The sequence below is a fragment of the Xyrauchen texanus genome, chromosome 20 (assembly GCF_025860055.1).
Source record: "Xyrauchen texanus isolate HMW12.3.18 chromosome 20, RBS_HiC_50CHRs, whole genome shotgun sequence".
NCBI classification, from domain to species: Eukaryota; Metazoa; Chordata; class Actinopteri; order Cypriniformes; family Catostomidae; genus Xyrauchen; species Xyrauchen texanus.
Genome location: NC_068295.1, coordinates 27,334,913 through 27,572,973, shown reverse-complemented (window position 1 = coordinate 27,572,973; position 238,061 = coordinate 27,334,913). Strand labels below are relative to the sequence as shown.

Genomic DNA, 238,061 nt, shown 5'->3' with positions numbered 1-238,061 from the left:
AACAAGTTTTAGTCTACACAAGCTCTACACAGATCCGTCTAGCCTGCAAAATATTTTAGAGTAAAAGAACTACAAAAATATATATTCATATACATATATATTCTATAGAAATGTCCATTATTTTTCTTAGGAAACGCAATGTAAAAATGTATCGTGACCACGGGAACTCCCCAATAGTTTTCTGTCTCTCTCCACTTATATTATATAAACGCATAGAAATAAAAATCATAATGGCTATTTCAAATATAAACCATGCTGTCTCAAATAACAGTTTCATTTATTTCAAATCCCCTTTTAACACAATTCCTAACCCATCTTGAATAATGCAATCTTCTAAGGCCCTTTTGGAAATGGCAGTAAGTGGTTTGAAAGCTTGCAGAGTGTGGCGGTCAGTGCGGCAGCATGTGGGTGTTGTTAGACAAATGCTCAGAGGGAGAGTCTGAATTGCTAACTCGCTTTAATAACAAAACAACAGCATGGTAGTATTAACAGAGCCGAAAGCGGTAGCGCTTTGTGGAGCATCACTCCATTCGCAATAATCTCCAACGAATGTCAGCATTCAGCGATTCACTGTCTGTTGCTGACGTGCCTCTAGCAGCAATCTGGATGAGCATCTGTGAGTGCCTAGTCTAGCGTGATGTGCAGCCATGGCTACCAGCTGCTGCGCTGCTTGTACACTCTCTCTCATTCTTTCCCTCCATCTATCCATGTCTTTATAAGTGAATGTCCGAAAACATGTACAGGTCACTTTTCAACCCAAAATCTAAAGAAAAATTGAACTTGGCATAAAGAAAATAAAGCCTATTTTAGGAACATTAAGATTTTTGCAGTGTGACATTATTTTCATTAAAATTAATTTCATTTCCCCCCAAATTCTCATTTACTCAAATTTCGTTCATTCAAAGTCCATTTAACTTTTGTTTTTTTAAGTAATTCCCAATATTCTCAAAAAGGATTCTCATTACTTTAATAATTTTTTTTACAGTATTACAGTAGAAATTACTGTAATATGATTTGTTTGAATTTAAATGAATATAAATTAGAGGCAGTACAAATTCCATATTTTAATATTATGTATAAATATAAATATTTTACTAATGAATATACTATATTCTACTTTACTACTATACTAAAATAAATAATAATTTAGCATAAACTCTTAATGGCCCCCAAAATAGGCTTAATTTTCTAAAAACAAAATATGTGTAATTTCTTTCTTTTGATTTTGGGGTAAAATATGGCCTGGATATGTTCTTAACAGGTTTCACGAGACTCGCTCCTATGTGTCTTCAGTCTTTTATTTATTTAGTGGAATTTGAAAATTTTCCACAGCACACCTAACATTCTTTCATTGCACACTAGTGTGCCGCGGCACAGTGGTTGGGAAACACTGCCATACCAGCAAATAAAAGAAAAAGTTAAAACAGATTCAATAAAACAAGAATAAATCATTTTCATAAAAGTGACATCCATGTTAAAACTATGAGTTCCTCAAGTAATACATTAGCTGGAGAGCTTTAACTCGAATAGCATCAGTATTAGCCTCAAAAGTCAGTTTGTCATCAATTACAGTTCCCAAGTACTTGTATTGCTTGACAATACAAGGTTGTCCCTTTAAGATGACAGGCATAATAGGAAAATATATTCCTATGAAAATCAGTGGACAGCTCTTAAAGAGCATTAATATTTAAAAATCACATCATTGTGTGAACATATCTACTACAGGACCATGGCTGCAGTCAGAATCATTAAGTAGAGATACAATTACTGAATCACCAGCTAATTTTATAATATATCTTCCTTCACATTTACTGTGACAGTTATTAGTGTATAAAGAAAACAAAAGTGGGGAAAGAATACATCCATGTGGAAAGCCAGTAGAAGATACCAATTTGCTGGATAGCACACCATTGACCCGTACTCTCTGGGATCAATAAAGTGATCAATGAGATTTCTAGCTAAAATGTGGGGCTGAATACAATTAAAAGCAGAGGAGAAATCAATAAAAAGCAACCTTGCATGATTTTTGTTCCCTCCAGGTACCCCAGGACCAAGTTAAGCAGAGTGCAAGTGGCATCCTCCACTCCTCTACCAGTTCTGTAAGCAAACTGAAGAGGATTGAGTAGCGAATGTGTCGAGGCTAAAATCTCATCCTCAACGAATTTTTCAAAGGTCTTCATCACTAATGAAGTGAGTGCCACTGGCCTATAGTCATTAAGAGACTTTTCATTAAGGATAACTTTTCTTAGCTACAAGGACCACTACAGAATCTTTCCAAATGCATGGGCCTTTAGAAAGCTTTAGTGATTTATTAAAAATAAAATAAAAGATATCTGAAATCTGCTCTGCACAATTATGTAGGAGTCTACCACCAATAAGATCAGGGCCAGGGCTCTTCTTAGCCTTAACTTGGCTAAAACATTTATAAACATCAACCGTGTTGACTTGAAAGTTAACGTTTGTATCCTAGGGCGTTTTCACACCTGGCTTGTTTGGAGCATTCCTTTCTAAACCTGGTGCATTTTCTCCCTTGGTTCGGTTCGTTTAGGTATTTATGAACACTTCAATCATACTCTGATCTGCACCAAAACATTCGGTCCAATTGCAAACAAACTCTGGAGCAGTTCACTTGTGGTGAGAATGCAAACCGACCCAACGGACCAAACAATATCCCTATAAAAACCATGAACATAAATGAGGGATCTGTAGATCAGCACTTCTCTGTAATTCATCATCAATAAGTGGAAATAGCCTTTTGGCAACTATATTCGATATGATTGCATGTTTAAAATAGGATCTGAGGTAAGTTTAGTATGATAATTTCTCTCTTTTGGATAGCGGCAGAACACTGGTAGAACGGCGTTAGAAACTTTTTGACAAATAATTATTTTTTTTACCCGACTTTACTCTGCTGTTTGTGTGTGTGTACATGTGAGAGAGGGAGACATAGAGAGAGATCTGTGAGAACACGCACGTTTCAGTTGAGAAATAATACAAAAGCAACTAATGACGGATTAAAATAACCCTGACGGAAACTTTACAACTCATATCCAACCGAGTGACGGATCATTTTGTATTTGGAGCACAATCCTTGAACAGCGAACAAACTAGTGACCAATAAGGGGACAGCTTGCTCACATGTGACTTTTATTGACATAGATTTGGTCCGTTTTAAAATGTTGCCTTGTGAAACGAACTGAACCAAGAACAAATATGCAACATTGTAACAATTTAGTCCCCGTTTTGGAACAGTGTACAGGTCTGAAAATGCCCTAAAAACCCCCACATTCTGATTATAAACAGAACGTTCAGAAGTAATATCAAGAATATCAAGCTCATCTTAGCTCAAAACTTGATTTACTGTCTAATTCAATACTTCTTGTCTTTTGTTGAATTCCTATCAAGTTTTTAACAACATCTCAAGCAAGACGAGAATTTGCGTTTGCTATCAGCAAAGTCTCCACCTCATCCTTATAACACAATTGAGCAAGCTTTATTTCTTTTCTTACTTGTTTATGAGCTCCTATATACAGAGTGCAGTCCCCATTAAAAGAGATATTCCTTAAATTAATTAATTAAATTTTAACAGATTTTGTGATCCATGGCTTGTCATTGGGATTTCCATGGAATAACTAATTCTTCACAGAATGTAATATAAGTCTCAGTAACATCATCTAAATCTGTACAAACTTTCTTTTTTTTTGGGGGGGTTCTCCACTTTTCTCCCTTTTTTTGGCATGCCCAATTCCCAATGTGCTCTAGGTCCTCGTGTTGGCGTAGTGACTCGCCTCAATTCAGGTGGCGGATGATGAAACTCAGTTGCCTCCGTGTCTGAGACCATCAATCCATGCATCTTATCACTTGGCTTGTTGAGTGCGTTACCACAGAGACCTAGCGCATGTGGAGGCTTCATGCTATTTTCCGCGGCATCCATGCACAACTCACCACGTGCCCCACTCTGTACCAACATCCTTAAACAAATCCCAATCAATGCATTCATAACAGGTCTTCAGGCTTTGAATTGAGTGATTAGACCACACAGGAACCAATCTTTTCTCTATTTTCTCCCCGTTCAATGCAGGTCTGTAGGTAGGTGCAAGATAAACTGTTATGATCAGACATGATGATAGGGGCTCTTAAAGTAGACTTTTACACCCCTTCAACAGACCCAAAGCAGAGATCCAAATACTTCCCGTTTCTCGCCAAACAGTTCACGTGTTGGTAAAAGTTGCTAAGAGCTTGTCCCATCTTGCAATTATTAAAATCTCCCATCACAAATCTGGGTGCATAAAGTGCAATACTCTGCGGCCGGTGTACTGTTTTACATAAAATATCCAATGCATTGTTAATATTAGCCCTCGGGTGGATGTAAACAACCGTAATAAAAATTTGGGGAAACTCCCGAAGTGAATCTGACATCAATTCGATATCAGGACTACACACAGCTTCCATCAGAACCACAGTTTTACACCAATGTTCATTCACGTAGATACTAGGGCTGTCGATTTAACGTGTTAATTCATTTCGATCAATTTTATTAAAAATAACACGTTAAAAAAATTTATGCAATTTACCGCATGCCCCAGACCGTAATAAGGAAGATTCCTGGCAAGCTTGTAGTACCACCTGTTTACTCCAGAGGGCAGTAAGTGAAACTTCAGCTGTATTGCAATACAGTTTATACAGTGAACAAAACAACTCTTCAGCAGACACACAACACAAACATTCATCACGTTCTTACATTCAAAACACTTGATTGAGCACAAATTCGAACTAAGGGATCTCAAGATGTGTTCTAAATATTAAACTATATTTAACTTGACACAGTGTCCTAAAAATTTTGTTTATGACACAATGCACCCGAGACGCAACACAAGCATGTCTGACGCATGTTGAAATTGACGGGCCCTTAAACAAGCCCTCATAATTAATCTCAAACTGATTGACAAATTCACTTGTGAAATGGATTGCTGTGAACATTATGCCAATGATTGACTTATGATCAATAATATGGTAGTAAACAATACATTGTATTCTAAAGCTGCTTTTTGTATTGTCTTATTAATGATTAACTGTTCTGCCACAAGAATGTAATGCATTTTATTTATCTGTATATTTTTTATTTTTTATATATATATATAAATACTGTATATGTATATATACTGTATATGTGTGTGTGTATATATATATATATATATATATATATATATATATATATATATATATATATATATATATATACTGTATATATATATACTGTATATATATATACTGTATATGTGTGTGTGTGTATATATATATATATATATATATATATATACACACACAGGTGAAACTCGAAAAATTAGAATATCGTGCAAAAGTTCATTAATTTCAGTAATTCAACTTAAAAGGTGAAACTAATATATTATATAGATTCATTACAAGCAAAGTAAGATATTTCAAGCCTTTATTTGATATAATTTTGATGATTATGGCTTACAGCTTATGAAAACCCCAAATTCAGAATCTCAGAAAATTAGAATATTGTGAAAAGGTTCAGTATTGTAGGATCAAAGTGTCACACTCTAATCAGCTAATTAATCCAAAACACCTGCAAAGGCTTTCTCAGCAAATATTTGTATATGCTTAATTAATTGCAGTTAATTAATCGGGACACCATGTAATTAATTCGATTATAAATTGAATAGTAGATACATATACCTACCCCCAGTGATTTCCCAGTCACAACCACGTCTCTATCCAACCGCATAGGAACTCCAGAACTCTCAATTCCGAGGTTTAAGTCTAAACCATGCTCTTTGAGACAGGTCTCAATCAAAGAAATAACACATACGTTCCTGTACTCGGCCAGGTATCTAATGTTTGCCTGTAAATCATACAGTTTCTTATGAAGAGACTGAACATAAGCGAGAATTATGGAGGGAAGGGGTATGCGACTAAGTCGCTGTTTGTTTACGCAGTCTCTGGCGCACCCCTCCCTTCTGACCTCTTTTCTTCACCCTTTGTCTGGTGGTCTCTCCCTTAACTGTACAAGAGAATTCAGTCCATAAGATCTCCAAAGGCAGGTCAACAGTTGTATCCCATACTCCATGTCCAAAGTTACGGCACACCATGAGAAAGTCCCGGCCATACTGAAGCAGCTAAACATGTCCACGTTATCCTGTCGCAAAGTGTCCAAAGAGCAGCAAAACTATGAAATAGCTAGCAAACTTCCAATGTATCATTGTGACTCCATGCAGCAAGATAACAACAAAATAAAAGACTGACCATTTAAAACAAACAACGAATGATCAAACAACCAAGACCACAGTGCATCGACCCCTATCCTTATTGAGTCAAGGTTGAGGTTATTTCTGCCAAGGGTTTACTTACTTTTCCACAGCACTGTGAATGTTTAATGGGATGTGTTTAATAAAGATATGAAAATTTTTAATTGTTTGCGTCTTTTTACATTGTGTTTGTCTATACTTGATGAAGATGACATCTCATTTTATGATCAATTAATACAGAAAACCGGCTAATTCCAAAGGGTTCACATACATTTTTGCCACCGTACAGACAAAAACATTGTTGTTGTTTTTTTACTTTTATTTAGACAGAAAGTGAAGATATGACAAGAAATGATGGGGAGAATCGGGTGGAATGGGATCAGTACACGATGGAGGCTGGATTTGAATCTCTGCATGGACACTAAATACTGCATGTTTGGCCATGGTTCTGAAATAGAATTTTACATAGACTGGAAAGATATTGAGAAATATATTCACTGAGAGACCTCTTAAAGACTTCTCTAAGACATGGTTCCCTTTAGGTGATCTTAGAGCAAATCTTAAAATGTTAACACGGTCCTAATCAGATGCAATGCGTTAGATTACAGCGACAAGAAATTTGACTGTCCACACTGAATGTGAAACGTGGTGCTACACAATCACTGCTAATCAGAATGTATTTGGTGTTTAGCATTATAAGAGACTTGAGAGTTCACAGTGGAGAACCAAGAGATAGACGAACAGTCCTGAACAGGACAAAAACTCTGCTTAACATTGAAGAGATACCTTATATCACTTGATGCTTTGTTTCTTCACGTCTGGTTAGAACACAATGTGAAGCATAATTTTGTGAAAAGCTGCTTCGAAAAATGATGTATTGTGCTTTAAGCACTATAGAAATAAAGTTGACTTGTCTCAACTGACCCTACAGGAACATATGTGTATATAACAGGGACTGGCCTGGACTTTTAGGTTCTGCATCTCTTCTGCAAGTTGCTGCCGCTCCTGCATGAGTTGGTTCTGTCTGGCCTGACTGTGCTGATCCAGCTGCTGCAGTCTGACAAAACACACAAAATCAATTCGCCACTGGATTTCTCACACCATCATCCATCCTGGGGGCTGTTCTACTACACATAGATGAAAGGAAAAGCAGACAACTGTAAGAAACTTTCCATTTTACCAGACTGAGGTTCAACTGTTTATCAGAGTTTATAAAAGCCATCTTGCACTGTGAGTATTCCAGCATGGAGCAAAATCTTATGCCCTGACTTTTGGGACACATGTAGATATGGAAGAATATAGGTAAATTGGAAGAAGCTTCTGCGTAAAGACATGGTAGGAGTGTTAGAAAGAGAATCTGCAAATGTCTGCTGAGAGATTAGAGATGATAGATTAAATTGCAAGTTACTTGTGGAAGAACATTGTTTTGTTTTTTGCATTAGTTTGGTGCACTGGTCTTCTGCGCAGATGAATCTGATTATTGGAGGTATTGATCACCATACCAGTGTGGAACTGATTAGCTATAGGCCTACCAAAAGTCACTACAAGTCCTAAAAGCCAAAACCTTTCAACCAAATCAACACCAACTCTTCTGAATGTAAATCATTATTTTACTGAAGGTTTACCGTAGTGACTGGTAAGGCAAGAACATGGCTTTAAACAGACATTTTTATGTGCTGGCTCAATCATGGAATTTTGTTTATTTCTAACAAAAAATTTAACAAAAAACCCTCTTTAGTGTAACTTTAAATATAAAATAGTTCATCTTGTGGAATTTAATGTTTTTACTTTAAGGAACAGTTCACTCAAAAATTACAATTCTGTCATCATGTACTCACTCTTACCCTATATGATTTTCTCCTCATGAAACAAAAGTAATTACAGTATTTAGCAGAATGTCCAGTCTGCTCATTCCAAGCACTCGCCCGGTCTTCCACCAGTCCGACTAACAGACTGTTTCGGCCCAAACTCACACCACTGGTTAAGCCAATATTTATGTGTTAGGTTGATCAGAACGTGCAAACAAATACAGTTTTGATAGCCCCACAGAGCCACCCAGCTTCTACTTTGGGGGGAAATCAACATATGAATAGCTTAATTAGTTGCCATGCAAAGACGACATGCAGTTACTACACTTTTTGTCAAAAATGATTATGGAATCAGGTCTCTTAGACTATGGTCCTGTGTTAGACAGATTCAGAGAAAATAGAGAGAGACTATTTTATAAATCCAAATTTGTTTAAACCGCACGCGTGCGTGTGTGTGTGTGTGTGTGTGTGTGCGTGTTTGCATGCGTGCGTGTATTTATCACTTTGTGGGGAACAAATATCTCCATAAGGATAGGAGCAGCTTATCAATCATAATAAATTGTGTTTTTTGTAATGTATGTAAAAATGCAGAAAGTTTTCTGTGAGGGTTAGGTTTAGGGGTAGGGGATAGAATATAACGTTTGTACAGTATAAAAATCATTATGTCTATGGAAAGTTACATAAAACATGGAAACCCAGCAATAGTTACTGTGTTTTGCCTCTGCAGGGCAGTGATCAGCGCTGTGACAGATGGGTTTGCCTCAACTACAGTATGTTCAGATTCAGTGAAAATGGAGTGTGGATATTCACAATAAAGCCAAGTAACTGTGAAGCTATTTTTCTGTTTCTGTGTTGATGTATTGAGTTTTCACTTTGTAGGGCAGTAGCTGGGATATAAGAAAGTATTTTAACATTGAAACTACTGTACATGATTCTAACAGGAGTGAGCATAGAAATAATGAATGAGAAAAGGGAGGCCTCTAGCTGTTGCTTGAGGCATATGAGATTCCCTTGTCCTGCTGACTGAAGCTAGTACTAAGTCTCTCTCTCTCTCTCTCTCTCTCTCTCCAATTTTGTATTATAATTTTTTTTTCAATCATATCTCTCTCTCTCTCAATTTTTTATTATAATTTTTTTTTCAATCATATCTTCTCTCTCTCTCTCTCTCTGTGTGTGTGCCTGGTGAGACAGCTAGTAGTGTCTTCTTTCTTTACACAGAGCAATACTTTCACAATAACTCTAGTTCACCTCTTTGATCCTTTAAATCTCGTCTTGTTTGGGAAAGTGATTAGAATAGTTAGTCTGCCTGCACTAGACAGCTTGTTCCTGTCTGTTGGCCTCAGTCTCTTTCACTGCCTCTCTCTCACTTATGGTAGTGCTGTCTTTCTTTTGTCTCCCTCACCATCATTCCCTTTATCTTTTTCTGTCGCTTGGCCGTCCTGGTGTGAACTGAACAGGGCTGATTGCGTCCTCTCCCATGCTCAGGCCCTGCTGTGTCGGGAGCTGGTGCCACTGCTGCCGCCCACCTCCAGAGTTTGGCAATGCTTTGACACTGGCCCTAACATCCTCCACACAACTTATCTCCAAATGTTTTTCTGTATTATTGCACCCATCCAAACCTTTATCCAAGAATTCTACTTTTCTTCAGCTGTTTCTTAAAGTATGATTCATCTGCTGTGCTTGTTTACCAAAACAAGATATAAAGATGATCGAAACTTAAAAGTGAGAGTTTGGAGAATAGGTCCATTATTTGCAAATCTGCCATGGCTTGGTTAGTGTGCCATCTGCTTTTCTGACTTAGGACAAAGGAGCTTCTTTTCAAAATGCATACAAGTTTTAATGTTTGAGACTCATTTAATATTAGTAAAAACATTCATCATAATCAAACAACAATTAATTATTATATGTAGATAGATACAGAAACACAGACTAGCATCCAAACTTAAAATACATTACCAGTTAAAAGTTTGGACAAACTTGACTGAGTTTGTTTCTCTAATGATCTTAAAAACCTCTTGATCTAAAAGCTTATGCTTAAATATTAATTTTGCCTACATATACATTAATTGACTTGTTTGTTTACTTGTTTATTTAACTGGATAAAGTGAAGGAAAAGCAGCCAACAATTGGCCAGCATACATGGGAACTTCATGAGAGAATGCCCGTAGTGTGCACAGCTGTAATATGGGCAAAGAGTGGCTACATTGAAGAAACTCAACAAAATGTTTTAAATATCTTTAACTTTTAACTTACATAATACATATTCTTATAAAATGTGGATATTGTAATAATTAAAAATGAGTGGTGTGTCCAACCTTATGACCGGTAATTGACTTTTTTTCTGATTCGTGAATTTTGAGTTACTTAAAACATGTGACTTCACATATATATTTTTTTATATTTAAATTCTTGCATCCCAGCTTAATACAAGTTATTTATTTTTTATACTGTATATCTATAAGTAAGATATTTGAATGATTTTACAAGTGTAACTGCGGCTCTGTGGCACTATCAAAACAGTCCTGTGTTTGTTTGAGGGGCTCGACATGGCAACATTGGGAAGTTTTCTGGGATCTCTTTAAAAAAAATAAAATTGGGTTCAATACAAGTTAAGCTCAATCAACAGCGTTTGTGGGAAAATATAGATTACCACAAAAAATACATTTAACTTCTCCCTTGTTAATTAAAAAAAGAAGCAAAAATCATGGTTACAGTGAGGCACTTACAATGGAAGTGAATGGGGTCAAATACACACCGTTTCAAAAGAATGCCCCCTCTATATTCATAAATATAACCACTGGACTGTTAGATAACTGTTAAGTTGATATGAGTTTAAATATTATAATGGAAATACACTCTAATTTATCTATTCGTGAGGAATACAAAATGATTCAGTGTTATAATATTTATTGTTAAATCCACAGTAACAAAAAAAAGAGGAATGTTTTCCCCAACTAATGTTTTCAATTTATTCCCATTGTCAAGCCTGTCCAGTGCAGAACTGTTCTGTGGCTGCAGTAAAGTCTGTCTGCCAAGCTCACAGCATAATGTCAAGCATCCTAAAGTAGGTTGTGTAATTCAGTGACTAAACTCTCACCTCACACAGAAGCCATCTGCAGCACCTTTGCTCCTCTGGAGACAGACATACTGCATTAACCCATTATACAATGCAATGCCAAACACCTCCCAATCTCACCATACAGCTTTACAAAAAGTCTCAAATCCGCCCAACACAGACAACCTTAGCCCAAACTGTGTTAGTTTGTGGTTCACTCACATAAACATCACAAAGAAGAAAAAACAACCTCCTGTAGTCATTTCTGAAGCTGGAATCACAACGGGAGTCTGATTAAATTAGAAGGCTGTCCAGCAGCTAAGGCTGCAAATCCAATAACCTCCCTCCATTTACTGGCACGCAACTTAATTAGGTTTTTAATACAGCTTAGTGCACGGAGCTGGCCTGGCCTGGCCACTGCTGCCTCTGCCCACTACTGAGAGATTTGGAGCAGGGTTTGAAGGTAGAATAGAGCTTCCCTGCTGACCCTGGTGAAAGGACACCATCTGCTGGCTCCCAGACTAACTGAAGCCAGTGCAACAGACAGACACTGCTAACCCGACTATTGATACACTCCTCTCGCAAACTCTGAGGAAACTGAATGGTTAGGTTTTTGGCATTTACACTTTTTGAAATAAAAAATATGCTGTTGCAATATCTTGAAGGAATATATCAGGGAATATACAACATACATTAAATCTAGGGACAAGATGAAATATTTTTCTGTGGTAATCATATAAAAAGGTGAGGCAATTGCTGTTTTGTAACAATTCACATAAACAATTAAAAATGAAAGAAAATTGTGGCAACGAATTTGCTTTTTTTGCAAAAGCATCTGAGGCATGCTGTTCATTGCCATAGAAAATAATTTAATCTCATCCTACAGCTTACAGTAACACGCTTGGGTGTGGATTCTCACAAAATCTGTCCAGAAAACATCCCGGTACTATTTATCTCCAAATTATATATATATATATATATATATATATATATATATATATATATATATATATATATGTAATTATAAGTTGCTTCTAAAAATGTAAGCTTATTTTTAGGGCTATTAAGATTTGTATATTGTGACATTATTTTCATTATGGTTATGCACATTTGACCCCCGAATTCCCATTACCACAACATGAAAAAAGATATTTACATTGGAAAGTATTTATTCATCATAGTAGTACTGTCTTGCATTTTCACTGGTTTAAATAAAAAAGTGTGTGTGTGCGTGTGCATGTGCGTGCACACGTGTGTGTGTGTGTGTGTCTTAGGCTCATAAGATTCACAAAAGCATTTGTCTTCAGCTTTAGTGTGTCAATAGGAAATATACAATAAAGACATTCCTTTTGCAAATACAATAGAATAGAAGAACAGGGAGCCCTGCAACAGATGATATGGCCCCCACAGAGCATCGAGTCAGTCTTGCATTACATGAAGATGCAGAAGCAGTGTTGCCACCTGTACAGAGAGGTTATGTGATTTTTGAGAAAGATGTTCAGTGATTTAGCATCTGTTTAACGTTGGGCAAATAACTTGGGAGGAAACAAATACTCACAGCTCTCTCGAATAGACCATAAACAAATCACAATTTTATCAAGGTTTTCTTTCTCAAAGTTGAAACACATATGCACAAAAAATATATTCTACAAAAAGTTCATTTAGCAGGCGCTTTTATTCAAAACGAACTGCTAATGAGGGGAATACGCCATAACCAATTCATTCCAAATCTGAGGTAGATATAATACCAATTAATTTAATGTAAATTAATTTCAGTGTGAAAAAAATATATTTCAAAATGGTTTAGATCACATGAAATATTTTTTTTGTTGATATGTCATGTGTAATGCCATTCTATATCTAAAACTAGCTTACAACTTTGCTAATAAAAATTTTTTTAATTAATTTTGTTTTTAATTAAATTGTATGTATGCCGTTTTTATGACCTCATATTAATACATTGTATTTTTGTACTTAATAAAAATGCATTTGTCACACTGCAGGATCATTTAAAATGAAATAGTTAAGGGGGGTTATGGTGACTAGTTAAAATCCCTAAAATATACTTTCCATTTTACATACTGTAAATTTTAACCTTGAACATTTTGAAAAACTCAAGATCATGTTACACATCAACCACTCTTTTTTCTTTAAGGACATTCCAATGAGAAGAGGACTCACAAACATTAAATAACAGCAATAACAAAAAAAAATAAAATAAATAAATGGTCACTTTATACAGCATATCAGAACAAATGAGGCAGATTTAGTTCCTTCTGTGTACAAACTGAAAAAAATGGAGAAATAAAAAATCTCAACAGCTGGATTGACAAATCACTAAGTCCACTGAATTTATGGGGCTCCCATCAGCAGCATGCTGCAGATAGTGGCAAGAAGGAGGAACTTGAGGCTTGGAGGAGAGATAAGCCGTATAAAATACATGCAATCTGTCTTGGCTTGCTTAGTTAAAAAAAAGACTGCCAGAGGCAGCGAGGACACAGTCGGCCGAATCCACGCTAAACCCTCCAGCTCCGCCAGGCCAGAGATGGCTCTACTGCGGCATACACAGAGGTGGCTGACCACAGGCCTTGGATCTCATACTCTTACTTACCTGTTAGACTAGCCAATGCCTATTAGTACACCTGATCTCTGCTCCCTCTTATCTGTGTTTTTAGTTGCAGATGCAATCTGTAAGATTGAGTTAGGAGCAAATGTGGAATTGATGCTGGTTTAAAGAAAGAATCAACCAGAAATTATAATAATTATTTCCTGATGAGAATTAATTAACATAATATTGTAAAATATAACTGAATCTGATTTAAGCTACACAAACATATGGCTAACTCACATTTGAAAAGAAATATTACTAAGACAGTGATTGAGAAAATTATTTTTTCATCTGCTTATCTTATTTGGCAATGGAGCAAGACTTGAATCCAGAGGCAGCTGTGACTGTGGCAAATGGACAGATGTGAAGACAACACAGCCAGATGAATTGACCCAAAATGGCTGCTAGTTCTTCTCTGTGAGCCAGGAGTATAGGCTACTGAGAACTACAATGAGTTTCCACCTCACCATAGCCAAATGGGTTGACCCAAAATGTTTGCATGCTCCTCCCAAAAACAGCTGAAAACAATACTGGATAATACTGTTATGATCTAATAAATGTTAGTCCCGGGACCCTGCAAATGAGCATGTGCTTGACCTGCAGAACAAACTTGATGAAAATCTGATCATTCAATACCTACTAAAGAACAATAAAAAAATAACAATTCTTTATTGGCCTCATTTAGGAATATTAACAAATAAGCCAACAATACTGCAGCTATACAAATACTACACCATGTTTTTAAAAACAACAAAAGCAAAGAAAACCAATCAACATTTTTGGCACACCTACTCATTCTTTATTATTACTGATTTCCACATATTAGAACAGTTAAGTCATCAAAACTTTTAAATAACACAAATTTAATTATTGACCAATAAATGTTAAATAAATCAATAGTGTCTTAATTCTTTAAAGTTGCAAACCTTTGCCTAGACATACTCTCAACTAATTTCAGCCTCAGACTGCACGCCCACAGACTCCCCGCAGTCCGAGAACTAACCATCTGATGCACATAACACACAAAATTGGAAAACGCTTTCTTGAACCACTTAGCATTAATCTGATTGGCTGGTTTGAAAGATCTCTCGCAAGTAGAGCCACACGGGACTTTTCATCAGTACTCCTGGAAACAGAATCTTGTTCACAAGGTTTTGCGTTGTTACCATGAGACTTTTGAGAGCAAAATAATTACCATATTTGTCCAAGTTTGCCAGGTTAGTGACATCAAATAATTTAAAGATATTCAGAGTTTCACTTGAAGCACATAGCAGAAAGTATAGCATGAATCCATGAGCAGATCTGCATATTCTGCATTATTTACTTAGTTCTGTGAAATACTCTATAATGAGGTTTTCTGTGCTGTACTTAGACTCTCTGCACATTATCTGCTCTTCTCCTGTGTGTTTTCTGTGCAATCGCTCACAGAAACTCATCATATAAATTATATCTGTCCCCATGACTGTCTTTTATTATTGAATGATATAACGTCTCATTATGACTAAATCAACTGTAACTGATCGCTTTACATGTCAGTTAGAGGGCTTAAGTGGGGCGGTTCTTGTCCAGTTGAAGCTATTATAGATCCCAAACCTTTGCCGTTTTAGTCAAAGATCTGGCTATGCGAGACTGTCTCTCAACCAACATCATGAAGAAGATACCTTCAATCAGGAACACCCGCAGACTGAGCGAAATTAAGATGACATTTATTTGATGAATATAAAACAGAAAAGTAATGTCTCTCTTTGGCGTAGGCCCCGTCTGACGGTCCGAAGTTGTAGTACTCGGAACGTCATATCCTGTCGGAGATAGTAGGCAGGGGCAAGGAGCCTACCCCCGTACAGGATGGGACTCAACAGGTGGTGCTGGTGGAGTGGTGGAGGTTGCCGTGTTTGCGCACTGAAACATTAATATGATATTGTGAGCAGACTTATGAAGCAATGTCTTATATGTGATTGGCTGGGGGTTACCTAGCTAATGTGTAATGATGTACACCTGCTAGTCTTCCCGCTATAACTACGCTGCGCTTACATTGAGATGCTTTTTTAAAAGTATTGAAGGAGTTGCCATGGTGCTGGCCATTTGTTGGCTGTTTTTCACTCACTATGCTCAGTCCAACTTAACATTAACATCATAAAAATTGAAGATTACATTTTTTTATAAAAACATATATATTAAAATATATTAATGATAAGAAGAAGAAGAAAAGGAAAACTATTCTAACACAGTTTTGAAAAAAAATAAAAAATACAAAAATCATATGTCGGTACAATTTAAAGTAATACTGTATGTCTACAAAACTAATTTAAAGCTGCCAAATGTCATTTCTGTGCAACTAGCACTGCCAAACAGAATTGCAAAAATACTCTTTGTTTACAAAACAGCTTTCTGAAAAGGCCTCTCATCTGCCATTGGTCAAACAGATTGAAAGTCCCGCCCTCAACTGACACCATTGTGTTTGTATAAATGGGTCACTCAAAACAAACAGGGGAATTTTCTTAGCGCTACAGACACTGTGCATACAGTTTTCAAGAAAATTAACCTATGAATGGCTTACTTATAGTTCTCTCTGCATATTAAGATGTGATAGAAGCATTTTAAATGGAAAAAGTTACAAACTTCAGCTTTAAGCATAAGCCTTTAGATCAAATGTTTTAAGATCACAATTAACAAATTCATTCAAGTGTGTCCAAAGTTTTAACTGGTATTGTAGAGTACATGATTCAAGACTCATCACAAGACTCATCAACAACTTTACATTCAGCTATACGACATACATTTGTTTTCCCATACACATCGTAAAGTCAGCGATTACTCTCCAGCTTAAAGCATGTGAAAGGAGCTAGGTGAGCACTTTTTGATGTTAGAAAAGATGGTCTCAGTGCTGGATTGGGAGCGCTTGGATGCACCACGTAACGTTTTACAGTTTACATGCCTTGGGATGTGCCCAGCACTGACATAAGCGGGAGCAGTAGAGCCACCGCTCCACAAGGCTCTGTCAGCAGGCCACGGAGCTGTTGCCCCCGGCAGTGTGGGCCAGCTGGCCGAGGAAGGGCGGGGGAAAGAGGGGAATTAGGGTGGAGAGACTCCCTTCTGCCCCCTAGCTGTAAAATCAAGAGTGGAACTGCTGTGATACCAGGATTGTTTAACGAAACAGAATTTAATGGCACAAGGAGGGGCATCATGCACCTATTTTTTGAGGGGGCACCAGTGGCTGTCCAGGCTCACTTGATGCCCTAGGTGAGATAAGACATAATTCAATGAAAGAAGAAAAAAAAAAAACACTTCTAGTACAGTTTTTGTTTAGCATACAGGGGGTCAAGGTTTAAAAACCCGACTTAATATATAATTTCTGTTTTTAATACTCCAAGCAAAAACTGAACTTGACAGCTAGTGATCAGCATGCATTTCCACGGTATGGAAAACAGCAGCTTTGAAATTTTGATGAGAACTCCTTTTGTGTTGACGTGTGACTGGGTGATTTCTGCAATGGTGTTTAAAAATGTTTATTTTTTTTACCTACAATATTTATGCAACTTAATTATATAAAACTATGAATGTGCCTTCAGTGTCAATGGGCATGATGCTTCTGGGCACAAGCCAACCAGCTTGAGTAATATCTATTGCTATGGATCAGTTTCAGGCACAACAGAACAAAAAAAGTGCATCATTGAACTGCCAGATATTTTAATCACATCTGACGGATCCCAGAAGTTATGTATAAAATCACTTATAGTGCAAATGTCACTCTAGGATCAGTTTAAAGCTTTATTATACTATGATGAGGATTATGATGATCCTAGATGAGCAGTCTTATTTTGAGATATTTACTGCATCTGAGCTAAGACCACCAGATTCTGATCAGTTTAGTTACAGAATATATGGCTCCATAATATGAAAATAAAAGACTAAAGAGAAACTGGAAAGATATTACATGGTCATCATAGCTTAATTCTTGGCCTGTTGAGTTGAGAAGAACTGCGAACAAAGTTTTCAAGATTTCATACTTTCTTTTGGGTGAACTATCTTGAATATGGGTGAAGTAATGGCTCTTATGATCAAATTATTTGACTCCTATTTGATCTAAAGAAGAGAGGTCCAAAAAAACTCCATGCAAACCGATTTAACAAAATGCAGAAAGAACAGCAAAGGTACAGTACATCTGACCCAGATAAGACAATAAGGATGATAAAGACACATGCCACATTTTCGTCATTCCTTGCCAACTTCATTTGCAAGTGAAAAATGTCTTAAGCCATCTTGCTTTTGGGAAATGACAAGAGTGAGTGGTGTGCTTTCTTTTCTCTCTCTAACACACTCTTAAATTCGTCTTCATGTGTGTGTGTAAAAGAGAACGATAGGGTGGGGAGCGGGGGTGGGTGGCAGGGAACCAGATGAAGCAGCCTTCGCCCGAGGCCCAGCCATCTCCCCGGCAGCAGCGCGGCTGTTCTCGGCTCCGGCGCAGGCGGACATTTGTTCCATTGCACCATCTCCTCCAGCCTTTCAGCAGCGCTCCAGCTACTGCTACACATGGCTTTCTCCATCCACGCTCCCCTCCGCACACATCCACACGCCGCTACCATCTTTCTTTATGCCGCCATATGGCTGGCAGAAGCCTGTAGATTTAGGCACACATCTGCGTATATGCTACAACACTCCTTTAAGGAACAGGAGTGTGTTTGCTTCTGTGTGTGTTGTTGACAGGGAGTGATAATTGGTAAAGAAGCTCATTGGCAGATGTGGGTTTGTGAGAGACGATGAAAATTACTGCGGAGCTTGTGTGAGCAGGGACTAATAGCAGGTGAAGTTTAACAAATCACAGCAAATAAATAGATAGCTGGGGTCCGTGTTTTTTAGACGGCCTAATTTGATTCTGTATTAGGGTACTGGATGGATAACATGTACATGAGCTTGTTTTTAAATCAACATCAAGATTTTAGATTAACATTTAAATGAATGTATGAGGGGAAAGTTTGTCTTTTAGGTGCTGTGACCATGTTTAATCACCATCTTGCCTTCTTAATTTAAATGGTCAAGGGGTGTGACAAATTATATGCATGCATAATAATAATAATAACAGATTAAGCTAAAGGCTAATTTAAATAGTTTTAGATGGAGTGTTGCTTGTTATACTTTCCAACTACCAATAATGCTTTGTTAAATACATTTTTAAGTAGCATTGTAAAAAAAAAAAAAAAAAAAATTTTACATTTCTGTCAACAATACATGCATCAGCTTTCATGCACAGATAGTAGTCAATGCTACAGAAAAATTGCAATACATTTTTGGCAATAAGAATAACACTAAAACCATATTGAATACTGAATGTATATGTTTGGTGCATATAGCTTATTTCCACTCATAATATCAAAAAGGATGTTTCTGACATCTCATAAAACACTCATAAAAAAGTAGATTTTATTGTGTAATCGTGTACACTAACTCCCCTCAATGTACATGTAAATTAAAGATTTTATGTATTAGAAATTGCAAGGAAAACATTTTACCTACTGTATATTATTTCACAAAAACTAATTTGATTACATTAATCATTAACAACATAAAAAAAAAATAGCATTTATAGCACATTACACTGATGGAAACCATATTAGTGGCCAAATGCCAACCTGCTCTAATAATCTTACTCAGATCACAACCTTTAAATGTGGCTTTTAAACCATCCCACTAACCAGTGAACCGATGCCCACAATGCATTTATGAAATAAATATAGAATCGATACGCATATGTATTATTGATGTTCTCTGTAAAGTCGGTGCTATTACGCACAATCCTTGGCCAACATTCCAATCCTTTCGTATATCACTGGCCCTAATCTCTAGCAGAAAATATGCAAATACCATGTGGGAAATAAATAAATAACTTGCAGGAGTGAAACATTGTGTGCCGAAAACCCCTGTGTTGCTTGGCATTGGCTCGAATGGTAAAAATAAATCAAGCTGATTTTCCAAATGTTTCATGCGTGCCACGCTGTTACAGCTCTTCACAGCACAGACTGTGTGCCTGATCAAGAATATCTGAGGTGGGGCACCCGGCTATTTGCATGTATGCCGAAGCCATTTGCATCAACTTATTAACACGTACACCTTAACCCACGGGCGGCAGGGTGAAGTGCCCTACAGAGCAGAGACACCCGGGGCACTAAAGATGCGGGAGGCACCAGACCTCTCAGTCTCTTACTCAGAGCTGACGGCTGAAGTTTGGCTACAACACCTTCTGTCTTACATACCAACAGCAGGAGAAAGTTTTGGGCTAGCGGCACAATAAACAAAACATGTTGGAACTGACAGTGAGAGAGGAACATTTACTCATACGGGAAACTATTTCAAATTGATTTTCTCTTGTTTGCTCAGCACACAGAATAGTTTTACTTGCTTTTTATTTACATGTGCATTGCTTCCTTTCTCTCTTTTTTTATATTTCTCAAATTATTACTTATACATCTGTTGTAGATGAATTTGAACAATGAATTTTCATGACTTTTACATTACCTTTTCAGTTGTTCATGATTACTGAATAAGTATTTATTATTATTGTGTAATAATTTTAGAGACTGCTGGGACAGATTTCCATTTGTATGTCAGGTAGAAATCTTTAATTCATAGATTTAAACGGTCACACTTGTACATACGCTCCAATAAGACCCTCAATGGACAGGCCAATGTTATCATGTTGGCTTACAGGCCAGTTTTATTCTAAACCCAGCCGATGCAATATTTGAGAGCACAGCATATCAAGAAAAATGTACATTCACTACAGAAATGTATACTTTCACTTTTTAAAGATAAAAACGTTATCATTTCCATGACATTTTCAGGCCTGCAAATCACATTTAAAAACATTTCAGGATTGTGGGAACCCTTCACATACTTCTTCAAACATATAACAAAAAACCAAACACATTTTCTAGTGTGTAAATAAGACAGATAAAAATGCACTTTTAATAGATCTGCAATGGTAAACCTAACTCTATATTTCACACTTTTTGTATAGAATCTCTAATCGTTTCATCTCGCCTCTGAGCTCGGTCTGTGAGCTCTTGTGAGAAATGTTGTGTAAATGAAAAGGTGACGAACCATTTTAACAGCTCCAGATATGTGAGGCAAGCTCACTAACATTCCCACACTGCAGAACTAATTCAACATCCTTTTCATCCTTTATGGGGCAAGTAACATTTCTTTGTATTTCACTTTTCTGTTTCTTGGCCTCTCTTTCTCTGTGTGGTTTGAGGAGGTGGATGTTCACAAATGTATAAAGTTCTGCAGGGAACAGAAGATGTTGTGCTCCCAGCAGAAGCTCGGTTCAAGCTGGAGTTACTGTGGATAAACTCACGCTCACTCACTCGCCCACATGCCGGATCGGGCGGTGTGCCAGACGCCCTGCAACCTGACACTCAGTGGCCACATGTGCCCTTGCTGAAAATACACACACACTCAAAACTGATATGAGTGAATTGCTCAAATCACTGAGATAAATGCGTCAGATACAAAGAGATCATTCTGGTTAATTGAACAGATGTGTTTAAATGTTATAATGCGCGTCAAGTAAATTAATTTCTTACTGAATTAATGAGCAAGTCTAATTTCAGTCTGCATTTGGGCAGTTCCTTTTGTTCTAAATTCTGAGTGATGAAAATTAGAGTTAGACCAATAGGCCTATATAATTTTTACCAATGGACCCTTTTCACATGTCCGCTTTCGTGAATCGGAAGTCGTCATAGTTGGCTAAACTTGAATGGCTGTATGACCTAGTATGACCACAGCAAATATAATGTTTGCTCCAACAATGTTTGGTACTTGTTTGCACCAACAGCAAAATAAAAAAAAATCAATGATTAGCCTACACTTTCACAGCGCTGGATAACAGCATTGAGAGGAGAGAAACAGGCACTACCTCAGCAGCTGTGTCAGAAGCCTCATCGCATCTGTGGTAACTGATTTTTTAAAACTTATTCCAGGCAAAAATAATACATAAGACTGTGTCGAGCTGACAAGAGAGGCTATGGTAAGATAATCACTCTGTACAATTGTAAAGAGCAGAATAGCATCTCAGAATGCACAACGCATTGATCCATGAGGCAGATGGGCTACAACAGCAGAACCTTCTGTTGGTTCGGACCAGGTGTGATATCCTTTGTTGCACTTGCACATTGATGAGCCTTGGGCACTCAACACCCTGTCACCGGTTTGTCTCTCCTCGGACCACTGTCTGGTAGGTACTCACCACTGATAACAGGGAGCAGTTTCTGTTGTCGTTCAGAGATGCTTTGACCCAGTCATCTGGCCATAAATATTTGGTCCTTGTCAAAGTCACTCAGGTCTTCACTCCTGCCCATTTCTCCTGCATTCAACACGTTGACTACTAGAACTGATTGTTCACTTACCATCTAATCTACCCAGACCTTGACATGTGATCTTGTTGATGATCAATGTTATTGGCTTCACCTGTGAGTGGTCATTATGTTTTGGCTCATATATCATATATTCAGTATATACATTATATAACTCTTCATCTGGTGAATATAGGTCAATACTTACAAATAGAGCATTGTAATTGAGCCAGACCTCAGAAATGTGTGTATTTATGGCTTGTTTATGGTTAAAAGTCCCACGTTATGCCCCAAATCTGAATTTTTCTGGTTCTTGTTGGGATTTTGGTTGCACAATAAAATGTTTTGGGATTTCATTAATTTTGTACCGTTGTATCCTCAATGTTTGAGCCCGTCATAGTAAGGAAAGACTAAGTCATTTTTTTAATCATTCTATAAACTGCTCAAAAAACTTGTCAGACTAATTGGTTATATGCCTTTTACACTACCTTTGTAATCGGAATCGGCAAAATCCACTATCGGTCGACATCTGAAAATGAAAATATTTCAAGCTCTTCTTTGTACTGCATTATTTATTGTATTACAAGAAAAATCGACAGCGTAGACAATAAAAAATAGTTGAATTGTCGTTTGATCTCATTTAACGTAACATGAGATCACAACTCTAATTATGACGCATGAGAGCAGCACAGCAGCTCGTGCCTGACTGAGGAGAGGAAGAATTACACAGCTCACAGTCCAGATGCACTCTAAACCTTCCAAACAGCTTCAGGTGATGTAGATCACAAAGTATGAGGGAATTATGTGTCCCGATACAAGAGAGAGAGAGATTGAAACTGCGCCCGGCTGAGGCACACTGTGTCATATGTTGAGAAGCAACATATAAGATATTTAGACTTGCTTTAAGAGAACAGATCTTGAATATAAGTATATTTTGTCTTTACTGCACTCGCAGAATTAAGTACAATTGTATAAAAGTGAAAAAATACACTTTTATACAAAATACACTTATATTTAAGAAACATTCTCTTAAAGCAAGACTAAATATCTTATATGTTGCTTCTCAAATAAATGTAAGGATATTTGATATTTTAAAATGGAAAAAAAGACAAAAACTTTTTTTGCAGTGAATTTCTTTAAAAATATGTTTTTGTCCTATTTATTGTTAGTAAGCACGTTTGATACAACCTTTTAAGTCAGGACACAAGCTGAATAATCAGTTAAGAGCTAATGATTAATCATTGCAATAATCGTTGAATAATCGTTCTAATAATCATTAGAATAATCGATTATCAAAATAATAGTTAGTTGCAGCCCTAATGCCAAGACAACTATAAATAAACCATTTGTAGGATAATTTACTCCAAAATGGCAAAAACTGTGTCTCACTGGCACTATAAAAATGACATTTGTTTTGAGCGGCCCATCCAGTGGCGTGAGTTTGGGGCTGAACTATCTGTTTGCTTGATCAACGGACAGTGGCAGTGTTTGAAAAAGTTTAATTCCATTTGATGATGCCAGTGGTGAAGATATTACACACTTGAGCTTTCAAAAGCATACAAAAAAGTCTTTAAACAATCGTATAAATATATTTGAAAAAGTTACAGAATCAAATCACTTGTCAGTGTGTATAGAATCAAACTGAATTGTTCTGCATCTACAAAAATCACTTTGGAATTGAAAACCAATGAATCGTGAATCACTCAAATCAATTCACTGCCAACCCCAAGATTCACACCCCTAATTGTTGTTGATTTTAGCTACGTCCCTCTTAATGCAAATGCTGTGATTCCACTAAACAAGCTCCTATTAGGACTGACTGCCTGTATGTGTGATATGAGTGAGAAGGACTCCAGGTCAGTACAGCATATGTGCGTGTGTGTTTACCTTTGTTTCATGCATCCTCCCATGCTGCACACACTGCTCCTCCATCTCTTCACAGCGGCCTCACAGTTCCTCTGTGCTCTCCTGCAGGTGCTCTCTCCAGAGACAGCTGCTCGATCGCCACTCTATGTACAGAAAAGCACAATTCAGGTTTACAATTCACATTCTGATACTGTAAAACAAAGATATTTTAACTCTATTCATACTCAACCTAGTATGACTCCTGTCTAGAGTGACTCCCAGTGACGTGCGGTGATGTCTTAAAGAGGCTAGGCACTGAGTTATGAAAGCCAGATTACCTGATTTATTGTTTAAGCTAATAATACGTAATAACAGTGAACGTTACGCACAAGCGCGGCATATCAAGAAATGTACAAGAAATGTACAAATCAGGATGTATATCGTGTACTCTCTCTCTCTCTCTCTCTCTACACACACACACACACACACACACACACACACACACACACACACACACACACACAGTTGTGTTTCCATGTTTTATGGGGACTTTCCATAGACATAATGGTTTTTATACTGTACAAACTTTATATTCTATCCCCTAAACCTAACCCTACCCCTAAACCTAACCCTCACAGAAAACTTTCTGCATTTTTACATTTTCAAAAAACATAATTTAGCATGATTTATAAGCTGTTTTCCTCATGGGGACCGACAAAATGTCCCCACAAGGTCAAAAATTTCGGGTTTTACTATCCTTATGGGGACATTTGGTCCCCACAAAGTGATAAATACACGCTCACACACACACACACACACACACACACACACACACACAAGTGCGTAAACAGTGAACGTTATGCATTTATCAGATCCTTCAAAACCTCTCGGTTTTCCTTTACCTTTTCATTGTGGTAGGTTATATTCAGCTTCCTTTGCTCGTCAAGTGCAAGGTCGATCCGAGATTTTCCAAAGGTTTTCAGTGTAATTTGACACTGGATGTGAGCTGACGACTTTTCATGCTTGGTTAAAGCTGCGGGCAGGTTGTTCAAATCACAATATCCCGCTGAAGTCCAAACAGTCCGACTGGTTGAAAAAAGCAGGCAGGGATAGCAGTACAGCCGCTGATTGTTAGCACAGCCACATAGCCAATCTTTTCTTACATACCAATCAGTTTGAAATGATCGGATACTTTTTGGGCCCTTTTGCTGTACTAGTCCATCTAAGGCTGGCGTAGACCTCCCTCTTGCAATTAACTCCTATTTGGAATTAAAATCGAGCGTGGAAAAATTTCTTAATTCCGTGATTACGGCTGGTGCTGTCATTTTGAATTTTGCGGGGATTAGGTATGTACACTAGCTGTGGTGTAATGACGTTAGCTACGCAAATGTCCAGGAATATCTCGATTTTAATTGGTCCATGTCTGATACGTAACGGAGATGATTACGGGCATAACATATTTATGTCAAAAGGCACAGCAGATTTGTGCTTTTTGCCGTACATGTTAAAGAATACAGGATCGAAGTGCGCATGCGCAACATGGGTTTTCCGCGTGTCGTCTGCAGTGAATGGACCTTAAAAGCACTGCTTATTCTACCATTTGTTTTTAGTTGATTATGCATAACTGCTACATTTGTCATCATAACGTCTAAACAATTGGAATAACACACATATTGCATGTATAAATCACAAGAATAAAAAGTAAAAATCCAAATACAAGTTTATTATTTAATAAACATTTTATTTTTGAATTTTGGCAGGGTAGGCAGTGCCTAGTTTGCCTACCCAGACCGCACGTCAGTGGTGACTCCTGTATTTTGTAATCACACAGAATGATAATTTAGGAGATTTAAATGCTGTTGTCATTCACAAAATGTAGTGTGAACATGGCCAATTAGCAACCAACAAAACAATTTTTTTTTTTTGGGGCATTTTTTCACTGTAGAGTAGGACTGTACAGACAGGAAAGGAAATGATGGCGAGAAAGAAGGGGAATGGGTTCAGGAAATCTTGCGAATCAGATGCAAACGTGTATTTCCCACATGAGTACCACAGCTCAATGTGTCATAACACATGCACCAACCTGTAAGCCATGGCTCCAATGACCAAAGAGAGGAATGTGTGCGACTCATTTCTCAACAAGTCCACACCCTTGTGGCACAAAAAATACCTGAGCACTAGCCATCAGGTACAGCCCTGCCAAGTCAACTCCATTGGCACTGCTAACACACTGCTCCCCAAACTTAAGGAGCCTTCACGGAAGACATCAGCTCCCAAAAATGGATCCCTATTTGAATGTGTAAACTTTTTTCTGTGTTCGGTCAACAGTGCACATCGTAATGGCAATTGATTGATCAAACTGTAATCGATCCAACTAATTAGAATCACCAGCACAACACAGGATGTGCTGATCAGAAATGAGTTCAACCTTCATATAAGTCATTTCCAGACTTTTTGCAAGCGTGCTGTGTGCTCATCTGCCCATAGGTTTAAAAACACACCAGTGAACAGAAGGCCACACTGTCACCGTATATAAAACAACAGGACAGATATCAGTGGTGGGAGATTTGCTGTATACGCACAATCCATTAACCTGTAAACTCATGTGTGTGTGTTATGCTTGACTCTGGTTTTAATATCTGGATGTTGGTGTGAATGAATGAGGTATGTGGAAAGTGTTTTAGCTGGTCAACATTTCCTTAAAGTTTTCACCAATTTTATTACACGACAATTTGGAATACTTGATTCTGATTGGTCAATCGCAGCATTCTTTGGTCAAATATTTTAGCGTAATGGGCTCTACACTATACACTACTGGCCAAAAGATTTGAAACTCTTACTCATTCTTTATTATATTTAGTTTTTTTCCACATTTTAGAATAATAATAAAGTTATCAAAACTATGGAATAACATAAATGGAACTATGGGAATTATGTTGTGACTAAACAAAATCAAAAATAAATAAAAACTGTGTTATATTTTAGCATCTTCAAAGTAGTCACCCTTTGCCTAGAATTTGCAGACATGTACTCTTGACATTTTCTCAACCAACTTCTTGATGTATCACCCTGGGATGCTTTTTAAACAGTATTGAAGGAGTTCCCATCAATGTTGGGCACTTATTGGCTGTTTATCTTTATTATTTGGTCCAAGTTTTTTTTATTACATTTTAGTTGTATAATGAAATAATGTGTTGGCACATTTATATTTTTGTCTACAAAACTAATTTCAAACATTTGAGCATACGCCTTCAGATCAAAAGATTTTTAAGATCATGAGAAACATTTCAGTCAAGTGTTTCAAAACTTTTGACCAGTAGTGTAAATTTGACCATCGTCCCTGGCAACCAATCTCTTACACTGTGTACTGAAAGTTTCATGTCTTACTTATCACACCGCAGCCTCTTTTGTTATATTACATTTTCTTTTGTTTATCTATTTGGAAACTGTGTAATTAGTAAGATGCTTTACAGTCAGCCATTCATTATCACAATATTAAGCCCTTTAGAATAAGAACCTTGTGCTTCCTGTCAGGGTCATGATATCGGTGTCGGGCTTTATTTTTCCTCCATTAATCCCTTTCTTAATCACCTCCATTTCTGCAGTTCACTTAAAGAAATCTTACAGGTTCAGCTCAACCAACAGCATTTGTGGCATTATGTTGATTATCATAAAAAATTATTTAGACTATGCTCTCGCTTATTAAAAGAAGCAAAAATCGAAGTTAAAGTAAGGCACTTACAATGAAAATGAATGGGGCCAGTACCTAAACGTTAAAATGGACCCTCACGTCCGCGAGTTGCAAAGCAGAAGTCGTCATAGATGGCTACATTTGAATGTCGGTGAATGGGGGACCACAGGAAATTACATTTTTGCTTAACTGTTTGCTCCAACAGCAAAAGAAAAAATCAACGATTATGAAAGAAGATAAAAATAAACAGCGCTGGATAACAGCAGAGAGAGGATAGAAACAGGCCATATTTTCTGTTACCTGAGCAGCTGTGTTAGAAGCCTCATCGCATCTGTGGTAACTGATTTTTTAAAACTTATTCCAGGCTAAAATTATACAAAGTACAATGTTATAAATTTACACTAAATATTTATAAAATTGGAAACGCATCATAACAGGTCTATGAAAAGGGTCCATACTGTACACACCGTTTATACAAGTATAGCCAGAAAAAGATACAAAAACATTCTATGTATTAACATGATTTTAGTGTGATAAAATTTCTTGCTAATTTTATCTGTGTAAAGTTATATCCAATATTACAAATTTGTTGTCATGATGATTTAACGCTGGTAACCCCAGTAATTTGATAAATGCTGTAATGTTTACGTCTTGAGGCTATACTTTTGAAACAGTATGTATTTCAACAATTATGGTTTGGCCCCATTTATTTCCAATGTAAGTGCCTTACTACTGTAACCGTAAATTTAGCTTTAAAAAGAAAAGAAAAAAAGACGGAAGAAACATTGTGCCAAAAATGCTGGTATTTGAGCATAAATTGTTTTAAACAGAATATTTTCAACATTCTCTGTAACTTTCCAATACTGTAATATGAGGTCATAATGTCTACATGAATAATAATTAGATAAGAATAAAAAAAATGCAGTTAAAAATATTTTTAGATGAAGTCTAGCATGTCACACTGTCTCATATACTCATGTAAATGTGTGCATCTGCCAACACAAACAATTAGAGTGCATAAATTACAGTATGACCACAAACACATAAAGAGTATCTGCCGCATCCATCTTCTCAGAGGTCTTCTTGAGTTCGACGTGCAGGCTAAAGGGGGAGGGCAAGCAGCAGTGGCCTGTACCTTCCCAAGCTGGGCTGACTGACCATGGCAGATTGCAAGCTGCGATGTGAGTAATGCGCTTTACACTGTTTTAACAGCTGACTACCCCAGAGGCCTGAGGTGAGAGGCACATGTGATAGGCAGAGAGCAAAGCCTGCGCGGAAGACAGGCTGCCGTGTGCCAGGCTACAGTGACAGCTCCCTTACTGGGGCACACACTAGAGCAGTATGGCACAGAAAGGATGCCACGCTCTGGATAACACACCACGTGGAGCTCTTTACTGACTCCGTGAAGATACAGAATTCACAAAGCATCAACAAGATTAAACAGTTGAGAAGAGGACGTCAGACAATCTGCATTTCAAATATAGACACTGATATTTACTACAAGGAATAGCACAGATAAGTACTATGTTTAGATCGATGAACTGCAGTTGAAAAGGGTTCCCAAATGTTGCTGTTCAACCGTAGATATGCTAAACATGCTAGTCCTGACAAAAGAAGTGCTCCCAGACCTTTTGACCAATATTGAATTTCCATGACTTTTTTAGTCGTTAAGTGTTTTTTTGTTGTTGTTTTTTTACAATTATTATTATTTTATAGAGACTGCACTCACAAAGAGCAATTTCTAGCTGATAAATATTTTAGAGCCAAGCATAACTATAAAGAAATTATATTCACTATAGCAATGTCCACGACCTTGTGATTTTTTTAAAGATGTTCGTAATTTGCATGACTTTTCTAGGCCTGGAAATCACTATTTGAAAATTCTCTGATATGTTTTCTGTAAGCGTGGGAACCCTGGACAACATATGCTTCAGTAAATAGAGGCCTGGCAACCAAACTGAACTCAACAGGACCGGACAAACTGTCAGGTTTTAAGTTTTCCATGTATAACTTCTGTTCCCCTTCTGTCGCTCTCTCCACGTTGTGTCGGAGAAGCGACACTAGGGGTCTCTCTTGAGTGCCGATATTCACCTCTGATCTTATTGAAAAGGGCCAATGGGAGTTGGCAGTCAGTAGTTGCATACCCCGCCCCCGGACATACGGGTATTTAAGCGGGGCAAATACGGGAGTTCATTCAGAAAATTTCTTCGGAGCTGATGGTCTGTCTGCAGTTTGCTGCGAGTTACACGCCACTTAAACGTTCCTGTTTTCCTCCGACGATCTGCATGCTGTTGGATCTTGACGGCGCACAACAGCGGCTTTCTCCTTCTCAGTGCACGGCGTGCATTGTTGCCCCTGAGCGCTTCGACAGCGCAGACACGTACACACACACACTGTGTATTAAAAGAGTTTTTACTAAAAGAGTAATTTTCTCTAAAAGAGCAAACACAGCGGCGTTGAACGTCCTTTTAAGGACGCGTCTTTTTCAAGATGCCTTTCCGCCCCTGTGTCGTTCCTGGATGCGGTAGAGTGCTCTCCGCTTCAGACGGCCACAGGCGCTGTCTCGTGTGTTTGGGCCGCGATCACACCGAGGCGGCGTTTGTGGATGGTTCATGTTCTCACTGCGAGAACATGACCATGACCACGTTGCAGTCGCGGCTTGCTTTCAACAGAAAGCAAGCCACCCCAGCTGCACCCCGCATTGCTCCTTCTTCCCACGGGATTAAGGACGGTGCGGTTGGCGCTGGGGGCGATTTGGGGGCGGCAGCGGGTGCAGTTTCGCCGGGTAACCCCCCTCGAACCTCCCGTTCCCCGACACGCTTGCTGGTCTCCGGCGATAGCGGCTCGCCTCACGGCCTGGCTGTCTATCCTCCCGAGTCCGAAGCAGATGAGCTCGCCGCTGCATCGGAGAGTGCGGTGTCTGATGCCGAGGACTCCCCTGGACTGCCGCCTTCGGGCCAGCAGGCCCAGGCTGAGGCCGATGCTCAGATGTCCGACATGCTTGCCCGGGCCGCCTTGAGCGTGGGGTTGGACTGGAACCCTCCATCCTCCCCACAGCCTTCTCGGTTGGATGATTGGATCCTGGGGGCAGCGCGCCGTTCGCGGCCTCGCATCCCCCCAGTCCCTTTCTTCCCGGAGGTGCATGATGAGCTGACGTCTACGTGGAGAGCCCCGCTCTCCGCTCGTCTAGGTGCCACCCGCTCCACTCTCTCCACCCTCGACGGCGGAGAGCGCCACGGGTACGACGCGATTCCCCAGGTTGATAGGGCAGTTGCGCACCATCTATGCCCCGGTAGCCCTACCTCCTGGCGGGGTCGCCCGTACTCCCATCCAAGCCCTGTAGGACAACATCCTCGCTAACGCGAAGGCCTACACTACGGCTGGACGCGCTGCCTCCGCCCTGCATGCAATGGCCCTCCTGCAAGTCCACCAGGCCAAAGCTCTCAGAAACATGCACGGGGTGGACCTGATCCTGATGTGCTGCAGGAACTGCGCTCAGCGACCGACCTCGCCCTGAGAGCGACGAGGCCACAGCGCAGGCACTCGGACAGACGATGGCCACCCTAGTGGTCCAGGAACGCCATCTTTGGCTCAACCTGGTCGAGATGCGTGAGGCTGACAAAAACCGCTTCCTGGACGCACCTGTCTCCCAGATTAGCCTTTTCGGTGACACCGTCGAGGACTTCGCCCAACAGTTCTCCGCGGTGAAGAAGCAGACGGAGGCCATTTCGCACATCATGCCCCGCCGCAGACCTGCCGCTACGGGCCCTGCCCCGTCTGCCCGCCGAGGGTGTCCCCCTACGAGGAAACCAGCTCCTGCTCCGTCTCAACCCGGGCCCAGCTCTCAGCCCCAGCGTCGAGCACTCCGCAGGCGGCGCACGCCCCCTGTCTCACGAACCCCCTCAAGGACCCGGAAGGCTCCCAAGCGTTCCTGAGACAGCCGACCCAGAGCCGAAGACGTTAGCTCCGGTACCCGCATTCTCAAAAAAAGAGCTATTTCCTTTGCCTCTGGGTCACCTGGCCCGCAAATGCCGTTTTCACGGCAATGTGCTTTCAGATCACAACAGTCCCGGTACACCGGACGCGGCGATCCTGCCTTCCGCCTGCCCACGACTGTCCCCTGGCCGGCCGGTTCAGATGAGTCCAGAGGACGCCAACATCAGACCTCCTCCTCAGTCAAGAACCCGCCCCCTGCCGGGCGTGCGGAGCAAGGTAAGTGCTTTGAGTCTATTCTCAGCACCTCAGCCTCAGGCCACAACGAAGCCGCCCGGTGCTGCATTACCTGTTCTGCCCCGCTGCGAGGCCCCGCCGGGTACGTCCAAAATACTCGTCCCTTTCGTGCCCCTAGCGCAGAGCAGGGAAGTGTGGCTTTCGCTTCCCAACGCATCACGCTGGCTGCACCGGACCATTCGACTCGGTTACGCAATTCAGTTTGCCCGGCTCCCACCCCCCTTCAGGGGCATCCGCTTTTCCGCAGTACACGGCGAGCACGCCAGTTCCCTGCGCACGGAGATCGCATGGATTGGAATGGGTCCCCTAGTGTCGCTTCTCCAACACAACGTGGAGAGAGCGACAGAAGGGGAACGTTTGGTTACGTATGTAACCTCCGTTCCCCGAGGGAGGGAACGACACGTTGTGTCTTTTCTCCGCCATGTCGCTGAACCGAGCCACTGTTGTGGCCGGACCATTTCCGGCTCCTCAGAAAAATCCTGAATGAACTCCCGTATTTGCCCCGCTTAAATACCCGTATGTCCGGGGGCGGGGTATGCAAATACTGACTGCCAACTCCCATTGGCCCTTTTCAATAAGATCAGAGGTGAATATCGGCGCTCAAGAGAGACCCCTAGTGTCGCTTCTCCGACACAACGTGTCGTTCCCTCCCTCGGGGAACAGAGGTTACATACGAAACCAAACGATTTAAAGTAGGTTTGAATTCATTTATTTTAAATTCATATAAAAAAAATTATTATTTTAATATCATTATTATATTTTAAGTTTTAATTTGAACATAAATTACTTTCACTTGTGCACACACACTCCTCTTTGAAAGTTGCTGGCAATGGATGAAATTAAATGCAAATCAGGGTCTAGTTGCTCAGAAAGACACTAACAACAGAGCGTGCTATTTCAGGCATGATCTTAAAATTTGACAGTACTGATCAGGTTTGGTCAGGTCACAGAGCATCATTTGCGGGTTGGGTTTGGGCTTTAACTTAATGTCCATTCAGACCTCTATCAGTAAGGTAAATAGGATATTAAAGGAGTAAAAGCATTAAATGCCTGCTACTCTGGGCGAGTTCCTCCAGTTTTGCACCGAATGTGTGACTCTCCTCTCTTTAAATTTCCCAATCAAGCTGTTCTGAGCACTCAGCAGAATATCTGTTTCTCTCACTGTGCACAGATAAAGAATGTTATGCTTAAATATATGTTTCATATAACACCAAAACAATACATATTAATAACTGTTCTTTCTGGGCCTAAATGTTGTTCAAATGTTTAAAACTTCATGGTCATGTGTCCACATGAGAAACCATATTGTTTGAGGCTGTTCCCTTGAAAGTGGTGTGTTATAATCTGCCATTGAAAACAGAGGAACTGAAAGCTGTGATAACTCTTTGATACATGGTTTGCTTTTATTTTCAAAGTAATTTAAGGTGCGGCATATTCAGTCTGGTAAATCATTCTTCCATTATGGTTGTCATTGGTCACTGACTGGGATTTATAACAAGCATCATATGTCATAGAATATATCATATTGTAAGCACGAGTGCTGAGCAGTAAGAGAATTCTTTGGATTTATGGTTCCTCTGGAGGTCCTATAAATCTCAGATATATAGAGTTTCCACACCTTTTGACAAATACATTTCTATGACTTTTACAGTCATTCGTGATTACTAGATAAGCATAAAAAAAAATAAACACACATTTTATAGAGATGGCAATATTTCTAGCTTTCTATTTTAGAGATAAGAAACACTACAAAAATCTTCTTCACAATAAATATTTCTATGATATTTCCAGGTCTTAAAATCATAACCTTAAAATCCCCTGATATTTACAGGGTTTCCATGGAAACCCTGTATCTATTAATTGCAAATTGCAAAAATAAAGGTTTGCTAAATATTGCACTGAATGTCCATACTAATATATATATATATATATATATATATATATATATATATATATATATATATATATATATATATATATATATATATAATTACAGTATATTACATAAAATCAATTATTCCGATCCTCGAATCTGATTGGACAAGAAACTTTCCATGAGTACTGATGTCTCACACCATCAGCACTCTGACCCAGCGTTCTAAACCAAAGTTTAGAACAATTTTGTCTTTTCGTTTTTCCCAGTGACATGAAATATTTTAGCAAGCAGGTGGCGACAAAAGACAATTTTTGTGTGTATTGAGCCAGTAATGTATGACGTGCTCTGAGGTCGCCGCGCATGTCAGTCAGCGAGCAGTTTCTTTGAAGTTATTGTCTCTCACTCCATGATCGCTCAAATTATTACTACAACAGTACACCTTGGGAATACAGCTTAACTAACAGTGTCATAACTAAGGCTTATCACTGCTAAGAGACACAACAGACTGCGTTATTACTGCTTCCCTTTTACCGGAGTTTCCACATTGGAGAAGATTCAACATGGCGGTTGAGAAAACGGTTTCTATGGTGAGTCACTCTTGCGCACCGGCTACCACGAAATAGGGAGGAATACCCCAGGACGGATGGCTATTTTTCCACAGAGAAAATAGGATGTGTTTGACCAAAAGGGCATTATCCTCAGCAAGCTGACTAATACACTACACCATCTCTGCTTGAGAATCGTGACAAAGGCAGGTAATCGATCATGCTCAACTTTCTCTCTCTCTCTCTCTCTCTCTCTCTCTCTCAAACACACATCCTTGTTTCTCCAATAACTTGCAATAATCAGCCCAAGCCATCAGTAATAGTTCTAAATTGACATTTTCAAATTAGTAATGGAGCATTAGGTGCATCTTTTGAACTAGCAATGGCAGATCCATTGAGTAAGAAAGTAGTTCCATGCACAACTGCATTTTTTGTGACAGTCCTTAGTTTTTTCTCTTTTTTAAATTACTTATTCGTTGAACTGTTGTATATAAGCAATATCACACTTGTAATCGTGCTGTATAGCCCTACATCAGCATGGCTGTTATTACCTGCGGCCAACTCACACCCGTGCGGATGTAGGGCCATACAGCACTCTTGCTTGTGTAATATTGCCTAAATATACACACAAAGAAACAGAAACTGCCAGAAAGAGAAAAAAGTAATAAAAACATGGGCTTTAGCATTCATTAAGTTAAGTTTTCTAAAAAAAAAAAAATAAAAAAAAATAAAAAGTTCCAAAAGTTCAGAAGCTGTTGAAAGATTCACCAAACGAATTCTAATGAGTAGCTGTGCTTTGAAACTAGCTGGGTATGTGCAGGCCACAGATAAAACAGCACACACAAAACAGGATAAAAAGACAAACAAACTGGATTCTAAACAAACAGGGCAGAGTAAGAAAAAAGAAAAAGAACGCTATCATCTAGGGGCGATTCTGTCTTAACTACTAAAAACCAAAACGTTTAGAGTTAGAGAGACAGGGCCTGGGGGTGGGGGGGAGAGCAGGACAAAAATAATTAGCTATCGAGAGTGGCCATTATATGCTTAGTGAGGGAAGTGGTCTGTGGTATTAAAGGACTAATTCCATAAGCCCAGAGAGCTTCCTGCTGAGCCTCTGATGCCATTTCTCTTTAGACATCATGTGTGCCGTGCAGCCGCGCCAAAAATAAGCCCTTTGTTTTCACTGTGCTTTGTTCTGGCCATCAGCATGCCTCAAGTTTCTGGAAACACAGGTAAATAAACTAAACTCGCCCATCCAGATGGTGCAACAGATGTGAGAGCAGCACTCTGAAATCAGCAGACAGTGGGCAGCGCAGCCCGCATCCCCACCATTTTTAAATGCTAACTAATACGTAGCGCTGGAGTGCCGAGCATCTGCTCCCTTCGGCCAGCCAGAGGTTACAGGTGTTCCTGATGCCGTATCGCACAGTGTAGCTCACACCTGGGGCGTGCAGGGGTGCGGGAGGCTGAAGGGCGCGTGAGGTGGTTTTTCTGGCAAGGGGCAGTGCACCGGCGAACACCCACCACTCCTCTCGTGCTGCGCCTTCATTTGCTGGAGCGTCTGTGTCAGCTCAAGTTCGCGCTGCTGTGCCTGGAAGGTCAGAGCAGCCATGTCCTCTCCGCAGCAGCGCTCTACCGCCTCCTTCTCCTGCCTGCAGAGCAAGAGAGCGAGAGAGAGAAAACACGAAAGACAGAGTGATACACATGTAGATTAGTGATATACATGGATACCTGGGTATATATAAGCAATAGGGTACGAGAGGCTGTGATATTGTTAATATAATCATGGCTAAAGGGCATTGTTAGGTATGTGACTATATTCACTATATAGCATGCCTTTTAGTGCTGTCTAAGCTTTTTTATTATTATTGTTACTACATAAAAAATAAAGACCAAAGCAAAATCATCAAGTGATGTCCTTCTGCTAGAAGATATGGTGCCTGACATGTAAACCTACCTAGTGCTATGGTTAATAGTTGGCCTCTATTGGTGTTGTTCAATGATATACATAGTAGCTAGGTGAACAGGTGGAACGATATATTGACCAGGACCAGATTTTCTATTAATACTTTATACTTATAAACCATTACTTTACCTCATCTCTTGTGACCCTAACATTTTTTTTGACACACTACCACATTAAAAATATATGTGTCCTTTAATCTATTTATCTTTATATTTTTTTATTTTAAAGGAAGTTCACCAGAAATCTAAAAATCTCCCATTGACTCACCCTAATGTCGTTCCAAACACATATGCTGACAAAGACAAAAGGAGAATTTTTAAAGAATCTTCACATAGCTCCTCTCAATAATAAAAGTTCACATCTGTCAAGTTCAGGACAAAAACATAAAAAATACCCCCATATCTCCTTTTGTTTCAGGTAAAAAATAACAGCATATGAGTTTAGAATGACATGAGGGTTGAGAGAATATTTTTTTTTCAGGGAGACTACTCCTTTTAACCTTTTCCATTGATTTTATTCAACTGTGCTATTCAAGAACTAGAACTATTGTCAATATTGTAATCTTTTACAGAAAAGCTGAAATAGCTTTGTTGATTCTGACTCCCAGAAAGAGAGACACAGTGGTTTTAGAGATTAACTATTTGACATTGATAAGCTCAAATAAAGCATCTCTACAAGGTGGAAACAAAATCTCTTGTAAGCATCTTCCTTTATCTCAACACAACAACCAGGTTAAAGAATAGAACTTTTAAGAACATCAAAAATAAATAACTAGTTTACATTATAAAACACCAGACATAATACGGCCAAAGAAAGTAAGAAAAGGAGAGAAAAAAACACACCCACAAAACACAAGTCAAAGTGTGTTAATTAACAGTGAAGTCTGAAACTTTTCTTGCACACTGGGTTTGGAATGTAGCTGGAGAAGTGACCGTCTCTGCAGGCCTGCTGTCGTCTGGAGTGTGAAGGCGCTCCGCCTGCGAGAGCTGTGTGAGAGAGAGCGAGCAGGGGGAGAGCGCTCGGCCCCCGCTGTGCTTGAACAGCGGCCTAAAACACCATCCACACCAGCGCTCAGCAGGGGCTCACAAAGGCCTCACAGCCAGCCATTTGTTACTGTGGCTTTCCAGGGTGCCCAGCCACTCACTGGGGTGCGGGGGTGTGGATGGGAAAGGAGGGGGGGTGGGGTGTTTGTCGACCAATTAGCATAAGATAGATCGCCAGAAAGTTTACAGAGAGCACTTTATGGAAAAAGTTGGCTGAGTGCGAGGCCTTTGAGTGAGATACTGTGGACAACAACAAGAGCAAATGTTATCTTAAGGCAAATAATATTTGGTTTGTATGTGGCTAGCAGAAGAACAAAGGTGTTACCTTCTTGTGTTTGATTGTGCTAACCTTACTATAAACCAAATAACGATTTTATAGATTGAATCTTATTTACTTGGGTATTTACTGATTGGATTCCTAGTGTAAATGCCAAGTGTAAATGCCCTTGGACTTAAGGCGAATAAATTAATCCGATCACTCCAGAGACGCATTCCAGACGCAACTTGGTCAAGTGTAAATGCATCTGGCTGTTCAAGTCACATGTGTAAACTTTACTCAACCCAAGTACGTCAGCATAGGGAAAATGTAAATAAGAGCACTAACCAAGTATTTGCATAGGGCTTGCCTAACGCAATACATAATAACAAATTAAGAAATTAATGCATGTTTAAGGAAATAAATAACTTTTTTCTTTCTTTATTTGATTCAGATCACTGGCGAAACTAAACACTGACAATAAGCGCTGCTAACATGCGTGATGCATCTTACCTACGAAAAGCCCCAAGGGGGGAAATACACAGTGTGCATGGGCAAAGGCACTTGTAATCAAATAATAAATCCCATCTTTTAAATTCGCTGGCCGGCATTAGCATAATCACGGATGTGAACTCTTGTTACATTTGCATGTACAGTAGCTTGAGAATTGAAGATTGGATTTACATTTGTTTGGCAGAGACATATTAATGTAGCCAAGTGAAAACTGAATGTGCTTATTCAATCAGATAGCAATACAAATACCCTCTGTCTAAGTTATACCGATGGGCCCTTTTCACAGACTGTAATGCCACGTTTCTGCAGCACAGATCTAGCAAACTTTTTTTTATTTTGAATTATTCATATTTTTATTATTTTGTTTATATTATTTCTTTTACATATATACAGTAATACTTCTCTCTTCTGACTGTCATAATCGACGTGCTCTATTTCTTTCTCTTGTGTAAAGTTGTGGAAATTGAATAGTGGATTTTTTCTTTTGGTGCTGAGGCAAACATGTAAGAAAAGAAAAATTGCTGTGGTCTTTCCTTCCTAACTATTGAAGTTTACCCTGCAGTAGCTTACTTCCGCATTCCAAACCCGGAAATGTGAAAAGGGTCCATAAAATCAATGTCTAATGTGGAAAGCATTTTTATAGAATCGTGGCACTAAACATACAGAGAAATGTAACATCAAGCAGTGCTACTGCTAAATTTATTCCATTAAAGCGGACGTTTGTAATTGTTTTGATGTTAAAATATATTTCACATGTTGATCAAGTTTGGTGCACTATGACCAGTCTCTTACTGGAATATTGGCTCAACCAATGGTGCAAGTTTAGTTCAATTTAGCAGTGAATGGTGCTAGTTGTACAAAAAATGCACACTTCAGATTTAAGAATTATCCTTGGATTATATTATATAAACAAATTTCATATTTAGTTATTAGTGTTATTTGATTCTTTGTGTTTATTAAAACCCAAAATGTCATCCGTTTTGAGTGTTTCTGCTACCATGAGTAGTTGTGAAGCCAGGTCGCACAGGTCTGACTCATATCACAACCTCTTCAGCCACTCCACAATGCCAGGTCAGCATGTGTTTGCTCACTGCCGGTAATGATGAGAGCGAGGCCTAATGTCCTCCGGTCAGGAGCCATGGCCGGGTTGCTCTGTCTGCCTGGTAGGGAGCAACATCGTGCGGCAGAAAGCGGTTTCCGTAGCTGGGTGTTAGTGGAGCGCGAGGGCCGAGGGCTGTCTAAGTGGGTACTAGTCAAGCTGTTGCCCATTTGATTTGGACTACCACAGACCGTTCAAGCGCAGAGTTTGCAGCACCCTGCAGTGCACCGTGATCTCACGCCAAAAATGACCAAATGCTACCGTTCCTAAAATGTGCGCAAATTGGAGTCAGCCATTTGGCTTCATGAGCTCTCAACAGTAGACGAGGACACTTGCCACCATTTGTACGTTAATATATGTGTGCGGAGAGCTTAAAGCAAGTTTCAAAAGTAAAAGAGTACAGGTTGTGATGTGGGGAAAAAAGGGAATTGGACAAAGTACTGACCTGGCATTCTTAAATTCAAACAATCATTCTGTTTTGTAGTCAAGACATTTTTATTTGTAAAGCGCTTTTCACAACACACATTGTTTCAAAGCAGCTTTACAGAAAATCATGCTTTAACAGAAAATGAAACTGTAATATCTATAAAGTCTTAGTAAGATGGACTTCAGGATGCTACAGTATATTTTGTAAAAACCTTATAGAATAGAAAAAGAAAGCACTAAATTCAATTCAAACAACTGAGAGCAGAATGCTACTTTAATATTAAAAGAACAGAAATCTAGACTTATTTTGTCAAAATGAAACCTATTTTACTTTTTGCGAAAAACTGAGAAATGTTTATTTAGCACTAAAAACAAGTTATCATATCAACTTCTATGCCACTTTTCTCATGCACTTATGAAAATGCAACAAACGTCAAGATTGTCACTGAAATATGCCTTACATTTTTGGTTGTTTCTCACCAAAACATATCATATGTCTTCAGAAGACTTGGAATATGATTTCTGAGTCGCATGGACTCGTATGATACTTTTGCATATTTTTTAAGCTTTAAAGTGAGTCTCTATCGACTGCCATTGTATTAAAAAAATTTAATCTTCTTTCAGATTTCTTCTTTTGTGCATAAATAATGTCAAAAGGTTTTGGAATGGCATGAGGGTGAGTAAATAATTACAGGATTTTCATTTATGGATTAACTATTCCTTTATGATACTGAGGACAAACTGACCGGCACACTAACACAGGAAGTACTGTGAACCGAAGTAGAAATAACTAGTTGAACACACTCACAAAACAACTAACCTCAGATGTTTTATAGTACTGCAGTAGGTTGGTGTCAATCGCACCTGTTCCTCCTGTTTCCTACTAACATGGTCGCCCCATCCCTCCAGGAGTAGAGAGATGAAACGACCCAACCTGAGCTGCCCAGAGTCCTGCAGTACTTACATGGCATATATTTACTCTATAACCTAACCGCTTCTATTACCGTGCCTGTCAGCTTCTCTATCGCTCATACCGTATACACCCTCACCCCCCTCTCTTGCTGCTCCCTCCCACCCTTTTTCCTTTAACTAAACTGGCTCTGGCTCCCTCCATCTGGTCCCCTTTCCTTCAGCAGCCCCGCACCTGTTCACACCTCCTCTCCTGTTGGACCGCATTGAACATTTCCTCCGATGCCAGGGCTATTCTGGCACTCGCAACCTCTCTGTCATTCAATCCATCTGTCAGAAGTGAACTTTGTTTACCGCCAGCTTCTGCTTTCTTCTTCAAGAAGTGCAAAACCCCCTCAAGGTCAGAGGCAAAGCGAATTGCAGACACCACCGATTTACAAACAACCCCCTCCCCTTCTAAAAGACACCCTTATCAACAAACCAACTAATCACGATCATAATTTTTTTCCTTACGTATCCATAGAGAATCTGTTGTGATTTTAAAAGCGCACGCAGAGGAAGCCGAGATGTGTTCACATATGCTGAATAAATAGCTACGTAGTCCGATTAGGTTAATGAATAGCAGATTTTAGATTGGTTGTTTATGATAAGGACCAGGATTTTCTGTTTAAAAACAGAAATACAGTAAAAATACTGGATTATTTCATTTTAAAATGCTTTGTAGCTTTCCTAAATAAAACTAAAAAACTTTTGCTAAGTCATAAGCGCAAAGTCAATGGGCATCCTTTTTTTGAGATCAAATATTTTTTATTTCAAGAAATAAACAAAGATAAAACAAGTTATCATACAAAAAAAAAAAGTGTTTTTTTTAAATACCAATATAAAATAGATCATAAATGAAATTTTAAATATAAACATAATGATAATAATTGAAAAATAAACCATGACCTTTCAGATAGTTTTAAACTATCTCATTATAATTTTTCTCTAAACGGCTATGACCGTGATTGTCAGGGATTTAATTTAATGTTCCACTATATTTTAAGAGTTTGGACATTAACTTTATTACCACCTGCTGGTGGAATCTCCAAACTGCAAATACAGGAACTGAATTTGGACTTTGCGCTGAGTTAAGACGTGGTATTGAAATGTCTTAGCGCAATTACCAAATTCTTAGAAAAATAGCAAATTGCGCTTTGCAGCACTTTGTTTACATACAATACACCAACAGTTTGTGCACCTAACCCACAGTAGCGCAAACACTCCCAACCATGTCCATTTGCACTGGCACAAAATCTGCTCTTAGAATTAGTGCTCTCACGAAAATTGGATAAGAAGTTGCACACAGTCGTAGCGCATTGCACTGTGCTTTGCTCACTCATGAAAATAGAGCTCTTTATGTTGCACTGGACAATATGGTAATCACTTTGTACTTGGCAAGGTGGATGCGGCATCAAATGATGAAGAAACCTATTAATAGGTTTCGGTTAGAAATGTAATATTGACATTCTGCCATTATTAATTTATTCAGTGTGCAATAGTGTCCAATTACAGGGGGTTACTGAGATAAAGTTGTGGATTCGGCTTGTTGTAAGATCTTAATATTTCATCGATGTATAAACAACATTAGTTAAGTCATGGTCCTACTACACTTTATGCTCCATCCACTTCCATTCAAATGCATCTGACAGTGGGAGACCGGACATTTCGCATTCTGCTGCGGAAGTGAACTCTGACCTGTGAATTTGGATGACGAGAGGACATATGAGACCAATAGAAGATCGAAACGTCACATGCTGACCTCCTGGCTCAATACAAAAAAATAATTATTTCAAAGATGGATTTTATTTTTGTAGAAAAGTTACTATAATATTATTAGTTTTTTTGTGATTTATTGTTTATTAAAACCAGTGGCCCTCGAGTGTGATATCATATCCTGTCCGTTGCAGGGTCCGAAATAATTTGCATGCTCAAAGCCTTGTGTGACTGCATCTTTAGGCTTCTCATATGACAGGAGTCTACATCTAATGTGAATGTACAGGGTTTAAAATGCATGTTTAAAAAGTACTCTTTGCTCATTTCTTAATGCATAAAATGTTTTCATTGAGAAAATATTGAATACACCTTTCACATTAAATGAGTTGAATAGGTTTTGTGATGTGCATTCCACCTCAAAAGAGGACAAATCACATGAACTGGCCAGAAATTAAAGTGTAAAGATGAGAGGGAGGAAAAGAGGAAGAGAGAGTGAGAGAATCAGAAAGACAGAGTGCTATCCCTGGGTGCAACAGCCTGTGACAGTGCTGCTGAGACTCGCTCTCTGCGCGCATGACGCATTGCCACAGCTAGGGCTGACCTGCAGGGACTTGTGCCAGACCCCCCGCCCATGTCACCTCACACAGGAGGCCCAACTAAACAGCACTGCCTTCATCATCTCTCCATCACACACCAAACATGCTCTCCAAAAGCCCAACGTGCCCATGCTTAGAAAAATTAAATCGCCAAAAAATCGCATGGCCATTGAGCATAACAAACAACGCTTTTAACCCAATGGGGTGTCAGGCTGCTGGGTCTTAGGATTGTGCCCAGCTTTTCCGCTCATGTTTCATGACAGGTTTTGTGGGAGGATACCCGGTTTGTGATTGACTCTTATGCCATCTGGAGAATGGAGCAGAATAAGGCCATTTTAATGATAGTCTCTGGCCATTGGGATGAATCATAACATCAGATGAATTGCTGCATTCAAAAACAGCTAACGGAGCGCAAACGAATGCAACAAAATGTAAGGGTCTCAAGAAACATCTTGTTACTACTTTTAACTTGACAGAGAATCATACAAATGCAATGCTCACGGTGCCAGGTGCTAAAAAAACAGCCAGAGACATCCTTCTTCATGTGTACATATGGGTGTGGGGGAATTAACAAATATCTGGGTAAATGTCTACTGTATAACCTTTTAAATGCACAAAAACAGTCCACACAAAAAACCAAGACCAATAGCTTATGAATACCAATGGGAATATTGCTCACAGGAGTTTAAGTCTGAAGTATTGAAGACTGAAATATATTGGTGAATTTATGACTAAAGCTGTGTCTTGATTTGTGTAGCGGAATTAAAGCATGCTTAAAAGGGTGATGAAACATAACTTCAAAGAGAGTTAACCTTCACAGTCTCACAGCATGCTAAAGCACAACACACTATCAGCTCACTCAAATCCACTTCGAGAAGTTGTGTCTTAATTCATCCCCTTTAAAAGATCTGCCATTTAATAAATCTAAAACAAAAATGAGAACAAATATCTAGTTTAACTAGTCAACGCCACTAATTGGTTGGTGGACAACTAGTCAACCATTATGACCAATCCCTAAGGAAGAGGATCATCAAATCAGTTACTCTGTTCCTTGTTCCCATTTAAAAACCAAAGGTGATCAGGCATTTGTAGTTGCGGCCCCCAGGTTGTGGAATACACTTCCATTTGTTGTTAGGTCTTCTTCCTCATTGGCCATATTTAAATCTAGCTTAAAGAAAAAAAAATCTCTATTGCCTATGATGTTGTTGATGAGGTTTTTTTTATTTGTATGTTTTACAATGTTTTATTAGTTTGTTCTTTTAACATTTTTTAAAATTCTATTTAATGCTGGTATTAGTGTTTTTGTTTTTTGTACAGCGCTTTGATTACAACGTTTGTTGTTTTTAAATGTGCTTTATAAATGAACTTGAAACTCTGTAAAAGGGTGAAAAGATGTTTGAGATCTTTTACTGTTGTTTTACTGAGTCACTATTTGATTTCTTTATATGGCAAAAAGACATTTGAAAATTTGTTTTCCATAGAAGAAAGTCTTGTGTGTTTGGAACAAGATAAGGGTGATTAAATAATGACAGAATTGTCATTTAGGTGAACTTCCTTTAATCTACATCAGCGAGTGGAAATTCAGACAGTTGAGCAATATAAGACCCAGCTTGACTACATCTGGAGCACATTAAAATACACATATAGAAATATGAGGGCACTTTTAGGAACCAGTAATCAGATATTAGCGCTCATGCCACAGTCTATTATAGAAACTGGACTTGTGGTGACCAAGAAAAAAAAAGTGCAATAGAGACTTTGAAAAGAAGGGAGAAGGAGAACAACCCAGCTTCCAGAAACAGTAAGTAGGGCACTTTCTCTGGGCAGAGTTGGCCCATGTGAGAACAGTTGCACCCGACAGATTTGCTCCCACTTCGCCTGGGGACTGGAAACATTCTGTCCTGTACCATCATGCCTGACACAGAGCTGGGCCACGGCACTGGAGAGATTCTCAGCAAAGATCCACTGACAAAAAGTCTTAGTAGGACTAGGAGTTTAAGTTTAGCACAAACAGATACAAGAAAATAAGTTTTCTTTATCTTGAACATGATGAAGTGCTGACATTTCTTGAACTTCACAGTTGTAAATTACTGGAGCATAAGTATTTGCTTTGAGAACAATTTAATTAGATTAGAATTGTTCACTTGATGAAATGTATCATTAATACAAACATTTTATGATAGATTTGATTAATTTTGGTATGATTCACAACTACTTAAAAATATGCAGAAGTCACAAACTAGCTAGATTAACAATTTACACTGTAGAGTGGATTTTTACAACTTGAAATTAATGTGTAATATATTGGGTATAATTATAGTAATTACAATTGAACATCAAATTTTGTATTTTTATTGTGAGATCGATTTTTACACCTTAAGTTAAGTCAGTGCCATAGCTACTTAACAACATAAACTTGGACACTAAACATGAAGAATTCTTCCAACATTAATTTATACATGTATTTTAATATAACAGCCATTTTAATGGATTTGACATGTTTAATAATTTGATAACATAATTTCACATTACAAAATGTTTCCAACATATGCACTTTGTGGACAAAGACTGCTAGCTATATGGGGATACTCAGGAAAAGAGTGTGTGTTCTCTTGTGTACAATACATTGTCCTAATAGGGGCCTGTAATAAATGACACATGTAATTGCCTTGAACTTGGTTACACTGTTAAATAATGGAGCAAATTGCTGGCAATGAGTTGAGGGCTTGCTTGGTTGAGGGGCATAGCCTCTGGCATTGCATCTGGTCTTATAGGCCAGTAGAGAAACATATTGCATGCACTAGAAGCAATAGAGGGCAGGAAAAATCACTGCTAATCGATGCAAACTTTACACAAACACATTCATTTTGGTACTCCGGTTCTACATGTTGCTTAATAACAGGTTCTTTACTACATTATTCCTTTGTTCCTCAATCTTTAATTAGTGCTTGCAAGGTAGCATTGATATGGCTCAAACATTTTGGTTTAATGTTTGTTCTAAAATACACACACACACACACACACACACACACACACACACACACACACACATACATATATATATATATATATATATATAAATACACACACACATATTAGTCCAAATAAACTTTGTTTTGTAGATAAATTATCTATGTTGGTTCTAGTTATTCATTCTAAGATTTGAGTTAAAAATCTCACATTGATAAATATACAGTGCTCATCATTCAGAATTTTTTTACACCACTTTGCATACTGTATTCTGTCTTCCTTGCATGTGCAGTTAAATCCTTGCATGAGACCAAAGATTAAAATCCATGTTTACCTAAAACTTAGGAAATGCAAATCTAGTTCTGGCATGTGCAATTTCATTTGATAGAATGGGTTAATAACACACATAAAGGGTTTTTGTTTAGCTTAAAGTTCACATATCTTTTAATTAATTGATTGACTTTCAGATTAAAGTCACTCAATGTACGTTTATTTTCATTGTATGTAAGATGTAAAATGAACGCTGGTAAAACTGACTGAGGTAAATAAGGCAATGCCACTGTTAATATCTTCAAGAGCAGAAAGGTGAGAGAATATAAGATAGGACAAGCCACAAAGATGTCCAGAGCAAAACCCATTAATGAACACTTAAGAAAAGGGTATCATCATCTTAAACCATATATTTGTTTGGACCAGCTTCCTATGGAACAATTAAGGTTGCTACATTGTTATGCTGCATGACCCGGGTCAACTAATTCAAACAACACAATGTCGTGTTTTCTTAGATGCTGAGCATAACAGAAGACAAAAGCCCTCTGCCGTGTGAAGTGGAGGAAGAGCCGGAGGCCAACAACCCTGCCAGCGAGGCATGAAGACGTGGCAAGGTCTCATCCCAGGCCAACGGGCACACCACTGTCAACATCATGACACTCACTGGGCGGCTCGCCGGCACTCTCCCGCCTGGCCGGCAGCAGTCCCAGCTGCCCCATCCGTTACTGTCTGATTAGTTCTGCTAAGCAGCCCCTCCCCGACATGCCCCAGCACCATCTGCTCCCCCAACAAGATGGCTGCCACCCAGCGCCGCGCACAGCGCCCTGCTACCTGCCAGTGCCCTTGCCCGCGCTCACCCCTAAGCACTAACGTGGTTTTCCGTGGCTGGCGGCTGCCCGTTTCGTTGCTTCTACTTCTTACAAGGGACATGGGGTTACGCTCTTTTATTTGCTTTCGGATGGTACATGCGCTTCCTGCCGACTTGGTTTGCAGCATTTTGGTGGCACGGCAGACTTTGCTCACCACGGCAGCCTCCCTCTGGCATAGGGCTGCATCTGCTCACTCTTTTATTCATTTTCTGATTCTCCACATTTCAGGGGATTGTCATACTCTATGCACTCACGCGCAGCTGAGGGAGAGAAGAGAGGCGTGCAAAGTTTAATGGAATTCGGGGGTGGGATGAACAACTTTTTAATGCCAACGCTGCAGTTGGTCTGACGGTTCTTGTCAGGCTGTTTGTACAAGAACTTATTGAAAGGATACTTGTCAATGACACAACCCGACAACCAAATGGGAAAAGTTGTCTTCGATACTTACCACAAGCTGTACTCGACAAGAAACTATGGAATGGAAACTCAGGAATAAAAATGATGATGTTTGTAGGGCCTTTACGTTGTCTACACAACAAATGCTCTATGTCTGTCAGATTGCATGGTCATTTTACTAGATTGTACAAGTCTCATACTCATAAGCACTACTGACTATTTAACAAATTACTAGGCACACACAGAATCTGCTCCCAAAGAACTCAGCAGAAATTTTTGCAGATTTCTACAGAATTTGAACAGCTGTAATTCAAAGTAAGAGTGCTCAGACCGGATGCATTCCCACATCTAAAAAGCTAGGCGCAATGAATGTAACAGAATACTACTGCCTCGAGACATGTTTTAATAAAGTTGAAGTCCTTTTAACTTGACACAGCATTTAAAAAAACACGGCACTCCTGCACAAGATGTAGTGCAATGGTCAAAGACATCTGTCTTGCTCATGTATACATTGAAAAACAATTGAAATACAGAGCAGATGAACACAAAAATGTTCAATGTGAACTGTCCCTTTCTCATCTTCCACCAGTACGTGTTTAAATATTTTGGCTAATTTCAATATGTTTTCAGCAAGAGTTTTCTCAGCTACATTTAACACTTTAACATGTTAAAATCCATTTTGCACAATTCCACAGATCTTCCCCCACAATCAGTGCAGAAAATGCAAAAAGTCTGCACATTACATACGAGCCTGATGAGTCAGTTTCCTGCACTAATAGACGACACAGTGTTCTCTGCTTTGAATTCAGACAAAAACAGCAGGACCACTTGCATTGGAGGATGCGTCTAGTGTTCTTTTGCTCTAACATGTTTGACATGTTTATACTGGACTCTTCATTCACTGGACAGATGACAATATAAGCCAGATTCATTCACAGCTCACAATGAAGCATTAAATGAAGTATTTGTGGTATAGACACTCAAGCACCATCAAGCCACATCTAAGAAGCAACATTTAAGAGACTTTTGCTCCAATAAATCCACTTCACATACAGAAATAAGCCAAGGCTGATCAGTTCATATCCCCAAAAACTTATAGCAGGCTTATTTCTTGTCATTCTTTTTCCTCTGATTAGCACATGAGTAGTCAATATGGTAGATGACGCTTGGAGTATAAAGCTTTTTGTGCACATAGGACCAGGTTCTCGCATAAGCTCTCATCAGAGCAGTTGTGAATATCTCCGATTCATACCCATGCTTGCATGTTCTCCTTTACAAACTCTGACATGCTTCTTGTTGGATCCAAACTTCAGGCCCTGCTGCCAGCATCAGCGTTTGCTTGAGCATTAATTAAAATGGATGCTAAATTTCGTGTTTCTGAAGAAGAGAGGGAATTTGGAACAAAGTGAGCCCCTGTGTTCCCATCCAAACCAACTCCAGCAAACACAGATCTGAAAATCTGTTGCGGTTGGTAAACCAGCACGGCAAATCAATGCAAGTTTTTTTTTATCGTCGCACATTTTTCTCTCTTTATTTTCACACCCTGTGGGGTCTGTCAAATATTGGGAGAGGTGGGAAGGTGGGTGCAAGAGAAGGAAGAATTGGGGGAGGGAAGACAAAAAGGCACGAATACACAAAAGCAAACAAATAAACAGAATAAATCCTGGGCTCAAAGCCGTCAGAAGGCAGAGAACAGAGCGGCAGGATTATGATAGATCCTCTGCTGCCCAGTGCACAGCTGGCTGATGATCCAATACTGGAGCTACCGGCCCTTCCCAGCATGTGCATGGGGGGCCTGGGGGCCAGAGAGAGAGGCCATAAAAAGAGAGAAAGAGAAGGGGGGAAAGCAAAAGGCAACTGCTTTGCTCATCCGTTTGGTGGGAGCTGTGATCATCCAAGCTGTGAGACGAGGATGGGAAAACAAGGGAATCAAAGTCTGGCTTCATAGGTCCTGGTTGCATGGCCAGAACAAGCCACTTCCTCTACAAGAGAAGCACAGACCAGGTGTCCCCATGACCATACCCTGGGCAAACAGGGCTACTTAATCACAGGGTTCCCAGCAGGTCAGTCTGTCAGCATTTATGTATGTGTAAAGGTGGCGTTAAAGAGTAAAGACAACAGAGATCTGGGAAAGCGAAGGATTAGCCCCAAGGAAGAGAGAAAGAATGCACAGATGTCTGCTGCATCTGTGCACTTAGCCTGGCCCAAAGAACCTGCCCAGGCAGTGCACGTCCACACCATCCATACAGTGGCTAAAAGACCCTCTGCTGCCAAAAGCAGGGCCTTTCAGCTGCTTAACCACTCTGATCTTCAGCTGGCCATTTTGTTGTCTCATCTAGAGGAAGCAGGGAGACTTTTAAGAGCAGCATCCTGCTAATTCCACCTCATTTAATCACTGCAATTTGATTAATGCGCTGATCAAAAACAGAAATTACAGATTGCACACCTTAAATGTAAATTGCTTTTCACTAATTCTGCAACAAAATGGTTGGTCAAAAAATACATGGATCAGCTCTACACCAACAAATGCAACAATCCTACCTTTCAGACCACAGAAGATTAAATGTATGATTACTCAATAAATTATATCAATAGATATGAATCACATGGATACAAGTATAAGCAAATGAATAAGCATCTACTGCAAGATCAACAGAGAAAGCATTAAAGTATGTTTTTTTATGAAAAAATGTCAATGACAAGTAAAGATGTCTAAGATCTAGTCATTTAAAAAACATATGCTAACTTCTTGGAAGTGTAATCTTATGTATTTGTATTTCATATGATTTTGAAAAACGTATATACACAAAACCATTTAATTATTTACAAACATACTCAAACATATTTTGTAAAGGTAAAACAAAATTGAAAAACTTTAATTAAGACTGTCAAAACAAAGGTTAATAATTATATTAATAATATTTTAAAGCAAAACTGCTTCACTTTTTCTTATTCTTTTTGAGAAATATTAAAAAAAAAATCAAGAATAGAAATGATCTGTAGACAGTTATACCTTATCCTCAGAAATAATATAAAAATGAACATTTAGCTCATGGACTATATAAATAGAATTTTTTTTTTTTATTTCTTGGCAGAAATGTATATATATATATATATATATATAAAAAAAAGAAATTGTCACATCATTGACCTCAAAACAGGTTTTAAAATAGTGAATGCACACGACATTAAAAACTGTTGAGGTGTAAGGAACTAACAATGCACAATTACATTCTTCTACTATTTTTTTCTAGACCTGCTGGTGAAAATAACCTATAATCCATAAAAACCATCTGGATCATTTTCATGCATAGTGCTACTTTTCCAAATGTAAACAAATGGCTAAAATTACTCACTAATATTTATGGAACAGCATGCTTCTTTATGGTAATTTATAAACAATACATGACCGAGTCTTAATACTTAAGTATTACAGTCCCCTGCGAACAGATGCTGTCCCTCCTCTGCAGCTGTGCAGCTCTGTGGCAGATGCTGCAAGATTTGCACTTCCTCCAGAGGAACAGAGACTGCAGTGCCATCAAACCCACTGAGGCTTCAGCACTGCCTACACTAAGACTCATCGATGGAGAGACTATCTCACTGAGGACCATCATTAGATAGGTGTGGAAATGTCATCAACCCCTCCAAAAAGAACCCTTGAGAAATCAGAGGGTGATAATAAACATCAATGGATAAACCCATAATTTCAAGAATGTAGTTATATGTACAGTCATTTTCAGAATAGTATTAGGCTACTGATTGTAAAATAGGTGACCATACACCCTAACACTTTTTGACCGTGTTACCTTAGCCCTCTCCACAGGTGAGTATAACATATCAACTGCAACCTGGCAGCACCATTGCAAAGCTAGAGAATGGAAGAGATTACAAGGCAGAAACTACTTGACCGACAGATATCAATTAGGCCCTGACAGCACACAATCATAAAACACATTGGAGAGAGGCTCAATTAATAACATACAGAACAAATAAAAGCTTGGTACCTGACTTCAGAAAAAAAATGTCATGCATGTTTTATGTGAATTGTACGTGTATCCTTTAACTGCATTTGAATACAACAATGACATGTTTCAAATGAGTAAGAGACATTATATGAAGTTACTGAATACAGTGACCTCATAAAGTATTTAGACACTTAAACCACACTTAAAATATATGTATGACATTGTGTACAAACATCAAAGAAAGTGGCACATATCTGAAAGATGGCAAAAGCACTCTTTTCAAGCATACCATTTCACAAAAATATTTTGTTTCGGAACAGTGTTGTTTTACTTCAAACAATAGATATACTTTTATAGATATACGACAGGAATATGTCCAAAGTTAAAGTGATTAATTGCACCTATGGTTACTCTGCTGGAACACCTGTGTAAACTTGTAGGGAACTGACTTCATACATCAATTAAAAATGTCCTAGGGACCAGTTGATTATATGTAATTGAGAAAAAAATTACAAGTAAGTTCTGAGAAAACATGAAGCAGAATTTGTTAGTAGATGCCACTTTGAAATGTTAATGCATTAACATAAGTGTGGCTTAAGTGTCCAAATACGTTGAGGCCATCGTATATTGCAACAAGCAATACTAATTTCAAGAAACAAAAAGTTCCTTTAGGGCTTTGCTGGCAGTAACTAATTTATATGACTTACTATTATGAATAGCAAGTCACTAAATTGCACCCAAAGGCAATGCAAAGTTCCTCACTTTCTAATGAACAATCATAGGGTAGGAGGTGATATATCTGATCTATATAATCTAGAGCTATAATCCATGTTTGCATTCTATTAAGAAGAGATTAGTTGAACAAATGTTACACTGTTTATTCTGACAAACAATCGTGAGGGGGTTTTGATCTTCTCACCTATGGCCTGATTTTCTTGACAGTTTGGGGAGATCTTTGCAAGACACACAAAGTGAGACAAAATCAAAGACCAATGTCTGCATCTCTGTAAACTGTAATATCTTCAAATAAAACTCAAATCTGGTGATAGGTGTGAATGTAATTTAACAACCAAAATATAGCTAATTATGTTAAATGGCAGCTCATTATTATGGATACGAATTAAATGTGCATATACTGTATGTGAAAAATGTACAACACACTGCATATGCACTACACACCCTGTACTGATTTACACAAATAATTTTACAATTTTAAAAGTTATTAAGAAAAAATGTGTTAAGAATCTTAACTGAAATGAACATTAATGTGAAATCAGAAAACTTCACTGTGCACGCCCCAGCCTGTTAAACCGAGTGATGTTATTGAAAGAGTGTGTGCACCTCTCTTCGGCCCTGTTCTCCTGGTGCGTGGTGGACTGTGGTGGTGGCAGCTGGTATCTGGTGGCGATTTAATAAAGTGCGTGTGCCCTCTTGCCGGAATGCTGGCACTGCATCGGGGCCAGCGGACGGGCGCAGTGTTGTGGCATGTAATAGGATTAAGGGGGTTACCTGGTGAGGTGCAGTTGGCGCTGGGCGCGGCTTAGCTCCTCGTCCAGGCTGGCTGCCTCCGCCCGGGCTCGGCCCTCTGCCCTCTGGGCTTCCTCCAAACACTGCCGGCAACCACTCAGCTCCACACCCAGCTTCTGTACTTCCTGAACCCTGTGAGAGGAGAGAGAGACCTAGTATTCATACATTTTTGTTTTAAATCCTATTTTATATAATTTTCTCCCCAATTTGGAATGCCCAGTTTCCAATGCGCTCTAAGTCCAGGTGGTGGTGTAGGGAATTGCCTCAATCCGGGTGGCGGAGGACGAATATCAGTTGGCTCCACATTTGAGACCATCAATCCGCACATCTTATCACGTGGCTTGTTGAGCTCGTCACCGTGAAGACCTAGAGCATATGGAGGCTTCACGCTATTCTCTGCGGCATCCACGCACAACTCACCACGTGCCCCACCGAGATCGAGAGCCACATTATAGCGACCACGAGGAGGTTAACCCAACATGACTCTACCCACCCTAGCAACCGGGCCAATTGGTTGCTTAGGAGATCTGCCTGGAGTCACTCAGCACGCCATTAAATCCTATTTTTAACTATTTTAAAAAACTTCAATAATGCCGGATTCCAAAAACATTTTGCTCACATATAAACCAAATAGCATTTTTATCATAAAACTGTACATTTTAAGTGCTAAATGCGATAGTTCACCCACAATTAAAATTCTGTCATTATTAACTCATTCGCATGTTGTTCCAAACCCATGTGACTTACTTTCTTCCATAGCAACACAAAATGAGATGTTAGGCAGAATGTTAGCCTCAGTCACCACTTTAATTGCACTGAGGCTAACATTCTGCCTAATTGTCCTTTTGTGTTTCTATGGAAGAAAGTAAGTTATACAGGTTACAACATGAGAGTGAGTAAATGATGACAGAATGTACATTTTTGATTAAACTATCCCTTTAACAAGATTCCATCCTGTGTGACCAATTAAGTTTCACTTACCTGCTCGACCAGTCCAAGTTTGGAGCTGATGTCTCTCACCTCTCTCTCTGCCTCCTCTTTCTTTAGCTGGGCCTGGCTCAAAAGAAAACGCAGCTCCGCACATTCCTGGCACAAGCATAATGGCAATTTAATGCAAAATTCAAGAATTTTACAATATTCCAACTTAATGTTCATGAGAAAACAGTTCATTCATATATTGTACTCTACTGTATACAAATTAATTTAAGAGATGTTTGAGGTGTGGGCTCAAACATCTACAGTCTTTCAATCCACTCCATCAGCAATCCTTATTATATAGTTCTACTGCCATCTAGTGACGAGACATTCTCCATACCAAAAACCCACATAAAGTATAAAAATAAATATTGAACTTATTTAGAAATTGGTGAATTTAGTAATTATCTTAAAATTATTTTAATAAATATGTTTAATTCATATTCTTTTTTGTAAAGTACAGATCTTTTTGCATGCGTATAGAATAAACATATTGAGATAAAGCATATTCCACATCCAATTTGGGCCACTTTCATTTGTGGTTGTAAATCTGATACATATCCAATATTACCAGCACTGCATCACAGTACAATATCTTTGTTTTAAATATCCATTGTAACAGAATATGTATTAATATCTGTCTCTGTCCAAACAAAGCAATTCTGGAAGTTACACAATGACCGGCAAACACCAAGTTCATATTGTGCAGTAAGAATTTAAATAAGTATAATATATAAATGGGTGAAAGCACCATAATGGTGTCTCAAAGTGATACACTCAAAGAGGCTGTTTTTGTGCATATATTTTTGTTGCATAATGTGAAAGACGTGAATGAGAATTAAACTGTCTTGGCAAAGTATTTATGTATTCACAGTCCGTTGTGTCTTAAGTTAATTTAAACAGGCCGGATGTGCGTCAAAAGTTCCAATCTGTGTATTATGCCTTGCGTTCCAAGCCAGGTAAAGTCTATTGTGTGCAGAACAAGAACATTATAAAGGTTCAGTCCAAATCAGCTCAGCAATGTTTCACTAAAGTGTGATTGGCTTAACATTGAGCATTACCTTGCTACTGTCTGCTTCATGTGCAGTGAGCTTCTTATGGGCTTCCTCCAGCTGGCCATTGAGTTAATTCTTATCTCTTTCTCTCCTCTCCAGCAGACCCTCCAATTCAGCCACTCTCTTAGACAGACTGGTCGCCTTACAGCAGGGAACAATAGGAGTATTAGCATCAGTGGTACCAAAAAAGTATTTGGACACTTAAAGGGATAGCTCACCCAAAAATGAAAATTCTCTCATCAATTACTCATCTTCATGTCATTCCAGATGCATATGACTTTCTATGCTCTGCGGAAACACAATCGAAGATTTCAGCTCTGTAAGTCCATACAATGGAAAAGAGAGGTGGCCAGAACTCTGAAGGTCCAAATAGCATATTAAGGCAGCATAATAGTAATCCATACAACTCCAGTGGTTTAATCTAAATCTTCAGATGTGATATGATAGATGTGGGTGAGAATTTTTGAGAATAATTCAGTCCTTTTTTACTATAAATCCTCCTTGCACAGTAGGTGGCGATATTTACATTTATGCATTTGGTAGACGCTTTTATCCAAAGTGACTTACAGTGCACTTATTACAGGGACAATTCCCCCCGGAGCATATAGGTTTTTTTACATGGAGTAAAGTGCCTTGCTCAAGGACACAATGGTGGTGGCTGTGAGGATCGAACCAGCGACCGTCTGATTAACAGTTATGTGCTTTAGACCACTACGCCACCACTCTCACTTCTTTGTACATATGATATGTACAAAGAATGTGAAAGTGGAGATTTATAGTAAAAAAGGACTTAAATATTGACCTGTTTCTCACACACACCTATAATATTTCTTCTGAAGACATGGATTTAAACACTGGTGTCATTTGGATTACTTTTATTCTGCCTTTGTGCTTTTTGGCCCTTCAAAGTTCTGGCCACCATTCACTTGCATTGTATGGACCTACAGAGATTAAATATTCTTCTAAAAAATACAGTTGTGTTTATCAGAAGAAAGAAAGTCATAAACATCTGGGATGGCATGAATAAATAATGAGAGAACTTTCATTTTTGGGTGAACTATCCCTTTAAGCCACTCTTAAAAATGTATGAATTGAATGGCATTAAAAAAATAAAAAAACATCAAATGCAAAAGTGGATTTTTTTTTTTAAAGAATGACAACACAAGCCTGTTTTTCAAGCAAAACATTAAAAAAAAGAAGTTTGTTAGTATAATAATACGAAAACAAAACAACAACAAACAAACAAAAAAAAATAGATAAAGGTTAAAAAATAAAGGTTTATTTGTAGATGCCACTTGGTTTGATATATTGTTATTCAAATGTGGCCTAAATGTCCAAACACTTTTTGGAGACACTATATAGAACTATTTGTATCTATTTACATAAATGTGTATATAGCTATTATACATAAACCAATTATTTTTTACTAGTTTGGTTTACACTTGAGGCTTTCAAAGGATGCCCAAACAAAACATTAAAATATCTAAAAAGATCACTCTCTTCATCCTAATTCATTCCAATTAGTAACCGAAAGTAATCTGGCAAAATTGTAGCTGTGTGCCATGATTAAAAAGACACTAGAGGGCAGCAAAAGCTCAAATAGACTTTCACTATAGCACATCTTTGGAAAGCCATCCAATACTATAAAAAGTCATAGTCAAATCAATTAAATATAATAGCATCCATCTAAAGTAGGAAATCAATATTTTATTTATTACAGCAACTGAACTAACAGTCTTGCCAAGCTCCTCTTTCTCTTTCCTGCTCTCTGCCCTGGCCTGGGAGATCTTCTCCTTTTCAGAGGCCAGCTCCCTCTCCAACCTCACTCTCTGTCCCTTCAGCTCGCTGTGGATGTGCTTACACTACATCTGTGCCTGCAGGTGCACAAAGGCAGACTGGAGGTCAAAGTCAATAAGTAGAGTACCTAGCTATGCACAGTGCATAAAAGCATTTATGGTTATGCAAAATAAATGTATATTCTAATCATTGGTTTGTGGTAAAGGTGTTGGCACGTACTCTCGTCTTCTCCAAGTTTGCCTCTTCTGCCATCTCCACTGCCTGTTTGACCTGCTTATAGGCTGCCCACTCTCTCTGCTGGGCCTCAGTCTGACTGGTCCTCAGAGAGCACAGAACGGTCATTAGCTCATTTTGCTCTCTAACAAACACAAAAGTCAGGTTACTGAAAGAAGACAAATCTGACACATACTCAAGGCAGCAGATGATTATCTGCATGACCATCAAAGCCGATGTCAAGACTCCTTTCAACCTTGCTGTGAGAAACAACAATTGACTGAATCAATACAAAGATCAATTAAGGTAATCAAAGGAGCATGCTAATGTTAATTAACTCAGATGTTTAACGACAAGGCAGTTACTAAATCAATAGCTCTCATCTGAATTTCTGCTAAATAAGAGATTGAAAATCCAAAAACACAATCAATAATACTAAAAAGTTTGATTGTTTAAAATTAGATTTCCATAAGTCATTTTAAATATTTCTTCACAATCGGTAAAAAAAAGATATGTTTTTTGTATTATTATTTATTAACAAATATAACAATCTCTATGAAATTTGTCATACTAGAATATTTATTTATTTTATTTATTTATTTTTCTTTCTTTGTCCCTGTATTGTAAAGTAGGCCTATTTATTTTTAATGCTATAAAATATATATATTTTATACATCCAACTAACAGATCCAATGCAATAAAGTTCTATGGAAATGATTGCATGTTACTACAACAATACAAGCAGCTCGTATACCTCTTTGTAGGTGTAATTGAAACAAAGCATAACTGAAAAGAAAAACAGTGCTCTGATGACAAAAGGGAAAGTGACAAAATATCGTAACTGATATCGGCCAAAAATTTTCATATTGGTGCAATTGGTCCAAAAAAGAATAGGGTAAATCACTTGATATGATAAATAATTCATGATTTTTTAAATATATTTAATTTCCCAAACTATTTAAACAGAACAATGTCAGACTATTCTACTTGGAATTAATGTTATTTATCTATAGCAATGAAATACATTTCAATTCAGGAGTAGCAAATCCTACATATCCTACAAAAACACACTTACTTAGTGAGTATTTCAGTGGTCTGGATATGGAATGGAGTGTGTCTCTGCTAGAACTGCTTCATGCTGGGTACACTTCAGACACAGACCACCCACACTGACCACTGCCCACCGCCACTGCCCCTGCCATCGCTTCTTTGTGCCGCAGTCGTTCTTTTGTTTCCTCATACTCCTGATTACTCGCCAAGTCTTTCCTACATGCACACACACATGCGGTGAGAGAGCACAAGCATACAGTAAGCATATTTTGATTCTATATGATTATTTTGGTATGGCATCTTCTTAGTGCTTATACTGAAGATACACAGTGAGTACAATGTTGTTAAAGGGATAGTTCACCAAAAAAAAAAAAAAATTCTCTCATCATTTACTCACTTTCCCAGATGTGTATGACTTTCTTCTGCTGAACACAAACGGAAATTTTTAGAAGAATATCTCATTATGGGATTTTTGGAGCTTGAAAGATCTGGTCAACATTCACTTGCATTGAATATTCTTCTAAAAAATGTAGTTTGTTTTCAGCAGAAGTCATACACATCTGCTATGAGATAAGTTTCATTTCAGGGTCAACTATCCCTTTAAGAAGCACAATTCAGCACAAAATCACTATAAGCCAATTTGACCCAAACCCTTGCAATTTACTGACACACAGCACTGGACATCAATAATCAGGGGGTTCACACATCATAAGTAGGGCTAGTCTCAAAAAATTATATCTCGACATTTTTCAGCCTATTGACGATATTTGATATATATCTCGATAATTGTGTATTTCCCCTAAAATGGCTCAAAAGTGTTTTTATTTATTTATTTATTTTATCAGAGGAACCATCATTTTATCCAAACAGCCATTGTAGCCAAGTAGATTAAATATTTTAAAGACATTAAATAGAAATCTAATAATTAGTTTATTAAAATAATTAAATTCAATCATTTTCATTGACATGCACTTTACATTTTTCATACACAATGATACATAGTAGCTTAATAAAAAGCATTGTTTACCTTCAAAGGTTTTTACTGTGCAATGCTACTTCACTGACTTACTTTTGAAACCCCAGTTGAACATTGCATAATACTAAATTATTACGGTTGATTATTATAATATAATGCTGAATTATCATTGTATGTATGCTTGTATGTTATACAAAAGTAATATATTTCTGTCCTGTTTACTTCATCTTCACCTGGGGGCTTTTATTGCGACACAGAAAAGACCTTTTCATACTCCGTGTTTTGCAACGCGGAAGTAAATGTTTGCAGGGTAAAATTCGACAGCGATGAATGGGAGACCACAGCATATATTATTTTTCACTTACCCATTTGCTCCAAGAGCAAAAGAAAAAATACACTATTATGTTTAAAAGACTTTCCAGAAGAAGAAAAAAATAGAGAGCGATGGATTAAGACAGATTGGAAAATATGTCAAATTTACTTTCACTCTCGCAACCGCTGGAATTGAAACACCCTTGCAACTGTGGCTACTTGTTTTTTAAAAACGAATTCCAGGGTAATTTAACACAAAGCATAATGTTATAATTTTACACTCAATATTGGAAAAAAATATTTTATTAATAAAGTTTGCTATATTTATTTTTTTTAATTGCAGAACTTATGTACATATTTACGCTGCTAAATAAGGCGGAAACGAGTCATCAGTCGGTGAAAAAGGTCAATGTGCATTTGACAGTTTACAATGTTCTGCATTTCCTGAAACGCTGTAATCTCTTCCTTTTCTGATATTCTGTGTCGCGTTTATAGATTTGTATAATAACTTGTACTAACATAATATTATAGTACTAATATAATAGCTGTTACTAATGTTTGGAATTGCACGAATGCTTGAACCTGCATTACTTTGATTTCACAATGCACGCAAACTGATCTGAGAGCGCAGTCATGCCCGTGCTCAGATCAGCACATCACTGGTTTGTTCTGAATCACACATAGACCATGTTTATCTGTCTTTAAATCATAGTCTTTTGTGGATTAATAATCATATATGACCAACTTGCCATGTTGATGTTATTTTGTTTAATTGTGCAGCCCTGAAGGGTCGTGAAATTAGTCCACTGATGTGCTCTTTATGAAACTTAATGGCCAAATGAAATCACATTAAAATCATCGCGATATTGGTCAATTTTACATGGTCAGCAAAGTTCTCTCAATTATATATGGCTCAGTCCTAATCATAAGTATGCAACATGCTTGTTAATATTATGTTTGTCATACTCACAACATTGATTCTAAGAGCAGTTTTAGTCACTAGTGAGATTCATTGGAAGAGGGACATGTTTCAGGCTCAGCCACTGATTGAAGCCCACTTACTTAAGGAGACCACTTGAGCCTCCAGGGTCTCAGTTTGTGCTTGGTAGAGACACTTGAGCTTCTACTTAGACAGTCTGAGGATTTAGGAGCCAAAGAGATAGAAATCAGAATTTGGGTACATTTTGAGTCATTTATTCATGCCACATTAGCTACATAAATGTTTCCCACTGCCAAATATAAAATTAATTTCTTCCATTTGTGGTCATCAGCTTGATTAAGGGAGCTGAGTCTTTGAGTCTTTTCTGGTGTGGGCTCCACGTTTAGCTAAAAATGAAGCAGATGATAGGTAACAAAATGTCAGTCACCATATATGAGCCGTTGAGAGAAGTTTTTGTATCAAGTTGTATACAGTTAAAACCACAATAATGCAATGTAGCATCATGGGTCTACATTGTATGTCTATATTGACTGGAACATAAAATGTGATCTTCAACTTCAACTGTCTTTGTTTTCAGTTCCGCGTGTAATTTCTCAATCTCCACCACTCTCACACTCTGTTTTATTCCAAGGAGTTTATCCTTTAGAGAGAAAGCAAAAAATAACACACAGTTACAACTGCCATTCCAAAATCAGTAATGGTATACAACTTTGAATGTCCTTAATGAAATTCACACAAAACTGAGCATTCTGGATGAATGATTTTGCCCCAGACGATCAATTCAGTGATATTATCTCATGTTAATTTAGAGGACTGACCTTGCAGAACTTGACCTCAGCCTCCAGGTGCTGAATGTACTCCGATTGATTGTGAAGGATGAGAACCATGTTGTGAACACTAGGCAGACTGCTGCTGCCCTCATCTGTGGCCCTTTGCTAGACAGGACAATCCAATTTTGGATATATATAAGATTTTTAAACACACAGGAATTCATCATAATGGACAAACTAAAAATAAAAGCATTAAAACTAATAACCTAAAGCTGTTGATCACTCTAACACATATATTATTTTAACCCCATAAAGCATGGAATCAAATATGATACACAAAATGTGACATCTCCTGTTTCAATCTCTGTTCAAGCTGATGAGGTAAACAACCTATGGTATGTAAGTTTTACATGTTTATTGAACCATCTAGTGGCTATTTGTGAAAAAATGGTTTAAATGTTTATATCGATCTATTTAAAATGGGGGCAGACTTGCGTGAAAAATGACTTATGTTGGGATAAATGACAGCTTATTTCAATAAAGTAAAAGTGACAGTAGTGATTATTTTGTTACTGATATTTTAAAATGATTATTTGCTGAATATTTGCAACTTTTGGTTGGTTAAATTTTTTTTTATTATATTGAAAACCCTAATTGGATATCAAATATGATACATCTGGCTTTTAAGGCATATCATGCCCACCACAAAAAAAATTATAATTCTGACATTTTATAAGATATATTTAAAGTGTGAACTAATATTTCTGTGTATTTTTATATATGCAGCCTGCTCTGTCATTATAAAGATCTCATTATTTTACATTAGAAGCTATTATGATCTTACCATAAGTTCCTGAGATCAAGTAAAACATTTTTAGCCATTTCCCTTTTTAAAATGTCAATATAGTATTTGGTGCATAAAATACATATAATCAAATTTGTTTATTGAAAAAATTACATTTTATGCATATTGTATTTGATTTGCTGAATTGAACTGTGGTACATTTCAATCCATATGTATAGACCAAGGAGAGGAAGTTGTCATGGCCATACTCTGGTATCTCTGAAAAGCCCAGGGAGTCCTCTGATAATACCCCAAGATTTACCACTGTAGCACGTATGGGTTAAGAAAAACTTAAATAACAAATGTCTTGCTGGGCCTCAGAAAGATAATGACCTTTAAAGCCTAATGTATCAAATATGATACATAAAATAAAATAAAAACTTGTAATTTTGTTTTTAACGATTTCTTTGTATGTCCAATGGTACTAAAAACATCTCGGGTTACATGTGTAACCCTTGTTCCCTGAAAAAAGCGGAACGAGATGCTCCGCTTTGCTAAGTGCTTTTGGGAACAATCCTGCATTGTGACCAGCTGTGAATATGTGTGTAACACGTCAATGAACATTGACCGGAATTTATAGCCTCGGCTGGTGAGATCATTAGATGCACCTGTGGCCAGGCTATAAATAGATGCGTCACCAGCGTGTCGTCAGATATCTTTTTCTGAAGAGCAGTCCTGGGACGTCCCAGTGCGGCAAAGAAGCGCAGCATCTCGTTCCGCTTTTTTCAGGGAACAAGGGTTACACATGCAACCTGATACGTTCCCTTTACAAAATGCTTCACTACGATGCTGCGCTTTGCTAAGTGCTTTTGGGAACACAATACCCATGCCGCCGCACTGGGGCTGTCCGAACCCCTACGGTTGTGAAGTGTGCTCACAAGAACGCGAGAGGTCTCAGACATGAGCTTGAGATGTCGACTCAAGGACGTAAGAGCCCAGAGTAGCATAAAAATCTAAACCATAAAATTTGACGAATGTGTGCGGAGAGGACCAGCCTGCTGCATCACAAACTTGTTCAGATGTGAGCTTGAGATGTCGAATCAAGGATGTAAGAGTCCGGAGTAGCAAAAACATCTAACCCATAAAGTTCGATGAACGTGTGCGGTGAGGACCAGCCTGCTGCATCACAAACTTGTTAAGGCATGAGCCTGCCATAAAAACTGATGAATGTGCACAGAGAGGACCAGCCTGCCACATCACAAACTTGTTCAGGCATGAGCTTGAGATGTCGACTCAAGGACATAAGAGCCCGGAGTAGCATGAACATCCAAACTATAAAATCTGATGAATGTGTGCGGAGAGGACCAGCCTGCTGCATCACAAACCTGCTGCAGAGGGACCCCTCTAGCCAAGGCTTTAGAGGAGGCGACCCCTCTGGTGGAGTGAGCCCTGACACCTACTGGTGAAGCTTGACAGCACGCCTCATAGGCCAGGGCAATAGCATCCCTCACCCAATGTGACATAGTCCGCTTGGTAGTGGCCGCCCCCCCTGTTGCGGCCCAATAGCAGACAAATAATTGCCCTGACTTACGCCACTGGCTAGTGCGGTGGACATAAGTCTGAAGGGCACGGACTGGGCACAGTCCGTGAAGTCTTTCCTGCTCTGGTGTTAAAAGCGGCGGGGAGCAGAAGGCTTCCAGAGTGATAGGACGTAGTGTCGAAAAAGGCACCTTAGGAAGGTAGTCAGGATGAGGAGGTAGAATAGCTTTGGCCATACCTGGGGCAAATTCTAAACAGGCCGGCAAAACAGACAGAGCCTGTAGATCCCCAATCCTCTTAAGAGAGGTAATCGCCATAAGAAAGACCATCTTGAGAGTCAGAAGTCTGTCAGACGCTGACTCTAGAGGTTCAAAAGTGGGTCTCAACCAGACCCTCCAGGACTATTGTTAAGTCCCATGAAGGAGTTCTGGTTCTAACAGGAGGCCTCAGTTGCTTGGCTCCACGAATGAAGCGAGCGAGTAGAGGATGCCTACCCAAAGGCACCCCGTCCATCAAGGCGTGGCAAGCCGAAATGGCGGCCACATAAACCCTGAGAGTAGCGGGGCATATGCCTGCTGACAGTTTTTCCTGCAGAAAGTCCAGAACTGAAACAATTTGGCAGTTATCTGGATCTGCACCATGTGAACTGCACCACTTTTCGAAGACACCCCATTTATTGGTGTAGATTCTTCTGGTAGAGGGAGCCCTAGCACTAAGAATGGTCTCGATAACCTCAGGTGACAGCCCTGTGTCCCTCAGTTAGTACCCTTCAGGGGCCAAACATGAAGTTTCCACAATTCGGGCCAGGGATGAAATATCGTCCCCTGCGCCTGAGACAGAAGGTCCCTCCTGTCCGGAATCGGCCAAGGCGAGCCGTCGAGGAGAGATATTAGCTCCGAGAACCATACCCTGTTCGGCCAGTGCGGCGCTATCAGTAAGAGGCAAGACCCTTGCTGGCGAACTCTGGCCAAGACTCCCGGGAGCAGAGAAACCGGGGAAAAATGCATACAGACGCATTCAGGGCCATGTATGCGCCATCACGTCCAGACCCCGGGGGGGGGGGGGCTGGGTGACTCAGGGAGAAGTAGAGGAGACATTGTGCTGTTCATAGAGGCAAAGAGGTCCTCTTCTACCCTGTAAAATCTCACCCTGATTTGTTCCACTACCTAGGGGTGGAGTTTCCACTCACCCGTCTGTATTTTCTGTCTGGACAGAAAATCTGCTCCCACATACGGGCATCCAGGGATATAAACTGCCCTGAGTGACAAGGGCTTGCCCTGGGCCCCAAGGAGTATCCGACGTGCCAGAAATTTAGCTGACCTGAACGTGGACCTCTTTGATGGTTTATGTAAGAGACTACCGCTGTATTGCCCACACGCACCAAGACATGATAGCCTCTGGAGGAAGTATTTCAGGGCCAGAAATACCGCCATCAACTCGAGACAGTTACTGTGACAACCGAGCTGACGACCCTCCCATCCCCTTGAGCTGGACGACCACTTAAGACCGCTACCCAGCCCGTCAGGGAGGCGTCTGTCATTAGCAGCGATGCGTGTCCCTGACAGTCATAGAATATTGACAGAGAAACACGCATCGTTTGCTTTGCTTCTCCGACATTTTTCCACCTTTACTTTTCTATTTTATATATATAGAATGAGGGAAAGGAGAAAAGGTTCACTGCGCACTGCCTAACAAATTCTAAATCCTAGCACAGGAAAGAAAGTTTCTGACAGGCTTGTGAGACACACAGCACAGTTTGCTCTGAAGAAAACTGATCTGATGACACACTGGTGACGCGCGTCTATTTATAGCCTGGCCACAGGTGCATCTAATGATCTCACCAGCCGAGGCTATAAATTCCGGTCAATGTTCATTGACGTGTTACACACATATTCACAGCTGGTCACAATGCAGGATTGTTCCCAAAAGTGCTTAGCAAAGCGCAGCATCATAGTGAAGCTTTTTGTAAAGGGAACAGTTTAGTGTAAACAAAATATAATTTTCTGACAATTCTTTCATAACATACACATATTATGAAATAAACTATATTGTATTAAGGATGCATTAACATGTTCAGTAGACTAAAGCACAACATGCACATCTAAACTCATCAGTGGTTTATTAAGATTTCTTTGTCTTGCTAGCAATAAACCAGAGTACCTATGCCACCAATTTCCTCTTGGAAGGAGAAGTCGATTGAACATTTGCATCTCTGGACTGCTTTTGAAGCAACAAGCAGAGCTGGTTGGCTGAAACATCATAAACAGAAATAATAAACCAGTTCCTAAAGAAGATAAAATACTCATCCAGAAGATTTCAGAACAAACTTGATACATTAATATACAACTACAATCAGCAGGATGCATCCCAGGTCTGTAAGTGCATGAACTGTTGATTTGTTTAAAATAAACAAATAAGCAAGCAAGCTCACTGAAGGACTTGTACCTGCTTCACTCTGTTGAACTGGCATACAGGGGTTTAGCAGTAGTGTGCTGTACTGATGCTTGTTTGATTCTGTAGACTGAGAGTCCAGATCTGCTGCTTCCCAACATGCTGGATACTTGGCTCTCTCTAAAGCAAGTAAATCAATCAAAATATTAAATGGTGATATGGGTAGCCAAAAAAGCATACCTTTTTTGTAGTACTATTTTTAACATAAATCATCTAGTGGCAGGTGTTCACATTTTGAATACGTTTCCAACACCAGTTGACAATATACAATCCCGAGGCTAGAGACTTGCTTTGGGTTTATGGTGCAACCTTCGGTGAATACACTTGGCAAGCTATGGCTATGAATAATACAGATTTGAGGAGAGCATAATTTGACTGATCTGCTGATACATCTTTTGAGAGTTAGCACAACATAACATCTAAATGTCTTCTGTAATGCTCCTAATTCCTCCTCATCAGAATCCGAGGAGTGTTTCATTATTGCCTGAAACCCGTAAAACAACCAATAAGGTTTGTGAATATTCCGAACAATTTCTCAGGCTTAGTGTAACTTAAAGCGTTGTAGTATATGTCATCAATGAACGAACGAGATCCCAGAAGACGTCAACGGTTGCGTGGCAGACGTACACATGCGTAAACCACACAATGGAAACCGGTCTTTGTAGTTTTTACGATATCATATTGGTTTCCTCGGCTAGAGGAGAAACTACAAGACGAGTCTTTCCGGTATACACAATGCCGTTGTAGTAAACATTTACGGTGTAAAAACGCTTATCACTAAAATCAAAATATTCATAAACATAAATACCAGAGATAATTTTAAATAAATGAAGAAAATAAATACAATTTTAAATATTTTACAGCGCATGAGGACACGCCCACCTGACTGTGTTGGAACTGCAAACGCAGTCCTTCTTGCCTGATTCCTGGCTGCCGTGTGTCGCCGCTATTTGTTAGGAATAACGTTATTGCTGCTGAGCAACTGGGACGTAAGAGCACACACTGGGCTGGGCTACGAGAACGGTTTAGTTGCTGCATTGAAGCTCGGGATCAGTTTGGCAGGGAAAAGAACAGCAAGGGTAAGTGAGCATTCTTATAAAAATGTATTCAAAAATGTATAAGGCATGTATACTAAGACTAGCTTATTGGTGCATTTATACTCTTATTAAACATCCGACCTCTGATCGTTATCAGGACTGCAGTATTCACGTTCCCCCTATTTGATCATGCCGGAGAAATCGTGTGGACCTAAATGTAACGTTACATCAGGACACAGCTCTCCTCTAATATTATAGCTGCATATATCAGCCTATACGCCGTCTGTTTTTATGGGTTTCCATTAATGTGGTGCATCCAAATGTTCATGTTACTTCATTGATATTCTCCAATGCAATGAGGTTTATTTTATGTAATACTGCAATACTGTATTTGACTGTTGCTGCATGACTGGGACACAAAGCACTGGTCCCAGTCTAGCAGGCTCAGGAAAAGCGTGGCATCTTGCTTATGTAGCGTAAAATAAAATTTTCGCTGGATCATCAATGAATGAAATCATGATCACAATTTTTATTAATGCAAGTCTGAATTTTAAGAGATGTGGATGCTTTGCCTGGTAAGATGCATACACCCTGATGAACACTTGGCAGAATCCTTTGTTTTTGACAAAGGCTCTTGTTTTTGTTGTGCTACAGCTGGCCTACCTTATTTCAAAGCTAGGTCTAAATGACACGTTTCAAAATGTTACACGCTGCCACTACGTTATTAAATGTTTGCGCCCGCTAGTTTTACACAATAAATAGTATAGTATTAAAACAGTCAATCTTTTTGACAGGAACTGTCCTGATGCAGATTCACTTTCACTTTAAAACGCCGGGAATGGCAAATGTTTGTAATAGTTGACCAAGGAATGTTTTGATATTGGTTACCTCCTCACCGTAGTTTATTTTAAACATGTCATTGAGGCTAGAAGCCAGTAACACAATTTAGAGTCTGCGTCTCAAACAGTGTGTGCTGCCTACTTAGACAGCATCTTCGGGATCATTGGCGTGTTTAGAGTTTGCTGAGTTGAGCTCAGTCTCCAAACATGTGAGCACAACGGCCGTTACTTCAACTCTACAGAAGAGCGGGATAAAAGAAATGGCTGTTTTCTTTGCAGTCTCCTCCTCTTTCTGCTGGACTGAAATTATGCACATGTAGAATGTATCAGTAGTATACAGCGTTTTGCACACTGGATCTTAAAGAAAACAATATTACTTAATTTGACTTAAGCATTTATTACTCTTGGTTCATGTTGATTCAGTTGTTCGTCACAACATATAGTACATTTTTTAAAACCAAAAGTTGTATATTTAACATTAGTTAATGAAGCAATATGAATTATAATGAACTAACAATGAAAATTGTATTTTTATTTTCTAACATTAACAAAGATGAATAAATGTTGTAAAAATAATATGAACATTGTTCATTGTTAGTTCATGATACCAAATTCATTAAACAGATAGTCCCCCCAAATTTAAATTCTCTCATTGTTTACTCACCCTGATACCATCCCAGATGTGTATGACTTTCTTTCTTCTGCAGAACAAAAGTGAAGATTTTTAAAAGAATATTTCAGCTCTGTTGGTCCATACAATGCAAGTGAACAGTGGCCAGAAATGTGAAGCTCCAAAAAGCAAATAAAGGCAGCATAAAAGTCATCCACACGACTCAAGTGGTTAATAGATATCATGTTTCTTTTGAAGACATGGATTTAACCATTTTTCCATTTTTGAACCCTTGTTCAATTCTCATTTTTGGGCCAGGTCTCCGAAGCAATCAAATTGTCCCAATTGCTAGGGAGGGTAGAGTCACATGGGGTAACCTCCTCGTGATCACGATTAGTGTTTCTTGCTCTAAATGGGGCGTGTGGTAAGTTGTGTGTGGCTCATGGAGAATAGCATGAGCCTCCACATGCTGGGAGTCTCCGCAGTGTCATGCACAACGAGCCACGTGATTATATGTGTGGATTGACAGTCTCAGAAGCGGAGGCAACTGAAACTGGTCCTCCACCACCCGGATTGAGGTGAGTGACTGCACCACCACGATTTATATATATATAAATCTTTTTTGGTGTAGCTGCTGTAGCTTTACACATTTCCTCTAGTGTATTTTTATTCCATTAATCTGTACTTTTCCCTTCATTATTTCAGTCAAGTTTATGAAAGAGCTATTTATAGGCTACATGTCATGGTCCAGATTTTAATACATAATTATTGGGTTGTATCACATAAAGAAAAATATTATTGAACAGCAATAAATACAGTGTGTCAAGTACTCATTTTCTGTTGACAATACCTTTTTGATTTCATTATTTCCTCCCCTACAACAAAGAAAACAGATACTTGAATGAATTTAATATTATCATTTATATTGCTTTAAAGACATCAAAATATTACCTGATTTTGAGCCCAAATCAACTAAAAGAGAAAATGAATCAACTAGCCTCTGGACCAAGACCAGAATGCTTTTGTCTGGCACTTTCACAAGAAAATCTTTCTTCTTGAGTACTGGGCCCCCATATCATTAATCATTCATACATCAGCATCACTTCCTCAGTTGGATCATGTTGACTGACCAATCCAGTGGGCTTCCTGTTTTTAAACGGAAGTTCCAAGTGAATGTGGATTGACAAAGAAGCCACAGAGAATCACATGGGCGCAGTCAATTGATTCCAGAAGCAGCAGGCAATTATTCATACATCTAGGATTTGATTGATAATTTACAGAATAATAGGCTAAATCCAACAGAAAGAGAAGCCACACAATGTGTACTGTATATGTATTTGTGCATTGTTAAGTTCAATAATTTAACAGATAATATCTTAAGCTGTGTTTGGGATACCATTCTGTAAGTGCTACATTGCAGATCCATATAAAGGGCTGCCCATGTTTGGCGGCTCACTGACTAGCTTAATCTTGCTCTTTAGTTCTGACCTATATTTGTTTTCCATGATTTGTCTCTAGCTTAAATCTGGTCTACTGATTGTGGCTGGACAATTGAAGTTCAGTAGATGCCTCAAGCTGTGTGTAGTGACAGACAGAGTAACTCTTATTGATGACATGCTAAACTCCCTTTTTTTCATTCATTTGATGAATAGGACTCCCTTTTTTTATTGCCATAATCAAGAACAATACAATGAGGATTGTACATTCATATGTTTGAAAAAACAGAATAACAAAAACAATGCTAAGCAGGTGCCAGTGTATAATAAATAAATAAAACAAAGAGGAAAGGGGTGCCACTTATGTAACAATATCACATTTGCTTACAATACTGCAGGCTCTAATCACCTTTTTACCTTTACGTTTGTTCAGAACGTTACAGTATTGTTTAAAATCTTTTACAAAGTGAAAAAAATAGTTTTAGAGTCAGACCATTTCATTTTATGAATGTGAAACTTTCCCATTCCACAACTGTATGCTTTTTCTTGATCAATTCCATGGTCATTGAAGTATTGTCAACTCCACTCTCAAATTTCGGCTTAATTAAACATTCCACATCAACCCAGAATATTTTTGTATATACAATGAAAAAAGAAAAGAAAAATGGCTCTCATTTTTATGGAATTCATTTTTGCAGAATTCATAAAGTAACTACCAAACCCCAAAAAAGTAAATTGCTTTAAATTTATAAAATGATGATCTATGGTTTCAAAGGCCTTGTGAAAATCAATAAATAAGATAAAGCTGTCTTCTAAAATATATACGTTGTAGTCCACCATAACAAGTATACATTTAATATTATTACTAATGTGCTGTCCTTGAATAAATCTGGTCTGTTCTTCATCAATAATATCGTTTAAACTTTTTTTTAATCTGTTGGCAAAAATTAAGGCAAATAACTTGGCATCTTTATTTAAAAGACTGATAGGTCTACAATTTTCAAGATGAAGAATATTTTTTTTGGCTTTGGAATTAATGTGATGATACCTTGTCTAAAGGAAATGGGCAATTCCCCTTTTTCAATAGATTCATTAAATACAGCCAGCAAAAAGGGAGCTAATTTTTCTCTAAAAATCTTATCAAACTCACTAGCATGTCCATCATTGCTTGGAGATCGATTTTCTTTGTTCCCAATATGTTCTTTAATTTCCTACAATTTTATCTCTTCATCACAAAATAACTTAAAATCATCATCAGTAACTTCGGCTTTGCCTGAAACACTATTCAAAAAGTTATTCAAATCATTAGAAAATATAGTTGAAGAGTATAGACTTTTGTAAAACTGCGTAACAAATTTAGATATTTTTTGCATCCTCTGTGAGTGCATTATTAATTCATTAATTTACTCATGAAGGTCAATTCACCATTTCTTTTTCCAAATTAAAGATATGTTTAGTATTTTTTCCCCTTGTTCTAGCCATTTATATCTTGAGCTAATAAAGGCTCCCTCTGCTTTATCTTCATAAATTTTATCCAGCTGTATTTGGAATGATGATAAGTTTCATAAATCCTGGGTATTTAGGTTACCTTTACTGGACAGACACATTATTTCGATAATAACCGTACATTCTTAAAATTCTTAAAATAGCGCAGAGGGGAACTGGCCCCCACAGTGAGTCTGGTTTCTCCCAAGGTTATTTTTCTCCATTAATCAACATCTTATGGAGTTATGTGTTCCTTGCCACTGTCGCCTTCAGCTTGCTCACTGGGGTTATTAATACAATTATTATTTAATGATTTATTTATAAACATGATTCACAATCGTATTTTATCTAATTACACAATGATGACTCATCGACATTATAGACATTACAGTTTTATCGTCTGTTAATGCTGATCTTCTGTAAAGCTGCTTTGAAACGATGTGTGTTGTGAATGGCCCTATACAAATAAAATTTACTTGACATGACATTCTTTTTGCCTTTTAGCTGAAGCAATCAATTTCCCCATTGAAATGGCTAAGTTCCTGATTTCATATTTCATTATCTCCCAGTATTATGAATGGGACTTCAATATACTCCTCGGCCTCTCCCTCAAGACACCAAATAAAGTCAACAAAAATATAATCACAAGATATATCAGCTGTAAACTTAGTTCACAAAATATAGCCCAGACTGTGCACGTCATTGAATATTATGACCATACAACATTTTTTTAGTTTGGTCATAAACATTTACTGGTCTTTACTTTGCATGTCATTATGCATTTTGTTGTGACTGATGATAATGTCTGGTCACATGTGCATTCAATTTGAATTAATGATGGATCTCTGCAATGAGTGCTTTATTTAACTGGATGCGTGAAATTGAAGATATTACGACATAAAAATATTATAAATACTGTATAAAAGTGTAATATTCAAAGAGTAGCAATAATACTCATAATAACAATAATATAATATTAAATGGTTATATTATTAGTATTATAATCTGTAAGCAATAGCTGAATACCAGTACTGAATATATAAATAAAATAATGTTATTTAACCACGGCAGCCTCGGGTAAACAGATTGTTTTCATTAATACATAAAGCTCTGCTGTGCATCTTTTTTTTTTAACTAAAAATATTTTTTGGTAAATAATTATATTTTAATTTGATCAAAGCTGTTACAGTATGTATTTGATTAAACACAGTTTGATCATAACATTTATTTAAAGCATTTAACATGGAATCCAGAAGACATATATTAAACCTCTAGAGTTGTATGGATTAATTTATGCTGCCTTTATGTGATTTTTGGAGCTTCAGAGGTTTAGCCCCCATTCTTTTGCATTGTATTGACCCACAGAGCTGAGATATTCTTCTAAAAATGTGGTTTGTGTTCTGCAGAAGTATCTGGGATGGCATGAGTGTTAGTAAATGATTAGATTAGAATTTTCATTTTCGGTCAAACTATCATCTTCTGTGTAGTCGTTTAGTTTTGTAAGAACAGTACAATAACATCTAAACAACAGCATTTTGGAAAGTCTTGCAAGAGTTTCATTAAAGGGATTTCAGTTATAGATTACCGAAAGACATGATCTGTGGAGAAAGTGCATGAAGTGAATGGCACATTTATTGTTTACACACAGAGACGGTAAATCTATTCCATTCAGACATCAACTTGAATTATCTGAATGCTCTTGCTGGAGTGGCGTCAAGCCAGTGTTCATTTAGTCAAGCCCACTCTCTGCATTTAGTTTAGACCTTGAGGTGTTCTGTGGAACGATTTCTCTCCCAGCATTAGCATACAGAGATGAACCTAAAATAAATAAATGATCCTTGTCTGGTGACGAGTCAGAAGTGTAATCAGATGCCTTGCGAGGTTTGAGATGGAAGGCTTAGATGGCCTAAAGCTTATTGTTTTGGCATCTGTTTCTAGAAAAAAAATCAATTACTAAATATTGCAACAGAGTGCTTTGTGAGAGAAACAGTATGATGAAGTGTGATTTTCTCAGTGTGATTTGTACCGAGTAGTTAGACAAAGCAGCGGGCTAAGACAGATTATTTTACATTTTGTGATGCTTCAGTGATTTTAGTTCTCTCCATACCACAGGAAATACTGATGGCAGCAGTGAGGACCTTGCTTTTTTGTTTAATTATTTTATTGCAATTAATACAAAATATTGTTGAGAATGCACACAGTGACTGTTGCCATGCAACATCATGTTATCTTCATGGACTTGCTACCGTCACTCAGTATTCACAGACCTGAAAACATGAATCATTCAAGTTCAGTGCACTGTATTACAGTATTTAGGCTTATATTCTATGAAAGAGCGTCATTCATGTTAATGTTCATTGCAGCTGCAGTATCTAAACCCTGTCTGTCATGAAGTTCTAATTCCAGGTAATATTTAAAGTAGGGGCCTAATAGTTTAACCCTAAATGAAGATTCTGACATCATTTACTGTCCTACTGTACATGTTGTTCCAAAAATGTATGACTTTCTTCCATGGAACATGAAAGATGTTAGGCAGAATATTCATGTTGCTCTTTTCCATACAATCAAAAATTGAATGGGGGGAAAAATGCTGTTGAGCTTTAAATATGACAAAAAGCACCAAAAATGTAAATATGCATAGGTCATATGCCCTATATATGCCAAGTCTCTGAAGCCATACAATAGCTTTATATAAGGAAGAGAACAACATTTGCACTGAAAGTATAGACTTCACACTTTCAACATCATTGCACATCACAATTGGCTATGAGACACATGAGAATCAATAGCTTTTGGCATATAGGTTTGGCTTCACTGATATTAAACCTGATGCAAAGAATTTTAATGCACCATTTTTGAAAATACTAAAATGAGATTTTAGAAATGCTTTCAGCAATTTGAGAGATTTTCATTGAATTACTACTTAATTTCAGGTTTAATTCAAATGAGTTTGGAAAGACATGAGGCTGAGTAAATGATGACAGAATTTTAATTTTGGGTTGAACTGTTTTTTAACCTCCTGAGACCCAAGCTTAACTAGTAGCACCTAACAAACATGCAAAATAAATTCTATAGCAAATAGTTTTCGTAAAATTGTATGGCAACATATGTGGAGAGTGGACTAAGTTGTGAAATTATAAATAATACCAAACTATAGACTTTTTTATTTTTTTGAATCAGATTGTTTATTAGGTTTTCAGGAGTGTTGGTTATTCATGTTTTTGAGACATTACAGACATTACATCTGAAATTAGCATAACTAATTCTGATTCAAAGTAATGGCCAACGTCATCCAATCACTGCCAACCATGTTAAAATAAAATTATAAATTGTGAACATATATTCTGATTACTGTTGTCTTATTTTCATCTTAATTCCATATAAAGCCCTAAAACATTCTTACCAAATGTAGTTTTGTTGCCGTTTCTCCCAAATTCAAACTCTGCTGTGATCAGCCCCATGTTGTTTTGTCACATGACTCTGTACACAGACACTTTACTGACAGCCCAGGGTCTTCTGAACTTAAATCAGTTAGTTTAAATGAATATAAATTATGTGTTGCCTATAGCGAAGCTAAAATGATGTTGCACAAGGTAAAGAGTGTTGAAGAATGTGGCTCATTGGTGTGTATATTTGGGCTTGGTTGAGCTGGAGATGGCCTGCAGAAATGGATCAGACTAGTACTCGTGGGTCATAATATGAGGTCATGGGGATTAGGGAGGATACTTACAATTACAGTTGTTGCATTTTCTGGCTGGAAATCTCTTTGGTAGGGTGTGGACTTCATGCAGACATCAAGCAAGAGCTTCATTTGTGAGGAACACCAGCTGAAATTGGTTTTGAATGATCTGAAAAGAACAACATATTCTACATGAATTGAATGGCAAAATCCAGCAATCCATACAATTTTAGCTGTTCCAGCCTTTTCAAATGCAACATGCTTTAGCTATAAGATTGAAGTGTATAAAGATGGGGGTTTCCAGCTTGTACTGATTATTTTTCATTGCAGAGTGAGTCAGTGCTTTATTCCTCTCATAGACATGATAGAGATTCAGAGATGAGCCAGATGAACAGGAAGCATTAGCCACACTTCCTGCTCCCTAAAAAGTGCACACAGTCAGCCCCAAACAATCCATCTTTTCAGAGACTGAAGCAAGAGGATCCTCTCAAAGCCAGCATGGCGAAATGACCATTTCAACCAATAAAAATACCACATGTCGCTCAATTTGAAAGTAGAATTACTGCGGTAGATTCTGTGCAATATCCATATTTGGTGGCTCAGTTGTGCCTTTAAGAAGGTGAAGCTTATTCTAAGAGTAAAATGGACTGAGTTGCCTGCTCACTTTAAGCTTTTATATGAAGTCTTTACAATAGAAGCCTTTTTCTTTTTCTACAAGAATGTTTCAACTGCTAGGGATTGTAATAGGGTTATATATGTTCTTCACAAGGTACTGCCTATAACATTCCCCAGCTTCCAAAGCTCTTTCATGTCTTATTAGAAGAGGGGTTTGTATTCCTCCACATCAGGGCTCCTCTGCCACGTTGTGCTTGAATTCTGTGGGTAGATGTTGGGTATAAAGACTTTCCTGTGGTTGCTCTGCTAATGCCTGTGTTCCAGAAAAGAGAAAATCCAGCTGTTATTATCCCCATTCCTTGCAAGCTGCTCCCAAGATATAATCTATTGAGAAGGAGCTCTCAGAACCTGTTCCTGCCCTACACTTTCTCTCAAATCCACAGGCATTATCAGAACTCTGTTGCTGGATAAATGGACTCGCAGAATGACGTTTTTAAACTTACTTGAATAACTATGATTCAGCAGTGTTAGCACTGGGGTTTTTCAGGCTAGATAGTTTAGAAATGTTGTTGTAGTTATGTAAATGGTGTAACCACAGTACAGACTCACAGGATATTTTCTCAGTGATACTAGATTATTTCCAAAAACAAGTGTTGTGAAATTATTGTAGTGAACAGTATCATATACAATGCATTTACTGTGGTTAATGCAGGCTTGGTTTTTCTATGTACTTTACATTCATACATGACCTTTAGTGTTTGGAAGAGGAGGTAGGCTATATTATGTTTCAGCTACTCAAAGTAGCATAATCATAGCAAATGTGGGGTCCTTATATCAAAACAACACTCATAACTTGTCAACATGTTATCATAGCAATATACTAATAAAAAGAGCTTTAGAAATATCCAATTTTAAACAACCCTGTCTGCTTGTGAGTGCTGTATTTTATTAGTGGTGTAGGTCTGACATGCTCTCCAATAATTACAGTTATATAGAGAGATGTTATTGAAGGTCAGACCCGCTTTGCTGTTTATATAGCCATCTGTGCTTGAGATAGACTGCAGAAGAATACATCAGTAACAAAGTACAGAAAGTATAATGGTATTACAATGTATTTTTGGACACTCCATGGAAATTCTATGTTCTATTGGGCATCTATCGTGGATGTACCAAGGTATACTTTGAACTTTCTTAAAGTACCATGCCATTACCTTGGTACTTGAATAGAATAATCATTCAGTATTAGGAATGCTACAATACAATTCCTGAATAGTATTGGCTGGTATTATAAAACTTGCATTTTTAACCAGATCAGGTATCAGTCCGAAGAGCATGATCCAAATACAATACCGTTAGTCATGGTCATTACTGTCAATCTCCATAAATGACATAAAAGATCAATAAAAGCACAATAAAATTGGTTCATACTCCAACTCTCTTGAAGACAAATGATTGCTTTGTAAATCACAAAAGGCTATGTTTAATAAGTAAATGTATATTCTGCATGCACACCACGTTTCAGTGAATGCGCTTTGCTCTGTTGACACACTCGTAGCATGCAAGAGGCTATCATGATGCGCTGCTGCGTTCAGCTCTCAGAGCTGTGGACAATATGCAAGCGTTATCCACAGACAACATCCCAGTCACTGAGCACTTTATTATGAAGACCTGTACACCTACGTACTCGTGCAATTATCTAATTAGCATCATGTGGCAGCAGTGCATTCATAAAATAATGCAGATACGGGTCAGTAGTTTCAGTTAATTTTCACATCAATCATCAGAATTGGGGAAAATGTGATATCAGTGATTTCAACCGTGGCATGATTGTTGGTGCCAGATGGGCTGATTTGAATGTTTCTGTGTCTCCTGGGATGTTTACGCACAACGGTCTCTAGAATTTACTCCGAATGGTGCCAAAAATCTAAAAACATCCAGTGAGTGGCAGTTTTGTGGATGGAAACACCTTGTTGATGATTGAGGTCAACAGAGAATGGCCAGACAGGTTTGAGCTGACAGAAAGGTTACAATAACTCAGATAACCACCAATTGTAGTGAGTAGAATAACATCTCAGAATGCACAACACATTGAATCTTGAGACAGATGGGCTAAAACAGCAGAAGACCACATTGGGCACTTTATTAGGACCATAGTGTTCCTAATAAATTGCTCATTGAGTGTACATTTCCAATAGTTAATTGGAATGTAATTTGCATTTCCAATAGCAAATTACATCATTATTTAAGTTGACTGGGTTCCAAAAATGTATTGTGTGAAGGAAAAGTGGACTTATGTCCTATTAAAACTAAAGTGAACAAAAAAAGAGAATAGATATACTAAGCTCATTAAGAAAAAAACAACACTGATATAGGATCGGGACGGTATTTACGATACAGAAAGTTTGGGTATTTGAATTGGATTGGGAGAGAAAAAGTGGTATTGGTGCATCCCTATTCAGTATTAGGAATGGGGTCGCGATGGTCCCACAATTAGTGTGGTAGACTAATTTTACAATTTATTTGTATGTTTGTTTGTTTTTTATTTTACATTGATTTTGTTTGGTTTCAATCTTTTTAAAGACTTGTTGCATTTTTATGAGGGCATGTTCAGTTAAATATAGTTAAAAATGGCTCTCGAGAGCCCTGCATTTTGTTCCATTCTGTTGCGCTCCATCCAGCTATTGTTTATATAACACAAAATGCATCACATTTGAATGCCACCTGAAGACTGAAGGCATGTGATCGGGTCAGTGAACTCGAAGCCAGCCTGATTTTTTTTTTTATTATAGGCTTCCTTAAAACTGATTTGTTGACTAGTTCAGGCAACACACGACTACGTAGTTCATTTTGAAACTAGTTTTGTACAACCTTATTCAGTACCATACTACAGTAGACTGTATATCAAAGTGCCATGGTATTTCCATCTGATGCTCTAACTTTACCATGCTACTACAGTACTTTTTTTGTAAGAAATAAGAGATTCAGGTGTAGCAATGGGTCACTTGGAAGGAGGCATGTCAGTTTGTAGGTCAGGAGAATTCACCAAATTCCTCTTCCTAGACCATTTGCAGCTGTAACTTGGAGCAGCTGACCTCCTTTTTTAGAGAAAGACAAGAGAGGGGAAAAAGGGCCCAGTAGGGTGTGTAGTCAAGATGCCTACATCACTTCCTGCAGCATCTGGCATTCATCAGAGGGAGAAGGGAAGTGTCCTAGGCTTTACTCCCTGCCTGTGAGAACTCTGCAGTGTAGCTGCAGATTTCAGCACAGTCTAATGGATCTCTCTCTCTCCCCCTCCAGCCACCCTCATTCCCCAGTCACTGTGTCAGTTCAAATTTAAACATCTTAGTGGATTGAATATTATATTGTTATATAAGTCTTATATCTTTCAAAATAAAATGCAAATGTTTCATGAATGTTCATGTGGTGTTGTAATGTTATTGATAGAAATGTTTTGTCTGTCTTTATTTCTCCAACAGGATGACGTAGGGTCTGAGGCTGGAGGATAGAGAAGAGATGAGCCTCACATCCTGGTTCCTCGTTAGCAGCGGGGGCACACGGCATCGGCTGCCCCGGGAGATGATCTTTGTGGGCCGTGATGACTGTGAGCTTATGTTACAGGTCAGGAAGGCTGTCCCTTGTCACCTCTAATGCATTCATAACCATGTTGTTAAATGAAAAATCTCTTTTAAAGGTTAATTGTGTCATTTTTAGACTATTAGTGTACCAAACAGAATTGCAAAAATATTGATTTTCAAACAGGTTTCCCAAAAACTCCTCTAATGTTGTCCCGAACCAAACTTGTGTCATTGGTTGCTGTGTTAGGTTGGTCAGGGTGCTCTAACTAATGGATAATGTTCTGATAGTGCCACAGTGTTTACACTTTTCGGGAGAATCAACTTACAAATGGCTTAATTATAGTTGTTTTTACATAGTAAGATGAGATATGAGAAAGTATTTTAACATTGACACACTTCACCTTTAAAAGTAATGTAAACTTTCAAAATGAATTAAAGTTTGGATTTTCCACAGTATTCCTGTTGTTATTCCAGATGTCTCTCTATGGGTGTGAAATTGTATCTGTTATACACCATTTGTTTGGAATTGTACTGCACAGTGCACTTATTAGATTTGTTCTTATGCACACATTTAACTAAATTAATTCAGACACTTCACCTTTACTGTGGAGCGGTGTCTGTTATTCTCTTTTATAAACTCTTTTTTTGGCTCATTTTTCATTATGGAGGACTTTTCCACCATATTTATAGAGTGCTACGTTGGAACCAAATGAGAAACATTAACTCACAAGCACTATATAAAGATCATAGTGAGGATGGTGACAGATGATTTCAAGCCCAGGCGGAGAGTTGTCTTCCAGCTTAGAGACATGACTGTTACTATCTACCTTAGCATCAGTATACACGCGTTAGTCATGCAGCTTTATTAATAGAAAGTGGGGCAAACAGCTCAGTAGTACACTTTTAGATGTACTACAGTGTTCAACTAAGAGTGATAAACTGTAATGGCAAACATTGATGGAGAGTGTGCCGGTTTTGCTATTAGAGAACTAAAGACCTGGGTCCAATCCTAAAATGAGACGTGACACAACACAACCTCTGCAGATGTAATAGGAGCCACTGGAAGAAATGTTGTGTGCTACAGTATATATCTCGTAGAATCCTTAGTGGTTTTTACGGGCAAGCATAAATATTATGATTTGACTTGTTTGCGGTTAATGATTTGAACGAACCCCTAACTCTAAGTTTTAACATTTCTGCATGTAACTTATCCTGCATGTGCTTTGAACATGATTGACACCTCTATTTGTGCTGCTTGTTATTAATTGTATTGTTACTTTTCTAAGTGGTCAGACCAGAATCCTGGCAGATTAGATGAAACAGATATGATGAAATGGGTGAAACTTGTCACTTAAATGTGTCTCCTGTGACCACTTGTGTTTGGTTTTCGAGGGAAGGGTCTCTGATTTCATGATGACACAAATCAATCACTATGTCATTTTGTTACTGCTCAATAATAAACAGCAAAAATGTCAGAAAAGTCAAAGAGCGAACAAAACCAGCACAATGTTTCTTCTAGATGCAGTTTTAATCTAACAACAGAGTACCTCTTAGTTCAGCTTCCAAAGTGTGTGCATTTCATCTGTCACTGCATGTTGATATCAGACACACTGAAGAAGATTTGTGAAGTTATCGTGCTTGTGTATGTATGCATGCACTTTTAAAAATGTTTCGACCAGATGTTGTTTTCTTTTTAAAGGGGTCATGACATGAGAAACCAAATTTGCCTTGATCTTTTGGTATATAAGAGGTCTTTGTATCATTAAAACTTCCTGCAAGTTTATATTTTAAGACGTCCTCCCCATTCTAAATGAATCATTTATTTAATCAAGCTCAAAATACAGCTCGTTCTGGATTCATGGTTAGAAGTGACGTGTCGGTTAGAAGTGACGTAACAGCGTTTGCATATGACCGCCTCCAGCACAAGATAACTACGCTTTAAGCGCAAGACAACTACGCTCATTTCGTATCGCCGTGCGCCTCACAAGTGTTCAGTCGATGGACAGCGAGCTCTGACAGAGACTACTTGTGCACAGGAAAATTACGATGCCACACAGATGTGCTGTTCCTGGCTGTGGTCAAACAAAACATCTGAATAAGCTGCCGAAAGATCCAGGCGTCAGGGAAAAATGGATGCAGTTTATTTTTTGCGGACGTTCCAGTCACGGCAGTGTTAACTTAAGCGTTTGTTCTGTACATTTTAAGGATGACTGTTTTGAGAACAAATCTCAATATGATGCTGGCTTTGCCAGAAAACTGTTGCTCAAAGATAAGTCCGTGCCGACTATTCTGGGAACAACGACGACGCAAACTGTAAGTAGGCCTAATCTATTTTAAACTTTAAACTACTTTTTAAAGAGCAATTTCATTCATTATGAATAATCACAGTGTTTTTACTTAGTTTACTTGCATATTGTTCTGGCTGGGGGCGTCAATAATTGATACATAGGCACTGACGTTAGCCAATCATAACAGTGGGCGTTAACACTGAAGTCTTAAATGGAAAACGCCCCCAAAACAGACTGTTTGAATCAGAGGATGAGAAACAGGGTGGGAAAAGGTCATAAATCACAAGATTTTAAAAGTTTTTCTTAAAAAAAAATATATTAATACTATAATTGCACCTAAGGGAACATAATAATACAATAAAAAAAACCATGTCATGACCCCTTTAAAGCTGCTTGTAACCCCCATAGTTTAAACACTTGTTTTAGCGCAGAGGTTGATTGACAGAAGAGAAGTGGTGTTTCACTGCTGTCTAGGATGCATTCAGGACAGATGACTGTTTACACTCCCAATGTGGTATGGTCTCATGCGTTTTTGACTTCCTACAGTACAGTATGTATGCTGACTTGTGAATGAAACACCAAAATGCATCTTAATACCAGGTGTAAACGGGGTCTCAGAAGACCTAGCCAACTGTAAAAAGTAGTAACGCCCACTGTGCAGTTTTTTAGAGACTATTTTGACTGTTTAGAATGAATTTTTTTCTTCTTTTCGTCCATCAACTTTGAAATAAAAAAAGAAAGTGCAATGTGTAAATGTATATTGTGATAAATATCGATTTTGAACAATATGAAAAAGATTATTGTGATAACAATTTTGGCCATATCGCCCAGCCCTACATGGGACATGACAGGGAGAGTAAATGTTAAAATGAACTGCTATTTTATGTGGTTTTGATTAATATACTTGATAGTGTTTAATGTTTTGTTATGTTGAGATCAAGAAGAGCTTCTGCTATGTGGGAGTTTTCGGGGTTACAATTATGGTGAAGAGTGGAGCTTGAGTTAACGATGAGAACAGGTAGACATCACACATGAAATTAATTGTTAGCTTCGCTGAGCAAATGCTGTGCTAACCATAGCATAGTTACTAAACTGCACTCCGTAGTACTTCCAACCAGCATGTATTTAGCATGCTAACATTCACTTTCACTAGTTATTACATTAAGAAATGAAAAATTGATTTATCCGAGTTTCATTGACACTTCTAATTTTGTTTTGTTTTACACAATTCAATTAAGTTATTTCTACACAAAGTGTTTGTTGAGATTACATAGTAATTTTAAGTTAAGGAAACAAGGGCTGCCCCCTGATAGTCGACCAAACATTAGTCACAAGAAGAGTCTTGGTCAACCAAGTTTTGATTGGTCGGATGGTCGCAGAATAAAAATCCACAGGAAACCGACGAACACAGATAATACTGCTGGTTGGATGCTAGGTGGTATTGTGGGGTAATTTTCGTTATGCTGGGTTAGGTTTAAACCTACACAATAAAGCAAGACACCTTGATTTCAAACTTTGAACTTTATTTTTTATTTATTTTAACTAAAAATTCAAATGAAACTGGAAAAAAATTAAGAGCAATTAAAATGTGTGTTATTCAACTTTTTGAAAGATGGCTTTACAACACTTGTCAACATCTCTCTGGCAAAGAACCTGCTGCATGTGTGCATTCACTACTGGATGGTATTTAGTTGTCAGGGAAAATACATCATGTATGTGAATAAATATGTTTTGATCCCTCCTTCATGATATATATATATATGAGGGGGTCAAAATCAAAAGTAACAGTCAATATCTGGTGCGACCACCAGCTGCATTATTTACTGCAGTGCATCTCCTCCTCATGGACTGCACCAGATTTGCCAGTTCTTGCTGTGAGTTGTTACCCCACTCTTCCACCAATGCATTTGCAAGTTCCCAGACATTCCTCAATGGGATTGAGATCCAGGTTCTTCGCTGGACATGGCAGAACACTGACATTCCTGTCTTGCAGGAAATCATGCACAGAGCAAGCAGTATGGCTGGTGGCATTGTCATGCTGGAGGGTCCTGTCAGGATGAGCCTTCAGGAAGTGTTGAGATTGCCTGCAATGACAAGCTCAGTCCGATGATGGACCACCCCAGACCATGATGGACCCTCCACCTCCAAATCGATCCCGCTCCACAGTACAGGCCTCGGTGTAACAGTACGGACATTGCAATTTATTGGCCTGGCCACATCTACACTCCTCATTCCTCCATGCAGCATGCTTAAGGCACGCTCACTCAGATGAGCAGGGACCCTGGGCGTCATTCTTTTGAAGTTTTTGGAGTCGGTAGAAAGGTCTTTTTAGTGTCCTAAGTTTTTATAACTGTGACCTTAATCGTCTGTTCCACAGATGCATGTTCAGTAATTGTTTATGGTTCATTGAACAAGCATGGTGTCACGAACCTCGCTCCCCGCGCTCACACGCTCGCTCCCCGAGCTCACACGCTCACCCCCCGAGCTCACACGCTCACTTCGTCGAGCTCACACGCTTGCTCCCCGAGCTCACACGCTTGCTCCCCGAGCTCACACGCTCGCCCCCCGAGCTCACACGCTCACTTCGTCGAGCTCACAGGCTCGCTCGCTTCGTCGAGCTCACACGCTCGCCCCCCGAGCTCACACGCTCACTTCGTCGAGCTCACAGGCTTGCTCCCCGAGCTCGCACGCTCGCTTCGTCGAGCTCACACGCTGGCTCCCCGAGCTCACGCGCTCTCTCCCAATCACCAGTTATTAGTTTCACCTGTACTCGTCTCTATCACTAGGTTATTCGTTTCACCTGCACCGCTCGTTTGTTCCCCTATATTTATCACGACCCTTTCGTCTCACTCGTGTTGGTTATTGTTTAGTGTACCCCTTCGCTTTGCCAGCGCTAGTGTTCCCCTAGTTTCCTTTGTCTTTTCCTCTCGCTAGTCCCGTCTAGTTGTTTACCTATTTCCCGGCTTCGACCTAACGCTTCCCCCGACTACTCTTCACTGGATTTGCCCTTTGTTATATTCTGATTCCCCGGCTTCGACCTCATGCTCCCCCTTGACGACTCTTCACTGGATTTGCCCTTTTTGTACTGTTGCCTGTTTTTTCGAATAAAGCTGTTTTTATTCGACATTGTGACTGTCTCTTCTTGTGCGCGTGACAGAATAACCAACCCCCACCGAAGACAGTCACAATGCATCCCGCGGAGGATTTTCGCAGCTCACTAGAGCGGATTTTCACAGCACACTCTGCAAAAGGATCTACCGTTGGGAGACATGACCCGGCTCACGGCCCAGGGACAGCAGGTGCGTGCGATTTTTGATTTATTTCACCCTGTTCCACCTGTGTCTGACCCTGAGCCCGTTTATGCTCCCAACACATCCCCGGCGCCGTAAGCCTTCAACCCCTGAGAGGTTTGATGGCTCTTCGGGCGCTTGCCAAGGGTTGTTTATGCAGGGCAGCGGTTGTAGAACCCATAACCTTGCCCTTAACATTATGGAGCCAGCGGCCCGACTCTTGGTTTTGCGTCAGGGGAGTCAACCTTTGGAGGCCTACGTGGTTGATTTTTGTGCCCTGGCTAACCAGGTGAACTTCGATGAGGTGGCTCTAAAGGACATTTTTCAATGTGGACTGAATGAGCCAACCTCATCATTTATGCCTGGTGGTCACTGCTCCCTCGACCTGGCTCAGTTTATTGACCTCGCCCTACTGTTCGCTGGGTCCTCATTTACTATGGGGGAGGCAGACTCTGAACCAGAGTTCCACGCCACGGCCCCAGCCTCGAAGCCTACCACGGCCAGCGAGCCGGCGCCGATGCCTGCCACGGTCGGCGAGCCAGCGCCTGTGGCCTCAACCGTCCCAGAGCCAGCGCCTGTAGCCTCGACCATCCCCATGGCCACGTTTCCTGTTGGCCGAAGGAGTAAGAGAAGGAAGAGGGCTTTGTCTCTCGAGTCTTTCAGGGCTCCTCCTCCTCTCAGGGCTTCGTCTCTCGAGTCTTCCAGGGCTCCTCCCCCTCTCAAGCCTCTCAGGGCTTCGTCTCTCGAGTCTTCCAGGGCTCCTCTTCCTCTCGAGCCTCTCAGGGCCTCGTCTCTCGAGTCTTCCAGGGCTCCTCCCCCTCTCAAGCCTCTCAGGGCTTCGTCTCCCGAGTCTTCCAGGGCTCCTCCTCCTCTCGAGCCTCTCAGGGCTTCATCTCTCGAGTCTTCCAGGGCTCCCCCTCCTCTCGAGCCTCTCAGGGCTCCGCCTCCCAGGGCTTCGCCTCTCCAGTCTCTCGAGCCTCCCAGGGCTCCCCCTCTCAAGCCTCTCGAGTCTTCCACTGCCTTTCTCCCCAAGCCTCCTACGGCTCCGCCTCCCGAGCCTCCTGCGGCTCCCCCTCCAGAGCCTCCTACGGCTCCACCTCCCGAGCCTCCCACGGCTCTGCTCCATGAGACTCCAGAACTTTCTAGGGCTCCGCCTCTCGAGCCTCCTATGGCTCCGCCTCTCGAGCCTCCTACGGCTACGCCTCTCGGGCCTCCTATGGCTCCGCCTCCCGAGCCTCCTACGGCTCTACCCCCAGAGACGACGGAGCCCGCCGGGTCTTCGCATCAGAAACCTCCCACGGCGCCACCTCCCTTGGCTCCGCCTCCAGAGCCTTCCAGGTCTTCGCCCCTAAAGCCTCCTTCGGCTCCACCTCCAGAGCCTTCCAGGCCTCCGCCTCTAGAGAATCCCACGGCGCCACCGTCATTGGCTCCACCTCCTGAGCCTTCCAAGCCCCCGCCTCTAGAGCCTCCTACGGTGCCACCTCCATCGCCTCTAGAGCCTCCCATGGCGCCACCGTCATTGGCTCCACCTCCTGAGCCTTCCAGACCCCCACCTCTAGAGCTCCGCCCCCGGGAACCCTTCCTCACTGGGTTCTGCCAGCTTCCCCAGTAACCGTTCCTCCTCCCGGGCCTCCTGACCCTCTTCCTGCCCGAGCTCGCACGCTCGCCCCCCCGAGCTCGCACGCTCGCTCCCCGAGCTCACACGCTCACTTCGTCGAGCTCACAGGCTCGCTCCCCGAGCTCGCACGCTCGCTTTCATCGAGCTTTTTATTGTTTTTATTCGACATTGTCACTGTCTCTTCTTGTGCGCGTGACACATGGAAAACATTGTTTAAACACTTTACAGTAAAGATTTGTAAAGTTATTTGGAGTTATTTGGAGTATATAAGTAACCTTCCATTTACCGTCAGTCAAGTCTCCATCTAAACATGCAGGCGGAGAATTACTTACACAAATGAAGGCATGAAAACAATTCTAAATGTAATCATAATAATGATAATAATCACTGAAATGTAAATCATGGTACGAGGTGAACGTGTTTTTGTATTATTTTATGTTTATCACAGATGTATAGGCTGCAGATTTGTGGTCACAATGAACTGCATGGTGGAAATAAAGTGAACTGAACTGAAAGCACCTCCTGAGCTGAGATGTCAGGTCATTTGCAGCACTCATAGGCGATACTGTTCTTGCAAAATAATTAGAAGAGAGTAACAAAGTAAGATTGAGAACCTCTTACATGCGCGTGTGCCACGAGACTGCACGCCTCCGTACAAACAGCGTGTCATACATGTGCATAGACTGCTTTTCTGTCATCTGTTCTTAAAAATATAATAAAGTGTGTTTCTTCAAGCACATGTCTGTGTGTCTGTGGGCAAATTATTTGTAATATTAATTTGATAATAATAATGTCCTAATAATAATAATGTTATACATTAATATAAAAACGAGCCAAATCTTGACATGGTCAAAGGCATCAGCTATTGGTGATCACTCTGACCATCGTTGATCCCCGAGACCGTTGTCTGTTGGCACAATCCTAATGTGCATTTCTCTATAAATAAACAAAATGTTCAGACAGTCTCTTGCTGACTTTTCTGACACATTCAGGATCATTACAGCTTTTGCCGGTGTCGTTGCAGCTCGCTTCATGCATGCGCTTGTAAAATGTATATTTTAAAGGCACATTATTATGGTTTAGTATTTCCCTGTAATGTAGAAGTGTTAGCAATGTTACTTATAACATTCTTTCTCAGTCCTGGAACTCAAGCCATTTTCTGATGCACCCCAAAATATATATTTTTAAGTAATTAAATGAATATCATAAACATGCGACTGGTCAACTAATGTCTTAAATTAACACCTGCTAGTTGATTAGGAAAATCTTTGATTGGGGGCAGCCCTAATGGAAAAAATTTCAAACACGTGGAACAAGGGGCATAGTTCACCCCCCAATAATCAAAACAAGGATGTACAACCCCCCGGATATGTATACCATGATCAATGGAAGCATGTACTGTAGGTGCTTAATGCTGCAAAATACACCTTTGCATGGAACCACTGTCCACGATTAAATCTTAAATAAATAAAGTTTAGCTAAAGATAATTTTTTTGGAGTGCACCCACAACACCCTTGCATCATGGTGGCAAGTTTTGCACAGGCGAGCACCTCTTACATACAAAAAATTGTGAAATCTAGTCAGTAAAATAGATTGTGGTGAAATTGCCCTGTGATGACATGTATTAAAGGTTGTGTTTTTTTCCATCATGTTGTGAAAATAACACATTTAGGTAAAATATGTCTATTGGAAATATCTTCTTGCAATAAAGCTTTTTCTTAAATCAGTTTACATAACTGATACAGCCTAAAGTTATTTTGGTTTTAAGTGTTCAAGCTCTAGGTCTTTTTTAGACATAAACAGGGCTTTATTTAGTTAAAACCCCCAGATTTGACATGACCCTGCCATGTCAGGGTTGGACATAAATCAAACTTGATCTGATTGGCTAAACACATATGGTTAAGTCATGTGGTTTGTCTCCAAATAGGTGGGTAAAGTGTTAGATTCCCATTCACTTTAGTGAGGTCAAGTTCTCTTTTGAAATAGAAATGGATGCTTAATAGCACATGCTAAGGTCTTGGCCTTAGATCCCTATTTGCCTACATCCCTCCCTCTATATTTGCATTTGTTTCACAATGACCAATTTGAAATGCCATTGCCGTGTCTGCCATCGTTGTGGAGGTTGTTCTAGTGTTATGTTTTAGTATGGTCTCTCTTTTTTAATAAGGTTTGATCTTTTTTGACTATCCGAAAGTACTGACCTAATCAGCTGGACAAAACAGGTTGGAAAGTGTACATTTCATAGAATCAGACTAAACATTCTATAAATGAGGAAGCCTTATAAATTCATTAAACACAGAATCTGAGATCACAACCAAATCTGCAATGTGTATAAGGGAACATCTCTTTCCTTTTTTTTTTATTCAAATTTTGTAAGTTTAAGTTTGTTGCAAATGCAAGATATACTATAAGGTAAAATACTTATGTGAATGCATACTCGTGTCAATGGTTTTGTTTTCTTTCTAAAAAATAACCACAATCTGAACATTTTCCTTTATCTCTGTGTGATCGCAGTCTCGTAGTGTGGACAAGCAGCATGCTGTCATCAACTTTGAGTCCAGCAGTGATGAGCACAAAGTGAAGGATCTAGGAAGCCTGAATGGGGTGAGTAAGAGCGACATGCATTTCTGAGTAATAAATGTCACTGACTTTAAAGCAACAAATTGCACCACTTTACTGATAAGACACTTCTCCTATTCACAGTAACTATAATTTGCAAGCACTGCATATGCTGTATATTATCTCTCTCTCTCTCTCTCTCTCTCTCTCTCTCTCTCTCTCTCTCTATATATATATATATATATATATATATATATATATATATATATATATATATATATACACACACACACCATATACAATATATGTTGTAATATATAATAAATGACATTTATAAATCTATGTAAAATATAATAAATAAGATATTTAAGGTTAAAGTTACATTTTCCATATTTATATAATTATTTATATATTAAGCATAATTTTGAGATTAGATTCATGTGTCCGAATTATGTTTGTGTTTAGAGTGTGCGTCTGCTTGAGGTCAGTAAAACCAGAACTCACGGGGCAGTGTCCACAACCTCTTCCTGTTGAGTCATGCTTAAGAATTCCCCTTCCTGCCCTGCTTTAGCAGGAAATAATTATTTTAGCATGTGCAACATATCGTTCATGTGTTTTTAAGCAGTTTCAGTACAGCTAACAGTTCTCATTTTGACCTGGGATCAGTGTTTAACAAGAATCAAGAAAACAAGCGCTGACATATTAAAAATATTCTGTTAGTTATATTTGGCACAACAACAGAAAAGAAAACAATAAAGGGATATAACTTCCACTTAGGAGTCTGCACACATACCTCAAGTGTGACCCCTTATTTTAAGGCCTTTGGATATTCTAGAAAGGACTGAGGATGAGATTGATTCAGCTTTTTGAAGGAAATTTTAAACTTGAATGCTCTAGAAACTGCTTTGTCAGAGCGATTAGCTCCCCCTCTTTGCTGGGCTCTGCAGGAAGCGGCTGATATTTGAGACAGAGCAGACCTCACAGCACACATTATAATCACTCAGAAGGTTTTCAGACATTGTGAGGTCGCTCTCACGTTGGTAGTGTGTTTAGAAGAGTCTGTAAACCAGTTGTGCAATAAGTGAACTTTTGAAGTTCAACTCATAAACAGGCAAAGGTTTTTATTACTTTTGTGAATGGCCAGCAAATGGGATGTAGTGTGTGCTTTAGATATGGTTGGAGATAAAATCCTCCGGTGCAACACACTATAGTAGTGCAGTTTGTACTAACAGAGATTTTGAGATTAAACACTATATGTCATCATTACCTAACTTGTGAAATTAATCAGTGGATTTTGATATGGGATAAAAACAGTGCCCAGGATCACGAAATATTGGCCTGTAAAAAAGTATAATTCTTTGAGATTAGAAATCGGGAGAAAAAAGACTGTTTTGTTTTCTGCTTGTTTGTCTAGTTTTGTTTTTGGTTTGGTTCAGTTTTTTGTTTGTTTGTATTTTCTCTGATTTTTGATTTATTAAAGATTCCATAAAATCCCAAAATACATACATTATGAATTAGAAATTATCTTCATTGTTAAGTTTATCATGTTTAGATGAGTTTTGCATATGTTGTATTATGGAACAGCTCACTGAAATTTGATTCTTTTTAAAAAAAATGTTTTTTCTTTATTATAGACATTTGTGAATGATGTCAGAATCCAGGAACAGATGTATATCACTCTGAAGATTGATGACAAACTAAGGTTTGGATATGATATCCTTCAATGCACTTCTTATTAGCTAATTTATCTTTAAGCCTTTATAATTTAGTGTTTACTTGTAATCTTTCAAGTCCTTGATTTATTGGAATTTAATGGCTTTTTTTCTCTCCTAATTTGGAAAGTTGATGTGTATGTGTATAACAAAGAGAACAAATAAGAAACAGAAGACCTAGAGATACTTTGGTTTGATGCACTAGTGTTTGTGGGTGTTGCCTGTGTGTATGTGCGAACCCAAGTATTATGTTAGCAATATAGGAGGCTGTCTTCCTTAACCTGACTCACATACCAACCTGTTCACCGTGGTGCGAGGAGAGCTACATGTGCCAGAGGAGGCTCTGAAGGTATGTGTGTTCATTTAACACAAACACTATATCTCTATCAGTAAATATAGTTGACAATATGCTGGTTCATCAATTTTTAAAGACATTGACACTTGTAGATCCAACGTACAATGTAATATTAACAATTATCTACTCTGCTTATCTTAGTGTATCTTTCTTTACCTTTACAAAGTAATGAATGATGACAGGTTTCTGGCTCTGAGTGTGTAATTCTCTCTTTGTTCCCTCCTTTCTGTCAGCATGAGAAGTTCACCAGCCAACTCCAGCTGGGCAAGAAGCCCACCTTCCCAGAGCCCTTAAAAAAACCCAAGTCCTCCCCAGGCAAACCCAAAGCATCCAAACCCGCAGAGCCCATTGCTGAGCCAACAGTCAAACCTGCAGAACTTATTAAAGGAGATGACAAGATGCCAGGTGAAAGCCTTCTTGGTGATGTCAGAGTACAAGTTATGGATAATCATATTAGCATCTGAAGCATTCTAGACACTTAGTAGGTTGTGAGAACTTAACTTCAGACAAAGATACATTTTTGCATACTTAATTGGTCTTGATCCTCATGTTTTATCTCTGATGTTTCTTTGTACCTTTGTATGTTGCTTATCCTGACATTATCTCTTTATAAATGAATAGGACTAATACTCGATTAGTCATTGCTGTGCCCCATCCGATTAAACCATTGTCCTCTTCAGAATAGAGCTAGCTAACAAATGATCATTGTCTATTTCTATCTGACTAGCAGGTGTACGTGACCTTCTGTCATCTCACTGAGGTCAAGCATTAGGGTGGGATTCAACAAAACCATTAACTCTCATCCTAATTTACTATAGCAAACAGCAAAAACATGTGACAAGTGTGAAAGGCATAAATGGCTATTTGGCTCTTTGTAATGGAAAATGGACAATTGAAGACGACTGAAATGTGAGCACAGTTCCAGGGATAGAACAGTTGATGACAGCTTTTGAGAACTTTGCTACTGCTTTTCAAAATTATCAAACTTTTTTGTGAATGTGTGCAAACTTCATAGACTTACACTGAAGGGTATCTAGAGGCTATAATATGATAGAGACTTGGGGCTCTTTTGATTTTGGACAGTAAGAAACCATTTAGAAACCACCCAGAACAACCAAGCAGCAAGCTAAAAACCACTGAGAACATCTTAGCAACAGCATAACGACACCCTGGCAATCACCCATAGTGCCCTAGCATCATGGCAATGAGTTTTGTATGAGCAGGCTCCATTCACGTTTTCTTCAGGAAATGTGTACAAAAATCTAATTTCACACAGCTATAACCCATCTAAATGAAGCCATGTCCCTCACATGTAGCCTATGTTTTACCTTATGTAATTAGACCTATGGTACAGCCCTGTTGTAAAGTGCTGGGTATTTAATAATAGGGAAGGGAACAGCCCATGCCACTGTTTTCCAGCCATCAGAATGTCAAGGGCGGATGGCATTTAACAAGGGCTCTTATCTCATTGCCACCTGGTTATTTTATCCTGCTAATTGTCAGGATTGTGCAAGAGTTCCACTGTCCCCTGCAGATACATATGTGTGCAGGGCACATTCTTTTATCATTTACTCGCCCTCATGTCATTTCAAACTTGCATGCTGCTATTTTTACAGTGGAATACAAAAATATACATTTTGAAAGATGTACATGCTCTTCTTTTCCACACAACGACATTTCATAGAAACCAAAGCTGTTAAGCTCCAAACAGGACAGAACAAATATAAAATTATCTTAAAACTAGTCCATATGACATGTACTATATTCCAAAATACTATTTTTATACTGTGCTATACTTCTGTAGTCTTAAGTTAGCTAGAATTTTTTTGTTTTAATTCACTCCTCCCTTCCTCAGCAGCTCTCAATTGTCATTTTTCTAACTGCCGTACTGCATATCAGTTACTAATGGCATTTGGCATTGACAATGTGATACAAAAAAAAGTGCCATATTTGAATTTAAACGCATAGCAAATGTTTGTTTTGTTTGTTTGTATGTTTCTTAACACCATGCCAGCTTCTATGGCTATTTTCATGTGGACACAAGCAAATTAGATTTGTAAGCTTTTTTTTTAATACAGAGAGTAAAACAGCATGTTTTATTGGAGAAAAGAATAGTAAGTTGGGAAGTATACACAAACTACATACAGTTATGTATGTATATTGTATTTACTCTAACCCTTGTGTCCTCAAAGCAAACTAAATCATATATATATATATATTGTCATTTCTAAAACAGGCGATATAGCTGCAATGCACAGGGGTACTCCACTGTATGGACAGCCATCCTGGTGGGGTGATGGTGATGCAGATGACGAGAATTCTTTTAAACAGGAGAATAAAACATCTGGAAAGAAGCAGGAGAGCAGTGGGACAGGTATCCCAAAATCCTTTTAAACACTCGTTAGCATTGGATTCAAAAGATTTTATAATATGATCTAATGATAATACCAAAAGAGCTTCACCTTTAGTAAAATATATGGAGCTTTTTGTCCCAAACTTTGTTATTTTGTCCTTATGTGGGCGAGAATAAGTAATTTATTACACAAGCTGTTTTGTTAAACAGTTATGAGGTGATTTGTACAAACCAATTTTGAGAAGAGCTACACCAAAGAGGACAATTGTCCAAAACTGAGTTTGAATTGTTTGTCATTTAATCCGGAAAAAGAGCGTACAATAAGAGCTACCAGTGGAAGCTGGCATGCTGTAGTGTTTTTTGATCCAGGGATCTGCAATCCCATTAACTTGCACCGTATAGGAGTAATGGGATTTTAGATTACTGAGGCTTTGCCACAGCAGGACATCGTATGTTTGCTACAGGCACCAAACCAGACAAGTTGACATAAAAGAGTCTTATTTTTTTGTCAAAGAAAGAACAGCCATATTGTGATTTTCTGAGGACAATTAGAAAGTTCTCCTTCAAATATTTTCTTCAGAAAATGTAAAAATCTAGTTTATTGTGTTTATTTTTCAAAAACTTTCAAACTCAGATGGATGGCAGTGACACTATTCATTCATGTATGTGCAGCCTATGGTTATTCCTTTGTTGGAAATCATGAAGCGTCGTTTAAAGGGATAGTTCACCTAAAAATGAAAACTCTCTTAATTTACTCACTTTCATGCCATCCCATATGTGGTTGACTTTCTTTCTACTGCTGAACACAAATTAAGATTTTTAGAAGAACATTTCAGCTCTGTATTCCTTACAATGCAAGTGAATGGTGACCAGACCTTTCAAGCTCTAGAATTCACATCAAGGCAGCATAAAAATAATACAACTTCCATACAACTCCAGTGGTTAAATAAATGTCTTCTGAAGCAATGCAGTCACTTTGGGTGAGAAACAGATACATATTTTGACCCTTTTTACAATAAATCTCCACTTTCACTTTTAGAATGTAAAAGTGAAAGTAGAGATTTACAGTAAAAAAGGACTTCAATATAGGTCTGTTTTCACACACATCTATCATATCGCTGCTGAATACATGGATTTAACAACTGGAGACTTGTGAATTACTTTTATGCTGCCTTTATTTGATTTTTGGAGCTTGAAAGGACTGTTCTCCATTCACTTGCATTGTATAGACCTACAGAGCTGAAATATTCTTCTAGAAATCTTCATTTGTTTTCAGCAGAAGGAAGAAATTCAACCACATCTGGTTTGGCATGAGGGTGAGCAAATGATGAGAGCATTTTCATTTTTGGGGGAACTATGTGCCACACAGTATAATAATAGTTATTTGGCAAAAATAGCCATGAACATGAGTGATTTCAGGTTTCCTTCTCTGTAATGTGCACCATGTTTATAGTTGACAAAACAGCACCAGCCCTGTTTAAAAATCACACAAAATCTACTGCTAGAAGGAGCCTTGTTCATTTCTGATGGATTGTTGGGTTAATATATTTTGAAGATGTTGCGCTGGCACACTGAATGGCATTGTTTGACAAAACCTTACAGTCTTTCACACAGAAAGAGAGGACAGACTCCGTTTGTTTGCAGAGGCTTTAATGAATCCATATTATTTGTATCAGGCATAATAAATGTTAATGATGTCACACAGAGAGAAAATCATTCTTGCAGTAGTCCACCACATCAAAGTGCACACCGACATCACCTCCCAGTGCTATTTTAGACTGCAGTAGGGGTTGGTTGTTTGAAGGCAGAAACTTGCAGCCCAGCTTAGGAAAGGAAGAGGAAGAGAATGTAAAGGGAACCATATCCCTTGAGAAGTGAATAGGTTCATTTGTAGACAGGCCCAGCCCCCTCCATCTCCATTGTCACAGAGGCGTGTTTGCCTTCTCCTCTGTGACAACAGCACCACTCATCGCAGACGAAACCACACATGTTAGATTTGTAAGTCTTTGGCGGTGAGTTTTTGTTGTTTAATTTATTATAATAGTTCATGTTAGTTCTTTACATATGCATACATTTTCTGGTTTCTTGGAGTTATTGGGAAGTTGGAGTTATTGTGATAATAATTGATCCTAATTGAGAATGTTGTCTCACTGTTTAAAAACAACATCTGTTTCCATCCATTTAACTTTAAATGTATTTTATTTTATTTGAGTATGTACAAATCAGTTAGAGTTTTCAGAGTTCAGAGAACTTGATTGTGTTAATCAGTAATTCAATTCAAAGTTGTCAAAAACCGCAATAAACTTATCATTACAGTTTGCACCACTTTGATTTTACTTTACAAATAAAAGATGCAATTAAACTCAAGGTTTATTTTTAGTGGGTTAAAATTAGTTACACAGTGTTCCTCACAAGAACCCGAGTTGTGTTGTCATAAGTTCTACTAATTGATGGGAATTCTATTGGTTAGTGCTTTCCTGTTGACTTACTGGATGTATTTTGTAGTCTAACAGAGATTTGGTGGCTGAGGGCGAGTCATCTCCTTTATGAGGAAGTGCAAAAGTATTTTAGAAAATAGGAAGTTTCAGCTGCATTCTGATAGGTTGTGTTAGGGAGCGGATGACATAGGTATACCTTTTGGTAAATTACATTTAGTAAAAAGAGTAATTGTGGAAATGTATGTGGAACTTCTTAGACATAATATATCAGATGAATTGCAGATGATGATGTCATGTTTGAAAATTGTTACAGTGCCTGTAAAGGGCTTTTGCATCTATTGCTGTCAATAGAGTATTTACTAAGTTACTGATATGCTATTTCTTCAGATTAGCTCCGAAGTCACTCCTCTGAATTAAATGCTGTGCTATAAACAAAACTGTTTAAGTGGATCATCTTAAATGCCTAAGCCAAACATAATTGCTGGCAAAAATTTTTTTATGTCTGTGTTGGTTTCAAAAGTGAAACTAACAAACTGTGAGAAAAAAAAATGAAATGAAAATAATTTATGAAAAATGAAATTAAGTGGCAGTGTGAAAGTAGGCAGGTTGTTTCTAATTACAGTTTTAGAATTGTGCCTAGGTTGAAAAAGCATCCGTCATGAGCAAATTAAGTTTTTAAGACAACTTTGGCCATAGCTCCAATTCTTGTCAAGTGACAGACATTAAACAGTGATTCAGGTAAACAGTCGGAAACTAATTTGATTGTGCATTTTCCCAGATATGTCTTAACTTTCTTCTGCTGAACACAAACAAAGATTTTTAGAAGACTATCTCAAAAGCAAATAAAGGCAGCATAAAAGTTATCCAGTGGTTTATTCCATGCCTTCTGAAGACATATGATAGGTGTGGGTTAAGTCTTTCTTTTTACTATAAATTCTCCTTTCTGCCCAGTAGGTAGTAATTACTACTGATATTAACTGTAGTGAAATTGGAGATAGTAAAAAAGGACTTAGATATTGTACTGTTTCTCACCCACACCTATTAAATTGCTTTTTTCTTTTTCTTTTTACCCAAAACTACTAAAAACAACATCTCAACAGAACATGGCGATTTAATCCTAGAAAGTGGTTCTCATTTGCATGTTTTTGTGAACCCACAGACAGCAAAGAGGCCAAGCAGGTTGATAAATCAAAGGAAAATGGTCTGGGATCTGTAGGCACTGAGACCAGCTACTTTGAGATTCCCGGCAAGGAGGGACAAATGGAAGAGAACAGCATCCATGAGATCCCAACAAAGGACACTGAGGGCGTTGGGGCCTCAAAAGCTGCCTCAGGCACTACTGCTGCCGCACAGGCTAACACCTCATTCACCATCGAGTTTGACGACACTTCCCCAGGGAAGGTCACCATTAAAGATCACGTGTCTCGTCCACGGCCTAAAAAATCACCTCACGTTGGGGGTAAAGACCTCCTGCATGCAGCCATTATGGCCTCTGAGACTAAGGTGGCAGACTGGCTCGCCCAGAATGACCCTCCTCTAGTGAGGCGTGAGTCCACAGAAGAAGACAGTAAAAGCATCAAGAGTGATGTGCCTGTCCATCTCAATAGGCTTAAAGGTATGGCATTACATTTACATTTACAGTATATTAAATGTATTCATTTAGCAGATGCTTTTGTCCAACGTGACATACAAATGAGAATAATAAGGGCCTTGAATCTGATGCTGTTGGCTACAGGCAGCCAGTGGAGAGAGACCAAGAGGGGTGTGACATGGCACCTCTTTGACAGTTTGAAGACCAGACACTTTGCAGCTTTCTGGATCATCTGTAAAGGCTTGATAGTGCTAGTTAAAAAGCCAGTTAGTAAATCATTGTGGTATTCATCACCAAATAAATGTTTTCCTTGTTAATGTGCCAATATTTAGAGTAGTAATTCCTTCTAAACTTAATTTCTTAAAGCCAAAAGGAAGATATTGATTGTAAATTCTAAATTAAATGACTTATACAGTACATGCATCTTTTAAAATGATTCCTAGAGAGTTCCTGCACTTATGTTTCATCCTTTTCAGATGGATCATTTGCACACAGAAGAGATAAGCAAATGAAAGAGGCTGAGTATAGAGCCTTATCTTATGAGCCCTGAAGGAAATAAAATAGCTATGAGAGTTTGTCAGTTTGACGCTACCTAAGATAATAACTCTGTTCCACATTTAAACTATCCTCTCAGCTTTGTAAATGTGTACATGAGCAGTGCTATGGAGTCATGCAGTGATTCATGCAGTGTTTTCTTGAAAATGTATAAATTGAAAATAAATCACAAATAACACCGTTAAATCTCTGTAATATCACAGCCATCCATTCCTTTTAATTACCGGTAGCTGCTGTTTTAAGAACACAAACCACATGCCCAAACAAAATTTCAGTAGTCGGTATCAATAAGAGTAAAATGTCACGATTCTTGATTCCAGTTTTGATACAACTACAAAAATAGGTAATATGCTATTGAACACATTCCTTTAACCCATTTAAAAATTAAAATATTAAAGGTGCTGTAAGCAATTTTAGCCAGTCTAATTCTACGAGACTGAGCTGCTGAATTAGCCATGCCCCCTTTTTCCAAAACCCCCCACTCCAATGATAACAAATTAGCTTTATTAAAACCAACAACAGCAGCAAAATAGCACCCTCAACTGACAACTGTTATCAGCAACATGGCTTAAAAATGTCAGTAAGCCTCAATAATTTGGTGCAACTACAACACTATGAGAACACGCAAAATGATTGACAGCGTCATTGTCCTTGGTCCGCAGACACATTTTTATTTACTGTTTACAGAGTCAAGTGCTGTCACAAAGACAGGTGAGATATCTTACGACACTTGTTTCATTAATATCTTTCAGGGTGTAGGACATTTTTTTTTGCATAATTGTCCATGAAAAAAATCGCTTAGAGCACCTTTTAATGAAAATAATAAATTGTTTCCTTCAAGTGTTTCTCAAATAATCAGTAAGTATAAGTATCAAGTAAGAATAATGTTACCTAAGAGCAGTAATAAAAAATTAATTATAATATTTACACGTTTTAAAATTTATTTGTAACACATGCTAAAAATCGGTACTGTCTCTTTAAGAAAACCGTCAGTTCTGCAAATGAGTGCATATTAATGAGAGTGGATTCGAATTGCTTCTTAACCTCATCCGTGCTATTCATGATTAGAATTAAATGTTGTGTGTGCGTGTGTTATTTTTGATCAACAAATAACTATAAAGAACAAAAAGGATATTAGATACTCTTCCTTGGACACACTTTACACAGAACGAGTCAAATCAAACTTTAACTCTCAATTTTTGTTGCATAGCAAGAAATTTGGTTTCATATGGGAGCACATTGCTGTGCTCGCAGTTGTGCATATAGTAAAATGTAGATCTTGGGATTTAAGAATCGATATTGAGATCATTCAAATGAAGATGGCAATGCATCGAAAAATCAATATATTTACCCAGTCCTATCAGTGAATGTTGATTATTTTCCAATGTTGCTGTTTGATTTGACAGCCAATGTAAGGTCCAATGCTCTGATCTGACATTTTGACACATACCTGATTGTTTTTGTCCCACCTTTTTGCCGTCACTTGCCTTTGTTTGCATTAATACCGCATCTGACTGGCATTTTGACCATCTGGTCAAAAACTGGTATAATTAAATCTTTATTTTAGTATCGACTAGGGTGTGCGAGACTAGTCGACCAAACAGTTCTGATGCTGCTAGTTGACACTGGAATTACTTTTCGGTTAATATCTCCCCCCATTAAACTGATCAACATTTTTACACATTTACGTTTGGTTTTATATTTTTACAGAAGCTGCGCTTAAATTACTGTCATAATAATGTTACATATTTAAATATAATTAATAATACAAATATTATTTAAAAAGAGTATATCTGGAGCAGCTGCCATCTTTCACCGGACTATGTTGACGTGTTAATTTTGCTCATCAAAAAATTTAAGCTTTAGAGTAAGTAGCCTAGAAAATGACTGTTTTAGGCTAAGTATGCCAATTTGTTTTAATCTTCTGATTAGGGATGAAGGCTATTTTCAACGAGGTGCCAACTGCTTAACGGGTTAAACTATATTTTATTCTGTGTACACATCATGTTTTGAATACATTAGGTATTATTTTATCTCAACTGTTATTGGGTAATGTACTTTACTGAATAGCTGTCATATTAAATCAATGGCTAACGCACAACTGCATGTCGTGAAATACGGCCAACTTTTCAGCGCATATCTTTTTATGTTTTCTGAAGGTTTCTTTTTAGACTAGTCGACTTCAAATTTTTTGTTTAAATGTCAGTGAAATTAGTCTTTCCGCACATCATTAGTCTCAACAGATATTTGCATTTAAAATGCACAGTCTTTTGCTAGAAAACGGATAAAAGATATTGTTAACTTGTTATGCACTACACAGATTTTTTGTCCAATGAGAATGTCCTTTCTGCTAATACCACCTGCAACCAAATCACGGTTAATGGCTGTGACTTAAACTCAAGCTTATTGGTATTTTAATAAAAAAAGAGATGAGCCCTTCGATAAGTCCAGCCCCAAACTTTCTCTTTCAATTGGAAATGTCTCAACAGGGACATTAAAACTGGGCTCGTCAAGTGATTTCTTGGGGTCTTTTAGATTTTTCAGAATTTGTCATTGTTGTTAAAGGCATTCAGTAATCATGACATGAGCAGACTGTACTGAACTCTTCTACCAGCCATTACATGAGTTCTGTAGTGTCAGCTGCATTTCCCATTCCAGAGGATTAGCTGCCACATAGCACTTTTAAAATCCTTTTTTTCCTTATATTCACTGTCAGAGCTTAGCATACAGTATGTGGTTAACGCTCCACTCTCTCCTTAAATTCTCCTAAGGAACTCATTTTACGCAGTGGCAGAACTGCATTGATTTCCATTCTATCGATTAATCTAAGCAGCAGTTTAGTTAGCAAAATCAAAAACATAATCTCCTTCTGTGGACTGCATGGGATGCGTCCTTCCGGTATGACATTTCTTTTATTGTAAATACTTCTTCATTCTGCTTTGGGGACAAGAAAGACCACTGACCTCAGCCTAGCTTGCTAAATTATGAGGAGCATGTGCTTTGCAACCAGTGGAATGCTGACAGGACTGGTAAAAGTCCACATGTGTGAGCTGTACATGTTCAGGGCTGATAATTGATGAAGGCTGTTGGACTATGTGGTCTATCCTGTCCCAGGCGTGGCTCATTTCGTGCTTCTGGGCTTGTGTTTGTTAGCGTGGTTGCGTTTTGCAAACTGAAATGCTGCTATTTGTTTTATGGGGCAAGATCAGAGTCACCTGGTGTGTTGAATCATTGGTTTAATTGTCCACTGGTGAGGTAGATATTTGTTATATTGTTCAAGGGCTTGTTTTGTGTGTGAGGTGGGAAGTGTCTTGTTTGGAATCTTTTAGATTGGACGATTGCAGATTAATCATTGTCTTTACGATTTAATCAATGTCTCTCTAAAATGTTTAATTATTTAATAACTTCGTAAACAGATGAGCGGCATTGCACATATGTGGCAAGACAGTATTTGACAAATGTAAATTTATTGTCATTTTATAATCATTACAACTTATGTTAACCTTATGTAATTATCATAATAAGTTATTTTACTTGACAGTTGCCTTTGGCTTGCATTAAAGACTCTTTTATCTGTAAAGCTGCTTGGAAATTATATGTATTGTGAAAAGCACTTTGCAAAACAAAATTGAAGGGAATATAAAGAATTTGGAGACCTGGAGAAGGAGATTGAGATACATTGGATTGGAAAGCACGTTGAAGGGATGGTTCATGTAAAAATGAAGATTCTGTGCTCATTTACTTCCCTTCATGTTGTTCCAAACCTTTCTTTCTTCCGTGGAACACTTAAGGAGATGTTAGGCCGAATGTCTAAGGATTGGTCCTTGGTCATTTTTTGAAAAATGCCAACCCTATCCTTTTGTGTTCCACAGAAGAAAAAAAGTGATACAGGTTTGGAACAATATGAGGATGCGTGAACTATTCCTTTAAATACTGTGAAACAATAATGAAAGTTGATTATTGCACTTGTGTTTGTGAATATGTGTTTATCAGACTAGATAAAGTAAATGCAGTCTGACTCATAGAGGGCCGGTGGGGCCAGCTCTCCTCATTCAAAGAACATGCTGTGTGATACAGAAGAGCTGCTTTGTTTCACGGCTAGTGCATGAAAGGTCGCTGTTGGAGTAGTGTGATACTTTCTCCCATCCTCCCCGAACAGAGGCGGTCAGTTCTGACTGCATGCTGTTTCCTCAGCCGACTAAGCTGACGAATAGACGACCCCCTCCTCCACTTTTTATTTTCTCGACTTTCTTCCATCTCCTCAAACTGAGGCTTAATTAGTGCCCTGCTACTAAGCCAGGTTTGCAGTCCAGCAGTAACTTCCAACACAGCCTCTCGCTTTCAACATTGGGTGAATTGTTTGGGGGATTTTGTTTTAGCTGTGGTTAGATTTACCTCTAAAGTTACATGCTAAGATGAATGTACTACTCTGTTTTGTTGTTGGATTTGCCGTGACCCAATAAGACAATCATCTTCGCATACAGGCAGCAAGCACGAGGATGGCACACAGAGCGATTCTGAGAACGGGCTGGGGCTGCGCTTTGGCAGCAAGCGGCACGCTGCATTGGAGGAGCGTCTGAGAGCTGCAGGAGTGGGGCGCGTCAAAACAGATGGTTCGGGCACTGTGAGCCGCACCGCCTTTATGATTGAGTTCTATGATGAGGATAACCCTCGCAAAAGGCGCTCTTACTCATTCTCACAAACCACACCGCTCCTTGGAGGAGTAGCAGGGGAGGGACTTTGCCCGACACCGCCCTCACACCCTAAGGTTATCGCCACGGCAGTGGATGGCAGCAAGGGCATGTCGTCGTCACTGGCAGCACTCGCCCCCACTGCTGCTCGACTTCTGCTCAAGCAAAGGTCGGAGGAGAAAAATGTGGTGCAGAGCCCTGCCGGTACTGGTCAGCCCAGTCCTACTGATGAGGCCCAGAAACAAGATGATGATCAGAGTGACAAAGGCACATACACCATTGAACTGGATAACCACAACCCAGAGGAAGAGGAGGCACGCCGAATGATCGATAAGGTACAGAAAAAAAATTAATTGAAAGATTTGTTTCATAATGCTGAATGTTAAATGTATAGAGATAGCCCCAATTCAAACTCACACCACTGGTTGAGTGAATGTTGCTGTGACGGGCTGCACTGTCCACTCAAACATATAGAGGAATGTGTTGAAAGAGTGTGTAACATTTTTGGTTGTAATCAATCCACAAATGGTTTACTTACAGTTGACTCTAAGCTAGGATAGGTGAAGCTATTTTGACATTGAATAAATCAGACGTATCACCTATAAACCTTTAGAGTAGGGTTGCAGCGTTATACCGGTTTCACAGTATACCACGATTTGAAAATTGACGGTTATTATACCATGTACATTTGCTTATCTACGGTATTGAGAAAAAAATGCAACCAGACAGAGAATCTCACATACGCGTGCGTATCTCCTTTATTCCTTGTCTGCCTGTCACTCGTCAACTTGCGACACACACACACACATGCAGCCGAGAAAATGTCAGAGAGAATTCGGCGGCCGCCCAAGTGACTATTTAGGACTGCCGAGGCAGATTTAATGATAATCTGGCAAGCAGCTAAAGCAGACATGGGCAATTTACGGCCCGTGGGCTGGATCAGGTCCTCCACATGGTTTAATGTGGCCCGCGGCTCATTTATCGTAAATTAATAATTACACACCATCACCTTTACAAATTTGTTTCAGGATTTTACATGAGTAAAAGTAACTTTGACAAAATGTTTGTTTCATTTGAAATAATCTAAAAGTAGAATCTATTAGACCTCATTTTATATCAACAGTGGCAGTTGTAGTTAAAGTTTCAAGATGTGTTTCAGCTGGCATTTATTTTTCATAAATACGTTAATTTATTATTATTGGGTATTACTGTTATTTAAGACTAGCACACTGACCTAACCATGGTAATGATGAGCCTTTCCTTCTGTGTAATATGTGTATAAATATTAGTTAACAAACAGGATAATAATGGGCTCATATAAGTAAATATACTCTTCAATTTTTAAAAATGTGGAGAGAACGCTTCCTGTAGATTTTGTTGTTGACATCATCAACAAAAATAATGTCACTTGATGCATGTCCTTGTACTGGAAAACCATGAACAAAACTATGCAACATAAAAGGAAATGCAACCCAGGATACATTAAATAGGTTATGTTTAATCTATGGTAGGTCGACACTTGATTTCCAATGTAAAATCTGTCCTGAAGCAAAACCAGTTGAGAACCAGTAAGATAATGAAGCAGTATATGTTAATTGTTAATAATCATAGGACATTACTTCAAAAGCTCACACAGCTTATGTTATTTTTCATTTAGTAGTTAATTTAACATGCTATGCTAACATGCTTTAGTTACATAACATGTTATAGTTACATGCTATTTTTTATCATGTTTATAATTCTGTTTATTATAATTCTGTTAGCTTTCTTATTTTTTCTATTTATTTTATTTTCAAAAGGGAGACTTTTTTTACACATACTTCAATAAAATAAATGGTTTCAAGTTTAAATTATAATAAAGTGTTTGCTCAAAAATAAATAAATAAATAACCCTTCTGTTTTCACTGATAATAGTAATTGTGTAATACCGTGAAACCGTGATATTTTCTGAGACTGTTATCATACCGTGAAAATCTCATACCGTTGCAACCCTAGTTACAGTTCCAGTATAGATAAAAAAAAATCATCTTTACTTTTATCAGCATAGATTTGTATGTCCTAAATGAAACACCAGAGCTTGCTGAGTTTTTAGGTCTTAGTTCTGTTCAAATTAAATGCTGTATCAGAGCCGCCTTGTCAGCTCTGTAATGATTCTCAACATGCTCTCTTGAGTGCTTTGTGACTGTTGCATTTATTTTAGTGGAAATCCCTCTCTGAATATCAAGCAGTTTGAGTGCTTCTTGCTGTGAAGCTCTATCTAATGGCTTTATAATAGCCCTCATGTGGGCTACCAATCAACTCTTCCATTATTCACTTCACCTTTAGGGAGTTTTAAAGCTTTGCCTTTTAATACCATGTCTGTGTGCTATTACTTACAGAGTGTTTATGACTGTTTGTGCATTTCATTTCAAAATACCACAAACAGCATCAGAATGCCATGCATTTTGTCATTTTCAGCATCTATTCAGGAGGAATAGATGGATAGATATCTTAATGATCAATGGGATGGACAAAAATGATCCTGTGTTAGAGGTGTTTCCTTTGAGCTGACAACATTTAATACTCATTCATGGAACTGTTGCCTTGGAATCTATGCAACTGTGTTTATTTGAACCCTTTCTGCCACTTAGGTGCTGCCATTGTCTCACAGCTTGCAGACAAGTGAAGCAGCTCTTGAATCTACTACATGTGTTTTGTGATGTGTAGGTGTTTGGGGTGGAGAACTCTCAGGATTCTGGTTGCCCTGAGCAGCAGGAAGCTGGTGGGAAAGGGAAGGACCATAAGAAGCTCAGCTCCGCAGTATCTGAGGTAAAGCCAGTCACAATTGTTTTTATAACTTGATTCTACATAATAAGAAAACTGCATCAGAAAACACCGCAAATGTTTTGATTTCAATGGGGATAGTGCATTGCAAGAGATGCATAATCTGAGAGAGGACATTGACTATGTTTACATTCACTTGAGAACTGTTTATTCCAGGGTTTTTGCTGAAAGCAGCATTCTGAAAAGTCATGTAAACAAGATCACCGATTTCCTTACAACAGAGAAACCGGTTTAACATATCTAGGTTTCTCACAGAGAATGCAGCTTAATGTGGCCATGTTAAACATACGCGCCGTTCTAATGGGGGAACAGCATGGATAACAAACATCATAGGATGGAGCCCAACAACAAGTAACACAGCGGAAATAATTCAACATTTCTCATATATAGTGGGAAAAGCACACACAATAAAATATACCCATTTATACACATCATTGTTAACTATTGATAGTCCCTCACATTCAAGTTATGTGTCACCGGTCCTGCCTGCCCTGCCCCGAGCTGAATTCAAAACGGCAATCCCCAGCATGGGAGTCAAGCACGCAAAGAGGCTATAAAAGCCATGGCTTCGGTTGCTAGTGCATATCTTAATGCCAGAAGAGGTTTACACGTACTAGCTGGCTACCATTACACTCATCCCCCTAAACCTCACTCCCATCCAGGTCACAGCACCAGTGTCACCTGTCCTACTCGAACCGGTGTCCCACTCGAACCGGTGATCCCCTGCATGGGAGACAGACGTGCTTCGGTTGCTTGTGCATCTCTTAAGGCCAGAAGAGTGAAGTTTACTCACTGCACAGCTATCACATACTAGCTGTCTAACATTACATATGCGCTCATACATTGGGGGAATCCTGGAGGGAAACCCCACTATTGCAGTGCAATTCCTCTGCAGGTCGCAATAGAAAGATAAGGTTACAAACACAGCAACAACTCCTTGAATACCATGTGCCTTATATAAACAAGCGTCATGGGGAAATTACGTTAATCCACATGTATGCAGCTTATACAGTGCATGCAACCTGAAATGCTGCTTTCTTACAATAACTCACTTTCTAGCAATAAGCCACTTTCTGGTGTCCATGTAAACAAAGTCAATAAGAATTTTATAGAGGCTGGTCCTGTTGTGATTTTGGAAATTTCCTTTTAGGGTTGATTTCAAACTGTCCCGGCTCTTTCCACATTCTCAAAATGGAATGTTTTTTCCATCAAACACTTTTTCTAGTGTATTGGCACTACAGAGCCTGATGTTTGCATTTTCAGTATCTTGCAAATGAATGTTTTTGAATAAACAATTTTGCAAGCTAAGATGGCTTTCTTGTGTCAATGCTTGTCACCAGTTAATTTTCTATCTTTTTATTATGTGTTTGTCATGTAATTTACCTAGTCATCCCTTTTTCTTTTTTTTCTTTTTGTTTTTTGTCAAAGCAACAATTATAGGTTTTCATAATCAAGTGTTTTTGTTTTTGGTGACGTAATGCTGTTGACATAAAACTGCAGATTGAACTTGAACAAAACCTACCGTAGTTGATATTGCATTTCACATTCTAGTTTGAATGATTTAGTTTTATGTTGCATGGAAGTGACTCGCAGAAATACCGACACTGTGCTTAATCTTTGTCAGTCACTTCATTCGCTGACCATTTACTGAGAGACCCAGTTAGGGAAAATGGGTTGTAGTGCTCTTTCTGCCTTAAGGCAATCTACACGCACACACACACACACACACAGACACAGACAAGAAAAAGGATACAATAGAGTCCTTGTTTTGTATTCTTGCAGTGGGACCATGTTTACACCCAGTCTTCACTCTAACATGGGTGAAAAAATATCCTATAGACTTACATTAAAGGAGAGACCAATAACTGCCATGTCTAGGGACTAGAATATGATAGAGTTGATGTTGGGCTCTTTGAACTGGGACTATTAAACAAGCACCCACAACACCCTAGCAACCACATAGCAACACCGTAGTATCAAGGCAGAGAGTTTTGCATGGGCAAGCACCATTTACATTTTCTTCTGAAAATGTAAATATCTAGTTTTACGATACTTGACTCATCAATTTTAAGACAGCTTTAAAGCATTTGAATCCCTAAGAAGTAGGTCTGCATTTGTGTTTTTAAACATTGAAGAAATTGCTGAAATATGAGGACACTTATTATTGATGCCTTATTTTAATAATTATTTCTGTTTGTTAGCATCGGTGACCAAATTATATTTTTACTGGTGGTGTACTAATGCACTAAATGCACAAATGCAAACATCGTGAGAAGAAAGTTTCAGTGTATTGGCAACCTTCACAATTGGTTTGCAAATGACATACCTTTTGATTTGTTAAACATATGTTTAATACAGAGTCCATCTCATGTAGCAGCCCATGTATCACAACCCTGTTTTAATGACTGATGATCTGGTGAGACTTCTTTGAATGTCTGTGAGTTGTAGTTGGATAAGTATTACCTCATGCCATCAGCTCTAGTTCAATACTGGAACAGCGAAGGCAAGCAGGGATGAATATCAAGTAGTAATGAATAGAGTTACATTTTTACTTCTGTCTAATTGTAGAAACTTGTGGAGGATTCTATCGCAGTTGGCAGCCCTCGCTGGGTTTCACAGTGGGCCAGTTTAGCTGCTAATCAAACAAGAACAGACCCAGAGGGATCTGGAGCAGAACCGCCAGCTTTTATCCATCAAGAGCGAGGTAACTTGCTTAATTTCACTAAAATACAGCTGTAGTCACCTGTTGCTCTTTGAACAATATTGTATACATATCACATTGTTCTGTGGGTCCACAATAAAAAAAAGACATCTTTTAAGTCTTGGTCACTAATCCAATAAGCAAATGTTGCATTGACCATGTTAACTTCAAGTTTCCATTGAAACACAAAATGTTCTTTGGAACATTCCCACATCATGCTGGGCTAACATGGATCACCAGGTTTTGCTTAAACTTGTGGAGTGCATACTAAGTCTCTGCTGTCATTAAAGCAAAAGGGGACATTCCAAATACTAAGAAATTCTGAAGATAATGTTTTGATTAAACTTTTTACTTAAATTGTTATACTTATAACACAATTTGTAATTGAAAAAATCTTTACATTACAAAAATGCAAAATAGAATAATCTTTCACAAATGAACACCACATTTTCAACCCTACTGCAGTGTGTATATATATATATATATATATGTTCTGTCTTACAATTCAGATGCTGATACCTCTATCAAGAGCACTGGATCCACCACTTCCAGCCAAGCTGAGCGTAAGAGAAGAACTCTTCCCCAGCTTCCCACAGAGGAGAAGATAAAGCTTTCTGAGATCGGTGAGAAGCAAGACACAGAACCCCAGGAAAAAGAAAGCCACAGTGAAATTGGCTATGTGAAGGACCATAAAGGTGACTGCAAGTGCCTTGGCACTCTGGATAAAAAGAATATTGAGTCTGACATGTCTAGCCAAGCGAAGTCCTTCCAGCAGGATGGGAAAACAAGACAACAGTCATCCTCCAAGTCGTCTGTACGCTCCCTGGGAAATGGAGAGGGAACTGAGGAAGGTCGCAGGAGGCGTTCCGAGGACAAGAGTAAAGTCAGTGATGGGGAGAGATCTGGGAAGCCACTGGTAAGGCAGGGCAGCTTTACCATTGATAAGCCCAGCGGTAACGTACCCATAGAACTGATTCCTCGCATTAATCGGCAGAACAGTGGGAGGGATCGTAGTGACTCAGTGGGCAGCATGGACACGGCGACTCTTCTCAAAGACACTGAAGCTGTCATGGCATTCCTGGAAGCCAAGCTCCGTGATGAGAAAAAGTTTAGCTCAACAGCGGCACCTAGCTGTCCCCCCATATGCCCTTTGTCCCCGGAATCAGATATTGACACAAGCACGGTCAGCCAGGCAACTGATGGTGATCGTAAGGTTGTGCAGAAGCGTCGCTCTCTTAGCAGCCTTTATAGAGAGAAAAGCAATGCGAGCACTACCGCAAAAACCACGACCAGTGCGAGAGAACGTCTGGAGAAGAAGACCAAAACCAAGACTACAGAAAGCCGTTCAGATGCTCGCCGGTCAGCGCAAACAGCTTCGCGTGGCCGCCAACCATCCCAGGATCTCACTGATGATGACCAGACGTCCTCGTTAGCCATTTCCGACATCCTGTCCTCTGACCAGGAGATGTATACTAGTCGCTCACTCACCAAAGGTTACTTCACCTCCACTGATGATCTCTTGCAGTCCAAGCTTGATACTAACAAATCTGCAAAGTCCATAAAGCCCAGCAAGACTCTGCACAGTAGCACCACATCCCTCACGAAACAGACCGGTGTGAGTTTGCCCCAACCCCGTCCTACAAGGGCGTCCCTGTTGCGGAGGGCTCGACTCGGGGACACGTCGGACACGGACCTGGCGGATGCAGACAGGGTTTCAGTTGCATCTGAGGTGTCCACCACCAGTTCCACTTCTAAACCGCCATTGGGAAGGAAGGCGCAGTCACGCATTGACATGCTTGCGCAACCTCGGCGAACCAGACTCGGTTCATTTTCAGCACGGAGCGATTCAGAAGCGACGATCAGTCGGACCACAGCAGCCCGTGTGTCATCGGAGACAGCCCTTCGCCTGGGACTGAGGAGTACAAATCAGCAAGCAACGGATGGCAAGCTAACTGCACGCATGCGGGCCAATAGTGTCTCCAAGCTAACGGATCCCAAGCCGAAGACAGCACCTGTCAGCAGTATCCCATCAGGTAAGCGGAAAAACTATAATAAAATTAACAGTCTTAAGTAGATGTCGAAAGGTAGAAAATGTCAAGAAAACCTGGACACATTTTTTATATCCTGCTAACCTAGTTGAACCAGATCAAAGCATTGTGTGTATGGGTGTATTTCAAAGTTTGATTTCAGTCAGACTAAAACAATAATGTAAACAGTCAGATTTTTGCGAAGTCGGACAAACAGACCTAGATAATGTGTTTTTTGCTCCGCATCATCCAACATGCTCACATTATTCAGCATTGTGTGCTTGCTCCAAAAGACAAGTGATGGGTTACATGTTCCGTATTCCTTCAAATATTCAATTACGCATTGTTTCTTGTGTACTTAAAGAGACAGATGAAGATTACACATGAACCAGCCATAGCTCAATTATAACTGGTCATGTAAATATAGTGAGCGTTTTCAGACAAGTTTCCTAAATTCTTTTCTGATCTCCTATTGGTTGGCCAATGGATAGCTTATTAATGGTTGTCTCTTCCTTCTAAGCTGGGCTAGAAAGTATTTTAAAGGTGAAGTAAGTGATTTTTTTTTATTAATAGACATGCAGAAAATGTCCTTATTATCTGTCAGATATCATTGAAATAGGTGCCATTCTAGATTTTACTGCTGATTTGAAATATGTTTTATTATCGTAATCTTGACCAACCGTTTTGGAGATTTCGGTCTTTCCTCATTCAAGTAGTTAGGAGCTGCACTTGTATGACACTCGTTTATAAAAAATAGCTGCCTGGAGGCATTCCAAAAGTGGGTGGACTTGCTAAAAAGACTTTGGTGTGGGGTTTGGAAAGAGGGGGTGTGGCACATCAACGGCTAAGTCTAGGGGAAGTTCTAGAATGACTATAATCATTTACAGCACCTTTAACTTTAAACAAATTAAATAACACATGTCACCAAAGTCTTTTGGTTGTATGATGAATCTCACAGAGCTGTATAAAAAGCAGATGGATCTTAGCTTAAAATTAGATGTTAACGTTCTACCCCTTTCGCAAAATTTGCAATGGTTGTTTGTGATGTTTCGTGTATAATAAAGTGGTGTCATTTGTCATGTTGACTGTAAATGTATGCCTCTGCATGCTTGTGATATTTAAAAAGATTTCATTTTACACAGAAATCCTGCAACTTCTCCCTGAAAGTATTCTCGCAGAGGAGGAGCCCATGGGTACTGTACCTTCTCTGGGCTGTGTGTGTGTGTGTGTGTGTGTGTGTGTGTGTGTGTGTGTGTGTGTGTGTGTGTGTGTGTGTGTGTGTGTGTGTGTCTGGCTCAAAAATATTTATTTAAATACTGCTGATACAGAAAATATAATACGTTTTAAACAGTATAACCTCAAACTCAGAAAGAACCGCTTCTTGCTTGTTTTTAAATGCATTCCTTCTGCATACATGAACTCATTTAATAATTTTACACTAATTTCCTTTAATCAGCCACAGCAGTGATGACAAGGCACTCAGCTCATTCGCTATCCCATTAATTAAACATTTAGAGAGCGAGATCTCAAATCTTTAAACAGATTGCATTATTATTCAAATATCTAAGTGCTTTAGAGTAGAGACATGATTGTAGAATCAGTGCTTTGAGTGAACTTTAATAGTAATAATTAACGTTAATGGGATTTCTCCGAAATTTGTCAATTAATGCCAAAAATCAGGGGAAAAGTGGCTTTCTCATATGCTGATGCAAGCACTGAGCAATAAGAGTTGAGGGTTAGTTGTTTTTGAACAGATGCCCCCTGGTGGCAATAGCTTAGAACAACACCACAATTACTTATTCAAATGAGTAAGAGGTACTAACAAGGAATTTTAATTTTAGGCACACTCTTCCTTGAGCAACCTGGGATTACTGTATGTGTGAAGTATACCAATTTTGTAGTTCGTGGGTAAACCTTACCTAGAATTGATCCTCCTTTGAGCGACCTCCCAAATAAGGCCTTTTCATCACTTGGCTGGTGCGATTTACCTTGGACATAACCGTTTGCTTTGAGATTTGCTGGGTGTTTTTTTGTTTTTGTTATTTTAATCCTAAAAACACTTTTAGGATTGCATAATGATAAATACACCAATCTTTGCTCCATCCACATTTGAAACAAGGTTATGATGGGAACTGTTTTATCATTGTGGTGGATAATATGAAAATTTGTTTTAAATAGATACTCTGACAAGGTAACTGTTTTCTTATGCAATAATTCTAAATATGGTTAAGATATAATTTTATTTAGAAGTTATGTTCATAAACTGAGCTAATGGGGAAGAAGACACTGAAGAAGTGTGTTTGTTGCATCATGTAATACAGATGCAAGCAGTTTGGTGATCATTTATTTATTTATTTTTCTAATATTGACAATGGATTTGACATAAAATACTCATAACCACTCCCAAAGGTGACTCCTTTTGGAGATGAAATGTAAACACATCTAACCAATTCACATGAAGCATAAAATGTTTTTCATTATTAATTGTATTTGTGTAAAGATACTTCATACTTTTCTCTCCTTTAAGTCAGTAACAGGTGGAGACGGCTGCCTCCTGAATATGCCTCTACATCCGAAGATGAGTTTGGCTCCAACCGTAACTCTCCCAAACACGTTCGGCTGAGGCCTGGCACCACCCTTCGCACCAGCAAGCTGGGTGTCCCCGCTCCTGTCACGGCTAGCCCTGGAGGCCTCCTCCTAAAGAACAGGATGAGAGAACAGGAGGAGTACATACGAGACTGGACAGCCCACAGCGAGGAGATTGCCAGGTACTTATCAACTCTATGACCTATTCCTACATACAGACATATTCATATATGATGTCTGTGAGTGTAAAAGTGTTTTTCATAAATTACGAACAAAGAAATGGTTCTTCTGTAATATTTGACTCATCCTCATGTTGTTCCAAGCCAGTATGACTTTCTATCTTATGTGGAACACAACTGAAGATATTTTAATGAATATCATGGTCTTTTGGAATTTTGTTATTAACAATCTTTATTGATTCCATACAGCATATTAAATAGACATAACAGAATATGTGGAATCAAATTATATGAAATAAAAAAATAAAAAATTCTGGGTTCCAAGGAGGCTCTTACAAAGGGGGAATGGGGGCCACAAGACGTAAACAATATGCATGTTATATGATTTAAGTGTGATAAAATTGCTTACTAACCTTTTCTGTGTAAAGTTACATTTAAATTTACAACTTTGTTTCCATGATGATTTTAAGTCAACAAACCCCGAAATTACTGTAAAAAATTTATAAATTCCAGCTCAAATAATACATGAGTTTAACAGAAGAATTAATGTAAGTGCTTTTATAAAATTATTAGCTTCACATTTCTGCCATTTAAACCCTCCAAAATTGGCCACATTCACTTCCATTGTAAGTGCCTCACTGTAACCTTGATTTGTGCTTACTTGTATTTTTTTTTTAAGAAAAGGATGGATTTATTTTTATTTTTTTGTGGTAATCAACATTATGCCACAAATGCTCTCGATTGAACTTAACTTGTATTGAACCCGGAATATTCCTTTAAAAAGAAAACCTGTTAAAAATCATAGATCATTTTAGTAAGACTGTCTCTAAATTTCTTAATTTATCCACTCTATTGTGATATTACATGTTTAACCAGGCACATAGCCAGTCATCTCAGGAGATGTCCTCATATTGCATTAGTCACAAGCTGCAACAAACACAAAGAGATTGTGTTCAAATCTACTGCTGCAGGGCACACTAATATTAGCTGATCACAAGCTCTCTCTGTCTTCTTCACATAAGTTACTTTTCTTTTTTCGTATTCATTTTGACATTTGGTCATTTTATTGTCTTAACTTTTCATTCACCCATGTATTTTTTTTATTTTTATTGATTTCTCTAAGTGACACACAGTTGAGTAACTAGACACATTTATAATTGCTTAAAGGTGCACATAATCCTTTTTTCCACTTTAGAGAAGTGCTAGTAAAGAAACATGATACTGTTTAAAATGATAACCTCTCACATGAGATGAAAACTCCAGTCATCACTCATGTTGTTGTTTTCCACTCATGGTTGAGATCATATGACCATCCGAATACTACCAACTTTATCTAGGTAACCCCCTCTAATTGGACCCTTTTGCTTGATGCTGCATATAAGCCGATAGGTGTCAGTACCACTGTCCTATGGACCAGCTAAACATAAAACAAAAATACTTAGTGCATCTTTAACAACAGGTCTGTGCCACATTTGACTCTTTGCCAAATCTGTGATCTGCTCATTTAGCAATACTGCCACCTTATGGTTATTCTGCCATAGACTAAAAAGCCTTCCAACGACCAAATAACAGTAAAGAAAATACCTAAATCTGAATTGGAGCATATACAAATTTGTGATTCATAACTAACTGGGTAGAAATACATTTTTGATGTCTTAAGCATGTATAAGTGGTTGCATGTACTGGTTGTCATTCGTTCAGTTGATTACTTTGATGTTGGATTGCATAAATGTGCATGTGATTGAAATTTGTAGGGACTACCTAATGTGATTTTTGTGGTTTATTTTGCATGATGTATGTGTATTTGTGTACCCCTAGTTTCAGACACCCATCTGAAAGTTTACAGGTTATTTCCCTGTGTGCGCAGGATCAGCCAGGACCTCGCCAAGGATCTGGCCATCCTGGCACGGGAGATCCATGATGTTGCAGGCGAGATTGACTCGGTCAGCTCTTCTGGCACCGCCCCCAGCACCACGGTCAGCACAGCCGCGACCACGCCAGGCTCTGCCATCGACACCAGGGAGGAGGTAGGCCTTACTGCTCTTTACAACACAGTTCTCCCTGCTGATAATACCAGCTTAAACCAGAATTAATTTCAATGCTGGTCCAAACTGGACCTGGTCTAACTGCCATTAAAACTTCTGTTAGGTTAGGTGAAAAATTTATAATTGTTCTCGATAATTTTACCCTCATATGTTTTTCATTGTTTTTCCATCATCATTTTCTGCAGCTGGTTGAGAGAGTTTTTGATGAAAGTCTAAACTTCAGGAAGATTCCTCCTGTAGTTCACACCAAAACCTCAGAGGTCAATGGCAGACCCGTGGAGCTTCGTCCTCGAGCCCCGGACAGCCTTGACCCTCAGACGGCCCTGCGCAGACGTACCTGGAACCGGGACGAGGTGAGACCGGTATGAACCTTTTTAACTTTCAGATTAGTTTATATTTAAGATTATAAATGCTGCTTTCATATTGACCTATTGTCTAGCTGCTGATTTAGATTCAAATCAAATCACTTTATTGTCACTCAATCATATACAAGTGCAACAGTGTGTGAAAGTCTTGGGTACAGTTCCGAGCAACATAGCATCACATGACAGTGATGAGACATATACCAATTTACAATAAACATCAGATTTACACAACATAATTTACATATCTAATATACACATAATTACACACAACACAATATATAAATAATAATATACAATGTACAGTATACAATACACACAATATTGTACACACATAAACAATAAAAATAGAATAGTATATATAGCATATATAAAATATACAGTAGGTTGTATTGTGCTGTACTGACATTCTGGCTGCTGGTTGATTGTCAGTTGCCAGTGTGGTGTTAAGAGAGAATATAATTTATGACCGTCCAGTGTAAGATTAATAAAGTGCAGTGCTGATTATTGGTCGTGAGAGATCAAGAGTTCAAAAGTCTGATTGCTTGGGGGAAGAAGCTGTCATGATGTCGGCTGGTGCGGGTCCTGATGCTGCGATACTGCCTGCCTGATGGTAGCAGTGAGAACAGACCATGACTCGGTTGGCTGGAGACTCTGATGATCCTCTGAGCTTTTTTCACACACCGCCTTGTATATATGTCCTGGAGGGAGGGAAGCTCACCTCTGATGATGTTTCTGGCAGTTCACACCACACTTTGCAGGGCTTTGCGGTTGAGGGCGGTGCTGTTGCGGTACAAGTCGGTGATGCAGCCAGTCAGGATGCTCTCTACAGTACTGGTGTAGAACCGTGTGAGGATGTAGTGGTTCATTCCAAACTTCCTCAGCCATTCTCTTATCATGAATGTTCAGTTTTGTACACAAATTGTGTCATCGGGTCTAGATATATTTTTCAGTTTAGTCTGGCGATATAAATACTGATATATTATAATTAAAGGAATATTCCTGGTTCAATACAAGTTAAGCTCAATCGACAGCATTTGTGGCATAATGTTGATAATTTTCACTCGTTCCTCTTTGAAAAGAGCAAAAATTTAGGTTGCAGTGAGGAACTTACAATGGAAGTGAAAGGGGCAAAGTTTTTGAAAGGCAGAAATGTGAAGCTTATAATTTTATAAAAGCACTTACATTAATTCTTCTGTTAAACTCATGTATTATTTGAGCTGTAAAGTTTTTTTAAATTGTCATTTTTACAGTCAGTGTAGGGTTTGTTGACATTACATCGTACTGGCAATGAATTGTAAAATTGGTTCTAACTCTACACAGAAAAGGTTAGCAAGCGATTTTATCGAAATAAATTCATGTTAACACCCATATTGTTTGTCTTATGGCTAAACTTTTGAAACGGTGAGTATTTTAATGTTTACAGATTGGCCCCATTTACTTCCATTGTAAGTGTCTCGCTGTAACACAGATGTTTGCTTTTGTTTTAAGAAAAGGATGGGCAAGTAAAAAAATTTTTTGTGGTAATCAATATTATGCCACAAATGCTGTCGATTGAGCTTAACTTGTATTGAACCCGGAATATTCCTTTACGGTTTATTGTCTGGATGTTGCTTATGTGGAAATTTTATAATCGATCGCTTGACCTGGTCATGTGTGTTTTTCGTTTACAGGCCGTGCTAGACAGTTTATTGCTGACATCGGTTTCCCAACTTTCTTCCAAAATCCGACAGTCTGTCGATAAAACTGCAGGCAAAATCAGGTCAGTCATGAAGTTAATAAATGTCTACAATATTTCTGATCTAATTAAATTACATTACAGAGAATCAAAAATGAGCAGTATCATGTCATAGATATATTTAATCTGTTCCTTCTCTGTATTTGGACCTTTGTGTCCGACTCATTCACAGAGACATTTATTGTTTAATTTAACTCTTTGCAGACAGAGATTAGAGATCAGGGATTGAGTTCTTATTTATTATTTTCAAGGATATTGTTCAAGGACAAGGACAGGAACTGGGATGATATTGAGAGTAAACTCTGTTTTGAAAATGAAGTTCCACTTCCCAAAACTACAAACAAGGTAAGTTCATTAAAGAAACCGTTCACCCAAAAATTACAATTCTATTAGTCCAAACCTCCATGATTTTTTTCTTTCTTTCGTGGAACAGTTAACAAATCTCTTTTTCATACTATGAGAGTAAATGAGGATTGAGTATATTGAGCTTCAAAAATGTAAAAAAAGAAAAAGGACACAAACTAAAGTACCATAAAGGTACTCCATATGCACTATATTTGCCACAACTTTCAAATCTAATTCATGTCTTTAGCAAAGGAACTGATGTTGATCTGTACTCCTCTTAATTTGTATTTTTGCCATTTAGGACATTTCTTCTATACTAACAGAGCTCAAGAGGGTAGAAAAGAAGATTCAAGGTAAGAATTGCAAAAACGTTTCAGTACACAATGTTAAATTCTTCCTTTCCACTAATGTCTTTGTCCATCTCTGCAGTTATAAATGTCATGGTGGATCCTGATGGAACCCTCGATGCTTTGACCAGCCTCGGCTTGACCAGTCCTACTACCCCTAAACCCAGAACCAGCCCTGGATCTCAGAACATATGGGGGCCCCTGCCTGGTAAGGGAGCCCCCCATCCGCCTCCCACAACCAGCCCCAGCCAAGAGTTACCCAGTGTGGGACTCAACTTCAACCGCACACACCCCACTGGAGAGGAGAGTGCCATTGCTAGCAAGTGATCTGAGCAAATGAAAAACGTTTTCTTTACAATGAAACTGTAAGCTGGACTAATAAAGCAACATAGCTTGTTCCTGAATGGATCTTTTTTGTTTATGTATAATGTATTCCACCCTATGTGGTCATCCAGGATTCTGTATGGGAAATGTTTGTTTTCACCCTGTAGTTTAGCCTTTTAAGATCACACCTGTGTATCTGGACTGACTACTTGCAAAACCACACCAAAACACACACAGCTGCTTGTGACGGGAGGCAAGTGGCTGTCCAGCTCTACACCCAGTAAACTGCCAGACATATCCTTTGTGAATGGACAAAAACAACTCCAGTGCCTGTCTGCTCTCCTCTGAGCGTACCCTTCTTTGATAAGTTATGCACAGTGCAAAAATCCAACTAAAAATACAGATTACTATGCGTACACTGAGCAATTGTATATTTGAATTTGTCTATTTAGATAACTGTTTCAAAAAGCTTTTTATGTGTTAAATTGTTGTGCATCCAAGCTAAGAATTAGCTTATAAAAAAATCTTGTTTTTTTTTTTTTTTTAATGTAAAGATCAGTTCAGAATTCACGATTGTTTGAATTTCAATGACCCCATGAAATCGTTTTACGAGCGCCTTATTCTTTCCTGTGATGACATGTTTCCTATTAAAACATGAAGTTTGGGCTGGGCATTTCAAAAAGATTGTCCCTTTTTTAAAAGTCGGCAATAGACTAGTGAAGCCAGCCATGAACCATGATTTGTTACTTGCTAGGCTTTGCAGGTAGTTTTAAGTGGGACATTCTCATTCTACAGAGCATTTGATTGGACAAAAATGTGTGTAGTGCAAGATGAGTCATCAATATTTGGGTTTCTTTTCCCAGAAGAGAAAAGCTTTACCTTTTAAATGTATAACTTTAAGGAGTACACTATCATATTAATCTCAAAGCTAATAGACATGAGCAAAAAGCCAAAAAACTCTCATTTTGATTTCATGGGGCCTTTATATTTACTTCCATTTAATAAGAAAATGTAGCATAATATTTGTAGTTTTCAAATAGAAGAACATCGAGATGAAACTTACAGATGAACGCATGGCATGCACTGATGGACACTGGCAAAATCTTGATTATTCATTCATTTTTGCTCCCTTTTAAGAGCTCCAGCACTATTAAAGGAATATTCCAAGTTCAATACAAGTTAAGTTCAATCGAGGGGAGGGGGGGGTTATGGTGTCACGTCATCATGGCAACAAAGTTGTTTAATTAACTTTACACAGAAGGTTAGTAAGCGATTTTATCACACTTAAATCATATGAAAAAAAATATTGTTTTTGTCTTGTGGCTATACTTTTGAAACAAAGTATTTTAATGTTTATAGTTTGGCCACATTACATTGTAAGTATCTCACTGGAACCCAGATTTTCAAAATAAATTTTTGGGGTAATCAAACTATGCCACAAATGCTGTTGATTGAGCTTAACTTGTACTGAACCCCAATATTCCTTTTAGAGCTGACGAAGCCTTATGATTGTAAGTGATGTGTATACTAACAATTTTTGGGCATATTTCACATTACTTGCATAGATTGTCTTTCTCTTCATGATGCCCTAATACCTACTAGCCTTCTTTTTCAAAAGAGATATGTTCCACATTTGTGTGCATGTTTGTTTACCATATACCCAAGTTTTGTTTCTTCTGCTGCTTGTCTGTATTATTTAGGGGGTATGGTGAAGGAATAATCCTGAACCACAAACCTGGCCTGTCTTTGTAAAGCCCTGTAGGAAGAGTATTTCATACACAGTGTAACTGTAATTAGACTTAGACTTAGAAAATAGTGCAGTTAGGTACTGTACCAGAAAGAATACATACAGTGGGCTTTAAATGTTTAATGTCACAAAGTGCCCAGTATTCTGTAGTCTTTCTGTCTTTGAGGATGAAAAGATTTAATGTGCTAAAGTTTAATTTTGCACATCACAGGTGTAATGTGACATGGAATAGTAAATTCAGGGTAAAAAAAATACACCACTACATCCTACTGTACCCATTAGAAGATGCCTTTACAGTGGGATTTCCCTTTTACATAAAAACAACCTGTGTGAGATGGTCTACCCCTGTATGGGAGCAGATAAAATGCTTGGTACATACATTTTCCCTTTGTGGTTTACACATTGTGTATCATATCAGTGGTTGTTTCCTTTTTTCCATTGTTTTTAATCAATGTACTGTTTATTTATTTTTCTTTATTTCGATACATTTAATAATGGCACTTTTTTTTTATATTTTTGCATATTCTCAGTAAGGGGGCATATTAAATAAATGTTTTTGTTTAATTTGGAACGAGACCCTTGTTTTGTGTCCTGTTTTTATATAATTTAGTATTATTCATTAAGGGTGCTTTAAAATGAAATCCATGAACACTGAAGCAGCAAAATGCTCTTTATGCATTTAGTAATTAATTTTCAAAAGACCCCTACCATCCACCAAAACGTGGCAGGGTGTTCCGTACCCTAGGGGCAGGAGGACTGCCTCTGATCCACCCGGGAATAGCGGCTATCATCCACTAGAGGGTGGAGGAGTGACAAAGGAGGAGGGCGAGGCCAGGCCGTGATGATGCCTACCCGGCCCCTGATCAGGCCAATCAAGCCAACGAGAGGGATAAAGGACGACGGAGTCGGCAGTTCGAGAGAGAGCTACAGGCAGTTGCCCTATATGTGTTTATGTTTGTGTGTCTTTTGTTTAAAGTTGATCATTAAATTATAATATATATTGTGAAGCCGGTGCTCATCTCCTCCTTTCCCTTTTACCTTGTTACAATACCTTACATCAAACATAACTTCTAAGTCCATGTGGTACCGTGCTTAAATGTAATACTTAAAGTTATGGGTCCAGAGCCAAATTCTTCCAGAACTTCACCTGCTTTTACCTGTACTGGTCCAGCTCCTAGGAAAAGGATATTTTTTTTATTTGTTGTAATACAATGTGTCCTCAAATACATAAAATACAGCTGTGTAGCGTGTATAGTAAACTGATTCAAAATGGTGTTTAACCAAAGTGTCATCTCACTCATCTAATTTTTGCAGTTATGCATATTGGAACCTGACAATATGGCATATAAAAAGCATCTCTTATTATAATTTACTTTATGATTTTAAATGGGTTCAAAAACTGTGACATATGCAATGAATGTAGTACATTGAGTGACTCTGGCTGATGACTGTAATCACTTGGTGTTCCACCAATAGAACACACCACCAATGAAGTGTGTGTGGTACAGGGTTTAATTCATATAGTTCAAAGTAAAGCAGGGCTAGTATCCATATAATATGAAAAAGAGATATAGCTTTTAAACAGCTATACTGCAGTGTAATATAAACACATGACTAGAGGTTAATAGAGGACAAAATAGGCAAAAAGTATTTAATGATAGCTTTCTGTAACAAATAAAATATTTGGAGGCTGTGATGATCTTGTACCTGGCCTTTCTGTGCCCTCATGGAGACTATTAGGGGCTCGCTGTACTGGGGGTCTTTGGCAGGATCTTTCAGCTCCTTCCGTTCCTTGATGTTCTGAAGACAAAACAGTCAGGAGATATTTTTTGTGCAATGGTACTTACATAATATGGCATGGCAGGTGTCTATTAAGGTTCTAGTGTGTTTTTGTTTATGTAGTAAAAGATACTTCTGGTGGGAAAACCCTTTCAAAAAACTGTTTCCAAAGGTCTAAGGGGTTTTTAGCATGTAGGGCTCCAGTATCAACATCAGAGGTCACAGGTGGACCTAGAAGATGAATGAATCAAAATATATTGAACACCTACAGATTTGGTTACTTTAATTCACAAATAATATATGAACTTTTTGGGGGGTGCTTCTCAAGATATCTGGGATAGGCTCCAGGACTACCTGCAACCCTATATAGGATAAGTGGTTATAGAAAATGGATGGATGCAACTAGTCACCATAATTTTTTAATATGAAGACATGAAGGGTGCTATTTATAGTAGGTGCACAAAATACAGCGCAACGCGCTACAACCGTGTGCTATGTCTTATCCAATTTTCGTCAGAGCGCTAATCGTAAGTGCAATTTTCATGCCAGTGCAAGTGGGTATGGGTGGGCGTGTTTGCGCTGTATGGTAACGAAGAGGTGCAAAGCGCTATTTTCTGTTTTCCAGAGAAATAGGTAATTGCGCTGACGCTTCAATACCACGTCTGTTTTCAGCACAAAGATCAAATTCAGTTCCTGCATTTCCAGTTTGGACTTTCCACCAGCAGGCGGTAATAGGTCCATGTCCAAACTCTGATAATTTAGTAGAACATCAAATTATGTCCCTGACAATAGCCGTTTTATTAAACAAAAATGTATGAGATTTGTGTTAAACTATCTATAGGTCATGATTTACACTTCAATTATTATTATTATTATGTTTATATGTACTATATCATATTTACAGTCTAATTTGTATAGGTATTTTTCCACCTGTTGATTAAGTCACCTCAAAAGGGGCCGGTGGAAGAAGCTGGAGAGGTAAGTTTGGATTTCGTATAATTATTATTTTTTAGAATTGGTTATTTTTATTATATTTAATTTTGTTTGAAGTGTAATTTTCATTTAACATTATTTTTCATTTAACATTATTTTCATTTAAGGATTATTTACAATAATACTTAAATTCTCTATTATTTAACAGAGCCTACATTCCTATTCTAAACCACATATGCATATAAAAGGAGAATATCTCATTAAACAAAAATGCAGTTAATGCACAAAATAATGTAAGTCCATATTTCTATTCTTCTAATTTTTTGCATAAAGTCCACCAACTTCTTATGAATGTGTTTTCTTTGTTCATATTGCGGGTGCTTGAGGGAATGGACTATATAATAGGGCGAAGACACTGCAATAAATGGAGAAGAATCTCCAAATTATATTGCACTCTACCCAGTTAGCACCTTGGGACTTAGTGCATGCTTGCACAAAAATATCAAAACTTAATGGCCACTCCTACTGACTTTGCACTTATGATTTATGGCATAGCACCATACTTAGCACTAGCACTCTTAAAAATAGGGCCAGAAATATATGGTCTGTATATGGTAACACTTTACAATAAGGTTCTATTTGTTAAACATTAGTAAGTGATTTAGTTATCATGAACTAACAATAAACAACATATTACTGCATTTATTCATCTTTGTTAATGTTAATTTATAAAAAATGTAATTGTTCATAGTTAGGTTATGTTAGTTCATAATGCATTAACAAATGTTAGCATATACAACTTCTAATTTTAAAAATGTATTAGTATATGTTGAAATTAACTTTAACCAAGATTAATAATTGTAAATGTTCATTGCTGGTTCATGTTAACAAATGTTATTAACTAATGTTAACAAATACAACCTTATTGTAAAGTGTTACCATATATATATATATTGAAAAAAACAATAAGGATGTTAAATCTAGTTGTATTAGCAGGACACTGTTGCTGCTGCTTGACAGATTGTCAACTACCCATATGCAGAATACAACACTCTTTTAACACACTTTTGAATAATGCTGCTAATGAGTTTTTAATCTTTTTCTTGATAAAATAACATTAATCTGTAATAATCAAAGATCATTAAAAAACATACTGTAGCCTTTAACCAAAATTAAAGTACAATGCATTTTACCAATCTGACTGAGGGAGTCTTGGCCCGCTGGAATAACCAGAGGTTTGCTGTGGTCTGTAGAAATTGACTTTCGAACAGAATGGAAGAAAAAATAAACGCTTTGTTTATATAATGTGAATAGAAAAACTCAGTAATGAAGAATTTCTCAGATTTGAAGTGAAAATTTTGTACGGTCTTTCAGTCCCAAACGCCAGCTGACTGACAAAACTCCTGGCTTTAGACATTGTGTTTTCTGACTGCTGGTGAACAATGGAGACACAGAGAGCATTACAACACAATATTTACCAAACAAAGAACAACTTATTTAGTAAAGCTGGGTTATCGCACAAAACAATTTTTCAAATTACAATACCGTAAACTACAAATTTCTGAAGGTTACAATCAAACTGTTATATATATAAAAATAATAATTTTTAGTAAAAGCTTACTCTTACAATTAATGATGCTCCAAAGAAGTGGGCTACAAAGCGTAAAGTCTTACAGATCCTCTTTCTCTTCTCTGAATCAAAGTCCTACAAGGAAACGATTCAATATGAATAAATGGAAAGAACATGCAGTTCAGTTTTTATACTTAAACTTCTGAAATGTAGTGAGGGTTTTACCTGAAAGATGTCAAACTTGCTACCAATTATGAGAAAAGGAACAGGGAAAGGGTTTATGAGCTCTCAGTCCTGTTGAGCAGAGAATGTTTAATGTTAGTGAAAACATAAATGTAACACTTCATTTATAGCAACTTTGCTATTCACTTGCACTGGATAATCCTTATGGAGGACTTGTGGGACTCTGTTCTGGTTTTGTTGTTTGCCAGATCTGGATTCTCTTGAATTTTGGAGTAAGGCACACACTTTTTCCACCGGGCTTCGAGCTGACTCGAGCAGCCTTTCCATGGTTTCCCACAGAGCATTGGGTTTAGACAGATCCAGAACAAGCACCACAGACAACACACTGTAAACAGAAATATAATTGGTTTGCATTTGCTTTAGGTATGTTATTCCAATAGTTTTTCTAAGATAAAGAAAAGACACATATAATAATACAAATATACTGTACATTAAAATACAGTGTTTGTGAGTCAAACCTGATATTGGAAATCTGAACAAGATCTGATAAGGAAATGCCACCTCCCATTTCCCACAGACGAGCTATGTCTTTAGACTGTAGAGAAAGTAAAAAAGGAGATAAATGTATATGATTATATGTGCATGACTGAATATACTATATATATATATATATACTGTATATACACTCACCTAAAGGATTATTAGGAACACCTGTTCAATTTCTCATTAATGCAATTATCTAATCAACCAATCACATGGCAGTTGCTTCAATGCATTTAGGGGTGTGGTCCTGGTCAAGACAATCACCTGAACTCCAAACTGAATGTCAGAATGGGAAAGAAAGGTGATTTAAGCAATTTTGAGCGTGGCATGGTTGTTGGTGCCAGGCGGGCCGGTCTGAGTATTTCACAATCTGCTCAGTTACTGGGATTTTCACACACAACCATTTCTAGGGTTTACAAAGAATGGTGTGAAAAGGGAAAAACATCCAGTATGTGGCAGTCCTGTGGGCGAAAATGCCTTGTTGATGCTAGAGGTCAGAGGAGAATGGGCCGACTGATTCAAGCTGATAGAAGAGCAACTTTGCCTGAAATAACCACTCGTTACAACCGAGGTATGCAGCACAGCATTTGTGAAGCCACAACACGCACAACCTTGAGGCGGATGGGCTACAACAGCAGAAGACCCCACCGGGTACCACTCATCTCCACTACAAATAGGAAAAAGAGGGTACAATTTGCAAGAGCTCACCAAAATTGGACAGTTGAAGACTGGAAAAATGTTGCCTGGTCTGATGAGTCTCGATTTCTGTTGAGACATTCAGATGGTAGAGTCAGAATTTGGCGTAAACAGAATGAGAACATGGATCCATCATGCCTTGTTACCACTGTGCAGGCTGCTGGTGGTGGTGTAATGGTGTGGGGGATGTTTTCTTGGCACACTTTAGGCCCCTTAGTGCCAATTGGGCATCGTTTAAATGCCACGGCCTACCTGAGCATTGTTTCTGACCATGTCCATCCCTTTATGGCCACCATGTACCCATCCTCTGATGGCTACTTCCAGCAGGATAATGCACCATGTCACAAAGCTCGAATCATTTCAAATTGGTTTCTTGAACATGACAATGAGTTCACTGTACTAAAATGGCCCCCACAGTCACCAGATCGCAACCCAATAGAGCATCTTTGTGATGTGGTGGAACGGGAGCTTCGTGCCCTGGATGTGTATCCCACAAATCTCCATCAACTGCAAGATGCTATCCTATCAATATGGGCCAACATTTCTAAAGATTGCTTTCAGCACCTTGTTGAATCAATGCCACGTAGAATTAAGGCAGTTCTGAAGGCAAAAGGGGGTCAAACACAGTATTAGTATGGTGTTCCTAATAATCCTTTAGGTGAGTGTATACCGTATATATGTATAGATACTGTATATATAGAGTATATAAGCCTGTAATACAAAAGAGAGAGTATAAGCTTTATGACATTTTCAAATAACACTAAGATTTGTACATATCTGACATAAAAGGGAAATCCATATATATCACAATAGCTGCCCGTAAACGCTCTCTCTCTGTCGCACCATCATTCGCAGTCGGTCTTTATCCCTCTCGGAGGCTTGATTAGCCTGAGCCGCCCTCCACCCTGTCACACCCTTAAAGCAGGAACTGTTTAAAAGAGTATCGTTTCAATCAAGAAGATTATGAGTACCCAGACAGTTAACATTTAGACTTTTTTCATACTTATCTAGAACTTTCAATTGAATTTGGAAGAATGAAAGGTAAAAATACAGTAGCAGAGATGTTTCGGATTAACAATTATGTGCTATCTCAAGCGCTCTATTTTCAAGGTCAAGTGATATTCTTTGAAATGATGTAGCAATTTTTCTCACTGTTATCTGGTGACCTACTAGATGCAATCTCTTATCAGCCATGAGCTGATATACTGTATAAATGACAGAGAGTGATAAAAGGACATGGATTGGGTGTTTTTCAGAAGGTTCGGCTTAATAAATCTAACTGCTGCCTCTCCTTTCCCATCATCTCTTTAAATTGTGATTTGGGAATATACTGGCGTCAATGCATTCTAACAAGGCAGTAAAAACTGCCATTTTTAAAGATTATGCAAACACATTTTGGGGCTTGAACCCCTGACCTTCTGGTCAATAACCCAGAGCCTTAACCGCTGAGCCACCAATGCCCCTTTTTTTATGTTAAACCATTTTTTCAGATTTTTTTCTCTAAACTAATTAAAAGTGATTCCAGGGATATATTGAGGCACTGACTGTGGATGAGATACTTACATAGAGGCACAGCATTTAGCATGCCAGTATAGGGCGATGCACCCATGGATTGGTAGATTATGGCAAGTCGGTCCTGCATGGCACCTTTTGAAACATCACTATCCAACTTCATGACAAAAAAGCAATGAAGAGGCCGTAGATGAAATTCTGAGAGAGGTGCATGAGAATACCCATCCTCAAGAGACACGTTTCGCATAGTCCTTCTGCATACACAAATCATTTTGTGTAAGATAGAGGGAAATTAATGGAAGTTGAACTGTATTAACAGTAAAAAAATATTTTTAAGGTCCCTAAAAATATGCTTAATTTGGTAAACTGCTTTTTTCCAAGTCAAAATATGATTTAATGTAATGTGACTGAATGAACACGACTACATAGTTACAACATCAAAATATTTTTTTAAAGGAATTATTCACCGGACAATGAAAATTCTGTCTTTGTTTACTCTATTTACGAAGCTGTTTGAATTTCTTTCTCCAATGGAACATGGAAAAGGGGGATTTTTAAGGAATATCCTGACCACACACTTCAGTTATGTTCTGTTCTGTTCCTCATTCAATCACTAGCTTCAGAAGAACTGGAGCATAGCACTAGTCAATGTCTTATGGAACACTTTTATGAGAGTTAAAAGGTGCTTTTACTGCTGTTGCCGCTTGACAGCCCTAGTCCACATTGACTTTCATCATATTGATTTTCTTTTTTGTTCCAAGTCATATGGGTTTGGATGTCCTTTTTTTATTCCTAAGGGTCAGATTGGGTAGACATAGCTGCTTAAAGGAATATTTTAGGTTCAATAAAAGTTAAGCTCAATCGACAGCATTTGTATAATATTGATTATCACCAAAAATTATTTTGACTCATCCCTCCATTTCTTAAAAAAAAAAGCTAAATCTCACAATCCCTTTCAAAAGTCCCTGAATTGCCTGTCCAAACTCAATGTCTGCCTCAGGTAAAACAGTAACCATACCAATGGCTCATCACTCCATTTCTTAAAAAAAACAAAAAAACAATTGAGGTTACAATCAGGCACTTAGAACGGAAGTGAATGGAGCCAATCCGCAAACGTTAAAATTACTCACTGTTTCAAAAGTATAGCCATAAGACATAAACAACATGTGTGTTAACATGACTATAATTGATAAAATTGCTTACTAAACGTTTCTTTGTTAAGTTATAGTAAATTTTAAACATACTCTATGAAAATAAAGTAAAAATGACGATTTAAACAACTTTAGAGATCAAATAATAAATTAGTTTTAACAGAAGAATTAATGTAAGTGCTTTTATCAAATTATAAGCTTCACATTTCTGCTTTTAAACCCTCTAAATATTGTCCTCATTCACTAAGTGGCTGACTGTAACCTCAATTTTATTAATGTTTTTAAGAAATGGAGTGATGAGCCGTTGGTATGGCTACTGTTTTACCTGAGGAGGACATTGAGTTTGGACAGGCAATTGGGGGACTTTTGAAAGGAATCATGAGATTTTCTGGTCTCTGTTAGATCTGCTCGATCTGTCCCAGCGGAACCCTGAGTTCCGATAAGCTGATGTGATGTCATGCATGCGACTGTAGGTGGCAGCATCGCTCGCACTGCAGCGTGTGTCCATTGAGGTCAGATCCACTGTCAATCAAAAATTATAGCAGAGCAATTTGTCACACACAAACTGTAACACAATGCCTTTACCCATTGTTTTGTTTACCTATTTTTATTTTTATTTTATTTTTTTGCATTGCAGGCTGAAGTATGGAGGAAAGAAAAGGAACAGAAAGTGACTCTCTTGAGTCTACATCAACAGTCCTACCATAAATATCAAAGGGGTTGCAGTACTTGGGACACTAAAATTCACAGCTGCTAAAGAAATCCACCATGTCCTCAGGCTGTCCACAAAACACCAGCTCTCCTTGGTTCATGATTGCTATTCTGTTAAAGATTTGTAGCTATTTAAACATCTGTTTGCTCTTTGACTTGTATCATCACATACAACTCACCACAAATGTATGTAAATCCATGTACTAAATATAAAATATGTAATACTACTAAATAAGTACTAAAATGCATTTTTCTTTCCTATGTTGATGTATTTCCTATTAAAAAAGGAAGGTTGGGATGGGACATATCGAAGGGCTCATCCCTTTATTTTTAATAGCCAAAAGCCCTTTATTGAACCATATTCTACTGGCTGTCAATATTCAAAGCAGGTTGTATTGGGGGAGGTAATATTGTAATTCAAGAGAGCATTTAACAAAACAAAAATTTTGGATACACCAATGAGTACACGGTGAGTCACTAATAGTGGTGTGCAGCAAATCTATTATTTGTATTTGTATCTGTATCTGTTACTATCACAATATTATCTGTATCAGTCTCTGTATTCGGATAGAACTGAATGTGGGCGTGGCTTAAACCTGACATTCGACAAAACTAAATGAAACACCTATTTTTTTAAATGTAACTCTAATACATATATAGTTTCTATAAATAAAATATGCCTTGTATATGCCTATTCATAATGATAGCCTAATAAAAATAATACTAATTATTATTACTATGAGAATTATTATTGTGCTATTATTATTTCATTATATTATTATTTTATCATTTGTTTTCTTACCAGATGAAGCTGAATATGTAGGTTCATGAACAGTAGAATATGTTGTTTACCTCGGCATGAGGTGTGAAGCAGTTGTGTAATGTCAAGCACACATTTTGCAAGGAACATTAAATACAATCATTAAAAGAAATTAGAATAAATCAATATAGCCTACAAATAGGTGAAAGTCCCATAAATATATCAGGAATTTTACACTCAAGGCTGATTTGTGCACACATATTTTAACATAAAGTGGAGGACATAATTATTTAGTAAAATTACATGTACAGAATTAGCGAAATAGTGGGAAAATAATAATAATAAATATATTTGCAAGCGGCAATTATCGTGGGCCAAGCACACAAAATAATCAGTCAATATAAACATTATAGGCCACGCCCCAAAACATATTTGCCTAAATCTTCGGAAACAATATGACATAAAAATTATTTTGAAAATTGTTTGTCAGGAGGGTCTTTAAATTATGTATAACAAGTTTCATGAGAATCAGGCAAACGGCCTTAGACAAGTTTGGAAAAGTTTTTTTTTTTTAATAAATAGAAATTGGAGAAAAAGTTTCTTATAGAAATGAATATTCAAGTGACCATATGATTTGGGGGCACTGGTGGATTCAGTGAAGCTACACATTTGTATTGTAGCCTATATGGTTCTGGAGTTATGAGCAAAAATGTGAATTAGCTAATTATACCACCACCGTGTGTCCAATTGTCACAAAATTTGATATAAGGCTTTGAGTTGACACCTTGCATGTGTGTAGTAATTTTCATAACCCTCTGCCATTCCCAATTTAAGGTGCTGAAATTTGATTGGCCATTGGGTACAATTTTTGTTAATTTATCAAATAGAATTTTTAAGAATATGTTAGCATTTGAACCAAAGAAGATGCATATTTAAGTTGAACTTTGTCGCTCAAATGGCTGTTATGACAATTATGACAGTTTTTTAGTTGTTGCACTAAAAAATTGTAGGAATTGTATCGTTAATATCTTTGGAACGATTTCACGTATCAAATTCTTTTGATAACCTTTTGTTAGGCGGTCTTTAGATGATGTATACCAAATTGAGCATGAAATCGGCGATATACACTTTGTAGGGCATTACTGAAGAAATCAGAATTGCAGGGATCAGAGCCAAAACGTAAAGGTGTTTATTATAGCGCCACCTAGAGTCAGATGGGTGTGCCTGAGTAGTAAGGGGAATTTGGGATCATCCTGCCAAGTTTGGTGTCTCCATGATTTATGGTCTCTGATGTTCAGACACTTATAGGGCAGGAAAAAAAAGAAGAAAATCAGCACAATTACAATAGGGTTCCAGTAGCTTCGCTGCTTGGCCCCCTAATAATAATAATAATGTTAGATTAACATATTCAAATTTAGTACAGTTTAAAGAGAGGGGAAAAAAGATTGTGCATGTTTCAGTTTCTTTGTATCACATGAGCAGGAATATCCTTAATAGATGTACACTTTATGGAGCATTTAAACTTTTTAGGATAAAGTTTTAACCAGATACTTACCTTAATCGGTGATGTGATCTAAATGTGGTCAACATTTAGAAGTGAATAGACGAGCTCCACTATGAAATCATCACATCAGGTCAGGAATTTAACATCGTGCTCAGGTTGATTTAAAAATGAATACATGGAAATCGTTATGTGTGGATCACGTGATACATTAATATTATCTTGCATATTACATTAATAATATCTTAAGGAGTGGAAAATGTAGCCTATATGATGCAGTGTTTCAGTTAATGTTACACTTGACAAGCTCCTGTTGCACACAATTAATGGAGACCGCAAATTGTGTTGAGAAATCACACTATGTGCATTTTCATTCCTAAGTTTTACACTTTAGTAGGCTACTAATTTTGATTTCACAGACTCATCATTTCTTTGTAATTTTGGATATGTTTATTTAAAATGTTGCTTTATCCTTATGCTTCTTGGATTATCAGTCAAACAAATATTGTTTCTATTATTCGGATGAATCCATTATTCGTTTTGAAGTCATTATTTGTGCACTTCTGAATAAGGTATTCGGCTTCGGGCACATCCCTAGTCATTAATATTGTGGGTCAGGTCCATTTTCCCAGAGGAGTATATCTATATATCTGCTATGTTACTTTGTCAACTATTAGGAGTACACAAGCATACATCGATGTCCTGAAAGCTAAAAACCACAAAACTCCGATTTTGATTTCATGGGGTCTTATATCCCAAAAATTATTTGATGCAAGATCTTTAAAGCATTTAATCAAAACAGAGGTGGATATTTAGACGTGTATTTAAGTTGCTAAAGGGTACTTATTTTGCTTGAACCCACAATCTTTTGATTTGACTCTGCACCACCAATCCTTCCAGTTCAAACAAGAATAAGGAGTGCCTGATTCATCTAATATATCTGCTCACTCAGAAAAGTTCTGAACGGGGCTGATGGATGGTCACTATGACGATTCAATCCCTTCTGGTCAACTCAGCACCACAATCTGATGGGCTGTCATGCTATCCAGTCCAGGATAATCACTTCTGTGATAAAACAACAGAAAATATTAAAACAAATGAGAAACTTTCCAGAAGTCTATCTTTCTGTTTTTTTTTTTTGACAGGAAACTTTGAGGGTCTTATTAATTCAAGTAATTAAAACAATTAATAAAATTTCCTTTGTCTAAAGTAAGAGCCCCATTAATTTGGCTGATTAATTCATTTACTGCTTGATTGGAGAAGGCAGCAGATGAACGCTACTTATAATTGCTGGTTTATAATCAGTTCGGAGTCTTGACTAATCCTTTGTCTATGGTCCCAGGACACCTCTGAGGTCCAAAATGTCAGATAAAGGCTCCAGAGGGACTCCTCATGGACCTTACCGAAATATAAAAAATGTGATAACCCTCTCTGTTACTCTTTTAATGTTCTACTTCACTCCCTTTCACCCATTTGTCCATTTCTCAATAATCCTTCTAGGGGCTTTGGGTCGCTGTGCTGGTTACTCTGCTTTTAAATAACACTGTTTTAAAAATATGACTCTTTTTTTAAGTCCTAGTCTATGGGAGGGTAGCATCATCCGAGAAACTGCACACACATGATATAGTGTTTGCAAACAAAATCTAAACTGATCGAAGGCCTGTATTTAGTGTTGTATTTAGTGTACAGACATTTCAGACAGGTCAAAGGGCATTTACACTGACTTTGGTCCTTGAAGCAGCTGGCTGCCGATGGAGACCCTCCTTCTCTCTCCACCAGAAATGCCTAGGAAAATTAGGCCTCCAGTTACACTGTGAGCAACATGTCCTAAACTTAACTCTGCCATGACCGCAGTCACCAATAGGAGGCAAACAGGGGTCAGAAATACTGATAACTTTACACAGATGAACCAAAACATTATGATCACTCACAGGTGAAGTGAATAACATTGATCATCTCCTAACATGGCCACTTGTCAAGGTCAGGGTAGATTAGATGGGAAGAAAACATTCAGTTCTTGTAGTCAATGAGTTGAATGCAGGTGAAATGGGCAGGAGTGAAGACCTGAGCGACTTCGACAAGGGTTGAATTGTTATGGCCAGATGACTGGGTCAGAGCATCTCTGAAACTGCAAGGCTTGTGGGGTGCTTCCGGTCTGCAGTGGTGATTACCTACCGATAGTGGTCTGAGGAGGGACAGACCACAATCCAGCAACAGGGTGTTGGGCACCCAAGGCTCATCGATGTGCAAGTCAACGAAGTCTATCCCATCTGGTTCAAACTGACAGAAGGTTCTGCAGTGGCAAAAGTCACAGAAAAGTTTAATGGTGGTAATGGAACATGATGAACAGTTCAATGTGTTGCCCTGGCCTCAAAATTCCCCAGATATCAATCCGATTGAGCATCTGTGGTATGTGCTGGACCAACAAGTCTGATCCACCTCCACCTCGTAATTTACAGGACTTGAAGGATCTGATGCTAATTTCTTGGTGCCAGATACCACAGGACACATTCATAGGTCTTGTAGAGTCCATGCCTCGGCGGTGCTATTTTGTCAGCACAAGGAGGACTAACAGCATATTAGGCAGGCGGTCATACTGTTTTGGCTCATCAGTGTATGATATGGTTACGTTTGTTAACATTAGTTAACAGCATTAGTTAACATAAACTAACAGTAAACAATACTTTTGTTTAATTTATTAATCTTGGTTCATTTTAACAAATGGAACCTTATTGTAAGGTGTTACCCAAATAGACCCCTGTATGAATGATTTTGCCTCCGGAAAAACTGCTTTATGAAAACTTTTGGTAATGTAGATGTAGGGATTAATTGAGGTTTTTTCCAGTAATAGGGTACAAAATAGGATTTCAAACTAAACGTTCAAAAATATTGACAGTCAACCTCAGGATGTCAAACTGAGCATATAAGCTGTTGTCTTGTGTATGGCCTCCGCAGAGTGCTGTCTCAAAGCAAGCTGAGCTGTCTCCACCTGCAGACAGGTAGCTTAAGAGATTGTCACTCTGAGAAACAAAGAGAAAGCGATTCTAAGCACTCAACATAATATAAAGAATAATGTTAGAATATCATAAAAGTCAAAACAGTTTTAAATAGTTTACATACATTACTAAGGCATTGTCCAAACCTTTATGCATATTTCCAATTGGAGCTCACTTCTTGTGTTCTATATGAAGTATGCAGTTATGGTGGTGTGTTACAGTGATAAGATGCATGTTTATAAGTTAGATTCATTATTATTTATTATAGTTCACATTATCAGGGAACCATCTAAACTTTGCTCCTGAGTTGGTAAAGTGTAAAATCATATCTGTAAATGGAGATTAAGTCTTTCAAACTGTTGAAATAAGAGCTAAAAAGCAAACTGAAGGATATGTATATGACATTTTATTTGATTACATCTTCAAAGTGAATAACTCTATACTGGGGAGGGAAAAGTTTGACAAAAGCAAAGAGCACATCCACTTAAATATATTTGATGGAGAGGATGCTTAAAACATTCAATGTTACGTCCTTCATAACTTCATACCGACGTACCAATATCTATACCTTTGAGAAACATTTAATTACGGAGTTAGATTAGAGCTTCATTTCCCTCCAGAAATTAATCAGTAAAAATGGCCTGAATAACTAAAGTCTCTCCATATTTAGTTAATTTACTAGAAGATACACATGAATGGCTCAGAGCCAGATTATAATAAACTTGGCTAATTTTAGAGTTTACTTTATGCAAACTAACTTTTCTACTTTTTGTGGCAGACTTAGTCACGTATTGTCTACAGCTGAGCAAAGTTCAGTGACATTAGATACGCACACATGCACAAAATTTACTTTGAATTTCAAATTCTAATGTGAAATTTTCATTTCAAATGATTTCAAATGAGTTATTTTAGTTTAATGTTGTTTTATGTTTGAATATATTCTCAATAAACACAAAACATAAGAGAAACAGTCTTGAAATTTCTCCCTTTTAAGCTTTCTTCCATTTACAAAAACCTCTCCCAGTAAGGTACCAGAATTCCCGATTCGTCCTGCTATAGCATCTGTGTATATAGATCTTACTGGAAACTTAAGAAAGGAAGAGTTATTAAAAGTTCATTCTTTGACTTTATGAGATGATTTGACATTGATATTGATGGAATTATCTATCTTACGTAATGTTGTCTAAAAGTTGCCTTTTCATTCTGTTGATTACTACTTATATCTTTCGGCAGTGGCATAACATGGCATATTGTTCAGTAAACAATATTGGAAATATCAGTAACACTTTACAACAAGGTTCCATTTGTTAACATTAGTTAACAGCATTAGATAACATGAACTAACAATCAAGAATGTTTTACAGCATTTATTAATCTTACTTAATGATAATTTCAACATTTAGTAATACATTTATTAAATCAAAAGTTGTATATGTTCACATTAGAACAACAATGAATTGTTATTAACTAACATTTACAAAGATAAACATTAACAGAATAAATTCTGTAAAAATATATTGTTTGTTCATGATACTTACTGCATTAACTAATGTTAATGGATGGAACATTATTGTAAAGTGTTACCCAAATATCTGTAAGAATATCATTTGTTATCATTTTTTTTTTGGGCTAGACACTGAACCCCAAGTTGCTCCCAATGTCAGGCCTTGCATGGCAGCTCTGCCGTCATTGGTGTGTGAATGTGTGTGTGAATGAGTGAATGAGTCACAGTGTAAAGCACTTTGAATACCGCTAAGGTTAAAAAGGCGCTATATAAGTGCAGACCAGCTATTGCAGAGGTTCAAACATACTATTTGCTATGTTGAGAAAAACTAAAGTTACACGTATAAATACTCATACATTTAAAGTCAAGTATGAGATAGGTAAACTTCTAAAATATTAAAACAGGGTTTTGACATTACTTATGTTACTTTTGACAACTCTGACATTATTTTGACTGTAGTTATGAAAGCACAACTGTTATTTGCTCATATATATGTATTAGGTCATTAGTAGTGATGTGTAAGTCTTCACTGCACTCATCTAGTTCTTGAGCACATTCAGGACATGTTTAAAATAAGATGTGCATTTTATACGTTGCATTTTACACATTTGTTTTTAGAGTGTTGGTTTATCAAGACCTTTTTTAGCCTTAACCTGCTAAATTATGCTCTAATAATGTAACGAACTCTGATCCTCAAGTTCACCCCGCCCCCTCTGGCTCTCACGCTCGCTCCCAATCACCAGAGTATTAGTTTCACCCGCACTCGTCCCAATCACTAGATTATTAGTTTCACCTGCACTGTTCGTTTTCCCCTATATATACGCTGCCCTTTCGTTTCACACTTGTTGGTTATTGTTTAGTTTACCCCTTCGCTTTGCCAGCTCTAGTGTTCCCCTAGCTTCCCCAGTCTATTCAACTCGCTTGTCTTATTCGAAATACTTATTCTGATTCCCCGGCTTCGACCTTACGCTTCCCTTGACCACTCTTCTGTAGATTTGCCCCTTTGCCATATTCTGATTCCCGGCTTCGACATTTTCAGCTCCCACGACTACTCTTCTCTGGATTTGCCCTTTTGTACTTTTGCCTGCTCTGTAATAAAAGCAGTTTTCTTTTACATTGTGACTGTCTCTTCTTGTGCAGGTTACAAATAATGTAATATTGTGAGTTAAAACATTGATCTATTTCATTACTTTTATTTAATGTCAAAATTACATTCTTATCTGACAGTAAAGGACACATTTGTGCTGCTTGACGGTTCTAGATAGTTTGGGTTTGCTTCTGACATCACCTTAAAAGATCCATTAAGTCCATTCTTTTGGTAAATATCCTGCATGGACCTGCCCATTGTCTCTCATTAATGGACAAACTAGTCTGAAGATTTGCATGTGTAAGAATCAGTGGAACTATGTAACATCTCTGTACATGAGTCTACTATACGGAAGACATTAAACAAGCATGGCGTCCATGACAGGATACCACGAAGGATGCCGCTGCTTTCCAACAAAAACATTGATGCCTGAAGATGCCAAAGACCACCTTGACACTCATGAATGTTGCTAGGAAAATGTTTTGTGGACTGATGAATCTAAGCTTCAATTGTTTGGGATAGAACACACAACACTATGTACAGTGTAAAAATGGGCACAGCATACCAACATGAAAACATCCCAACGTTGAAAAGCGTTGCAGGAAGCATAATTATTTGGGGCTGCTTTGATGCTTTGGGCCTGGTCCATTTGCCATCATCAAGGGAAAAATTAATTCCCAAGTTTATCAAGATACCCTACAGGATAATGTCAGGGTGGTTGTGCGCCAGCTGAAGCTCAGTAGAAGTTGGGTGATGGAGCAGGACAATGACCCTAAACATTAAAGTAAATCCACTACAGAATGGCTTAAAAAAAAGGAAATCCACCTTTTGGACTGGTCCAGAACTTAACCCAATAGAGATGCTGTGCAATGTCCTCAAGAGAGATGTTCACACCAGACATCCTAAGATTATGGATGAGCTGAAGCAGCTCTGTAAGGAAGAATGATCCAGAATTCCTTATAAACATTGTGCAGGTCTGATCTGTACTCACCATAATGCTTGGTTGAGGATATTGCTGCCAAAGGAGGAACAACCAGTTATTAAATCCAAGGGTTCACTTTCTTTTTCCACAGCACTGTGAATGTTTAATGGGATATGTTCGATAAAAACATAAAAGATTATAATTGTTTGTGTGTAGTTGGCTTAAGCACGTTGTGTTGGTCTATACTTGTGACTTTGATGAAGATGAGATCACATTTTATGATGAATTAATGGTTAAAGGGTTCATATAATTTTTCTTTCCACTCTCGATATTTAAGAGACTGACATTTGCACTTCAGTATCCATTAACTGCATGTTTCAACACACACCCACAGGGTCGAAACATAAGGCTTTTCTCATCCCCAGAGGAGGACAGCAGTCTTTATTTCACTTACAGTGGAGGTCGCAATGAACTGGAAGTCCGCAACCTCAACTATGAGGTGGGACATCTAAATTCACTTTCATTTTAATCTTTTTTTTTCACCAAATGTCCTCCTTTTTATCTCCTGTTAAACTTCTTAGGCATTTCAATAAAGCTTTCATCCATTTACTTGTAAATGATTTTCAGAGACAGTGTAGACTTCTTTGTTTTTGTTCACAGGTGGACACAGCGGCACAGATACCCTAGTATGAGAGGCTGTCAGAGTTTAAGATGCCCTGGGAGATGCACAGCAACAAGCAAGCTGCCATAAAGGATCTAAATATTTGTGTGCACAGTGGCCAGATCCTTGCAGTAATTGGCAGCTCAGGTACGAGAAAAGAAAAGAAAAGAATAGTAAAAAGAAAAGAAAGTCTTTCTCTGTTGTTTGTTGTAGGCTGTGGGAAGACTTCATAACATGTAGAGATAAGGGTGGCTCCATGAATTCAGGAGAGATTCTGATCAATGGTTAATGTTCCACACAATCCCTGGCAAAGAAAAGCATTGCTCATGTAAGGCAGGATGACGGTTTATTACCTCATCTTACAGTAAAAGAGACTCTGGCTTTTGTGGCAAAGCTGCAGCTGCCTGCACACTTTTCCCAGGAACAGAGAGATCAAAGGGTGAGTGATTGAGAGCTGACATGCTCACACTCTCACCCATATAAAGATCACGTGAGACTAATTGTCAGCATTTTGTCTGGTGGGGGATGTGATTGGTCTTCACAGGTGGATGATGTCATCGCAGAGTTGCGTCTGAGGCAGTGTGCCCAAACACGGGTGGGGATTGATTATGTGAGGGGTGTGTCTGGTGGTGAGAGGAGAAGGGTTAGCATAGCTGTACAGCTACTCTGGAATCCTGGTGAGTCCAATGTTATAGTCAACACCATACAGTGGGGTCCAGAAGTCTGAGACAACTAGTGAAAATTTTTTTCATTTTTTTTTTCTAATTTTGTATAAAATTATGTTCAACACAATTTGAGTGAAAAGTTCTATTTAAAAACTGCATGGATTTGATATGCCCCCATTTTGCTTTAATGACATCAATACATGAGCAGACATGGACTCCACTAGTTGATGTGAAAAAAATGATGAAACATTAACAAAAATGATGTATTCAGCATGATTGGAGAATGTTCCTGTGTGCTTTAATGAAAGGAAGGAAATTTGACCTTTTGTAAAACATAAAAAAAAAAAAAAAAAAACATTCTAATATATGATTAGTAACATAAAAATAGCGCAATATGTGATAACTTTTCTTTGTTTAAAAATGTCCCTAACAATTCTGAAACACATAGTCAACATAACAAAAACAATTTTTACTTTCTGAATACACATTCCTGGTCTTGCTGTGCATGATTCATCTTTGCACCCTGTTCAAAAAGTAAATGTCTTTCATCAAAATTGAACAACTTGTTCCACATCTGAAATGTCAGATTACGAAATCAGATAACAGAATTAGGGTAGTTCACTCCAAAATGAAAATTCTCTTATAATTTCCTCACCCTCATGCCATCCAAGATGTGTATGACTTACTTTCTTCTGCAGAACACAAAGATTTTTAGAAGAATGTCACAGCTCTGTAGGACCATACAATACAGGTGAATGGTGACCAGAACTTTGAAGCTCTAAAAAGCACATAAAGCCACATAAAACCCTCCAGTGGTTATTCAGTATCTTAAGAAGTGATAGAAGTGCAGGTGAGAAACAGATAAATATTTATGTGCTTTTAAACCATAAATCTCTACTTTCATTTCTTTTGTTTTTGAGGATTCACATTATTTGTGCATATTGCCAACTACTGGGCAAGGAGGAGTATTTATAATTAAAAAAGGAATTAAATATTTATATGTTTCTCACCCAAACCTACTGTTTCTGAAGACATAGTTTTAACCACTGGAGAATAATAGATTGCTTTTATGCTGTATTTATGTGCTTTTTGGAGCTTCAAACGTCTGGTCACCATTCACTTGCATTGTAATTATCAACAGAACTGAGTTATTCTTCTAAAAATATTAGTTTGTATTCAGCAGAACAAAAAGTCATACACATCTGGGATGGCATGAGGGTGAGGAAATGATGATATAATAAAAATGTTTGGGTGAACTATCCCTTTAAGGCCATAATTAAAATTTCAGGACCATGCATGACAGCTTTTATGTTTATATTTTATTTGTTCTCAGGTATTCTCATCCTAGATGAACCTACTTCAGATCTAGACAGATTCACGGCCCATAATTTGGTCATTACTTTGTCCTGTCTGGCTCGAGGGAACTGTCTGGTATTGCTCTCTGTCCATCAGCACCGTTCAGATATATTCCAGCTCTTTGACCTGGTGGTCCTCTTGTCTTCTGGTTCAGCTGTGTACTGCGGTCAGGCCAAAGACATGGTACCTTACTTCACTGATCTTGGTTAAAAAAAAAAAATAGGGTGGTGGGGGGCACTCAGTCTCTATTGGAAACATGATGATAGAATTAGATGGCATTAAAGTGAGTTACACTGACATGTTAAACACAGAAATATTGTGTTTCTAATCATGGTTATAAAAATATTCCAATTGACATTGTGGTCATGGTTCTGGAGATGATGAAGATGAACCAGTATCCCCTTTATTCCTGCTACCTGGTGCTTATTGCTGTCACTGTGGTTTTCATACTGCTCTACTATGTGTCACTCAAATTCATTAAATAGAAGTCCAGTCAGGATTGGTGAGGAGGAAAGACCACAATTAACAATTGAGGTTCATTGAACTACCACTGCATGCCGCTGGATGGCAGCAATGTACTGTTTCTGTGCTCTTCTCCGACATTTAATTATTAGTTTTTTGGCAAGCTATTAAAGCTCATGTTTGATAGATACCCTTCAACAAGGTCTGAATGTCACAATTTAGATTTAATTTATGTATTGTCTTTTTTTATTTTGTATATAATATTTATGTATGCGTAATATTACCTAAACATATACTACAACAGGAATTTTGAATGCTTTAAAAAAATAAATAAAGTCACATTGGAAAAGTGCTTGTTGTCTACAACATTGTGAAAAAAGTTTGCATATTGCAAGTGATCAATATAAGAGTATTTAAATATTGTAATGTTAAAGAAAATAAGGAATTAGAATTTATTGCTCAGAATTCATTTTGAGTAACTTTACATTAACATTGAAAAAAAGCAAAAAATTAACAAATACATAAAAATAATAATAGAAAGAAATAGAATAATAAAAAAAGAATATTGTATTGATAAGGTGTGTTTCAAACACATTGAGTAATAATAATAATAATAATAATAGTAGTAATAAAAATAAGTAAATTAAAAAAGTTCTGGCATCAAACTCTACATGGAACAAACAGAGAGGTTTTAAATCAAATAAAAAAATCTGGAATACCCAATTCCCAATGTGCTCCAAGTCCTCATGGTGGTGATGAGACTCGCCTCAATCCGGGTGGCAGAGGACGAATCTCAGTTGCCTCCATGTCTGAGACCGTCAATCCACACATCTTTTCACATGGCTTGTTGAGCACATTACCGCAGAGACCAAGCGTGTGTGGAGGCTTCACGCAATTCTCCGCGGCATCCACGCACAACTCACCACATGCCCCACCGAGAGCAAACCACGAGGATGTTTACCCATGTGACTCTACCCACAATAGCAACCGGACCAATTTGGTTGCGAAGGATACCTGACTGGAGTCACTCAGCACACCCTGGATTCAAATTCATAACTCCAGGGGTGGTATTCTGCATCTTTACTCACTGAGCTACCCAGGCCTCAAGCTGTTATTTATTTTTAAATTTGTAATCTGTTTCTCCTCACATGTGATATGTTCAGCCAATCAGCTTGAGTACTCTCTCATTGTCTAACATTTAAATTGCTTACATTGCTAAGTTTTGCATGTAAGCTGGTTTCAGCTTTTTCCCCTCCTTCTCCCCAGCTCCACTTGTCTAGTTCTGCTACAAGGGATTGAATAAATGTATAATTGTGCAGCAGCAGCATTTCAACAAGCTTAAAGTACATGTTCTAACATTAACAAGTCTAAGAACTTCGTACTCTGCAGGACCAGCAGCATAAATGTAATCAGCCAAGACCAATATCCTAAATATGTCATATGCACATAAACATGCTAAATCTTTCAGAGGTGCCATGACTGATTTTAATTAGGAACTACTCCAGAATAACTTAATGTCTAAACATCTACTCTATTTAAAGATAAAGGTATTCTCCAATAGGATTACTGCATATAAACTATTAAGTGGCAGTAATGAACTTGCAAAGAGCTCTTGACAGGTAATGCAGTCCCCCCATGGACATCTCATCAGGGTTTACTCTGCAGTCTACCTTTGGCTTGCACAAATCCACTGCTTTCAGATGGAGTCTCCTGGGCACCCTGACAGTGCAGGAGGCAGTCGACTACAAGATCATGAGCTCTTCAGCAATGCTTCACATTAAAAATTAAAATACTAATGATAATGTCACAGAAAATGATATTGCATGAGAAAAGGGTATTTATTGTGTGACCATGTGACTGGTTACATAATCACCCCATAATAAGGGGGTAACAGGCCAAGCCCAGACTACTTAAAACATCTAAATACAAGGATTGATTCTCCAATGATGTCTGTAGACTTCAACTGACTGCCACTGGATGGCAGTGATGTTCTGTTCATTTCCTTTTACAATTACTTTTCCACTTTTTGATGACAGATTAGAGCTCGGTTTGGTAAATATCCATAAACAGTGCATCTTTGTTCCATTCTAAAGTATAGATTTAAATATATGGAAGATTTGTCAGCTTATCAAAGTGTGTGGCAATAGGGTTATATTGAAAAGCCTTTGAAAGGTTTTGTAAACCACACCAAGAATGCTTTTGCATATTAAGAGCTAGATAACGAACGAATCCTGATAAATCTATACGTGAACATATGAACATATATGATTGGGGAAAAAAAGTATATAACCCTGGATGCATGTCAGTTGATCCATGATATTCCCAATGAGATATTTATTATACAGTGTAAATTACTACATAACTGAGCATCTGAGTAAAGCGCTCTGATAAAGCTTACTATTGTATGTATACATTTAATACTTCATCCTCCATGTAAGATCCAGATTATGTCATATAATGCATTTTACAGGAATATGTTTCAATTCTGTGGAGTCAAAATCTGCATTGCAGGAGCACTTGTTGTGAAAACCTCTTACTATGTGACATCCATTTCAGAAACAAAAATAAACTGCCACTAAACTTTTATGTTTACATTTATTTGCATATATACAGTACCAATGTACACAATATTGAACCATAATGTCGCCATAACATCATTATGAAGGGCAAGAACAAATTCTGACAACAACAATCCCAGTATATCAACAGAATCTGTTGTAAATAAAAAAAGATTCCGAGAGGTTTTCTAGTCGTCCGCAAGATTCAGTGACTCATGAACGCTGCTTCTTCAGTTTGTCTGCATAGAACCGAAACATCTCCTGAGAAACAGAAAACAAACAGAGTTTTAATTTTAAATAAAAAGCTAAACTAGCCAACATTTTCCAATATAATTGTACTTTGAGTGTGTGGCATTTTGTTTTCTGTCACAATCTGTATGTAGTTATGCGTTTTCTGCCCTCAGGGGCAAAATAATAACAACTACACAGTCCAAACAATCCTTTGTTCTCATTTCATCTTACAAACCCGATTAATTCACAAATAACATGTATTCCCCCTCCCTAAAATCTTCCTAATTAAACACCACAAGTGCTTGTAAGCAGCACAGCCTTTCCTTATTATAGGAAGGTGAGTGCTTTTAGAAGATTACGATTTCCCAAACAATGTATATTCCCTTATTAATGGGGTAATTAAAGCTGATAAATAGCAGCTACTGTGTACGGTGAATGAGGCCAGATGGGAACGGCACCTCAAATCTCTCCTTATTGCCTCTCTCAGGAGACTATTTGTACTCTGGTATAGTAACGGTGGACCCGCGCGGGACCAATGGAAGTTGAATGGAACGGGATGGAGTGCTACCTGAGATTGCTTTGTGAAAACTTAAAAGGTGCACTGAGAGCTTAGTGAGCGGTGTGGAGGGGTTTGTAGATGGTTGGCAGCCTCCTGTAATGCCGTTTAAAACACAGCAGTGCCGTTCTGACAGGTAGTAAATAATACAAGAGCGTGTGAGGTGGACTGAGGTGGCTTTTACGGTACTGTAAGTGTAGGGGTATTTCAGGTGAGGAATATGCAGTGGAAGTGAATCTGGTCCTAATCAATCATTGTTTGAAAAGGTTCGAAGAATGATGTAAGATTACTAAATTGAGGAGCTTGCGTAGATTTATTTGGCTATGAAGTTTCCTGAAGACCGTGTCTTTAGACCATTTTTATGGTTCTTCCTCGTCTTGCGATTTGCAAGAGAATGTTGAGAAAGATGTTTTAAAGCGTCTCGGATTTGAATAAGTTCAAACAACCGAGCTTGTTTTCTCTCAAGGTTATTTTTCTCCATTAACTAACATCTTATGGAGTTTTGGGTTCTTTGCCACAGTCACCTTTAGACTGCTAACTGCTTAAAGACAAATATACTGTATATATTTTAAGGAATATTCCAGGTTCAATACAAATTAAACTAAATCGACAGCATTTGTGGCATAATGTTAATTACCACAAAAAATTATTTAGACTCGTCCCTCTACAGTGAGGCACTTACAATGGAAGTGAATGGGGGTAAATTTTTGGAGGATTTAAAAAGGCAGAAATGTGAAACTTATAATTTTATATAAGCACTTACATTAAATGTTAAAATATATGTATTATTTTTTGGGGGATATATTTAATATTTAAAACACATTTATTGAAAAGATGTTATTTTATATAGGCTACTGTTGTATGTGCATGTTATGCTTGTTCTTTTGTTTCATTCCAACCGGTTACCAATTGGAAAGGAGGCAGTGGAACACCGAACTGGAACAAAAAAAATTACTGAGTGCACCTATAATTCAGGGTGATTAATAATACAAAAATAATAATAATATGTTAAAAAACGTTATGCAATTAATCATGTCCCCGGACCGAAATAAGCATTATATAAGCATAATGTGTGTTAAAACAACATTGTGCTTGTAGATAATAAGAAGGTGGATGATTACCGAAGGCTCTTGGAAGGGAACTGTTTCGCCGGCTTCTCTGTATAGTAACCCCAGTCTCTTCAGCGTTAACTCGTCTGCCTTTACCCCCCTCAGCCTGCATCTGCTCATACAGAGCTTTAGCTGACCCCAGGTCCTTATCCAAACCTGATGAGAAAGTGAGGGAGAAAAACAGAGCTCTGTTCAACATCATATACTTCATTCTGCACTCATCCTGACCAGCGGGCAGGTGACACAGGCCTCATGAAATAGTGATGCTGTAGAGTTCTCTAAGTACTGAAACGTGTCCAAGTTCTCACGGTAGGCTGCCTAAAGCAGCGCCTCATTAGGGAACATGTGTTTTTATTAGCAAATGTGCCTCCAGTGTGTCAGTAAATGCGTCCAGCTTTTTGCATTATTAATTGGCCGGCTATTAACTGACTGCTTCCGTAAAACACAGCCGGGAAATGAGCAAACCTTAAAGCCATTGTCCACTAGATGAAGCATGTAGCTTTTAACCTTGATCATGCTAAAATAGAAAACGATTAATATACTGAACAAGAGCCTTGTACTCCAGACAAACTCAGATAAACTTTCATTTTCACTTACAAGTTTTTTGTATGTTTTTTTGGATAATGGTATTATGGTAATCTTGAAAGTACCTTGAATACAATGTAAATAGCATGTTCATGAATTTATTCACAAATTTACCTCCATCAACTGCATTTATTGCATAATCTTTATTAGCTCAAAAACAATTCTGTAAAAGGCAGTTACAGTATGGCACTTACAGAAAAAGTGAATGGGATCAGTCAATAAATGTTAAAGTACTCACTATTTCAAAAGTATAGTCACAAGACATAAACATTATATATGTTCACATTATTTTAGTGAGATAAAATCACTTACTAAACTTTTCTGTGTAAAGTTATATACAGTATTGGGATTACAGTGTTTTGTTGTCATAACAAAGCTGTAATATTATATTTTACACAGACTAACTAAGCAATTTTATCACACTAAATGTTAACATGTTTAGTGTACATGTGTAACGTTGTTGACAAAGAGACGAAGGTGATGAAGTTAAGATGAACCCAAGTGCAGTTTATTTCTTCAAACGTGAAACCAGAATCCCGAACTATAAATGTGAAAGGAAACAAAAACAAGAAACCATGGACCTAACTAAACTTGACAAAACTAGACTTGATATAACATGACATAACTTGACTATGGCTAGGACTAAGACAAAGACTAAAGCAAAGCAAAGCAAAGCAAAACCACGAGGTTACAAGTACACTGACTTGACTAAACTTGAACAAAACAACAAGGTACATGAACACTGACAGGACTAAACTTTGGCTTGACAACAAGGTTACATGTACACAGGCTAGACTAAACTATGGCAGAACAACAAGGTTACACGTACAATACCTGACCCCCGACAAAGGCAAACATGAGGGTTTAAATACACAAGACATGAATAACAAAGGCCAATGAACAAACAAAACTCTAAAACAAGATAAGACAATTAACTAAGACCAATAACAAACTAGAACAGAATCAAAGTAATAAAACAATGAACCAATGAAAACCAGACACATGAACAAGAAGGGAAAACAGGATATGACAAGACTAGGAAACAGGAACTTAACAGGAAATTTCTAAATAAAAGTACACAAACTAAAGTCAACTGAGAATGTCACAACATGTCTTGTGTCTAAACTTTTGAAACTGTTTATGGACTGGCCCCATTGACTTCCATTGTAAGTGACTCTCTGTAACCGCGATTTCGACTGTAACGAGTAGTTGCCAAAATGATTATGCCAAAAATACAAAACATGTATTTTACCCAGAAGTACCATGATATATATTTTGGTTTTACCATTTGATACAATCACAGTACCACTGTAATTTTTTGAGGGTTTCATGACCTTTGTTTGTGAATAATTCAGACTGATCTCTAATTCATCATTAAAATCATTGTGTAAATCGGTTTGACCAATTCATTGATAAGAACTGATTCACTTATAGACCAAACATTGCTATAGATCAAGTTATACTCCACACAAGAGCAAAATCTAGCCAATACAATATTATAGAAGAGCATAACTACAGTATAAAAATTTATTATACTATAGAAATTTCAATGACTTTTCCATGGTTTTAAGATTATGAATTTACATCCCATTAGGACAATGCAAACAGAGGTCTTACCATAGCATTTCACTAGATATGAATAAATCGCGTCCTTTTCTGTAAAGTCAGGGATCAACTCTGCCAGAGTCCTGATCTTAGCAGCCTGCACGAGATAGAAAAGAGCATTTATTTATTCACATACTGTGAGAATTGTTGACACTATATTCTACCATATTATGTGAAAAAGTCTTGATTTATATGCATACATTTAATGACAGTTCAAGAGCTTGTAAAGCAGAACAAGCAGGCTGACGAGGTGAACAGTGCCATGTTTGTTTACCTGTCCCGGCTGCTGTGACACTCGTAACATGTACGTAAACATGACGTCCTTCTGCTCGGCGACAGCGCTAAAGCAATTAAAAGAGGACAAGAGACTCTCAACACAAACATTCACTGCATAACACAATGGTAAAGTGTGTTGACAACATAATAAAACAACCCTTGATATAAAACAATCACATTTTCTATATCCACACAGCAAGTTGTTAAAAGGAAGAAGAGGGGAGCTCATGGAGGTGTGCGTATCAGCCTGAAGGAATTCTACACTTTTTTTTATGTATCCATCTTCTATTTCATCCTTTAGCACTCAGCGCAGCACTCTATAGTTGATGGTCAATTATATAGCTAATAAGGGAGTCAGGCAAATAACCACTTATTTCTTTATGAAAATTAAAATGTACAGTGTTCGCCCAATTTAAAGTACAATTATCTACACTTAGCCATATAAAGGCTTTGAATTGAATCGGTGTGCTCCTGAGCTTTCAAGCACGGGTGTGCAATTTTCATTCTCTTTAATCAGGACAATATACTGCAAGTAAATGAAGGCAGGGAGAATTCTGGGAGGGTAAACTGTGCAATACAGAAACAGTAAGTCTAGATAAGGCTGAACAACCTGAAGCAGCTTCGTGTGAAGTGAAAGGCTAGCATGTGTGAATCAATCACGATTTTTATGAATATTCGAGGCATCTTTTCAAGCAAGCTTTAAGAAATCACACAACTAAACCGTATGTTTTTGGGGTTGTAACGTCACGAAATGACAAAACACATGAGCATTAATTAGGTTATGTGCAGATAATGTCAAATCATCTTTAAATGTTTATATAAATAGTCATTCTTGTTGACTAAATTCAAGAGCTCTAATAAATAGTTCAAAGGACTTTATCTGTACATCTATCACTGTCAGAACTGGGATTTTGTTAGTTAATAAATAAATACGTACAAGGATCTGTAAGACCTGAGCCTGATTGGTCTCATGGTAAAGTTTTAGCCTCTCGAACAGGGTGTTCCGGTTTCTTATCTACCCTGAAAGAACTTTTTATTTCAATGAATGAAGATTGCATACAGTAAGTATGTTAGTGGATGTATATCATGAGTGGAGACACATCTGTTTACATTTTGCGTTGAGATTTAACAGAAAAGGAGCACAAGGTGGTTTGCGAGTAGAACACGCATCATGATGCACAAGAGAACATCGCCAACCTCTGTCACTCAACGACATTGATAACGGCTGCTGAGAGTACTCATCACAGCATTAAAAAATACAAATTCCAACGCTGGATCGCAATGTATTATAACACACACAAACAAAATGTAATCAGCTCAAGAACTAGAGATGTTTCTTCTGCATTAGACACTTACCTGATGAAAGGTTTTTCAAAAAGTGGTGGGGACAAAATTGGCAAAGGCAAAAAGAGTTAGGGATACTGTATGTCCCACCCGTATATAGCGCCCATCCATACAATATTTTATTCTTGGATTTTGACATTATTTCCCCTTTTATTTCCATTGTAAGTGTCTTATTGAAATGTAATGTTTCTTTTGCTTTTTGAAAATACAAAAAAACCAATGGATGAATCGAAATTATTACATTGTAATTCATTATAATTACTATTATTTGGCACTGAAAAAAATTTCAGTAGTACATTTGAAAAAGTCCATATAAGTTCTGCTGGATAACATCTGCCTGACTTTTTGTCCATGACTCTGTGTGTGTGTGTGTGTGTAAGTGTTCGTATGCGTGTATGTTGTTTTGAAACTGCTGTACTGCCCTGTTCTTTTCTGGGTTCAGCAGCAATACGGTCACATTACAAGCCAGTCGTGAAAGATGTTTTTCTCTCATGTCTACTGAATTAAAAAGCCAAGGGGCCTGAAAGGCTTTTAACAGGCTGCAGTTTTAAAATGGACTGAAGTTGTGAGTGCTTTTATAACAATCAGAGCAATTAAAACTGCAGCCAGGCATTGAGCTCCATTCCTGAGAGTTAAGGCCTGGGTATACTTTGTTAATCAGCTCACCGGATCTAATGGCACCCGGTCGACCGTGTTGCCTTTCAAAGTGAATACGAACGCGTTCGATGCATACGCACTATGACTGCTTTGAGATCATGTTTTTGAACAGTCAACGGCAGGTGCATGCGCCGACGATGTGCACAGACGAGGAACGTGCGTGTGTTGAGAAAATCAGGTCTGCACGAGGACAGTCCATGCAGACTGTGCTGATGACAAAATTGCCATCACGCACACTGTGCGCAGAGCAATAAGCAACATAGACAACCTAAGTATACTTTGTCAACTAAAAACTGACTGACAATCAGCATCAGAGAGTAAAGGCCAGTCAAAACCGAACGTGTTAATCTAAGGGGGAATTCACAAAGGGCATTATCTTCAGCTAGACGGAGTGAAACAGAAAGGAAAACACAGGGGTCTGGAGATGTTTTTCAAAGTCTTAAAAACATGGCACTTTTGGCATGAGACACTGAAAAAAAATGCCATCTACCTGATGTATGTGTACATACATTAACAATTGAAAAAATAGCTAAAAAAGTACAGGTGGAATGCAAGAACATGTACAGCACCCATTTCCAATGGATTTTTAGAAAAGCATTTTATGATTTGTAAGTAAAATTAAGTCAGTGATTAACATTACTGGAAAAAAAGTTCACCTTTTTTTCTGCAACATAAATGACAGCAAAAATGTGCTAATTAGTTGCTTAATAATGCCTACAACTACAACAAGCACGTGAGTTTTACTTGCTGAAAGAATCACACAACAGTTGTAGTCCTTATGTAGCAACATAAATCACAATTGTTTCAAAATTCACATTTGAAGTACGACTGTGTGTTATGTTGTTGAACAAAATGTGAAAGTCTCTACAAGTAGACTTCAAGCAAGGTTAACCACTGACCTTATTTTACCAATTCACTTGTTTTGTAGCTCAACTGGATGAGCATGCCACTAACAATGCCAAAGTCATGGTTTTGATTCCCAGGGAACACACAAACTGATAAAAGTTACAACCTAAAATGTGTTGTAAGTCGCTTTCGATGAAGTGAAAACCACCATTCTAAAACCCCTTTTTTGTGAAATTCCTAAGGGGAACCATGGTGAATTAGCTTTCCGGGTCAACCTCCAAACTAACGTCATGACTGAAAAGCTCTATACAAACTAAATTATATTCAGCAGTTTAGCAAGGTCACCAAGTACTCAAAGCCCTTGCATATCTTGGTTAATCCCTGAGTGATGTTACCTGCAGGAGGAACTTGGCCTCCTCTGCCCTGCCTGTGTCCAAGTACATTAGGAAGAGGTCTGTAGCAGCTCTGTAGGAGGCAAAGTGATTGCAGAGCCTTTCCACCATAGCACTCACTAGATGTAGAGAGCGATGTCAATCAATCAGATGCTTACACAGTCATTACTATGTTATAACACATCATTGGGTGCCATAATGTTTCTGCTATCCAGAAACTTCAAACAAGGGCTGTAAGTCAAGTACTGCAAGTACTGTAGCTGTGTATTGTGGTGTTTGGGGTCTCACATTTATCCAGCGCAGCTAGAACTTTGCGGAAGACAAAGGAAATATTGGGGTTCTGATTTTCGGTGTTCTGGGTGTAAACAGACTCCAAAACCTCCATTGCACTGTCAATATCCCCACTGAGAGAGGCAGAAAGTAGAGATTAGAAAAAGGACAGGAATCGCATAAACATCTGTAAAAGTTTTCAGCTTTCCAAATACTGTTGTTTGCTAAGCTGAGCTTCACTATCATTGCTTATGATTCCAGTTAGTGATTTGAAGAAACCATCAAATTTAAACTTTGGCACATATCTCATCCTACAACCACCAAGAACAGCCTAGCAATGGTGAACGAATCGTTCTTTTGAGTCAAAACTACAAATAAATCAGCTGATCCGGTTCACAAAACCAAAAATGAATCATTCTTACAAGATTTCGACTAATCCATTTCTCAAGTTCAACTCACTGACTAAATCCAGTTGCAGCGGTTTCTCAACCAATGCTATCGTATGACTTCAGAAGACTTGAACACTTTTATGGTGCTTACAAACAAAAGAATGAAAGTCATACAGGTTTGAAACAACACGAGGGTGAATAAATTATGAAAAAACAAAATTCAGTTCAAATTTTTGCGTGAACTATCCCATAAGTTTGTTATTCTTCTATGATGAAAATGTAGTTTGCCAAAATGACATTTGCAGCTCAAAGTGTAAAGAAAGGCAGGCTGGACGAAAACAATTCATGTGAAAAGAGAACAAAGACAAATGGGTCACGGCCACATCTGTACACTCCTTTAGTTCTGCTTCCCCTCCATCCCCAACCTGTATCATCAAGAACAATAAGTGCATACAATTTTCATTGGTCAAATTAATATTCCTTGCCCAGCTTGCCTAGCCACAGATTGTCACTCCCTGCCATTCCCAAAATCCTGAAACAGCATAGGACAGCGGAAGAGCAAAGCTTCCCTCACGGCTGGACGAGCAGCTTCCCCAATCGCGGTTTCATCCTGTCGGGCTGAACTCTGACCCCCTGGTGGACCTAAGCGACAGTGACACGTGTGCGGCTGAGCCAAACTGACTGGTTACGAGGCGAGATGGGGGCTCCGGAAGCCAGGCACCACATTAGTGAGGCCCATGCTGAATTATTCACACTACACTGTCATAGCCATCACAGTAGATCGGAGCCTTTATTAATAATGGGGGAGAGGGGAGGAGGAAAGGTATGATAAAGGAGAAAGAAGAAATAGACATGTGCGAAATGGCCAGATTAAACAGGTGGAACAAATGGGATTTGATCTTCGGATAACTTTTGGCATTCCTTCTTGGGCTAGTTGGTAAAGTCAACCAATTATTAACCAATTAAATAAGGCTGGGTGATATACCAAAAATATTTTGATATTTTTATTAAAAATATTTTGTGAAAATATTTCTTGCATATCGCCCAGTCCTAGACCATAATTGGCTAATTTGAATATCGCTACATTCGATTACATCGTCAACCCCCCTGCCCCCACTGCTGAGGGATCAGTGATTATTTTTGCATTAATGATTTTGCTTGAAAAATTCTATTAATTGAAATACGAATATACTATTTCAGAATTCAAATTGCACTTCAATCGAAAGGAAAAATCAATGAAAAATGTTATAACCACCTCCCCAATCCCAAACATTTGAAACTTCCGTCATGCAAATATATGATATATTGTGAAAGTGAAATATTGCTGCTGCTTCAATTGGCATCGGCATATTTGTCAGATATAGTCAATATCCGATTACATCTTCCAATAACCCAGCCCTATTACGGTTGTATAGCTTTCGATTGTCTAAAATATTTTGTACCTCATTGGCTGAAACAAGGACTGAGTTTGGAACGATGACTGCTGTCTCTTCTTCTTAGATCACACTGGTAATTAAACAAAGTTAAACTAGTAATTAAATTATCCTCTAATTATCCTTGCAAAATTAGTATCTTTAAATGGTCTTAGGACTCAACAGAAATTTTGACAAGTGTCACATTTGCACATATATTCCCTTATTCATGAAACAGGAGCAGAAAAAAAAAATTGTAAATAGTTTGTAAAGCCGTACTGACGTAAATTCTTGGATTCATGAAAGTTTTTGTATTTTCTAAATGTCTAAATAGTCATCTGACATCTGAATGTGTTGTGGTCTTTCAGGCAAACTGCCATGACTCAATTCTGATGAAATTAAATAAGTAATTAAAAATTAACTAATAATTAAATTAGTGAAAATAAATGTAAAAAAATAACAAATTAGTACAAAACACACACACTCACTCACTCACTTACACACTCACTCACACACACACACACACACACGCACACACGCACACACGCACACACACACACACACACACATGTTGTGTTTCCATGTTTTATGGGGACTTTCCATAGACATAATGGTTTTTATACTGTACAAACTTTATATTCTATCCCCTAAACCTAACCCTACCCCTAAACCTAACCCTCACAGAAAACTTTCTGCATTTTTACATTTTCAAAAAACATAATTTAGTATGATTTATAAGCTGTTTTCCTCATGGGGACCGACAAAATGTCCCCACAAGGTCAAAAATTCCGGATTTCTTTTTAAACCAAAGCCTATACTTATTTCGAATAGTTTCTTTACTGATTGAATACATTTTTAAAAGTATAATATTTTTCAAACTCTGCTTATCGTTTTTCCAGCAGAAGTCCTTGACATGGGGTGAAAGGTTCATGGAAAGACACACCAGCAAATGAATGCCCTCGAACATTTATATATTTATATATATATATATATATATATATATATATATATATATATATATATATATATATATATATATATATACATATGAGCTCTATAATTTAGGTTTCATAATTAAGCATAGGCATCAGTAAATTGCGTTCTGTTGATAACGTATGGTCAATGCTAATGCTGTTAAACCAATAAATAAACACATTGCAGGCAGAAGTGTACACAAAACCACAGGGGAAAAATAGGAAAAGACCACACACTGTCATATAGCTTGCAAATATGTAATATCACACAATGTTTCGGTCAAAGATCTTCTTCAGGCATTTATTAATTTCTCTATAGGTTCTTCCAGTTACAAGTCTATCACCGTTACATCATGATTTACCTGAGATATTTCACAGATGATGCTGCCCATGCAATGCAAACTGAACCAGCAAAGGTTAATGGCAGTGGACGTCCTCCCAGCGTGAACTGAAATTTTTTTACACTCATGTCAAACCAAAAATATTCGATGACAGTAAGTCCTCAATTTCTTTGAGACGCTATATTGCGCTTGCTCAATACAAATTTTCCGCTGTGAAAGCACTTAATTCATAAAAATGTTTCCATTACTGTTCACAATAGATCTAGTGTTTTATAATTTAAAACCTAATAAAAATAATAATAAAAAAAAAATAAAAAATCACACAAAAATACCACTTGGTTCGATATTTTTATTATTTTTGTGAAATTCTGCATGCAAAATTTGGGTCTGGCCAAAATGTTGAAACATTTTTGGGCCTACTATTTGAGGGTGAGTATGAACAAATCTGGATCCACTCTCCTTGTCCTTTCACCAGACTCTTGCTTTTGAAAACTTTTTCATCTCTCTGTCACTTAAACCTCAATCAAAGTCTTCTTTTTTAATACCCTCACTGGCCAGATTAATCCAGCCACCCAAAGCCACCCAGCCACTCCTTATCGCTACGGCGACTGGCCAACAGCTGCTCATGAGGCCGATTGGCCCAGCAACATAGGTCAGAATTACTCTTATCAATCATAAGAAAATCCTCCTCCTAACTCTGGGTTAGTCCTCTAACTGCTGGACAATCCCATCCCTTGCTCCTTTCCTCTGTTCCCAATCCTCCTTAAATCGCTCTTTAAAGCACCCCGCTGGCCAAGACTAACATCCCGCTAAACATCTGCCTGAACTCCACCACATACGCATACCACATATGCATTTAAACACTGCTTACACTTGATAATATACTCATTGTTTATGATCATAATTCAAGTAAATGAGTGTACCACTTTTTCCTGCACTACTAGTTAGTGCTGCTTTTGAAACTACAACAACAAAATAAATTATATTTTACCGTTGTGAGTTTGCAGTCTGAATAGAATGTGGTGATATAAAAATATGGGTATTGCGAAATAATACTGCAAAATAAAACGAAGACAAAAAATTCAAAACACGTCTTACTATATTGTTGTCTTCATTGGCTGCATACAAAAATTGTATTACAGCATGACTAGTGCAGTCTGATATTTATCTGCCACTAATAATTATCAGCCAATTATTGACCAAATTTAAAACCATTGGCATATTGGTTATAAGCATGAAAATGCTGGTATAAAAAACAGATTAGGCCTATTTAGAATTCATTAGCACACTTTGCAAAAACTATGTTAATTCAAATTCACACTCCAGAAATAATAATTGCCACAATATCTAGAAGGGTTGGCACTCCTAGGAACATGTAATATTTAATATTATTCTGTCATGGTCTCACATTAATGCACGATAAAATGCCACAAATGGACGTGACAGTTAGCGGCACTTACGTATGCACTACATGATGAGGAAAACCATCCAAAAATGCTTTGAAACCAGCAAACTTAGACTTCTGAGATATCGTTATGATATCAGTTAATGCTGCATAATTGATTGAATTAAAATTACAATTGTAATATGGTCTTGCGTGATTACTTAACCTTAAAAGGCTGCATTTTAAACTGCAAAAACAGAATTGCTAAATATTTTTGAAGTAAAACAATTATCTTTCATATCAATCATGTTATCGTATTTTATCTTTCACTGTGGTGCTCTTTAAAAGTTTGGCCTGTCATGTGTTCAACAGATCGAATGTTCAATGGAAAAAAAGATTGTTAGAACAGTTAAAAGCTTAAACAGTGATCTGATGACAAAATAAGGTACGTCGCAAAATATCGGTGTCGGTCAGCCTATAGTATTTTAGTGAAATCAGTATCGGATAAAAATGTTCATATCAGTGTATCCCTAACCAGTTCTTTTAATAAACTGGTCAAAAATACTGAAAAATGCACAAGTTACTGCAAAAAAGTAACTAAAAAATTGTGTTTATGTAGCTTGGTGTGTACATTACACATTATCTGTAGTATCGCTCAAAAGCTTTTTGAACTCTTGAGATGTCATGCAAAAAGTTCCCTTTGGAACAAGAAAAGCACTAAATCAGGCACCTATGTGTGCACAAACTGAACAGGGTCAGTTAAACACCAACTGCACTGGCCATTGCGTGATAGTCTGTAGAGAGACATGTATGAATGCCTCCTGAAAGCATACACAAGATTATAGGGCCGATGACTTTCTTTCATGAGGACATATCATTCTGAGTATAATGCAACCCAGTAAAGCCTTAGAGCTTGATGGATAAATAAAAGATCACCAGCGCAAACACTAATACAACACAATGATCTATTACTAATCGGCAAAGGACTGTCATTTGTGCATCTTGTCAAGCTCTTCTGAGAACACAAAGATTATATTGTAACGTTGAAAGGGCTTAACCCACAAGACTGTCCACTTTGTATGTACAGTATGTGTGCCATTTTGTACGGCTTGAAAGAGATTTGTGGCATTTATTTATTTCAACTGTAGAATAAATAAGTAACCTTAAAACCTGTAATTTTGCTACTCGGAATTTAAACATCCTTACCATGCAAATATATTAGACCAGTGATTCTTGACCGAAAAGGTCTGTTCTGATAGAGTTGTGGACAGCAGGTTATAAAAAAAAAAAATTCTAAATGCAAATAATTCAAATAATAACATGCAACTAACTTAAATCATGTATTGTTAGCTTAATAAATAGGGACATCAATTTCTAAAAGTTAGAAAACACTTTCCAAATCATTTGTTGTTGATTTCAAAGGACTTGTGTCCAATCAAACTCTACACTAATATGGTGCTTGTTCCATGATTTAGGATGGTAACTCAAACATCTGCTGTTTTTTATGTGGTGGTGGCGTTGTGGGCTAAAGCACTAAACTGTTAAAAGTTGTAGGTTCGATCTCCACAGCCACCACCATTGTGTCCGTGAGCAAGACCCTTTACTCCAGGTTGCTCCGGGGGGATTGTCCCTGTAATAAGTGCACTGTAAGTCGCTTTGGATAAAAACGTCTGCCAAATGCATAAATGTAAATGAAATGTTAATAATTTGACATTTAGTTCAGGATATGCAGATCATGGAAGTTTTAATAATTCACCCAATAATTTAAATGCTGTTATTATTTAGTCACCATATGTCATTTCTAAACCCAAACCCAAACCCAAAAAATTAAATAGCAATGAATATTCTGATCCATCTTGTCAATAAAATGGCAGTTGATAGTGACTCACTTTAAACTAGGGCTGTCAATCGAGTAAAATATTTCATTTGAAAAAATTACTCGTGCCCTTTAATTAATTGCAATTAAGTGCATTTCAATATTTCCTGCAAAAGGCCCCCAAATAAAAGGTAAATAAGAACATAATAATTAAATAATAAATGTATAATTATAAATAAAATACATAAAAAACAGTGTAACAGGCCTCTAAGCATTAGAGGGCAGGGGGTTAAAGAGTACACACAATCCACCCACATAAACATCACAACAGACCATACAGTTAATATTGTATCCGAGTATGCTTTTAATCAAAAGTAATGTCACCGTCTCCACTGTCATTGACACAATGTTGATTACAGGCAATACTTTAATACATATGTAAAAGGAGAAATTAGTTAAGGTTAAGGAGCTAACCTTGAACTTTGCCTTTCTTGCAGAGAGACAGAAGACAGAGTTTATAGTCCTAAACAGTGGCCTCTTTAGGGAGCGAGGATGTGGCTTTTTTACGAGGTGAAGTCTGAGCCATACGGCTGAATTTAACCTCTTGCTCCAAGACCTCAAACCACACCTACACACAAAATACCCACATCAGTACACTGACATATGTCTGTCAGTATTTTTGAAAATTCAAAGCTGATTCAAATTGCAACTATGTTTGATTGAAATCATGAAAATTTTATTGGTACAAATTATGCAATCTGTGCCTTCATTATTATTGTGACTGTTTGTGTATTAAATATAATCAGTTAATGGACTGATGAATGCAGTCTTCTCACCAATCTAAATGTGTACCTTCCTAGTGCTCGCCATGATTCCTTGATCTTGTATGGGTTGTGTTCGACTTCAAAATTTACGTTCCGATTAACGTAAATATATGATGAGCAAATCACATTATCTAGAATAGATCTTTTAGCCTAACTTCACAACAATCTGACTAGTAAGATTTCAGTGAGACTAAAGTGTTTGCATTACTTTTTTTTAAAAGATGAATAATAGTTTTAGCCATGACTTAAATCCATTTTTAAGTACATTTAAACATACTGAATGATGGGTCCTCTTAACTACATTGTACTAAAATAAAACTACCCAATGTACCTTCTCATATTTTCCAACACTACACAAGTGGTGGCATATAGCACTAATGGACTTAACAGTGCTTTCTTTAATTCTTGGTATTAATTCAGGGCTTCCACAAACTTCATTATGTTTATCTGCTATGATGTAATAAGGAGATTTGCAGGGAAGCAGGACAAGAAGGACTGAGCATTAGTATTTAAGAAAAAGGTAGTACTTAAGGGGACATTTGACCTCAGGCACCTCAAAGGGCACCTCCTGGTTATTGCTTTTGAGGATATCAGACAGCAAACGCAGGGTCCTCTCTCTGGGAATCAGATTTACCTCTTGCATTTTAGTCCAGGCTGCCTCAGCCATACGCCAGTCATTGGTCTCCTCTAACAGGAAAGAGGGTGTCAGTGCACAGTTGTTACACTCATTCAATGTTTGCAACCTCAGCTTACAACACACAAGACTTACTGCAGAGACGGAACATATAGTGATACATATCATATCTGTCACACTCGAACAGCTTGACAGTCACATCCACCATGTTCTCCAGAGCTCCATCAGTGGACAGAAAGTTTCAAGCAGTGATATGTGTTCTATTGATCTATAGCAAATCAGTTTCAAAGACACAGCCACAGAGACACTCACCAGTTGGGCTGAGATACATTTCTCTGCAAGCCACTGTAGACGGGTTGCTCGTGCCCTTAGATCAGGAGTCTGTATGAACATTTATGAGATTGAAACGAATCAATAAATTCAATATAAACCATTGTGAATAAGAAATTATATTTTGTTTAAAGGATATGAAGCCTATTTTGGATCAAAAAGTTTAGCATTTTTATTAAACACATTTTCCCATTTTTTGGAAATTAATGTTTCTTTTTTGCTCGTTTGTGCTTTAATAAAAGTAGCATACATTAAATTCAGTATAACGTCTACTACAAAAATGTATAATATCAATTTTATTTAAAAATAGAATCCTCTTCAGAAGATTGTGTCATGTTACTATTAGTGCATTCAGTCCATAACATTTTTAATCACGATTAGTCACATAATTTTCAGTTAAATCGTGATTAATCGCATATTTGTAAAATGCAAACTTTTTACTATATATACTTCTTTTCCTGTCAAAATGCACTTATTTCCTTCTAAAGAAATAAATAAAAACAATGTGTAGCAATAATGCTTTATTAACACTGCTCTAAAATATCACAAATTCACGTAAATGTTTCGCAAAGTCTACTTGGGAGGTTGACTAATTGAAAGAACTAGTCCCTCCATAGGTTGCATATTCATTACAATTAAATCTCTTAAACTCTAATCCTCCACAATTCTAATCAGCCAGCAGACTGTGGCTATCTGCTTTGCTACAGCACTCAAGTTGCAACATGCAAAGTGCATTTCCGTGATAGTTAAGACTTGACATGCTTCTGTGGTAATTCAAATGTGCATTACAGAGTAGGGCTGAAATGATTAGCCGACATGATGAAATATTTTAGTTGTAGAATAGTCATCTTATTTCACTGAACACAACATAAGCTCTGTTGTAATGCTAATGATGACGCGGGACAGCAGCACTTCAGCTCGCACTTGATTGAGGAAAGGAAGAAAGAACAGCTCGTTCCAGACACTCTCCAAACTTTCCAAACAGATTAAGGTGATGTAGACCGCAGAGTATTATAATACAAAAATGCAAAATAAGTAAATACAGAAGCAGTATCGTTGTGAAATAAAGCGGAGCTGTATGGTTGATTGGTTGGTTGGTGAGTTTGTGCGGACACATTGCAAAGGTTCCGTCATACTCTGACCAGTGTTTTTGCTGTTTTATGATTTATTAACAGTAAATGCATTAATCGCGAATATGAAAAATTAACGCGTTAAACATTTTTAATTAATTGCATGCGTTAACATGTTAATTTTGACAGCTGTAGTTACTATACATTTATACAGTATTATATTCATCTATAGTATATGCATCTAGCCACATAAGCACTGAATTCAGCTGCTCTGGCCTACCTAAATGTGATTCACCAAATAAACTCACTCATCTCTTTGTGACTCAGATATGATCTTATATTCATGCTATTCTTTTCTGGGAGACTATCGAACCAGCAGCACTCAAAAAGATATACATTTTGTAAATCAGCCTCCAGGCCAAGTTCAAATGATTCCAGTCTTCCTCAAGCTTAATCTTCTTGGCAAATAAGACCAAATTGAACTACTACAGTTGTGGTCTTTTTTTTTTTTGACCAATGCTATAAATGTAGGAGCAGCCTCTGGGCCTAATGCGTAAAGCCCCTTGGGGCAAATCTTCCCTTAAGTAAATCCAAGATGATAAAACAACCCCCAGCCCTCCAATCTTCCTTTATAGGCAAGCAAATCAACATACTCACATCCATCTGCCCAAACACACCAACCAATACCCAAAAGAACATCTAGGTCAGATTAAGAAAATCTGGAGTGTGCAGGAATATGCACTCACTGACATGCACAGACATACAGATGGATGAAGTAGTGCTGTGATCTCACAAACCAAAAATTAAGGTCAAGGCTTTTTGTAAACCCTTGGCCATTATGGTCAAATATAGACATGCAAACTGACATGCAAAATAAAAAGCATTTTTTAAAATACAATAGAAAGTACAAGTGTTGCCAACATCCATCCATCCATCCATCCATCGTCAACCGCTTATCCTGTGTACAGGGTCGCGGGGGGCTGGAGCCTATCCCAGCTAACATTGGGCGAAAGGCGGGGGACACCCTGGACAGGTCGCCAGTCCATCGCAGTGTTGCCAACATTCCATTTAAAAAAGTAGTTTACTCAAAAATTAATTCTGTTACAATATATATATATAATATACTCAGTCATGTGGTAACATATCCATATAAAATACTCTCTTCTGTAGGACAGAAGACTGTAGGGTTGTTTTAAAAGAATATGCCGACATTCGGTCCCCATTCCCCATTTGGGTTCAATGGAAGAAAGAGTGTCATATGTGTAAAGGAAGACATGAGGTAGGCTAAATAAAGGAAAACATAGCGAGTAGGCTAAATAATGACAACATTTTCATTTTTGGGTGAACTATTTCTTTAAGTATGAAAACACTGCATTTGCCTTCACAAAGTTACACAAAAAAAATCATTCATGCAGACTTCAAAGCATTCAGCATATCCACCCCTCATCACGCTGAAGATCTCAGATGCCATCATTCTCTCACACACAGGTCACATACTCAGCCACACTTACAGAGTGACAACCATTTTAATTACACCATAACCTTAACCAGCATTTCACTTAATTACCTACCATTATTAATAATCTGGCAATTATAGACAGCAGTCACCTGACAAGCACTCCATCACTGCACTTAAAGTTTCTATTAGAGAGCAGACTAGAGCTCTGTGTCAGCTAATGCTACTTAGATATCAGTGTTTTTAATTATCCAGCATTGGATGGAAGAGAGGCCATGTGGAAAATGCTCCACAGAACGAGTGGAGCTTTCGACCTGTCGGTCAAGCAAGAGGATGCTTGACCAGCCACCATTAAACACCAACTTTTAGAGAGTTTATAGAGGAGGGACTTGTAGAGGTTTAAAACTAAAGTAAGTATCAGTTGTCAACCGATATGGATTTTTCAATCAAAAATGCAGGGTAGAGAGCAGGGTAGCCAATGGCCGATACACTGTACATCATATCACACAATTTAATGAAATCAAATGATTGATACCGAAATTTGCGGAAGAAAAATTTACATTTATTTTATGTAATATTTCACTGAACTTCATTTAAAAAAAACTCAAAAACAGGAAATGTCCATTGATAAATCTGACAGGAAATTTCACAAGGCACAGAACTAGCACAAAACAAGAGAATGATTTCCTACAAGGCACTTGGAAATTCACAGCCCTCAGATACTCTCATTTAAAATAGGTGGTAAACAGTGCTGTATATTAGTCATGTAAATTCATACATGATTTTAAACTCAATTGACACTAGAGGATGCCATGATAGAAAATATATTGATATAAGACCAGTATTACTATTAATGGCACACTAAAATGATTCCACATCAATATCAAGCAAATGCTTTTAAAAGGGATTTGAACTTGTGTCCCAAATTAACCTCTTAGTCTAAGAACAATGAGATTCAAAGTTGCTTGAGATCACTGTATCCTAAGGTGACCATTGATAGCTTATCGGCTAAAGTAATACCCGAAGGAACCGTTGTAATCTGGTGAATGTCTACATGAAAAATGAAGCCAAATGGCATGATCTGTCAACACTTTGAGCACTGTCTGAGAGGGGATATTTTCTTGGTTAAAAGCCCCTCACTGATGGATCTCTAATATCCAAGCTCAGGCTTATTTTTCATCCATACAGACAATAATACACAACAGAATTAGCAGAGATGAGGGTTTGCTGAGGTTAGACGCAGAGAGAAAGATAAAGAGAATGCACGTTAGCAAATACAAAAATGGGAAGATTAACTTGAACAACAAATATAAGAGGATGATTTTTAGATTTATGGATTTGTATTCGACAAAATATCATCCATTTTAAAGTCGTCCAATTTTACAGTGGTCCAAGTGAAACTAGCTAAATTCATAAAAATGCAGATCTAAATTGTGATGAAAACAGCCATGCCCAAAATGTGCAAATGATTGGCAATCGATATTTACCTTTTTCTTAGAAATTTTAGAAACACCCATTGATCCCTTTTCCTATCATAGCAATATTGGGAGGGCTGGAGCAAGATCTTGGTCTGTTCTGTCATAAATAGGGAAAACAATTTACCCTCAACTTTCACACTTCCACCCTCATTGTTTCGATTTAATAAATTTATAATATGGTTATGGCTTTCATTTTTTAAATAAAACAAATGTAGCTTTTGTTTCTTTTTTCCACATATATCCAGCTATGTATTTATAGATGCACATAACTATTGTCTACAATATCTTGCAGTAGACATTTGGTGCTCTGTTGTGGTAGGATTATATATTTTTTAGATAAGAAAAGCCATAAACCTAAACACACATGCATTAACTAGCCCTGGCATTATGCCATAGTCCCAGCACTGAGGGAGTTGAGAGGTGTATATTAGAGCAGTTGGCTAACTGAACATCTAAATGGCTTTGTCAGAGCTGTTTCACAGTGGAAGTGTAGACTCGTGAGACTGAAAGTATGCTGAAAGTACAAGAGAGAACAGCGCCTAAAGACATCCCCAAAAGACTCATCCTGGACGATGCTTTCAAAACACGTCAAGCGTCTCAAAATCAGTTACATCCTGAACAGAGACCGTGGGATTGGATAGAAGCTCTGCCTCTATAGACAATTAAATACATCCACATATGCATCGAAAATCCATCTGCAATGTTTTGTCAGTCTGAAAGCTTCACAGTCCTGGGACAGAATGAGAAGTTCTGTTACTAGTTGTACTTCAACTTTAAAACAGGAGTGAGTCTTCACAAACAGAATATCTTCTCTATCTCCTCAAAATAAGGAAAGATGCATAACCTACAGTAACCAGTCAACCATATCACTGTGGTATGTCAAATCACTTACACTCATATGCATATTTAAACTGGCTGGCAATATGGTATATACTAGGAGTGGGAAAAAATTAACAGTTTAAAAAGATAACCGTTTTAAAGGTTGTGTCATGAGGAATCAAATTTTCCTTGATATTTTGACATACAAGAGGTCATTCTACAATAAAAACATACTGGAAATTTCAGAACTAAAAACTTAATTCCCAATGTAATAAAAGCATTAATTCAAACCAAGCTGCAAAAATGCTTCGTTCTCTAATTTTGTGACTTCCCTATGTTACTAGGTGCCCATTCATTCATGACCACTTCTACAGCAACATCAATGCCTACTTTACATCATCGCACCCTTGTTCATGCCCACAGGCGCATCATTCCTACTCAGAGAGAGAGAACAGGACAAACAGGCTTATTTTGAAGTCGACTAGTCTAAAAGAAAATACTATGCAATGGTAAACATCAACCAGGAAAGTTTCTGCAAAAATGGTGATAGATTCGACACCAAGAAGAAAACTACAATTTACTTGTTTGAAACAGTCACAGAGCTTTGTTGATTTTAATGGTATTTCTATGACTTTTGACTTAGAATTTCTATGATATTTCCAGTGGTTTATGATTTTTAGAAACCAATTTTTTTTTTAAATCATTTTGATTCAAGCTAATTCACTAATGAATCATTTAAACTGAGTTGTGAACCATTTCGACCAATTAACTGAAAAGAACCTGCTCAAAAAGATTTGCTCATAAATCGGACATCACCATTGCTTGCAAGCAAATTCTACACTACACAAGCTATAAACAATAGCATTTTATATTCAATATAGAAATGTCCATGATGTTTAAGACTTTGTAAATTTCCATGACTTTTTTTAATGACCATAGGAACTCTTCCACTAAAGTTGTAAAGGCCAAAGTGAACCCAAAATCTAAATCTAATATGGATGAAGCACCTCAGTTATGCATAACTCACTTTCCTCGCTAACGTTTTCCTTGCCATCCTTTTCTGCTTTCAAATGAGAGAGGTTTTATTATGCTAAAACATTGTAATGACAATTAGTAACAACAAAAGCAATTGTCATTGATTCAATACAGTGACAAAAACGAAATTGCAAAACTTCAATTTTTCTATTAAGCTGCCTTTCAAAAACTTTTTTAATTTTTAATTTATTTTTGCAGCTGCAGTCATTCTCTTTTTCACACTCACACATTCGTTCTCTGAAATAACACTGTACCTATTGTCTTGCATGAATGCCTTTAGTTTGGCTTTGGAGCCAATGTAATTTAAAAGTGGAAATATCAGTGTGGCAGTAATTATGGCTGTTAAATAGCTGTGTGGTTTGAACACAATAACAGTAGTCCCACCTCAATGATTTTGCGTGCCTCCTTGTAGTGGCCCATCTGCAGGAAGGCAAAGTAAAGGTCATAGAGCATCATCATCTCGCCACGCTCTTGACTCAAAAACCCCATAACTGTTAAAGGAAAGAGAGAGGATTGTGAAGAAATACACACTTGTGTTTGTGTGTATGCTGTTTGGTGTGTCGTGCCTAGGTTCTTTCTCTAAAGCTAATATAGCAATCATAAAAAAGTAAACATCTTCAAAAGAGCACTCTAAGCAGTCCAGCAATTCATTTTTTCATTTAATTTGCTATCATTTTCTCACCTCATTTTATTCCAAACCCATAAGATTTTCAGTGGAACACAAAGAAGCTTAGCAGAATGTTAGCTGCTCTTTTCCATTCAATAAAAATAAATGGGTATGGATGCTGCCTTTAGTTTAATATTCTGCTAAAAACAATAAGCTATGAAATGTCATGAGGGAGAGTAAATGACAGAATTTTCATTTTAGGGTGAACTATCTCTTTAATTTCTTCAGATCTGGATGAGGGAAAACTCATATGTATGTTTCGGTATATAAATGGGCTTGCTATGCATGTCTCTGAGAGAACTGGGTCATCAGGGTCATAAAGTGGCCCTTCACCATAAAGGTCTCACTGCCTTAACACTTCAAACCCACTCACCCCCAACACACAAAGCACTTAACCCCTCCACTGCCCCTGACATAGACAGAGACTATTGAAACCACCATCAGCTAAATTTTTGAACCTGTGGATGATACTTAAAAAGTATGTATCCACAGCATATACACCCCCACACATATATATTCTACATTTGACAATCTAAAAAGACACCATGCCAGAACACACACAGACACACTACTCATGACAAGTGCTAATGAGTGGCACACTTAGAAAAGTAATTAATGGGCTGCACGTGTGTGTGTGTGTGTGTGTGTGTGTGTGTGTGTGTGTGTGTGTGTGTGTTACCTTTCTGTAATAGCTCAGAATCTCCCTTTTCCACCAGGTCGCAGATGAGGTCATGGATTTTGGGCATCTGGTTGTATTGCTTATGGCACTCCACAGCGGCATCATATGCCCCTGCATAGTCCCCACTGCAGCAGATCATAACAAAGTACACAAAAATGGCACTGTTCACAAAATACTGCAAATAAATTCCAAAAAGAGTCCATGAAGTACAAATTCCATGCTATTTATCGTGTTTTTCCCCAAAGTCCACTTATGATGTTAGTCAAGTTTTGAGTGCCAAAACCGGCAAGTTTCTGACCAACTAATAGGCATAACTGATGTGTAAACATGGACAGTTTTGTGTATATGCATCAGTCTCGGAGATGTCACACAGTTGCAGATGTTCAGATCAAATCATTTTTGATGACGTTTCTATAAATGCTTTTTTTTTTGGATTGGGGAGGAATTTCTGAGTTACTGTCTGTTTTCACAGTACATCAAGCTCTTTTATCTTAAAAGATTAATTTAGAAACTTTTCCAACATCAGGGTGAAGGGTTCTTGTTACAGAAACATGCCGTTCTGTACCGATTCAAACCCTGTTAGATGGTTACGGTTTCTTTTTCATTGTGGTACTGCTAAATCAGGATAGAATGGACTGACTGAGCAAGTGACTAATGGTGATTTGCCACGTCAATGAAGCCGTTCCAACATCATGGTTCTTTGTCCTCAGTACAGTTAGTGCTGAGAAGACCAGGCAGGCAGGGAACAGTTTGTAATGTACCATACTGACCCAAGATCAGTACATGCTACTGGTATGGTTACTCACTGTGCTCAGAACCCTTCAACCTGATGGTGGAAAAATGCCTTTTGATTCCTCATGATATGACCCTTTTCATATTTCAATATTGAAATAAATAACACACGTTACCTACTTAACCACCCCCCCCCCCCCCAACAAAAAAAACCTAAAAAAACAAGTGTATAAAAAGGATTTTCTGAAGCAAGGAAATCAAAAAAAAAATTTTTTATATATATATATATATATTCAATAACTGCCTTTGTTTGGGCATGTACAATAAAAGGTATTTTGCTTCTCGCAACATCGTGTGTCTCCCGACTGCTGCCTCTCCAACCCCCAGTGCACTCACACCTAACCGGGCCTCTTGGCAGAATATAGCAACAAAATTAGATCTGTTCTTTCCCCTCTCTCACATCTCTTCCTTCCTCTCTGTACCCTTTTCTAACAAAGAGCTCCGCGATGGAGCTGACAGAGAATAAAGCAAAGGAACAGACGAGAAAAACACCACTCCAATCACTCTATTGTGACTGCAGTGGCAGCCATCGAGTGATTGGGTAATTACCATGCCAATCACTAAGAGGTCAAAGCAGATAGGGCACCAAAAGGAGGGGCGGGTGTGGAGAAAAAGTGAACCGGTTGGGTTTTAACAGGTATAATTTCTTTAGTGTTTTCAACCCCTGAGATTATACAGTCAGGTAGGGATATATGCCTTAGAGTGGGGTGACCTTGGAAGGTAGGTTGAAAGAGAGGAGGGGGGGACAAGAGGGAGATGGACAAAAAACAGGGTAGTGATTGAGCCAGAACATGATGCCAGCTCTTAGGCAATCACACATAATTGGAATGAAGAGCGACAATATTATTCATCAAGCGGGAGTCGAGAGCCAATTCTAACACACGCTGGTTTATTAAGCAATGCACTAATTCGAAAAACACACTTTAGAACTATTAAAGCCTGCTTGGGCTGTTTCTAACAAGTTATTGGAGAAACAGAGACGTGTGTGGGGGAGAGAGAGAGAGAGAGAGAGAGAGAGAGAGTGAGAGTGAGAGAGAGAGAGAGAGAGGGAAGAGAGAGTGACTAGTTTAAATCTATTCCTCAGCTGTAGTGTGATAGCAATCCGCTCAGATCATGGAGTGATTCTGCCAAACCTGCTATCAGAATTATCATATGAATAATATATGGAGGACACCAGTTTCTTGTGGAGCTGATTTTGACGCAGATGGAGAAGGCTTTCTCTCCTCCACCATGTTGAAAGATTCTAAAGCATCAAAACTCAGAAACTTGTGTTAGGTAGGCGCCCTGGAGTGTGTTTCATTACTCTGCCTGTCTTGACTCTCAGCTGTTATCGGCAGTAATGCTGAAGTTGTTAGTTTAGCTCTATTTATTTCTCAGCTATAGTGTAGTAGTAATCTGAGCGATTGTGAAGTGAGAAACAATTCCGGATGACTTAAAAGAAATATGCGCACTGACCGACGACACAGATTGACAACATCAGCTCAACTCGCTCATAACACACACAAGACGGTCTTTTGTCACCACCTGCTGGCTCAAATCTTTAACGTTACAGGGATGAATGATAATTCACACATCTAGCTGCTCACACATCTGCACTGCTCTTACAAGTTTGGAATGCCACAACAAGTAGAGTGATACAAACAGTAAAGCCTCCCAGTGCTGATGGTGTGTGCTATAAGCTCTTTTGGAACTTCTCTTGTCCAATTAGATTCGACCAGAAATACATTTTGTATATAAGTATAGTATACAAATATATATATACATATATATATATATATATATATATATATATATATTTACACCAATCCACCACAACATTAAAACAACCTGCCTAATATTGTGTAGGTCCCCCTCTTGAGATGATATTCTTCTCACCACAATTGTACAGAGCGGTTATCGGAGTTCCCGTAAACTTTGTCAGTTCGAACCAATCTGGTCATTTTCTGTTGACCTCTCTCATCAACAAGGTGTTTCCATCTGCAGAACTGCCACTCACTGGATGATTTTTGTATTTTGGAACCATTCGGAGTAAATTCTAGAGACTGTTGTGTGTGAAAATCCCAGGAGATCAGCAGTTACAGAAATACTCAAACCAGACCGTCTGGCACCAACAATCACCCATGCGATTATCTAATCAGCCAGTCATGTAGGCAGCAGTGCAGTGAATAACATCATGCAGATACGGGTCAGGAGCTTCAGATAAAGTTCACATCAACTATTGGAATGGGGAAAAAAATGTGATCAGTAATTTGGAGCATGGCATGATTGTTGGTGCTAGACGGGCTGGTTTGAGTATTTCTGTAACTGTGATATATATATATATATATATATATATATATACACACACACGTGTGTGTGTGTAAAAAATACTTTTATATACATTATATGTTTTTTTGAATCATCCTGAAGGGGTTTATTTTGCACTAATGACCGGATAAGAGAATTATTCTGCTTATTACATGGTTACTTACCAAATACGTAAATAGATGAACATGAAAAACTGATTTAAGTTTAAATTATTGTATTTTTTAAGAATCAACAGGTTGCAGGGTGATACAAGAAACTATCCCAGATATGTAGTAAATAAGTTGCATATTCTGGCAATTATAGAGCTTAGTGGTCAGGATCAGGTATTTCGGAGAGCTGTGTGATATATAGGTATATAAGCACTTTTAAAATTATACAAATGAGTATACAGTAGGTCCTATCAAAATTAAATTTCCATGAATGCCATGTCTCAAATGTCCTAAAGATTGTGCATGGGTTGCACAAAGTGGACACACCACATCAAGCACATTAAGCTTTAATGGTCTGGATGTGTTTTGACATAAATCTACATGACACTGAAGCATTCTTAAATTCCAATATCATGTCTGCATTTGGAGCAAAAACTACAGGTGAAACTTGAAAAATTAGAATATCGTGCAAAAGTTCATTAATTTCAGTAATTCAACTTAAAAGGTGAAACTAATATATTATATAGACTCATTACAAGCAAAGTAAGATATTTCAAGCCTTTATTTGATATAATTTTGATGATTATGGCTTACAGCTTATGAAAACCCCAAATTCAGAATCTCAGAAAATTAGAATATTGTGAAAAGGTTCAGTATTGTAGGCTCAAAGTGTCACACTCTAATCAGCTAAACACCTGCAAAGGGTTCCTGAGCCTTTAAATGGTCTCTCAGTCTGGTTCAGTTGAATTCACAATCATGGGGAAGACTGCTGACCTGACAGTTGTGCAGAAAACCATCATTGACACCCTCCACAAGGAGGGAAAGCCTCAAAAGGTAATTGCAAAAGAAGTTGGATGTTCTCAAAGTGCTGTATCAAAGCACATTAATAGAAAGTTAAATGGAAGGGAAAAGTGTGGAAGAAAAAGGTGCACAAGCAGCAGGGATGACCGTAGCCTGGAGAGGATTGTCAGGAAAAGGCCATTCAAATGTGTGGGGGAGCTTCACAAGGAGTGGACTGAGGCTGGAGTTACTGCATCAGGAGCCACCACACACAGACGGGTCCTGGACATGGGCTTCAAATGTCAAACGTCTTACCTGGGCTAAAGAAAAAAAGAACTGGTCTGTTGCTCAGTGGTCCAAAGTCCTCTTTTCTGATGAGAGCAAATTTTGCATCTCATTTGGAAACCAAGGTCCCAGAGTCTGGAGGAAGAATGGAGAGGCACACAATCCAAGATGCTTGAAGTCCAGTGTGAAGTTTCCACAGACTGTGTTGGTTTGGGGAGCCATGTCATCGGCTGGTGTTGGTCCACTGTGCTTTATTAAGTCCAGAGTTAACGCAGCCGTCTACCGGGACATTTTAGAGCATTTCATGCTTCCTTCAGCAGACAAGCTTTATGGAGATGCTGACTTCATTTTCTAGCAGGACTTGGCACCTGCCTACACTGCCAAAAGTACCAAAACCTGGTTCAATGACCATGGTATTACTGTGCTTGATTGGCCAGCAAACTCGCCTGACCTGAACCCCATAGAGAATCTATGGGGCATTGTCATGAGAAAGATGAGAGACATGAGACCAAACAATGCAGAAGAGCTGAAGGCCGCTATTGAAGCATCTTGGTCTTCCATAACACCTCAGCAGTGCCACAGGCTGATAGCATCCATGCCACGCCGCATTGAGGCAGTAATTAATGCAAAAGGGGCCCAAACCAAGTACTGAGTACATATGCATGATTATACTTTTCAGAGGGCCGACATTTCTGTATTTAAAATCTTTTTTTTATTGATTTCATGTAATATTCTAATTTTCTGAGATTCTGAATTTGGGGTTTTCATAAGCTGTAAGCCATAATCATCAAAATTATATCAAATAAAGGCTTGCAATATCTTACTTTGCTTGTAATGAATCTATATAATATATTAGTTTCACCTTTTAAGTTGAATTACTGAAATTAATGAACTTTTGCACGATATTCTAATTTTTCGAGTTTCACCTGTAAATTAACCAGATTAGGCCTGTTGGAAGAAAAAAATCTTTGTGCTAGATTTAACCAGGATGCCACTACAAAATGATGTGACATTTGCTCCCCAACCCCCAGTTCTCCAAATCATAACTACCATAAAACTAGGAGACTTCTTCACAATTCCCATCAATATGAGATGAGTCACCCACAACGGCAATTACCCCACCCCCTCCTTCAAAATCCAACCCCACAACCCCCTCCACCCTCATCTAACTAAACCCTCCAAAAAAGAATTAAACATGTTGAAGGCTTCATAATTTCCCTGGATACAATTTAGCTGTCAGTGGTGCTCAGGCTTTACTGCAACATGTTCCTCTTAATGTCACTAACTTTGCATGTCAAGCACTTTCCAGCCCATTAAATTGAAGGAGAATAAAAAAAGCAAGTACGGGTGCTTTGCGCAAGGAACCTGAAGGATTAGACAAGAAAGCTCATTTCATCCACCCCTCTTCTGAACCCCTTCTTCCTGTGACACTTTCCCTACATCCCTGACTCCATCTCTTTTGTTACTCAGATTGGCACCCATGTTATCACCCTTTCCATTTTAAAGAGAGACAGACAGATATTTTATTTCATCTTTTTTCCTTTACATTGAAGTTAGAATTTTAGGTTAACTCTTCATGGTTTGTGACCTAGAAATGAGTTTTCTGGTCATATACACATAGCTACATGTGACTATGCAGCCAGAAACATACTGTACAAAAATGCAGATGAAAATGCTTAGCCAAGGCATTGCAAGTGAATGGCCCTGTTGAACATACTTAACGAGTGCTCTTGCATTGATTGAACAAACCTCAGTACTAAAGGGAGTGATAATGCTGTCTCAAATTGTTGGAGCCATTAAACCATGTATTATTATTCAGGTAACTCACTACAAATACAATGCCTTTATGCTCAGCAAGATTCTCTTCAAAATGTTGCTTCATCATAACAGCAGTTGACCTGAATGAGAAAACTGGCAACAGTCGGAAATAGATTAAACTAATGACTTCTCTAGCAGCCCTGCAAATGAAACACATACTTATGTTATGAATTGCAGCCTGACATATTTTGGAATGCAACAACGCATGGAATCAAGCTTGCATAGTAAAGGTGTCTGTGCTCATTTGTTTCGGGCCTAATAGTTGTCAGTTGATTTCCAACAGCCGATGCCAAAACAAATATCTAGAGAGAATGATGGGAAATCTAAATATTTTATACAATATTTACGAAAAAATATAAATGTTAATTATCCATTGACAAGGCTGTTGGTAGATTTTAGAACTGACACAAAAAGGCATCGTTAACGGCCAGTGCCTATGTCAATATGACAACAATGTCAATATGGACAAATATCAGCCGACTATTTGACATTGCCAATATGTCATCTCTCACTATTGACTGACATGTAGATTTTTCCCTGTCCTGACTGGATTTTTTCCCAAAATGTTCTTGCACCCCCAGTTTATGACATCTGAATTGCTACATCGCAAACACACATCTTACTCTGTAAGTGACATGGTTTAAAACAAAATGGTGCCGTTCTTCCTGGGCATCTGACAGCGTTCCACATACCCTCCCTCGGCTAAGAGTTATGATGTCCCTCCCAGACACTCATCCACAAAAAAAGTTCCAGCAATTCCCTTTGTTAGGCTCATTAGAGATGGAGGATATGGATCGGCAGCAGCGGCTGCTGTTGTCGTGGAGACAGGCTGACGGCTGTCAGAGTTAATCCCATAGAGAACTGTTCATTAAGTCATTACAGTTGACACACAGACGAGACTCTGACAGACAGTGCTTTGTCCTCTTTAGCGCAGCCCAGACCAAAGAAGATAGAGTGATAAGTGGAGAGAAGTATTGAGGACAGGATAGCAGAGAAAGATGAGGGCTAGAGGAAATAAAATAATAAAAGTGTAGAGGGGAATGATGAGAGGAAGGATCATGGAGAGAGGAAGTAAAGAAAGGCAGTAAGTGAGGGAAAATGCTACAAAGTAAAGTGATTAAAAATTAGGGTAAAACCAGATTTCTGCTTGTGGAAAACGAGACAGCCCCCTCCCAGCAAAAATGAAAAAAGAAAAAAAATGTATGTATCCTAATCTAGGCACAGATCAATGTGAAGTAGAGGGTGCATCCGCATCTGTACCTGTTGTCACCTCGTACTTTTCGCTGGCAGCTTTTTGGCTCAGTGTGCACGTCTTTCAAGAGTTTATCATAAAATGCAGAGCAGTCCGGCCCAAAATTAAGATGTACGAAATCCATATAAAATACTTTTGCATTCTCTCGCAAAACATTGCATTCCCCCGAGAATTTTTTAATGCTCTCGCAAAACTTTTGCATTCTCGCGCAAAATGTGCATCATAATGAGTCTTCTACTAGCTCTCCTAAGAGTATTCCAGAATTATTCCAGCTTTTGAATTCTACAAAGAGTGAAGCACAAAAGACAATACTTAGGCAATGCACAAATCATAATCTTCAATTTATGAATGTGTGAAAATAAAGACATAACAGTTAAAATTACAATAAATCCGAGTGGTCTAATTGAAAAGGAATGCTGTGGCGCACAATTGAATTGCATATTATTGTTGCGATGGTGTTTCCATCTCCATTATGTAATAAAGAAAGTAGTCACTGTATTGTCTCACTCTTTAAATGTTTAAAAGATACAGCTTTCCACAAAATTAGGCACCGGCACCTGTCATCTCAACTTATCTCTTATAACTGTAATAGCCTGCAGAGCATTCAGGAGTGGGAATGGATATACAAGAGCACACATTTTGTAAGGCACACATACTTTTTTGCATGAATATGCTGTGCAATGTCGCTGCTTTGGAAAAGTGAGCTCTACAAATCTCACACCTCACTTTACTAGGCTCTGTCTGTGACTCCTTTTTTAGAAATTTAGAGAAGAAATTTTGAAGATCCTCATTAAATGTACATGCACGCTTCATTAACATTTTTACAGCCACAATTTAATCTGTGTGTTCTTTCAAACTGACTCTTCAATCAGTTCATTAAATGGATGTACAGTATCTCACAAAAGTGAGTACATCCCTCACATTTTTGTAAATAATTGATTATATCTTTTCATGTGACAATACTGAAGAAATGACACTTTGCTACAATGTAAAGTAGTGAGTGTACAGCTTGTATAACAGTGTAAATTTGCTGTCCCCTCAAAATAACTCAACACACATCCATTAATGTCTAAACCGCTGGCAACAAAAGTGAGTACACCCCTAAGTGAAAATGTCCAAATTGGGCCCAAAGTGTCAATATTTTGTGTGGCCACCATTATTTTCCAGCACTGCTTTAACCCTCTTGGGCATGGAGTTCACCAGAGCTTCACAGGTTGCCACTGGAGTCCTTTTCCAGTCCTCCATGACGACATCAATAGGGTTTAGGTCTGGAGACATGCATCACCTTCACCCTCAGCTTCTTTAGCAAGGCAGTGGTCATCTTGGAGGTGTGTTTGGGGTCATTATCATGCTGGAATACTGCCCTGCGGCCCAGTCTCCGAAGGGAGGGGATCATGCTCTGCTTCAGTATGTCACAATCCATGTTGGCATTCATGGTTCCCTCAATGAACTGTAACTCCCCAGTGCCGGCAGCACTCATGCAGCCCCAGACCATGACACTCCCACTACCATGCTTGACAGTAGGCAAGACACACTTGTCTTTGTACTCCTCACCTGGTTTCTGCCACACACGCTTGACACCATCTGAACTAAATAAGTTTATCTTGGTCTCCTCAGACCACAGGACATGGTTCCAGTAATCCACGTCCTTAGTCTGCTTGTCTTCAGCAAACTGTTTGCAGGCTTTCTTGTGCATCATCTTTATAAGAGGCTTCCTTCTGGGACGACAGCAATGCAGACCAATTTGATGCAGTGTGCAGCGTATGGTCTGAGCACTGACAGGCTGACCCCCCCACCCCTTCAACCTCTGCAGCAATTCTGGCAGCACTCATATGTCTATTTCCCAAAGAAAACCTCTGGATATGACGCTGAGCATGTGCACTCAACTTCTTTGGTCGACCATGTGGAGGCCTGTTCTAAGTGGAACCTGTCCTGTTAAACCGCTGTATGGTCTTGGCCACCGTGCTGCAGCTCAGTGTCAGGGTCTTGGCAATCTTCTTATAGCCTAGGCCATCTTTATGTAGAGCAACAATACTTTTTTCAGATCCCCAGAGAGTTCTTTGCCATGAGGTGCCATGTTGAACTTCCAGTGGCCAGAATGAGGGAGTGTGAGAGCAATGACACCAAATTTAACACACCTGCTCCCCATTCACACCTGAGACCTTGTAACACTAATGAGTCACATGACACCGGGGAGGGAAAATGGCTAATTGGGCCCAATTTGGACATTTTCACTTAGGGGTGAACTCACTTTTGTTGCCAGCAGTTTAGACATTAATGGCTGTGTGTTGAGTTATTTTGAGAGGACAGCAAATTTGGAAAAACGGGATGTCAGACCACCCTATTAAAAATGTTATCCTCTTTGTTTTTTGTTTTTTTCTTTCATTAATTTTATGGGCTTTTTAAGCCAACAGGACATTCAAGATGAAAATTCGAACTTAAAACCACCAAACACCAAGCAACTATGACCTAATGAAAATTTGTAATTGCCAATCTGTAGGCCCTGTAGGATCTTGTTACAAAACTCTGCAGATTTCTGCAGCATTGACATGCCCTTACAATCAATGCTCTACACATCTCCCACCCTTTGCATTAATATTAAATATTTTTAGCTAATTTCATTATGCTCTCATCTACCAAAAGGTTAAGTACTAAGAATTTCATCTACCTTTAAACATTTTATCATGTTAAAATCCATTCCATGGAATTTTGCATATTTCCCCTCCTAAATCAATGCAGAAAATATGATGGAAAAACCAACAGTATTTATTATGATTATCTTGTATTTGAAGTAAAATAATGCACATTCAGGGCCTTTTTGTGAATGATTCATTGCTGCACATTATTCATACACTCATACACCAATGGCAGCAGAGCTGAGGCAGAGCTGAGGCAGAGCTGCAGAGCAACGCTAGCCTGCATTGGGAGCAACTTGGGGTTCAGTGTCTTGCCCAAGGACACTTCAGCATGTGCAGTCGTGTGGGCCAGGAATCGAACCGCCAACCCTGCGATAAGCGGCCAACCCGAAAGTAAAATGGGTTGCGAAAAGCAATTCACGTTGACTTTAAATATGATAGCACATCCACATTAATGAGTTTCTAATGGAGTCCACATCCAAACAGGCCAGGCTTCTGTGAGCTCTGAGATCCCTTTTCTCCACCTCTACTGGGACGAGTGGCTGCCAGTCAGAGTGTGTGTGTGTGTGTGTGTGTGTGTGTGTGTGTGTGTGTGTGTGTGTGTGTGTGTGTGTGTGTGTGTGTGTGTGTTTACGTGTGTGCACGCCTGTGGTTTATCAGAATCTCTGCTGCGAGTCGCTCTAATCTCTCTGTATCTACTACTTAATGAACTTGAGCTAAATTGGAAACCTTATCGTACACAACACAGCAATTAAAGCTTGCATGTGCCTGTGTAGTTGTGGCACTCGAGTGACAGAAAAACAAACAGTCTCAGAGGGGAACCTAGGAAGCCTGGATGTGTATGTGTTCGTTGACTCTAACGCTATCAGTGAAGGTGTATTGCCAACCTCAATATCCCACAGCAAGGAGGGGGAAAGGCACTTATGGAGTGCACCGCATGGCCCAGGCAAATCCGGCAATTAGCACAGGGTGCGTAATTAACATGCAAATTAGTTGATCTGCTTAAAAGCTGCTCTTACAAATAGACCTGAATGGATGGGGGCGGGACAGAGGGTTCCAGCTTGTGGAAGTTAATTCCTTTTCCACCATGCTGCATTTTAGCATGTAAGTAATGACAGAGACTATAAACTGAACATGAGAATACAGGCTTGGGGAGGAGCAGAACTGTACCCCTTACAACTGAACCTTTTATAAACTTGGGAGAATTTGACAATGTTATTAAAAAGTTCTATAAATGTTTGTTTAGAGATTATTTTAATGTTTCCATACCTCAGCATATTAGGGTGTCTAAACTTATTTATTTTTCCTGAGAATCCCTTATAATGTTAGTCAAGTTTTTTACACCAAAAAAGATATAATTTAGATAATTTATTCTTTCTAAATGAAATTACTCTTCTTTGCAGTGGTGCCTTAAAACTTCCATGTAAATTATCTCTTTGCATGTGAAATACGTATCAATGCTTGCTTACAGGCTGCAGGTTTACGTTTAGGTCCAATATAGCTGCCGCAGCCCCTTTTTTAATTAACAGCTTCTTTGAAAACAAAACACTTAACATTGAAACATGCCTCTTAAACTGTTGACCACCTAGGTAAAAATACATTTTAGCAACTTTGTCCTAACTGTGCAAAACTTTGTACTGTGGTACAAAGTGTGTACCATCTCACCTCTCCAGATAGCAAGTGATGAGGGGTGAGCAGAGATTATTGGATGGTTTGGCCAGGCCCAGGGTAAAGATGGTCTCCTGGAGGCGTCGAATAGTGGTGGCATCTCCTTTCATTGCAGCTGCGTTCAACATGAGGGTAAGCAAATTGATGGTGGTGTCCCTTAAGGGCACATCCTTTTCCTTCATCTCCTTTAGCATGTCCACAGACAGACGATGATCGATAATATCATTAAGCTGGGAAGCCCAATAGTTATCATGCACTTACATTTTTTAGATACTAATCAAGATGTTAAAATGTTAAAAGCATTACAGAAAGAAGAAGAAAAGTCTGGGATGGAATGAGGGTGAGTAAATGAGGGAATTTTCTTTTTTGGTGAACTATCCCTTTAAACTGTGCCATCTTTGTAAGGCCTTAAAAGGTTGAATCCAATCAGGAAAAAATGGAAAAGCCAGCACATATTTATGCACAAGACTTCATGTAACAGCTTCTGTATGGCTGATATCCATATGCAATGTCAAAGATCATGAGAAGTGGGCAGATCTGAAGCTCAGTTAAAGCAGGTACTCCAATAAAATAATGGAGAATTCTGCTCCAAATGTCAAATTGTAGTGTGATTAAAATTCCTACTTTTATATTTTAATTTTGATTAACTTTTTGCACTATGTAAATGCAGTAAAACCCCATCACAAGTGGTCACAGGAGATGCATTTGAGACATGTGTTACTATCAGGAGTAAAAAGCAACCCATTTGTTCTGACCACTTGTGATCGGATCACCCAAGATAGATAATATACCAAGTGTAAACAAGGCCTATATGTACTAGATGCAAGACTCTATCTTGTTGACTCTTATACAGACTTGTGGAGATTATTTGTATATCTGTGCGCTTAGCTGTACCCCGATGGGCCGGCGCCAGACGAGAGAGCGTGAAAGAAAGAGAGAGCGAGCGATAGAGGGGAAGAGGTGATAAAAGCCCTCTTAGATAATTTCATGTGGGGAAAACAAACCGCTATTAAAACAACATTTTACACCCTGCGGGGATGCAAATGCTGCCGTATAATGCCAATTCGCCGCTAATTACTACTTGCATTTCTAAACGAGACTTCAATTACGGAAGCCCCCACAACAGTAGGCTTTTTTTTCACGGTTCTCTGCGAAAGCATATAGGGAAATTATAGGTGTGCGGCGAGTGCCCGGCGTGAACTCGGCCGGCTCTGTTCGTGGATACACCGTGGCTCGGCTGCTGTAATGGAGGCTTTTTACTGGGCGATGCTCCCATCTGGCAGAGGGGTGAGGGTCCACCTCCACAGCTGCTCTGTCACCAAGCCAGATAATTAAGATGTGTTTACATGCTGTTTAGAGGCTAGCTAATGGGCTGATACCGATAGGGCCTGTTTGCACTGGTGATACTAATCTAGAACTGAGAGTGAGAGAATGTGGATACAATCATCACAGCTGTGTGCATGTGGAAGAGAGTTTTGGCCACTGGCAGACAGGCAAGCTCCAAAATTCAGATGATTTACAGGGGAACCGGTGTTGCTCAATAGATGAAAAGTTATTCATTAGTACTTAATCAACAAGTGTTTCTACAGTGCTTTGACAATAACTACTACAGTGCATGTAGGGTATTCCCAGCCATGAAACTTTTGTTGTAAACATTTTTTTTATAAAAAAATATACTTGTCCCTATGACTGCAATCATTGTGCTGTTTTCTTGAATTTAAGTGGCAAACATTGCAGGTAATTGTGGCACTTGCAGAATGAGCATGAGCCAGTCTCTGTCTCTCGATGAAACTGCACCAGTCACAAAAAGAGTCTGTTCCTCATATTTTGTTGATTTAATGCAAAGAATGTTCAACATATGTGTTGCTACTAGGCATCCTAGACAAACATATGTTTGTACATTTAGGAGAGGTGTGAGATTCATTAGAAGAGGTGTGTGTTGTAAGTTTTTTCTTTATTAGGTGGTTTCAATGGCTTTGATTTGCATTACTTGACAAACACAGTATTGAGATTCATTCTTTCAACAATTTGATTTTTAACCACGTATTACATTACAGTTCCTAAAAAACGTTATCGGCCAATGAGCGAGGGTGTTTAAATTACATGTAAAAAATATGTGCTTAGCTAGTGTTAAATCTAGGCGCTGACGTCAGGTATGGAGTATAACTGTATGTATATGGAAATATATGATCCAGAAAATCCTGCAGAAACAGTTCACTCTAGTCTCAAACGCACACGCACAAACTCATAGAGACAGCTAGTTTGTTTTAGCCCACAAATTCCAATCTGTCACTTCATCACCCTGCAATTTTTGTCCTGTTGTTATGCAAATCCAGCCCAGCGCTCCGTACTGTCAGTAAAAATGATGAGCCAAAAGGTAGCAGTAAGGCAGGGAACATAAAGTTCACTAGGGTCATGCTGAGTTTTTAAGAGGCTGCTTTTGTATGATAAAGCCCTGTTCACTTATCTACTCAGTCACGTTGTTTTTCCAGCACAGATCTCATCCTTTACTGCTTTTTTTCCATTTTGAGGATTGTTTTATCAAGATCTCAGCAGTCAGCCCATTTAACTAGAGGCTTGTCATTTAAGAAGGGCTCTTGTCTAAAAAGTGCCACATGTTATGTGTTAACAGCTGGATATGAATTGAAGCAATGGAGGTTAAGTGGATCGCCGGAGGGCGTCGTGACAACGATACCCACGAGGGGATTAGAACTAACAACCTCTTGATTCTTGTGCCATCGCTCTAGCAGTGAACCATGTACATTCTTTATAGCCCATGGCTTCACAAGCATTGTTGTAGAGCAACGCACAGATGTAGGGCAATGTTTAAGCTGTATGAAAGGGGGGTTATGTGTTAAAGCTGGATAAAAGTTGTGCAGAAAAGGATCTATGTTCTATTTAAGCACTTCTTGGCCATTACAAAGCAGACACACACAGTGCTTCCGTGTCAGTAAATACATTTCCATCCAAGGATTTTTTGCCCATCAAAATAAAGATGATGAAAACACAAATTATCGCTAAAATTTCACAAGTGTCAACATAATATTTTCAGTTTGACTCTAGCGCATACACTATGTTGATACTTGAAATGTCATGAAAAACTGGGTTGGAAACACTTTTTGTCAAGAAAATTGGCATTAATGCAAAAATGTAGTGTCATATTAGAGAATTTCCCCCAATCGTTAGCCTGTGTTATTCATGACGACAAGGTATACATCCTTGAAAGCCAATTTATTGCACGTGATTATGGATTGATCTTAATGGCATAGTACAGATCCAATGCTAACATGACACTTCCAGAAGAGCCAACACAAATATCTCGTATCATGCACATCGACAAGTGCAAGGAGAACAAATTAATGGCCACAGTTTGCGATTAATTTAATCGAAGTAGTCATCTGTTTATTTATTAAAGTTTCTTTTCTACACAATTCAAAATAATAGACGGCAGTCATGGAATTAGCCCATAATTAAAAAAAATATATATAATTTCTGCACACAAAGATGTTTTAAATTAGAAATAAATACACAATACTAGGAGAAAAGTATCAGTGTGTTTTTTGGAACATTAACATACAATATAGCCCAATTCTATAAAATTAATGTTTAGCTTACTTTTGAAAAAATTGCATTATTATTATTTTTTTTTTAGACCTATACATGCCTTTTCTTTACACAAACGTAATTTAGCCTTACCCTGTTCTGTAGATGAAAAAAGTCGTCTAAATGACTCTCAGAATGTTCTGCACTTTTTTCAAGACTATAAACTATCGGAACTATTTGTCCAATGCTGAGTTCACTTTCAGAAAATAAGCTTTTGAACATTTTAAAACATTTAAATATTTTAAATCTAGCCTTCTTTACCTAGGATCGCATTTGCTGAGTTTTTTTTTCAGAAAATGTAAATTGAATTATTGAATTAATTGAATAATTAATTTTAGATGAAAATCATGTTCAGTTGGTCATTAAAAGTTGCTGGACAAATATGCGGGACATAATGCAGTTGTGATGGCAATGCTTTAGATTAGGCGATTGTTCAAAATAGCCTGATGAAAAACAGGAATGTATCAAATGTAATCACTGATATTACACAACATATATTTTTCTTTAATAGCTGTGCACACAGCATATACACATTAATGGATGGTCCTTATACTAAGACCAAAAGTGTCCCCCACTACTTGCAGGCTGCTAGCTTGTAATGGGCCATGATGATTCACTTTCGGGTCAGAACCGGTGGCAAACTGCGATAGTTGCAACATCAGGACCAATATCACAGTCCTATCAGAAGGGCAACTGTTCCCTTTTGATTGCAATTCCTCCTCTTCAGATTGCTTTTATTTGTGAAATTAAAATGACAGTAAGCTGTCTAATTTCAATGAATTGTCTCAATAATCTCCCCATTTTACCAAAACTTCGGAGGCAAAAAAATTAGGGACATCTGTGAGGCAAAAGTTACACAATTAGCAAGAAACACACATTTCTGTATGGAAACAGCTTAAGGGCAAATTTATTTAGCAATAAACCAAAACTCATGTGAGTTGTCATCATGCACACCATTTCTATCGATAAAAGGCCATTTGAATGAAAACAGGCAGAAGACGCCAAATTTCGCAATTTTTTTATGCATTTACACTTTGTTGATAAGAAAATATCGCGAAAAGTGGATGGAAACTAGGCTAGTGATAAAATTATGGAGAAAGGAGCTTTCGACATTATTTGATGTACAAAACAAGCCCAGATAGGACTTGTAGTAGAAGTATTTTTCAGCCTATGTAAAGTGCATTTGAATTACCACAGAAGCATGTCAAGTATCACCAAAATGCAAAATTAGATGTTTTTGTCTGAAAGCGCTTTTCATGTGGAGTTCAAGGCGGTGTTGATGCCCTGACAAGAATCATGAACGCAGCTTCATGATTGCTGTAACAAAAACTAATTGTAAATTTTTTTTAATAAAAAATCAAATCCCTTTATTGTCAGTCAACCATATATATATATATGGTTGACTGACAATATATATATATATATATATATATATATATATATATATATATATATATATATATAAGTGCAACAGTGGGTGAAAGCCTTGGGTGCAGTTCCAAGCAACAATTACAATAAACATCTGATTTACACATAACAGTTTACACAGTTAGCCACAGTCTGCTGGCTAATTAATATTATGGATGAGAGTTTAAGATATTTAATGCCCATTTCAATTAAAATTAAACCTATGGTTCTTTCAAATAGTCAAACTCCCACTTAGACTTTGGGAAAGTTTTTATTTTACTTGAATTTTTGCTATTTTAGTGCATTTTTATCTTTATACTGTGGATGTGTTTGGAAAATGTTTATGTGTACTTTTCCTGTCAAAATGCATTGTATTGTGTAACATGTATGTAACATTTTAGCACTTTTAAAATATGTGATTAATCGTGATTAACAAAAGAAAATGCAATTAATCATGATAATTTTAATCTACCTAATTTGTTTGTATTAGAATATTCAGTCATAATCTTCAAATATATGGTATTATTTACTTATAATTAACAAGTCTTATTTATTGTATTTTATCCCCGAGTCTAAGAGTGTTTGAAGTACATAATTTATGCTGCTTTAGAAGCTGCCTATGTGGTCAATAAACAGCGAGTCAGCTCACTAGGTGTTGGAACAGAGTTTTGAGGTGAGGAGAATGGGGTCAGGAAATGTTGGGAGCCAGGTTCAAACAATTATCACATCCATGAACACCATACCTCAATGTTTCTGAAGTGTGCTAAACTATTAAAGAACTATTATTCTTTTTTTTTGCAATACTAGGTGAAGTTGAGGACTTTCAGAGAGGACTTTAAAAGGAACGCTTGTTGTCCTAGGTTTACAGACGAATGGGCAAGATTGACTTTTCCTCATTCCCACATGAAGACCCTCAGATCACTCTCTGGTCATAGAGAGTACAGTTCACACATCACTGGGAAAAAAAACAGCAACCAGACTGAACTTCAGCCATATCGGAAAACACCATGAGGGCAGAAAGCTCAACTTCCTCCATCTTGACAGAACCACTAATCACATTCAATCAGCTACTCGTGAAAAATGGTCCCGGAATGGACAACGAGGGCAGAGTAACCCGGCCCACAGTCTGATACCACACACAAAGTGGTAAACAAATATCACACACCCCATCAGTCCTCTGGCTCATTCCAGGGCCTTCTGCCAGCCTGTGAACTGGCAACATCATTTACGAACTCCGTAACAAACACGAGAACTTCAGAAGATGGTGGAAGGAATTAGAGGAGGGGGAAAAGGATTTCAAGGGACAAAAAGAAAACAAAAACAATGTCATTAAAAGCCAGGGTGGCCAGTGTGCAACGGTGCCACGAGTCATGATCTTCAAGCTGATCTTCAAGCTGAGGTTGCTGCAGTGATGTGGGCAGGCTGGGGCATTGAGGTGTGTTAATGTGAATGACAGGTCCTAGCGCACACTAGCAGGCTAATGGCCACCAGCTCACTCTGAGGGATGTGCACACACATACACGCACTTCCCTTATCACACGCTTTCGCCTGAATTCACATGCAAATGTGCTTGTGTGAGCGAAATACTCTAGCACTTTCGCCGACATGATATGCCATTAGTATCAGGACAGATTTCGGTAATTCTGTTAAAGTGCCGCCGGTCCTGTAATTTTCCCTCACTCGGTGACAGGATGAGTCTGACCGAGAGGGAGGGGGCAACCAAAGAGTGACATGCATCGTGAAAAGAGAGATGGAGTGTGTATTTTTACCATCACTGTGTGCACTAAGCAATGGGGAAACACTTTTATTAAAAATTGCGTCTTACGTGAGCTTGGAGAAATCCACCGTGGAATTCAGATAATGGCTGATTAATGTCCCCATTCGGAGAGACAGGTGTCTTGGTCCTCACTCTCACACACATTCACACTCACATAGTTGTGTTTGACTCTGAACCGTCGCCTTTGAGAGATTAATTAAGCAAGCCTTTGATAGCAGTGGGATAAGAAATACAAAATTCTCAGTTGTAGCTTGACGTCCAAAGTGTCTTAAGATGCGAAGCGAAGCACACCAAATGTGATGGCTTACATTATTTGTGACAAACTACAGTAGATAATTTCAATAATCGTGGAGAGTGAAAACATGAAGGCATTTGCAATCACTTCTACTCGGCCTAAAGCTTTCACATAACAAGAACCATGAACACAGCCACAAACCTTCCAGCTTGCCATGTTTGGTCAGCACTCGAACCAAGGCCACATACTTCTGAGCATCCAATGCTACCTTATAGTCCTTGCGAGCCCTGAAATGCAAAACAAAAACAAAAAACAAAACACAGATAAGTGATTTTTAACCTGTCTGAGTCTTCTTTCTTTATGCAGAGAATGTTTCGGAATGTCGACAAAGTGAACAAGGATGTTTGTGTTATAAAGTGTACTTAAAACTTACAATTCCCTCTTGACACACACAAATATATATATATATATATATATATATATATATATATATATATATATATATATATATTATGTGGACATAATATATATATATCATTTGTGGACAATCATGTCCAAAGCAGTGGTGTGGGACCTTGCCTTAGACTACACCACTAATAATAAAATACAGTAACTTAATAAGCTCTGGAACATGGTAGGACTCCAGAATGTTCCTTATTCCTCTGAAGATAATCGCAGGTATGTTGATATTCTGACAGCAAAGCCATTCAGTTGTAAGGTTTTTTGAAAATGAAAGCAACTAAAATAAAAATGTTTTGCATTTTTTTCAGCCATGAGGGCAGAGCAGCAAAGTCAACACAAAATGGTCTTTAAGTTTTCTTTAGTATTGTCATTGTTAAGGAATTTAAAGGCATCATAGGCACATTTGTTATATGCATCGTTTTATTATGCAGCCTTATAAGAAACCTTGTTTGGCCAAATTCTAAGGCAGAATATAGCTGCAAGCAGCAATGATGGCCCAAGCACCGTGGGTCCATTTCCACCCGGTGGCTTTCAGAAAACAATGCATGATGGACACATGCATATGTTAGAGTAAACAAGACACCGCGTTTTACCTTCTGCTCAGACATAATGGTTAACAACTTTGATGTGTGTGGCAAATGTAATAAATGAGTAAGTATGGCAAGTGTTGGTATACCCTTAAACAGTACAAAAAAAGAATATTGTTATTTGACTGGTGGCTATGAAAATATAATTTAAGATATCAAGAATCCCCTTACCTTATTAAATTTGACACTAGTCTGAGTAAATTTGATGTGAGGGGTGAAAATAAGAGGGTCTGTTTTTTCGAAGTCTATTCGAAGTGTCGCATCTATTGTTGCCAGCTGGAGGCCCAATGACCATGACCCACAATATCCAAATTCATGTCAGAAGCATGATTAAACATGGCTGAGTGTGTCAAATACACCCGAATACACTACAGCATGATTTAATTTGATCCATTGCCATGACAACACTATTTAAGAAATCAAAATTCATAATTTTACATCAGCAGTGTCTATTCTAAAAACCTTTGAAGGGTTTTGGATAAAAATAACAGGATGTCTGTTGTAGTAATGTCTGTTTAATTCCTGCTGCCAGTTAGTGGCGCTATGACCGTGACCCACAATAGCCAAGTCCATGTGATCAGCCCCCATTACCAAACATAGAGCTACATTTTTATCTAAATCACACAATGCACACAGAAGATATGAGACACTTTGGTACTCATTTTGTTCACAATTTAGCATCTTCAGTGTCTTGTAATGTTGCATAAATTTGGTGACAGTCACATGAACTCCCAAGGAGGAGTATTTAAAAGTTCAGGGCCATCAATTTAAAAAAACAAAATTAAATAGAAAATCCAAATTCAATCCAAAATGCCAGCTTCCTGTTGGCGGAGCTAAAAAATATTGTCTGTAATATTGAAAATTGTCCAGCTTGATGAGAACCATATATGTACCAAGTTTGGTGACTGTACATGAAATTGACCCCACCACTTTAGTCAAAAGTTGGTGCTATAGAGCATGTCTTACACACCAATGCTTGACCTTTTGCCCAGGCCAAATGTCCGACAACTCTGATGTGTGTGCAAAGGTTTTTAAGCATGTTAAGTGCCCCAAAAGCACCCAGATCCACCTATGTTTCACTCAAGGCATCAATAAGATTGTAGAGAAAGTAGGCCACATTTTCTGCAAAGGGAGAGAAAAGACAATTTGACACTTTCTCCTTTCTATAACAATATTAACAGTCACACATAATAGAGATTCTGTAGAATCAGACGATCAAAAATATTGCAATACTGCAAATAAGCCTTTACACTGTGCATGTGTGTGTTATGCTGACACAGGCAGCTCTGGCCCCAACTTGACTGAAGTCTATTATAACCAGTGGCTGGCAGCTGACAGCCTCACACACACATTTGTATTGCACGTGATGATGAGATGAGACAGAGAGACCATCTCCATCTCTATCACCTGCTCAGACACCAGTGCAGAGGCCCACTCTAGTGCAGCGAGACGATAAACACTTGCAGAAGATCTGTTAACTCAGCGCACAGTCAGCACCCTCACACAAACATGCACATGGCTACTATTCAGACTGCCTCAGACACATACACTTAATGCGGAGCACGGCTGTCAGGATAAACTCCATCAATGAGAGCGGCCGTACAGATCTGCACACACTCATACACCACAATACTGGCATCAGTGAGACCAGCTCAGAGGCCATACAGGCATAGAGATACACTAGAGCTCTGGTCATATAGTAATTTGGGGAGACCAATTGGTAGACATGACAGCAGTGTCCTGTATTGTATAATAATTATTATGCCAATTTTTTTATGATTTATTGAGATTACTGGAACATTGATACTTAAAAAAAAAGTCATGATTAAAAATGGTTGGAAAACAAATGGTAACCATTAATAGCACCAAAAAAAAAATAAAAACAAATTAAAAAAATAAATAAATAAATAAATAAATATAAACACACACTACCATTCAAAAGTTTAGGGTCACATACAACTTCTTTATTTATTTTTTTCACATTTTAGAACAATAGAAAATTCATAAAAATTTTGGAATAATTTAGCATCTTCAAAGTAGCCACATTTTGTGTAGAATTTGCAGAAATGTACTCTTGGCATTTTCTCAACCAACTTCTTGAGGCATCACCCTGGGATGCTTTTTAAACAAAATTGAAGGAGTTCCCATCAATGTTGGGCACTTACTGGATGTTTTTCTTTATTATTTGGTCCAAGTCATCAACACAAAGTTTTTTTATTACATTTTAGTTTTATGATGAATACATTAATATGGAGGCACATTTATATTTTTGTCTACAAAACTAATTTCAAACATTTAAGCATACACCTTCAGATCAAAAGATTTTTAAGATCATGAGAAACATTGTGACCCAAAATTTTGGAATGGTAGTGTGCATATATATATATATATATATATATATATATATATATATATATATATATATATACATATTTTATTTATTTATTTATTTTTTACACATTTTGTGCCCCCCACCCCTCATAAAAAAAATTTTTTTGGAACTTAAGTCACACAAACAAAGTATGAATTGTATGAAAGAAACTGCATTAAATAAAGTACTACACAACTAAGTGCCATCTGCAAACAAAATATGTCCCCATTTTAAACTACTTTTACCAACTGATCAAGAGCTATGGATATGATACTCTAAGCTTGATAACCAGAAAATATCAAAATACTCTGTCTTAATTTTAAACAGATTGTGTATTTTTTTATAATCTGAAAACAAGCAGACTTCTTTTTGCCAAATGTTTTGCTTGAAAAGTGTTTGTGCTTTTTTTTTCTTGGTTTAATATTTTGACAGAAATGCCAAGACATTTTTACATTAGGTTTGGTTTAAGTTTCCAAATACACTAAACAATACAAACATAAAACATACCTGAACTTTCAGGGTCAACCCGATTGAATCGGCTGTCTTTGTAGAGAATCTTTGTGATCTGTATAAAAACAATACATATTATAATTATTTTTATAAATTAGTGTTTTTTGAAGGAATATTTAAAAATTGTTCCATTGTATTTTTCACTCTCTGTGTCGCTCTTACCTTAGCCATAAGATCCACATCTTGAAACCTGTAGGGGGCAGTAGAGGATCGGAGATTACTCTCATACAGCCACAAATAAAACCACACTATTTCAAGTGCAATTTAAAAAAAGACAAATTATTATTAAGAGAAATTATTAATTTGATGTGAGGTTATAATTTACCTAGTGAGAAGAATATATACCAGGGTTCCCACACCTTTAGATCAATTCATTTGTAGTTGTTTGTGATTACTGGACAAGGAATCCAAATTATAAATAATTGCATAATGCGCTCAGGAAGAGTAATTTCTAAAAAAAAGGTAAAACAATTATTATTTATATTAAATATACATTTATATTGACTATATAATTTCCCATGATCATTTAAATTTTATCAATCTCATGACTCTTCCAGGTCTGGAATTTAAATTTTTAATGCCCTGATATTTGAAGGTTTTCAATGACCATGTGAACCGTTATATATTCTAATAAACAATACTTCCACAAACTCCAATATAACATTTTCTACATGTATCTTTTCAAAGACAAAGCTTTAGGTTAATATTTGATTGATATGCATATTACTTATTGATATAACATTTTATTCAGAACCTGCATGGTACCTCTTAAATGGCTAAATTCTAACGTGCTTTTCTTGAATAAAGAGCCCAAAAACACATATACACAAATACACATTCTAAAATATACAACACATTATGAAATCACGATGCAGTTCTGATATCGTGTGTTGATGGCGGGCAGCAGGGAGATTAAGAGGGGAAAAAATTAAACATTGTTTAATGATTAAATTACCTCCTGACCTTGACTATTACAAGAGCGACCGGGTCTTGGAGACAGGGCCCTGACAACTCTTTCTACCCTTCTGACAACCCCAATTACCAACCTGACATCCATCGCTGCCAGCAACCTCCCTGCTCTGCTTTCACATCTAAATGCTTTGCTAAATACAGAGGACAGCATCATCTGCTGCCCTACGGCCTCTGCGTTTGGATCGGAGATAAAAACAGAGCTCCGCCCATAACTATTGTGTATGAGATTGAGTGTCTGCTAATATGTGACTGCACTGATTGATGCAATAAAGAAGAAGGAATAATAAAATACATATCATGACAGAATTATGAGTGCACGCGAGTAATAGGGATTAGTCGTATGGACTTTGATGCCATTTCTGATTCCTCTTATTGATTGTAATTGCTTAACAATACTTTTAGTTTGTTTATGGAAGAAAATGGAAGACATTTTTTTTAATCCTTATCAGCATTCTGTGTCATATTATGAAATAATTTTAGGTTTTAACAGAACAGATATAACAAATCAGAATTACATTTATTAAAATTCTCGAAAAAGGTGTTTACGCAGACTTTAATGCGCCAGAGAGGCGGCATAAATGCAATCCAATACTTTTTCCTAACTATATGTTACCTTTAAAGCCTGTGGCTGTGACATATAAAATAATACTCAGAACATTACATTTTTTTAATAGATCTTGTTGATGTTGTCATGCATCAAATAAGATACATTAGGCTTTATAAGGGTTAAGATGACACTTAAACTAAGTGTAGTTTCTGACTGGTTAAAGATGCACATTAGGAATAAAGGAATCAGAACTGACTGGTCGCCTTATATGTTTTATGTCATAGATTCAGTAGCGGCGACACTGGATAGTACTACAGGAAACACTGTCAATGTATTGTAGTGTGGTGTTCCATCCGCATCTATGGAAGAATGCGCATTGAACAATCATTAATGGACCCAAAAATAAAAAAAATTATTCAGATACAGTATTAAAAGAAACTAAACTGGTTCTCCATTTCAATTTAAAATGCTAATATGGAAAGGGGTGATTGGCTGGAGGAATTAGCTATAAAACAAATGTCACTGCTACAGATACAGATGGCCTTGAGGGTAAAAAGCCAAAGTGAGTGCTTGAGTAGACCCCAGCATTCCCAGAGGCAGGATAGTCAGTAGTCTTTCAGTATGACAAAGAGAACCAGTGGAGCCCAAATCAACACACAAGACAGAGGAAAAACACAAACTCTATATAAATGTTTCCCATGCTTGGGAAAATTTGGCAACAGCCCGAAGATAAATGCGTCCATATGCATGAGGTGAGAAACAAGTGACTGTCAAGCCAAAAAGGTGGAAAATTTCACTACCACACGCTAAAACTCATTTGACTTACCCTCTGAATGCAATGAGAAGACTGGCTCTGAAAGCACTGAGGTCAATGGCTGGGAGAGTGGATGACGACACTGCAAGGAGACATAGGAATATATGAGTGTATGCCACAACAAAGTAAAACGTTTCAAATTGTTTATCCAGCTTCATTACAAGCCAAAAATCTGTAATAAGGTACAAGGGCAAACAAAAACCTCTCATGTTTTAAAGGGGCCATATTCTATATTTTTGTAGCATTTTATTTTTCCCCATTTGCTTTCCTTTTTAGGTTAGTCAAGGTTTCTTGCAATCAGTAATTTCAGAATTTAGTTTTCAATTTCCACACTTTCTCTTTGACCTATATAATTAAAAACTGTTTTGGCAACTCCACTTTTAACGCTTTTAAAAGTAAATGAGCTCTGTTATGATTGGCTAACCTCTGTGTATGCTAATGAAATTCACACTTCATCAGTTGCTACATGAAATTAAAAAGGGAATTTTATGACTTTTAGCCCACGCTTATTAACTTTGAATCTCTTCAATATAATATTGTACTACTAAAAGTTCAAATAATCTTTTAGCAGATATATTGGTGAATCACTATAACTTGAGGAAAAATGGACTGAGTAAACTTTAGGAAAAATGGATTGCCAGTAGCAATCTTTACTTTTGATTATCACACAAAAATTCTCTCATCATTTACTCACCCTCATGCCTTCTCAGAAGAGTATAACTTTCTTCTGCATAACACAAACAAAATATTTTCAGAAGAATGACTCAGCTCTGTAGGTTCATAAAATGTTGGCCAGAATTTTGAAGGTCCAAAAAGCAGATTAAGGCAGATCAAAAATAATCCATATGCAAACAGATCAATATTAAAGTTTTTATACAAATTCTCCTCTCTGCCCAATAGGTGGCAATATGCATATACACTCACCTAAAGGATTATTAGGAACACCTGTTCAATTTCTCATTAATGCAATTATCTAATCAACCAATCACATGTCAGTTGCTTCAATGCATTTAGGGGTGTGGTCCTGGTCAAGACAATCTCCTGAACTCCAAACTGAATGTCAGAATGGGAAAGAAAGGTGATTTAAGCAATTTTGAGCGTGGCATGGTTGTTGGTGCCAGACGGGCCAGTCCGAGTATTTCACAATCTGCTCAGTTACTGGGATTTTCACGCACAACCATTTCTAGGGTTTACAAAGAATGGTGTGAAAAGGGAAAAACATCCAGTATGTGGCAGTCCTGTGGGTGAAAATGCCTTGTTGATGCTAGAAGTCAGAGGAGAATGGGCTGACTGATTCAAGCTGATAGAAGAGCAACTTTGCCTGAAATAACCACTCGTTACAACCGAGGTATGCAGCAAACCATTTGTGAAGCCACAACACGCACAACCTTGAGGCGGATGGGCTACAACAGCAGAAGACCCCACTGGGTACCACTCATCTCCACTACAAATAGGAAAAAGAGGCTACAATTTGCAAGAGCTCACCAAAATTGGACAGTTGAAGACTGGAAAAATGTTGCCAGGTCTGATGAGTCTCGGTTTCTGTTGAGACATTCAGATGGTAGAGTCAGAATTTGGCGTAAACAGAATGAGAACATGGATCCATCATGCCTTGTTACCACTGTGCAGGCTGGTGGTGGTGGTGTAATGGTGTGGGGGATGTTTTCTTGGCACACTTTAGGCCCCTTAGTGCCAATTGGGCATCGTTTAAATGCCACGGCCTACCTGAGCATTGTTTCTGACCATGTTCATCCCTTTATGGCCACCATGTACCCATCCTCTGATGGCTACTTCCAGCAGGATAATGCACCATGTCACAAAGCTCGAATCATTTCAAATTGGTTTCTTGAACATGACAATGAGTTCACTGTACTAAAATGGCCCCCACAATCACCAGATCTCAACCCAATAGAGCATCTTTGGGATGTGGTGGAACGGGAGCTTCGTGCCCTGGATGTGCATCCCACAAATCTCCATCAACTGCAAGATGCTATCCTATCAATATGGGCCAACATTTCTAAAGAATGCTTTCAGCACCTTGTTGAATCAATGCCACGTAGAATTAAGGCAGTTCTGAAGGCGAAAGGGGGTCAAACACAGTATTAGTATGGTGTTCCTAATAATCCTTTAGGTGAGTGTATAATGCAAATTGCTAAAAACTAGGGCTGTCAATCGATTAAAAATTTTAATCGAATTAATTAAACGGTGTCCCAATTAATTAATCGCAATTAATCACATATACAAATATTTGCTGAGAAAGCCCCTCATATAACAATAATTCAATATATAATGATGAAATAATTATACATAGTTATCTTTAAATATTTAAATATATATATAAAATAAAAAAATATTCAGATAATTAAAATGCATTACATTCCTGTAGCAGAAGAGTTAATCATTGATAAGGCAATACAAAAAGCGGCTTTAGAATACAATGTATTGTTTACTATCATATTATTGAACATAAGCCAATCATTGGCACACAGTTCACAGAAATCCATTTCGCAAATGAATTTGTCAATCAGTTGGAGATTTATTATGAGGGCTTGTTTAAGGAACCGTCAATGAACAGCTGCATCAGACATGCTTGTGTAGCGTCTTGGATGCGTTGCGTCATAAACATAACATTTTTAGGTCATTGTGTCGAGTTAAATATAGTTTAATACTTAGAACACATCTTGAGATCCCTTAGTTCGGATTTGCGCTCCATCAAGTGTTTTGAACACAAGAACATAACGCATGTTTGTGTTGTTCTGCTGCTCAAGGGTAGTTTTCTTCACTGTATAAACTGCATGTTGCCACACAGCTGAAATTTCACTTACTGCCCTCTGGAGTAAACAGGTGATACTACAAGCTTGCATTTCTCAGGAATCTTCCATCTCCGGGGGCATTGCGATTAATGGCGTACATTATTTTAACGCATTATTTTTAATCAAATTAATAGCACTGAATTAACGCATTCAATCGACAGCCCTACTAAAAACAAAAGAAGAATGTGAAAGTGAGAGTGGAGATTTATAGTAAAAAAAGTTCTTGAATATTGATCTGTTTCTCACCCTATCATATCGCTTCTGAAGAAATTATTTACCACTGGAGTCTGGATTACTTTCATGCTACCTTTATGTGATTTTTGGAGCTTCAAATATCTGGCCACCTTTCACTTTGTTTGTGTTCATCAGAAGAAAGTCATGCACATCTGGGATGATATGAAGGAGAGTAAAGTATGAGATCATTTTCATTTTTGGGTGAACTATCCTTTTAATTACTGTGATGTTACTAATGCCTATTGGCTATGTACCCTCCAATATGTCCCGCCCCAACTTCACTTTTAAGAAATACATCCCTTTTTATACATCCCCTATTTTGTAATTCGACTTTACAGCATGAATTGTCACATCCCCTTAAATCTAATCTCTGTGAGAACTGTCTGATCTGAACTCTAAGTGGATTAAACCAGTCACTCCCAGTGACATAAACAGACTCGGAGGATAAACAGATGAATAGAGGGAAGAGAGAGACAGCAGGGGTCATAACTGTGAAGGGGAGAAGGTACCATCCATAATTCAACAGCATTTGTCCCTATTCACCTCTGTCAGAGATGCTTCTTTCCCTTGATTCTTATATATTCACTCGCTAATCACTTAAAAGGTCTAATGGGCATGTAGCCGCTTAATAGAGAGTGTGGAGCAATTAGCGATGAACTATCATACAGGGTACATCTAAAATGGAGTCTCTCCATTGCTGAGTTTATCTAAACATGAAAAAAAAAATAATAATAATAATAATAATAATATATATATATATATATATATATATATATATATATATATATATATATATATATATATAGACGTGAGGAAAATAGATAGAGTGAAAGGGAGAGAAGGTCGTTTTGACCGACATTAATGCTTACTCGGAGAGAGCAGGCCTGTAAGATTCCCACGTGATGCTTCGCTTCGCAACTCTGCCGCAATCAAGCTATCCCTATTCACGTCACAGCCAGCCTCCTGCAATTATCAAGCCAAGTTAGAGAGTGTTTTAGAACAATTACATGAACAAAAAAACACATGCACAGTAAAATTACCTTAAGAGCTGTGCGGGTACTGTCTACTGATGGGAAGCAGGGCAGGATGTAGGTAGAAGTATCAAAATCTGCAGGGACATCCAGCTTTTGCAAGCCTCTCGAGTTTCCAGAATACCTAAAACAAAACAAAAAAGTGCTTAAGTCAAGCATTAGCACCTTAAAATGTAACATTAAAGACATACAGTAAATAGCTGCCAGCATCCAAAGAGTAAAAAGGAAAAAATCCTAAAAGCCATTGCCTAAAAGGTTCACATTACAATATATGGATGCACCACGAACAACAAAATTAATGTTGTTAGGCTTTGCTTGAGCACACAACAAATTTTTTATAATACTTACTAGTAGCAGTGTTCCCGCACGTTTTGACCAATTAATTTCCATGACTATTCCATTATTTTTCCATGTTGTTTATTATTTCTTTATTATAGAGGCAATTTCTTTCTAAAATTAATTAAATTATTAAATATTTTGAAACTGAGATCAACTTGAAAAATTTATATTGACTACCAGTTTTGGGGAGTAACATAATACATGTAACAGGATTACATATTTAAAATACAAAATACAAAGTATTCCACTACAGTTACAGTTTAAATCACAGGTAATTAGAATACAGTTACACTCAAAAAGTATTTTGATTACTGAAGAGATTACTTTGCATTTTATTGTCATTTATTTAATTTAATATTTAGTCCTTTCAGATAGAAAACATTTATACATATGAATGAAGCGATCCAAAGTGCATTTGAGCAGCAGTGAAACACTTTCTTATGATGTGTTATATTCATACGAGCAGACAGAGAAGTAAGTTTGAAGTAAGTTTGGAGCAGAAGAAATAGAAGTAAACCATGTATTAATTGTCAGCTTTATACTAAGCTAAAATGCTATTTCTAGCCATTTTACATGCACATGTTATCAGACACGATCATATTTGTTTATCAAGAAAATTCACATTGGATCATAATTTCATTTTTATAGTAAGACCTTTGAAATTAGGGCAAAAATTGTATTCTTGATAATAATTATTTTTATTGTTTTCCTGTCAAAATATCTGAAAATTCTTAAAACAAGATCAATTTGATTAATCTTGTTTTAGAAACAACTTTGCATAAGATATTTAGGTTTTTCAGAGAATGTATTTTTAACGTGTATTTTATCTTACTGTACTGACAAATATATTATAGTCAAAACAAGTAAAAAAAAACTACCATTGCCGAAGAAGTAATCCAAAGTTAAATGGCATTCCTTGTTTTGTGGAAAACCTTGAGAACGTTTAGGTCCATCTGCACAGTTTTTCAATTGTTTTCTATATAAACATCATGTGATAGACAGACAACTTTGACAGCTGCGCAGCATCTTGCACAGGAGAGCCATATAGAGTGCCGAAGTTATGACGTCACTTTGTAGGACAATTCTGAAGTTAGCTGCGCATGGGTTCCCTCGATCGAAAAGCTAAGCATTTTCCCCATAGACTTTTGGAAAATCGCAAAAAATAAGATCTGTGTTCAACAAAGAGTTGTGACCCTTACACGTTTTGTCTATCAAGATAATATTTACAAGTTAATCCAAAATGTATACATTTTGAAGCCTAAATAAAGCCGTCAGGTATAAAATGCTAACGGTAGGCTGTAAACGGACTACAGCACACCATGGTCGCGGATCAACGTCATCATCAAGCTTCCTCAAACTTTATTTTAAAAACACGCTCGATCATTATGATCTGCGCTGTGTATGAACACTTATCCACTTTTTCATGAGAAATATTGCCCATTCGTTTTTTCCAAAAATGTTAGAAACTAATTTTGTTTATGCGTGCTTCTCTGAGATTTTTTTTTTAAATCTTTTGTTAATGTTTTATTTATTCGTTTATTATTTTGTTAGTTTATATAAACCTTAATATTATTTTCTTTGTGATTAAGATTATTATGCCTGATCATTGTGCCCCAAATAAACTTTAAAGATTATATTTCACTGTATTATGTTTGATTGTATGTTTGCATACCATTTGCTAATTCGCCGGAAAAAAACCCGCGATTTTACCATCTCATAAGCACTAACGTTAGCTATGGCCGTATCAATTTCCAATCTTATGTCCTTTTTCTTAGACGATAGAAAAACCATAGATCGAGGAGAGAACCACTATAAATCTGGACATGTAGAACAGTGCAGATTAGATGCTGGTTTACTTGCCGGTATTGTAAGGGCCAGCATGAGGGACAAGGTTTATCGAGTCTCGGTAAGTAAAACTAGGGAGAGATAGAGGAGTTATAATAGTGTTCTATGTATTTAAGATAACTATACAAATAACTGAAAGGTAAACTTCTAAGAACGTGAGGCTGAAACGATGGCTAGTGAGAGATTTCCTGTTTGTCATGATGACGTCTAAAGTCCCCGCCAAAGGATGTAGTCCCTTTTAGCAACTTGTTAGCAATCACCGTTTTTAAGACACAATAAAGTTTAAAAAACCACAAGCAGGTTATAACTGGTGTGTTTTATTTCATAGATCAAAACGTGAAAATATTTAGAGGCTTTGTTAACCACAGACCTTATTTCAGGCGATTTAGCAAAAACCCATTCAAAAAACCCATAGACTTTAGGGCGAGGGAACCGGAAGTGCTAAAATGCTAACTCACTTCCGCGTTTTGGCCTACAAAGTGACGTCATAACTTCGGCACTCTATTATTTAGATGCCACGTCAAGTAAAAAAACGTCATCTGTTAAAAATGCATTATAAGAAACCTGTTATGCTCTATTCTTTATATATTTCGCATTTGGTGTGAATGGCCCCTAGAATGCATTGAGATGAGATTTGTGGGGGGAAATAGAATCCAATATGGTGGACAGAGTTGAGAGAAAAATACAATTATAAATATGCTTTTATTATTATTGATGAAAGGTATTAACAAAAATAAATAAAATGAAAATGGTACATTTTACCCATTTGTAAAGATAACGCTACATGAGGGGCTGAGGCATTCTTGTTGCACCATTTCAAAGCAAGCTGCATTGCTTCTTGTAACTGACAAGAACTGTTCGCTTGCGGCTGCCGAGACAAAACTAGCATATGCTTTTTCAAACTCGCCTGCCTAAATCCACACCTCATCAAAATGCAAACTTTTCCCCCTCTCTGCACTCGTAAACGAGTCAACGGAAAACCGGTGGGGGGAAGGGGGAGGGTGCCGTCTGGCCGCTGGTGACACCTGTGGAAAGAATGTGACATGGCGCTAAATATTTCATGGCCGTGCACAGTGGCGCACGTAATTGAAAGTGAATTCCCTCAGAGCGCTCGCATTTACATGAGACCCAGTCACTACAAATTCTGTCATGTCAGTCTTCAACACGGAGCAAACAAAAAAAAGCTGTACATGAACATAAAGGTGAGAGTAATACTGCATGTTTCATGAAGGATATTGCTCAAAATATATTGTTTTTATACTATTTGTGTTGCAGTTGGCAGGGTTTTCTGAATATATTCTTATGTTTAGAACATTATACTGAATATTTATATCCGTTATATAACTCTGGATTGGTGGAATGACCTTCCCCACTCCATCCGTGAAGCAGACTCACTCTCTGTCTTCAAAAAACAACTTAAAACACATATTTTCCAAGAGCACTTAACTAGTGACTAATTACAATACTTGCACATTTTGGACTCACCAACTAAGTGTATGGAGGGCCCTGAACTTTTCTCTGGCCAGGGCTTCCCTGCATGCAATGCGCAGACTCATAAATCCAGAATCCATGTTAATTAATGAGTGAGTGATTAAGAAGAATCAGACCAGTTGCTCAAGACTAACCAGGAATGTTCTTGTCTTTCTGGTAATGAGTAAACAGGGGCCAGAAATAGTGTGTTCTGACAGGCAAACCTCCCTCCTTCATCCTTCTCATGAGCTCAACAGCCATACCTTCAATTTAACAACAACAATAACAACAACATCATATTTACACCTGCTACAACACAAAGAAATTTGGCTGACGATTAATTGTCAAACAAATAACTGTAATTATGAAGATTAATTATCTGTTTTAGTCCCATGACGATTCATTGTCTCTTTGAGGGCTATCATGATTAATTGTTATAGAAGTTGTAATTTCTTATTTTATTTATTTTTTCTTTTCTTTTTTATCTTTTATCCCCAATTTGGAATGCCCAATTCCCAATGTGCTCCAAGTCCTCGTAGTGATGTAGTGACTTGCCTCAATCCGGGTGGAGGACAAATCCCAGTTGCCTCCATGTCTGAGACTGTCAATCCGTGCATCTTATCACATGGCTTGTTGAGCGTGTTACCGCAGAGACCTAGCGTGTGTGGAGGCTTGACGCTATTCTCTGTGGCATCCATGCACAACACACCACGCACTCCACCGAGAGCGAGAACCACATTATAGCGACCATAAGGAGGATAACCCAATGTGACTCTACCTATCCTAGCAACCGGGCCTATTGGTTGCTTAGGAAGCCTTCCTGGAGTCACTCAGCATGCCCTGGATTCGAACTTGCGAAGTCAGCGTCTTGCTGAGCTACCCAGGCCCCCAGTTGTCAGATTTCTTAAGGTGCAAGTGTGCTTCATACACCTTAAGAAGCCATTTTTACATATTTAACTTTAAATATATAAATAAAATAATAAAATAGGGATATATGATTTCCTTTTAAGGCTTTAAAATCTTAGGAATGACAAGAACAATAATGTTTTAAATATCACAATATTTCTAAATACTTACAACATTTGGTTAACTAAAGTTAACCAGGGAGTGTGGAGCGCGTGCATCAGAATGCTTCACACGCTCTTCCGGACAGGAGCTGGTCTGGTTGACATCCACGGTGTGGCTCAGTGACACTCGGAGTTCAACTGAATGACACACAAACGTGCCTTTGATGGCATTTATAAATCCATTTAAAATTCCCTTATCTGGGCATTAAAATGTTATAACATGAAGTGCACAATAACTGCAGTTATTTCAAATAAACACAATCAGACAATTAATTAATAATCTTGACAGGATTACCTTCAACCACCTGCCATCTCTCAGAATACCCACGTGCCCAAGACATGTCAGCATACCCAAATGCGCAAAATTATTTAGAGGCAAAAAGGATGGCCCATTCCCCTGACTCTTTGATGCTTACTGAAACTTGGGCTGTCACAGACGCATGAGCAAAATATCTATCAGGTAGTGGGGGACATATTATGTATAGTAAATAAATAAAAAAATAAATAAATACAAATTGTTTACAGCATGTTTAAAGTGGGGGCAGAAATAGTACAATCTTTGAACTGTGTGGTTTTGACCAGAAAAGAAACTAGTTGGTTGAACTCACCAGTTTTCTTGGCATCCAGAGCACACTGAAGTGTGAACTGCAGTGGTGTAGAGTGCAGACCAGAATCTTTGAGATCTTTCAAAATCCAGCCATCGTGTCCACAGACTGCAAGACATGAACAACAAAATTATCAAAACACTACCAAGCAGGGCCGCCCCACGTTAACCCAATGGGCAGCAGGGGCTGCAGTCCCAGGCCCCACCACTAGGCGGAGCCCCGGGTACATAAGATCAAACAAGAATTTTAATATGAATTGTGTCATTGCGGCTCCACCAATGCCACCAAACTCTGTAAAAATATATTTTTTAAATCACACGAGGATGTTGATGTTGTTTTACATTATAAAAATATATATGAATGTATATGCATAACCATTCTGAATTAGCTCCATACGCAAAGCACTAATTCACCCTTAAACTGGAGCAGAATTTGTTTTGATCAGTTTAATAAAGCCTAATCAAAATCAGCTGATGACGTCAGTGAATGAATTGTAACAGACTGTCATCTGCACCTTTTGGGTTTCAAAGACTTATTCAAGGGTTTGCTTTCAAGAAGACCATGAAGAGGGCACTTTAAGTGATTTGATGATAGAGTGTCATTTAATTATATATAGAACTCTGCTTGACTGTTTTAGTAGTTTTAATATGATTGCATGGTCAATTAATCTATCCTCACTGGCGTGGGCTATTTTTGTATATATTTCGCTGTCTAAACAAAATTATTTCTGTCTGTGTTACATTCATACAAACGGCCATTCAAGGGCTGATGTATTTACTATTTGTTCTTTATTGGACAAGCGTCGACATATGTGTCATTGGCGAGTGTTCCGTGATCAAATACTGCATGTTGGTAGTTTGCGACTCTCTGGGTCATGAGTACATTTTTAGGGGTATGACTCATGAATAGTATATGATATTGGTTATCTGTGTGGAGCTGTAGATCACGTGACCTAATTAATATTCAAGAGCTAGTCCAGGGACCCGGTGAGGCTTAACCGGGTCCTGCTTCCAAGCCTTAAATTCTCACAAAGCATCAGCATGTAACTTAAACAAGATCAAAAACATTAATAGTACTCTTGATTTGCACTTGTTAAGTAAGATACTGGGTTATGTGTCTCATTACCTTGTCCATATTGATGCAATGGCGAAGAAATAAATTTCCCAAGTCTGGAGATTCACTAGTGTGTGACTCTACCTGCAGGCCAGTGAAGCTCTTAAGCACTGAAAACGCTGTATCTTCATGTCCCTGAGTTATCAGACTCAAGCAGAGTTTCATAGCATCTGAGCAAATAGATAGAAAAATTTGTTTTATTAATCATTCATCATAACTTCCTTCCACTGCATTAATACTGTATGTATCCCATTTCACTAATTGGCAAGATTTAATATTTGAAACACTTAAAATATGAGCTTTTTAAGTCCAAAGCTAACAGATCTGTATTCACTTGTCTTTTTTACATGACAGTGCTTTGAGCAGGCTCACCTGGTACATATCCTCTCTCATGATGCATGCGCTCCACAATCTCAGGCACAAACTACTGGTGGCCGGCCTTAGTCAGACTGAAAATCACTTGCATCAAATCTCTGTCCATGAGATGGATATCAGCATTTTCCACTGTCTCTAGAGTCTAGACAGGAGGCAAAGAAATGTACAAAGAGCAATGATAGTAGAAATTAAACACAATATGCAAGAAACTCTATTTCTATAATGAACTCACTGATGATGTTAATGCAAAATTTAGAGCTCAACAGTAAGGATGGCCCCAGGACAGAGTGAGGGTTTTAGGCCAGTTGAAGAAGCAGCCACTTGCCCTAAAAAATTAGTATTGTTTTACGATGTATACCATAATTTACCTGGAAAAAAAATATTTATAGCAATCACCAAGTTACATTTTAAAGGTAAACTCAAAACAAATAAAAAGCAAATTCTAAAAAAATATTTTTCACAATTCTTCTTTTTTTTTTTTTAAAGAGAACATTTTCATGAAAAATATATTTTTCCCATTTAAAAAAAATACAAACGAAAAAAGTTATTAAGCTATATTTTCTTGCTTTGGGCCAGTGAAAACTGGTAGTGTAAATACAAATCTGAAGCAACTGGGAGAGCAGAAAATAAATTGGCCCAGAAAATAAACTGCATAATGATATTGAGTAGTGGCCTGACTATTAACACACATGTGTATAATAATTTGAATATGAACGAACCATTTTCAATAGCATTTCCTTAATCAGTCCATTGTACCTGCCATTAACACAGACCTGTTTCATTTTGCCAGTGTCTCCTTTCTCAGCTTATTCATTGAGGAGAGACAGGTACGTGTCTGGGACTGGCTCAATCCCTGCCCCTATCATGACTGTCAGGATGCCTTCAGCTCTCTCCATGTCCCTGCACACACGGTACATCACTCATTGCATACGTGACAAACACAGATGAGGAACACATAGAAACAGCATCAAGTCAATGTCACTGTTCACTAGAAAGTCGACTCGCCCAGCTTGAGCATGGCCTGTCACTAGAGAGTTGAAAAAAGCATCTGTGACTGGCAGGTCTTTGCTCTTCATAAAGCCCAAGATTGTACTGCAGGAAGAACATGTTGTGATACACCAGAAGTCTCATAAGTTCTATGCTCTAGATGCACATACTGTATTTGACCATTAGGCCGTTAAGTCTTACTGCTTTTTATACATCTTATGCATTCTGTTTTGTATTTTGGGCAACGTCCAGCTTTTTTTGTGCAAGAATGCTTTGATTTGATTGCTTTGAATGCATTCTTGTTTGCCAAGACATTTTATCTTACAGGTTTCACATTATAAGGACACATTCATTTGATAAAAATGTTACTTGGTAGTAGTGATATCTCACCTTGCACCATCAATGTCCCCATCCTGACAGTATGCAGCAATGAGTCTCTGATAGGTCACCTAGAAAGACACAATTTAAAACAAATGAAGTTTTAAAAAAGAAAAGCTTAGTAAGCATGATAAGAAAGAAATGTGCATTAAAAGTGCCATTGTTGGCACTGTTTTTTTCCAGACTCAACTACAAAATAGTTTATTATTAAGACTGGCCATTATAATGAACATCAACAATATACAGTACTTGAGATAGTTTTACTGACAATATAAAATTACGAAACATTACAAATATTGTGATGATTTTTATTAGACACAATTGTTATTAGACTGATTGTGAGATTTCAACAGATGTTGTAGTAGTGTCTCTGATTTGGTGAGTTTATTTCCGGAAATAAGTTCAAATTCAATTTAAAGTGTATTTCAATTAATTGATTCAAATTTTTGATTCGACAATTTTTTGTTTAATCACTCAAAAATGTTCATGGACATCTCCACATGGCATTTTCCATGTGTTAAAATAAGGGCTGTGAATCGATTACAAATGTTTAACTAATTAATCGCACAGTTTTCTGTATATACAAGTATAGTTTTAAACTTTAACTAAAAGTTGGGCAAAATATTCTGTAGTTTTCCAATGGACTTTTTAAAATAAGTTCAAATGGACAGATTTAAATAATTGAATCATTATTTTAATTCAGCTTTTCATTCATATATTTATTTACTATGCATACAGATATAAAACAAGTTGAAGGATCAAGTTTAATTTACTGAAGTTTAAAATCTCAAAACTATTAATTTCTCCATTGAGTTATCGTGCACATGCTGGGTCTCTCACGTGGGTTTCACTTTTGATACTGGTTCAGATGACAGTGAATGAGCGTTTTTGGGGGTATGTGAAGAGACATGACAGTTTTCCCATATCACTCCAACAACTGGCTCACCACTTGCGGATGAAGTCTCCATTCTCCGTACAGTAAATCCACTCCCGTGTTTATTATGCAAAATGCATGGGACAACCTTCATGTGTAATGAATAAGCGTGCACTTCTCCAGTTCACACACACGGTTTCTGTATTAGGATGTGCAGTCGAGTCGAGCATATAACTCCTGGAAATTTATACAGTATATGCCAATTGTAGCTATAAGAAATGGGAGAAGTTTCAGGAAGTGTAATTTGTGTAATTATTTTTATCTCGCATTAAACAGTCAACTATTAATAGCAGAAATGAACACCTTCAATTTCCCAGCCCTACCCAACCCCATGACAGCCTTATTTGGTGTTCTTCCAAAATATAAAATTAACAGCTTTAGAAATTAACAATACCGCACTTTCCACACTGTTGGCCAGACGATTTATACTTATTAATTGGAAGCTACCATCTCCACCATCCTATCTTCAATGGGTTTTGGATCTAACTTTTCCCTCAAACTTGAAAAGATTACATTTGGAATCAGAAAGAAACCAGATTTTTTTATTAAATCATGGAGCCCTTTTTTATTTTAAGGAGACAGGTTCGTTTCTCTTTTTATTCTTGTGTAGTTATATCTCTTTCTTTTTACTTTTTTCTTCTAATGCTATATTATATTTTGACTGTAACTTAAGGTCTTATATTCTTTGTTGTTTTTTATTTTTGTAAAATGTGACTTTTTATTGTGTATGTTAACATGTAAGGATGCAGGGACAATATTTACACAATTGTCATATGTCATCCTTGTAATGTGAAGCTCTGTCTTGAGTGGGTTTTTGTAATTGTATTTTTTGAAGAAAAAAATAATAATAATTCCCAGCCCTAATTAAAATGTTTAAGTGAAAATGTATGTAGGTAAAATTGGTTTATCAATATGTATTGTTATATCTAAGCATATACAGTTGAAGTCAAATACATTTAAACAATTCCTGACATTTAATCATAGAAAACATATCCTGTCATAGGTCAGTTAGGATCACTAATTTATTTTAAGAATGTGAAATGTCAGAATAATAGTTGAGATGATTATTTATTTCAGCTTTTATTACTTTCATCACATTGTTAAATGGAGTGGTGGTGGCGTAGTGGGCTAAAGCACATAACTGTTAATCAGAACTGTTCAGACGGTCGCTGGTTCGATCCCCACGGCTGCCATCATTGTGTCATCAATCCGGGGGGGATTGTCCCTGTAATAAGTGCACTGTAAGTCGCTTTGGATAAAAAGCGTCTGCCAAATGCATAAATGTAAATGTTTAACTTGGGTCAAAAGTGTTGGGTAGCCTTCCACAAGCTTCACAATAAGATGCTGGAATTTTGGCCCATTCCTCCAGACAGAACTGGTGTAAATGAGTCAGGTTTGTAGACCTGCTTGCACACACATGCTTTTTCAGTTCTGCCCACACATTCATATAACTGACTGAGATCAGGGCTTTGTGATGGCCACTCAAATACCTTTACTTTGTTGTCCTTAAGCCATTTTGCTACAACTTTGGAGGTATTCTTGGGGTCATTGTCCATTAGAAAGACCCATTTGCGACCGAGCTTTAACTTCCGGGCTGAGGAATTGAGATGTTGCTTCAATATATCCACATTTTCCTTCCTCATGATGTCATTTATTTTGTGAAGTGCACTAGTCCCTCCTGCAGAACAGCACCCCCACAACACGATGCAGCAACTCCCATGCTTCAACGTTGGGATGGTGATCTTCAGCTTGCAAGCCTCACCCTTTTTAAACAGTACTGATTTTTATTTAGCTATTTCTTTTATTTTTATTTATTCTTTATTTTAATGGTCAGCATTTGACTGATACTAAACAGTACTAATGTTTATTTAGATATTTATTTTATTTAAATGTATTATTTATTTTAATGGTCAGCAACTGACTGATATTAACCATACAGTACTGATGTTTTTTAGCTACTTATTGTATATATATTTTTTTATTCTTTATTTTCTCAGTGTTTATTTCTAGAATTTGTTGACAATGTATAACGATAATGTCAAATATTCTTTAATAAAAAATATTTGTTTAAGAAAGCAGCCTTCTGAGTACCTTTGCATAGTCATATCGGTGCAAAATCGGTGAACAATCCACATAGAAAAGGTTTGTTTTCATTACAGCTCAAAAATGAATTATATTGGCCACCATATCGGTAATCGGTGAATTTTCCTCTAAAAACAGTCTTGGTCTCAAAAATCCCATATCGGCTCTATTATATGTAGCCTATAAATGACTACAGTTACTATTTAGTGACTACTTAGTTAAATAACTTGCACACGCCACATTATTAATGTGTTATAAATATTCGGTACAGTAAAAAGTGGTTATCACTCCTTAATGACAACTGCATTATCTAAACATGCATGGCACACAGTGGGATATACCTGTTTATATTGAACCGTCCTGGGACTGTCTGACGGCCATGAAACCCTACTCATTTAGTCCCGACCGCCCCGCTGTAAAAACGACCTGCTGTCGGTCCATGTATCCTGCTCCCTATTGCCTGAAGCAATGCAGTTGGTGAATATTTAAGTCGCCGGGTTGATCTTAAGAGTACAGCCATGTTTAACCTGCATAGAGAAGAGCGATGGACATCCGCACCACATGACAGGACACCACAGCAGTTTGAGGGGTGTTTTAATACCCTCACCGATGAGATGTCCAGTAGATGCGTATGAAATTGTATAAATTATGTTTATTTAAAAACATTTGGAACATATTTTCAGCCATTCAGCATTTAATGCAAATTGCAATATGTAAAATACTTTTATTTTTGTCAGAACAAAGTAGCCTACATAAACAACAGCCTGAGTGTACAAAAATATATTCTTTAATAAGTTTTCTTTGCTCTCTTCATAGACTGTATTCAGAGTAGTATACTTTTGTATAGTATAGAGTAGTTTACTTTTGGACTGGAATGAAAACCAGGCTGTGAGAGAACTTTTATACTCTCTTCAGTGTCATCCACTATGCTGTATTGAGGTCCTAGATTTAATGTTCACAATATGTGTTTCCCTACGTTTTTATCTACAGCTGGGATCAACACCCATTTAAACAAAATACAACCAGCTGAGACTGTAATTATATCCCTCACAGTCTCATTTTCATTCCTGCCAAAACCTAAATATGGCGCTACTCTGGAAAATGTCCAATTATGATTTTAAGGTACATTTTCCAAACATGTGCTGTATTCTTTGATTGTTTGAAGGAAGTGTATGAAACTTGGCCTGAAGCCTGAACTTTATGAATATGACATTTTCACAAAATATTACAATAAATACATATGTACATACACTAACTTAGCACTTTATTAGGGACAGTATGGTCTTCTTGTTGTAGCCCATCTGCCTCAAGGTTCGACGTGTTGTGCATTTCAAGTTCTATTCTGCTCACTGCAATTGTACAGAGGGGTTATCTGAGTTACCATAGCCTTTGTCAGCTCAAACCAGTCTGGCCATTCTGCGTTGTCCTATTTCATCAACAAGGTATTTCCATCCACAGAACTACTTCTTCCTGGATGTTTTTTGCTTTTGGCACCATTCTGAGTAAATTCTAGAGACTGTTGTGTGTGAAAATCCCTAGAGATCAGCAGTTGCAGAAATAATCAAACCAGCCCACCTGGCACCAACATACATGCCACGGTCGAAATCACAGAGATCAACATTTTTCCCCATTCTGATGGTTGATGTGAATATTTACTGAAGCCCCTGACCCGTATCTGCATGATTTTATGCACTGCACTGCTGCCACACAATTGGCTTAATTAGATAATCACATGAATAGGCCTAAGTATGTTTATAGGTGTTCCTAATAAAGTGTTCAGTGAGTGTACATCTAGATATAAACCATACATATACATGTTTATTGTCTGTCTGGTCCTTTGAATAACACACAGATTTATTTATTTAGTTTATGTATCTATTTTTAGGTTGGATCATGAACATTTATTTGTCAAAGGGATGTTTGCATTCTAACAAACTCTAACATTTAAAAACTAAATCTAAAACACTTTCACAGCTTTATGTTAATGTGTAGGCTTAAAAGTCCACATATATCAGGGTCAAGGTAATGTTATGTATCTAATCACTTTTTTTACTAATGCAGCAATAAAGTATATTTTGTCTTGATTGTCAGTGTAAAAACAATGCAGTAAACAAAACATGTTAGAACAATATTCCTAAATACCCAGTAAACATAATATACAAATTATTAAAGGAAAAATTCAGACAATAATTTATAATGTCTGACAAGCTGTGTCGTTAACATTTTGTACCCTAATGTGCCATATACAATACTATTACAACTTTACAAAAGTTGACATATTCCTGGGCTTATTTAATTGTATATTAATGACCATACCTAACTCATTGGAACGATGTAGCCTACTTTCCTCATGACAAATCATAATTTATATAAAATAGAATTTTGATTTTAAATTGTATTATTTGATTCGATTTGTGAGTTACATTTGTAATGGTGTTTTGCTTGATGAGAGACACAGTGTTTACAAGTCTTCTCAAGCTGGAAGCTGATTGGTGCCAGCTTGAGGTCAGTTTTGGGAAAGGTCAGCTAGGTGGGGTGTTGTCAAGCACAGACTAATGCCCACTGGGCCACTCTGTCTCGTGCCGGGCATCAGTGGCCAGGGGGCCTCAATATGTCAGACGTGTGCCATGCCAAACTCATTTCCATGGCTGACATTCACGCTCCTGCATGATGTCCCACACTGCAAGCCACCCGCCCAGCAGACACACAACACAGCTGACAGGTGACACTGAACAGGCATTGCCTGCCAGGCACGTTGTTTCTCTCGTATGGGAGTCCATCCCTGCCTGGATCTCACTCTGTCAACCCTTGTCTGCTGAGCCCACCTACAGTGGGGTGATGTTCAGTGTAGGGAGGATGGTGAGATGCTTTGGCATGACATGGTGAGAAGAAGAAATACCATTAATATTATCATGGCAAGCACAGAGCTTGGCTAATAAATGAAACAATACTTTAAATGCTTTGGATGTATAAAATAGACTCTTTAATATACCTGAATTGTAATCTTGCTATAATTGTAAAACACACAATTATACACTTCCACTTTCAATTAAAGGTGCACTCAATAATTTTTGTGTTGTGTTTTGATGCAACATTATGCAAAAGCACAACTTATCAGTTAGGGAAACAGTGAGTGCATCTTTAAATATTCTGTATGTAAAAGTTTGTTTTCTATTCATACGGAGCTGTTAAAGAGCTGATTTTCACACCTCACCTGCAATGTCAGTGAGCACGTGCCTCTCTCAGAGTCATACCGCCAGTTTACCTCTAATTCCAAAGGGAAGTCTTGCTTTTCGTTGGCATGAGATCTAAAAGTGGTGAGCTCAGGGGACGAAATACCTCAAGGTCACTGAATTATAGACGAGGAGAGATGAGGTGAGCTGAGAGGAAAGGGCCACTCCTTCCTTCCTTTCTGTTTGCTGAATGAACTTAAGAAGGGTCTGTTCTATTTTTCTGCAGCATGAATCCATCTATGTTAGTCATTTATTATTTATAAAATGTATCAATTATTAACTGATTATTTTCCCTCTTTTACAAAGATGTTTGCTGATCTTTCTTCTTGCTAACCATAACTGAAAACACTGCCCCAAATGTCCTTTTCATTTTCTCATTCCAGACCTTTGATAGCATGTTAATAGATCATCTGGACAAATAAAGGTTTAGACAATCGTATACAGAATTCTGGATTCTTTATGACTTAATAATGTCTGTCAGGTTGCCCAACAAGGCAAGGCATGGCACCAGCATCTTGTCACCTGTAGGTTATGTCCAGAGGCCTCTGCCGTTCCATATATTCAACAAGAAAGGAAGACACAGGGAATAGTTGTCAAAGGGAATGTAGGTAAAATATAAAATATACAGTCATTTCCTGATTTATCATCCAGGCCGTATTTATCATGACCCCACCAGCAAATTAATGCCCCTCTTTTCTAAAAGTTCAAAATACTACCAATTGTTTTTATTATTATTCATTTTTACATTTAATGTTTTTTGCTTTTAGTACAGAAGGAGAGTATATTGGAAATTTGTCATAAGCATGTGCAACAAGCCTGGGGTATTCAAACTTTTTAATGCAAAGGGCCCCCAAATTTAATGATACCCTTGCGAGGGACTCACTGTGTGAGAAAAGTAGTAAATGTTATATCATAAAGACTTCTTGTTTGCAAACTTAAATAACTGGCTTTTATACTGCCACTACTAAAGCCAAACCAAATATAAAAATATTTTTTTGAAAATATTTACTTGACAGCTGTATCTTTTTTATGCTGGAGTAATGTTAGATGTATAAACCCAAAGAGAAATATTTTCAATTCAATTAATAAAATCATATTTTATTTAAAATATTCGGACCCCCTAGCACCCCCTTGCAGCCCTCTGGGTGTCCCTAGATCCCAGTTTGAAAAACCTGCACTAACCAACTCCTACCAAATGTAAGATTTTAATGTAAAACTGAAGTGTGTCATTTTTTCGATGTTAAAATACTTTCTCCCATCCCAGCATTATACTATGCAGATACAACTATAAATAAGGCATTTGTAGATGGATTTCCCCGAAAACTGTGGCTCTGTTTGTTTAAGCATCCCAGCCAGCCCAACACAGCATTTTGGTTGGCATATTGGCTCAAATCATGGTGTGAGATTGGGGTGGGTCTATCCACTATTATCCCACAAATTGAAGATAGGGATAATGTAGGTACAGAAATGACCTTTTGGCTTTAATAGCAATTAAATTCAAGTTAATTACAAGCATATGTAAACCTCATATGTATGTGCCTCTTTGCTGAGCTACAGAGAACACAGATAGCTGAAGTGTTGGGGAAAGAGAGAAAACGGGCTGTCCCAGAGGATTTGTCCAGTTCTGTATGGATCAGAGAGCGTGAATGTGATGGCAGTAGCAGGGCTCTCTGGTGTGAAGAGTGTTGTTTCTCTGAGATCTTTGTGAACTGGAATGTCACACATGAGGATAGAAGGCAGAACCGTGGGCAGGAAACGACACCACAAAAACACGTGGAAGTCTCAAGGGGCTAAAAGATGTACAGGCAGCAGAACATGTGCAGACAGCCTCACAGTTCCCAACAGGGATGAAAGGGGACAAAAAAAACAAAAAAAAAAAACAGCCCAGAACCATCACAACCCACAGCGGAAGGTTGACAAATATAGTATTGTTGGGTAGTAATGGACTACATGTAACCTTCATTATAACAATCAAGTGTTTGTAATAAGATATTTTTTTTTAAATATGTGTAATCAGATTACAGTTAATTTTTAAGCATCAATTCAAAGCAACAGTACCTATCAGTCTTGGTTGGGGATGAGTAAAGGACTGACTAATAGCCAATTGTTGTTTGATTTAATGTCTGCCTTAATGTTTATGAAAGGTGTTTGAATTGGTAATACACTTTTAATTAGATATTTATCAAAACAAACAATATGTAATCTAAAAGTAACCTCAGAAGTGTAATCAAAAATTTTACGTTACTTCTTATAATTTTAGTGGTGTAATTTTGTAATCAGTACCAGACTACATTTGAGATGTAATCTTGCCAACCCTGCCAAAAAACTTGACCAGGTTTGTTACATAAAGAATAATTGAAGACAGATGTTGAATAGTATAAAAATAATGCACACCCAAGGTGGTAATGTGGTCACGATGTGCAGCGGAGTGACCATTTCACCTCCGGTGTGCATTATTTTTAAACAATTCAAGGGGCTAGAATCAATTATTCCGCTTATACCACAGTTACCACACCTTAAGACATCGCTCAGGGTTTTAACTCAAGACATTTTTTGATTTTAGTCCCTAAAACGCTCTTATGAGAGGAACTAATTTATTTTGCCACAGATTCAGCGTCTTGCTTTAACATTCAAAATTCAAATATGATTAGAAACCCCCACTTCAGAACTAGCAACGGAGGATTGCGAGGCTTGTGTTGCTGTACTCAAAGACTTTCTGGAGTAATAAGGTAGTGCGTTTGTGCTAGTGCATGAGTTAGTGCATGCATGCATTTGTGTGTGTGTGGGGGAGGAGGTTCCTACAGATATTTCAGATAATATAGTAACTGTTGTATTGATCAAGTGTATCTAGCTCTGATACAGCTCAAGCCTTCGTTGTTAATTCGAAAACGTCACGTTAGAACTGGCAATGGAGGATGCGCTGCTTTTGACCATTGGAGTTAAAAGGATGTGTGTGTGTGTGTGCACAAGTGTGTGTGTGTGTGCCTGCAAGTGTGTGTGTGTGCTTACGTATGTATGTGTGTGAGCGCATATAATTGCTAGGGATACGGGGGAGCTCGATGGATCTTTTTAACTGAAATTGAAATATATGTAGGATATTTTAGACATTGTTTGATGATCTTAACCAATTTACTTTAATGAATGTCTTTGTTTTAACTGGTTATTTTGTTGTGCTATCCTGTAGGACTCGGGTAATTTAGGATATTAGGTTAATTTGGCGAAGTGATATGCAACCGTTATGCGGTCAAGATCTGGAATTACTTTATAGCCGTGCGTTTACTTAAAAAATAATTGCACACCTTAGAACGTCTGTCAACCAATCAGAATCAAGCATTCAACAGACCCGTGGTATAACTAGTTATATATAGGGGACAAGTGCTAATTGTCACTTTGTGATAAGACACGAGTTTCCAACATGTTAGTTGGACAAAGACGAAATATGAATACTTTTAAGATGTAAGTCAGAAACTCGTAATTACAGTAATGCTGACATGCCATGGACACAGCATAAATCTTTTAATATTGGCTTTGTATATTTAAATTGATTCAACAGTTGATTGACAAGTCAAGTGATGTTTGCTCACATTGTAAGAGATGAATCAAAATCTCAACCAAAAAAAAGAAGACAATAAATCCTAAAATATTACTTTAGATGGTAAAACTTACAAATCCCTTCTCTTTCTCATAAAAAGAAATGCTTTTTTTCTCTTATATTTTCCCATTCTACCAATTGGAAATAATTTAGAGGCTTATACAGCCCGGGATCCTGTAACTTTGGTGTAGGAGAGCTGTGCCTGAGCCAGCCAGTGCAAGACTTACTGCATTCTGTCACTTTTAAGTGAGATGCACATAGTTTTGAAAAGCAAATTGCAACATAAATATTAGGCCAACTGCATTAAATATTAAGATTACATTCTTGTTAAAATTTTGCACATGGTTTGTTCAATTTGTGAAGAACTCAGACTTCATTTGTGCTATACTGACTCTTTGAAGGTGCACTCAGTAATTTTTTTCTCACTAAAATAGTTTAACTCCTAAAGAAAGGAATAGTACTTTTACAATATATTTAGGAAACAACTCACATTAAAATGAAGACTTCAGTCAAATCAGTAACCTTATAAAAGCTGTTTTATTTTACATGGAGAGGGTCCGCACATGGGGGCTGCTTGTTAGAATAACATGACCAGCTGAATACCACTTGCGTATTCTCAGTTATTTGACACTTTCAGTCATTGATTAAAGTAATCATGGCTGACTGTGAATACAAAATTTCTATAATGGCATCTGAAACTATTGATTTTAACTATTTGTGAATGGAGAGCGAGTTCAGGAGACTTATTAGAAGGATTTTCACCTCTGTCAGATGTGTTGTGTTACAGTGAGAGCTGGAGGGAGCTAAAGGTGCAGCCATAGCCGCAGTAGAGGGGAGAGGAACCTGAGTTTCCTCATTTTCCCTGAGAATGACCTGAGACCTTTTCACAGTGGTGCCAAAACTCGGGAAACGAGGAACGATTTGTCACCATGGAGTCCTCACCTTTGGCCTAAGTGATTAAGTCCCTCGCCAGCATCCACCAAACACCGCACCAGGCCCTCCTGGACCTAAGCAAAGAGCAGGAGCAGCGATTCCAGGAGCTTCTTCGAGCCTAGGCGGCGGAACAACTGGTGTTGCAGACCTTGGTGACCCAGGGGGAAACGTGAACCGCGACCCTGGCAACAGCTTCGGCCATCCCCACGTCACTTTATCGAGCTGTTCGAGCAAACCGCCGAATTGCCTCTTGCAATTGTTGATCAACAATGACAGCTCATGGCCAAACAGCTTCTGATGAAAGACCTCCTGGACTACGAGAGCCTGAGACTAGCCATCCTGCAGTGGGTCGAACCAGCCACGAACAGCACTGCCAGTGTTTCCAGTCTCTGATGCTTGGAGAGCTCGGCCGCCAATTTGCCTTTGCTCATCAGCTCCGTGACTCCTGCCGGCGGTGGTTGCTGGCAGTATGACGCAACGCCGAGGCAGTGGAATGAGTCCAGTGCCACCGTCCAGTGTCACTGGATGCAGCTGTCCAGCTAGTTGAGGACCGCTTGGTGGCGGTCCAGGGGGCCATATCACTGCGTATAAACGAAGGTGTTTTGTTGATGTAGTTATATGTGCACTTTGTTTTTTAGAGGTTTTTGATTAAATTATCTAATGCTTTATTGTCAGTGTGTTGCTTGAAATTATTTAATAAAAACAAATATTCAATTGTGAGTTTAAAATGTGTTCCTTTACCTTATCTATCAATGCCATATTTTTTTTAAATAATAATTTATAAAACTGCATGAATATAAAAATGCATCATCTGATTGAAGTCTGTCCCAAATGCATACATTTATCACTCATGCCTCCTCATGGATTTGCTGACTAGTGCCTCATCGGTCTTCACTCGTTTACATCACCAAAGTCTTCACTCAGAGGAAGACCGCAAGGGCGGAGGGTGCCATTTGGGACAGGGCATTATTATTCACAGTCAGCCATGATTATTTTAATTAACAAGGGAAAGTGTCACATAACAGGATGGTTACTGAGATTAAGCGAGTAGTATTCGGCTGGTCATGTGATTATAACATGGCAGCCCTCCATGTAGAATAAAACATTTATGCATATATTTCTATGTATATGTATATATTTGTATATGTATATATGTATATATTTGTATATGTCTATTTATGTTTTGGGTTACTTTTCTAGGTTTGTTTCATTTTTTTCAATACATTTCCACACTTGACTGACTCAATATGACTGGGACAACGAACAAGAAATTTTCTTTAGCATATTAATTGTAATATTGACAACTTAAAGTTTTACCAAAGCCCCCCAGCATTGATGTATGCTGTGTGTTTAGTGTGGTCAAATAAAATACTAAGGGTGGGACGGCTGTGGCTCAGGTGGTAGGGCGGTTGGCCACTAATCGCAGGGTTGGCGGTTTGATTCCTGGCCCACATGACTCCACATGCTGAAGTGACCTTGGGCAAGACACTGAACCCCAAGTTGCTCCCAATGGCAGGCTAGTGCCTTGCATGGCAGCTCTGCCACCATTGGTGTGTGATTGTGTGTGTGAGTGGGTGAATGAGACGCAGTGTAAGGTTAAAAAGGCGCTATATAAGTGCAGACCATTTACCATTTAAGGGTGCCATCGAAAGACACTTTCATGCTTACTTCTGTGCATTGGTTCTCAGCTGCTAGGTCACAACCTAAAATGGATTGCAGGTCTGTTCTGATAGAGAACCACAGAGAAAAGCAATAACAAATGCAAATAATAAAATTAAACTAACCATGTAATAGTGCATTTTACGGAAGTGAAATAAATTGGCTTATCGTATAAAATCCTTCCCATTTCTTCTGTGGTTGAAGTTAACTGGTGAGATGGGCAGGTTGCGTGATATGCAAGGTAAGAGAAAATACAACCCAGACTTTAATATGGATTACGGGTTTGGTACTATGTTGGGTTGCCACTTGATGTCTAATGTTAAATCTGGGTGCTGAAGCAAAACCAGCTGACAATCACTGATTAAGTGATCATGTGGATGTGTTTGAATAATCATGAAATAGTCATGAAAATGTACTTCTGGGTCATTTTGTGTCAACTCTATCAGAAGTCCCAGGTTTCAATTTTTTTTTTTTTATTAAAGTTTTTACTGATGAAAGATAAACATAAATGTTGATTGAATCCAATATTAACTAAGTAATCCATTATTTTGAAAAGGGGGGTCAAAATAAAAATGTTCACCTATGATGTTGGTATAAAACTATAGGTTCAAAAAATAATCACAGAAAGTTGGCAAAATTATTTTATTTTAACACTGAGATAGGTATCTCTAATACTTAGACTACAGTTCACTTCAGCACCTGTTATTGCATTATATGCCAATGATGTCCAAAAAAGGGGAACTAAAAAACAAAGTAGTAGTGCCAATAACTCCAGAAGTATTATAAGATATAAGTATATATCTTAGTATCCTTTTAGATTCAGGTTATGAACAAACTTTCCTTTTTTAATCTTATTTTTTAGGCACTACATGGTTAAATCCCAGAGATATGGAGCAATCAGTGCTGTTTCATCTGAAAACTGTAAAATTAAAAAAAAAATTCAATCATCAAAATAAACAAACAAATATTTACATAAAAACAATAACGCCAAAATGCACTGTTAATAAGTATAAGTGACACACGTGGCTCTTCAGCTTTATCTTTGACATGAAACCTTCTATTTAAATTATTTTTGCTTATAATTCTATTGGTGGGAAAGTTACTGTATGGATATTAGCAACTTTCCCTTTGTAGACGTGTTATGCTAATCTTGATTCCCACACAGTTAAACACACAATCAGCTCAATCACTTCCCATATCACCCCACATTTCACACCATGCATTAACATACTGTTGTAATGGTGTTGATTACTAAGAAGCAATTATGAGGGAGGCATCAGAGGATGCAAGTGCTGAGTCAAGCATATGCAATAGCTTGTCAGCTGCTAGGAAAAACATGAGAGTGACATTCATGAGAAAGAAAGGAAAGGCACAGACACTAATGGCCCTCAAAAATGTATGGTTGTCCTTCAGCTAATGTTTATGCATGGTGTAGCCTACATATGATTGTCAACGCATCTTAATTAGTGTTTGATTGATATGGGTTTTTTAACAGCCAATTCCAATACTGAAATGAAATCTTAAGAGCAGGGTGATCGATGGCCGATAATTGTCTATATATATATATATATATGTATATATAATTCATTTAAGATTTTGGAAATGACACTACAAGTGGAATGACCACTTTATTATTCTGCCATGTGGTCAAATATTGAACGATTAATCTGCCTCGCTATTATATTGGCCTATCACAATCCTAATTGACATCTCAATCTGCAATAAATCAAGATGGATTAGCCTCAGTTTTTCAACAGCAAGTGCTGAACGAGTCCTTTGCCCCATGGCAGCACCAGACTTACACACTGGTGACATCGAGTGCCGAGAACTAGACACCAGATGCTGAAAACTGAGACAGACGTGTTGACCTTCTTCTTTCGACTGCATGGTCTTCGTCACATTTGCTTTTTTCCATGTCCACCTCTTCAAAGCTCATTCCTGAGAGGTTTAGCCCAACTCTTCTGCCTTTTGACCTTAGAAGCCTTAAGCCACATGACATTTTGGAAATGTCTGTTTGTATTTCCTCTGTAATTCCACTTTTATTTTTATTTTTTTGGCTTGTCCTACCTCCATCGCAGTAATGACAACACCAGGAGTAGGTGAGGAGATTTCAACCTGACCTGACATTTCTTCTCTACTTTATAGCCTGAAGCAACATGTTTACTTTCCTCAATCATTACATATGATGCCCTTTCCAATTTCATCACTTTGGAATTTCTTATCCACTGTTTGTGGGTATCATGAGATAAAAATGCAGGTTACACCGACAAGTCAAGTATAAATAACTCAAGCTCAATTAATGCCTCATAAATTGCCTCAAAAATGGAAAACTTAAATTGAGGAATATTATTGATTGTTGCTACGTTGATGCTCTCAGTCACACTGGAGAGCATTTTCTCCAATGAAAGCGGAGAATTTCGAAAATGCTCTTCGCAACGGCATACCTTTTAAAAAACAATGACATTAGGAGACACATTACGTAGACATGGGCTTTATTGAATATTGACCTTTAATAATATTGATGTTGCTGCCTTTTTGTAGCAGCAATAAACCACGACTCATGCACTTTATTCAAAATCTTCTGAAGCCATATAGCTTTGAGCCAGAGCTCAAACATGTAATTCATTCTCGCATCAGACTGATCTCACTATGAACAGTAGGTTAATTTTTCTTTAGCTTCAATTGGTCTGTGCTTACAGACTTATATCACATCCACCTCTGACATGTACATAATAATGATAATAATAACTTTACTCCTGCATCCTTTGCACTCTGATCACTGCACTATTTGTCAATATGTCTATATTGTTTTTGTTCATAGTGTGTATATTTGTGTTGTCTACACTGTAGCCTGTGTCTGATTTTATTTTATTATTGTGTTATTTTATTTTTGTATGAGTAAGCACATCGTGAGCAATGTACAATCCTGAGTCAAATTCCTTGTATGTGTACACATACCTGGCAATAAAGCTGATTCTGATTCTGATTACCGAATTTCAAAACACTACCCCTAGTGGCCAAAGCAGTAACTGTTGTTGGGCATATGGGCAGGTGTGAGCTCCATTTTCCAGGTGAAATATCCATAGAGGGGTGCCAAAAGTGAGTTGTGAAGTGAGTTGTTTTCAGCTACACACTGTAATATAGTGAAGAGTATATTTTATAAACCACCGACCCAAACCCCAAACGTAAATCTACCATCAGTGGAGAAAAAAAATTATGTTAGAAAGGAAATTGCAACCAACGAATCACGCTCGTCAATGATTATGCAAACACCATTAATTCCTTGTATCAACACAGGATTAGAACCCAGGTCCCCCACTTTGCTAACGCTTCTGGTCATGCCACAAGGGAAGGTGAACACACTGGAGTTGATGCAAAACTGTCTGTTAGGAGATGGCGCTTGTCAGTAAGTCAGCATAATGTTGCCAATGAAAGGATACTAGAACTCTTCATTTGTGATCAAGTTGATCGCATTTAAATAAAATTTGACATTCAAATGCATCACAGAAATTAAATTTTAGATTTTCTTCACAGATTGTTGAAGCCATTCTTATCTCAGTTTAATAATCAAAACACAACAAGATGTTAGCACCAAAACATTCTTCTCACCCTCTCTTGTTGAATCTCCCTTGTATGAGTTACTCTCCATCATTAACATCAGTGTTTAATGTCAGCCATGTCATCTTGCATTACCAGACTGAACTCTGAGGGGATGCCGGATGCCATCGCGCTCTGCTGAAGATGCCCCTAACGGAATCAGTTCCCCCTTCTCTCTGGCACTTATCAGTTAGTCTGTGTGTCCCAAGGGAGGGAGATTACTATCATGATGCTGCTACCTTCCTGCACATCACGAACAAGAGCCCTCTGGCTTTTTGAGAGGGGTGTGAGAGGATCATGTTTTTTTTATGGTTTTTTATTTTACATGTGTGTATGTGTGTTAGAGGTGTGTGTTGTTGGACTATGCACACAAAGAGATCTGAGTCCACTTTCGTGTTCAGATACAATGAAAATGCATCAAGAACTTGGTTCTTTTTTTTACTCCTTTCCATTTTGTGTCACCTGAAGGAGGTGAGTTTAGTACTTTTAAAGAGTACGGTTACACATTTAAAGAGGAACTATTTATATTGGCAGCCAAGTGTGGGTGAAACATTACATAATTTGGAAACAAAAGTCATCACTTGTATATTTGTAGCTTTTGCACACCCTGTTGAACAAGACGGCTTGTGTTTTATTGCAATTTGAGCCTTGATAGCAGCAGCAATATAAGATGCTAAATGTTTATCACAGTTAAAACCGATTTTTTGACTGAATCATGCAGCTCCACTACTGTCTATCCCTATATGTCAAAAGTCATGTACTCATCTGCAGCTCATCCTGTTACATTCTTTTATCTCTGAAAAGGTTCCTTGCCATTTATTTTTTCCCTACTCTCTCTTTCTATCTCATCCTCAGCCATTCGTTTCCGAGTCCTCATATCGCTCTCGTTGCCAGAATCTCATTAGATTTAGGGCCTGGACTGGCTTTGTTGATCCAAACTGCCTCACTCATCTGTCAAGGCAAGGACTGACCCTCTCCCTCACTCCATCTATCCATCAACCTCTCCTAAGGGAGGTCTCAAACTTTATCAGCCCTCATCTTTTTCAATCCTTCTATCCGTACTCTCATATTTGTCACAAAGATCTCTTGAGCCCTGATTTAAGTGACTTGGCCACGACAGTGGACAGCTGTCTGCTAAGCCACCTGCCCTTTGGTGCTCTGTCCATCTCTGTATCTGTCTATGCACTGGCCTCCAGTTTATCTGTCCACTCATCCATCCATTCTTTCCAGGACTTCTCTGTTTGTGTAGCCCCTGGCTAGTTGGAGGAGTGGGGCACTGGTGTACGACGGGCAGTTGTCAGTCAAGGGAGGGGAGGGGGTGTTGCGGAAGCCGTCACAGGCTTTCAGGATCATATGCTGGGTGTCACCTTCTCTATGCCCTTGAGCAACATAAAACCTTCAGTCACACGCTCGCAAACACACAAGTACTCTCTTTAAAGAGCATCTTCAGTTCTATGCTCTTGTCAAAGAGCTCAAGAGATTTTACACTTATACCACTCTCAAATACAGCGTGTACATACACTTAAAAACAAAGGTTCCAATTAGATTTAGACACAGGTTTTAAAGCCTGAAGCTATAAGAAAACCTTCACTAAGAACCATTTACTGCTTAAGAATTTAAGAATTTAAATTCTTAAGAATTTAAGAATTTACTGCTGCTTTGAAGAACCCAAAAAACAATATGTTGATCTGAAGAGCCTACATTTTAAAGAAATGTTCCAGGTTCAATACAAGTTTGACTGAATTAACAGCATTTTTATCATAATGTTGATTACCACAAAAAAATATATCTACTTGACCCTCTTATATAAAAAAAAAAAAAAAACAAAAACAAAGCATGGCTTGTAGTGACAGCAAGGCACTTACAATGGAAGTGAATGGGGCCAGCCCATAAAAATTTAAAAACATACAGAATTATACAGAAGTTAACATTATATGTCCCTGCCTCAAATACCAGCTTAACCAGCATGCAATTCCCTCACTTGGCTAAACTGGTTTATGCTGGTAAATCAGCGTTATAGGTTAGATTTTACTGGTGGCAAGCATGGTCTTTTCTATATATCGCAGCGCTGTTTTGTGGTCTGTTCTGCATTACATGGTGGCTCGTTTTTGCTTATCGCGGCCCATTCGGCATGTTTCACTGCTGAACCACCGGCCCGCTCGGTGCTCCCGATGGCCAGTCCGCCCCTGATTGGCCCCAAAGTATGTCAGCCCACCGGTAAAATGCCCAGTATGCCAGATTTCGAGTCCAGCCCTGAGTGAGAGTGAAGAGGGATAAAATGGGCAATCCAGACTGCTGGAGGGGGAGAGAGAGAGAGAGAGAGAGAGAGAGAGAGGGAGACACAAGCAGCAGTGTGGATGTGTGTTGTGTTATGCTGAAAAGCAATGCTTTACTGTGAGAAAAATAAACTCATGTTCGACTGTTTACCCGGCTCCCGCTTCCACCTTAAAGAAGAGAACTAGTGATTTATCACACTCACCTTGTGATTTTTTGTTTTCACCTTGTGTTTCAGGGCTTCAGTAGTTTAGAGAAAGCAAATATTGCACACATTAACATACACCCTAATCCTAACCATGGAGCCTGTACAGCTGAGAAACTTGAAAGGCACCAAATGTATATGCTTACATTTTTAGAACACAAAGACATTTTTGTTCTTGAAAGAAATCTTTTCACAAAGGATGCATTACATTGATCAAAAAATACTGCCAAAATCTTTAATTGCAAATTATTATTATGGTTTGAAATAATTGTTTTAAGTGGAATTTATTCCATTTTTTTCTTTACCCGTGATGGCAAACATCTAATGTGTCACCTATTCCTTACTTTTAAGTGCTAATTTGGTACTCAAGGTAATTTTCTTATTATTAGAACAATTGAAAGTGGTTGCGCTAACCATGCGGAATTCACAATACAGTGGGGTTTTTCCACATTTGCAGAGGTATTGATTTCTTACAAGTTGCTTTATACTTGCAAGTCAAATTTTGGTTTTAAATATAGGCAAAAAGAAACACATTTCTCCTGAAATTCTATTTTCTCCTGAAGTCTATTGTTTTAGAGAGATGAAGGATATTCCATGCATTACTGTTTTGAAAAAAGAATCTCTAACCAGGGTAAAGAGGAAAGTGGACGGCTGCCCTGTAATAATATTAGAATAATAAGTGTATTATTCTAATAATACAACATTTAAGGGGGCTTAGGTAGCTCAGCAAGTAAAGATGCTGACTACCAACCATGGAGTCATGAGTTTGAATCCAGGGCATGCTGAGTGCACGCAGTAATGCGCTCAACAAGCCACATGATAAAATGTGCGGATTGACGTCTCAGACGCGGAGACAACTGAGATTCGTGCTCCATCACTGTGAGGAGGTTAAACCCCCCCCAGAACTCACCTCGTTCCCTCGTGGGACCTCTCCGTGGTCCTTTGGGGCCTACGGGGAGCTCCATTTGAGCCCCAAGAGTCAGCTGAGTTAAAGGCGCTCTCCTTGAAGACTGCCCTCCTGTCTGCACTCACCTCCATCAAGAGGGTAGGTGTTCTCTGTCAGCGAACTGTGCCCAGAGGTCGGTCCAGGTTACTCTCACGTCATCCTGAGACTCCGACCGGGCTATGTACCCAAGGTTCCCACAACTCCATTCAGGGATCAGGTGGTGAACCCTTCCACATTACATGCTTCGGACTGGACTCTGTAAGACCATGTGATGTATTCCCTCTAAAGCCACCCCCCCCCCTCCGGGCGAGGTGTTGTCTCTGCAGTGTCCTCTTCTATGGAGGGACACCCCTGACGTGGAACTTATATGGCCCCCAACTGAACGATTTAGTTCCTTTTGGGGTGAAAAAAGAGAAGAGGCCACGGCTGGGTCAGCGGGTCCTTATTTTTTGAGTAGTCAACTTGTCCCTGAGGTGCAGGGGACCATTTGACACCTACGAGTGCGTTGGGGGTTGTTACATGACAGCCTGGTGAGCTGGCTACGAGGAAAACAGAGCTCTGCCCGTCTCGTACCACCAGTCAACGTAATCCATTTCAGTAGTTGTGGCGATTTCCATAGGGACCCCTAGTGTCACTACATCAACATGTGTCCCTCTTGCCACAACACTGAACTACCCGCTGAAATGGCCGGGACCTTGTCTCGGCTCCTCAGTGCGAAACCTGAATGAGTGGTTACATTCCAGCTCCTTATGTACCCGTATGTCCGGGGAGTGGCATGCAAATTCCACTCGCCAATTTTCATTGGCCTTTTCTCAAAATCAGAGATGTCTGGGGCTCCCAGGAGCGACCCCTAGTGTCACTACATCGACACAACGTCTGTTTCCTCCATCAGGGAATGGAGGTTACCTTAGTAACCATGACATTGTGGTGCATTTGTTCTACACAGATATGGCAATGAGTAAACAAATTAAGTTTAAACCACGTGTTAAAACTAACCTCATTTTTTTTGCGGTCATCATAACCTTTTTTTCTGTGCCATGTTGTATAGACAGTGGACCTGCCATGATTGCCCAGGGCAGGGCTATTCAACTTCACAGCCAAGTGGGCCAGGTGGAAAAAACATGGTCATGCTGGCCTAGCCAGTTTTGTTAATGGAAAGCTTATGGAAATCTCAGATATTGTGTAATAGTTAACCTATAATATTTGTTCACTACATAAATAAAACATCAAGAAAAAAAATATTCCAGCAGAAAATTCCGGGAAAAAAATTAATTGGTCCATAACTGAGAAAGTAAATCAGATTTGTACAACATTTATTGAACAATATATCAGTGAAGTTTGTTATAGATGTAATGATTCAAACTCGAATGTTTTCTTCAACAAATTAATGAATATAACTTCTCTGTTTCACCGAACTAACGCTTTTTTCAGTATTATTTTAATTATTTACTCTTCCTATTTCGTAAAAATTCCGGATAATTATTATTTATAGCACAAACTCTGAAAGCGTCTAAACATGCGGCGCTCCTGATCCAGACACTGTAAAAACATTGAGACCTGCGGCTTCCGTCTAGCGTAAGTTTACATAGGAAAACAATTGAAAAACAGCACCATCAGACACATAACGCGTTCGGTGAACAGCTCACGCGATGGACTCTGGCCAGGCCTAGTGTTCCGGTATGTTTACATATGTTACCATAGCAACCGTTCTGCTGCTCCAGCGTGAATTCTGCCGCATTTCTGCGATTATTTCAAATCAAATTATCCTCTGAGGAAACGTGAGTAATCATCTTCACTCTTGCGTCTGAAACATCCAATATACCTGCTCTTGCTCACTTTGTATATCACAGATTTAAAATGATTTTTTCTTAACAGGAATCATGGCCAGCGGATCGACACAAAAGACAGAGTCCGGAGTTACTCACTATAGCAAAGAGACACGACAGTTAATACAATGTATGTGTGTGTGTGTGTGTGTGTGTGTGTGTGTGTGTGTGTGTGTGTGTGTGTGTGTGTGTGTGTGTGTGTGTGTGTGTGTGTGTGTGTTCAAATATGTCAGTTCTTTAACTCATAGTTTCTCAGTTCTTTAACTCCAGCTTTGGTATTGTTTTGTTTGTAGTGATGATGCAGGAGTCTCGGCTGACGGACTTTCATCAAAGACAGATCAAAAATCAGCTGAAAAGTAAGTTCAGGTCTTATAATATCTTGTACTGGCAGCTGTTTTGTGCCAACTGTCTGTAACACTGTTTATTAATGTTTATTAACACTATCTGTTTGAGCAGAAGGGGGCGCTCTTCCACTAAACTTTAATCTCACCACAATGGAGCCCTGTGTGCATTCAGAGCCCAGTGTCACTAGAATGACCGCACTGATGGGTCACCCACAGAGGCGCAACACACAAGGATGCCGTGCTGGAGACAATTACAAACGAGAACAGTTTCGGCCTAGTGCAACTCGTAAGTATTAGTGGCATACTTTTTTTAAAACTTTTAAAACCAAAGCATGTCAGTAATTTACGTCACATTGTGCAGTTACTATGAATAAATAAATACATTAATTTAAACAAATTGTTTGCATGAACATGAATGTTAATTTTAAAATCAAATCAACATCAAATACAAAATCAAAAGCTGTAAATAATGATGAGATCAGGCCTAGGCTTTTTATGTAATAATATGAAATAAATCACATTTCATATGTTAAATATGTAAATGAATACATTTCTGCCCAGAAAACAGAGTTCACTATGGGGAAATTTTTGCCCCAACATTTTAAATATCTAAACATTTTTGCCTGCTGTTTATACAGTACCACAAAAACAATGTCATGTCTATATATAGTATGTTTATTATTTTTCCACTATCTGCGTTAGAAGAAAGGCCTTTAAATCCTCCTCTGCTGATCTTTCTCTCATTCTCTCTCCAAAGGGGATCTAGAGAAAGAGAAGAGAAGGCTACAGAACCTTCTTGCTACTGGCCAAGAGGAAGCTGGGCCAACTCACTCCCAGAGAGACTCCACAGAGAGAACAGAGCAGCAGACAGACAGGTTCCAAGAGGGTGAGACAGGCAGTATATTAAAAGTTTTGTTCATTTGAATCTGTCATCTGAGTTAATTAAATGATTACTTTAAACAATGTTGATTGACGAGTGTGAAATAGTTTGGTAAGTGATGGTTTTTGTTACTTGCCAGACATTCTGTGATGTGCTTTCCTAGTTTAGAGAACATCAAATGTTTAGTGTGACACTTTAACAGCCTTTATAAACATTAGAGGAGCACGGTTTCAGTATCTCTTGTTAGCACTGTAACTATAAATATATGTCATTTCCTACCAACAGTTTTGGATGAGATTGAGGACAGAAGGCAGTTTTTAGAAGAGATGATGGCCATTGGAAAAGGTCACCAATACCAGCACATCATAAACACAGAAATTTCTCAGGTAATCACACAAATACAGACATACAAGGCAATAACATCACACACACCAACAACACCAACCATGATCAGTTCTTCAGTGTGACTGCACCCACAGTTTTAGTCTTGATAATTTAAGCGTAGAATATGAAAGCCACCACAGGGTGTAAACTAGTATATAGTGTATATTGACAGCTTTTTATACAGTGAACCTCCAGATCCTCATGTCTACCTGGGCATCACAGGAACTGTGCTTAGCTGGTTTGAGTCATACCTCACAGGCAGATACCTCAAGGTCATAAGGGGGGGAGGCACTGGTGCTCCTCAGGGATCAGTGTTTGGGCCTCTCCTCTTCTTTATCTAGACAACATCACTTGGACCGATCAAAGGCCTGACTGATGACCCCACTGTCTCAGCTCATATCTTTGCCTGCTTTTTGGAGATCTTCAGTTCAATCTTGCTAAGACAAAACTCTTTGTGGTTCCAGCCAACCCATCTGCTGACCACAACTACACTATCCTTCACAGCCAGGAAATTGGAAGAGAAACTGTGATAGTCTGAATGTGCTGTGCAGCTCCTGGTCTAAGCTCTTGTCATTTCAAGACTACTGCAATACGTGGTTGGCCGGCCTCCCAGGTAACACGATTAAGCCACTGCAGATGGTCCTGAACGTGGTGGCACGACTGGTCTTCAATCATTCAAAGAAGGTTTACGCCACCCCTCTCTTGATTTCACTCCACTGGCTACCTGTAGTGGCCAGCATCAATTGACTTTGGCCTTCAGGGCAGCCAATGGAACAGCACCCTCATACTTCAACTCACTCCTCCAAGTCTACGTCCCCACATGCTTTCTGCACTCAATGAACGAGCGGTGCCTGTTGGTCCCATCGCAACGAGGCAGAAAGTCCATTTGACAATAATTCACTTTCTCTGTGGAATGAGCTTCCAACCTCCACTCGATCTGGGGAAACCATCCCAACATTCAAGAAGAAGCTGAAGACACTTTTCCTCTATGATTTCCAAAATAATTGCACTTAGTATTTCATAATAATAACATAAAACTGTTCTTTGTCTGTCTTTGTCTTCTATGCTAGCTTCTATACTGCTCTAGCAACTTTAGGAACATGGCAATGTGACATTGCAGATATTGTTCACTTTTGTGTAACAAATTGCTTGTTATGTTCCTCATTTGTAAGTCACATTTTACTGTGAACATTCTAACTATGGTGCACTACAACTAGAACTGCATTGTTGATTTACACAGCCTTGATGATGCAGTGAGACCTAATGTAAACTGTTGAATAATAAACTATTGTGAACTCTATCTTTATTTAACAGAAAATCTGTGAACTTGAAAAGATTGATAGGAACCGTGGTGAAGAACTGAGGACCCTTATGATGAATGGAAAAGAAGGAAAACACATCAGAGATATTGAGAAAGAGATGATGGTAGGGTGAAAAAGAAAATATAAAACAATTACTGTGATGTTAAAACCAGCGTGTCAGATAATATGTACCCATGCGAGATATGAACAGTGTGAATATTAAAACTCAAAATGGTGTTTTAACTGTTTTTGCTTTTTTATTAGTTTTATTTATCACATCCTCTGCCCTGAAACGAATACCTTGTCAGTAAATACCATTAAAATATCTTGTTATTGGGTTGTAGCAATAACATTTAACAATCTTTGCAAATTGTTTTAATATTAAAATAAATGTGTTTACATGTTGTCCAGAGAGAGAAATATGAGTTGTATCTGTTTATTGACTGTTTTACAAACATCCATGTCACTCACCAAACCACAATCCATAGCAATATTATAAACTCATTAATTTCTGCTTGAATGATGTACAGTATATGAGTTTTTAGAAGCTTCTATAATTATACTCTGATTAAAATGGTTGAATGGTTTTGCAACTTCAAGGTGTTTTGAAATTTTACTCTCAGTGAGAAGTAGCATTAGCGTGCCAAAAACTATATGTAAAAATACAATTTAATTCACTCAAGATGCCATACCAATTAATGGGGTTTCCATTCAGTTTCCTTTAAACAACGAGTTACATTTCCTCAGAATTATTTCTGTTTCAAAATTACATACAGTGAAAGTTTTCAATAATTGTTTACTTCTAGTTGTAGAGAGTATTGCAAATTTATACAGTGTCTGAGTATTTTGAGAGATTTGTACACTAATTAACTCAAAACTGATTCTTAAGTCATAACCATCAATTAAAACCTTGTCTCACTTGACCAACTTGACTAACTCCTCACTTTGGTTGGCAGTAGTGAAATATATCAGTATTGCTACATCAGAGGCAACTTAAACTTGACTGGCTCTGTTTTATAGTAAGATGAGCATAAGTGTTGATTAGGAGTTGATGAGATATAAGAATCATGTAGAAAGTCTCTTCTTCTCTTGCTTTCCTTCTTTCCATTACCTCTTCAACTTTTACCTTTCAAGTCGATCGTTTCAAATCTACATTATTAGCTGATGCTATGGGAAACTCCTCCCAGTAGTGAGGATCTCTGAAGCTCTTCTGAAAGCAGAAGCCGTTCCCCTCTCCTCCTGCTATACTTCTTTTGCGGCTTCAGAGGAAGTGCAAGGGGAAGGCACTCGAGGACAGGGAATAGAGCATGGAGATTTGAGAAGGATTTGCTGCTAGCCCAGGCTTGCGTGCCTCCTCTCCTAAATATCATGTGGCTTCGCCCATTCAGAACGACAGCTGTTAATGCCTAGGCTGAGCCCCAATGACAAGGCACTTGCTGAGATTTATTGCGTTCATTGTGAGCACATGAAACTCGAAGCGCTTTGCTCTTGGCTAGTTTTCATTCTGAAAGCAGAAGGGGCTCTCCTCTTCTCCCACCATATTTCTTCTGTGGACCACACGAGGGAGGCGCGCGAGGTCGGAATATTGAGCAAGGAGAGTTTAAGGATGATTTTTGCTGGCTTGGGCCTTGCGTCTCTCCGCTTCTCCATCTCAAGCGGCTTCACCTGTCCAGTACGGTCATGGCGATCTGCGTGCTGGCGTGCATGAAAGAGCCTGATGAAAGATCAAAATCAGTTAAGAAGTCCTACTGTCAGAATGTTTACATTTAACCATACATTAGGTTTTAATTAATAATGAACTTTTTACAGATTTTTTTGTTGTTAATATAAGCAAATGTATTTCTGCATTCCAGCTCAAAATCAATGCTTTACTGTCAAATGTGCATTTCTATGTAATAAAATAAATAAATAAACATTTAATTTAATTACACATAACATGAATGTGCTAAAAAGAAAAGCTGTGAATCCTTATGTTCACTCAACCAAAACAATACTCCTGTGAGACTCTTCCATCACTCTTAAAGAGACATTGCCCATGTAGCACTTGTAAATTGTCCAAATTATGCATGTAAACTACAAACAAATGAAATCTAAATTAAATGGAAAATCTGTATCAAGGCTCAGCCTCTCTCTCTCTCTCTCTCTCTCTCTCACACACACACACACACACACACACACACACACACAGATTGGGTTAAGCATGTCATTCTCAGAATAATGTCAGTCGGAGTGTCTCAGGGGATGGCCAAGTTCCTTGCATAAGACGTCTGGGGACAGGGGGTCACTGGTGAATATCCATCTCACACACCAACAATCATGGTATCGATCTCTCTCAACCACCTTTTGACCTTGGCTTCAAAAAACACACACTGTACCTTCCCCTGCCCCCTCTTTATGAAGACCATTCCAATTGAATTTGCTGTTGATATTTGTGCTTAATGTGTATATTATAAATATGAATGGGTTGTTCTTTACTAGCAGAGCTTACTCTTACTCATTTCTTCACAGTGGCTTGTGTATCATGTTGTGTAGCATGTGCATGGTTTGGAAGCTGTGAATTCAGGGCCGGATTCCTCAGAGACTGAGGGGTGTTGGAGAGGTCTCCACCCGACGCATAGCTGTCCACTCATGTTAGTGGTAGTGAGCTTTTAACTAGATGAATTAGTCAAGAAGAGGCAGACTGGCCTCATGTTAAATGTAAAAGGGCTAACAGATTGGGCCATTGGTTCACCAGTGTGTCTCTGGTCGAGATGCTATAGATGCACACATAAGTTTGTGCACACATTTGTAGAGGTGTAGTTTTAAATACACCACAGATATGAATGTATATAATTCTATTAATGTGAATAAAGATGCATTGAGGACAAACACATTCAAATGCATTTAGCAAATTATATGCACATTATAAAATGTAAATTTTCTAAAACACTTACTCGCTTGGGCTCTGTGTTACTGGTGTGTGTGCTGATTGTTAGCTCAGTGGGACAGGGAACAGTTTTGATGTATGTGGTGTAGAGTGCTCCCAGCCTGAGGACCCTAGAGGGTGCCCTCCAACCTCCCTGTCAGCTACTGTTAGATCACACATCCATGGCCACAGACTGAGACAGCGTGCACACACTAACCCAAACACACTCTTTCTCTCTCTCTCTCGTACACAGCAAACCATATAATGGACAATTCATTATGCTTTAGTGCCATTATATTAGTTAATTATGTCTGAATGCATACATTTGTTTGCATGTTCAAACTGTACTCTATCTACAGAAAATATAATTCAGAATTGTCATTGTTACTGAACAATCTGTTTCTTTAATGTTGGAATCTCATATGCTAACTTTAAGATGAAACAATAATTATGGTATATGTTTCGGCATCAAGTCGGTTTTGTCCCTTTACATATTTAAATGGCATCATTAATAATGTACAGCATCTATCAGTGACAGCTCAACACAGACCAGAGAGAACATTTCAACTATGTCTCATGCTACACTGAAACACACACTGATGCACACACACATACATTCTGCCGGTCAGTCTGCGATCTGCATCACTAATTTAGAGACGAGCCTCATTTACCCAGTTTGCCTCATTTGCTAATCGCAACTGTACATGCTGAACTGAAGCTCTAGTCGGCATCTCTTCAAGGAGATTGGGGTTAGCATTAAGGCCTAGATTTCAGTCAGGACCACTTCTGTCAAATGATTCTTGACTTGAATACTTGAATGAATACTTTATTCACTTATAGACAAGCAACATTTTGGTGTTGGAGGTGAATGGTTCTGGTCTGGGCAAATTCTTCTCCCACCCATGCAGCCATGCATGGACAGAAAAGAGTGCATCAAATAAATACCCCCTGGGGAAACAGAAAAGATCCAGCAGAATTATTACAACATTGTTCCATTTTGATTTTTTAACATTTCTGACAGTGCTCCATGATCAAATTGTTAATTTGCACAACACTTAATAGAACTTCAAATACTGAATAACAAGTCAACACAATCAAGAAGAAGGCACAATAATGCACTGAAGATAGGAATTCCAAACTGGCAATCAACTGTAGTCTTAGAGCACAAAACTAAACATGAAAATTGAGGCAAGCTGCTATACAGAAGTGGAGCTGGGGATGAAGGAGGGTGTTAAGTGTCAAGAATCTCCAGAGGCAGGACCCAAACCCAGAGTAAAAACAAAAGGATTTATTAATACAAAAAATAAACAAAAACCAACACAAACTACCCCGTAGGGGAAAAATACATTCCAGCACATGGAATCCACTGAAGCTGGGCTGGGGCAGACAAACTGAATCTAGGACTGACAGGAACAGGAGCACAAGACAGACTGACATGAACACGAAACAAGACAAACTGGCACCAGACAGCACACACAAGGAGACTAAAATGGGGAGAGAAATCAAACAGGTTAACAGACAGGGCAGGTGTGATTAATAAACTAATAATAGGCAAACAAGGAGGTGGGGTATGATGCAAGACTGAGAGACACATGGCAATACAGAAACAAAACAAAACCACGTGCTCCCACAGGACACAGACACCCGAATGGGACGAGCGCATATCGTCAAGACAATAAGGCAACATGTGCTTATGCCAATGGATAGATAAGACAAGAGAATGCACGGCAACGCCAACAGAGCAATGCCATGCATTCTCACACCAGGCAAAGCCTGACCGTACATCACAAGTCAAACTCCATGCGATGCAGGCAACAGGTGACAAGACGAGACAGGACACCTGTGCAAGCATTCGGCCTCAAATAAACCCGACACCTCAGACCGAAGGTGTGAGCACAGCATGAAGACAGATCACGACATGGGTTACAAGAGACAAACAAAATTTTCACGTGAGTGCATCCTGCCAAGATGACATATATAATATGACGGCAATAACAGGCAGAACATGGAGCATGAGTGTCCGGATCCCAACACAGACAGAAACCGAACCAGAAAAGGAAGTCAAGATTCAGACACCATGCTTCGAACATGAAACAAGACGGACTGAAAAGCGCATGGCAGGAAAGCCACAACCGAAGCTATGTGCTCACAAAGACAGAACACAGAAAACAAGACAGACTCAGACCAATGAAGTCACGATCCTGCCCCACAAAAACCCAGACTGACAGAGTGACAGGACTATGACAGTTAAGTGCAGCTTGCATCCAAGCAATGGAAAGAAAGCGAAGACATGAATGATGAATGAATGGAGGGCATATAGGACTGCTCTGATAAGCGTCAGAATTGTACTGGTAGGAGTCATAATCAGCTGAGTGTCAGTTGACTGTGAGCTTGACTCCCATGACCTGCCTGAACTAACACTATGCTTGATTTTGATAGTATGACACACTTGCCGATACATAATTGGTATAGGTGACAAACATACCACGTACCAGACAACAGGAGTTCACCACGTAAACATGAACAATTGTAAAAGAGTGCTTTAGGAAGCGATTCCCATCCGGGTGACAGAACGATGTTTTCTGTCATGTTTGATGTGCTTTTCCAGTTGCTGGAACCATTAACTCAGCAGGGAGTCCTGTCAGTGATGGGATTAATGACCTCATGCTGGCGGATTTTAATGCATGCTCCATCTCTCACCTACTGGCGGTGATTTTGTAACAATCAACGATGTAAAAATCGGTTAATTGAACGTTGGATGAACATTACATTTATATAGCCCTTTTCTGACACTACACTCAAAGTGCTTTACAGAGTGAACAAGGGACTCTCCTAAACCACCACCAGTGTACAGCATCCACCTGGATGATGCGACAGCAGCCATACTGCACCAGTACGCTCACCACACACCAGCTATTGGTGTAGAGGAGAGGGAGTATAGAGCCAGTGAATGGATGGGGATTATTAGTAGGCCATGTCTGAAAAAGGCCAATGAGGGGAATTTGACCAGGACACAAGGCTTACACCCCTATTATTGAAGAGAAGTGCCCTGGAATTTTTTACTAATTTTATTTTCTCCCCAATTTGGAATGCCCAATTCCCAATGTGCTCTAAGTCCTCGTGGTGGCATAATGACTCACCTCAATCCGGGTGGCGGAGGACAAATCTCAGTTGCCTCCGCATCTGAGATGTCAATCCGTGCATCTTATCACGTGGCTTGTTGAGCACATTACTGCGGAGACCTAGCATTTGTGGAGGCTTCACGCAATTCTCCGCAGCAGCCACTATATGCCCCACAGAGAGCAAGAACCTGTTATGATCCAGCTGGGGATCAAACCTGGGACTGTGGAGTGTGTGTCCGAGAGGCAGACCGCTCCACCACTGGGGAAGGTGGAACCCAAATGCAGAGGAATAAGGAACAATGAGATTCCAAAAATCTTGAGTTTAATCCTTTGCTCTTTATTTCAGAGGGAAAACATAAACATTAACTACAGTCTTGGGCAGCACTTTAGGTTAACGTGCCACAGTGTGACTCAAACATCTCTCCTTAAGAGGCAATGCAAAGGATGAATCCAGACGTCCACAATCCACTAAATGTAACAGAAACTGATTATCCAAGAACAAAACAGAAGACTCACAAAATCACAAACCTCAGAACATCCTTAGGAATGGCAAAGCTAAGGAAAACATCAGGACTAAACAAAAACAAAAGGGCAATGAGGCCTTAAATAGAGTCTGTCATTAGGAGTGATTCAACACAGGTGAGAGCATTGCAACTAATTAAAAAGGTAGTAATCTGAGTTGAAATTACTCCATCTAGTGGTGAAATCAAGGAGCTTCAGTCAAAAACATTACAGAACCCCCTCTTTTTGGAACGGCTCCTGACGTTCCCAATGGCTCGGGTTGAGTGGAGATGATGAAAGTCCTTGATCAAACTCTTATCCAGGATATGGTCGGGATCAAAGACCATTCTTCCGGCCCATATCCTTCCCAGTCCACTAGAAACTGCCATCTACCACGAACCAGACAAGTGTCCAATATCTGCCTGACCCTATATGCTCATTGGCCCTCAATGATCTGTGGTGCTGGGGGTGGCCTGGTGGCAGGATACAAAGGACTGTGTTTGACAGGTTTTAAGCAGGAAACATGAAAGGTGGGATGTATGTGCAAAGACTTGGGAAGTAGGACACGGTAAGAAACAGGGTTTACTTTCCTTAAAACCTTGAAAGGACCTATGAATCTTGGAGCCAATTTGCGTGCTTTAACTCTGAGGGGAAGGTCCTTACTGGACAGCCAGACATTCTGCCCTGGACGTAGAGATGGTGCTGGTCTGCGGCGAAGGTTGACCCATTGCTGCTGTAGCTGTGAAGTTTTCAGAAGTGCAGCTCGGGCCTTCCTCCACACCCTGCGGCACCGTTGAACCATATGTTGGGCCGCTGGAACTCCCACCTCAGACTCCTGCTCAGAGAACAAAGGTGGTTGATACCCAAATTGACACTCAAAAGGAGACATACCTGTTGAGGAATGGCGAAGAGTATTATGGGCAAATTCTGTCCATATCAGGTGTTTGCTCCAGGACGTTGGGTTGGACGAGGTTAGACATCTCAAGGTTGTCTCAATATCTTGGTTAGTTCTATAAGTCTGTCCATTAGACTGGGGATGAAAACCAGATGACAGGCTGGCTGAAGCCCCAATCAGCTTGCAGAAGGCCTTCCAGAACCTGGATGCAAACTGAGGGCCACGGTCTGAAACCACATCTTGGGGAAAGCCATGCAACCTAAAGACATGCTGCAATACAATCTCAGCGGTCTGAGGGGAGTTTTGGCAATGGTATAAGGTGGCAAGCCTTTGAAAATCTATCCACAACTACCAAAATCACTTTGTTACCTTGGGAGAGTGGTAGGCCTGTTACAAAGTCCATAGAAATATGTGACCAAGGCCGGGCAGGGACAGTGAGGGGAAGGAGTTGACCTTGTGGACGAGACCTGGAGTCCTTATGCTGGGCACAAATGGGGCAGGCAGCAACAAAGGATTTGACGTCATCAATGATCTTTGGCAACCAGAAGCATCTGGAAATGAACTCTAGAGTCCTACTAACTCCTGGGTGGCATGTGATTGATGAGGAGTGTCCCCACTGTAAAACATTAGTGCGCACATTCTTGTGTACGAAGAGACGGTCAGGTGGCCCATTACCTGGATCGGTGTCCTGCTGCTGTGCTTTTCTAACCATGGTCTCGAGTCCCCATCTAACTGGAGCCAGAATCTTGAAAGGGGGGATGAAATCAAGTTGGGTGGGTCAAACTACCTGGAGAGAGCATCAGGCTCTTTATTCTTAGAACCTGGTCTATAGGAGAGAACGAAGTCAAAACGTTTAAAGAATAGAGCCCATCGGGCCTGGCGAGAGTTCAGTCTCTTGGCTTCTTGGATGTAAGCTAGATTCTTGTGGTCAGTCCATACGACAAAGGGATGTTTGGCCCCTTCCAACCAGTGCCTCCATTCTTCCAATGCTAGCTTGACTGCTAATAATTCCCCGTTCCCAATATTGTAATTTCTTTCAGTAGAACAGAGCTTGTGTGAAAAGAAGGCACAAGGATGCAGTCTGTCATCCTTTCTGGCCCGCTGGGAAAGTACAGCTCCGACCCCTACCTCAGAGGCATCCACCTCAACAATGAAGGGCAGCTCGGGATCTGGGATAGTGAGAATGGGTGCTGAAGTAAATCTGTCCATTAATTTGCAGAATGCCCTATCAGCCTCCTCGGGCCATGAAACCCTTAATGTTCTTCCTAGTGAGAGTCGTTAGTGGAGCAGCAGTGGCACTGAAATTTCTTATGAACTTTCGATAGAAATTGGAAAAGCCAAGAAAACGTTGTACCTGCTTGATTGAGGTGGGTTGAGGCCAGTCTGGTTTTGGCCGGGTCCATCTGGATATGACCAGTAGAGACAATGAAGCCCAAAAAGGAAACCTCTTGAACATGGAATTCACTCTTCTCAAGTTTGATGAACAAATGGTTTCTCAGGAGTTGCTGGAGAACTAGGCGAATGTGCTGCACATGCTCCTGGAGGTCCTTGGAAAAGATAAGAATATCATCCAAGTATACAAATACAAATCTGTTCAGCATGTCTCTTAACACGTCATTAATCAAAGCCTGAAATACTGCAGGGGCATTTACCAAACCAAAAGGCATTACTGTATACTCATAGTGACCTGTGGGTGTATTAAAGGCGGTCTTCCATTCATCACCAGCACGAATGCGGAATAGATGATAAGCATTACGAAGGTCCAGTTTAGTGAATATAGTAGCCCCCTGAAGCAGCTCGAAGGCAGTAGACATTAATGGAAGAGGATAACGGTTCGTTATGGTAATCTTATTGAGACCTCTGTAATCAATACAGGGACGGAGCCCCCCCATCTTTCTTTGCAACAAAATCAGAATCCAGCTCCTGCTGGGGAAGTCGATGGACGTATAAAACTGGGGAAGTTGGAATCCAAAGGAATAAGGAACAATGAGATTCCAAAAATCTAACTACAGTCTTGGGCAGCACTTTAGGTTAACGTGCCACAGGGTGACTCAAACATCTCTCCTTGAGAGGCAATGCAAAAGATGAATCCAGACATCCACAATCCACTAAATGTAACAGAAATTGATTATCCAAGAACAAAACAGAAGACTCACAAAATCACAAACCTGAGAACATCCTTAGGAATGGCAAAGCTAAGGAAAACATCAGGACTAAACAAAAACAAAAGGGCAATGAGGCCTTAAATAGGGTCTATCATTAGGAGTGATTCAACACAGGTGAGAGCATTGCAACTAATTAACAAGGTAGTAATCTGAGTTGAAGTTACGCCATCTAGTGGTGAAATCAAGGAGCTTCAGTCAAAAACATTACAGAACCACACATTATAATGACCATGAGGAGGTTACCCCATGTGATTCTACCCTTCCTAGAAACCGGGCCAATTTGGTTGCTTAGGAGACCTGGCTAGCGTCCCTCAGCACACCCTGTATTCAAACTCACAACTCCAGGTGTGGTAGTCTGTGTCTTTATTCGCTGAGCTACCCAGGCCTCCTGTAGCCTGGGATTTTTAATGACCACATAGAGTAAGGACTTCAGTTTAACATATCATCCAAAGGGCAATTCCTTTTTACAGTATAGTGTATACTGGGGCATTGGGACTCACACAGACCGCAGAATGAGCACCCCCTGCTGGCCTCCCAAATACCTCTTCCAGCAGCAACCTTAGTTTTCCCAAGGAGGTCTCCCATCCAGGTACTGGCCAGGCTCATTGCTGCTTAGTTTAGTGGGAAACCATACTTGAGCAACAAATGACTCAAAAGAATGATTAGTTCATGAA

At 38.3% G+C, this 238,061-nt stretch overlaps 2 protein-coding genes and 4 pseudogenes across 6 annotated transcripts; 3 read left to right on the top strand and 3 right to left on the bottom strand.

The window, feature by feature from the left end:
• Positions 1 to 22,755: 22,755 nt before the first annotated feature.
• LOC127660569 (serologically defined colon cancer antigen 8 homolog) lies at positions 22,756 to 66,256 on the bottom strand (annotated as a pseudogene).
• Positions 66,257 to 66,616: 360 nt separating this feature from the next.
• LOC127660754 (centrosomal protein of 170 kDa-like) lies at positions 66,617 to 120,178 on the top strand. Of its 5 annotated transcripts, none has more exons than XM_052151155.1 (19): positions 66,617 to 66,779; positions 78,878 to 79,019; positions 88,688 to 88,777; positions 90,367 to 90,448; positions 90,738 to 90,793; positions 91,033 to 91,204; positions 93,036 to 93,173; positions 96,750 to 97,205; positions 102,221 to 102,762; positions 105,134 to 105,235; positions 107,819 to 107,954; positions 108,461 to 109,984; positions 112,506 to 112,746; positions 114,590 to 114,770; positions 114,974 to 115,141; positions 116,824 to 116,912; positions 117,140 to 117,233; positions 117,535 to 117,586; positions 117,663 to 120,178. In XM_052151155.1, the coding sequence occupies exons 2-19, from the start codon at positions 78,915 to 78,917 to the stop codon at positions 117,905 to 117,907; spliced, it is 4,473 nt and encodes a 1,490-aa protein (XP_052007115.1). In that variant the 5' UTR covers positions 66,617 to 66,779; positions 78,878 to 78,914; the 3' UTR covers positions 117,908 to 120,178. The 5 variants fall into 5 exon arrangements, with proteins under 5 accessions (XP_052007115.1, XP_052007117.1, XP_052007114.1 ...); XM_052151157.1 differs by having other exon boundaries at positions 66,618 to 66,779; positions 114,611 to 114,770; XM_052151154.1 differs by having other exon boundaries at positions 66,618 to 66,779; positions 114,974 to 115,150.
• Positions 120,179 to 120,804: 626 nt separating this feature from the next.
• LOC127660568 (ATP-binding cassette sub-family G member 5-like) lies at positions 120,805 to 136,835 on the bottom strand (annotated as a pseudogene).
• A 38-nt stretch (positions 136,836 to 136,873) lies between these two features.
• LOC127660567 (ATP-binding cassette sub-family G member 8-like) lies at positions 136,874 to 140,391 on the top strand (annotated as a pseudogene).
• Positions 140,392 to 143,241: 2,850 nt separating this feature from the next.
• On the bottom strand, positions 143,242 to 219,691 carry LOC127660565 (leucine-rich PPR motif-containing protein, mitochondrial-like; annotated as a pseudogene).
• Positions 219,692 to 224,621: 4,930 nt separating this feature from the next.
• Positions 224,622 to 228,325, top strand: c20h22orf23 (chromosome 20 C22orf23 homolog). Its single transcript, XM_052151693.1, has 7 exons — positions 224,622 to 224,842; positions 224,940 to 225,020; positions 225,184 to 225,246; positions 225,347 to 225,520; positions 225,992 to 226,120; positions 226,400 to 226,500; positions 227,813 to 228,325. The coding sequence occupies exons 2-7, from the start codon at positions 224,945 to 224,947 to the stop codon at positions 227,930 to 227,932; spliced, it is 663 nt and encodes a 220-aa protein (XP_052007653.1). The 5' UTR covers positions 224,622 to 224,842; positions 224,940 to 224,944; the 3' UTR covers positions 227,933 to 228,325.
• Positions 228,326 to 238,061: the final 9,736 nt, after the last annotated feature.

Coding starts and splice junctions, on each gene's coding strand:
- c20h22orf23 (XM_052151693.1), top strand. CDS start 224,945: ATGGCCAGCGGATCGACACAAAAGACAGAGTCCGGAGTTACTCACTAT. Junction 225,247..225,346: donor GATCAAAAATCAGCTGAAAA/GTAAGTTCAGGT, acceptor CTGTTTGAGCAG/AAGGGGGCGCTCTTCCACTA. Junction 226,121..226,399: donor GACAGACAGGTTCCAAGAGG/GTGAGACAGGCA, acceptor TCCTACCAACAG/TTTTGGATGAGATTGAGGAC.
- LOC127660754 (XM_052151154.1), top strand. CDS start 78,915: ATGAGCCTCACATCCTGGTTCCTCGTTAGCAGCGGGGGCACACGGCAT. Junction 102,763..105,133: donor CACGCCGAATGATCGATAAG/GTACAGAAAAAA, acceptor TGTGATGTGTAG/GTGTTTGGGGTGGAGAACTC. Junction 115,151..116,823: donor ACCGGGACGAGGTGAGACCG/GTATGAACCTTT, acceptor TTTCGTTTACAG/GCCGTGCTAGACAGTTTATT.